Raw genomic sequence first — 288358 nt, forward strand, 5'->3', positions numbered from 1 at the left:
CCACAGTTAATTGGTTAAGGTAGACCAGACCTAACTCACTGTAAATAGCATTCCTTAGGTCAAAGTGATTGATTCAGAAATGAGTATATGACCCAATTCAGGCCATTTAGTCTTAGCAGGAACTGTACGGCAAATGAAGATCCCTCACTCTTCTGAGAGAGTCAGTAGAAACCAGTCCTTACAAAGATTGATGCCACGCTTTGAAACATCTCAGTATGTGACTGAATTGAGGTAATCAGTCCCTGGCCTAACTGCCATCCAGAAGCAGAAGTAAATCATCACTGGAGAAAGATGACAATGTCCAGAGCCTCAACTTCTCATTATAATTTTACATATACACTGCAGAGCATGCAATCTGAAATTATTGGACATCAAAAAGATAAGAATTGTCTGAAAATTAAGAAAAAAAACAGACAACAGAAACATACCTATAGGAAATCCAGATACCGAACCTATCAGACACAAAATTTAACATAACCTTGGTTGATATATTCAACTTAAACAAGCAAGATAGAAAATTCCCAACTGAAAACTATTTTAAAAATCAAATACAGGGGGCCGGCCCCATGGCCAAGTGGTTAAGTCCGTGTGTTCCATTTTGGTGGCCCAGGGTTTCACCGGTTTGGATCCTGGGAAAAGACATGGTACCGCTCATCAAGCCATGCTGAGGAAGAGTCCCATATAGCACAACCAGAAGGACCTACAACTGGAATATACAACTATCTCCTGGGGGGCTTCAGAGAGAAGAAGAAGAAGAAAAGAAAAAAGATTGGCAACAGATGTTAGCTCAGGTGCCAATCTTTAAAAAAAAAAAAATCAAATAGAAATTCTGAAATTGAAAAACACAACTATTAATATTAATCAGCTGGAGATAGAATTAATGACAAGAAGATAATTCAAAAGAAAATATCAAGTGGATAGGAAGACAATATTATCAGGATGTCAGTTCTTCCCAACTTTGTGTATAGATTCAATGCAATCCCAATCAATATCCTAGCAATTTATTTTGTGAATATCAACAAACCGATTCTAAAGTTTATATTAAGAGACAAAAGACCCAGAATAGCCAACACAATATCGAAGGAGAAGAACAAAGTTGTAAGACTGACATTATCCAATGTCAAGACTTACTATAAAGGTACAGCAATCAAGAAAGTGTGGAATTGGCAAAAGAATAGACAAATAGATCAATGGAACAGAGTAGAGAGCCCAGAAATAGAGCCACATAAATTTAATCAACTGATCTTTGACAAAGTGGCAAAGGCAATACAATGGACAAAAGATTGTCTTTACAATAAATGGTGAAGGAACAACTGAACATCCACATACAAATAAATGAATCTAGACACAGACTTTATACCCTTCACAAAAATTAACTCAAAATGATCATAGGCCTAAACATAAAATGCAAAACTACAAAACTCCTAGAAGATAACATAGGAGAAAGCCTAGACGAAGTTGAGTATGAGGATGACTTTTTAGATACAACACCAAAGTCACAATTCATGAAAGAAACAATTGCTACGCTGGACTTCATTAAAATTTAAAACCTCTGCACTGTGAAAGACAATGTCAAAAAATTAGAAGACAAGCCACAGACTAGGAGAAAAATTTGTAGATGTCACACCTGATAAAAGACTGTTATCCAAAATATACAAAAAAGTCTTAAAACTCAACAAGAAAACAAACAACTCGGTTAAAAAATGGGCCAAAGACTTTAATAGCCATCTCACCAAAGAAGATATACAGATGAAAATAAGCATATGAAAAGATACTCCACAACACATGTCATCAGGGAAATGCAAATTAAAACAAAAATGAGATACCACTCAACACCTGTTAGAATGGCCAAAATCTGAAACACTGACAACACCAAATGCTAGCAAGGAAGTGGAGCAACAGGAACTCTCATTCATTATTGGTAGGAATGCAAAATAGTTCAGCTATTTTGAAAGATAGTTTAGTCATTTCTTAACAAAACTAAACATACTCTTACCATACAGCCCAGCAATTACACTCCATAGTATTTATCCAAAGGAGTTGAAAACTTATATCTACATAAAAACCTGCACATGGATGTTTATAGCAGCTTTATTCATAATTGCAAAAACTTGGAAGCAATCAAGGTCCTCAAGGAGGTGAATAGATAAATAAATAAACTGTGGCACCTCCAGACATGGAATATTAGTGTTAAAAAAGAAATGAGCTATCAAACTATGAAGAGACATGGAAGAAACTTAAATGCATATTACTAAGTGAAAGAAGCCAATCTGAAAATGCTACCTACTGTATGATTCCAACTATATGACATTCTGGAAAAGGCAAAACTATGGAGACAGGAAAAAGCCTGGTGGTTGCCAGGGGATGAGGTAGAGGGGACAGGATGAATAGGCAGAACATGGAAGACTTTTAGGGCAGTGAAAATATTCTGTATGATCCTGTGATGGTGGACACATGTTCATTATACATTTGTCCAAAGCCATAGAAAGTACAACACCAAGAGTGAACCCTAATGTAAACTATGGGCTTTGGGTGATCATGATGAGTCAGTGTAGGTTCATCAGTTGTATCAAATGTACCACTCTGATGGGGGATGTTGATAATGGCGGAGGCTGTGCACGCATGGGGCTGGGGGTATACAGGAAATGTCTGTACCTTCCACTCAATCTTGCTGTGAACCTAAAACTACTCAAAAATAAATAAATAAAACCTTTTTAAAAAGAAAATATCCAGAAGGAATCAGGGAGAGAAAAAAAATGGAAAATACAAAAAGTTTGAGACCAAAAGGAATATGATAAAAATATGTAAGACGTGTAATTGGGCACCCAGAAGAAGAGAGAGAATGGAAATAAAGCAATATTTGGAGCTATAACACTACACATTTCCAAAAAAACAGTGACAGACATAAATCCACAGATTCAAAAGACACTAGAAACCCCAAGAAGGATAAATACAAAGAAAATCATGGCTGGGCACATCAGAGTAAGATGTACCTAGTTTATTTACCGAACTAAAACTGCTGAAAAACAAAGGTAAAGAGGAAATTCTTAAAGCAGCCAAAGTAAAAAAGTAAGATCACTTTCAAAGGAGAAACAATAAGACTTGGGATAACTTTTCAAAACAAATAACGGAAGCCAGAAGATGATGAAATAATATCTTTAAAACACTTTAATCTAAAATTTCATACAAAGTAAAATAACTTTTAAAAGTGAAAATTCAATAAACCCATTTTCAAACAAACAAAAATAAAAGCATTCATCACCAGCAGACCTACAAAAGAGGAAGACAGAGAAAGGAATTTAGAATGGTTTGGAAAAATATCAAACAAACAATAATATGATAGGTATAAACACAAAAATTTAAGTAAATACAACAAACTTAGCCTTACTAAATAGCCCAATTAAGAGACAAACATGGGCAGCTTTGAAAAACAAAAATAAAACTTAATTCTATATTCCTCATAAGAGACATGCATTAAATCTAAAGACACCAAAAGGCCTAAAGTAAAAGTTGGAAAAAGATGTACCATGCATACACTAACCTAAAGAGAGTTTATGTACCTATGCTAATGTCACGCAAAGTAGACTTTCTGGCAGGAAGCCTTATTACAAATGAGGAAGGATATTTTATAACGATAAAAGTACTATTTTAGCAGGAAATTATAACAGTTTTAAATGCATTCATATATAATAAATATAACCTAAAAATAAATAAACATTAACAGAACTAAAAGGAGAAATAAACAAATTCATAATCATACTGAGAGCGTATAACATACCTTTCTGAATAGTTGATGGAACAAGCAGACCAAAAAAATCAGTTAAAGATAGAAAAAATTTGAAAAACAATTAATTAAATTCGTCTATTTATATACAGCACTGACCATAGCAACTGCAAAAGACACATTCTTTTCAAGTATATGTGGAATACGTACCAAAATTAGCAATAAGTTAGGCCATAGAGCAAGTCTCAATAAATTTCAAAGGATCAAAACCATTCAGAATATGCTCTCTAGCATAATGAAATTAAACTAGGACTCAATAACAGAAATATAACTAGAAATTACCCACATTTTTCCAGTTAATATGTTTCAAAATTATCCTTGGGTCAAAGAAGAAATAATAAAATCAGGAAACACTTTTAGTTAAATGAAAATGAAGGTATAAACACACTGGCAATTGTGCAGTACAGCTAAATCTGTTCCTAGAGGGAAATTTATAGTCTTTAGTGACTATATTTGAAAAGAAAGAAGGCTGAAAATCAATTATCTTATCCTAATAAGGATACCAGTCATCGGACTTGGTGCCCACCGTGATGGAATATGAACTCATTTTAAGTTGGTCACGTCTGCCAAGATCCTATTCCAGACAAGGTCATATTCACAGGTATCAGGGTTAGGACTTCAACATAACTTTTGGGGGGACAAAATTCAACCCACAACACTAAGTATTAAAAATATAGACTCTCTACCACATTTTGGAATAGATATAACGCTATCTCCATCAAAATTGAGGCAGATTTGTTGTGGAAATTGACAAGCTGGTTCTATAATTAATTTGGAAATAAAAAGGCCTAGAACAGTCAAAACAAGTTCGAAGAAGAAAAAAACGAAGTCAAAAGATTTACACACACTGCAGAACATCTAAAATAAAAAGACTGAGTGTCAGCAAGAATGGAAGCAATTGGAACTCTCCTACACTGCTGTTGGAAGGAGAAGTTGGAAGAATCAGTGTGGAAGAATGTTCAGTAGTGAGATAACACAAAGAATCAGATTGTCAGATCAGGCTCAGAAGATTCAAGGCTCTCCCCCCATATCAAAGAATAATACAAGGATACTGCTCATTATGACACAGGCAAAGCAAGGAGAGAGCGGTGACTGCCACTCTCCAGATTCTTTCTTGTCATGTTAGGTCTGTAAGGAATGCGTATGGGGCATCACATATACAAACAGAAGCTGTTTCAGTTGTGAAACATCGACATTTTATATTCTGATAATTAAATAGCTTAGGTGACACTTTCTTGGAAGTTATGTCCCACAAGGACATACATTCTAATTTTATTTACAAAAAGCAACATAAACTGTTAACTACATCCTTCTAAAAGCTTTCCATAGATAAGGACTCTCACACTAGTAAATACTGTTAGTCTATTTGTTAGTGGGTCTTTCATTGGCCTGTTTACAAGTGGATTCACCTGGGTCATAATTCTTCCTTTCTCTGGCATTCTTTTTTGTGTCTGTGTATGAGGAACGTTGGTCCTGAGCTAACATCTGTGCCAATCTTCCTCCACTTTGTATGTGGGACACTGCCACAGCATGGCTGATGGAGCAGTGTGTAGGTCTGCACTTGGGATCTGAACCTGCGAACCCTGGGCCACTGAAGCAGAGTGCCCAAACTTAACCACTATACCACCAGGCCAGCTCCTCTCAGCCACTCTTAATAAAGGAAGAAAATTGATTGCAGAATTCCTACCAAATCTTTCCTTCCTGGGCAATATTTTTGAAAGCTGAAGACATGCATAGCCTAATGCACAGCAACTCCACTTTCATATTCCTGTCCATCAGAAAAGCATTATATGGGCAACAAAAGACACATAATGTGTCTTTATGTATCAGTCCTGTTTGTGGTAACCAAAACTGGAAACAATCCAAATGTCTATCAACATTAGAAAAGACAAATAAATTGTGATATTCACAGATGGAATACCAGAAAGCGAAACAAATTAGTAAATTACTTCTCCACCCAACAACATGGATGAATCTTGCAAACACAATGTTGAGTAAAAGAAACCAAGTATCAAAGAATACATACTATATAATTCCAGTCAAATAAAGTACAAAAAAAGGCAAAATTAATCTGCAGTGTTAGAAGTCACAGTGGTGGTCTCTTTAAGGAGTACCAGCTGCTTCGTGGGGGCATAGGAAGGCTTCTGGGGTGCTGGTAATACCCTATGTCTTTAAACCGGCAGTAGTTACATGGGGAGATTCACACTGTGATAACTTGCTAGTCAGTATGGTTACGATTTGTGTGCTTTTCCGTATATATGCTATAATTTAATTTTAAATTTTTGTGTGTTTTTCTTAATTCTCTGCACTCACAAACCCTGCCCAAACACTCGCCATCTCATTATGACCGGATGACTTCGCTGTCTGCTTCACAGAGAAAATAGAGGCCATTAGTAAGGATGCTTGTACTTCTCACCCGACCCGATCAGTCACTCTCCTTCACAAACTCGTCTGCCTCTAAACCTAACCCGCTCTCCTTCCACGCACAGTGAAGAGCTAGACCACTCCCGGCTTTGTTTGGGACTACCTCCTTGAGAACCTCGTTCCACGAAGTATCCTCCTCTCGTCTTCCTCACTCTGCTTTGTCCTTCCCAGTAGCATCTACTTTTCTCAAGTAGTTCCCGTGAGGAACAACCCTACTGTGGTCCTCTAATTACTGTAACCCCTCTAGTTACTGCCCTTGTGTTCTCCTTTCCCAGCACAGCAGCTTGAAAGACTTACCTGTGTTTGCTTTATCTACTCATCATCTTACATTTACTATTCACGTCATTGTAATCTGATTTTGTCCATGCCGTTCCCCTGAATGTAACCTGACCACCTGTTTGCTAGGTAATAAAAAGGGTATTTCCCAGCCCTTGTCTCAATTGACTTCTCCGGAGCAGTTGGCTTCTCCCTCCTTGACACACCGCACATTCCTCTCTCCAGGTTTCCTTTCACTTCCCTAGCTCTTTCTTCGCTGCACAGGCAGTTCACAACGGGGTTACTTGCTTCTTCAAGGCCAGCAGGAGAATGTGTGCTGCTGCTTGTCACTTTTAAAGCCTACCTAATCAGGTCAGGCCCACTCAGGATAATATCTCTTTTGCTTAACTCAAAGTCAACCAATTAGGGACCTTAATTACATCTGCAAAATCCCTGTACTCTTGCCATACATCATAGGGTGGTCACAGGAGCAATCTCTCGCCATATTCACAGGCTTGCCCACACTCAAGGGGAGTGGATTATATAAGAACGTGAGTCCCTGGGGCTCATCTTGGACTTCTGCCTACCGCAGGCCCTGGTTAGGAAAGGGCTCTGAGAGAACCAATGTTTGAAGGGCAACTTGTAGGATTAGCGTGAGAGTTTGCCAGGAAATAAGAAGGGGGGTGGACTGATCTCCACCCAGCTGGGGGCTCATTTTCTTGACCCCCCTACAAGCTACGGAGGCCCCACAGCACCTTTCCCGGGGACCAGGAAGTTCTGCCTTGGGCAATGGCAAGCTTCCAGGTGGGAGATTTCCCCTGAAGGCAATGCCCGGATGGGAGCACGGGGTGAACAAAGGGGCAGGGAATCAAAATCTGGAAAGGAATGTGAGGGTTTTTTCTTTTTTACATTTATCAAAAGGAGTCATGGATTTCAAAGAATTGAGAAATGCTGCATTAGGGGTTGATGCATAAACGCATGAATGCGTGGTCAGATGTAAGTTGGAGGAGGACAGCGTGAAAGCAAGTGCAGACAGGAGAGCTACTGCAGAGTCCACCCACTGGTCCCCTCCCCAGCCCCACCCCCCCAGGGCCAAGTACAGCGTCCGTCCGAGCATAATGGGTGAGAGCATCAGCTGCTGGTTACTGAGCTCCTGATAAGGAGCCCTCGCTATTCATGGAGCTTGATGCATCTGCTCTTCTCCCCACAACAACAGGACATCAATATGACCTTCAGCTTGCAGATGAGGAAACTTGTAAAGCAAATTATTCAAACAGCCCAGCTAGTAAGTGGCTGAGCTGGATTTAGGCCAGACTGTCTGACCCAAAAGGCTGCACTCTTAACCATGATGCTAAACCCCCGCTGAATAATCCCAAGCACCAACTGGCCTCACACAGTGCTAAAGGATTTGTAGATATCTTCTCATTTACACCTCTAGAGGGCTCCCGGAGTAGGCATCAGCTCTGCTTACAGAGCAGCAAAAAGGATCAGAAAGCACCTTGCCAAAAGGCATGAGTGTCAGAACTGGAATCAAATTCTGATCTGTCTAAGGTTCATCTAGACGACTTCCATGTTTAAGCATAGCCCTTTTGTAAGTGAGCAAAAAACAACAATATCTGGAGGCTACTGAACAGATCTGGACCTTGCTACCTCCGAGGGGATGTCTTGTCTTCTCATCCGGCTTCTTTCTCAATACCTTTCCTCATCTTCCCCCTTTTTCTTTGTTACCACCCTGCACCTGTATTTCCTTGAAGCATCTATACATAGAAGAATCCACCTTTTACTCCTGGAGATGGATTTAAGACAGGACTTTAACTTTCTAAGGATATGTACTTTTAAGTCTCATTCCAAATTGCAGAGTCAATAGTCTTGCCCCAGTTAAGGAATTTTAGCAAAATGGGGGAAAATTGGCAGGGAAGATTCCAGAAGTTTTGCCGCAGATTGTGAACTTTTCTCTGGCTCTGTGCAATTGAACATCTGATAATTTCCTAAATAAAAATTTTACTTATACATATATATATACTTATATATATATATGTAACTTTATATATATATATATATATATGAGAGGTTTTAGGGGTTTTTTGTTTTGTTTAACACAGTTTAGAATAATAAGAAAAATATTCTACTATTCTTCTGTCTCAGGGCTTCTTCAACTCCCCAGTACTTATCAACAAAATAATTCTGAATGTTAAATCCTCTTCTTTTAAGGCCACCAGTGTAAGGCCCACCTTTATGACCTCATTTAACGTCAATCACCTCCTAAAGCCTTATCTCCAAATAGGGTCACAGTGAGGGGGGAACAAATTCAGTCCACAGTGAGAACTAAGGGTTTCATCAGGTACATGGGGTCTCAGAATGAAAAGCAGCTTGTCTGGTTAAGGAAGAGAGTTTGATCACTATGTGATTGCGGCACCTGGTTGTCTAAATTAATCTTTATTGATTGTTTTCTCAAATCAAGCGTCCTGGAGGAATAGGGAATAAAAAAGCAATAAGCTTTTGTAAGACACACATCAAGCAGTGAATGCCCAAATTGATTATTCAATAAAAGGGTAATTTTTTAAAGTTTCTATCCTCTCATTTCTACACGGCAGCCAGTCTTGGCTTCTAGAGCAATCTTCCTTTTGTTAAGAATGTTAGAAATAGAAACTTCTGGCGCACTGATTTGTGTGTTTCTGTGAACTGAGCCCGCCATCCAGTGGCGAATGTAGGAACTTCAGAGACGCACGCAGCGTACAGTACTCGGGGCAGAGATGGACCGCTTTTCATCAAGCAGTTTCACATAGTCGCTGCTAATTACAACTGCCACCTCCAAGACAAGAAAACACTTCTAGAAAACAGTTCCTTTAATCCTAAAGAGTTTGCCTCGGACTTTCTCAGTTGGGAGGAGGATAGAAAACAGGGATAGTGGGGTTGTGGGTAGAATGTAGTGAGGAGAGCGTCGTTCTCAGCCTTAGCTTCCCTCCCATCCACAGCCCTCCCTCTCTCCCGACGTCCCGCCGCCAGAGTCTGAGCAGACACCCGCCGGGCAAAGCCTCCCATCTTTGCCAGCCTCCACGCCCCATCGCTGCTGCTGCTGGGTCTGCCAGGGCTTTGTCTCCCCCCACCCATTTCTCATTCCTTTTAAGCAGACATAATTAAAATCTCTCAGACTCATTATCTTTCCCCCAAAACTTGCTGCTTCACTGGTGTTTGCTTTCTCAGGGAATGGCACCGCCATCTGGTCAGCCGCCCGGTCCGGGCACCTAAGCCCTCCTCTGTCCCACACGCTCACAGCCACGGTCACTGAGTCCAGCCCAGGCTACCACTGACCGTGTTTCCAACTCTCCTGTCCTCTCTGCTGTTCCTATCACTTCAGCCCTATTGATTTTTGTCCCCATTCTTGTCCCGTCTGCGCCCCTCCAATCCATTCTCCATATTGCTGCCCAATAAACTCTACAAATTTGTACTCCCTGCGCACTTTTTTGGTGAGCCATATTAGAAAGTGCAGCTAAGCATTATTTGAGGAAGTAAATAGAAGACTCCTCACAGGAAATATGAGATAGACCAAAATAAAATGAATGTAGATAATAAATGTGAATAAGTATTGTGTGTATGGATGGATGTGTATGTACAATACATATATACACACAGAGATACACAAAGATATACCAAAGTGGAAAAGACCTTTCTAAACATAATACAAAATCCAGAAGCCATAACGAAAAGATTAATTTGACTACAGAAAAATTTTAAATTTGATAAAGAAAAGTAAAGTAATAAAAGTGGGGGCTTTCTGGCCAAAGATCAGGGGAGATGCCCTTTCCCTTGGCATATTTTAAAGAAATACAAATATAAAGCTGTAAGGAAAAAATTCAGAATTGCAAAAGATAGACATCAGTCAAAAACTACTACTCAAATGATTGATATCTACTCAAATTATTATAAAGTAATAATCAAGTATCGCAAGAGCTGCTTTCTCAGGCCTCTGCTGGGAGGGGTTCTTGCTTTTCATTCACATATCTGAATGGTGGGACTCCTTCCACCCATCCTTGGAAGGACCGACAGAGAGCTCTGTCTCCACCAAGCCCGAGGATGAGAACTGCTCCCTCTTCCCAAGAGTGAAGTTACCTGACTCTTTTTACATCGGAGCTGATGAGAGTGATGAGATGAAATTACAACTTTTCTTATTCGGGTCACTTAGAGCTGAGCTCCCTCTGTTTTCTATTAGTAATACTATAGAATAACAAGTGTGCTTAATTTCTCACACAGAGCAAAAGACCTAAGAAATTTAGGGGCCAGCCTGGTGGTTTAATGGTTGGGTTCACATGCTCTGCTTCAGTGGCCTGGGGTTCACAGGCTCGGATCCTGGGCGCGGACCTACCCACTGCTCGTCAAGCCATGCCGTGGCAGGCATCCCACATACAAAACAGAGAAAGATGGCCACAAATTAGCTTAGGAATAATCTTCCTCAACAACAAAAAAGAAAAAAGAAAGAAAGAAATTTAGAGTGTATTTCATTTTCTATTTCTCTTCTTGTAACTTTATTATAAATTAACTTTTTGGAATGAAACTGCTCAGGCCTTGCTCTAAGAACAAAAGTGACAGCCTATCAAGTCCCTCTCTCTCCAGGTGAGACAAGGAATGTCAAATGTAAAAGTCAAAGCAAGGGTCTTAAGCTGGACAAGCAGGATTTTTCCAGAAAGAGTCTCCTGACACAGGTACTAAACTATCAGCTTTAATAATCACCTCCCCCCAACCCCTGATGGCCCCAGCAGAGGTCTGACCTGACTCAACTACCCGCTGACTTAACAGGGAGAAGTGAGAAAATCGGGGGAGCCCAGAACAGGGAAACTGCTAGACCAAGCCCAGAAGCATGAAGCCTGGTAAGAAGGTCTTACAGGGAACCAAACAAGAAACCACGCCACCAGTGCTGGGCGGTGACCTCTGGCAGATTCAACCCCCTCCTGACAGAAAAGCAGGATCCAACCAACAGATTAGCCCCTCCCTGAAAACAGGAATCATGAGGGAGAAATCCTGTCACAGCGGGCAAAAATAAGAATGCAGACACCTTCCCTTCACCACACCACCAATAACACACACACACACACACACACAGACTTTACCCTTTTACCTCAGTGTTGGAACAACCAGGTTGGAACAATGAACTAGGAACGTGGGTCTCTCTCCCAGCAAGAAAACCTGCAGCATATCAAAGCAGTTTTGCTTCCACTTTCACGAGATTTCTCTGTCTATACCTATTATTGCTCATTACGTATCTTCCTTGAGCTCCTGTGGATGAGATTTCTGAGACCCTTTAGCTCTGAAGTGGCCAAAACTGAACATTTGCTGAATTAACTTCAAGGTCAAACTGCACCCTGAGCCCAAATTCACTCCCTACCTATTTCCCATCTTGAATTATGCCCCGCTGCAGGATCTAATAGAGCTCCCCAAGAAGTGTGCAAGGAGCACAAAGGGCATTTTTAAATCCCCAAATCCGTCAGCAGCAATATAAATATGCACCAAATTTAGACATAATGAATCCCTTCAAATAGTAAGTGTCTAGGGAGAAAATGGACTCCGGAAATAAAATCCTCTTGTATACAGCTGAAAAAATTAATCCCCCCATTTTTTCCACTCCCAAATCCTTATTTGCTTAGTCTGAGAGAATCTCATCTCACTGCCTGGGTAGGGTCAGACCCTGCCTCAGTCGCCACAGCCTGACTTTCACAAAGTGGATTCCTTCATCACCTCCCAAGCTGAATTAACCAAACTCAAATCTCTCTCTTAAACCACTTGTACAAAGAATTAGAGTAAATAGGGAAAGAAATCGAGCATCAGCACCCCAGGCACAAAATGTAGAAAATACAAATGGTCAGCTCCTACCATGGTTACTCCAAACAAAATAATCTCAAAATCCAGAATTTAAAACAATCCAGAATCACATTAGGAGAACTATGCCATCAAAAAGGTAATAGTGATATTATACATCCCCTCTCCTGGGAAAAATAATTCACCTATGAACACTGCACCCTCTCCCAGAAAGGCATTTGAGACCCTTCTGTCTTCCAGCATGTTGGTTCACAACCTCAGGAGGTTCCCAGATGAAATCTGAAACCGGCCCGCAAACATGGAGGGCAGGGAGAGACCAAAGAAAGGCAGACCACTCCAGACTGGTGGGCATCAGGTTTAATAAGTGAGGGAACTTACATACAAGGCTTGTCTTGGGTGGCCCCAAGATGAGTAAATCGCCGCACCTGGCTGCCAGAATCTTAACAGTTTACCTAGAGGCCTTAACTGGGTTCCGTCACATATACCGTCCAGATGATCTCAATGACGCATTGCTCTCTCAAGGCTGTGTCCTTGCGAACGGCTCCCACTGTGGGAATAGTGGGCAGAGAGTACATTCCAAAGATAGGGCTGGGGGGAGAAGGAGAGGAGCCTCTGATTGCCCCATCCTGCTCTTGGGTCAACCAGGGGTCACGTCCTCTCGAGGACCTCCTCCAACACAGCAAAACGGAGAAATTTGCAAGATGGTGCCTCCAAGTCTCCAGGTTTTACCTGAGATCCTCTTTCCCCCGGCATCCATTCTACATATTTTAAAGCCTTAATATTGTTTCCCCTCGAACCTTGTGTCCCTGACGTCTTCATACTTAACTGGTTTAGAATTTAGACAGGGAAGAGTGATAATTATAAATTAGATACAACTCAACAATTTATTAACAGTCATAAGATCCTCCATCCCAAGCCTGATCCCAAAAGGCACACAGATTTGATATATTTCGTATCCATCTGACCTGAGCTCTAAGATCTCACTCTTTCTCCTAAGGAACTTCTTTTCTTCCTCCAGCTCAATCAACAGCCTTTGCTTCATTTTCCTTTTACTTCCCAAGTGGTCCTATTCTGAGCCAAGCCTAAAACTTGATTTTACCAATTCTAATCCTTCTTGAGTTTCAGGGCAAACCTGATTCTTAGAGGTACCTATATTCCAGCTACAGGCTCTTCAATTTTCTCCCAAACTTCAGGGGTTAGAGAATTCAAATGAATTTATTCTCAACCACAGCAAAAAAAAAAAAAAAAAAGATGAGGTAACAGGCACATTTGATGACCCTTGAATTTACAACATTTGACACTAAATAGTTGTGAAATGCAGAGGTAAGAGAAATAAAGGAAAATATATGAGTTGCATGAGACCCAGTTTTTTAGGAGGTAGCTCCTTGCTCCACACATCAGAATAGATATATTCCCTAGGACTGTGATTTATCTCAAGTATATTTGTACTGTCTCTCCTCTAGGTCAGGATCGATATCTTCCCCGTCTTTTATTGCCAGCTTACAGTATCCTACATGTAGAAAGGGCCCGGTAATTTGGGGAGCACCCCATAGGCCTGTTAACAACAACTACAGAAATCCCACCCCTGTATGCTATTGCGACTCTGATTCTTACCGCACACGACATAGTCAAAAGGCCAGGGTCCAGTTTCTGCCCAGGCAATAAGCGGCTGTATGACTCTGTAGAGTGGCTTCACTTCAGGGGCCTCTCTTGCCTCGGTTACAAAGTGAGAGGGTTGGACCTGACCTGTCTCCCACATCTCTCCCAGCTCCATGTTGCCATAAGAATTACTCTCAAGTCTTCTTAAGATAATGTGCATTTTGACCACGTTAAGATATTATATTTGTGGAAAGAATGTAAATAACTAGGTAATTAACAAATTAGAAGAATTAACTGACTGATTGTCCTCTATAGAGCAGTTAGCTGAACTTCAAAACATGCATATTTTTTTATATATGAGTGTGTGTGTGTGTGTGTCATTAGACTGGTAAATTTTGAGTTTCAAGCAGGAAATTTTGGAGCATGAATCTTGTCCCAATATTGGTACACGGGAATAGAATCCTGAGCATCCAGCAGGCAGCCTAAGGCACTCAGTGCTTCAGAGGACTTTTCCAAAGAGGCAGGAAGCTCTCAGAGGAAGACGACACCAGGACTTGGCCCATCTTCGTCCTCATCACAAGTCTACCAAGGGACAACTTTGGTCCTGCAGAGAGCAGGGAGCTGAACTGATTGCCTTACCTCTGGCATGACCCAGGAAGCCACCGTTTGCAAATTCCTTTCCATTTTTCTTCAGGGAGGTCAGTTATTCTTTTGAAACTATGCTTTTCTCTCTTAGATTCCTGTACATTGCTGGGTCTGACTGTCGTTTTTGGCCCCGTCACCATCCTCAACGTTTCAGCCCAGAGTGGGTGCCTCCGTGTGTGTGTACCGTAAATAGACATGCTAATTCTAGCGTCTCTTCAGACTGTACTTGGCTTCCCCGGACTTTCAAACACCCCTACTTTAGCAAGAATACCCTCTCCTTCAATAAATGACCAAGTGTCACTGCATTTCAAAATGCCAGTCCTGAACACAAATGGCACACTGTCAGTTCGGGACATCAAAAGGCCTGTTAGGGAGAAAAGCTGTTAGGGGCTGCAGGTGGGCCTGACTCTGTAAAACAGGGGGGTTAATGACACCTTTGTCCAACAGCTAAGATCAGGAATTAAATCTTAATTCTCTATAAGAATAGCAAGTTGGAACTGGGTCACATTTAAAGGAAAGTTGTATACCACCACTGAGAAGTGAAAAATAAATCAATTCTTCAATCACATCCGCAAAGTTTCCCAGGGAGAAAATCCAATGGGATTTTTTTTTTAATCTATATCCTCAAACTCTACCCAGGCTACTTACCAAGTACAATTACACAGACAGACATGCATGCACACATGCACACACATTCATGTACGTACACAGATGCAAAATATTTAAATCCAACCAAGAGTTTCATCCATAGAGTTACACCATGCAGATCCTTATTTTAGCTTCTGATAAACACACAATCTGTTTTCAAATGTTTTTTATTCTATTTCTCCTTACAATACTGAGTACACTAAGTGCTTTTCTTAACCTCACTGAATACTGAAGTCATAGTTCTCTCTTCTTCATCAATAAATCGGACCGTATTTTTTCCATGTAACCAATGTCTCTCTGACTCAAGTGTCCTAGATTACTTCTTAGCATAACCAAAAACTTCTTGAGAGAAGACATTTCCATTAGCTTTAGACTCCTTTCAGAGTTTTTCTAGAACTCTAATGGGAACTTCAAGGCAAACATAAAAACCTCCCTCCATGTGAGAGATGAAGGCCTTTCTAAGAGACACCTATTAGAAGGGAGTCTTCGCGTGGAAGCGTGCCCTCTGAGAAAGGGAAAACATGGAACATACTCTGGCTGCCCCTCAGAGCAGAAAACCCTCTGTACATCAAGTCACGTAACCTTGTGGAAAAAGCCAAAATAGACACAAGAATAATCCTCTCCCAAGTCTTAACAAATAACAGATCCATCGACAATCTCAACGCCTTCCTTATTTCCTATTTAGTTGCAAAGAAGTGACTGTCATGAGATGGAGGAGATAACCACGATCTTTGTTCTGCCAAGAGCCTTCATGTAGCTGGGTCCTTTCCACGTGCTCCGTGAATGGACACACAGATATCCATGGGACTCTGCTAGCCACTCGCAGGCAACTCTCTCACCCACTGTAGATCAGCGCAAATACAGCCGGTGCTTCCCTTCACTGCTTTCTAGTAAGTCAAGCATACACTGGACACTGGATCATTAAGCTTGCTTAGGAAAAGTACACCATAGCTTGATCTATTATTGTCAGAGAAACCTAGGAAAAGTAATTTCCTTTACAACTTGTTAGCTAGCTAACATAAAACTTACTGTTTAGACACCAGAGCATTGGGCATAAAATAAAGAAGTTAATATTTGAACACTGATGCCCTTATAATCAATACTTAGGGCACTTTTTTTTTTTTGGCTTAGAAGTACACACTGCATCTTTTTATAAGATGAGTATCAAAATTGAAGTAACTCCTTTTCTATGTGTTAGATATATTTGAATGTGTATAAATCAAATTTCAAATAAACCATTTCAGGGAGTCGCAAAAGGAAAACTTTTTCTAAAAAACACAGACCTATAGTTTGTGATATAAGCAGTCAGGCCCCTAATGTATATCTTTGGCAAATTTTCATGTTTATTTGTTAAGATATTTTATTAAAGTCAAGCCCGCTTTGATTACCTGAAAAATATTGACCAATCATGAACCAGGACTTCTGACAACAAAGGAAAATCCACCTCCATCATCCTCCAGTGCTGGCCTCTGTCTCATAGAAAATGTTGATGGATTTTGGGTGTATGAAAATATGGGAAACTCTACTTCTTACAGCTAAAGACACAACAGGAGCTTCCTCTGAAAAGCTCCATCATAGTAACACTGCACTAGCGGAAATGCCAGCCATTCTGAGGCACAGGGAAACCGCGAAGGGAAGGCCCAGAGGAGAGAGCACCACTTTGTCCTACAAGACTGAAAAAAGAAAGATTCTGGATTCTCCCCTCCCCCTCATTTCTTTCTGTGGCCTCTTACAAAGTCTATCCAATTTAAGCCTTTTTAATTGTGTTATTTAAAGCTATTTTAGATCACCTCCTAACGAACAGCGCTGTTGTTTCTCACAGCTCTGCTGCTCTGAAACAATAAACAGGGGTAGCTGGAGGTGACCTCAAACCACATATTGTTACAGATCACGGATTCCCATTCTGTAAGGCATGGAGCACGTTAAAGCTTAGAGCAGATGGCCTGAGCCGCATCACATCTGGTGAAGGCTTTTCTAGTAAATCAACTCAGAGACTAGAGTGTACATCCAAGGAAGGATAACTCCCAAAGCCCTTGGGAAGTGAACCTTCTGGCGACCCCAGGAAGGCGCTGAAATGGATGTTTGTTTTGTAGACAGATTCTCTTCTCAATCCCTTCCTTGTGGCCATTACCCTGGGAGCGTTTGGAGGTTGGGTTGATATAAACAGGCTATCGGACAATCGGTGCGTTTGAAAGATGTGGAGCTTGGCTACTTACCAAGATCTGAGAGAACTTTAGCCTGCGCTGCCTGAGAGCCCTAGCAAACAGGCGAAATCCACACAGGACCCCCAAGAAACAAGCGCTGGACAAGCAGAGGGATGCTTCTCCCCAGGAAATGGGAACTAGTTTGAAAGGAGTGAGTAATGCTGAAATAAAGATGAATTTCACATTGAACCCAAACGGGTTCCCCTGGGGTCTGCTTAAGAAAGCTTGAGTTCCTTAAGAGCAGCCTGGGAAAGGGAGTGACTCACTCTCGTCTCTCCCAGCTTAAGCACAAGCCCCCTGGAAGCAAGGCACTGGCAGGCACCATTTAACATGACAAAAGGCAGAAAAACCTCAGCTAATTACAGCCCTGGAGGGAGGCAGGTGGCCAGCATTTTCTCGTCTCTACACCCGGCTGTCACAGAGAGTGAGTCACACTCTGAACCCGGCTCGCCTCAGAGGCAGCTCAGTGCCCCCTGAAACTGCATTTATTCAGCTGGCCCACCATCTGGGCCAGCCCAAGACAAAACCACGACCCAGTCGAGTTTGCCTTGGGGATCCTCCCAACTGCACTTTTGCAACCACTTTTGGCTTCTGAGCAGAAGTAGAACAGTATCTCCCCTTTCCCTGAGATATGTGACTTTTCTGGTTTGTGTTATTACTAGGACATTTCTAAAGAGAATTAGAGTAATCACCACCTCTATCCATGTCACAAGAACATCTCCAAGCCCAGGACCCAAATCTACATCTCCAGGTTGGAGCTCCTTCCTGGGTTCCCAAAGTCAGTCTCCTCTACATTGCTACTGACATGTCCCAGAAGTATCCCCAAATTCAGCCTAGACACAGTGAGTATCTTCTCAACCCAATCCTACAACACCTCTGGTATTCCGTGTCTTGGTCAAAACACCACTATCCAACCACTAATCCAAGCAAGACACTGGGCACCATTCCAGGTTCCGCCCCTCAATCCAGTCTCCAAAGCCTAACAATCACAGCATTTTAATATCTCTACATTGGGTCTCTTCTCTCTACCCCATCACCTCATTCCTGAGAAGCTCCCAGGTTACAAAATTCAAGTAATTCCTTTTAGGTGTGATTTTTTTTTTTTCTGACTGTTTGGAATAATAAAAGACTATTTTTATATTGGAAGTTATTTCTATATTGAAAATGGACTAAATGAGGCTTTATCTAGAACTATTCAGAAATGGGACCACTACTTTCTTATAAGATGTTCTTCAAGGGACATAGATCAACCTAAACAGAAAATTCCTTGTAAAGTTTATATATATATTCCCTAGCCAGACAATACAGAATAGTATATAGGTATCATAAATCTGGGAGAAATTTGACACTTACTTCTGGCAGGCAGGCCAATATTTTAGACTATGTTACAGTTAGCCCCTATTCTTAACATCTTCTATTTGCTCTCTGATACTTATTCTTAACCTTTCTCTACCCTAATGTGAGCCTTAGGAGGTTGACTAGAACAAACTACATCAATGGGATCCTGTGGCTTCTGACTTTTGGTAGGATTTGGCCAATGGAAGGCACTGGGAAAAGATCAGAGGAAAGGAGTGAGGTCAAGGGACTCATTCTCTCTCATCTCTCTCAATACCCTCCCTTCCAGATTGTTTGAGTTGGCAGTCTTCTCCCAAAGGGTTCCGGTAACTACTTCCTCCCCTTACATCTTCACGAGGGTGGTATCAGCTCTCCACAATTCCCATACTATAGTACTGCTTTATTCTCTGTTGGTTCCTTAAACTTTACCTACACCTGTATAAATAGTCCCCTATTAAGCTCTCCTCAAAATAACTACTTTGCGTATACCATTTGCTTTCTGACAGGACTCTGACTGATAAAGTAAATGGTGCCTGGACTGATCCTGGGAAAAAGACTTTACAATGGAATTCTGGGATTTGAGAAGTTCACAAATAACCTCCTTGTTAAGAGAAAATGGAATTCAAGTAATCCATGGTATGAGTTGGCATCACAGTTACGCAAATTATCACATGGCACGGGATGAACTGGAGGTAGAAGGCAAGTTGCTGAGAGAAAAAATGTCTGGAACATATCACTGCTATGGCAACAATAGTGCTTGTAAAATTTGTGGGGTGGCTTATAAAGATCGTGGGGCCAGCTGGCTTCTGATGGCCCAAGAAAGTATACACAGGGAGAGGAAGAAATTGGAGTTTGTGACCATCCAACTCAAAACATGAGTGGAAAATCAGAACGATTCAATGGCAGGATTTAAAGAGTCCCATATCTTATGGAGTCACAGAGAAGATATGGCTGAGGACCAAGAGCAGGCCTGATTTTAAGACATGTAAAGTTAGAAAACCTATTAAGTGCTCAGCCCTACCATGTCTCTTCACCAAGATAAGAGTATCGGCTGGTAGTGAAGGAGTGGGAACCTGAGACATGGGAAGCGGTCATTTGAGCAGTCAGAAATGAGGCTGAGAACTTCAAACTCCCAAATATTTCTGAACCTTCCTTAAGAGTGGAGCTAACCCCTCCCCACTCTCCATCTGAAGGATGCAGCCTTCTGGGAGAGAAAAAAATTTCAATGACTATACCTGGGGTTGTTGCTTCAAAAATGGATGCTTATTGGGCCTGGCCCCATGGCCGAGTGGTTAAGTTCACATGCTCCACTGCAGGCAGCCCAGTGTTTCGTTGGTTCGATTCCTGGGGACGGACAGGGCACCGCTCATCAAACCACGCTGAGGCAGCGTCCCACATGCCACAACTAGAAGGACCCACAACGAAGAATATACAACTATGTACTGGGGGGCTTTGGGGAGAAAAAGGAAAAAATAAAATCTTAAAAAAAAAAAAGATTTAAAAAAAATAAAAAGATGCTTATTCTCCTCAAGACCTCAACCATTTCTTGCCTCCAAGTTCATAATAGGAGTTTGGTACTAACAGAGCTCAGACAAAGAAGTGCATTGTCTGCTTCAGGATTCTGAAGAGCACTTATATGAATGATCTGAAGAGTGTGACACCAGGGAAACTGAAATATAAAGTTTGATTGGACTACATGTATTGATATGGGTCCACTTACCCAAGAATTAGAATTTAATGCATTGGCTTCAGCACCCAGAAGTGGTGTTAACAGTCTACTGGATTGGTTAATTGAAGCCTGGACTCAACAGTGACAAGCAGTCAATGAGGCTAAAATGTCAAAAATTTTGGTTTACTGTAGAAGGAATCCAAAAGCTCAATGAGATGGAAATGTTGGACCAGATCTCAACCTAACCTTACCCTCTAGAAGGACCTGAGGACACTTCATTCATCGACACACTAGGAAATTAAGATATTTATTGATGAGAAGGGAAGTTATTTATTGGTAGGGAAGGGAGATAATCAGTATCTTTGAAAAGCTCTATGGCAGCTGGCCTCCATAAGCCCATGACAACAGGGGGAGATGCTGCAATGGAACCATGCTCCCTGGTTTCAGTGGAAAGAATGGGATCCCTGAATAGTAGAAGACAGGTGGTAGCCATCTCCAGCATGGACAAGATGGGCACAATTACCACAATAATGAGGTGACAGGATAAGTGGTGTGTTGGACCAAATGGATCACCCAGTGGGTCCAGTGAGACCAGAGATCCATCCTATCTGTGGTTATTCCCTTAATCCCAGAATGTAGAGTGGGAATAGATGTACTTAGTAACTGGTGGAATCTTCACTTTGGTTCTCAGGCCCGTGAATTGAGGGATATTTGGGTAGGAAGGGCAGAATGGAACCCTCTAGAACTGCCTCAACTCTTTCCAAAATAATAAACCAAATACAATAGTACACCTCTTGGACAATTGCAGCAATTAGCACCACCATCAAACATTTGAGAAATGCAGACAAGAGATGGTAATTCTTTTTTTCTAATTGTTTTAAAAACACATAACAGATAATTTCACATCCTACCCATTTTTAAGTATACAATTCGGTAGTGTTAAGTATATTCACATTGTTGTGCAACAGATCTCCAGAACGTTTTCACCTTGCAAAACTGAAAATCCATACCCATTAAACAATAACTTTCCATTTTCCCCTTCCTCAACCCTGGGCAATCATCATTCTGCTTTCTGTTTCTATGAACTTGACTACTGTAGATACTAGGGATGGTAATTCTTAACACAATACCACTTAACAGGTGTGTTTGCCCAATGCAAAAGCCAGCTAGGGCACAAAGATGACTATAGATTATTACAAACAGTAGCAGATGGTGATGCCAACCACTGCTGCCATTCAGATGTGATATCTTCTCTGGAGCAAATTAACATAGCCCCTGGCAATTAGTGGAGACTTAGCAATTTTTCTCATTCTTATTAGTAAATACAATCAGGGGTAGCTGCCTTCGTGTAGTAGGAAGAACAGTATGCACTGTCTGACCTCAGAACTATGTAAACAGATACCAAAATTCAACACACAGACTGGGAATAAAAAAACAAAGAAACGTACAGGAAATCAAATTTAGTAAGAAAATTAAAGGATCAGATCAGGAGATCTAAATCAGAAAATCATGATCTCCTATAAAAAACAAAGGAAAAGAAATAGAGAAGAAAATTTTTTTAACGTCCCAGAACTGAAGACCATGAATTTCTCAATTGAAAATATCCACCAAGTGCCCAACAAGGTGAATGAGAAAAGCTATTTAGCGACAGACCCTCTAAGGAAGTAATTAAGGTTAAATGAGGTCATAAAGGTGGGGCCTGATCTGATAGGATTAGTGCCCTCATAAGAAGAGACACTGGAGAGCTCACTCGCTCTCTCTCCACACTCACCAGGGAAGGACCAGGGAGGACATAGCAAGAAGGCAGTTGTTGGCAAGCAAGGAAGAGTTCATACCAGACACTGAATCAGCTGGAACCTTGATCTTGGACTTCTAGCCTCCAAAACTGTGAGAAAATAAATGTCTGTTGAATAAGCCACCCAGCCAGTGGTATTCTGTGATGGCATCCTGAGCAGACCAATACAAAATTGAAAGCATTCAAGTATAAGAGAATAAAAACACGTTCAAACATGCAAAATCTCAAAAAGTTAACCTCACGTGCATCCTTCTCCTACAAGTTTCTGGAGGACCAAGTATGGAAGTAATCTAAGAAAGAAGACTGCGTGGAATTCAATGCAGGAAAGAGGCCAAAAGAATTTCGAGGGTGATAGTAAAAGGGAAACCAACATTCAGAAACCTTCCTGGAGAGAATCTATCTTGATTGGGTCAGGAGAACTCAGGGCTGCAGCAAGAAAGTCACCAAGGGGGAAAAGAACGGAGGGGGGGGGGGAGTTAGAGGGTGAGAGAGAAAGAGAGGGAGAGAAGGAGGGAGCGGAGAGAGAGAGAAAGGAGAGAGAAAGAAAGAAGACCTTATGTGTTTGAATGTATTGTGACAAAATTTACATTTCTGACCAATGCAGTTTGGGACTAAATTAAACAGGTCAATAAAAAAGTTAGAAAATTAAAACAAATACTATATTTAACACATAGAAAAGAAAAAGTTGTATAAAAAAGTAAACAAAATTACAGTACACTACATAGCTGAGCTGTGAACAATATGTACATAGTCGTAATAAAATAAACATAAATATTGATTTATCATATATGTGATAATATTAGTAGGACTACGTATTATATGTGTAGGGGGTGGGGGAGTATAAAAGAATGAAATATTCATCTTCTATTGTGGAAATTGGGGATGGAGGAATTACAAAATAGTGATATAAATATGTTATTTAGGAATATTATGGTAAATAGCAAAGGGAAAAGCTAAAAGTCAAAAACAGAAGTTAGGGTGGGAAGCAAGAACACCTTGCCAAATATTTTACTTTATATACTCTATTTTATTGTTCTTTAATTTAATAATAATTATAATAGCGCACCAAAGAAAGAGTACTCTCTTTTAGAATTATTAAACAACCATTTCAGCGGTGGCACCTAATCCTTGATATTTGTCTAACAGTTCTGTCTAACAGAAAGAGTATAGTCTATGGCATTTTTAAAAGAGAAACCCTTTGATCCATGAAAATTCCTTTCCTTAAATTAGCAATAAATTCAGCTTTTATGATTTTTTTTCAGATGTTAAAACATCAACACACACCTGTGTTTTTTTTAAAATGGAAAGAAAAAAGAATTCTCCTCCTCTGTGTTGTGTGGCTTTTATGCCACAGACCAGGAGGGGTAATAATATACTCCTGGCCCTGCTATCTAATTCTTATATGAAGGTTTTACCCAAGATCAGCTACTCAAAATCAAAATCGGAGGTTTTGGTAAACGTCATCAAAAACTGCTGCCAAAAACCACCACATTGCAAGCTTATTTGGTTCCTAAGAGGTGTGTAATACAACCACTTTATCTTGAAGGATTCACCAAAAACTAACATTACTTAAATTTAGATGTCTTTTTTTTATGTTGGAAAGCATAAGGATATCATGACCATGCTATATTGTATAAGAATTTGGAATTCATTGTCCAGTTTGTTTTTGTGTTGGAAAAGCTCCTGCATTTTTTAATAATAATAAAATACGATTAAAATAATAAACTCATGCTTAATTCATGAAACAAGCTTGCAGTTTTCTAAACATGACATTTGACTACCCCAACTCAACTATCTAATAAAGTATATATGTCTGCTCCAAACTGAAAATTAGAGCATCATCAAGCCCCAAATTGGAAACTTAGAGCATCATCCATCCAGAATTTGTGAAAGAGTATAATCTCACAATTCTGCCATTCAATGCTGATCAAAAGTGCAGTTTCAAAGCATGATTTTACGGGTAATTGCTTGGTAATAAAAAGAGCATTCTTTCCTGACAATCATAGAACTAGATACCAGGACCACATCATTTTTAGTCCTCAGAATGGCTTACGCTGAATTGTTCTGTGACATTGTGCCTGCAGCTGGCTTTGAAAGATAATAATAAGCAGCTCTATGAATTCCTTTATAATAACCCCATTTAACACATGCTTGATCTGCACGGATTTGTTATAAACCACCTTGTGATGGTTAATTTTATGTGTCAACTTGACTGGCCTAAGGGCTGCCCAGATAGCTGGTAAAACACTATTTCTTGGTGTATCTGTGAGGGTGTCTGTGAAAGAGATTAGCATTCGAATCAGTAAACTGAGTAAAGAGATGCCCCTCACCAGTGTGGGCAGGCATCGTCGCATCCGTTGGAGTCCCAAACGGAACAAAAAAGTGAAGGAAGGAGGAATTCCCTCTTCTCTTCTTGAGCTGGTACATCTATCTTCCTCTGCCCTCTGACAACAGAGCTCCTGGTTCTCCGGCCTCCAGACTCCAGGCCTTATACCGTCAGCCACCCTGGTTCTCAGGCCTTTGGGCTCAGACTGAGTTACAGTAGTTTCCCCTTACCCACGGGGGATAGGTTCCAAAACCCCCAGTGGATGCCTGAAACTGCAGATGGTACTGAACATAGTATATATGCTATATTTTTTCCTAAACATACATACCTATGATAAAGTTTAATTCATGAATTAGGCACAGTAAGACATTAACAACAACTGATAATAAAATAGAAACAATGATAATATACCATAATAAAAGTTATGTGAATATGGTCTCTCTCTCTCAAAATATTGTATTGTACTGTACTCACTCATCTTCTTGTGATGATGTGAGATGATATGATGCCCACATGATGAGATGAAGGGAGGTGAATGATGCAGGCATTGTGACCCATGTGTGTCCCAGGCAGGACGGGATGGCATGAGATTTCATCACACTACTCAGAATTGTGCGCAATTTAAAATTTATGAATTGTTTATTTCAGAAATTTTCCATTTAATATTTTCAGACCGTGGCTGATCTCAGGTAACTGAAACTGTGGAAAGCGAAACCACAGATAAGCGGGGACAACTGTCTACCACCAGCTTTCCTGATCCTCCACCTGCAGACAGCAGATATGGGACTTCTCAACCGCATAACTGTGTGAGCCAGTTTCTACAAGTAATAAATAAATATATATAAAGGTTCTGTTCCTATTGGTTCTGTTTCTCTAGAGAACACTGACTAATACATATCTGATTCTGAAATATTTTCCTAAAAAATAAATGACTTTAGGGCTGGTCCCCGTGGCCGAGTGGTTAAGTTCACATGCTCTGCTTCGGCGGCCCAGGGTTTCACCACTTTGGATCCTGGGCGCGGACCTACCACTGCCTATCAGGCCATGCTGAGGCAGCATCCCACATAGTAGAGCCCGAAGGATCTACAACTAGAGTATATGGCTATGTACTGGGGGGCTTTGGGGAGAAGAAGAAAAAAGCAAAATAAAATAAAAATAAGATTGGCAACAGATGTTAGCTCAGGTGCCAATCTTTGAAAAACAATCAAAGAAACAAAAAATAAGTGACTTTAGTATATAAACAACTTCTTATGGAGTTTTCATGCTTCCCCAATGCTCTGCCTGCTAAAATAACATTCTTAGGCATTCTTAATGCCTCAGAGTCACCTGTTATATTAAATAGTCGTTCTGTCTCCAACTTTGCTGTCTGCTGTCACTAGCAGAGTTTCTTTTCTCTTCAAATGTCCCTTGTGATTTGCTACCAAGCTTTTCTTTCATGAAATCAATTTCACAAGCTGCTTCTGTATGGGCAGAGGCTCCATAGGCCTCTCCGAGGGCAGGCTCGCTCCCAAATGCATGGTGGCTCTTAGAGAGATCTGGCTACATCTTGTTGGAGCCTAGAGTCCTACCATCGAACCCCTCCGCTGATTCCACAGCTTTCAAGCCAAGCTGTCATCTTCCTAAACTACTTTGAGTTACCTCTTTCCAATCCCTCTTCCATCAGAAACCTATTCCACACACCCTCTTTTGCTTCAACTATTAAGTGTTTACATCCTATTGAAGTTCTTTTTTTCAATATCAGTTAATCTCCCTCCAAGTAAGAGTTGATCTCCCTTTCCCGAGGGGCCACCTGGTTGACTACACAGACAAAAGGCCAGGTCCTAATGCCTTCATTTCAGAGTCTAACCTCAATGCTACCTGGCCTGCCACTGGGTTGCTTGTGTAAGAGATTAAAAGTTCTACTCCAAGCAGCCTGCAACTAAGTCCATTAGGTCTGCTAGCTTTTTTAACAAAATAGAGGTGCCAAATCCAACACAGCCTGGAGCTTCTAGGGGCAACATTAAACCAACCTCATTGGCAATAGACTAGGCTCATCGGAACAAGCCTCCTGTTTTCTGATGGGTAGTTTCAGGAAAATAAGCCCAAGTATAGCTCACGACCACCAGAGGTAGTCTGAAGCCCAGGCCAGGACCCTGAACTCCAGGATGGCCCTAAAGTTTACCCTACTTGATGATGCAGAGTCCCAGTTATCAGTCCCAGGGCTTCAGGATCCAGGATCCAGGGAAATTAGGACACTAGAGGCCCATCTTGGGACCTTCTAGAAACACTTTTTCCCCAGTGTCTACTTTCTCTAGGATCCACAATAACGTAAAACCAAGGCCGGTCCACCAGAGCCCCAAGTCAGCCCCCAGAGCCATCCTCCTCCATTTCCAGCAGCGTCCGTGCACAAGCCTAAGTTTCTAATTGAGCTGAGTTTTCTGCTGCCCAGACCATAGGGAACAAAATCAGGACCCCACTTCCACTAATAGCATAGCACATTGATACGAAAGCAAGTGTAAAGAAAATTCAGAGCTGCTTATTGAAACTAAACTGGAATCCATACGTATTCCTTGTAAACCTCTTTAGTCACCATCAATCTCCAGGCCAGAACTGGACCTTTATCGCTTGCTGGTATATACAACCAAAGGGAGAGGAATGAATCTAAATGCACTGTGGACACTAGAAGACTGGGGACAATCTGAAACCCAGACATGCCAGTTTCCTAAAGTAAAATTTTGAGCCCCCCAAGTCCAAGTTGACAGGGCCTCATTTACCCTGGTCCCCAGTCTGGGACACTGTAATGGATTAAGAGGGGCTTGTGAAATCAGGTGCCCAAGTGTCTGCATGCTAAAATCTCAAAGTAGAAGCAAGAGTTAGACATTTTTCTAGGCATTTTATAGGATGATTCTTATAGGCTGATAAATCAGAGATATAAATTGGTGTATATAGAATTTTCTGATAGAATGTTGCCTTCAGACGAGGTCAGAAGAGATAGTGTAATTGATATGTGTACATGGCAACATAATGGATAAGGGTAGTCTTTAGGGATCCACCAAATAGCAGAACAAGGGAAGAAAACTTTCCAGAACCAGGGGTTTGGGGCCCAGAGAGACAGACAGAAGCAAAGAGTCAGTGGGAAATCTGAGAAACTAACACCAGAACCTATAAAGATGGGGTGTGGAGAAAACCCTCCTAGAAGCCATTTGGAAAGAAGGAATGGACACATGTCTGGCTTAGTGTCTGCCACAGAATCTTCTCCAGACTATGTAGGTAGATTTCTCCACTTAACAACTTCTGATAATTAAAATAACCACTGGAAATAAAAGTGGCTTATTATAATAAACAGAAGGATACAATACCAAGTAAAATATCTATGAGGAAACTATGAAGGCTAGATGTTACCTTTAAGCCATGAACTGCTTTTTATTTGTTTTACTTAAAACAAACATTTTTATTGCATTTATTATGTGCCATGAACCATTTCTAAGAAGTTTTCAAATGTTAACACATTTACTCCTCATAACAACTGTAGAAATAAACAAAGACTGCTCAAATGCAAACAAGTAAAGGCTGTATTTTCCCGTCCCAGCTTGCTATAGCAAGGGAATCAGCCACCATCATTTGCTTTTGGCAGAGACTCAAAGTCAGGCAGAGGAGTGAGGAAGTTTTATAGTGGAAAAAAGGGAAGTCTTTGGGTATATCCTGATTTGAGGCTGTTGGCATAGGGGAAGCTGTAGGCAGACTAACCAGAAGCAGGGTATCCTCTGGGATTCATTAAAGATGAGTATTTGTCTTTCTCTGGTTGGTCTTAAGTTGGAAGCAGGAACAAAAATTGGAGATGCTGTCACTTATTAATCAAGTGCTGATCATCTTAGGCTGATTGATACAGCTTTTACTGTTTGGCTTCCTGGATTATTTACTAGAGATAGTGGTCTAACTTCCTACAAGTCTAACTTCCAGATAGTAGGCTGGCTTCCTGGGCTGGTTACTGTAGATAATGGGTTGGGCCAGTTGCTGTGGATTGTGGGTCAGAGTTCTCTTTTTTATATATGGTCTGGCCATCATTCATTTGTATATTCAGTCTCCCAGTCCTACCTTTTGGTCATTCTCTCATTTGCAAGAAGCTGATCAATTCAGGGAAAACGAGGGATCAAGATTTTTACCACTCGGACTATCCAGTCATCTTCATAGTCAACCATATTGCAAGATATTCTCAACCTTTTTGTTGTTTCACCATCATGGTGATCATCTGATGAGAGAGCAGCTACATATAAGCATTTAAGAGTCTGGATAGAATGCAATGGACCAGTATCATGACCACTATGACAAAAACAAGAACAATCAATAGTCCCTGTAAGGTGCTTCAAAACCAAGAACACCAATTACTCAACCCAGGCCAAGAAAACAAATCCCATAGGCCATGAGGATCAATCTTAGAAAGCCAAATAGCTTTTCTCTCAAGGTAATCTATACCCTGTTCCACCTTGCCTGTTTCATTGATCCAAGTACAAGCATTAACAAAGGCACAGATGCTACCATGACTAATCAACAAGAAATCTAGAGCAATGCAATTGCCCATCACAACACATGCCAATGAGATGAGACTGGTCTGTATTCTATCTAGGGCAGAGATGGTGTCTTTAATGACTTCTGCCAGATTAATGATAGATTTCTTACAGCCTTTTCTATTTGTATGATTCCCACCAACGGGAACACTGCTCTGATTGTTTGCATAAACAATCAGTCAGTAATTCCCCCAGGTAGTATGCCTGAATAACAAACAGTGGTCTCATTTTGAGGCTCATATCTAAGTCCAAACTTGATGACTTACAGAATTTGAGTCTCTGTGTTCAGACAAGCCTCAGAATACTATTCTTAACATGTCTGAGGTGTTAGTCTGAGGCAAACAAGACCAGGTATCCAGGCCACAAAGGAAGTGGTGTCCAGTAGGGGCACATAGATGTACAGGAAAAAAAGGAATTATTCATGACATGAGGTCAAAGCCAAGACCTTACCTTTGCTAGGTTACATATTAAGATCTCTATCAATCTCCTCCAGGTAGTAAGTATTTGTCCCACTGCCCTACGAAGTTTGTTGAATTCAAATTTAGAATTACCTAGGATCTGATCAATAGAATGTAATTATTGGTTATTTTTATGAGATAAAGGAATACTAGCAAAGTCCCATGTTAATTTGTTTAAGGCCAATTTTCCATGTAGGTACAAGTGAACACACTATCAGCTATAAATCCCTTTGGTCCCAGTTAATAAAACCAAAATTGCCCAGAGGTTTTTATCACAGGGTCTAGTAATGGTTAGCACGTCCAGGAGTCAGTAAGATTGAGGGCAGTGGTTACTGTCTGTATAATCTAAGAATGATGTTGGCATGAGTATGTTCTGACCTAACAATTATAGTAAGGAGGTAAGAAAAGAGGAAAAGGGCCATTATGAGTGGACAAGAACAAAGGGCCTATAGAAAATGAGAAGAATGATTATAAGCAAATAGATAAACAAAACAGGAATTAGATAGGGGTCTTGGTCCAACATCTTGGGCAGAAGTGCCCACTATCCATTGTCATCTGCTTATTCTGAAGGTCTTGGGTCAGCTGTCTACTTCTGAAGAGTAGCTGCTTCTGGAGGATCACTGAGAATTCTCAGTTTGATTTCCCCTATTGGAAGAGCCTTCCAATCGTGTGGAATTCTGAATTTCTTCTTTAGTTGTGAAACACGGACCCAAGGATTAACTCCCTGGAATTTCACTGCTGTCCTTTTTGTTAATGGTGTCTGATAGGGCCCCTTCAACAAGTTTCAAAGGCAGTCTTTCTCTGATGTCTCTTCCAATAGGTGAAATCTCCTGGTTGAAGATCATGAAGAGGCTATTTAGGAAAATGTTGTGGGGAGGTGACCTTAACCTGTTGGTGATAGGACTGGGTATAGTCCATGAGTCCCTTGCAATGTTTTGCCATGTCTACACACAGCAGGGCAGAACCTCATATTGGACGTGACAAACAAATGGCAAGCAATAGGATATATTGGAGTATATGAGGAAGCCATTTGTTGTAAACCTAATTAGGTCTGACCTTGTTTTCCAAAAAAGGCCTGACATGGCCCTTGAGCATGCATTCTACATCTGCTTTAAGCATTTTTTATGTCCCAGTAACAAGAACAAATGGCCTTAAGATAAAGATGCAACTTCCCCCACATTGGCATTTCCTTAAGGATAAGCATCTTTCCCTAGGCTAGGAACTGATTGCTGCGCCCACCCTGTGAGCACCCAGCTGGAGACAACAAACTTGCTACCCTGCTGTGTCCATCGAGACAGCAGACCTACTACCTGCTCTGTATATTAGTCGCTGTGCTGACAGAGAAATCTTATGACTACTGTAAAAGGGACATTTCAATCATATGTGAAACATGCTCTTTGAGGGTATCTAACCACTCTGTACACCTCCACTTCTTTGGTGCCCTTCCTTCCTTGGGGAAGAAAGGCCCCAGACTAAGCTAGTCCTCAGATCTAGCTCAGAATAAACTCACCCCAATTTTCATTTATAGATTGGTTATGGATTATTTTCATCAACAGAGGTGAAATCCTAAATGCATGGACCTTCCAGTTACTAATTCATAGGTGGATAATCAATGTGTCCCTGAGAGAGTAGACTGTATGGCCATAAGGGCTGGTGGGAGTACTTTTGGCCAAAGAAGCTCAAGAGTTTCTGAAAGTTTTACTAATTTTAATTTAAAGATGCCATTGGTCCTTTCAACCTTTCCAGGTTTAGACTGTGAGTGGTAAAGACAGTGTTGTTTTTGAGCAAGAGGTAATGTCTTACAGAGTTCTTTTATAATGGTTCCTGTAAAGTGTGTGCCGCGATCACTTGATATAAAAGTTGGAATGTCCTAGGTTGGAAACCCAAAATCAAGCAGTTTTTTAATAACTGTAAGGGCTTTAACTTTTCAGCAAGGAAATTCTTCAACTCATTCTGAAAATAGACATATAATAACTAAAACATATTCAAATCCCATGGAGGGTGGAGGGTGGATGAAATCCATCTGAAGGTGTTCAAAGGGACCTGGAGGTTTTGGCTCCTGATCATGTCCCACCTTTCCAGTTTTTCCAGGATTATGCTGTTGACAGGTACACATGATCCAAAAATACTCTCTGCTGTCTTTCCAAACTTTCCCCATCAATGTTGATTCAAGATACTAACCAATTTGTCTATTCCATGATGAGTAGTTTCATGGAGAAACTTAGTTAATATCCACTTGAAATCATCTGGTGTTACCAACTGGCCATCTTAAAAGCGCCAGAGAGTGCACTGAGTGAAGGGTACAACTAGATGCTTCCCAACCTCCCCTTTCAAAATCAGGGCCAAATGGTGCTATTTTAAAATGGCCTCTTTGAATCCTTCCAGGGATTTATCCTTTGAGGGTTTAGATAGGATCATAATTTTGGTTAAAGCAGCTTGTTTGGTATAATGGTCTGCTAGAGCATTTCCATATTATCTTTTTACATGAGTCTCAACCTCTATAGCCACCTCTCTAGGAAACAGGAGTGCATCTAAAAGTTCTTTAACTTGCTGTCTATTTTTAATGGGAGTTTCAGCAGAAGTGAGAAATGCTCTTTGTTTCTCAAGCGTCTCAAAGTCACGTACTACCCCGAGAGCCTATCTGCTATCACGTATATATGTTTACTCTCTGGTCTTGAGCTAGTTGACAAGCTCTAGTAAGTGCAATAAGTTCTTTCATCTGGGCTGATCTTACCTCAGGTCAAGGACTATATTCTTAGATTAGTGATTGCATATCCTGCTTGATAACTTCAAGTTTCAGTTTTGAGGTATGATCCATCAACAAATAATATTGGGTTAGTATTCTCAATAAGAATCCCTAATAAATCTGAGTGAGGGACAGAGAGTTCCCTATTGGAGGTACAACAATCACGAGGCTCCCCTTCTTCTGGTGGGGGCAGGAGACTGGCAGAATTCAGGGTATTACGGTGGTGAATAAAATTGTTAGGAGTAATAGAATCTCTTAAGAGGTTAATTGGCTGGCTGAAATTGTTTTGCGTTCTCAGTCAGTAGTAATATCTGCACTGCCTGAGGAACCATAAGGTCAAGCCATGAGCAGCAAAAGCATCGACAAGTTTTGCAGCAGCAGCGACTGCCCTAAGACAAGGGGAATAAGTGTTCGCAACTGGATCAAGGGTGAGGCTATGGTAAGTGATGGGTTTTTGATGGTTCCCATGAAGTTGAGCTAAAACCCCAAGAGCTTGTGCAGATCGCTCATGCACAAATAGACGAAATGACTTTTTGCAGTTAGGGGTGCCTGGGGAAGGAGGCTGCTAAAGAGCCTTCTTCAGGTTACAGAGTCTGTTCATGGTCGGACTCTCAGAGCAGACGGTGTCTTACTTCGAACTTAGTCAATTCATAAAGAGGTGCTGCAGTCTCAGGAAAATTGAGCACCCCTTGTCTGCGATATTTAGTTAAACGCAGAAATTCCCTCAGTTGTCATTTTGGAGGGATCTAGGATAAGTCTGGATAGCCTTTATCTTTATCTTTATCATCTTTATCTTTATTAGGAGAGAGTGTTTTTCCCTCTTTAAGTGAATCATGCTGTAAATAATGAAATAATGACAAAATTGTAATGTATCTTTTGAAACCTCATGTCCCTTTCCGCTTAGGCTGAGAACAAGCAAACGCGATCCTTTCTGTAGGCTCCCTTGTTCCCAAACAAAGCAGCAGCTCATCTACGTATTGTATCAAAAGTGAATCGCAGGGGAAATTTAGATCTTTTAAGTCTTCATCGAGGACTGGGAAAAGTAGGAGAAGGCTTCAGTGAACACCTGGGGCATGACTGTCCAGCTACACTGTTGTCCTCTCCAGGTGAAGGCAAAAAGGTGTTGACTCTCCCAGTCCAGAGGCACAGTGGAAAACGCAGAGCAAAGATCCCCTCGGTGAAGCAAGTGGTTTCAGGAGGAGTTGATGACAGGATGGTATCTGGGTTAGGTACTGCCAGGAAGTGAAGGATAACAGTTTTGTTGATGGAACCAAGATCTTGACCAAATCAACATCTTCATCCATTTGGTGTCTTTACTGGCAGGATGGGAGCATTACACAGGCTAGGGCAGGGCATAAGAAGACCTTTGGATAAAAAGCTTCCAACTATAGGTTTGCTCTCTTTACTTCTGGCTTCAAGGGATATTGCGGACATCTAGGTAATAGTTTGGTAGGATCTATGTGATCTTTTAGAGGTTCTGCTCCTATTATTTTGACAATGTCTGTGGAAATTTTGGCCCATAGAGTGTCAGGTACAGCATCAAGATCCTTGTCTGGGGCATACATTAAGTATAATGGAGGGGGCAAAGGCATATCCAGAGAAGACACAACTTGATTATGAACTGAAGAGTCCTTTGAACCTTAAAAAACAGTCCCATGGATGTGCATTTAATATTATTCCATTTGCAGGGTAAGTGTCCCCCTATTAAATTTGCAGAGGTGGCATCACAGAGCAGGAAGAGATGTTTTTCAGTTAAGAGCCCAAGGGTTACAGTGAGGGTTGGAAGAGAGGGAAAATCTCTGTGTTATTAGAAATATCAACCACTGTGTGGTATGTTCACTGTGAAGAAGATGTGGAGCAATGGTGACAGGGTGCAATGCAGAAACAGTGGTACCCACATCTACCAGGAATTGATAAGAAGTCCATCTGTATTTTTATAGTTACTTCACCTTCAGTATTTAAGGGTATGGTAGGATGTGGGGTGCTTTTTCCCTGCTTGGAGACCCGCATTGATCTGAATTGAGGGATTTTTCTTTGTTTTGGTTTTTCCTTCATAAGATGGGACAATCTTTTTTCCAGTGTCCTTTCTGTTTACAATGTCTACAAATGTTCTTGTCAGTAGGTGGTTGGTTGGGAAGTGGGCCACCTAGCTGTTTAACCTCCAGTGCCACAAGTTCACTTTTGTTTGTGTCTCGCTTTTGTTCTAAAGCCTTTTCAGAATGTTCTGCCAGGTGTCATAGTTCAGCTAAAGGAAGTATTTCCCATTCTGTATTAGTCAGAATGCTCCGGAGAAACAGAACCAATAGGAGATATCTATATCTATAAATACATCTATATATCTATATCTATATAAAAATCTATATCTATATAAAAATGGGGAGAGAGAGAAAGATTTATTATAAGGAATTGGCTCATGTGATTATAAAGGCTGACGAGTCCTAAGATCTGCAGCTGGCAGGCTGGAGACCCAGGAGAGTTGGTGATGCTCCAATCCAAGTCCAAAGGCCTGAGAACCAAGAGAGCCAATGGTGGAGGTCCAGTTCAGATGCCAGCAGGCTCAAGACCCCGAAAGAGCCAATGTTTCAGTCCAAGTTCAAAGGCAAGAAAGAAACAGAAACAGATGTCCCAGCTTGAAGGTGCTCAGGCAGGAGAAATTCCCTCCTACTAGAGAGTCTTTTTGTTCTTTTCAGGCTCTTAATTGATTGGATGAGGCCCACTCACATTAGGAGGCAATCTGCTTTACTTAGCCTACCCATTAGAAGGTTAATCTCATCCAGAAACACCCTCACAGACACACCCAGAACAATGTTTGACTAATATCTGAGCACCTCCTGACCCAGTTAAGTTGACACATAACATTAACCATCATATATTCCAATTTTTGTTTTTAAACTAAGTCTCCAATTTCAGGTTTAACTCCATCCACAGAATGAGAGGAAAGGGCTGCTGTTATATTAGCACCTTCTTTAACTTTCAAATGTTGGAAGGCATTTTCCGATCTATCCCAAAAATCTTCTATAGTTTCATCATTTTGTTTGTTTGCATGACTTAATTATGGTTCAATCAATTTTCATTAGAAATATTTCAAGTATAGCTCTTAGGAGACTTTGACCTACTTTTCTGGCCTTTTTTGAACTTCAGGTTGAAAATGAAAAGAAGGATCCTATAGATTTCTACAGGATCTCAGGTTCTGAGTTAGTCCAAGCAGCTTTAGCCATTCAGAATTTAGCATCTGAGGTTCCGACTAACGTGTACGAGTTGAAATAGGTCAGATAACCCTGGGTCATATGCACCCAAAAGAATTCTAACTACTTCCATGAATATTTGCTAGTCTTGTTTGGGTTTAAAGAAATCTTTAATTCTAGCTCTTAATTCAGCTTACATCCAAAGCTTAAATTCTATAGTGGTTTGCATGTCTGGCTCATGGGAAGAATGGATTTTTAGAAGCAACTGACATTTAGGGATCTTAGGAGAGCTGTTGGGAAAAGGTAAGGGTCTGCACACAGGGCAAGGAAGGAGGAGGTTCAGAAGGATAAGGAGGAAGGGGGAGAGCTGGATACAGGGAGGCAACTGGAGGACTGGAGGGGAGGGTTTACTTGGAGAATAAATCTGGTTTGTTCTTGCTTATGTTTGTTTAACCGCTCACCAGCATTAGCCAAAGAATCTTTTAGTGAAGCAATTTGTGCCTTAGAATTTTGTTTGGAGGCCTCTGCATACCAGTCAGAAGACACTGCCCATTTTCCCTTCCTTTTCTAAGGGACCTCTCCAAAGAACAATTTTCTTCAAATCAAATGTTCCCCCCAGTGGCCACTGAAGGTCCATATCATCCTCAGTGAACTTATGCTATTTAGAAAGATTGACACAAGAATTCGCACTGTGATGAGAGTCCCTAAAAGATGTAGGAGTTTTTCCTGGCAGAGGAGAGGTTTAGACCTAGACAACCCCATGAGATGTGGCGACCGTCAGCAGGAATGTAATGCGTGGGCACCTCGTGACTCGGGCTCCCAAACTAAGGGTTGGCTGCCTCCAAAAGCAGACCTGACAATCTGCACCCTTTGCCTCCCACCCTAGGCAGAAAATCAGAGAATGCTCTCTCTGGACCAAAGCCAAGCTCTCTGGACACAAAACTGACGTGACAGGAAAAGCTCAGCTGGTTTTATTGGTGACTCATAGTAAAGCTTGTCCAAATGGATGCCAGTCCAGTGAGAACAGCAAACTTTGTGAGGCAGCTTCAAACAACAGGCTTATAGGGACTATGCCTGTGTTCCACCCTATGATTCTCCTTCTGATGAAAAACTTCGAGATAGTACAACACAAAATAGCAGTGCAAAAGATAGCGAAAAGTGATGAAATGACCTGACTCCACCAAGGATGCCACACAAATGGGAACCAATCATGGAACTCAGTACCAAACTGAGAATAGATAGTCAAAGAACTCAAGGCAAAGAGAAGAGTTCAGACCCAGTATTGACCAGCGATGTCCTCACGAACTCCATGAGGTAGGACCGACAAGGCACAAGGGGACTCTGTGGGTACTGCACCTGGTTGAAGGCGGGGGTCTGTGGCAACAGGCAGTGAGCCCAGGTCTCTGGGGGACCTCCACAATAACTGTGAAATAAAAAAAGCCCACACCAATGAGAACAAGCAGAGGCTATTGATTCAGAGCTTGCAAGAGAGCAAGGGAGTCAGCCACTATCACTTACATTTGGCGGAGACTCAAAGGCAGGCAGAGGAAGGGGAAAGCCTTACAGTGGAAAAAAGGAAAGGCTCAGGTGTGCCCTGACTGGAGGGTGTCGGCATGAGGAAGCTGTAGGAGGACTAACTAGAAGCAGAAAATCCTATGTGATTGGTTAGGGGTGCAATTTGTCTTTCCCTGGTTAGCGCTAAGTTGAAAGCAGAGACAAAAATCAGGGAAGCTGCCAGTTATTAATCAAGTCCTGGCTGTTTGGGGCCAATTGTTACAAGGGGTTACTGTTTGGCTTCCTGAATTGTTTGCTAGAAATAGAGGGTCTGATTTCCTACAAGTCTGACTTGAGAATAGAAGGCTGGCTTCCTAGGCTGCTTCCCATGGACAATGGGTTGGTTTTCTGGGCCAGTTGCTATGGATTGTGGGTCAGAGTTGTGTTCTTATATATGGTTCGGCCACTATTAGTTCATATATTCGGTCTCTCACAACCCACAGGGTAAATAATATTATTCTCACCTACAAATGAGGGGAGTGTGGGACAGAGACACAGTTTGTAAATGGCAGAGCTAGAGTTCAAACTAAGGCACCCTGTCTACACCTGTGCCTTCAGCCCTGCAGGAAGCTGCTTCCAATGTTGCTATCCTGGTGTTGGGTCCATTCTGGACATTCATTTTCTGTGAAGAAATGTAAATCTCAGTTCTTCTTCCCAGCTATTTGGGGTCCTACCCCCCATTTTTGTGGCCCAACCAAAGAGGATGAGAGCTTGACTCTGGTATGCTAAAGCACAATGCCGTGTAATGTATTGTTACTTTAATAATTTATTAAACAATTTTTTTAATTTTGTTTTTGATTGTCTTCCCTGGTAAGACTAGGAAAGGAGAATTTTCACAGTTGCGCTCCCCGGAAGCAGACTCTGAAGCAGATTAGTACGCAGTGAGTTGATTAGAGAAGGCTCTTGGACTCAGCCCCTGTGGAAGGGAGTGGTGGGAAGCAGGACCAAGCAGAGAGGGAAGTGCACTGTGATGCAGCCTCAACGAAGGACTCAGCCACCCCTCTGAGGCACAGGGAAGCTGGGACAGCCCTTCAGAGTTGGCCTGCATTGCAGCAAGGGCATCTGGCCTTATATTCCCCCTGAAACTGGTGAGTAGTGCAGGCTGCCCCCCAGAGCAGCCATGGGCAATTTCCAGAGGGAGCCAAGGCTGAAGGCTGTCTTCTGGCAGCACCCCCAGCAACTGGGAGAATGAGGCCTTCCTCCATAGGGGGAATCAGCGTCACAACGTCAACAACGGAAAATAAGTGTGGAGTGTGTTTACTGAAAACATCAGTCTAAGAGAGCGAAGCACTAAGAAATTACTCCTCAGAAACTACTAACAATAGAAAAAACTTCTTAAAGTGCTAATTCCTGGTGGCGTTATATTTGGCTGCACTAAAAGAGAAACAGTTGAGGCAGTAAGGAACAAGCCCTGAGTGCTGCTGTGACAACCTTCTGGGTAAGTGAGCTCCTAGAAATACGTACCCAGAAATGTCAGGGTGGTGGGGGAGGCCACGCGGCTTATTGCTCCAGCTTGTTCTAAAGATGCTTTTGTCCCAGCTTGACCCTCATTCACACCACAAACTTTGTGATTTCCTTAAGACACCAGTGGAAGGACACAACACTTGGCTCCTGAACTGGAACTAGACCACAGTATGGGTCAATCAGTGAATGCCTTGGGATTTAAGAGCAGCTTCTCTACGTGCTGTAGGTTTAAATCTTGTGATCCCTGAGCCAGGGGCCTCTCCCCTGAACTCTGTCCAAGTCAGGGGCGATCTGGAAAGAGATCGACAAAGTTCCACGAGGAGGAGGAGAGGCAACAGAATGGAAGAAGGAAAGAGAGTGTGCAGGAGATAGGGAGGAGAAAGGGGGAAAGGCGAGAGGAAGCAACAGACTGAAAATGAGGAGGCTGCTTACAGTGTCCCACCTGAACACACGAGACAGATCAGAAGACACGGCAAAATTCTTTCATCCTCTTGATTCTAAGATTAAGTTGACTTTGCAAGTAATTTCCTGGTAGAGATCATATGCCCCTCTCCCCACCTACCAAGGCTGGTTTGGATTTGGAGAATAAAACGTTGTTCTACCTACCAGCACTCTCCTACAGGAGAACACAGTAAAGCTTTGTAACCTTTCCCTCCTGTCACTTTGAGCAAATAGTCTACAGAAAGACACAAATCATTCACTGAAACCAAACCCTCCCCACTTATAAAGAAAATGGGTGGCAGACAAAGCCAGGAAGAGTGACACCCCATAAAAACTGAGTAGAGAAAGCTGAAAGCAATCTTTTCAATTCACACTAACAGTAAGACTATGAAAAGGAATCATCTATTTTTCAAGTGATTTGCTCGTTATAACAGAGTTCAATGCAAAAACAAAATGCTTAACAGTTCAGAAAATAGCTTTGAAATTTCATGTACATTTTCAAAATGTATATGCAAATTCATATACATCTGAGAATTTTCTCAGAATGACCCACAAAAAACTGTATACCATTTGTGGGAGGAAATAAGCTATTTTCAAATATTGAAGAGCCCAATAAACGTATCTCTTAGATTTCCTAAATATCCTAATAGAAACTCCTTCTCTTTATTGCACTGAAAGTTCCCTTCAGAATGTTAGGTATACATTTATTCCAAAAGTGCCCTCCTCTGAGATTTGGATTTTTCTACTTTTTTCACAGGTCTCTTAGCAAAACATTCAGGTTCTCCTGGCCTCATGCTGACTCAGACAGCTGAAGACTTGTATTAGTTAAGGCAGGTTTTGGAAACTTGCTTTTTTGACTTATAATATGGCTAATTCCCATATTAATTTTTAAGAAGTCATTCTTACACAGATTTAACTAAAACTCAGGTAACCTGAACCAAACTCACCTTGGAAGGATGTTAGAAAGTATAACCCTTGTGCTATGCGACAAGATTATTCTTTCCTTATTATTATTGGTATTTGGCAGCCAATTAAATATTCGTTATTTACACCAAGTTGTCCATTGTGGGCACTTCTGGAGAGAAGATTTTGGTTTCATTTTATTTTTCTTTATTTTGGTGCTTGTTAGAAGATCCTCCTTTCTTTTTGCATGGGAACATTCATTTTTTAATTAAGTAATTTGAGGTTTTTTACAGATACAAACTGGAAATTTCATGGAAGAAATTTGTAAGGTTGAACGATTTAGCCAAGAATATGCTCTAAGTTTTTACTTGGCGGAGAGGGGATTACTTCATAATTCCCTTTCCTTTTAACCAATCTCTGTTTCTAACACCATCACCGAATCTGCCTCAACTGGAGAGGACAGCGTCATCTCTAAATATGGAACATCTTCCTTCTCTTTATTTACTATTAGGAGACAGTACCTGTATCTATTCCTATAGATATTTAAAAGTGGGTTCAGGTAGACAGTCATTCCCCACCCACCATAAAATATTGTACAAAGCAAAACCCCAGTTCCATCAATATTATGGGACCCTGGGATTTCATGGTGTCTCCAATTTAGTGACTTCTCCGCGTCAACAAGGTCCCGAAATCTTATATGACCTATTTCTGTAATTGTTCCATTTTGTGCAGCATCACGTATCCCCTGGCAGACATCATTTGGCAGGAAGGGGTTCTAGGCATAAACTGAAGCATCATGTCACAAGGAAGGCAAAGCTCCACAGAAAATGCAGGAATAAACTGACACTTGCAGTCTGTCACAGGGATGAGGGTCAAAATCATCACTTCAGCTGTGCTCTGGTTTCCTAAACACCAGGAGCCTTGCTGGGATGGTAAAGGTGACAGTTCACAATTTCATAGGACCCGGGGCTGAGAATTTAATTTTCTTTTCCATCATGTTTTGAAGTGATATTGCTCTACTTTTCCCATGAGCGCAGAGAGACTAACATAGATGCAAAAGTGAGCACTTTTTAAGCAAATTAATCCAGTTTTGCTTAGCATAGACTTTGGTGACATTCTAGGTAGGGTCTGTGTTGTGCTAAACCAATAACACAACTAAGGTGCTAAGAGAGTATGGAGGAGTCAGCAAAAGTTTCCATTTGAGTAGATCTATGAAGGCTTCACGGTGGAGGTGACATTGGACCCAGGCCTTGAAGGAAGAGTAGGGTTTCACTCAATAGAGAGCTTTCTATGAAGACAGAGCAGCAGGAAAGTGTTGGGCTCTCATGGCAAACATGTGGTTGCATGCAGGTGCACACGACTTTTCTGAACTCCTGGAAAATAACAAAATATCCTTCAGTCACCATTAGTCATAAAAATAATTCAAAAATTAAAATACCTAGTCCCATATAATAGTGGAAGTTCCAAAGCTCAGCTTAGCATTATATTTTCTCCAACGTTTAACTTTTTCTGGCTTCAGTTCAGAAGTGAGGAAGGAGCTGTGTGGTTCTTCTGCCCTCTACCCTCTCCCAGCTTACTTCCTGCCCTACAGGGAAGCTGCACTTTCAGACTGCTCCTGGGTCAAACCCGGATAGCAGCAAGTGAGGAAAGAAGGGGTTCTTGCTTGACCAGTATTCCCAGACGGGCCTCCCTGTTAACTACACATGAATTGTGGTGGTGCTTTCCTTGGGCTCTTCAGAAGTTCCCAGGACCCCAGGGAGCCTCTTAGCAACTCCTTCTTCAACGCTTGGGCATCCAGAGGCATGCTACCAGTCTTCTTATGCTAAGTTTTCCTCACTCTGCCAGTCAACCCTATAAAAAAGGCCTCCAAAAGACAGCACACCAGGTCTCTCTCCGACTTGGTCCACATGTGTCCACAGGAAACAATCAGGCATCCTTTACCCTGACAGACGCTCCACGCACAGCAAGAACCAAGCACTTTTCCTGGCTCTGCCATCAGAGTAGCCTTTAGTCCTTCTCTCACCCTCTGGAATTCCTATGCAGCTATCAGACCCTAGTCCTCTGTGTCTCTCAGCTGTGGGGAACACATTTCAAAGCTGTCTAACTGGCCCCATGGAAGCCGTGATGGGTTGGAGTTAGAAAAGAACACCGTGTCACCCGTCTTCCAAAGGGGGCATTTGTCTGTGCATATGTATCCATTGATGGATGAAGGGATAGATAGAATAAATTACATTTACTTAAATGGGATCATACCACTTTTAATAAAACAGACTGAATTTAACAGAAGGAAAATTGTGAACATAAAATCAGTGTTCTTTCTTCATAAGATACATTACTGCTTAAAACATCTTTCTAAGGATAAGAAAAAAGAGGAAAACTTAGTTTTCAGTCATTAGTTTTTTCTTACATGCTTCAATTTCAGATAATTGACTAACTCCTTGCCATAAAAGAACATGTCCTGTCATATCTCTTCTTCTAACTCCTTGATTTTTCTTAGTTGTAATATTATTTTACATTGTTTGGATTTATATCATTTACTTTGTATTCTGTAACCATGATTCTTATGGGTTTTAGCATGAGATCTATATTTGAATGGATTCAAGTCACCTCCCAGTCATTTTATTTTAGCATCTCTATTCTGGTGTTTTTTATTTTGATTCAATTCTTATTTTTCTAGATTCATTGGCAAATAAATTTTCATGAGTACTGTAATTTCTTACATGGTTTATGCACTTCGAAACACTCACCAGAAGTCTTTGGTTGAAGAACCCTCTTCGTTGACTGTAATTTTCTTGGGTCAAAATTTCTTCCCCTCAGAATTTTGTGGACATTGTTCCACTGTCTTCTGGCATTAGATATTGGGGAAGTCGGGGAGTAGCAGGGGCCAGTCGGATTCCCCCTTGCAGGTGATTTGCTTTTTCCGTTAGGACACCTGAGGGTGCAAAGTGGAGATAAAGAACAAGGGCACACCAGGGGACCTGGCAAAGATGAGGATGTTCACAAAACAGTGTCACCAAGCAGTGGCTGTCGGCTCATCACAGAACCAAGTGTGCTCTTTCTCTGTTTTCATCACTCTCCCGAAGGAGGAGGAAAAGTCTGCAGGAATGTCCTCTCCCCAGAAAGAGGTGCCGCTTCTCAGATCCTTGTGGTTGCTGGGGACAGCCCAGATAGAAGTCTGTATCTTTCCAATAGTTCTAACACAAAGACAATATTTTCAATAGAATTTAAAAAGAAAATGAAGAAAATTTCAGTCAAGGCCTATTCAGTATCTCTCAGAACATCCAGTGAGTCAGAACAATAGAGCCTGCACATTTAGGACAAGCACCACTAAAACTAAAGCAAAAGTTTCTCTGGTTCAGGTTTGATTTGAAGAAAATCATACACATATACCAATATGAGCCTGAAGTTTACCAAGGACATTTTATTTAAGGAAAAAAAAAATGAGAGCTAGTCACTAGTAATCTTTAACAAGATTTATAAATTTAAATATTGTAACAAATTTTTAATACAGCTCAAGGAAAATATCAATTAATACTAACTAAAAATTCACTCCATATCTACTGATGCGGGGTCAGTGAGTCAAGGAGTCAAAAGAAAGATTTCTTGGACTCTCAAGGTCTGGCAGTAGTGCTGTTTTATTTACAGAATAGTGTGGAATAGCATGGGGACAGGACCCATGGGCAATCAGAGCTGCTGCTGCAATGTATTGAGGGTTAGGGCTAAATTGGGTACGTGATTTATTTTTACTGGAAAAAGAAAAGATGATGTAAAAAGTCATTAAATGGTTTCAGTGCAGATGGGGTCTGGTTATTGTGTGGTTGTATAACTTTAGATATGAATCTGGTCATACAGATCGGCATGTAGGCAAAAAGAGGAGGATCAGCAGTAGTTAGCTCAGGGCTAAGCTTCCTCAAAAAAAAAAATAATAAGAACAATAATAAAGAACTATCAAGTACAAATTCTATATTTGTGAAAATATCCTTCAAAAATGGAGGGAAATACAGATATTCTCAGATGAAGAAAAACTAAGCATTTGTTGCTGATAAATCTATCTTTAAAGAATGGCTGAAGAAATTGTCTAAATAAAAAGGAAATTATAATCCAAGATGAATTTGTGGGACTTCAGGAAAGAAAAAAGAATATCAGAACAAGTAAAAATAGAGGTAAATATAATAGATTATCTTAATACTTATGAATTTCTTAAATTATATGTTATGGTTAAAGCAAGAATTATAACAACATCTGGTATGGTGATCAATGACTGTAGAGAAAATACTTGAGACAAATATATTTTAAAAGTGGGAAGTGTAAAAGAACATAAATGGAGTAAGTTTTCTACACGTCACCTGAAGTGGGAAAAAGTTGCTATCAGTAGAATATGACACGATGTATGGATATTGCAACACCTGGAGTAAGCACTAAGAAAACTATAAAAAGAGATGTACTCAAAAACACTATAAATAAATCAGATGGAACCCTAAAAATTGTTCAAATAAACCACAGAAAGTCAGGAAAAGAAAACAGAGGAATGAGAAACAAAGGAAATAAACAGGAAACAAATAACAAAATGCCAGAGTTAAGCCCTAACACATAGGAAAAGACAAGTTACAGACTGGGAGAATATATTCGTAAACCACATAACCAACAAAGTGTCAGTATCTAGAACATATAAACAACTCTCAAGGGGCTGGCCCCATTGCATAATGGTTAAGTTCACAGGCTCTGCTTCAGCGGCCCAGGGTTCGCAGGTTTGGCTCCCAGGCATGGACCTACACACCAATCATCAAGCCGTGCTATGGTGGTGTCCCACATACAAAACAGAGGAAGACTGGCACAGATGTTAACTCAGCAACAGTCTTCCTCAAGCAAAAAGAGGAAGATTGGCAGCAGGTGTTACTTAAGGATCAATCTTCCTCACAAAAAAACAAAAAACAAAAAACAAGAACTCTCAAAACTCAACAATGAAAAAAAATCCAATTAGAAAATGGGCAAAATATATGAAGAAACATTCCATCAAAGAGGATATCCAGATGGCAAATAAGTACATGAAAAGATGCTTAATATCTTTACCCATCAGGGAACTGGAAATTAAAACCACAATGACACAGCACTACACAAATATCAGAATAGCTAAGACTAAAAATAGTGAGAACATCAAATGCCGGCAAGGATGTGGAGAAATCAGATCACTCATACACTGCTCGTGAGAATATAAAATAGTACAGTCACTGTGGAAGACAGTTTGGCAGTTTCTTGTAAAACTAAATATACAACTACTATATGACCCAACCATTGCATTCTTGGGTACTTATTTCTCAGAGAAATGAAAATTATTTTCATACAAAAACCTGTGCATGAGTGTTCATTGCAGCTTTATTCATAATAGCCCAAAACTGGAAACAATCCAGGTATTCTTAAACAGGAGAATGGTTAAACAAACTATGTCACATCCATACTATGGAAACTCGTCAGCAATAAAAAAAACAAGCTATCAATACATGCAAAATCTTGGAGGAATCTCCAAGGAATCATGCTAAAAGAGCCAATCTCAAAAGATGACAAACTGTAGGATTCCAAGTACATAACATTCTTGAGATGACAACATTGTAGAAATGGAGAACAGATTAGTGGTTGCCAGGGTTCAGGGATGGGAGGTGGGGTGGGTGTGTCTATAAAAGAGAAACTCCAAGGTTTTTTGTCATGATAAAATTGTTCTTTATCTCGACTGTATCAATATCCTGGTTGATATATTTGCAAGATGTTACCATCGGGGGAAACCAGGTGGAGGGTACACAGGTAGAACTACATTTAATCTACAATTATTTCAAAATGAAAAGTTTAATCAAATTTTTTCAGAACTTCTTTCTGGGGAATGTTACCCATTCTTATTTATTGGACTGTAGAAAAATTAATGTTTAATATCTAACATAGGCACATTTATTTCCAACTCTGCTGTTAATTCTGGTCCCAATGAAGGATAGCCGACTTGTTTCAACTCCACAATTGCTAAAATTAACATATATTACAAATAAGCTCTGTCTAATGCTTCCTGATCCTGATATAGCCAGATGAAACCACCACTAACCATCAAAAGACTGGGAGGCTGCTGGCTAATTTTCATACTGTCTTACTAAGATCAGGAATAGTAACACCCTCTAAAAAAACATAAATTAGTATGCAAGAAGACAGTATCCTGCTCTTGGCCAGGTAACCAGTGATCTCTGCAATGCCAAATCTGGTGGGCACTGTTCTGTCCCCACCTTCCACAGCTCTCAGCCGACCACTCTCTTCTCTTGAAGCTCTTCAGACTTGGCATCTGTGCCATTGTTCTCTCATGGTTTTTGTCTACCTCATCGGTGCCTCTTCTCAATGTCTTTTACAGGCTGTTCCTCTTCTACCCATTGTCCAAATGGTGGCTATCTCAGAGCTCATTCCTTGGCCCTCTTCTCTTTATTTATAGTCTCCACCTGGGCGATGCCGTCTATTTCCTAGTATGTAAATACCTACCTTATGCGGACGTCTCCCAAATTTACATTTCCTACGCACATACCTCTTCCCTGAACTACATGCTCATGTACCCAAATTTTCACTCAAGTATTTCACAGGCATCTCAAAATTAACATGCCTAGAACTGAACACATGTGTGATTTACACACACACACACACACAAAGACATGTTGCCAAGTCTTCGCTGTCTTAGTAAATGGCACCATTATCCATTTGACAAGCCCAAAATCTGAGCACCGCCTTGATTTCTCCCCAAATCTAATTGTTCAGCATGTTGTTTATTTCTACCTCCCATATATCTCAAATCTCTTGACATGCCTCTTCTCTGCTGTCACCCTATTAGTCCACACTAACATCAACTTTCTCCTGGACAACTGTAAGAGCCTCCATATTGGTCTCCCTGTTCCCCCCTTGGCATATAAATTGGACCAAGTCATTTCCCTAATGAAAACCCTTCTAGTGGCTTCCCGCTATACTTCAAATAAAATCTAGATCCCTTACAATGGTCTCCAAGACTGAGCCTGGCCCTTTTCTACCTCCCCAGCCTCACCGCTGGTTCACCTTCCACACTTCTGTCAGGATGACTTTGAACTACCAATTCTTCACTTTAGAGCCTGTCAGTTTCTTCTGACTGAATCCCTCTTCCTCTTACTTTTCATATGGTAGGCTCCTTCCCACCTTTCAAGCCTAAGATTAAATATTGCCTCTTTAAAGAGATCTTCCCAAAAGTATACCCCCACACTATTATCTGTTATTACGGCCTATTCATTTACTTTATTTCACTTATAAAAATTGTGTATATATAAATGTTTGTTAGGAACTGGATTTTGCACACAACTGATTTCCCAGCACCCGATCCAGTACAATAGGACATTCAACAAATGCGTATTGCACAAATAAATATTTGAATGCGTGAACGAATATGACAGAAATAAGACTGGTTAGCTTCAGTTGTAAATAGAGGAAAAGTAGAAAAGGACAAAAGAGAGAAAGAGAGGAAAAAAACGAAAAGAGAAGGAAAATGAAATTGAGAAATAAAGAAGAAATACATACAAAATCAAACTTGGATCTTTTATTTTAAAAAGTTGGTTTGGGGGCCAGCCTGGTGGTGCAGCAGTCAAGTTTGCACATTCCACTTCGGTGGCACGGTTGCCAGTTCAGATCCTGGGTGCAGACCTATGCACTGCTTGTCAAGCCATGATGTGGCAGACATCCCACATATAAAGCAGAGGAAAATGGGCACAGATGTTAGCTCAGGGCCAGTCCTCCTCAGCAAAAAAAAAAAAAAAAAAAAAAAAACAACGAGGAGGCTTGGCAGCAGCTAAGGGCTAATTTTCCTCAAAAAAAAGTTAATTTTGGCTTAGGGTTTAAGAAATTGTTATGAAGACGCAACTCAATTCATTAGTCAGGAAATTAACCTGGCTCGTTCAAGTTTGGCATTCACGTCATTGTTTCACTTCGTCTGACGAGTTTGATGGATAGGAATTTGTATAGCCATGTAAGTGAACACACACACATCCAGTAAGCACTGGATTGCAGCAAAAATCATAAAGATGACTCAACCTCTATTCTCACCCCAGAGAATTTATCTGGCTTAATAAAATGCCCATAAAACTGGTGACTTTTGAATAGATCTAGGGCATTTTATCACCAAAAGACCAGGGTGAGAGGCATCTGAATTAGACAAGTTCTTCCCCATTAGAAGAAATGAACTTTTGGAAACAGGTCAATTTGTAGGTTCTGAAATCACATCTCTCTAAATACAAGGCAATTTTTTTTATTATGTTATATTGAATTAGCGCACTTTTGAGAAATTAGTTACCTTTGTAATATCATCAAAGCCAGGCATCACATTATTTTATCTATAAATCAATATCTCAGTTCACTTGACAGAACTCTGAAAGGTCTTATTGACTCATCAGCAGGCTAGGATCCTAGCAGATGACCTATGGAGCAGACTTGCCAAGGTACACAGCAGGATTAATTAGGAACAACACAACAATTTGATCACACCATTTTTGAGGGGCAGAGTTCATCTGATTAATTAGAAAATACACTGGAACTCAAGAACGTTCCTGGGAATTGATGGTCATGGGGGAAAACTAAGAACTTCAGACTTCGTTTACCCCATTATGCCCAGCCATTAACCCCAGCTGCTCGCTAATCCCTCTGGAACTCCATTTTGCTGATCTCGCTCTACTGTTGGCATCGCTTCCCCAGCCCTCCTCCAGCCCTTCCACCACCACACCGCAACCACCATCACCCCGCCATTTGAAATCAATCTAAAGTCCTTGAAAGAGAATGGCTAAGTGATACAATAATACCTCTCAGTATTGGGAGCAGAGGGGAAATGGAAGCAGCTCTGGGCTGTGATAAATCTATAAAGAATTAATTTCCTTAACCCCAAGTGATCAGATATAATTATTACAGATATAATTATAATTATGACTATATTCCCCTTTTTACCTGGAGAATAACTTCCACCTTAAATCAAAGTATTATATTCACTTACTACTGTCTACACACTTTTTCTCATGAATGTTTAGAAATTATTGCCAAATAAATTAAAATATACAAACTCAACATTTATTGAGCACCACGGGACATACAAAGAGGCTTCTTGCCCTTGGTAAGTTTAAAGTGTAGGTGTAGAAACAAAATTAAAACATGTATTGAGTGAATAACAATAGAAGGAAGACAACAGATCAGCCCTCGATAAACTGCCAAAGAACTGTTCAACCAGAAAAAGGTAAAGGTGTTCAAAAAAGATCTGAATGACTTTGGAAGATTTTTATAGTGTAGAAGGAATTGTATCGGCTTGTGAAGAATGCTAGAATTCAGAGAGGTAGAGAAGAAATCGAAGAACCCAACCAACCGCAGCAATGTAGAGTGAGCTGCTGGCAACTGGGTTAAATAGTCTGGGTGACAGAGAGTTTGAAGAGAAAAATGGTCGGAAATTAAGCCAAAGAGAGCTGGTTGCCTACTTCAAGATGGCATTAGAAGTCCACCTATTTAACTTCCTCTTAAAAATAAAAATGTGGCGGGATCTTTATCAGCTCTGAGCATAATATGGTATTTATTGGAAGTCAGAAATTTCTAAAAACATTCTACAAGATATAGTACAACTGGAATCAAATTGAAGGAAGGCCCCACCAGGCCAACTTTTAATGTATAAAAGCAAAGTGGGCAGGAAATAAGGAGTTGGGATTCCTAAGAAAAAAAAAATTATACATCCAGCAAACTCTGAGTCGTGGGCCTGGAGGCAGCGGGGGCTGAGCAAGAAGAGCAGGAGCCCACATCACCCTTGGAGACATGTTTGGAGGGCAGGAGGCACCCGGCCCCAGAAAATGCCCTCCCTCCAGCCGCACTAAAATGGGCGGGGCGTTAAGGTTAAGGAGAGAGAGGGGATTTTATTCATCAGAATTCCTCTGAAGTGGAGTGCTGACTTTCCCCTCACAACAATTTCTCCTGAGGTTCTCAGGAGAAATTAGGGTGAAGGAGGAGGGAAAGGACTCTTAAGTCTGGGCACAGCATGAGGACACACCCCAGTGATGTGATGGCCGAAAGGAGATCTTGCGAAAAACAGAAAATCAAGGAGATGGGTTTACTTGCAGTGGGGTGTGCAGCATAAACTCCTACCGCATGAACACACACCTCCCTGCAAAACTCTTCAGGAAAGTCTACATGTCTCTTAAATTTTTCTGTGTGACCAAATTCTTTTGATGGATAATAAGCTCTCCATTCAAACTGGTGTATAGGGGGGAAGGAGGGTGGACAGACGATACATGTCTTGACACAGAAGCAGAGTACTTCATAACAACCTGGAATTAATTTTAAAAAGTTGTGGGGTGGGCTCTCAACTTTTCCAGGATGCACTCGGCAGACAGTACAAGCTAATTATGCCAAGATCACTAAGGGAACACAAGAGAGGCAGGTGGGTGGGGGCATCTGGGATATAGTGAACGGTGGGAGGGATTAAAAAAAAATCCAAAAACTTTTCCATCTTCAGGACACTATAAATTAAAATAATTTTTTCATATTTAATAATGTTAGTTGATAAATAAAGCAGACAGCAAAATCTTGTGAGCCCACCTGAACGCTCCAGCACTCATAAAAAGGAAGAAATAGCCCAATATACTTTAGCACAAGAGTTCTTCCTAAGGGCAGAGCCAGAGTCCTGCTAGTAAGAGAAGGATTCTTTTCTTATATAGGATTAGACTGTGTTGCTTATTTAAAAAATTGCCCTAACAAAGAGAACAGTTCAGTGGTTACCAGGAAGAAGGGGGCTGCCATGGCGGGGGGACAAATGGTGAAGGGGAGCACTCATATGGTGATGGACAAATAATAATGCACACTAAAATTTCACAATGTTGTAAACTATTATGACCTCAATAAAAAAAATGCCCTGTAGACAGTTGATTAGGCGATTGCCTAGCAGTTCTATTGACAGGAAGATGACACTAGGATTGAATCGCTGTTCACCTTCCCTGGACTCCAGTCCATTCTCCTTCCTCAAAACTTGTGCAGAAGCAAACATCATTTTTTCTGGTAAACTCATCGAGAAGCAAGATAGTTTCAGACAGAAAGCAAGAAAGGTCTCCTCCTATGGAATGAGTGTAGTTTTCTTGAGGGAGAACAGGGGTTACCCAAATAAGAATCTTGAAGAAGGGAGTATGTAAGATGAGGGCATGAGTCTGAGGGCAGGAGAGTCACAGACACGAAGACCTAATCTTCGTATTGCTCTGGAAGGCAGCAAAGGCCAAACCTTGAGAAGCGAAAAGGAAGAGGATCAGCTACATCTGGACACAGCATCAAAGTTCCCTATCTGATGTCTGACTTTGGCTCTACCTTCTGCCTTACTTCCAACAGGCTTTGATCAAGCAGAAACAACATCCTCCAAGTCAGAGAGGCAGAGGCTGGAGCTGATGGTGACAACAACACAAAGCTTGACCCCATAAGCAACTTCAGAAAAGGCAATATGGGTCAATGTGCAGGAGAGAGAGCAGCAGCGCCCACCTCACTTATTGTGTGTCACGTGGGGCTGTTGCCATGGTAGGCTCCTCCTGAGGGTGGTCAGGCACCAGTTGATGCAAGGGTGATGGCCTCACTGACTTTCACTGCCACAGTAGACAAGGGAAAATAATAGCTTGAGTCAGTTGTGAAGTTCTTGGCCATTCAACTGCCTTGGGCTATGGCTTTCTTAACGCTTTTCACAGTTAATTAGAAATTAAACTAGTGAAATAAAAGCACAGAAAAGATAGGTGGTCCTCTTTCCTCTTTTTCTGGGACTGAAAGATTAAAACAGAGGCTCATAGCATCTCTGAATCTCCAATTCTAACACTGGAAATTATAGGCTAATTTACCAGTGAGATTAAGTTAAAAAGGGAAATCACCACACTCCTGGTTTAAAAGAAGTGGACTAAGCTGGGGAAAGGAAGTACCTGTCCCTCTATGAAATAACTTTGCAAGAAACATACAGCAACCTTCAAAACACCCTATTGTATTATCACTACAATTTAGAAGGATGTTGCATCTAAGAAATGGGGGAGATCAAGATCAGGGAAGTCAGTTTTAGACGTAAAGGAAACTACAGGCTATATAAAATAAAATGGAAGTATTAAACTGTGAGTTAGATTATCACAGGAATAATGTAGAAAATTGGAAGTCTAGCTTGAGAAATTTTCCCAGAACTCAGAGGAAAGATATTGCAGTGAAGAACAAAAGAAGAGATGCGGGAGGCTATGTCACAGTGGTTTAGTCTAGTCCGGGAGTCACACAGGCCTGGGTTTGAATCCTGGCTCTGCTGCTTTCTAAATAGGCAACCTAGGGAACTATGTAGCCTTTCTAAGCCTTATTTCCTCATCTATAAAGTAGGATCAATAATAATAGTATCTAAGTCATAGGGTTGTTTTAAGATTTAAAGGAGAAAATATATATATAATAAATGTAGCACGGGACCTGGCACTTAGAAAACTGGCACCCAGTAAATGTTACTGGTGATGCTGTTGCTGGTGCTGATGAAAATGATGATGCTAACGGCAATAACAGATCCAGAAACATAAATATACTTGTAGTAAGAATTGTAACATGAGAGAATGAAGTAGATGGTGCAGCATTATGTCAAAAAAGATGTTTTGGCTACAAGTAGTAGAAAACCCCACTAGAGTAGTGTAAGCAATAAGGAAATTCATTGATTCACAAAGAAACAAGTCCCAGGGGAGGGCAGCCTCTCAACCGTATCAGCAAAATCCAAATTGTTTCCATCTCTATATTCTACTGGCTCAGAGTGTCAGCTGTTCTCCTCAAGTTGGTCAGATGGCTTCAACAGGTCTAGGTCTCACATCCCCACACACCAACATCTGCACCAAAAAAAAAAAAAAAATCCTTTTTCCTTGTGATCCTCTTTTTGAAGCAAAGAAACATTACCCAGAAGCAGCTCCAACCCAATAGACTCCCCTCATTGTCCCATTGGTCAGAACTAAGCTCCATGCCCACCCCTAAACAAAGAGAATGAACCACAATGATTGACATTGCATAGTCTATGTCTTACAAAAGTTAGCACATTGTAGTTAACAGGTGAAAGTAGACTTTTGGCAAGCCCTATTCTCTGGCTACAGGGCAGCATGTCCATTAGCAATGCATTCAGCTGCAAATAGGAAACAGAACAATCAGTGCCATAGGTCTTCACCTGACATACAGAACCGAAGCCCTGAGCTGATGCATCTACTCAATGATGCCATCAGGGACCCGGCTTCTTTCTTTCTGCTCTGCCATTCTTAGCGTGCTGGAGTTCATCTTTAAGCTTGTCTTTTCCTGTACCTCCAGATATCATATCTGCATTTGAGTAAGGAAATTTATCTAGGAGGAAGGGGAAAGGGCAAAGAGGCAGAGGGGCTTCCTCCTAATGAAGTCTTTGCCTTTTTGTTCCAAAAGCAACTCTGTCCCCAGGAACCTGTGCCTACATCTCACTGTCAGAACTGTGCCGCGTGCCATAACTAGCTGCCAGGTAGACTGGAAAACTGAGTAATTTTAGCTGAATACTTTGCTGCCCTCGACAAAACCTGAGCTCAGTTTCTAGAGAAAAATGGAAGAAATGAATGCTGGGTAGCCTACTAGCGGTGTCTGCCACACTCAATAAAACTAGAAATAGAAAAGGAGGCAGATACTTTTAAAAGTCAAACTCCTTGCAAATTTAAAACCAATCTCCTTAGTAATTCTTGGATTTAAGAGAAAGTAAGAATTATAATGCCATCTGTACTAATTATAACATAATACTTCATACCAAAGCACACGAAATAACCCCAAAGGACTCAGAGTAAGATTTGGGGCTTTATTTTTATTATTACTTTTTTAAAAATGAAAATAAATTAATTGAAGAAACTAGAAAGAGCATAAAATTAACCAAATGAAAGTAGGAGATAGGAATTAGTTATGGTAAAATCAGAAATCAATTAATTATAAAGTTAAAAAGAAACACAATTGATGAACATATATCAAAGCTGTTCTTTGAAAAGACCAATAAAAGCCACAAATCATAGTAAAAAGCATTTATTAGAAATCACTAGTAAATATAATTAATGCTAAAACAAAATTATCACCAGAAACAAGATAAGCATACTTGATTTCACCGCAATTACTCAACAGTGTTCTCAACGTTTCTCCAATGCAAATTGGAAAGGAAGAATTAAGAGATATTCATCGTGAACAATAAAATAAATCGTTATCCTTTGGCACATGATAGTCTACCTGGAAAATCATAAAGAACCAATGAAAAATGTATATAACTAACAGTTCTTGTTCAAAAACTATTATTAGTCTTACTATAACAACCAGCTGAAAATGTAATGGAAAAAGTGTCTATTCGTAATAGCACTAACAGGAGCAATAAAACCTACCCAGGAATAAACTTAAGATACATGATAGATATATATGTATATATAAGACCTAGGTGAAGAAAATGGCAAAGCTTTACTGAGAGGCACAAAAGAAATTTGAGAAAACCAAGAAATAAGTTTTGTTCCTTCTAAGAAAATTTTGATAATGTTATATGAGCTATCTAAAAAATTAATCTACAAAATTAATGTAATGTCAATGAAAAGTCCAAAATAATCTTCGGAACTTAACAATTTTAAATTCACTTCGATGAACAAATCTAGGAGAACAGGCAGGACATTTTTTTAAATGAGGAGGAAGGATTTGCCGTAGGCAGATGTTAATATATATTGTATGTAACATATATACTATAGAGTGGTAATATTCAAAATAGCATAGCACTGGCACAAGAACTGATGGATCAATGGAACATAAAAGAAAGTCCAAAAGAGATTAAATTTTATAAGAATTGAGTAGGTAATAGCATATAAGCATTAGTTGCTCAATAATTAATCATAGGGCAACTGTCTGGCTAATCATTGGAAAACTAGAGTCGTACCTCACTTCTTACTCCAAAATAAATTCTAAATGGAAATAATTTTAAACGGAGCTTAATAATTTTTCTAATATATATATTTTTATATTTTATATTTTATATCTTATATTTGCTTTTGAAAAAATGCAAACAAAATTAAAGGTAAATGACAAACTGGGGGAAAAATTAGAAATATAACAGAGAAAAAGTTAAATCCTCAACCCATAAAAAAAGTATGTATAATTTTATGTTTTTTTAAAAAGAAGGTCCAATTTTTAATGGACAAAGTACAAATTACCAATAAACTCATGAAATAATGTTTGATCCTCATTAATAATAAAAGAAATTCAAATTATATACAGTATGGAGAGAATTTTTTGCCTATCATTTGGCAAAAATACAAAAGACTGATGATACCTAGTGCTGGTGCGGGGGGCGGAAATGCCCACTTTCTGGAGGTCAATTGGCTAATATGTGTCAAAGTCCTAAAATGGGAAGTTTTGACCCTGAAAGTCTATATCCAGGAATTTGTACCAATAGGATTTTCCTTTTTTAAAAGTATTTAAGTAGATGCCCATTGAAGCATTGTTTATAATACTGAAAAGAAATAGAAATATTCTAACTATCCAAAAATAGGCGATTCGTTAAATAAAGCACGGTACATCATACAACAGAATGCTGTGTAGCCATTAAGAATGACGTTGTGGGCATGACAAAATGTCGAAACATATTCCAAAGTGGACAGGAAAGCAAACCCCTAATTGAAACTATGGTTAATTCTCAGTGGGTAGAATATACGAATTTATTTTTCTAACTGTGCTTCTAATGAACATATATTTGCAACTTTGCTTTTAAGTTTAATATAAGGAAAGTTAGTGCCCAGTTCCAGAAGGCCTTGCATTCCAAGCTAAGAGGTTCTTGGAGCCCTTACAAACGCAGACGGGGCACCTGCAAACATGAAGGAGCTGACTCCCAGCCTGATGCTCCTCCGTTCCCCTCTCCATTGCTAAGGATGAGCTCAGTATGCCCCAACTGAGGTCTCAATAGGGAAGAGATAGGCCTAAGCTAGAACTCCCACACTGGAGAACCTCAGGACCCCATAGAATGAGTGTGTGAATGGAAAACACTGCTCAGAGAAAGCCCGTTTATCAGGATGAATTTGAACAAGAGACTCCAGATGTTTTAGTTGGCTAGGATTCCACAACAAAATACCGCAGACTGCATGGTTTAAACAACAGACACTCATTTTCTCACAGTTCTAGAGGCTAGAAGATCAAGATCAAGGTGCTAGAAGCTTTGCTTTCTTCTGAGCTGTCTTCTCTTTGGCTTGTATATGGTCATCTTCTCCCTGTGTCCTCACATGGCCTTTCCTCTGTGTCTGTCTGTGTCCTAATCTCCTCTTCCAATAAGGACACCAGTCACATTGGATTATGGCCCACTCTGATGCCCTCATTTTAATTTAATGACCCCTTTAAACACCCTATCTCCAAAGACAGTCACAGTCTGTGACGCTGGGGGCTAGGACTTCAACATGTGAATTTGGGCAGGGACACAATTCAGCCCATAACACAGGGTTATCCTGGGACTGCACTTATCACAGCTGGGGATGAGCCTAAGGTAGGTCCCCTCTAGGATGGTGAACATACGGCAGTTCCCTAGGCTTCAGAGATGCTCTCTACAGGACTGCAATTCTATCTTGATGACACTCAGAATCTGGGTTTGGAGACTAGACATAATCATGAGATTTGCTAAATGATGACTGAGCGTCGTTCCATTCTGTCTATGAGGCTGTGGGTTGAGTTCTCTATGTTGGGGGGTGGGGTAGGTGAGCCGAAAAGAAAGTTGAAGAATCCCCTTAAGGAACTGTGGGGAGCCACAGAATTTTCTCAACACAGGTCGAAGGAACCTTTCCAGTTGAGAGCAGGGAAGTAAATCCTACTATGTCATGCACATAGGAACTGATGAACAGACTTAGATTCAAATTACTCCTGCTCTGTAAATGAAGGAACAAAGATTCCAGCTTCTCTGTGGCTCACTGATACTGGCCCAGAGTAAACATCTCCCCCTTTCCCTCCAAATCTTGACACATGAGCCACATACCTGAAGACAAAACTGAAAGAAATGGTCTGATTTTCCTGTGCACCATACAACCTGAAATTACCAAAACTGACCAGTAGATGGTAGTCTTGAACCGGTGAGGTAAACGTTTAGTTTAGTTACTCCCCGCGTAAAAATCAGCCAAGGAAGCGAAAGAAATAAGCTGACCGGGTTTTTTGTTTTGTTTTGTTTTCTGGGGTTTTTTTTTTTTTGAGGAAGATTGGCCCAGAGCTAACATCTGTTGCCAATATTCCTCTCTCTCTCTCTCTCTTTTTTTCTCCCCAAAGCCCCAGTACACAGTTGTATATCCTAGTTGTAGGTCATTCTAATTCTTCTATGTGGATGAGGCCACAGTATGACCAGATGAGCGATGCATACCTCCAGGCCCAGGATCCGAACCAGTGAACCCTGGGCCACCCAAGCCAAGCACGCAAAAACCATTCTGCCACGGGGCCAGTTCCCTGATGGGTTCTTGGTGAATGCCTTAAACTGTATAAAATTCAATAAAAATAATAAATTGCCCCTAGTAAGACTCAAGACAGGCCAGCCCGGTAGCGCAGCAGTTAAGTTCCCACGTTCCACTTTGGCAGCCCGGGGTTCGCTGGTTCGGATCCCAGGTGCTGACATGGCACTGCTTGGCAAGCCATGCTGCGGCAGCCGTCCCACATATAAAGTAGAGGAAGATGGGCACGGATGTTAGCTCAGGGCCAGTCTTCCTCAGCAAAAAGAGGATTGGCAGCAGATGTTAGCTCAGGGCTAATCTTCCTCAAAAAATAAATAAATAAAAATTAAAAAAAAAAAAAAAGACAAGGCAAAGAGGGTCTGTGGGGTTTATCAAGTCCCATATCTTTCTCTCCAAGGCTTACAGAGTTCCAGCAGACACCTCTGTCTCCCTCCTGCTTCTCACTGTCTCACATGTTCAGCACTCCCCACCTCAAATATCCCGACCCTTAAATGAGCTACAACAGCCTTTGAGGAAATTAAAAGTAACTTATATTCAGGAACTTTGAGTGCCTTAACAGATAACCAATTCATGAACCAGAATATTTCATCAATTTCCCAATATTTTACTATTCCAATTATTTTCTTAAAAGCTTCTGGAATGCCCATCCCTTTGTATCCTTGGACAGTTACTTTGGTACATCAAGAAATATAGTCTGGTGTCCTTAAACACCAAAATTACCTAACTCCCCTTTCTTTAACCAAACCACTAAGAACCTTCTGATTTTGATGTGGCTCCCCTGTAGCTTTCCTATGGGCAAAGGATCAGAATAGCAAACGTTTATGGTACCCATAGTGTGCTAACAACTATGCTAAATGATATATTTCATTTAATTCTCCAACTACTCTAAGCCTGTTTCCTCTTCTATAAAATGTGAATAAATGAGGCATATAGAAGATTGATCTGCTCAAGGTCGCAGTTACAAGCTGTCAAACCCAGGCTAATTCCAGATCTCAGCTCTCCCCTTCTCAGGAGCCTTCCCCGACCTTGCTGGAAATACCCCCTACCTCCTTTCCTGCTTTGTTCTCCTACCACTTACCACCACCTGGGAGAGAACGTTTGACTTGTTTTCTTTGTTTTGTTCACAGCTGTATCCCCAGCACCCTGAACAGCGCCCCCTACAGAGTAGGAGCTCAGTAAATATCTGTGGAATATTTCCTTCAAGCTCTATCAACTTGGATAATGAGAGCCTGAATCTGTGCCCTTAAAAGAAGGATCCACTTTGGGGTGCTGACACCCCAGATTTTTCAGCAATCACAACAAGGAGCACACGCTTGAAGACTGTGATTTCACCAGGTAGTACCTGCCAAGTAACATCTGGGGAGACAGACTGCTTCCCGCTGGACACCCAGCCACTGACTCTGTCCCTTTTCTGTTAGAAATTTCTACAGCTACAACTGGGCAAACACCAACGATGTGTGCTGACCATTGTTAAACGATCTGCAGGCATTGTGTTTAATCCCAGCAACATCTCTTTATGTTACAAAGTGTTTAAAGAGGCTCGGAGTGTCTAAGTAACTTGTCCAATGTCACATAGCTAGTAAACAGCAGAGCTGTGGACTTTTTTGAATGTAGGCCTGGCCTACCGAGGTCCAGAGGTGGTTATAGAGGGAAACTGTGCTGTTGGTGCAGGGAGAATCAGCTCATGGATACAAGCCACTGCTTCTGGCCCTGGCTCCATTCTGCACCGCAAAGGGTCTCCTGTGCACACACATGAGTCCTCAGCCTGGACATCCAAGCCTTGCCCATAACTCCTCCAAACAGCCATTCTTTGACCTGCTTCAGGCCAAGAAATGAGCACACCAGAGGGCAAACCAAGGCAAGAGGCTCTGGGGGGCTCAGGAATATCTGGGCTGGGCATTCTTGGGTCCTACGTACTGGGAGCATGGTCTAGAAAAGGGGGCAGGTATGGGCTCCAGGTGAGCATGTCCCTTGGGCCCAAGGATTCCTCACTCCATGAAAAAGGTGGGGGACATCTTCTCATTACAGCTTAGCTGCTAAGAGGTCTAGCAAGAGGTAGGTCACCAGCAAGCCTATCCCACAGATCCCAGACAGATAGATACCGGCCCTGATATCAATTCCCCTACATTAAACCCAGCATATATGGGGTTAAAACCAAAGCACTCATCTCCTTTCCCTGCTTACTCCTTGGCTTCCTGGCACCAGAATCCACCATCCACCATGGAGGCAGACAACCAAGGAGATCCACCTGCAGATTCCCTTATCTCGCCATCCTCCTTGCAAGCAGCCCCATAAGGCCAAACGCAGGCTGGTGGAAAAGCGCCAACCAGCAAGGCCACAGGCTCCCCCTCCCTACAAGCAGCCACGTTCCTTGCAACGTTGAAAACCCCTTGCCTCTCATCTTTTGGGGAGACGAGACAAATTTGAGGGTTCACTCTCATCTCCTGGCTGACATCACCTGAAATAAAAAGGCTTTCCTTGCCATAAGCCTGGCATTCCAGTTTTTATTTGGCCCCTCTTGTGTGTTGGGTAAAGAACCTATGTTTGTAGCTGGTAACAAGATCCCCAAACAGATCCCAGCAAACCTAGACCCACCTTCCCCTTGAGGTCCAGGAATCTCCTTAGAATCCTCTACATTCCTATCTTTGTCCTGGGGCTTTCCGACTTGTCTCCAAGTTCTGTTCTCACCAAAACAGAGCTCCAGCCAGCACTCTAAGGCCCTGCTCGCCTCCAGTCCCAGCCGTCGGGAGACGGCCCAAGGGAAGTGGGTGAAACAAAGCGAGAATGGAAGGAAGCAAACGTATTGATCAGTCGTTATCCTTGAATGCTCTGCCTACTTTTTCATTTTAAAATTGATATATACTGATTTAATTTAAAACAGAGATTATAAAAATTTAAATAGCCGGCCCTTCTACCCTTCCAATTCCACTCTCCTGAAATAACAAATGTTAATCATTAGGAGAGTGTTTCAGTCCACAATTTATGCTCCTACAAACATATCATGGATGGACATGTTGGGGTATAAACATAAACTTCTACTTTTTGTAACTGCCACCAAGTGTCAATTCTCCTTTCCCCTTGGTTAGTGGCTCCTTTCATATCTCAGCCCAATTCCAGAATTTTCCATCACTTTGGGATGTTAGAAGAGTCTTAATTCAGTTTTTAAGTCTTCAATCACACGTGATTCAGAGTTCTCATCTCCACCTCTGACTCGGGTTCATGCTAGACTGCTGGTTCCAGCTGTCTCTTCCACATCTCCTCCCTCTTTCTATGCACTTACCCTTTGGAGTTAGTGCAGGGAAGAGGTGGAGGAAAAACAAAATCACATGGCCGACCAGCAGAACTGCTATTCCCTTTCTTTTGGTTGTGGTTGCCTTTCTAGCCAATTGACTGGCGGTTGCTCAGTCTGTTGGCAGATATCCAAATGCTGGCTCTCTTCAGGGTGCAATAGTTGGTCCTTCCAAAGGCCCAGGGGGTGTTACCTGTCTCCTACCTCCTGCCAAGTGTGTTCTTGCTGCTGGGATGCCCTTACCCATCAGGTGGCCCTCTTTTGAGGGTACCATTAGGATGGCCCTTAAATCCAGCTCCTTCCAAGGGGTCCACTCAATCTACAGGAAACTCAGGCATACTTGCTGTGCCGCATGTAGAGGGCAGGCTGTTCTCTTGGCACCAGTACTCTCAGTCCCACTGTATCTCCAAAGCCCCAGGAGCATTAGGTACTCTGCTGGACCAGCAGATCAGAAGTTTGCAGAAAAAGACAATCACACTCCTTAAACTAGGGTGCTGTTCTAACACCTTCAGTCTGCTAGGAATAAGGATGGGAGGACCAAGTGAAAAGCCTCCTTTCTCATAGTGAAGGGAGGATGAAATGTTTGCTGCCCACCACAAGCTGTTTTCCCTCGCAAAGTCCTCTTTCTCACCCAATACTCCTCTTTCACAGATGGGAGCTGGGGGAGACATGATAGCGTCAGTCTTGCTAAAAAGGCACTTTCATACAAACAGCTGGAAGTGCTCTGAATTTAGGATCTGGGGCATTTAGTACCATTTGTTAATCCATTCTAAGTTTAGTCAAAATTCCAAAAAAATAAGGAAAGCCCCACTCGGTCTCTAACCCCACCTGGTTACATATTCATATGCTGTGATCTCTTTTCCCACTTTTATATTCTGTTTGCACAATAGGCAAATATATGACTCTAACTCTCCAGGTCATACTGAAGGCTGACTGGACAGGGTATGACACACAGCAAATGCTTAATAAATTATTAGCTATAATTGCTATTATGATGATTCCTTCAGGTGACCTCCTGACATACCCATCCAGTTACATTATCCTTAATTTCTTCTTTCCCACTGGGTACATAGTTTTGTCTTAATTTAGGGAAGCAGACCAAAAAAAAAAAATTCCTATCAGGCTTTAAATATCAGCTTCTCACTTGGAAAAACTTCTGATCATAATTTGCTAAATCCTTTCAAATATCTTGTTAAGTTTCAGCTGGTACGAACAGTAACTATTCTGGACATAATTAAACGACTCCATTAATTTTTTAAAATTTTAGTTTCCCCTTGACTGTTTAAGGGGAGCAGTTTCCCAGAAAATCTCTCAGAGTCTCTGTAACCCTGGGAGGGGCTCTTATTTGGTCCTCCTGCGAAGGTAGATTACAGAAGTGTCTATAAAAACCAGGACTTAAATGATCTTACCTGATTAGAATGTTCCTCCTAACAGCCAAATACATCTTCTGGAGGCTCAAAAGAACCCCACAGTGGCCACTGTAATTTTAAATTATCTTGGGTTATCTTGATCCAAAAATTCTTTTCTTCTTGCAGTAAGGATCCTTTTTATAGCTATTTTTGAAGTCAATTGACCATTTTAAAGTGAGATCTCCTTTAGAATGTTTAGTTAACATTGCCTGGAGGGTGGATTTATATGCCCTCACAATATCAGGCAAGGGAAACGTTTCCCAGTGAGACACAACATTTATCCCCACAATATAATTTAAAATAGAAGCAGGCATAAGAGATGTAATCATTTTTATATAAAACCCATCATTCCCAGCTGCACCTGTTGGAAGAAGATTAGCACAAAGACAAAAGAAAAACCAAAACCCTGAATAGCTGTTCTTACCTACTTCCACTGCCACCTTGAAACCTCCTGCTGAGGCATCTTGGCTCCAATGGTGAGGTGACCCCGACTGTAACCTGGGGTGATCAGGTGTCTCTGATCCCTCACCCAGTCCATCCCTCATGGACTGCTACGGGCCCCTGGGAGAGGGGATCCCTTAAGGGACCTGTAAAACCATTCTGGGGAGAGGGACTCCCTCACTCCATTCCTGGGGAAAGGCCTCTCCTTTCCCTCAGTCCATTCCTGGGGAGAAGCCCCTCTTCTCCCTCAGTCCTGCATGCACACACACACCCTGTTATGACGCTAAACCAAAGGGAGACTTTGTGTTGGCTCGCAGGAGATCCCTATTGACTCAAACGAAGCAGCAGAAGACAAAAGTCTAAGTGCAGCCACTGGTGCCAGTTTGCTAAGAGTCAGTGGGGAAGAGTCTGGGGGCCAAGCACTGGGCAGGACAGTCTCGGTTTCCCTCCCGGTTCACAAGCCTCCCAAAACATTGGTGAGTCAACACGGGATGTGCTGCCACAGCTCATTGCTTCACCTGTTGGGAGTTGAGAGGCCAGAATCAGAGGAGCCAGAAAATATTTTAGTCCCTCCAGAGTTGCTGTATTTTGTTGCCGAGCCCTAAGGGACTGGTGACCCACAAGTGGGTCCTTTTGCCCAGAACCACTCATGCCAACAGAACAAGACCGGGTTCTGAATAGCAGAGCAGAAACTATTCATTGATCAAGGAAGATGAAGGAGAGCTTGTGCTCTAAAAACCTTCTCCCCAAAGGGAAGGTGAGTAGAGTTCTTATGGGATGTGAAGAGGGAAGGGTCTCTGCATCATCGCTCAGGGTGGGGGCATTTGGGGCATGCACAGATCTTCCCTTCTTGCACACAGCACCATTTGCACACATTTCATTTTGTGCATGGCACCTTTTTTGCATGGCACCCCATCACCATTTTGTACCTTTCTGGTTTGGACTAGTTCTGTGATTTGGCAATCTAGCAATGCTCTGCCTTGGTTCCTATAGTTTAAAAACAAAGCATTAGACACGGAAAATGTTTTAGGGACTTCTTTAGGTGACAGTTTCTCACTAAGCATTGTGTCATAGAGACCTATGATATTGTGTGAGTGTTATTAATATAAGTGTTTTAAAAATTATATGACATTCCTAAAATTCTGATCTGTCCTGGTTGTCAGCCATAATTCTAGTTATTATATTAAAGTGTTGTATGTCACAAAAATAGCGAAATTTCTTTGTCAATTGCTGTTTTTAAGTCTTTTGTCATTTACAGACAGTTTTGTTTTACTTTGCTTTTCCAAATATGTTTCATCTTCAGAAAGATTTATGGAAAGGACTCTGACATGTGCTCTAGAATATAGTTTCTGATAAACTTTCAGATCACAAGACTGAGTTGGGTAAGAAATTACAGAACTCTAATGGAGAAACTGATGACTTCATGAAACTGCTAACAAAAGATCAAGAGTTGGTTGCATGAAACTGAATGAACTGATGAGGATTATTATAATTTTTTTAAATTTTCTTTAAAATATTGTTGGCTTTTTAAAATATTGTTTTTCCAGATTTAAGGAAACATTTTCCTATTAAACTAACTATGACATGGCAATTTGGTAAACTATACCTTTGTAAGCAGAATTGAAACAGATGTCTTTTTCTCTCTACCTGAATTTGGAAACTCTTAGTGAGTAAATATTCTTATTTTCACGGCAATATAGTTATTTGCATAAGTTTAATACGAATGTGATCTCCTATTTATAGCAGGACACAATTGGAAACACTGGTTATATTATAAAGGCTTTGGCTGGAATGTCATATTTGAGAGAAACAGGCATAGACTCAGATGACCCGACAGCTTTGAGGAACAGAGACTGGACTTTATGGAATAAAGCCCCTTGGAAATATTGGCCTGGTACCTTGCTTACAGGGCTCCCAGCAACCTTACCAGGTGAGTAAAGAAGGTCACTTCCCTGGCAGGTACAAGGAACCTCAGGATATTTTGGGGAACCTCAAGAGAAGAGAGGAATTCACCCAAATCTAAGGTATTGCAGGTGGAGTCTGATGACAAGTCCTTGGCTTTGCTTTCCTGCAAGAGACCTTTAAAGCTCAGAGATTCCTTATAAAAAGTTCCCACAAAGCAGAATTAAAAGAACCTATATGATCCATTACTATTCTTGCTGCACTTACGTAAATAATCGGGCCAAGTTTATTGAAATTATACATTTTAAAAACCACTTAGTCTTAATTTGGCTATCTTGGGTAAAAATGAGGATTGGTTTAGAGACAGAAATTATGTTTCTGTAGAAACTATAATACATAATTGTGGATATTAGCTGCTAGTTCTGTTAACTGTCTTTGAGGTTTTTGTTTCCTACCTGTAAACTGAACTGGATCCTGAATTCTAGTTTCCTCAACTATCTGGTTACAGATCTCCAAACTTACTAGCCAGAGATGTAATATGGTGTGGGTATCAGTGGGCCCAAAGAACAAGTGGTTTATTAAACCTTTAAGCTATAAACTGGGTCAAAAAAACAGTTAACCCCTTCCTTTCTATATGTGCCAAAATACCCTATTCTTTTGCTGGGTAGGCACCTACTGCATAAATTACGAGCCTCCATTATTTGAAAAGAGACCAGTTGGAGACCAGCTGGAAGTAAATGTGCCCTCAGTCTTTGGTCACCAGCTGATTCTGCTCCTGAAAAAAGGGACTGAGTAAAAAGATTTAAAGGGAAACTTAATGGAATTACCAGAGGTAAATCCCCAAGTTTGGGCCCAAGAAAAAGTGGTGCATGCCATCCAAGTGAACCCCATGACTGTCAAACTAAAACCTGGCACAAGTGCCCAAATGTTAAACAAGATCTTCTCAGATAGGATGCCCTAAATGGCACGGCCCCTGTCATAGAAAACTTGATCAAGGCTCATCAGGCCATGCCCATCAGCATGCAACACTCCAATCCTCCCAGTCAAAAAACCAAGTGGGGAACACCAGAGGTACAGGAGAACAACTAGAGTATGCCCTTCAGGTAGCGGAACCGGTAAAGGCACTCACAGCGTATGGAAACCAGGTCCTGCTCAGACCCACAGACCTGGCCCTCCATCCCTTCCAGCCCGGTGACTGGATATTCGAAACTGCTCACGGCCCTTCCAAGATGCACCCACTCCTTAGGCTTACATAAATAGCACTGACATCATCAAAGACAGCACTAGGCAATTAGAAAAGGCTAATTGGTTAAATAAAAAGGCCAACCAGATCTAACAAGACAGATCTAGAGTGGGGTTAGATAGGCTCTTCCCAGTCTGATCTGGTCTCTACCTCTGCTGGCTATTCTGCTTCTTCTACCCTTTGGACCTCACATTCTAAACTGTCTGGTTTCCTCTGATACCAAAAGACTAGGATCTACTAAATTCCAAGTGGTATTAACCCAGGGATACAACATGTTCAGAGTCTAACCCAGTGACAACCAAACATACCTAAAGTTGCTAGGGATAAATTCTTCTCCTCTATGGGCCCCTATGACAATGCCCCTGGTCAGCTGAAAGTGGTTATGGAAGACGGACCTTCATCCATTGCTCCCCAAGAATGAAGACCAAGACACACTCAGAGAAGGGATTTTGTCATCCAGAGAAGTCCCTAAAACATTTTCCATGTCTAATGCTTTAAGTTGTGTTTACAGGAACCAAGGCAGAGCACTGCCAGATGGCCAAACCACAGAACCAGTCCAAACCAGAAAGGTCCAAGAAGGCGATGGGGTGCCATGCACAAAAGGAAATGTATGCAAAAGGTGCCATGCACAAAAGGCACTGTGTACAAGAAGATTTGCACATGTCCCAAATGCCTCATCCCGAGTGATGATGCAGAGGACACCCCACTTCACATCCCATTAGAATACTATTCACCTTCCCTTCAGAGAGAAGGTGTCTTAGAGCCCAAGCTCTCCTTCTCCATATTCCTTGATTAACAAATAAAGTTTTTGCTCTGCTATCCAGAACCCAGTCTTGTTCTATTGGTGCAAGGAGCTATGGCAAAAGGACCCACTTGTGGGTCACCAGTCCCTTAGAGCTCAGTAACACTTGTTTTTAAGAATGAACCTGAGACAAACTTGAGGCCTGAGACTGCTGAAGAACTATGCTACACCCAAGAAATTCAAGTTCAGTTCACTTATTCTTACAGCAGTTAATTCTGTAATGTGCTGAGATCATTTTGTACCAATAATTTGCACTTGGTGATCAGGCAGGTACATATAGCAGAGGCTACAAAACACATTCTGGTGGTAGAGAGCTGGGTGGGGGGCATGCACCAGGGAGGATACCAAACCCCCAGAGGGAACTGATGGGAAATGGAGAACTTGGAGGTTTGGGAACTTCTGCCTCTGCCTAGGAGCATGCTGCTATGTCTTCTACTTTGTGGAATTATCTCTATGAGATTCCATGTCCTCTGCCATTAAAGAAACTTTATATCTTCTGTGTCTGTTGGTGGGGGCGGGGGGGGGGGTCTGTCAATTACATGACTGTACTATTTTGACAACTGCACACAATTGGAAGTTAAAAACAAAGAAAAAAACCTTCATTCAAATAGGTTTAATGTAAATAAAAGGAATTTAATGTCGCATGCATCTGAAATATTCAAAGGTATGTTTGATTTCAGGAAAGGCATGAACTAGCAGCCCAGAAATATCACCAATAACCTGATTTGGGGGCCATGTTTCTACTCTGCCTAGCTTAGTGTCAACTCACTACAGGATGATTTCTCTGGTCCTAAAATTGCTCCAGGACTCCAAAGGTCCATGCTTCCTCATTAGTAACAATAGAGAAAAAGAGAACATATTTATTCCAGCATTTCCATAAAAAGTCCTTAGATTCACTCTGATTGGAACAGCTTAGGTCACATCCCCATGAAGTCACAGATGCCAAATCCGCATCCAAATTGCAATTATACTCCCTGGAACCAACGCCAACAGAAACCAAGAGTCATGTATGCTGGGAAAGCATAAAGTCCACTACAGATGATAACATAAACAAAAAAAGTAATGTTCCCTCTCCTTCTGGCTATGTATCTGGCATGAAACTATAGACCATATTTCATTTCAAGAATGTTCAAAGCAGTGCTTAAAACAGGAGAAAAATTGGAAGCAACTTTAATGTCCAACAATATAAAATCAGTTAAATAATTCATAGTACATCTATATAATAAAATGCTATGTTAGCAGTTCTAAACCACCTAGGTCTCAGGTCCCTTTTATAATCTTAAAAATTATTGAGGACCCAGAAGAGCTTTTGTTAATGTGGGTTACAGCTATCACTATTTACTTTTTTTTTTTTTTGGTGAGGAAGACTGTCCCTGAGCCAACATCTGTGCCAATTTTCCTCTATTTTGTATGTGGGACACCACCACAGGATGGCTTAAGAAGTAGTGTGTAGGTCTCTGCCCAGGATCTGAACCCACAAACTCCAGGCCACTGAAGTGGAGTGTGGAAACTTAACCACTACACCACCAGGCCAGCCCCACTATTTACCATTTTAGAAACTAAAATTGAGAGATTTTTAAAAATATTTATTAATTTGTTTAAAAATAGCAGTAGTAAGTCCATTACATGTTAACATGAATACATTTTTTTGAAATGCACCCCCCCACCCCCCCCCCAAGAACAGAAGAATAGCACTATTGTCTGGTTTAACAGAAGTGGCTGGATTCTCAGATCTGCTTCTGCATTCAATCTGTTTTGATATGCTGTTTCGGCTGTAGTATATGAAGAAAGTCTGACCTCAAACAAGTATGTAGTTGGAAAAGAAAGGAGTCTTTTAATAGTCTTTCCAAATAATTGTAGACATTCTTCTTTAAAACCATACCAAAACTGGACAAGTGTTAGTTCCTTAAAAACTAGTCGTAATGTGTAATCTGAAACCATATAAATGAATTTTTTCATATTCTGCGACATACATTAAAATTCATTGGTTCATTGTGCGCTTCAAATGTATCTTTTATCCATGCATGATTTTATAAGATCACATATTAGTCATCCAGAAAATATTGGTTCACTGAGTTACGTAATCTTCTTAACTGTTGACAAAAATAATTATATAATGTAAGAAAAAAACTGCTAATCCTACCCATCTCATTAGAAAAATCCTACCCTTCTCATTATGGGAAGCTGTCAAACTCCTGGAAGCAGACACAAGTTTTCCAAAATTACAAATTTTGCTAGAAATCTCAAATTTTATCATTGGTAACAAATAACCATTAGTTTTCCTTGAAGAGAGACACTGATTTTGTTCCATTTTGAGAAAATGTCCACCAAATGCCCAAGTCTGAATAACCAATTGTAACCACCCCTGATGCAGGAAGGGTTAATAATCACTGGAAAAGGCTTGCCAACAAACTGTGACCTGGAGGTGAGGAGGTTGGTTAGCCCATGACGGGTAAGATCTCCAATGGGAGGCAACCTAAGCCAGGCACAGTCACCTAGGGGCACAGATGGAGACACGATATCGGGAGCAGGAGGGGCCATTGCCTAGGAGGCCTTGCATGCTCCGAGATAAAAATATACGAGCACAGCAATAACATGATAATATCAAAACACAGTTCGAGGGAGGGCTCTTTGAGAAATCACTAAGAATTCTTGGCATTCACTAATTACATTGTCCAGAACACCTGTGTATGTTTAACAGATGTAAGCTATGTATATATTGAAACGCTGGTTATAATAAACTCAGAGTGGCCTTCAGCCCTCTCCACATCTATCCTGGTGTGTACATTGGATCGCGACACCAACACCAATCATAGTTTTCTATCAGTACTTCTTTTCAGTAAAATGGTATTCCCCTCCCCAAAAAAGTAAGTAATTCAATTCACCACTCAAACCGTCAAAGGAGGGCTTTCCTTGAGATGACCATCATAGTCTAGTACATAGAAGAGCTTATGCACACTTTCCATTTCAGCACACAGAATATTGCAGAGATGTGTTAAGATTGAGAATTAATAAAACCAACAATTTGGTGCTATTGCCTTGATTTGCACTAAAGTACCAGTGGTTATACTCATTATTGCTTTGCACCTCAGTGCAAATACCAACATAGTACAAAAGGCAAATAACACCTTGGTTTTATGAAAATAGTTTTGCTTTTGCAGATCCCCTGAAAGGGTCTCATGGACTCCTAACTGCCTGCAGACCACATTTTGAGAATCACTGTACTACATAAAACCACAAAAAAAGATTCTGCGGAAGACTATTTAATGACATGGGGAAAAATATGTTCAAAATAAATTCAAGTGAAATATAAGTAACAAAAAGTATGTTTTTGACTCTTTAATTCTACTTCTAGAAACAATCTGAAACAGAAAAAAATGACAAAATCGCCAATAGAAAAATGATTATGTAAATTATAGTATATTCACCAAATAGAACAGTATGTAGCTGTAAAAAACAGTGAGATAAGTACGTAGCTGTAAAAAACAATGAGATAGACCAATATATACTGAAATGGAAAGGTCTTCATGACATATTAAGTAAAAAAATTTTTGTTGCAGAAAATTGCATATTATATGATCTGATTTGTGTTAAAAAAAAATTAAGAATATGTGTAGATACATATGCAAAGGCACGTAAGTGCAGAAGAAATGACTAGAGAACTTCTGTCACATATTTAGTAGGAGGCACCCTCTGGAAAGGGGCTGGGAATGGGATGTGGGGAAATGGGAATATGCGGGATTTTTGTGTTTTAAGTATAGCGTGAATGTTTTACAAAGAAAATTCATTCATATATCATTCATGTAACAAACGAAGAAAGGAAATGAATATAAAAAGGTTTGGGAGGATACATGAAAAGGGTTAACTGATTATCTACTGGAGGGACTACTAGTGATTTTTCTTTTCTTTTTTTTCACTTCTCTGGATTTTCTAGTTCTTCTACAACAAAGATGTATTTCTTCTTCATTAACAAGTTATTTCTATTTACAAAAAAGTCAATTAAAGGCCATTTGGTAAACTGCTTACAGTTTTATTAACTATGGTTTACCCAGCTCAGTGTCGGAGTATGGCTTTTACATATTTAAGTTATATGTGCTACACAAAGAGAATTTAGAACCAAACTCTGACATCCTTAAAAAATAAAATACTCAAAGTAATTCAGTAAATGAAAGCTTACAAAAATATCTATCTTTATAATATTCAGTATGAAGGACTTTTTTTTATTATTTGAAAAATAATAGAAATAATATATAAAATACAAAGTGCATATTTGCCTAGTGCAATTGGTCTCCTTTGTTATAGTCTTTTTTTCCTCCTTACATGGAATCCAAAATGTTTCATTTTCACTTATCTGGTCCACTGATACCAGTTAACAATGTGTATAAAAGTTTCTTCTAAAGATAGTAAAAACAATTTGTAAAACAACTATGCTTTCTTTATTTCCAAGACAGAATTGCGGGAATATCAGAATATTTAAATCATGCACACAATCACTGTATACCTACTGTTATCTATATCAAATCACATTTTCCAAATATACTGCTGAAATAAATAAAGAGATTAGAAAACAGGGCAGTAACAGTGCAATCTTAAAGGAAACTAATTTAATATTCTATTCTATGATGTAATCACCCAGGCTCTCAGAAGACTCAACTTTATGTGAATTGCACAGGGCTGTTTTAAGATGCCAGCTGTTCAATAAAGTGAGTTTTACTTTGAGAGTAAAATGATTTTTAAACTGAAACATCACTCCCCAGTCTTTTCATAAATGAAATACAGCACCCCTCTTACAATACAGCAAGACACACATAATTCCTCTAGCAATTGCCAATTTAACTAAAAAGACCCTTCTTTTTCGTTCTGGCCATTGATTTTTTGCTGGTATCAACTAAGATCTTATCTCTCTTGCCAAACCCCGCATACATTCTCTTTAAGGCTCCAGATGAAGTCTATAGGAAAGAAACAGAAAAAGAAACATTTGTACTGTTAAAAATATGTGGCAGTTACAAAAAGTAACACAGGTCACTGAATATACACCCACCACTCTTTCCTTGACAAAATAAAATTTATTTTTGGATTAAGAAGTAAATAAAAGAGACAAAATCCCTGTATCATTTCTTTAGGCAATTACTTGTTATCCTATTATCTATTCTCAGACACTCAAGTGTAGAGACACACTCATTTGGGAAGGAAAGAACTGAATGTTATTTTAGATCTATGTCCCATTGAGTATTTGCTTTGGGTTGACCAAAATGGTGAATTTAACATTCAGAGGAAGGTATGTGCCTGAAGATGTATGCACGCGAGTGTACACACACACACACACACACACACACACACACAGGGAGTGCTATTAGGCATTTGAAAAAGTAACTTCTACATCTACAATAGTAAACAGACTAAAAAAGTGGTTCACTCATCATCAGCACCTTGCAGAGTCGCTGAAACAGCAGATACTCAAAAAAAATCCGCTGAATAAATGAAAAACAATTGTTTTTTGTCTCACTCTTTTGAGAATCTGCTAACAACTATAGAGATCCACTTCAGAGAAAAAAAGACAAACGAACACATGCACAATACTTTGCACAATTTTAGGGATCTCACGCATCAAATAAGCCCTCAGAACCCTAAGATAAATGTCCCTGATAAACCATTTTTTTAAGAACCCAAAAGCAGTGGTTGTGTACTATACGACCTGCACATGAAAAAAATAAATCACTTTTAAGCAGGTAAGTGTTCCACAAGCCTAAAATGGTATTAATGTGTGTTATCTCAGTTTGAGCACTAGATCCTCAAACATGACAGAGAAACTATTCTAATACGCATCCACCTTGGAATCTGGCAGGGTTAATTCAGTTATTGGAACTATTTGAAGGACTTTATAAGGTAGCCTCATCCAAGTTACAATGTTTCTGTTAGCTTAAGGAACAAAAACATAATTTATTCCATTTCAAGAATGACGCCTATATCCATATATTATTCACCAACTGCTTGCTATGTTTTATTACGTTTTCTACGTTTAAAAACGGTTTCAAAATATTTAAGGATGGGGAAAAAAGTAGAAGATCTTTGGCAGAAAACTGCAAAACTTTATATTAAAAAATGGTAAAAACTGTTAGCTGTTCTAGCTTAATTAAAGAAATCCAGTGTAGGAGAAAGGGCTATTCACGCATCAGTAAAAGCTAAAGAAAAAACTGGGCCGAGATAGCAACTTTTCCTCTGGGTACCTATTTCTTCACAGGGAAGAGAAGACCAGGAGAACAGATGAGATTTTTACTCGCTGTAAGATACTACAACATTTGACCTAGAAACAATAAATATTGGGGATATAAAGTGACACAGAAAAGGGTTGGGCAGAGATAAAATTGGCCCCGAAATATTTATTCTTCCCAAAAGACCTTAATATCAAAATCCCTTATAGTCACAGACAACTACAGTTGGTTGCAATTAGAGTTTGAAGCTCTGAGTGCACTGGGAGGAGAGAAACCAGTGAAGATTATAACAAAGCCAAATGTAAAACAGAGCATGCATCTGAACCATAACAGAAGAGAGGGAAAAACCCCAAGTCTTGTCGTAGCTGAACACCACAGAAGAAGCAAGGACTTTGAAACCAGACAAAACTAGGTTTCAGTCCTAATTGAGTCACTTGTTAAATGTATGACCTTATGAATATTATTCAAGTGTCAACTTTTTCACACAGAAAATGAGAATAATGATACCTAACAACCCTGGATTATTTGGAGAGTTAAGTGAGAATATATGCAAAATATCAAAACAAATTCTGACTTATGTGTGGCACCCATTAATTGGTACCTAATGTCACTTAAAGTCTTTTATCTTCTATAACATTTCTACAGAATATGATCTTCAGCGCTTGTAATTATAAGAATGATCTTATTTCATTGAGAAAGGGGAAAAATGCTTACTTACACTGAGTGTATCTTTTAAGTCTCAACAATAAGTATCTGGAGAGACTTTAATTATGACGTCTAAGTCACCTGACGGAAATGCCTTTCCGTGACTACTTCTTTCATCAGTAGAAGACTAAAATTCCCAGAAACCATAATAAAATTTTAAGAGGGTACTTACACCTTTTTGACACTCCGAATTCTATTAACAAACTATTATCATTGAGAATACAAACCATTAACTCATTTCTGGTTACATGTGTGCATATGTATGTAAGCAAATAAAGAAATATGTACGTTATATTCACAATTTAATTTTATCTGAAACTAAGATAAATCTAAACATTAGTTATCAAGTCTGATGTACATGTCATGAAAACTATTTTATTAAATCAATTTACCTGTGGATGAGAGTCTGTAAATAAATCTTCTATTTCTGGATCGCTGGATGGCTGATTCCAAGATGTCAGTCTCAGTGAATTTCTGTGACTCTTATCTTTTGGTGAAAGATCACAAGGATGTTTTCCATCAACCTTTAACATTTTTATGGAATACAAAATAGTTACAGCAAAAAATGGTTATTTTCTTAGCAAAAAAAGCCCCAAAAACTATGCCTAAAAAAGCAAAGCTTAAGAAAATTCTTATTATTCTGAAGTACTGAATTTTAACAATAATGATTATAATAAATTACCTATAAGACATTTTTTCTAAGTATCTTAAAATAGTTAATAAATAATATGTCTATTTTAATTTATAATTAAACTCAGTAGCAGGGCAGGACATATCACTCTCTCTCTTTCTCTCTCAGGCAGTCAAGGAAAGGAAAAAGGAAAAAAGTGATATAGGAGGAGAAGGTTTTGGGAAGATGGTTGCAGCAACAGCGTAATTTTTTAATTTCTCTGAATCCCAGCATTAAAACAGAGAGAACAAGATAGCAACAGCAGAAATTCATCATCTACATTTACAATGAAACTAAAGGTATCCTTGGGAAACCCAAAGTATAAACACCTGAGAGACAAACCACCAACAGCCACAAGACCTGCATGGGAGAAAGCAGAGGGAAGCAGTGAGGTGCGGGCACAGGAGAACCCCAGAGCAGCCCACAGGTGGACAGTGGAAAGCAGAACAGATTAACATGAGAACAGCAGCTGAAAGTGCAATAGCAGGTGACTGAAAGGTGTCCATAGCAGTGCCTGAGGGGCTGAAGCAGCTGGCTCCAGGAACTCTCCTGACCAGCTGATGCTGCCTTCCAGGAGAAGGGCCCAGAGAAGGGCCCACACTCAGGGGAACTGCTGGAGTCAAACCAGAATCAAGCAGGTCGGGTGTAACAGAGACAACGGGAAAGAAAGCCCAGTGGCAAAGGAGTATGTCTCATAAACCAAGTTTCCCTATTTTGAACATTACACACACAAAAAAGGAGAACAAGCTCTGTGAAGTTGGAAAAACTATCCTGAACCATGCCTTCTTTTGAAAGTGCCGGAAAACTAAATTCACATGAAAATGAGCAAGAGAGATTACCAAAGTCAAATCCTAGACACCAGAAAGACTTGCTGAGATACAGAATAAAACTGTAATCTCTCACAATGAGCTGAAAAACACTGAGAAAATGATTCAAAGCAGGATAGAACATCATACATCGAAATCAGAAAAATTCAAAACTGAGGGGGAAAGCTCAGGAAAGAATTAGAAATAAAAGAAAAAAACTACAGAAGTGAATACTGAATTACAAGAAACACAGTAATAAATACAACAGATTATGTCCAAAGAGAACTGGAAAGGTGAAAAAGAAGAAAACAATTTTAAATTAAAAAGAAACGAAGAACTAAAAGGAATTCACAAGCAGTGACAAAAACTGAAGGGAGGTAAAGAAGACCCAACATAGAGATAGTAGGAGCCCCTGAAGAAGAAATACAAAGCAATGGGAAAAAATATTAAAAAGTAAAATTTAAGAAAATTTTCCTGAAATAAACAAAATTTTTAAAACTATAAGAAAACTTTCCAGAAATCTTAAAAAACTACATATTTAAAGAACTCGCTGTGTACCTACGTATATTAAATCAGAACTACCAATAATCAAGAGATAATCTTCCTCCATTAAACATAGGCATGACTGAGCTTCTATCTCAATAGCCATCACAATAGATGTAAACCAACAGTGCATCAACGAATAAAAAGAACTGGCTCTGACATTTTTCTTATCAGAAACCTCATAATTATAAAATGAAATAGACTAAGGGATACAACCCAGGTCAGTAGAGAAGACGAATGTTAACATATGCAAGATCCTGAAACTAGGCCTCCAACAGACTCTACAGTATTCAGAAGAGCTTTCTATACTGGGAGGCAGATGTAGGAAAAATAGTTTGGCTGGCTCGTTCACCTCTTAATCTACTTCCCAGGCCAAATATCCTTGTTCCCTTAAATGGGGGAGGGAAAGGGCTAAATCCAGTAGGCTTAGTATGATTTCCACCTCCCACCCCCCAAAAATCCCACTCTGTTGTCAGTATCTCATGTTATATCAATAGGGGAAAAGCAAAAATGCTAATATGTGGTTAAAATAATATTTTACTACAAATATGCTTCGATATTCACAAAAAATAACAAGTTACTCCTTTTCATGTATTGAAGGGTAGAAGTTGGGAAAAAATAAGGTTTTAGGTACCTGATATAGATTTCAGAAATAAAAGGTTGAGAATAGAAGCCACATTTCACTAACACCACCCACATATATTTTCTTTAATGCCTTTCTTACAGCTAGTTCAATTGTCAAAATAATGTAAAGAATTCCAATTAAGTCAATTTCATAAGGTTATCTAGGACGTAACTATATATAAACCTGAGGTACAGAATTTTAAAAGACCAATTCCTTTATTTTTAAGCTACTGAGAAAAGAAGTTTAATTGTTGGAAATCCTACAAAGATGACCTCAGAACTGAAATGGAGTCCCTAATTCTCTAACATAAATATCAGCAACCACCTACTACCATGCTCAATTTATCATCTAGGAACTAAAATAATTTTTTAGTTAATTATTAGTTTTCACAGTTTTCATCATGGAGTCATGTAATTTTGGACCTGGAAGATACTGAAGGTCAAATTTTCAACTTTATACAATCATTTAATAGAGTTACATTGTCAAAAAAGTTATTTTCTGATTACTATTTATCTTTCACTGCACAAAGCAATAATTTCCAAAGCATTTGATTTCAGTAAATTGTACCATCTAAAATAATACTAAATCATGGTCTTTCTCCAATCATGCAAAAAGTTCATCGGGATATGCTCAGGTCCATAAGCAACAATTATCCTTCTACCTGCGATATCCAATATAACAGGAACAGAGCATGAGGAATGACAGAACGACAGACAAATCAGTTTGGGGGGTATTTGTAATAGAATTTGTTTTCATTTTCATTAACCACATAAAGGGCCATATGCTTAAAGCCAATATTAACTATACCCATGAAAGAAAGAGAATTTCCAGGCTATATAGCCAATATAAGGTAGAGGTAAAATTTAAGCTGACATTCCACACAATAAGCTAAATAGATGGACCACATTCCCTTTTCTGTCGTTTAAAACATCACTTTTCTCAGATCAGATTTATGAAAAGAAAACAGCACACAGATAAAAAAAATCACCTTATATCAGAATTTATAATAGTTTCAAAAATACAGCATTATTAGAAGCTGCAGATTGAACAAACTGACACTTTATGAAAATTCTACATATAATTAACACCTTGGTATTAGTGCCTACTTCGTCCTTGCTTCTCTTCGAACGTGAACAGCTGTCCTCAGAGTTGGGGAAACATCTCTTTTTATTGGAATCACATGAAGGTTGGCATAACGGTCTGTTGTCACAATCTTTTCTCAGGATCTCAATTGCCATGTAGATAAGGTATGTGTCAATGTTTTCAGGAACAAACATTCTAATTAGTTTAGTTTTATTGATATCTGTAAAGGATGAAAAAATAAGATTTAAAAATAAACTACATAGACTATTTTAGAAAACCTATGAGCTGGAAATGGTGAAATATTTTGTAGAAAAAGAGGAGAAAAGTGGCCAAAGAAAATGTCCCTCTGTCAAATGCCGATAGCCCTAGAGAACAAAAATGGAGTAAAAATGATTGATGTATTTTGTAATGCTACAATATCCATTGAAAGAGTCCTTTTTATTAGCGTCTTATTTACAAGTATTATTAGCTTCTATTTTAAGAATAAATTATCTTCAAAAAATTAACTTCTTATTGATATTAGGAATTTGAAGCATAATTCCTTTAGAAACAATTCTGTGAATGGTGGTAAAACGTGCCCCCTCATTCCTCCTGCCCCACCTGCACCCACTGCCTCCAAAACCCAAAGACAAGCCAGTGCCATCGACTGCATAAATTATGTTTCAAACTATCTTTTGTGGGCTGCCCTAAGAATCAAAACCACCATTCACAGAATTGTTTCTAAAGGAATTATGCTTCAAATTCCTAATATCAATTCCTATCAATAAGAAGTTAATTTTTTGAAGATAATTTATTCTTAAAATAGAAGCTAATAATACTTGTAAATAAGACGCTAATAAAAAGGACTCTTTCAATGGATATTGTAGCATTACAAAATACATCAATCATTTAAAATGCATATTAACTAAATGAGTTTTCTGGGAAAGATATATCTTATTTTCAGAATCAGGGAATTTTTAATTTTTCTAACTCAATGGAACTGAATCAGACTGTGTCAGTCTCTTCCCACCTTTTACAAATCATGGAGCCATCTCCCACAGACCACTATTCATGTTTCAGGTACTTCCTTCCAACATCACATTCATCTGCAGTTCTGTAGAGTACGGTAAAACCAAGCAGCTTAGAACCTATTCACTCATCTTCATGTAATTTATAAAACTAGTATCAAACATTTCTGACACACAATTCAAATTCAAAATCAAAAACTGAGTATTTTTAAATGCCACCATGAAAAGGCGGTCTTTAAATTATTGCAGTTTCCAGGTTTATATTCTCCTTTCTTCCAAAGACCTTATCTTGCTCCTCCAGGACTTCTCCAAAAAACCGCAGTTAAAAAAAAACAACAACAAAACAGCCAGGCAGAGAAGGTTACACAGCTAACAGAAACCAGGACAGGGGCTACTTAATTATTTAGCCTGTACTCTAACTTTAAAGTTTTAAAATGTAAAACTGATGCTAATCAAAATCTTGGAAAGATAAGATCACCTCTCTAAATGTAATAAAATCAGCAATGTGACTATCATATCTATCAACCAAACTAAAGCTTTATTTGTCCCTTGGTCATTACCACTGAAATTCCACCAATTTTACTACTTCATCATTTTTTAATGGCCCAAGAGTTTTCTGCTGTATATGTCTATCAGAGTTTACTTTGAGCTCCCTTTCATTTGTTTTCAAATGAAAACAGACGACGCCAAACTTAACCACTAGGCCACAGGGCCAGCCCCACTTATCTTCAATTTTTCTTTCAAAAAAATTTTCTAATGAACATATCATATGTATCTTTCCATATTGCTAGATTCCCAGAAGTGAGATTGCTAGTTCAAAGATTAGACACATTTTATATTTTGATACATATACCTCGATAACTGTGCTGTCTGATACAACAACCGCTAACCACAAGCAGCTACTGAGCACTTGAAATGTGGCTAGTGTGGCTGAGGAACTCAGTTCTTAATTTTAAGTAATTCTAATTAATTTAAAACTGATACTTGATTCGGTTATCAGAAAATTTTTAAGTATGTTTGGAACAAATTTGGTGTCTTCATCTACTTTATTCAGTTGTAAATTTTATGAAAGCTAAATACAGATCAAGTATTTCAAATTAAAATTTAGCATCAGAATTGAGATACCCTGTAAACCTAAAACGCACACTTGATTTCAAAGGCTTAGTTCAAAAAATTAATACATAAAGTTATCTTACAAATAATTTTTATATTGATTATATGTTGAAATAACATTTTTAATATATAGGGTTAATCAAATTAGATCATTAAAATTAATTATTTTTTATAAAACTTTACAAAATAAAATTATCTGTTTATTTTTACTTTTTTAATATGGCTACAAGAAAATTTAAAATTGTGTATGTGGTTCACACCATATTTCTTTTTGGATAGTGCTGCTGTAGAAAAACCGTACAAATTTCCCCGTACTCTAGCCAACCAATACTACTGTATTGAATTCATTTTCTTCTTGTAGGTATTTAAATATTGGACAAATAAACTATACATCCTTAATTTCACCATACTGTAAATGTAGAATTTATAAACCAATTTTTGGGAGAACATCCACAGAATCTTGAACTATCATAGCATCGTGGGCTAAATGAATTATTTTGAAAAGAAAAAATGAGTTATTTTATTCCACTTGATACAAGCTATTTCTAAAATGAGAATGTTTTCTTTTTATAAAATTATGATGTATAAACATTTGCCTAAGGTTTTAAGCCACAGTTAATGATTTAATAAATGTAGAAAGTTATACTGTAATTAGAATATAATATCTAGATATAATTAGAAAATTCATATATTTACTTACACATTTCTATAAGTACCCTTTATGTTTTTATCTTAAAGTCATCCTACAATAAATATATGCAAAGAAGTGGCATCTAGCTTTAAAGGGGCATCTTATTCTGTTCTAACTTTCCAGGCAAGTTAGTGCTGGAAATATCTCCTGGAGAATAAAATAATGAACACCGGCGGCACTCCTCCAGCGCTTTAAGAGATCATGTTACCTTCACTGTTGTGGCAGGTCCCTTGGAAACCACCCTTAATTTTCCACTTACATGCACATAAAGAACGGGAGAATGAAATTACTCAAAATATTATCCAGGAGCCTCATTAAATGCCTTGCTTAATGTATAATTAAGCACAGTTAGAATCTCAACTCCGTAAAAAAAAAAGCTTAAAATTTTATAAACATGGAAAAACTAAAAGAATAAAAAGGTAGAGAATTCCTTTAAATATTAAGTTACGAAGAAAAAAGCTACTTAATAAATAAGATAGCATGAAAATAATAGATATGATTTCTCAGTTCACAAATACTCTATTCTTTGGTATAAGCTTATGTCATAATAAAAGATAGAAAATTCTCAATTCAGGATTGTGCAAAATTTAAATGTCAATCAAACTTGTTCATTAAAACACCGAATTATGTGATATGGCTATAGTTAAATAAAAGATGAAAATAACATATCTGAACCATTAACGTAGCATGTATATCTTCACTTCTTATTATAATTTATAATTCAACAATGTTTTCTACAGTAAGAGAACAAATCGTATTTTATCAAGGAAAAATAAGAATTCAAAAGTAAAATTTAACATCAATAAATAATTTCTTACAGACTATAAATGTACAATCAAAAGAAATAAAAGAGCTCATAGTGCTCACACCTTAACTTCCTCAATTTTGGTTTTGGAAGTAAACTAAAATAATTTATCTTTTCATATTATATGTACAACCTACACACAGCATATTGACAGAAAGATGAAATGTGTTTAATAAGCATATTTAAAAGTGTTTTCTATTGTTCTTTGGAATTTCAATTTAATATTTATTTCTGAATGAAAATTTATTTGTTATACTCAGTGTACAGTGGTAAAGACAAATGTTTTAACTAATGCTTTAGTCACTATTGATTACAAATATTTTCTCACCTCCCTGATATTTACTGAATCAGGTTGTGCAATTATAAATAGGGAATTTTTCATTATATATTCTGCTTGATTTTAGTATCTCAACTTAAAAAGTTATCTAACATCAGAAATTGAAATTGCTAAACTCAGAACATGGAGGGTTCTAGACATCTAGAAAATATTTAAAGATACTAGGTATATAAAGATACTAAACTGAATATAATTAAGTACCTTTATTTTACTCATCAATTAGAGCCTTATAAACCCAAATCCTGTATCAGGATTAGAAATTGCATATTTCTTTGTTTTACATAGTTGGCATTACAACTTTAACATGTATAGTAAAAAGAAAAACTTGATCAGTCACATTAACCCTGACATGACATTAAAACAATCTGCCACTCTCTAGGCCTCAGATTCCTATTTCTGAAACAGGGTTGGAGTAGGAAAGGGAAATTTAATGAATTCCAATTTCCTTTCCAACTCTACAATTCTATAACTTTACAACAATATGATTTAGAAAGCAAATTAGCAGCACCTCAAATGTTCGCCATGGCCAAAGAAAGTATACGTTGTCAATACATGGCTGAATAATAGAATCTTAAATCTTCCTCTACCATTTTCTCCTGCCAATAAGAACTGAAATTGGAACATCCATTTTATGTCATTCAAGAATATTTGCCCAAGAATTCTTTAGTACTCGAAAAAGAAAGAGATAATTAAAACCTGCCTGAATTATTAAACCTACACCTGTATGTTTCTATAAAATACTGTTTTGAAATCTCCCTTCTGGTATACTTTTTATTAACTTCATATTTTCTTAATTAGCTACTAAAAGGATAGAGTACAAAAGTCACCACATGTAGAGGCATTTTAAAGAAGCCACAAGATCTTACCATCTACTTCTTCAATCATCATCGTCACATTCACCATCACCGCCACCACCACCAGTTATACAACACACACCAAGTGCCAGAGCATTCTGTGCAGTCTCTAAGTGTTTCTCACAATTCTGTGAGAGAGGCAATAGTATCCCTCTGTTTTAGAGATGAGGAAACTGAGGCTTAGGGAGACTGAGTACTTCACCTCAGTCACACAGCTCTGAAACAGTAGAAGCAAGACCTGAAACAGGTCAGCTGTCACCAGAGCCTTTGGTCTTACTGACCAGGCTAACACCATTCATCAGTCTTCATGATTGAAGACAGGCAGCCAATGATAGCAAATAGGACTGTTAATAGGAAAAAAATTTTTTAAAACTGCACAAATTCTTTCAGAGAATACTGTCTACTATCCAACAGCACATCAAAAGACATATATATCTCTAAGTCCTGAGAGATAATACATATATAGAGGAAAAAATAATTCTAGAGTATTAAAATCAAGAAGACATCTGAGTCTTTGAGTTTCCCTAAAACACTAATTCATTTTGCATTGGAGAAAGAGGTTTTATACGATCACAATTCTACTCCTATGAAGTAGTTACTGTTTCCTTCCTCTGCCTTAATTTCTAGGACAATGACTGCTGCAGTTAGAAAGACTGGAATGGGACCAGGAAAGATGGCTATCTTTCTCATAAGATGACTGACAGCTGAGATATCTTCGCTATTTCATCACAATCCAGGATTTGGTCCTCAGGTTTTCAGATTTAGAAATCTAATTTAACCTTAATAGATCCACATTGACCAATTTCAGAAAATGCCGATTCATTAATTTACAATGATGAATTCACAATTATCACAAAGATAACTACCCAGATTAGCATGACTAGTGCATACTTACCCTATAGACAGATCTAGGTGGGAAATCAAACTATAACCAGAAAGGTAAGAACTGACATAGAAGCAGAAATAGTTGTTAGGGTGTCTTCCTCAAATAAGATCTTGACAAAACTTATCAATAGGCCCTTAGTATCCTTTAAGTCTTACTGGTCAGGACTATAAATTGCATATTTCCTTCTTTTAAATAGTTGGCAGTACAACGCTAACATGGTATAGAAACAGAAAAACTTTAGTTCCCGGGAACTAACTTAGAGGACCACTGCCCAAGCTCTCCTCTGTCTCTCTCCTGGGCTTCCACAGCAGATTAATGCAAGTGATGGAGGCATTCTTTCTTCAGACTTTTCAGCCAAGTTGTGCTCAAGCCTAGAATTCACGATGACTTTTAAGATGACTTGAATATCCTGTTCAGATCAATTAAGTATAGTACCGATGATACTTTCAGAGGGTGATCTTATTTCCCTCATTTCCAAATTTTTAGGGGGAATCGTATAGTTGTTCTCAAGTGGGAAAGAATTTGAGGTAATAAAAAATCGAATTATTTGCACTGCAGCTTTGGAGATAAGGGTTTTTTTTTGTATGTCCACTGCCCTGTCCTAACAGTCTGAAAAAATTTATCAGGTTTATTGAGTTATAACACACCCAGTTTATTTGTACATCTGGGGAGAAAAATCTTCTAATGTACCTCATCTTTATCTGTAAAAAATGGATCATAATTTAAAAATAGGCTTATTTTAAAAAGTTCTGAGAGCCGGCCAAGTGGCACAGCAGTTCTGTTTGCACGTTCCACTTCAGCGGCCCAGGGTTCACCAGTTCAGATCCGGGGTGCAGACCTCCGTACACACTGCTTGGCAAGCCATGCTGCCGCAGCCGTCCCACATAGAAAGCAGAGAAAGATGGGCACGGATGTTAGCTCAGGGCCACTGTTCCTCAGCAAAAAGAGGAGGATTGGTGGTGGATGTTAGCTCAGGGCTAATCTTCCTCAAAAAAAGAAAAAAAAATTCTGCGGGGCAAGCACAGGGGCTCAATTTCCACAAGCACAGTTGAGGTTCTGCAGCAAAGAGACAAGAGGAAACCCTTCTACAAGGCACCTAGAGAACTTGGTCCATCCCTTCAATGTCACAGTGACTGATACCACTGACTCTATTGATTAAGAAAGGCTACTTACATGAAATCAATGACAAGGAATCAGAAAGATTTAGGGGAAAACTAGGAGTCCGTAAGCTATGGGGAATGAATATGGAAAAAAACACGTGTTGAATTCAAACGATGAGGTAAAAATTAGGAAAGGATGAAAGTGCACTGTTTTGAGATGGGTGTGGAAGTTGTAATCTGAAGCTGAAAAGCAAAACAAGAATTCTTAAGAGGCACACTTTTCTCTGAGCGATAATGGGAAGAAAGATTGTTTTTCTAAAACAATAAAAAGTATGACAAAAGTCAAATTTTCATAGCAGCATGAAGGGTTAATGCTGTTAAAGTGAAAACAGCAGATGGCTTGTTTACTTTGTCTGGCTTCAATGAGTCGAGTCACTAAGGCTTCTGAGAGGGTCACGGTTATCACCTGAGTTGACGGGAGGGTTTCGGATGACATCAGCAATAATCTTGTGAGTCTCTGGAGTCAGGCCTGCTCGCTCCATGTCGAGTGGGTAGCCGGCTTTCAGCGCTTGGAGTAAGTGTGCGCCAACTGCTGTGAGAGGCAGAGTCCTGTTCTCAGATATGCTTTTCTAGAGAAATAGCAGCAAAACAGCCAGTGAGTTTTTAAAAGTTCCCACTGTACCGTATGGAAAGAAAATGTCCAAAACCTTCAGGCAGTAAATGTTCACTGAGAAATAGACAATGGACTAAACCCTCACTTAAAATTTTCCTGTTAACTATTTCTTTAAAACTACCCACATTATACAATTCCACAGGTTTTACTTTTTATACTTATTATATTCAATAAAACAAAGTCACCTCACTGTAGCTAAGAAATTAATCCTGGTCCCTCTGTAATTATTCACTTTAAAACCTATTAGCGGCAGAGACTAATCACTCTATATAAGTCTAATAGCTACCATGACCTTTTGAAAATATAGTTAACTGTAATCGAATATTCTACATTCTTGAAATAACAGATGGTACTTCAGTTACATGAATTTCCAAGAAGACAAATCCCAAAATGCTTATTGATAACATATGGCTCCAGATGCATTCTATTAAAGGTTCTTGAGAAGATTTTAATAGGTGTTTTAAACTGGCTCTACTCATAAAATGATAATAACCACAATTTAACGAGGGCTATTTTCCTACTATTGAACTTGATGTGAATTGTGTTCAATTTAGACAGTGTTATATATTTATGGAGCTTTTTAAATGAATGAAGCCCCAAATCTATTTAAGATATGTACTATATAAAACATTCCTTAAAACACTCAAAAGTTTAGTCATTCAGCTCTAAAGTATATTCTCTTTTAAAACATCTTGGAAGTCTGCATTTGGTGTGAATGTTGATGCTTTCACAGAATAGAGCATTAAAGCAATATTTTCATCGTTCAAAGATAAGTTTTAAATTACTTTCATTAAATGTCTACCCTTTTCTACTAGATGGTGTGCACCATGTGCACATAATATCAGGGTTATTTGATACCAGGCATCAAATTACCTAAAACTAATTGTATTATTGCTCCTGATTAATTAGTCCTTAGGCATGTTTAATTTTGTGATTAACTAGCAAGACTCTCTCAGACTCCTGGGAGATACAGATAATTATACCACGATATTACACAATAATATACAACCAAATAATAGCAAAAGGCATAAATGAAGATATACCACTCTTCACATTTTTAACCACGAATATGTGACATAATACATAAAACCTCCTATCATGGCTGAGTATTAGAATGTACTTTATTCAGAAAATTTGGAGGCTATACTAAATTTTCTTAGTAACTATATTCAGTTATACCCCCATATATGGTCAAATTATGTGTAGATAAGCATATTTAACATGTACATGTAAGTTACTGTTTAAATAAAGAGTGAACTTAAAATTCCTATTTATCATGTAATCTGTTTCAAAAATAGTACAATGGAATTATCTGCTTTCTCATGAAACGGCTTTTGTACTTTTAATTAAGGAATTTGACTATCCAATTAGAACATCTATTAAGTGATGAAGACAAGCTATGGACTGTTTACTCTTATTTATACTGGACCTTAACCAGAATAAAAAGTGTGTAATGTAGCCTAGTGGATGGAGACAGAGAGAACAGGAAAAGCAGACAGTGGACCCTATAGCCTGTTCCAAACCAATTTAATGTCAGAGAGGATACGAATTCACATTAGTTAAACTTAGCTGGAATTACTCTGTCCCTATTCCATTAAGATATACTCTCCATTTTGTATATTAAGAAAACTTCAACAACCTTAAGGATTTATGCCAGAACAATGAAGAAACATTAAGTATGGCCATTGTTCACAATAATTAGATTTTTTCAAAGAGCATTAGGTATGGTTAAAAAAACAGAACAATACTAGAGGACAGAGAGTAAAAAGCAAGTTTGTTGTTTTTTTAAACTCATTTCTAACGTCCTTCCAGAGATAGTCCGCACATTTTTGTAGACATACTCAAGGATACGTGAATATATAAGCATGCATATATAGATGGAGATACATTCTGAGAAATGCATCCTTAGGCAATTTCATCATTGTGCGAACATCATAGAGTGAACTTACACAAACCTAGATGGTATAGCCTACTACACACCTCGCCTATATGGTACTGATCTTATGGGACCACCATCATATATGCAGTCCACCATTGACCTAACCGGCATTGTGCAGCACATCACATATACACACAAACATTCACATGTTTATTTTTCATACTGCTCGGCATCTCCCTTTTTACTTAAGAATATATCTTGGAGATTATTTCTTATCAGTCCATATACTAATAGTTTTTTAAGTATTAATCCAATTTAAAAAGAAAATTGTCTTAAAATACGGCTGCTCTAATATCCCTAAGCTATAATTGTGTTTATCAGTACCTCTCGTATAAGATAATCATGGTAAAACTATTCTTGCCGTTTTTACTTGACAGAGGCAAGCTTAGCAGAAAAAGAAAATGACACTATATTCTAAAATTAAATACAAAATAAAACAACATAAAATATTGTAGGACTAGAAGAAATCTATCCCCAGTCACAACTTTAATATTGAAAAGCTGATAAAACACATGTCTAGAGAGAATTTAAAAATTCTCTCCACTTGAAAGTAACACTCACCAAAGACATGTTCTTTTCTTGGAATAAAGAATATGTGACGGCCACAGAGTGTGAAAGTGAGCGTGCTTCATCTTTCACCACCGGACTTTTCTGCTGTTCTTGAGGCTTTGTACTTGGAAAGAGGTCTGTCTACAAAATTTTAAATGTAGCACAAATGATCAATAATGCAATCAATATAATGATAGATAGAACATCAGTATGATCATTAAGCATGAGGGGGAAAAAATAGTCTAAGGAGCAGTCAAAAATTCCATTTTTATGAGGACCTCAAAGAGAAGTTTGGTTTTATTTTTACAGATTCATTTAAAAGGTAAAAAGGGAATAAGTCTTTAATAAAATATTTGTAATAACAAACATGGCTGTGGAAGTAGAAACTCCTAGTCTCTCCTTTAGCTAATAAGAGGGAATAGAAAACGAGCTATGATGTGGACCACTCTGCCTTTAAATTAGTCCCCTAATCCCCTAGAAGCGAATATTGAATGAATGAATAAACAGAATTAGTATCCAAGTTTAGGTACTACAGCCACAAATTCTGCTAATGTATCAGAAGTATACACATATAGTTTAAAAAGATACATACACACTGTGCTTCTAAACTTGAAGCATTATGCAAATTCTTAAACATGGTTCCTTACGAGACGTTTAAAAGAAAAAAAGGAGGGGACTGAAAAACAAGATTAATTAAGAAATACTAGAATTTTTTTAAAGACTGCAAAAAAGGTAAATACTAAATGATAGTTATGATAGTACTAAATGATGCATGATTCACACAGATATATGAACAGTTTCCCTCCAAAATGCCCACTTTACCTTCCAAAACAAAAGAACCAATACTAAAATTAAAAGAATTAAATCCAACAGAACTTGGCTTATTGTAACCCGCACTGGTCCATTCCTACCCTAAACGAAAGTGAGTCTGTAGATTAGTTCACAGGTCTCTGGGACAACTGCAGGCTGGGGAACAGAGAAGCCAGAAAATACAAGACCTAAGGTCTCCAGGTGGTTTTAAGCACTCCTAGATTTTCAAGGAAGAACATTTTTTATTCAATGAAAATGAGTTATTTCCATCTGAGACCTTAACACTGTGAAAATTGGCCTTAAATTTCTAGGAATGCCTAAAATCAAACTCCAGATTCCTCAGGATTACAGTGTAGTCTATACCTGGAGGCAACAATGGGACAGCCCTACACCAAGGTCTTGGAAATGTGACCACCGTGACTTATGCTGGCAAATTCATAAGGATTTTAGGATTCATGGGACAAAATCATAATATCATCTGTAAATGTGTGACTGAAGCATTTAGAAACATCTAAAACACTCAGCAAAGTAATTAAGGTGAGAGCAATGGTCTCAAGGTGGGCATAGAATGTGATTCTAATAAGCAAAAATCTAATCAAATCATGCTTTATATAGATAAACAGAACAGAGTGGTCAATTACAGAAACATATAAATAGGAAAGGAAGAAGGACAAAAGTAGGCAAGGCCAACCCAAGCAGTGCTCAGATGAGAAGACTTCTTGGCTAACGAGATTTGAATATTATCGTTTTCTTGGCAAGTAGTGCATGAGAATGGCTCAAACTGCTTTTGTTCCTGAGAGACTGCTACTCAAGACACCGTCAGGATTTCCCTCGTACGCCAAGCTTGCTGAACAACTTTCAGATAAGACAACTTCCTTTATATCTTCTTCCTCTAGGGGAGGGAACATACTGGTTGGGTCAAGTGAAACTTTTCCAGTATTCTCACTACAATGAACTCACATTCCAATATTTACACTTACATTTATATATACACACAAATGCATATACATAAACCAAGTTCACAGAGAAAGATAATGCAAATCTACTCCCCAAAACACAACTACTCTGTGACAAGACCTACCAACTTTTTGGATTACAGGGGTGAGGACCGAACCCCTAGCCTAGACCATGGCAAACGCCACAGTGGAGCGGCCAGCTAGGCTTCCCCAGAAAATATGTATTCCATCCTGATGCATGTTTAACTAAAAACTGCAAAACACAGGGGCTGGCCCCGTGGCCGAGTGGTTAAGTTCGCGCGCTCCGCTGCAGGCGGCCCAGTATTTCGTTAGTTCGAATCCTGGGCGCGGACATGGCACTGCTCATCAGACCACGCTGAGGCAGCGTCCCACATGCCACAACTAGAAGAACCCACAACGAAGAATACACAACTATGTACCGGGGGACTTTGGGGAGAAAAAGGAAAAAATAAAATCGTTAAAAAAAAAAAAAAACTGCAAAACACAGCTATTCTGAAGCTTTAAAATAGAAATAGAAACATGTACCGCCTGGCTCTGTTTTATTTAGGGGTGGTGTATGCTCAGAACATCAAATCCCCACCTCTAGGGTTATTTGATTGGAGTTATCTTTTGCGTTGATGTGAGAGTATAGCTCTGATATGCTTCCATATGCAAACTGAAATCCCAAAAAGGTTTGGAAAACACCTGATTGCCTTGGGTCAGATAATTCAAATTCTAAAATTAGGCAGCATATATATGACATGGAAAAAGTCAAACAGAAACATTTATAGTTCTCACCAAAGCAGTAAACCAATATTCAACTAATATAATTTTTGATTAAAATCCATAAATGACAGGATATGGAAACAAAAATAAATTTCTTTCCCAAAGAAGAGTTCATAAATATTTTTTCTCATACATCTATACATACTATAATGGACCACAAAGATAAACAATCTTATCAAAATAACACCAATATTATTCATCAAGGGACGGGGCTCCTCTTTAACTTTTTTAATTAGTTTGTTACAGTTCTCATTATGACTACAGTGTGCTGTTTTAATCTACCTTTTAAGTGTGATTAGAAAAATAGTTGTCTATCTCTTTTAAGGCTTTTCTAAGTAGCTGCCAACTATGAATTAATCTTTGGAGGGGGGTGGACATTTTAAAAAATTATAATTTTCATAAAATGTATTTCTATAAAATGATTTTAAAATGCTTTTCCTAAATGGCTATCTTTTTTTTTTCTCCCCAAAGCCCCAGTACATAGTTGTATATCCTAGTTGTAAGTCTTCCAGTTCTTCTATGTGGCATGCTGCCACAGCATGGCTTGATGAGCAGTGTGTAGGTCCACGCCCAGGATCCAAAACATCGAACTGCAGGCTGCTGAAGCGGAACGTGCAAACTTAACCACTCGGCCACAGGGTTGGCCCTGAAACAGCCATATTAATGGGTTTAATATTCATGTTCTCATATTTGTAATTTTTGATTTGTACTATGACAGTATTTAACTTTTACTTCAAAATTTTAAGTAACTATATTAAAAGCTCAATGAAACTACTGAATAACAGAACTGTCTTCATTTATTAATTTTGTTTTTTAGTAAATAGTTTGAATTTGCAGAATAGTTCAGTTATAATACCTAACCACAGAAATTAGCAGTCATTTTCTCTATCCAGGAGGTTGAAAAGATTTCATATCCATTATTTGGAGCATTTATCTTTTGCCCTCCTTCAATTTCCTCTCTTGAAGTGGGGTTGGGCAGGATAATTCTTTCATTATTAAATAATACTATTAATTCATGAAAGAAGATACTACCATCAAGAGTCCAAAGAGAGGAAACTTAGTCAATTAACACTGGTTAAGTATGGTATTCTTTATCAAATTGTTAAGAAATTATAACTTTGTTTTTAAAATATCCAATATGAAACATAAGAAATTTTCACATGATGTCTGGCATAAAAGTATGAAAAGAAAATTTAAAGTTGCCAAAGATATTCTACATCAAAAGAGGGAAATGCTACATACAAAAAGCAGAAGAGTTTTCTACTGAGAGTTAGAGAATGACTTTTCTAAAGTGGGATGGGTCTGTTCACAGCTTACAGAAGGTTCTCAGAAATAAAAACAATACCGCCTTGTATATTTTTAACTCTTCCAACTTTGTATACACATCCCCTATCTTTTATCTTTCTGATTTATCTGTTGTTTCTTTGATATGGGGAAGGACATGTTCATTGTGTGAGGGAGGAAATGGAGACCCAAAGATGTTACAGAACATGTTCGGGTTCACCGTGTCAACTATGGCAGAATCAAAATCCTGATCCCTGACTCCGAGTCCAGCGGTCTCTCTACCACTTCACCCTGCCTTACCCTCTGTGCTGGAGTACACAGGACAGTGCAGTCTGCCTGTGGAGCTGAAGAAGCAAATCCAAACAATCCTTGTAGAAATGGTCATTTATGGTGGAGCAAGAAGTAATAAAAGGATATGAAGAAAACACTCTTGAGACTGAAGAGAATAACATGGAATCTACTTAACATCAAATGGTAGCATGAGTGGAAGGGCTAAGGTAATTAGGGAATACGACAAACAACGAGAAAAACAAAGTGGCTGGGCTTCCTTATCAACTAACAGCAAGGATAACTTTGCAGCTTTAACTTTTACCTACATTTGAAAGTAAAAGTTAGAATTTATCAGCCTAAAATACAGTACTCACTCAAATTTAAAAACGAAACCTCTCAACAAAACAGGAAAAAATAGTAATAGAAATAAAAATGGACAACTACTTCATTATCATCTTAAGAGCTATGTAACTAACGTGTTTTTATAACTGATTTGCTGCAGAAACAATCTGAATTCATTTTCTAAGTGTCTGGTGTGGAAATGAAAATAAAGGCAAAAAATGTTGCTTTTGGAGGGTGTTTTGAAATGGTCAAAAAATGCGTGTATTCTCTCAAAGTTCCTGCAAACCATAGTATTTTACCTGAATACTATTTGTTTGACTGAAATGTTTGATGACTTCCAACAGAGGGGCCAACATAGTAGCTTTGCCTTCAGAAACACCGTCGATCCTTTTCACATTTTCAACCGTAGTAGGTCTGTCATAGAAAAAAAGGGGCAAGAAAGCACTGAAATACTATCACTCCAGCAACACAGCTGACATTCGTCTTCATACTGATGCTCAATAAACGTATATTTTTTCCAACAACCAAAAACAATGCATAATACAGCTAATCCTGTTTTATAATGTTTTCCTTTGCTTTCCACTCTTTAAAGATTTGCTGTTTTAGTAATCTGTGAATAAAAATACCACCACCCCAAAAACACAGTACTAACTGGAAAACAGGCCGTAATCATAAAGAAACAGGCTAACACCTCATGTTTTACTCTATTATTGATCTCATTTTTATAGATATGAAAAGAAAAACTATGAGGCTCTAACTGAGGACAACTAAGAGCCTAAGAAACTCTCAGAATAAAGTCTCATTCATTATTTACAAAGTGTTTACCTGTTACAGTAAACCTGCTAACTACTTTAGGCTTTTAATGCAGTATTTCTTACTGTGTCCAATATCCAAAAGGCTGTATGATGTCTTCTTCTAAAATAGCTGCCCATGTAATGATTACTCCTTTTCTTTTAAATATCTTCTCTGAATATTTAAGTGTGGTCTTAGAATATTTATTTTTCAATGAAACAGTTATTGTAAGATATAAGCACTATGTAGTATCATTAGAAAATTCTGCAGTAAAGTAACATCTCTCAGATGAAATTTAGTGACAGAAACAATTTTTTAAAAGGAAGCATAAAAGAAGAATACAATTACCAGGCAACTATTCTTTGGAATAATTCCTTCTAAATATTTATTGACCACCTAGAATTGACAGGTTGCTGTGCTCGGTGCTTTGGAAGATACAAAGAGGTGAGAAACATACTATCTTTATTCACAGAGTTCAAAATCTAGAAGATATAACACATGTACATGAATAATAACGAAAACATAAATAAAGCATGTGTGGAAATGCCATAGACGCATTTGTAGAATTTTCATTTGAAAGTCCTTCATAAATTCCAGAGAGGAATTACTTTGCTGATAAGAACATGGAAGACTTCAGGGAGAAAACAATCATAAAGCTAGATCTTGAAGGATTTCTTAACAGGAGTTTTGAGGAACTGAGGAAACTATAAGGCAGAAACAACACTGTAAATAAGCATACGGAAAGTGCAAAAGGGTCTTTAACAAATGGTAAACAATGTAGGTAAGATAAGCCATTCAAGATCCCGGGACTTAGATGGAAAAGTAGCTTTAAGTCCACAAATGGAGGGCCTTGAAGTGGAAGCTAAAGAAGCTACACAGTGGGAAACTAGTTAAGCAGAAGTACACGATGTAGGAAGATTAATTTGGTGCTCACATATCAGATGAGACAGAGAGAGACGGAGGAAAGAGTGACTGGTTGAGAGGCTTTTGCAATACTCCAAGGGTAATGGTCTGAACTAAATGGTGTCACTAAAAAGAGGGAGGATGGCATAGGCAGACACACATGAAATATTTAAATAAAAAACCTAAAAACTATTTAAATAAGAGGAAGAAGGGGATATATGTTAGAGGAGTGAAAATGATATCAGGGGTTTTAAACATGCATGACTGAGAACAAAAATAAGAAACTCAGAAAGAAGAGTTTTAGTGTTTGCACGAAACGCATGTAGGGAGGGCTGGATAACGAGTTAGATTTTATATATCCCGGATCTGACTGCTGACAACAGCTGGTTTTCATTCATGTGGAAACGTGGGACTAAAGCTCACCGAAGAGATCACTTCCAGCAGCCTGGGAGATCTGCGAGTCCCCTCACATGCGACAGTTGACGCCATAGGCTTATTATCACAATGATATATTTTACAAACCTATTATGTTAGAAGAAAATAAGCTAGAACATATACAAATAGATGGTTTACCTCATTTTGGCCATATCCAACAGTATCTTATTTGTTGCCAGGATAGCTGGAGGAACGTCCATGTTATGGGCACGTTTCTGCCTAGCTTCTACCAATTCACCGTATAACAGAGTCTGAACAAAAAAACAAAGAAACAACTCAATATTTTTTAAACGTACTTAGAAAAATCCAGTCCTTTATTTTTAGAGCTTCAGACATTACATTTTTCCCTTAGGATGAAAATAAACTGAACTTTATCTCGGAGTCTTAGCTAAAGAACAATTTTTAAAATACTGGCAACAGAATTGAAGCATGCATAGAATTATAACCATCCTCTCAGAAACTGTCTTTTTACAAAAGCCATACCTGAGACTCTTGCTCTTGAGCTGAAATAACAGGTTCTGAGGACTTGTAAGATTTTCTTGGTGATTCCAACATGACGCTAAAATATTTAAAAGAAAATAAATAATAAAGGCTTTTCTTTCCCCTAGTTCACCTTTATTTCACCCTCAGAACAAGAATATCTTTCCAAGTCAACACTAACATTTATTCTTTGAAGTCCCAGCAAGGCAATTTGTTACTTAAATGACAGCCTAGATTTTAAACATTCTGGATCAAACAAATTCATTATAATGGTAAAGTTAAAACTGTAATTTGAGTTTATCACAAAATTGGCATACTTAAGAAGGGTATTTGCCCCATCCTCATCCTCAACCAAATGCTTTGAAAGAAAATATTCCTTATATATACTGAAGATAGCTTTCTTAACCAAAAGGAATACACTCTATGATTCTTAATGTGATATCACTAGTTTTTGGTTGGTGAGGAACATTAGCATGGGATTAACCAAATTATTCACAATTTTCTTCAAAATCAAAGAAAAATAAGCCAAAAGGAGTAATTTCACATTTTGAAAGACAAAAAACACCTAACTGGCAAACAACATGGTATGAAAGGTGCCAGGTATCAAACTACATAGAAAACCAATTTCTACAGAGGCATGTTCATGGATAAATAATTATAAATAGAAAAAGTCATGAAAATGAAATTGCATAAAATAGCCTATAAAAGATGACTAATTTAAATAAATTCCTGCTTTTTTTTAGGGAGAAAGGGGGAGAACATGCTTGATATTTAAGAAATGTTTATAAATTTCTCTGTTGCAAGAATTCAAAATCTATAGTGTAAAGTAAGATTTTGTTTTCACCATTACCAAATCCGTTCACCAAAATAAATAGATTTGAACCAGGGGAAAGATAACTCCAGTTCAAAGAATTAGTAACACCAGGTTACTCAAGACAATTATACATTTGTTTTAAGTCGTATAATTAAATTAACCTTCATGTTAGTATTTACGGAAATCTTTATACTAATGTACAATTTACAAAATGGTATTTTAAATTATTTCACAGACAAATTTTGTTATCATATATACTGGCAAAATTCTGGGTAACACATCCCTGAATCAGAAATATATGTGGAAAACATTTAATAGAAAATGTTTTGCCTATGAATGCTATTAAAAGTGCACAGAAGAAAAGCTCAAAATAACTACGATGAATATCATCAAAGAGATAAGTGGAGGTAGTATATCCATGAAACAAGAAAAGATTGCCACATGTTACTAAAGAAACAAAAGAGAATGAGAAAGAGTTCTCAGAAATTAAAAATTTGAACACTAAAATTAAAATTTCACTAAATGGGAGGGGATATAAAGTCAAGGAACTCTCCAAGAGAGAAAACAAGCAAAAAGAGATTAAAAATAGGAGAAAATAAAAATTAGTAATAGGCACACTAAAAAACCAAGAAAAGGAAAAAAAAAGACAGAAAATAGGAGAAAAGAAAAATTATTACAGGAACACTAAAAACCAAGCACAGAAAACAAAAAGACAATTATTAACACCAGGTAAAATTAAGGTAGTGGTGGCCATGATAACACAGTTTGGCTTAGCAGCATATAATATTTGATATTAATAATGTAAAAGGAAATTATTAATATGACCAAACTTGAAATATAATTATGTTGAGGTGGAGGGACTGAAAGACGGGAAAAGAGGGGAGGCCATATGGGAGATAAGCCCTAATCTACCATGATAAGGCATAAACAGAAAATTTCTAAAACTGTTATGTCAAAAAACAGTAATCCAAACATGTCCCTTAGAAATATGAAGGCAAATATCAGAGAAACCAGCTGGAAGGTTTGAGGGTGACTGCTTCTACAGAACAGAACAAAGTGTATTTGGGAAGGGTGTGGACTGGTGTGCTTTGTTATAAGCCTTTAAGTACCAATTGACTTCTTAAACCACGTACACGTATTATTTTAATGAAAACTCAAATGAATTTTAAAATAAGTTATTGATATGTAAGCATCCTTCTCATTTCTGTACGCTAAGCTCATATAGTAAAGTTAACTCCTGGAGCACTCCACAGGTATTTCAAACTCAGTATGTGTATCATTAAACTCCTAATTTTAACCTCATCCCCTGAACATCCAACCTCTCAAATTTGTCTTCCTCTTATGTTGCCTAATGAAGGGCATGACAGTATGCTCACCCGCAATCAACAACAGAAACCTAAGAGTCAGCTTCAAATCTTCCATTTCCCTTAACCCACCTATCTTTTTAACCACCAATTCCTAACAATTCTATCTCCTAAATATGTTACAAATCTATTTCTTTCCACGCCCACTGCAACTTCTCTTGTCTAAGCCACCATCATCTCTTGCAAATACTACCACAATAGCCTCCTTATTTATGTCTCTACAACTCTGATCCTCCTACAATCCATTCCCTCCATAGCAGAGTCATCAATCAAAGGTTGGCACCCTAGGGTGCATGGGCCAAATCCATCTGTTCTGGTAAGGACTGTAAGCCAAGACTGGCTTTTTACATTTTTTAACAGTTAAAAAAAAAATCAAAAGAAGAACATTTTGTGACATGTGAAAATTATATGAAATTCAAATTTCAGTGTCCATAAATAAAGCTTTATTGGAACATAGCCACACTCATTCGTTTATATACCATCTACGCTGCTTTGAGGCTATAAGGGCAAAGTTGAGTAGTTGAGACAAAGACCACATGGCCCTCAAAACCTAAAATATTTACTACCTGATCCTTTACAGAAAATGTTTGTCAACCTCTGTTCTCAATCATAAACTTGATCATGTCACTGTTCTGCTTAAAACCCTTCCTTAGCTCCTAACTGCCTTCATGATCAAGCCGAGTGTTTGAAAGGAACTTGATATTCTGGTCCCCGTTTAATTCTCTCGTCTTAAATTTTACCACTTTTTTGCCTCCTTGTACCAGGTAATCTCCAGTCACACTACTGAGTTCCTCTATCATATCAGACATTCTCTTGCCTTCAGGTTTCAGTATGTGGTCCATTCCTCTGCTTAGAAAACTCCCCTCACTTCATCTGACTAACTTCTACTTAAGCTTCAAGTGTCACTTCCAGGAAGCCTTCTAAAGCCTCTATGTGTTTCCAAAGTGTGATATCACTGGATGGTAATTTTATGTTCCCTTATTTCTATATCCCACTAGAGCATAAACTCTCGGAGGGCCAGTGACTATGTCTCTATTATTCTCCACTGAATCTCAACGCCTAGACTAGGACCTGGCACAAAGAGGACGCCCAGTAAAAACACAGAAAAGTTTAAATGAAGAAATGCTCCAGCATATTGAATGGATATATTGTTTTGTACACTCTTTAAACTCTTTGTTTACCTAAAACATAGTAATCAGACACCACATACCCGAACAAAAAGAAATTGTTTTGGGTGGGAGACATATTGTGATCAACGTTTTTGTTGGATCCAAAGTAGTATTACCTATCTAAATAATAAAACCATTAGAAAGTGAATAACAGTATTAGAGCACACTCATTTCCTTTCATCTGATATGTATGTAAACACAGTCACTTACTCTGTCTACAGGCCCTGACAAGTTTTTCAAATTCTCCGTCTTCAGACCTTCCGTAATTCTATACATTCGCCACACTTTTATTAAGTCAGCAAGTCAAATATTAAGCTTAAAAGTACAATAGGTGCATTACCTTTATCCTTACCAACTCTACTATCCACCATTTTATGATGCCATAAAATCTTTTCTTAAAAAGAATGGGGTGGGAATATATATTTCATACAAAGATAATTAGTGTTTAGATGGTAGAGGTTGACAATTATAAACCTGAAACCTAGCTCTGCCATTAACCACATGCTCTTGAAGAAGTTAGTTAACTTCTTAACCTTTGGTATCTTCAACTGTAAAATGGGGATAAATAATAGTAGCTAACTCATATGTTGTTGTAAGAATTAAATGAGATATTACATATAAAATGCTTAGTATTTAGCATAGAGCCTGGCAAACAATAATACCCAAAAAGTGTTAACTATTAAATTAATGTTAATACTATCATTTTATAGGCCTGCTGTAATAATTACAACACTGGAGGCTTATGCTTTAACTTCTTCTGCCAGTGAAATAGGCTTAAAAGAATCAAAATAAGTTACTTTCTCAAGTACTTCTAACTGTGCTATTAACCTCAGAAATCATATATCACATATTTTATTCTGTTCATGTCACATCTCCTTCCAAATTTTACGTTTTGTTATATATGGCATTTTCCTCTTTATTAGGAGGGAAATTAAAATATGACAGACCTTTATCTTTAGGAAAGAAAGGAAAAAAGTGCTGATAAAGTATACATAGAAAAGAAAAATTTTGAACTTTGTACCTTTTTTTAGGAATGTTACTCCCAGAAGAAATTTTATCAAATGCTTTATAAGAATACATCTTCTCCAAGTTAGCCTGCTTTTAAACATACAAAGATCCGTTATAAGAAAATTAGAAGTTTCAAAAAACTTTTTTATATGAAGAAAATAAAATACAAAATATCACGAAGACAATTTTTCCTCTGACTAACCAAGTCATCAAACAAATCACCTGAAAATAGGCTCTTGAATTATCAGCTTCTAGGGTTCTAAAGGCAGTTAGAAATGCAACACAACGTCCCATTGCCCCCAGATCTATAGAGAATATGTGATCAAAAGAATTCTTTGAGACACAGCAAGAGCCAAAGTTACAAAAATGATTCCATTACATTCTGCACACTTGAAGAAAGCAGAGAAAGTTCACTAGAAAATTTAATTCAGCATATTTGTCTAATACCCCAGTGTTCTAATTAGCTGAAGTCTGCCTATGGGTAAGTATTTAATCTGTAATACTTACCTAAGATCTAAAACCACAGCAAGGAAGTATGTGTGTATGTGCTTGTCCATGTATGTGTGTATAATTTTAATGAGAACATTTAGGAATCAGGAATACTTTTCCATACTCTACGTATCACAATATGTAAAAAAAAAAAAAAAAAAGCAAGCCAAATGAGCTATAAAATAGGCTTAAAAGAATCAAAATAAGTTACTTTCTCAAGTACTTCTAACTGTGCTATTAACCTCAGAAATCATATATCACATATTTTATTCTGTTCATGTCACATCTCCTTCCAAATTTTACGTTTTGTTATATATGGCATTTTCCTCTTTATTAGGAGGGAAATTAAAATATAAAATTCTAAAATAAGAATTGTATCAATAAAGAATGAAATAAATAAAAACCATCTCTCTAATAAAAACAAACCTTATTCTCTGCAGTTAATTCAGTTGGTACTTGACTAGAGGAATGCTGTCCAGTGTCTGAAGATACAGTTTTAGAACTGAAAAATATCAAAATTAAATTATCTCAAATATTCAAATGTAATTAACACACGAATCATTCTATCTCCACTCTTAGAAAGGCAGATAAGATTACATTACTCTTTTAGAACTGATGATTCTTAAAATTGGGGTGTTTTTTTTTTTCCAGAAAAAGCTCTGGAAAGTTCAAATTTAAAAGAAAAACTGGGGGCCGGCCCAGTGGCGCAGCAGCTAAGTTCATACATTCTGCTTTGGCGGCCCAGGATTTGCCGGTTTGGATCCCAGGTGTGGACCTGCTCACCACTTGTCAAGTCATGCCTTGCCAGGCGACCCACATATAAAGTAGAGGAAGATGGGCACAGATGTTAGCTCAGGGCCAGTCTCCCTCAGCAAAAAGAGGAGGATTAGCAGTAGATGTTAGCTGCCAACCTTCCTCAAAAGAAAAAAAGAAAGAAAAACTGATAATCTAATGTAATCTAATGCACAACCTAGTGATTACAGAAAACAATACTCCATTATAAACTTAAAACTTGCTAAGAGACTAGATCTTAATTATTCTCAACACAGAAAAGAAAAAACAATTATGTGATGTGATAGACGTGTTGGCTAACACTACTATAGCAACCATATTGCAATATACAAATGCATCAAAGCAACATGTACACTTCAAACTTACACAAAGTTATATGTCAATTATATCTCGATTTAAAAAAAGAAAAAAATTGATAAATGATTGATAACATGTAAAAGTACTAAAGAGTAGGCAACAAGTGTATTCTGTTCCCACCTTCGGCACACAGAAGGAAACACGGTATATGGATCCTTCAACATTGATCTCAATGCTGCTCCTTGAATCAATGAGAAAGCAGCTTTCTAAATACTATACTCAACTACTTCCTACTAACCAAGAAAGTCTTCTCTGATTTATCTTTCTCCCACTGACCCACACTCCTAAACTGACTAAAGGAGGTATACAAAAACAAAATCTTTACTCATTTTACCTGTATGGCACCTGTAAATTGGTATAATTTGAATCACTTAAACAACAAAAAACCCAGAAGTTTAAAAAAAAACTGAAAAATGAACCTCGGTAGAAGAAACCTCCTTGGACGCAGCTCTTCATTAGCTTCAAGGATTAGCCTCTGAGGGGATCCTCTTTTGGCTTTATCAAGCCAATTTCTACCCTATCGAAGGCAAGAAGAATCTCTTAACGCATAGCAAGAAAAATTAAATCCAATAGGTAGACTTCCACATCACTTACCTTTTTTGTAAGGGTGCAAATCTTTATAAACTTTTCTTTCCCAGGCACTTCGACCAAGAATCCCTCAGTTATGAGCTGACGGGAAAGAGCCCTCCACCACGCCCTTGTTTGGTCCTTGCCAGTGCCAAAGAAACTGTGACTGCGATATTTATCTGCGAGACGCTTGGAATTCTGAAATTAGGAATAAAATCATTATCTAAAAATGCTTATTTAATTAAACAGGTAAGTAAAACACAAAACCATCTACTGATTCTTTGGATTTAACACTAAATTTCAGCTTTAAAAACCTACAAAATTTTTATACCCATCCTGCTTGCTCTGATTACTTGACACAAATAAATATATAACCAAAATAGTGCTCCTTTTGTGTTTTAAATAATGACAGGAAATTCACATATAATTCACATGTATTTCCCAATGTAGAGTCTGGATATGTTTGGAATAGTTAACCTCCGCTATTTAGACCTTTTACTAACATACCCACATCATTGCTAGAAAACAGTGATCATAATCTACAGCTGGAGACTAGAAGCACTGGTGGTAAAAGGCAGTGTGACCTGAGAGCTAGAAATCAGGGAGTGCAGTGCAACGACCCGCGATTTCCACTGCATGGCTGTTTTCACTGTGCCTTGTTCATACAGCACCGCAAAGTTTACTTCACCGTTTCTGATTTAGCGGCTTCACTGAGATATAGCAGGAAAGCCAGGCGCATGCTAAACAGTTGATGCTTTTGAGGTATATTTTCCTAAGTGAAGAGAGGATTCATACCAGAGACTTCATAGCCATCGAGTTCTAGAAATGTTGGGGAAGCTAGTCTGCCACATGCGATTCTCTCATCCGCTAACAGAGACATCTCTCCCCACCTTCACTCTCTATAAAGTACTTTTCCATTCACTTGGTCCTCTTACTACTTCTTTCCTTCATCCTACGCACTTAAATACTACTTTCAAATGTATGTATGTAGTAGTATATGAACACAGGGCTTTATGGAAAATTGTTCCTGTCTAATGTATTTGTGGTGAACACTGTAGACTGTAATTTCAGGGTCATTCTAACCTTCATCCTCTGTGACTTCTTCTACCAGAGAATCTGGAAAGTTACAAACCCTATTTGTCAAACTTCCTTTCAGCTGGGTTCTGAATATGATTTAAGTCTCACTAGTCAGAAGCATTTTTTACATGACATCTATAAGAAGAAAGTGGTATTTTTGCAGATACACTTGACTGTGGAGGTGTTTTCTTTTCAGGAGAAAGTGTTAGCAAAGAATCTGGCATAAAACTCCTAGTTCCTAAGTATCAAGAGGCATCATCCACTTTGCTGAGAGAGATTAGAGAAGGCGCGGGGTGGTTCCCAGAGCAAGCAGAAGCAGAACTTCCTGATTGTTACAGCCCTTATTCAGCGCAGCTGGGGGTGGATGCTGTAGTGGCAGCTTCCCAAATGACAGACAGCTTCTTGATGATGGAAGAGGCCGCGGCTCCATGGTGGCCTACTTTGTAGTATCATCTCATCAACAATACTATAAGCTATTTAATACTCAGTAATAAATACCTTTCTGTTTCAATTAGCTAGAGTAATTATGAGCTTTCTAATATAACTGCTGTATTTTAGGCTATATTAATGTTTCAAAAACATTCATCTCTTGAATATGGCAAGCAGTTACTGTATTCTAAAAATTTCAATATAAAATGAAATCTAAAATATCAGAAACAGGCACAGCCTGTAATTTAACCTTTTTTATATTTCGTCTATACCCTAATGAAGGCTTAACAATCAATGCATATAAAAATCCAGAGATCAAAATCAAAAGAATATACAGGATGAGTTCCAGCAGACGTAACTCAGGCACTGTACGCTCTCTATCATGAACCTATTGGTTTTATTGAACTGATGAGAATGTTATGGTTACAAGTTTCTCTTTTGGGAATGTTAAAAATGTGAATACAAGTGAAATAGCCTAAATATGGCCGATCCCTCACACAAAGGAATCTAGGATGAAATTAGAATAAATTAGGATACATTGCCATCAGAGACACATCAGTGCCTAGATACTTGGCTTAAAACGAGGCTGCTGATAGGTTTAGTTAACAGAGTCTGTAACATTCTATTAAATCTTAAAAATAGAGTCCTTTTCACTAAAATAGCTAAGTAATGAGCTTTAGTATCATGATGATTATATTTACAAAAATTTTATTAGAACAAGACTTAGAGAAATAGAAACACCCAGATATAATGTGGTACCTTTTTCCTTGTTAACAAACCCAGCCTAGGCTATCAACTTTGGGTCGATTTGAGAAGAATGTTTAAAACCAAACATCATAGAATTTCAGAGCTGGAAGGAAAATTGGAGCTCCTTGATCTACTTAGCAACTTTTTATCATATTGCTAATAAATAACCAGAGACTCAAGATATTATGTGGTATGCTAAGGTCCTTGAGCTAGGACTAGAACACAGGCCTCAGACTACTAGTTCTAATTTTTTATTACTATACCATGCACACACACACACGTGCATGCAGGCACACACAGACGCCGATATACTTGCAGATATACACACATACACATATATATTGACTGCAGGCTCTCAAGTTAGATTACCTGGGTTCAAGTCACAGTTCTGGTACTTACTAGCTTTTTGACTCTGGACAAGTTATGTATCTGTGCTTCTATTTCCTCAGCTGCTATACAAGCATAATAATAGTTTCTATCTCTTGGTGATGGTGTAAAGACTGAGTAACCAGGGCAGAGCCTGGCTCAATAACATTAACTCTTTTTTGGGCTGGCCCAGTGGCACAGCAGTAAAGTTCGTGAGCTCTGCTTCAGAGGCCCGGGATTCACCAGTTTGCATCCCAGGCATTGACCTATGTATAGCTTATCAAGCCATGCTGTGGCAGGTGTCCCACATATAAAGTAGAGGAAGATGGGCACAGATGTTAGCTCAGGGCTAATCTTCCTCAGCAAAAAAAAAAAAGAGAGAGAGAGAGAGAGAGAAGGATTGGCAGCAGATATCAGCTCAGGGCTAATCTTCCTCAAAAAAAAATTAACTTTCTTTTTTTTAGTTAACAGCTGATCCTTTAACTCAACCTGAATTTCTTAAGCTAAAAGCAAAACCATGACTTAGTATCTAGTCAGTTTTCCTTGGAACACTCGTAATGGCACTCTACATCAGCTAGGGGCTTACCTTTGTAGTAGGAGAGTCTATTACTTGTAAACTACTAATACCAAAGGTATTAAATTGCCTATCTAGTACTTACTAGCAATCTGAATATGAAAAATTATTCCTCTAGCCTTGCCTTTCATAAGCAGAAAAAACCCTGAAGTGAATGAACACATTTACTAGAATGATGCAATGAGATTTTTTCTAAGCAGCAGGGAGGAATTGTTCCTTCCCCTCAGGATCAATCATCTTTGTGAATACTGTATACCATGTGAATAAATTTACATTGTCTTGTTTCCATGGCAATCACCATGCACAGAATGAAATATCTCTGTTCTTTGATATAGAGCACTTTTGTTTTAAAGGAATCACATTCCCTTTTCAACAAGAAATCCAAACTAACCAAGCAACATTTTTTAAAAAACAGAATACAATAAGGATTTTCAACAACAAATGTGTCACTCTGAGCAAGGCATCCTCCATTAACTGCTTAAGTGTTCCAGTTAACTGAATTTTCCAGGTTAACCCACTGATGGAGTACAAGTGACTAGGATGAGAAACCTAGAGAGGATACAGGAATGTGGACATTGGTTTTAAGGAGGGCACAGTTTTACACACAATCTCTTACCAATCACGAATCTGCATTCTAGCATCTCTCTATCATGCAACCTAAAAATACGAATTTATGAATTTAAAACTGCATGTGAACAGCACAATAAATAGAAAAAGCACTAGAATAGTTGTCAGGAAAGCTTCCTGCTTATGCTGATTCTGGCACAAAGTGATTGGTTAGCTGAATTAGATGAGACTTATCATCACGGAAGGTGTTAGGTGTTACGCAGGAGGAAATAAGTATAGTGTAGCATAGAAAGAGATAAGGGGCATATGAATAGATACAAAGTATTATTGAAGTTCTGAAGAGAGAGTGCTTGTTAATAGCTGGGGAATTAGAGAAGTCTTTGTGAAGTTATCACTAGAGCTTTCTAGTGTGGGAGATGTGGTCGATTTTGGCATTCAGAGATGGAATGAGAGAAGAAGGGTGGAGGGGAATGTGGCACTCCCAGTAGAAGGAATTCCCACAAAAAGCAATTATGATTTTTAAAGATAAGTTAATTCAGAGAAGTGGCAAGTTTGTTTGTTTCCTCTATCAGACAGTGCTGCAAAGATTGTGCTTTTATCAGAAAGTGACACTTTGGGTCATGTACTCTAGCCAGTCAGCTCCCTTTACTCTAATGCTCTAATACTAATACCATCAATTAGTAGGTTTCCATATTCCTTAATATGTCATTTTGGTGTCCCTTATTTTTCCAAGCTGACTTTTAAAGGAAAAGAATGAGATAATTTCCCTTGTTGAGTGTATCCCATAGAAGTAAGGACTCTTAGAGAAAAAAGACTATTTAACCCTTCCACCTTATTTTACAGCGGCTGACACTGAGTCCCAGCAAGTTAAATGACCCGCCCTATGTTCTTAAAGTACAAAATGAACTATTTTCATTTTAGTTAGTTAGTTTAATTAAATTAGTTAAAATGTAAACAGCTTGTTTTGGGTTTTTTTTCTTTTAACTCTTTCCCAGTTCCTACAGGCCAAAGAAGCTCACAGCTACCACTTTCAGGGCTTAAGAAAGTCATTGCTTGGCGCTGACCCCGAGGCCTAGTGGTTAAGTTCCACATGCTCTGCTTCAGCAGCCCAGGTATGTGGCTTTGGATCCCATGTGCAGACCTACACCACTCATCAGCCATGCTGTGACAGCAACCCACATACAAAATAGAGGAAAACTGACATGGGATGTTAGCTCAGGGCTTATCTTCCTCAAGCTAAAAAAGCAGAAGACTGGCAACAGATGTTAGCTCACGGTGAATCTTCCTCAGCAAAAAAAAAGGGTCATTGCTGGAGCTGTTATTCCATGTGCAAAATAAAACCAAAAGATAAAGTAACAATAATTATCTCTGGGAATATATTTCAATCAGTTAAAACAGCTTATCCAGAAAATTAAATGGATAACCCTTTTCTCTTAGTTTGAAAATTATAAAGGATGATTAAAACTTCCAATAGTTTTCCAATGGCTGCCTATAGTCAAAGCATCTTTTATCAAAAGTGTTATCTAATTCTGGAGCCATGATAAGGTTTAGCACTTTGATAATGTGATCAACAAAGAGGCTTCACTTAATCTCCTGGTTATGCAAATTAATGAACTGTGTTTCTGTTTTCTAATCTATAAAATTAAGATAATTGTGTACCTTATCGAGTATTCACACAAGGTGTTTAAAGATATTTATGTGGTGAGCTGTTTAGACAGCTAAAACAAAGCTTCTTAGGCAACATTTCTACTATTTAATTTCCAACTAAACTTGCGCTTTAAAAACAAAATTTTAAACTCCATTCACAAATACCTGGATGGGCTGCATAATCGTTTATACTACGTAGACAAATCTTGTGTAAGAAAGGTGAATCGTGTGCTGCTGAAATTATACTTGTCATATATATGTACAAATAAACTCCAAGAGTTCACAGTTTAAAACATTTATCATCTTTTAGATCAAAATGATCTACAAAGATATTAATTTTTCCTAAATTAGTTAAGGTGGACGATTTACTAAATTCCCAAAAGAACTGCAATTATAATTTTTAAAACAATATCCCAGTAGATACACCAAGATCACTGCAAGGAAGGGAAAAAAAAACTTGCCTTATTTTCACTGTAGTTAATGTCTACAAATTTTCGTTAAGTGGTACTTTTTAAAAAGTTTTACACCTTTACCTAGCAAGGGTAGTATAAAATTTCACAAAGAATAAACTTCTTAATTTGAGGACTCCCAGAAGAGGCTGTCAGTATAAGTGGTGTGACTTGGTTTTCAAATAATAGGTGAAATCTGATCCCTCTAGGAGCCCACATACACTTATTTGTTGATACTGGATACTGCTGGATTGCACTAAATTAAAATAAGAATAATTTTTATAAAGTATACATTCAACGAGATACACAGGTTTTGAAGACAACAGAGACAGAAGAAACTTTCATAGATCTCATTTATATTTAACCTATCCCTTGCAACTTAAATTATTTCTATAAAAAAATAGCAATCATAGCAGCTAAAACCAAGTTCCTTAGGCAACATTATTATTAAATTTCTAATCAAACTTGTGATTTAAAAACAAAATTTTAAACTCCATTCAGAATCTAAAAATACCAGTACCTGAAAAGTTAGCATGTCTCCAACATATTTCATTAAAAATATTTCACAACTTGAATATGTCTCTTTCTAAACAAAAACTCAGAAAATAAATATGTACAAGAAGCATTCGAGTATTTAACAAATCAATGCTTACCTAAATTATTTAAAAAAATTCTACACATAAAGTGAGACTTTTAATCTCTACTTTTAAGTATATTTTTAACAAATATACAAGTATGCAAAGGATTCTATCTCCCACTTTTGATTTATTCAAGTAATATCAATATGCAATGTTTAGTTTTGCTTTATAGACTTCTAAATCAGGAATAAAATCATATAAACAAAAGAACTATAGAAAAAGTTCTTTAACTGTTGACAGTCACGACTTATTCATATTGTACCTACAATTGTTAGCATAATGCTGGCACACTAATTACTCAAAAAAAATAGCTTAATTGACTATTTATTTGTTGATAAAGCAGAAAAAAAAAAAGGGGGGGCCTGGAATTTTAAATACTTCTGAGAAGAAACAGAATAGAGGGAAAGAAAAAATATAATACCAAATATTGTTATTGAACTTAGACATTTATAAATAATCACTGAAATCAAAGTTTTGCTCAAAGAACTGACTACTTTCCAGGGCACCGAAACATATAATTTTGTTCTACTTGTCCCTTGACACATGAAAGTTAACTTTTCTTAATTATTCTAAGAAAGACCAGTCTAGGGATTCATCCAACTGAATGTAATAAACTAACAGAATGCTTCCAGGCTGAAATGAAAAGCTGAACATCAGCCTGAAATATGAAAACGGCGGTAGCTGTGATACGCACAGGTTTTGTCAAAAGTAATGAATGCAGTGCTTAACTAGGAACTTAATATGACTCCCAGTTTCTAATAACTCATCTAAAGCCAAAGCCACAATCGTAATACAGCAAAACTCTCAAGAAAAGTGTAACAGGAGGAAAAGAAGAACTATGAAGGTTATTCACAGATATACTTACGGATCCTTGGAGAAATAAAATTGGAACCCCAATTCCAAACTTTTCTCCTAAGATGTTCACAGCAGATAATAGCTGGAGTGCTTGCGGACCGAAGTCCTGGGCTGCATCATCTGAGTCATCAATGAAAAAGCAATGATCCAATCTAAATAAAAATAATATGGAAGAAAGTTTAGCCAAGGCATGTACCTTTAAAAATGAAAAAGTCTAATGTGATAATTAGGCAAGTAAAAAAATATCTTAAATATACCAAGTGCTTCAGAAGCTACAAATAAAGTTCCTTACAGCCAAGAGCTGGTGAAGCATATAAAACATGAAAGATAAACTATAATATAGTATCACAGGTATGTTATATTGACGGTTCTCAACCCTGGTGCCCTTGAACCCAAATTTTATGGGAGGTACCTTGGACCATAAAAGAAGTTAAAGCAAGGAGAGTGCAGGATTACATCTCAAAGGGCTCCACTTACGTTACATAAATATCAAACTTCTGTGTTAGGTTTTGTTGGAAGAAAAAGTTTGTTGCAAAAATAAAAAGAGTTCTTAAATCTCCTATGCAATAAGTTGTTAAGCTCTAATGAGTGTAAAACATGATAGAAAGATCACAAACTTTTCCTTTAAGTCCATTTAGATGTTAAAATCCTAAGCCATCCTTCAGGTAGTTTTAAAATTACCATTAATAAAAGTGAGAATTTTTTAAAGCAAGGTAAGAACAAAAGGACTCCTGAGAGAAAATCAATCAGTACAGTTCAACTACCTAATTTGATTGCTTTCTTTATAATAAATGTCTTTGAAATAGTAATAAGATTATATTCCGTATTCCAGATATAATTACATGTTTGTGGAAAGAAGGACTATGTTTAGGTTTATTCTCCTATTCTAACTTCTTTAGTATGATACTTAGCTCATTAATTTTCTTAGCTACCAAATTCTCAGAAGATACCACCTATGCTGCATCTTACAAGTTTTAATGTATATTATTATAATTATCACTAAGTTCTAACAATGTTTTAATTTCAGGTTTTTTTCCTTTGATGAGTGATTTAAAAGTGCTGTTTTTAATTTCCAAATGAATGAGAATTTTTTGTTTATCCTCTTATTTACTTCTAATTCAATTGCATTCTGGTCAGAAAATGTGCCGTGTTTGATACCAATACACTGAAAACTTTAGAAACATGCTACAGTCTGGTACAGAGGTTCAAAAACTTTTTATAAAGGGCTAGAGAGTAGACAGTTTGGACTTTGTGGGCTTATGGTCTCTGTGTCACAACTACTCGGCTCAATTTTGTAAAAACAGCCAGAGATAATACATAAACTAAAGGGCATGGCTGCATTCCAAGAAAAGTATTGAAAAAAACAGGCAGCAAGTGGCTGGGTCCACGGGCCATGGTTTGCCAACCTCTGTTCTAATACACAGCCAATTTTTGTAAATACTCCATGTATGTTTGAGAAGTGGTCTCTAAAATTCAATTAGCTGAAGGGGGCCGGCCCGGTGGTGCAGCAGTTAAGTTCGCACGTTCTGCTTCTCGGTGGCCCGGGATTCGCCAGTTTGGATCCCGGGTGCGGACATGGCACCGCTTGGCACGCCATGCTGTGGTAGGCGTCCCACATATAAAGTAGAGGAAGATGGGCACAGATGTTAGCTAAGGGCCAGGCTTCCTCAGCAAAAGGAGGAGGACTGGCAGTAGTTAGCTCAGGGCCAATCTTCCCCCCCCCGCAAAAAAAAAGATTCAATTCGCTGCGTGTGCTATACAGGTACTGTCATAAGCTATGTAGGTCATGAAGTAAAAGTGTTTGAGACACATTGCTCTAACCACCTCATACAAGGTTCTATATACTACGTGTCTGATAAATGAAATTTGTTACCATACTGACCAAATTTTCTACAGCTTACTAATTTTTTGACAGTTTAACCTACTGACAACTAAAAATTATACCAAACTCTTCTATCTTGATGACAGATTTGTTGATTTCTTCAAGTTGTTCTGTCAACTGTGCTTTATAGATTTGTAGGACATTTTTTTTAAGATGCACAGACAATTCTGTCCTCTTGGAAAAGGAACCATTTATCACTGCATAAAGTACATCTCCATCCCTAATAACACTTCCTTTGTATAACAGGAATACAGCTACCACCCTAGGTATATGGTTAGCTCAACTAGGTATATCATTTGTTTCTATTTTTTTAATTAATATAAAGTTAAATTGATTGTATGTCTGTGTGTGTGTGTGTGTGTATAAAGTTCTACAAATTCAAACACATCCACAGATTCGTAAGAACAGATTCATCTAATGACCACCATAATCAGCTTCCACCACCACAATCAGGACACACAAGAAATCCATCCCTGCAAATACTCCCTGGTGCTATTGCTCTATAATGATACCCTCCCCCTCCCTCTAACCTCCAGCAACCACTTATCTTTTCTTCTTCCCTATGGTATTGCCTTATGTTTGAGAGAGAATATCATATAAACGGAATCATACTGTAGAACTGGTGTTATTTTTCTTTTAAATGTTTGGTAGAATTTGCCATTGAAAACACTTGGGCTAGAGAATTTTGTTTTCACAGATTTTTAACAAGGATCCAATCTCTTTTTCAGTTGTAGGACTATTCACGTTATCTATTTCATTGTGGGTGAGTTTTGTTAGTTTGAGGTTATCGAGGAATTGGTCCATTTCATCTAAATTATTGAATATACCTGCACTGAGTCATTCATAGCGTTTCCTTATTACCCTTTTAAAGTTTGATGGGCCTGTAGTGAACTCCCTCTTTTGTTCCTGATATTGGTAATCTGTGTCTCCTCTCTTTTTTTCTTGTTAGAAGTTTCTATAAATTTTATTGACCTTTTCAAAGAGTGAGCTTTTGAGTTCATTGTTTTTCTCTGTTGTTTTTCTGTGTTCTATTTCATTGATGTATGCTCTTTATTATTTCTTTCCTTCTGCTTCTTTTTAGTTTACTTTGGTTTTATTTGCTTCTTAAGGTAGAAGCTCAATTACTAATTTGAAACCTTTCTTCTATCATAAGGATTTAACGTTCTCTATCTCCCTCTCAGTATTGTTTTAGCTGCATCCCATATATTTTGTGTCTTCATTTCAACCAGTTCAAAATATTTTCTGATTTACCCTGAGACTTTCTGTTTGACTCATGGATTATTTAATAGTATGTTATTTAATTTTCCAGTGTTTGGACAATTTCCTGTTATCTTTCTATTACTGATTTCTAGTTTAATTCCATTACAGTCAGAAAACATACTGTGTACGAACACAATTCTTTTAAATTTGTTAAGGTTTATTTATGACACAGATTACGGTCTATGTTTGTTCTATCTACATCTGGAAAGAATGCGTATTCTGCTATGGTTGGGTGGAGTGTTCCATTAAAGGCAATTAGATCCAGTTTGTTGATAGTTCTGCTCGTTTCTTCTATCTTCTTAGGATTTTATGTCTACTAGTTCTAAAAATTACTGAGAGAAGATGTTGAAGTCACCAACTATAACTGTGGACTTCTCTATTTCTCTTTTCAATTTTGTCAGTTCTTTTGCTAAGTATATACACACTTAGGATTATGTGTTCTTGGATGTGATGGCTAAGTTTATGTGTCAACTTGGCTAGGCTGTGGTACCCAGCTGTTTGGTCAAACACTAATCCAGATGTTGCTACAAAGGTATTTTGTAGATGGTATTAACATTTACAATCAGTTGACTTTAAGTAAAGGAGAAAACCCTTGATAATGTAAGTGAGTCTCATCTAACCAGATGGAGGCCTTAAAGAGCAAAGACTGAGGTTTACTGGAGGACAAGCAATTGTGACTCAAGACTGTTAACATAGAGATCCTGCCTCACCTTCCAGCCTGCCAGCTTGCCCTACAGATTTCAGACGTGCCAACTCCCACAACTGCATGAGCCAATTCCTTAAAATCAATCTCTTTGTCTATCTGTGTGTTTGTGTGTAAATACATATGTGTGCGTGTTTTTCTCTAGAGAATCCTGACTGTTACATTGGTAAAGTGACCTTTTCATCATCCTGTATCATCTTTCTTTATCCCTGGTAATATTCTTTCTCCAAAGTCTCCATCGTCTGATATTAAATTAACAATTCCATCTTTCTTTTGATTAGTGTTTTCATGGCATATAGTTTTTATCCTTTTATTTCTAATCTACCTATATAATTATACCTATAGTGGATTTTTTATGAACAGCACAAAGTTGGGTCATATTTTTAAACCAATTCTAACAATGTCTGCCTTTAAATGGATTTTTTAGACCATTTACATTTAATGTAACTACTGATATTGATATTGATATGAACTATTGATATTGATATTGACATTAGATTTAGGTCTACCATTTTACTGATTTATCTATTTATAAAGCAAAATACTCTAATATTGTTTGCTTTGTCTTCTATTTAAATAAATTCATTATTTTGTTTTAAAAAACTGCAGTACATATATCTCAATGAAAATTCAATTAAAAATGATTCGAAAAGGAAGAGAAAAAAAGACTTTTAGAACGTCCATCTAGAAGCAGAAATCTTTACCTGAACCTGCAATTATCACAGCAATTTTCAGTTCCCATAATGCCCACGGAGGCCTTTCGTAGTTGTTTATCTTCAAAATGAGACAAGATGATTCTACCCAAGAGAAAATTTAAAATTAAATGAAAGAACAAAAACGTATATCTTAAATTCACTGCTGAAAATAATGAAGTGAACTTATCACTGATTCACCTGAGACTTCAATATTTGGCTTCAGTTTATTAAGGCATAAAGAAAGTTGACTTAAATGTCAGAACATATGTAAAACCAACAAAATACTGATTCTAAATACTTCTAATTATTTTGGAAAACGTTTTTCTTAAAAGAGCACCATCCATAAGTCCATGTTATTAACGGAAATAAAACAATACATACTGTCGCCTACACTTGCTGGAACGAAGATATTTTTCCATCTTTTCCATCATCTTTAATTTGTATAATCGAAACTTTTCATCAGGTATGTCACTAAGGCGGTTCCTGTCAATCAAAAATATCACTGGAATATGTAAATTGCATTAGCTGTTTTGTTACTTTTTATTTATTACTGTTTATTTTTCATAACCTATAACATCCACACCCCTATCAAGATAACATTGCTATCATCCCAGAAAGTTATTGTGTCCCTTCCAATCAATGTCCCCAACAAGAGGCAACCATTTTTCTGATTTTTATGAAAACTACTTCAAAAGAATTCTACCTATGTCCAGGCATCAATTTTTTAGCTGCCTTTGAAAAATTATTATAAACCCTAAAGTTTTTCATTTTGATTTACATACTACATGCTTTTGGCAATCTTTCTACTATATATGAATTTTTACTTTTTCCCAGTAAAAGGTTTTTCTTTATTTTATATGAGAAACAAAAGCATCTATATAAGGAATACTAAAAGAGGCTCATGATCCAAATATGAGCCTTCATCCCTATTAGTTCTTCAGCCCTCTAAAAACTATCGCTTTGTACTATAGAGTATTATGGGACACCAGTAAAGCATCAGAATTAAGTTCCTTCCCCAAACGATAATAACTAATTTTTTTCCATAATATTGAATTTCCTTAAAACTGTTAAATAACTCTAAAGACATGTTTGTTTGGTTTTTTTAAAAGTTAATGTTGCTCTAACTTATGACTCTTAATTCTAGTCTTTGGTGAACAAATTTCATGATTATCAGATATCAGATGATGACAATCTCTCAAATAGCTCTGCACATCTTTCCAAGAATTCTTTCCAAGAATAAATAGAAGTCTGAGTTGAAGAGGCTTCAGATCTCTCAAAAGAAAACAACAATTCACCTACAAGATCTACATTATAATACTGACCCTCATCAAAATGGACCTCACTCACTGATATTCTGACTATCCAACCTTCTGACTGATAAAAGTACCTCTGTACAGTTCTCAACGATGACACCAACAGGTAATCCAGTTAAGTGAGTTCTGGGAAGTCTGAACAGGCAAATGACCTCTTATTCAAAAACACTCTTATCATTTGATACCACCAACCACCCTGCCCTTCCATGCAATTTCCCTAAAAGTCTCTTCCACTGCTGACTCTAGTTTCTAGGTTAACCACCTAATCTCATTTTTCCAAGCTCATGGGCTAAATATTGCTCCTTTTTTGCTTTATTTCGTTTGTTTGTTTGTTTAGCTCACCTCCTTCTCCTCAGATAGAAGAAACAAAGAAAACAAATGCCTATACTCTAAGAACTAGACCTGCTCTTATGTTTGATTTGATGATCCACATTTAACTAATCTTATCAGTGTCAGTAACAAATTTGAGAAAAGAAAATTACAAGTCTCTAACAGCAAATCAAACGAATATCTATTCTTCTTCTGGGACTATTACAACAGTTAAAGTACAATATTCTACACAACAAAAATAAGTTGAAGAAGAAGAAAAACTCTAAAAACAATACCAAAAACAGAAATCAGTTGGAGTCATTGGAAGATTTATTAAATTGAGGTTAATTTGCAAATAATTTCCTTACAAAAAAAGATTACAGGGGCCGGCCCTGTGGACAAATGGTTAAGTTCATGCACTCTGCTTCGGTGGCTCAAGGTTTCCCTGGTTAGGATCCTCGGCACGGATATGGCACTGCTCATCAGGCCGTGCTGAGGCAGCATCCCACACAGCACAACCAGAGGTACGCACAACTAGAATATACAACTAGGTACTAGCGGACTTTGGGGAGAAGAAGAAGAAGAGAGAAAAAAAGAAGAGGAAGATTGGTAACAGATGTTAGCTCAGGTGCCAATCTTTAAAAAAAAAAAAGATTACAATAACTATCAGGTTTGACTCTCTAAAATAATAGCAAATGCAGACACTGAGTCTTTGCCAACGGTACAGCCTCCACAATATGAAATATAAAATTATATATTTACAATGATGACTGGACAAGTGTCTTCTCTCGGCCACAGGATTCTAGCATAGGATAGAATTTAAAAATTGTATGAATTACAGTGACATTTTCAGTTGAGAACCAGCAACTCCATTTATTCTAAAACTTTGTTTTTTCTAATAGAAGAGCTTTATCTCAAGGATGACACATATTCATCCTCAATCCTTGCTGAATTCTCTTTTATCCTGATTAACCCTATAGTTTTATTTCCCTTAGGATAGATGCAAAGAACAACCTGTCTATACTGAAAATTCAAGTATGGGTTTTCTGGTACCACTATTTGATTACTAATAACTGTTACTTCCTGTTAAATCTTAATGAGAACCATTTAAAATATCTTTTGAGACCCACATAATCAGGAACTATTATCTACTGATGAACCTACAAAGCCATGATATAAAATTCAGGCTAAGTCTTCAGCACTTTTAGCATAATGCCCAAAATAATCAGAACTAGTAGGAATCAACTTATGTTTGATACAATCCCAAACTTAACAGTAGCATGCAGAGCTGTGTTCTATCCCAATTACTTTAAATTAATTCATAAGAAGCTTTACATAAACACTAGCGTCACTAGGAAAACAATAATTTGTTTAAGAGGATGGTTTCATTGGCTCTATGTTAGGAAACAAAAGCTACTGGGGCTGGCCTGGTGGTGCAGCAGTTAAGTTCGCACATTCCGCTTCAGCAGCCTGGGCTTTGCCAGTTCTGATCCTGGGCACGGACATGGCACTGCTTGGCAAGCCATGCTGTGGTAGGCATCCCACATAGAAAGTAGAGGAAGATGGGCACAGATGTTAGCTTACAGCCAGTCTTCCTCAGCAAAAAGAGGAGGATTGGCAGCAGTTAGCTCAGGGCTAATCTTCCTCAAAAAAAAAAAAAAAAAAGCTACTGACTACTCCTAAAAGGAAGAGCTGAAAATTGAAAGCAGGGGGCCAGCCCCATGGCCGAGTGGTTAAAGTTCCACATGCTCCGCTTAGGCAGCCCAGGTTCACAGGTTCGGATCCTGGGTGCAGACCTACTCCACTCATGAGCCATACTATGGAGGCATCCTAACATACAAAATAGAGGGAGACTGACACAGATGTTAGTTCAGGGCTAAAAAACAAAACAAGAGGAGGATTGGCAATGAATGTTAGCTCAGGGTGAATCTTTCTCACAAAAAAAAAAAAAAAAAATTGAAAGCAAACATTTTTACCTAATTAATCCCTATTCTTCTTTCAGACTCAACTTACCCTATCACTTCCTGAAGGAAGCCTTCCTTACCTGACCTTTTTACCTTGGTAAACACAAAGCCCATTATATGCTCACTACTCAATGCATCTTTCCTTCATAATACTGAACACAGTTGTAATTTTACACACATTTGCATGATCCTTTTTAAAAAAACATTTGACTACTGAAATTTTCAAACACAAAAAGAGAACTGTAAAATGAACCCTATGTCTCCATAGTTGTGTGATTCTATGATTAAGATCTGCCATCTCCATTATACTGTAAGCTCTATGACAAGAGCTCCCAGATCTGCTTTTATTTATTATCGTAGACCTAGCACAGAGCATAATACTTAGAACAGAATGGGCACTCAAAAAAAAGCAGCTCACGAATAAAAATAAAAAGTGTATTGGATAGGCACTCTCATCATTTTAATAAAATGGGCTAATACGTCCCTTCAGAGTTCAATTTATTCAGCTATATGGAGATGCATTTTGGCAGGCCCATGAGTCACCACACATAAGATTTTTCCTGAGATTTCCCCCCTATGGATGAGGCAATCAGTTGCTAAACTCTGCCTCTAAAATTTTTGCAAGATGAAGTTTTCCTTTCCAGTATATATCTCACAGAACTTAAGTGCCAACAAAATACTTGTTTAGTATTTAAGAAGAATGGTTTTCCTGTATTTAAACACTAAAAACTGAATTTTTTCATGGCAATCAGTGCAGTGCAACATGATTATTCATACAGTCAAGGGGAGGTGACATGCTCCCAGAGAACTAAAAACTAAACAGCTGGAGAAGAGAGCCAAACAGGGATTGGTAGAAATCATTTGGAATAAGCACAATTGGAGCATGAGAAGAAAGAACCAATAACAAAATAAATGGTACCTGAAGTAACTATGGCTAAAGACATAGTAAACCATGACAGGACCTGAGGAAAAAAATCAGCTCATGGATGCACAATATCAGGAAAGTATGCCAGCGGGTCTACGTTACATTCCCAGTATAGTCCTGATTTAGTGAATTCCTCACATTAAATGAGGGCTGGCTGAAATCGGGTCATCTCCTCTGGGTGGTAACACTTACCACAAACGTTCTTCTCAGATGTCCTATGTTTCATTTGGGTTTTAAATGCACTTAGACACACTTCTTGAAATTTCAGATGCTGCCTCAAATACTTTCAAAGTTTATATGGAAAGAAAGAAATCCACAAGGGTGAAAGAAATAAATGTTTTTACCTATTTAAGTTGATGTCTGTTGGAGTCCAGAGTAGGTGACAAGAACTTTGAAGTCCATCCCGGCCAGCTCTACCAATCTCCTGGTAATATGATTCCATTTCCTTAGGAGCACCGTAATGAATGACTTTGCGAATATCAGCTTTATTAATGCCCATTCCAAAAGCTATGGTAGCTACGACACACTGAGAATAGATAACAGCACAGATTGACAAACATTTTGCAGAACTAAAACCTTACATGTTCAACTTTTGGCAAGAATAAGTAGTTGATTAACTAAAGTCCTTGGCATGAAACTGAATTTGACATAATTTCAGTCAATCACTTATAGATTAAAAGATTATCTGCCCAATTTACAGATTAAGGATTGGTGTCCATAAACTAGGATTTCTATTCCCTCTCTACAAAAAGTAGTAAACAAAGCAGTTTCTCTTAACACCTATGAGTACAAGACACAAAAGAGGTTCTTAAAACGTTTATCATATTAAATGAGACTTTTGTGTTATTATGAAGTTTCAAGAGTCCTTACCTGATTGCACAGTATCTTAATATTTTCTAGCATTATTCTAAGTGGAAGGAAGCTCCTCATTAAAGATGGAAAAATGAAACATGAATACATCTTTGCATCTTTAAAAGGATAAACTTGGCAGAATATCTAATACATTTGAGTATACTGGGATGAGATTTACATGATTGGGGGAAATTTTAAAGAAGGATTAGTGATAAAAACACAAAAAACTGAACAAAATTTTTAAAAAGTTTATGAACAATAAGAATACAATAAGATGTGCCAAAAAAGTAACAATAATATACTACATGGCTTGGAGATAAAAAAAGCATTTACAGAGGAATAATCATGTAAATACATAATAGCTGAATATAAATATAATCAAAATTATATTTTGGGAAGAAAGGGGGTTAGAAATATTTCACATGGATGAGGTGAGGAGAAGGGCGGGAAGGAATGTGAAAGAGAGCTAAACTTTCATCTTTCATAGTGGGGAGTTGAGGGGTAATGCCTAATTCTAACAAAGAAATAAACTAAAAACTACGTAATAGCAGTATGAGCAAATTATTGCCAGAGAGAGTTGTAAACACCAAAAGAATAAACTAAAAGAGTTGGGAGTGGGAAATAGAAGTGGGGAAGGAATGAGTGACTGATGCTTTTCATTGTAAGCACTACAGAACTATTTGGTTGTTTATGTGCATGTATAACTGATAAAAATTAAAGTGCCATTAAAAATAAAATGTGTTAAGATGGACCAAGAGAAGCAAAAGAAAAACAAGAAAGAAATAAAGAAAATGCTGAACAAATAAAAGGAAGCATGAGAAAGGTAACAGAAAAATAAATACAGGAATGGAAATAATATTAAGAAAAAGCATTGAGTGAATAAAGCTGGCAATTTTGCTATATATGAGTGAATAAGCAAAATAACAATTTTAATTTTCTTTTTCTAATGTCATTTCTTATGTAATTTTTTTCCCGGCTTTATTGAAATATAATTGACACATAACATTGTGTAAGTTTAAGATGTATAATGTGACAATATAAATGTATTGTAAAATGATTACCATAACGAGGTTAGTTAATACATCCATCACCTCACATAGTTATCATTTGTGTGTGTGTTGTGTGTGTGTGTGGTGAGAATTTTCAAGATCTAATTTTCATCCTATGATACTGTTTTTAGATGAGACCAACCTATTCTACAGATACGATTTTCAAAATATCCTTATAAACTCTCAGGTGTAAAGAAAGATATTTTATCAAATAATTTATTTGCAATCTCATTCCAGAAAGGAAAGAAATTCAAGCCGTCTTGAAAAGGCAAATAAAACACAAAAGGGAATAAAACTAAAAGTCAGGATTAAAAGCAAGAATGAATGGTCACAGACTAAAAATGTGAATCTACATCTGAATGTGGTTAGATTCGGTTAACTCGACCCTGAGTTAACATCTGTGCCAATCTTCCTCTATTTTCTATGTGGGACACCGTCACAGTGTGGCTTGATGAGTAGTGTGTAGGTCCACGCCTGGGATCCAAACCCATGAATGTCAGGCCACCGAAGCAGAGCACGCAAATTTAACCACTATGCTACCAGGCCAGCCCAGGAAGTAGTTGATTTAAACCTACTAAAGTGGCTTGAATTTAAATCTTCCCAAATATTCTGTATGACACCCACTAAACCAGGATTCCAATCATTACAAATTGAAATTATGACATGATTTCAATTATTACAGGAATCTCAGCTGTAGCACTTTACAATAACCTCATCGATACCCTTCCTTTCTTCAGTTTTTCTCCTTCTAATAAATCCTTCATAGTACTGCTAGTCTAATGTTTCTATAATACTCTTATCTTTCTCAAAAGCACAGAATAATCTGTCATGATGGTTTCTAAACTCCATTCTGCGGAGCTCTGTGGATTATAAGACACCCACAGGGACTGTCTTGGAGACAGGGAGGCTCTTGGACCCCTTTCTCCCTCACATCAACTTCAACAAGAATTATTCTACTTTAATTTGTTTTATCCATGAGATAAAATTTCATTTACATAAAAAACTCTAACGCTCAAGTAGTCTGGAAAAACTACAGGCACATCGCACCAAGCCCAGCCTGCCTCTTTGCAAGTTTTAAGCCCCTCTATAACTGACAAACCAACCTGTTCAACTTTTTTCCTATGAGTCTCTAACAGTTCCTCCCTGACTTTTTACCTATACTTTGTGCCATTCCTACTCCACTCCCTTTCTCTCCAACCATTCCAAACTACTCACAATTTCCTGAACCCCGTATGCACTTTCATATCACAGTGCCTTTGAACAAAGTCCTTCTTCCTGGAATTCTATAACCAATTCCACGTCCCTCATCGCCTACTGGCCTCGCATACTTGACAAACTTCTATTCACCTGTTCGGACTCTACTCAAATTGCTTCTTCCTGGATGGACCATCCCTGGATCACACAACTTACCTTAACAGCTGGCGTTCCATCCTCTGTGCTCCTGAGTGCTATGTACAGGCTGCTGTTTATACTAGTCTACAATAGTTTGCTCACATTTCTATCTCCCACATTATACACTGATTCTCTTTATCAGAGAGACTGCTTCATGCCCAACGCAAAGAAGGTATTCAATAAAGATCTGGTAAATGAATAGAGAAATATCTGTTTCCACTATAGGGAACAGAGAGTAACAATGCTCGATCTTCACACCTGAATTTCATCTCTCATGAACCGATGATGAACCTCTTTCCTTGAGTTACTACCCATGCCTGCATGGTATGTTCCACAGGCTAACTGCAGTTTCCTGAGTTCAGCTGTAACTTGTTCTGTCATTTTTCTGGAAAGACAATAGATGATAGTTGGACCTTCAAATTCCCAGGCAGAACTAGAGAAAAAGAAAAACAAAAGAACACACATATATATCCACATAGGCTTCAGACCAGTTTGGGTTTTATCTATTTAATTTTCCCTTTCTTTTTAAATTTTTAATTTAAGTTCAATTTAACTTTTTAAATTTTAAGTTAATTTTCCTTTTAGTAAAAGAGTAAAAGGAGAAAGCATATAGAAAACAATGATATATTTAACAACATAAAAATCTAAAACATTATGGAAAGTCAAAAGTGAAAATAAATTATGTTAAACCCCAAATACCTTTGACCCAGTTTTTATCCAAATTAAAGTTAAATCCAGGGATAAGTTTACTTAAGCAGAAGCCTTGATAAAAACTTATAAACTACTGGAAATGCAATTTCCATACTTTAGGAAATGTAAAGCACTAGATTAACAATTAGTCTTCATTTACATAAGAACAGTAAGTGAATATTTACACAGAAGAACGGATAAAATTTATATTTCATTATTCTTAGTCTCTCTTATGATCATATAATTGAGTTTCTATACCTATTTACTATAAAAGCAAAAACTTTCTTGTAAAATTAAAGGATAATTTTAGAGTTCAAAGACGTATTTACTAGTAATCTTGAGACTGTTATAGAAAACAACATCTGTTAGAAAGTCTGTTTTAGAAAACAGTGCTTATTTATTAACATGTAAATGATAATTTCCATAGAACGTTCATTTAATTCCTCACTATATTCATTTACAAATACATTCATTGATGTTGAGTTAATCAATACAAAAAGAATGTATTATTTTAGATTTAGGAAAAGTTATTTTACTTAATTTTTAATGCATATACCCTTTGATACAATTTCAATTTTAGGACTCTATCTTACAAATATACTTACACATCTGCCAAAAGATACATACACACAAATATTCATAGCAAAACTATAATAGTTTAAAATAATCAATTTCATCATTATGTACATTCATATTATAAAATACTACGCAAACATTAAAAAATTAAGTGTATGCAAAATCTTTAAAAAGGACTATGGCAAAAGTTATTGAAAACTTAAAGGAGGAAAAAATCAGGCAGTAATTTCACTCTCAGAGTCTTACTGAATAATCTACTGAAAGTAATTTTTGATAATGACCAAATGGACTTCCATATCAAAAATTCAGTAAATTACTTCATAGAGTGAGAAGAAATAAAAATTACCTTTTTAATGTACAAAATTTCATTTAAAAATCACTTTTCAAGGAAGAAAAAACCATTCACCAAAACGCAGATATTGTAATATCCTATACATTAAGGCCCTAATTTGGGAAAACATAATATATAGAAAGATAGCAAAGATACTTTAAATGAAAGGCGGAAATTGCAAAAAAAATAGATCTACCACAAAACTATTTCCATATAAAGTCAACAACAACAAAAACTGGGAGCGCATATCTGCACCATACAGAGTCAGAGAAAAGACTAGAGCTAAATTCCAAAATATTAATAGCGATTATAACTGAGGAATGGGATGGGAAGATTGAAGTACTTTTTAATTTATATACATCTGTATTGTTCAAATTGATACTAAGATTATGTATCACTTTTTACATTGAAAAGAACAGAAACACAAAAATTTGAACTTATAGAGCAAAAAAAATCAAACGAGTAAAAATTCCTTTTACAAAAGGATTCACTACTTTGCCAAGTGGTTTAGTAAAGACTGTTATTTCTTCACAACAATTTCCTAAAGGGGAAAAACCCTATCTTTTTCCAACCACTAAATTAGATAGGTAAGAGGCTTATCTATCTAATTTAAATGTATCATGAATATAGAAAACAAGTAAGGTCAGAATTTAAGAAACAATGAATACAAAAAATGTGAATACTGACTTTAAAAAATGACAGAATTAAATGAAGGTAAGAAAATGGAAACAAAAGGCAATATTCTTAAAGTCTTAATTACCCTCCATTTCATTGCTCATTAAGAGGAAAACTCTTTGTCTAAGATCTACAGAAAGCATTCTCACTTTCAATGGTTCCCTGCTCCCAAAACTCTTCTTGGAGGACTGAAAATGAATGCAAAATCTTTCTTGATTTGCTTCCGGAAAAGTCATGGTCACATTAAATATCAAAATCTTGGACGGTCTTGGATGCCAGGCTAAGGAGTTTGGCCTTTAGCCCACAGGAAAGAGAGAGCCACTGGAAAGGAACGCCAAGAGTTGGGGACGTGCTTTCAGATGACGGATCTGAACTATGTAGAGAATGCAATAAGGAGCAATGAGGAGGAGGGATTATAACAGTCTGGGCTAAAAAGCAATAAAGACCTCAATTAGCAGAACTAACATGAAAGACAGTGAGAAGAAAACATTTACAGAAAATCATAAGAGGACAATACTATCAGAAAGATACGATGCCACAATGTCACAAAAAACACAGTTTCAAAAAGAAGAGGGTACTGGGGACAGTGCCATAGAGACTGAGAATAACATGGACTGAAAAGGGTCAAAGATGAGGAGAGTGGATAATGGTCTGACTGTGGAGACTCTAGCCTACACAGGCTTCCTCGAGAGAACGTTTCCCTTTAGGACGGAAGGGAAGGGAAGCACAGTGAAGACTCACTGTGGGGAGATCAGTAGAGCAGCCAGAGCTCTCAGAACATATTCACTACGTTCTTGTTTTATTCTGAATATAGGACAATCAAGGCAATAGCAAGTCCTACATTTAAATTCATCCTAAAGGTCCCCGAGAGTTACCGTAGGGTTTCCTTAACTTAGGATGATCTCTTCTTTTTATCCCTTTCTGAAAAGGAAAACACTAATGATGTTCTTTAATCTCTATTTGCCAAGATTTGTTTTGTCTTTGTATTAGCGGGACAAATATTATTATAAAATTACATTTCTATGTATTCTGACTTAAAAACGCATTTCATAACATGAAAATTATAAGCCTTTCACTGAGCACACAGAGCAGGGAATAAGGCAAAGGGAAGCTTCTTAGCATACATAAAATGCCTTCAAACAAAATAAATAGGAAAGAGTACTAGTGACAGTTTCTTCAGTAAAATGAAAATATGTAGCTTACTGAGCAGTTATAAGGATTAAACTAGATCACTTATATAAAGTGCCTAAGATAGTCCTTAGCACACAATGTGGGCTCAAAAATTGTTTATTATTAAGATAACTTAAAATTCCCAAATATTCAAGAGTAAGTCATATAATTAGTGAACCAGATAGAATTCAGATAAAAGACTCATTTGTTTTTGGTGTTTACTCGTCAATTATTAAGAGTATATGTCGTGTTTAAGCAACAGCATGGAGTATAGAAATATTGGAAGACTTAGTTTCTGCCTTCAAAGTAGACTTTTTCCTCAGTCACTGCCTTGAATATATAACATCACGCTTGACTTAAACCAAAGCTAAGTAGAATCCAAAATATATTAAATATGCACTAGAAGGAAATAGTAAAAAAACAAAATAAATTTTTAAAAAAGAAGGAAATAGTTAACATAATTTACCAACTATGAAATCCTCACCATGTCTTTTGGACAAGAAATTGCTTCAGATCCTGAAGGATGTTTCCTGTTTTTTGTCCAACTTCTAAATACAAGTTCGGTCGATCAAAACCAGTACAGGTGATCCGAGGGTTCTTCAGTTCTAAGCAACGCACAATGTCGTCCCGGATTGAAGAACTGGCCGTAGCAGTGAGGGCGACCACTGGAACCTGAATGAAGTAAAAGGGATTTTTAGAAGAGAAGAGAACTCATTAATTCCCAACATTTCTACTGCCTTCTTACCAAGAGACTGGAAGACAATTACAGGAGGAACAGTGTTAAAAATGCAACTCTAAAATTATTCTTTGCTAAAGAAGAAAAAAAAAATCCTACTTATTTGTTTCTCAGCCTTCTGAATACATTTACTTTATTTAAATCAAAACTCATTTAAATAAAACATTAAATCTGTAAGATTCCTAAATGCAATCTACCTTGTCTTGTTAAATGAAGCCTACTTATTAGCTATTATCTATTATTATCTTATTATCTATCTCTCCATTTATTGTTTTTGACATTCATTTCATCTGTAAGAATGCTGATATAAATGGAAAGGTATGTATGCCCTATTTTTGATTCATCTATAATTCACAAGTTATAAACCCTTTTAATCACTGAAAATCTAACTATACAAAGCAGGGAGTCTTTTTTTGTGTCCTATATTAAATATTGTGGTTTATGGCTCCTCAGATCTAGAAGTGAAGCTCTCAATGACTGGGATAACATTTCTCCAGTTTTACTAAGTCAGTCACGGCACAGTATATATAATAAAAATGCATAAAATGAAACATCAATTATTAACTAATTTCTTGAGCAACCAAGTCATGTTCTATTCTCAGTCTAGCAAACACTTCTCAAACTGGATTAGCAGTCAAAGCAGGAGGCACAGCAGGTACCAGAAAAAACATGAATATGTAATCTTTCAGAAATTCTAAAGTAGGACAACAACATATCCCCCATGAAACTACATTTAAGATCTTTGTCCCTATCATCACAGGGAGATATAATCAACCATGCCATCATTTCATAATCAGGAAAAATGGACTAAGTCTTAAAGTTGTTCCTAAATCATCAGCTGTTCTATACCTAAGAATACAACCTTCCTAAAACACTCTTTTTGGCCAATTACAAATACAGTAAACAATATCCTCATAAAATAGTTCTTCAGATACACTCCATCTACCTCACAAGTCAGTTTAAGGAATTATCTTGTATGTAAGTGAAAATCTGTGGGTAATTTGTAAAAAAGCAATTATAGAATTTGAAAAACAAGATACAATTTATTAAAAACTATAAACTACTTTTACAATCAATATAACTTCACTGAATTAAAAATTACCTAAAAGCTCGTATTAAAAAAATCAATTAAGTTTGGGAGTACTTTTTTTAAATGGAAAAAAATTATATCAAAACCAATGTAACCAGGTAATTGGTATTTTTGCATTCTCTATCTTTAAATTTTGTGAAATTATTTAAAAATGTAACTCCTAAATTAAATTCATTGATTTTTGGCTTACAATCAGACTGTCCTCTGAATTTACAGGGTGCCTGTCTAATAACATAGATGAGTAGGCCAGTTTATAAAGAAGTTAATCAAGCCTTAATATATATATGTTATTATTAATACATATATCTGCCATATAGCTCTACATCAAATGAAAAGAAAATATCTATGTATCAGATACAACGCTGAGAAAAAGGGAAGTTTAAACATCAGAAGTTCTTAGGACGCGCCTTACAACAACAAAGCACTTCCACCTAAATTAATGAATCAATTTATAAATGTACTAATAAAATACTTGTTTAACTACATATGCAAATAAAGACAAGTTTTCAGGATGGAGACTATAAGAAAAGATGGTTTGGTTTGTTTTTCAGCAATATAATGTATGAGTGGAAGGGCAATGCATTTATGGAAATAAGCATGAAACGTGACACCTCTTGAAGAAGTTACTAGAAAAATCAGGCAAAATAGCAGCACGGTAAGGGAAACACTCTGGCATAGAATCAGTTACCTCATTCAAATCCTGCCTTTGCCACTAGTTAGGTGTGAGAGTTGAGCTGTGTATTTAACTCTCTCAGCTTTGGTTCCCTCCTCTATAAAACGGCTACAGTAACAATAACACCACCAATCTCATAACATCGGTGGGAAGATCAAATGAGATCAAACATGTACTGTAATGTGCGGAACACAATGCGCAGTTCACAGCGAACACTCACAAAATTTCAGCTACTCCTGAGACATTGCAACAACTGAAAAGAGTTCTATACGAGAACTCCAGAGACATGGGCACTACTCGCAGGTTTGCTTTGCGGCTGAGTTTGGCAAGGGCTAACTTGTCTTGGCCTTAGTTTCCTGACCAAAATATGAGATGGAGAGGGCCACATGTTAGACTCACTGCTAACCAAAAATTCCCACTTTGCCACCAGAAACCCCCTATTCCAGTGACCTACTAACAGTGAAAAATCACTACAAATTCACTCTTTTTGCCTCGGACATTCTCGCAAGTCCCAGTTAAGAATGTTGCCTCCACAACTAGAAGACAGAATAAACTAAAGAAATATATTAAACTTAAAGAAACAACAGTTACTTTCACTTCAGAAATGAGTAGAGTCTTTTCTCTTAGAAGCTTGTGGTGCTTTACGATATTTCAAATTTATAAACGAAGATGAAGCTTAAAAGTAATACACAGGCTGGTCTGAGAAAGATGACCATGCATCCCGGCTTGCTGGGCACTCCCAGTTTACGCGATCAGAATTATTAACAGCTTACAGCCTTCAATTTTCACAAGCAAACCAGTTTGGATGATAAATTATACTGTCACCTAGTTATATCAAGTTCTTCACTCATGAAACTCTTATTCTTTAAGTCAGCAAATCTTGGTTTCTTTAGGAATATGTACCAAATTTTGTTAAAACAAGCAACAAAATATAAATTAATCTTGTGACCATAAATTTAGCCACATATTTCAACAGTGTAGCACCTACATATTCAAAGAATTATAACTATTCCATTTGCTTCTAAATGCAGGTCGTGTGGCTAATTCTAACTCTGTACTCCTAAAATCATGCTTCATTCAGTAACTCACCATCTCAAATAGTTTTTAGTGACTACTATGTGCTGATTTTTGTGAAAGGGCTGGGGAGGAAGCAACGGAAAGAACCAACACATCTCATGGATCTCACATTTCCTCTTATTTGAATTTTACAGTATTTTCAGACTGACGTAGGGCTTTCTGCCTGGCTGCTCTTTCTTGAGACTCACTTTGTCTGATTCTCTCCAAACAGGAATCTTTGTGCCAAATGGTTTAGTGATTTCTTTGCTATTTTTGAACTGACTGAAATAATATGGAGTGAAGCATTGCAGGTTTACACCAGTTGTCCCAGTGTAATTACAGTTGGAAGGAGAAAAAAAGCACTGAGAACAGTGAGGAAAATGAGAGTCCCACAACCACAGGTGGCCTTTCTCACCACTTAGCTAAGAAAGAAAATAAAGGAAAACACTTGGTGAAAAGGTATTCTCAGCCATTGCTGGAGGAACACTGTGTTCTCTACTATATTGAATCATCCCAAGAAACGAAAATGATCCAATGGTCCACAGCCAGACATAATAAAAGACTAATTCAACACTGAAAAGTGTTTAAGAACTCCATAAAATATTTAAAACTCCTCTAAGACAATCCTTCTAGAATCAAAGGCCTAGGAAAGGATTACAGAAAGCAATTTTCCTAGGTGCCAAAAGCTTACGTTAAACCATTCTAAATGAATGGAAAGCAGTCCTCAAGGAACACTGAGCCTAGTGACTTCTACCACAGAAATATCTTCTTTATTACATGTAACACTATTAGACTTTCTATATTATTTGTACCATTTCATATACCGTTTATTGCTTGGTACTATTGCTTCTACTTTTATAGGTATGAATCTAAACTCCTCTACTGGACTACGAGCTACTTTAGGGCAGAAATTGTTTTATTCTTCTTTCAATCATTTTCTTTAGAAACTAGCACAGTTTCTACTGCCCAACTCTGCTACTCACCACCTGTGTGGGGAAGTGCCTTCTCTGATTCTCAGGTTTCTCATCAGAATTCATTTATTCATTCACCCAATTATTTATGGAGCACCCACTATGTGCCAGGTACTGTCCTAGATTTTATAAATCAAATCACCGAAAACCCTTCCCCACAAAGAATATTCTAGTAGGGACCCACAGACAATAGACAAAATATAGTACAGTAAGTTAAACAGTCATAAGTGTAATTAAAAAAATAGTAAAGGGGGACCAGCCTGGTGGCGTAGTGGTTAAGTTCACACACTCCACTTTGGTGGCCCAGGGTTTGTGGTTCGGATCCCAGGCACGGACCTGCACACCACTCATTAAGCCATGCTGTGGTGGCATCCCACATACAAAATAGAGGAATACTGGTACAGATGTTAGCTCACTGACAATCTCCCTTGGGCAAAAAAAGGAAGATTGGCAACAGATGTTAGCTCAGGGCCAAACTTTCTCACCAAAAAAAAAAGCAAAGTAACATGAAAAACGTTGAACCTTGGGGGGTTAATCTGAAATTTTAAATATAGTGGTCCAGGAGGTCTAAACGAAAAAGTAATATTTCAGCAAAGACCTGAGAGAAGGGATGACACTGCGTGAATGACTTGGGTGAAAAGTATTCAGGGAGGGAAGAGCGGGAACAAAGCCCTACCACAGGAGCATGCTTGGCATGTTTGAAGTATATCAAGGAGAACAGTGTGGCTGGAAGCCAGTGAATAAGAAGGCAAGTAGTAGAGGATGAGGTCAAAGAGAAAAATGGAAGACCACAACACATAAGACATTGCAGTGACTTCTGTCTTTATTTAGAGTGAAGCAGTCTGCTACTAGAGGGTTCTGAGCAGAAGACGTGGTCTATCTGACATATTTTAAAAGTATCACTCTGGATGCCGTATTGAAGTAGACTGAGGAGGAAAAGAGCAAAAGCAGGAAGACCAACCAGGAGGCTGTTGTAACAGCCCAGGTGGAAGGAGACGGTGGCCTGTCCCTGGGCTGTGACAGAGATCGAGAGAGAAGTGAGCAGAGTCTGTATACATTCTGCAGACCTCATGAGATTTCCTTACAGTTTAAATGTAGGGTGGGGTGTGAGAAAAAGAGAGGAGTTAAAGAAAATTCCAAAATTTTTGGCCTGAGCACCAGAAGGATGGAGTTGCTATTAAATGAGATGGGGGAGACAGAGGGAAAAGCAGGTCTGGGATCAAGAGAATATGAGGAAGTCAGTTAGGAACAGGTTCGGTTTGAGAGGCTTGTCTGGCATCTAAGTAGAGAGATGTTGAGGAGGCAGTTACCTTTATGTAAATGTGCATGTGTACCTATGTATATGCAGTCTATAAAATGGTGAAAATAAAAAATAGTGATAACACCAAATGCTAGCAAGGAGGCAGAGAAAATGGATCACCCATAAACTGCTGGTATCTATTCAGGGTGGGGATATAAATTTAGGATCTGCAGCATACAGATGATATTTAAAACCATATGTTGAATGAAATGACCAAGATGGTAACTGCAGAGAGGCAAGAGAATAGGTCCAAAGACTAACATTTCAGGCATGCCAATGTTAAAAGGGCAGCGAGGTGAGAAGAAACAAGCAGAGGAAACGAAGAATGAAGAGACAGGAAAGAAGGAAGAGAACCAGGGAAGTGTGCTATCCTCGCGACAAGTGAAGAGTTGTTTCAAGAAGAAGGTAATGCAGATATTAATCTTGCCGGATTGTTGTGAGGGTAAACCAAGATAAAAGCATTAACCCGGGGCCGGTCCCAGAGTTGGAGCTCAATTCACAATAGTTTGATTCTCCTTCGATATATACTTGCTAACTGGCACATTCAAGTTTTTTGTTGGTTTGTTTTATTTTATTTTAATGTCTGCTCCAACCAAATCTTTAAGAGAAAAGCTAACAAAAAGAAATTATTGTTAAGATAGCTCTCGATTTGCTAGCTATATGCACAAATTAATAAGCAATGAAACTGAACTAGATAATCTACCAAAAGAACAACAAACAATTTCTTACACTTTTTAAAAATTTTTTATTTATTTATTTTTATTTTTTTGCTGAGGAAGATTCACCCTAAGCTAATATCTGTTGCCAATCTTTCTCTCTTTGCTTGAGGAAGATTGGCCTCAAGCTAATATCTGTGCCAATCTTCCTCTATTTTGTATGTGGGATGCTGCCACTACAGCATGGCTGCTGATGAGTGGTGTAGGTCAGTGCCCAGAAACCAAACCCGGACCACCAAAGCGGGATGCGCCAAACTTAACCACTAGGTCACAGGACCAGCCCCTCTAACACTTCTTACTTTACTCATATTACCATTAAATCTTGGGCCGAGAAGACACTATAGCCTCACTACTACCAGAAAACCAACATCGTTTATTCATACAAAATTAATACAGTAGAGTAGAGAACTTAGAAATAGATTCACATAAATATATCCAAATGATTTTCAATAAAGTGGCAAAGCAATTCAACAGAGAAAGAACATCTTTTTCAACAAATGGTTTGAAGCAACTGGACATCTACAGGCAAAAAAATGAACTTCAATCTAAACCTCACACCTTATACAAAATCTGACTCAAAACGGATCATGGCCTTAAATGTAAAACATAAAAGAATAAAAATTTTAGGAAAAAAAAATCATAGGAGAAAATCGTCAAGATCTTTGGTTAAGTGAAGAGCACAATAAGAGAAAAAGGTGATAAGTTGGACTTTATCAAAATTAAAAATGTTTGCTATGTGAAAGACACTGTGAAGAGAATGAAAAACCAGCTACAAATTGGAAGAAAATATTTGCAAAGCACATATCTGACCAAGGATTCCTAGCTACAATATATTTTTTAAAACTCTTAAAACTGATTAGTAAAAAAACCAAACATTCCAATTAGATCAGGCATTTCACAAAAGAGGCAATTAGTACATGAAAAGATGTTCAACATCATTGGCCATTAGAGAATGAAAATTAAAAACACAACATGATATCACTCCACTTATCCAAATGGCTAAAATAAAAAATAGTGGGGCGGGCCCCATGGCATAGTGGTCAAGTTCGCACACTTCACTTCAGCAGCCCAGGGTTCGCAGGTTCAGATCCTGGGCGTGGACCTACACACCGCTCATCAAGCCATGCTGTGGTGGCCTCCCACATATAAAATAGAGGAAGATTGGCACAGATATTAGCTCAGTGACAATCTTCCTCAAACAAAAAGAAGAGGATTGGCAATGGATATTAGCTCAGCAACAGTCTCCCTCACTCACACAAAAAAATTAATGATAACACCAAATGCTGGCAAGGATGAAGAGAAACTGGATCGTTCATACATTGCTGGTGGGAATGTAAAATGATATAGCCCTCTGGAAAACAGTTTGTCAGTTCCTTAAAAAGTAAAAACGCACTTATTAGGAGCCAGCAATTTTACTCCTGGTCACTTATCCCAGAGAAATGAAAACTTATCCTCACAGTTTTAATCATTCACCAATTAAAGGACCTTTGGGTTGTATACAAACGTCACAGCAGCTCTGTTGATAATAGCCAAAAACTGGAAACAAAAGTCCTTCACCAGGTGATGGATAAACAAACTGTGATACTACTGTACATGGGAATACTATGCAGCAATAAAAAGGAACAAACTTTTGATACACAGGACAACTTACATGGATCTCAAAGGAACTATATGGAGTGAAAAAAGCTAATTCCAAAAGGTGGCAAACTGTATGATTCCATTTATATAACAGTCTTGAAATAACAAAATTATAGAGATGGAGACCAGAATAGTGGTCACCAGGGATTACTTAGGGGTTGGAGGAATGGAGGGTGTGGCTGTCAAAGGATGGCTCCAGGGAACCTTGGAGTAATGGAACAGTTCTATCTCTTGATTGCAATGGTAGTTATACAAATCTACGTATGGGATAAAACTGTATAGAACAACAGACACACACAAACACACACACGACTACTTATAAAACTAGAATAAGAATAAACTGAAGTAACAATAAACCGGAGACTGTACCAATGTCATATTCGTAGTTTTGATATTGTACTACAGTTATGCAAGATGTTATCACTAGGGAAATTGGGTGGATGGTACATAGACCCTCCCTATACATTTATTTACAACTGCCTGTGAATCCATAATTTTTCAAAATAAAAAAACGAAATAGTTGTCAGTGTTGTAAGTTTTCAAGCTATTCATGTAAAATATGCCATTCATGTACAACACTCATGTAAAAATTTACTGTTCTTTATAATCAGGGAAGAAAGTAGAATTCTAATACTAACAGCTTTATTAAAACCCTTTCGAATAGTTCCATTTTTAGGTCTTCAACATGACACAAGAAGTCATAGCCACGCTTTCTTTCACAGCATCCTAGAGTAAAACGACATATGGATAAGAGTGGTGTGAGAAGGCATGACGTCTAACCACGCTTCCTAAGCAGCAGTCAACAAACTATGCTCTACAGGTCACGCCTGGCCCACAGCATGTTTTGTTACGGCCCTTGCGCAAAGAACAGTTCTAACATTTTTAAAGGATTGTTAAAAAAACAAAGAAAAATATGTGACAGAGACCACACTGGCCCATAAAGCCTAAAATATTTATCCAGTTCTTTCAGAAAAGGTTTGCCAACTCCCGCTCTATAGTATTCCTCAATAAACTACATGCCAACCTTGGAAGGAAGACAAGTTAGAACTTTTTAAAAGTCTTTCCCCTGCTTACATCGTTCATTTGCTCTTTCACAGAGAAGTCTTCGGCAATGGCTCCAGGGAACTCCCCAATCCTGGACTCTCCCTTAGTAAGAGTGTCATTTCAAGACATCACACTTGGCAAAACTTACCAACGGGAATGCTGTTTTTAGGGAGCCCAAATTCCTGAATGAATTTCTAAAATCATGTCCCCACTCAGAAATACAGTGAGCCTCATCCACAGCAATAAGTGTGATACCTATAAGAAAGAAAAATATAAAGGGGGAAAATAAATTAAGTTCAAAATGAAAGAATAAACTCATCTAAATCAGTATCAATTTCTTCACTTAGGATATATAAATATTACAGGAAGGAGAATGAATAACCAAATCAAAGTACTTGGTTCATATAAAAATATAAGTGTAAATAACATCAGATATCACTCAAAGTCATTATTGAGAATGGAGGTGGGGAGATATATGGATAAAAGGCATAAGGATAAAAGAAGGAAATACTTATATCTTATTCAAACATATTTATCGGATTTCAGCTTTCATCATTATTTATTATTCAGAAAAATGAATTACTTACTATTATTTTGTCCTCAAAACTATCATCCATGAACCATCTGCAACAATAACATCCTAAGAAAAAGAGCTCTTCTATTTCTCTTTGATAATACTTTCAATTTTAGCTCATGGATTAGCGATCCAAAGAGATAGAGGAGTCAGCACATTTCTAGTGAGATTAAGTGCATCACTCTCCACGATTGATCACAGATCATATTAGAGAGAGTTCCTCTGAAATGCCAGTATTGGAAGACAGGAAGACAGCCACATTTTCTAATGTAAAATGCTAAGGGAAGAACTAAATCTCATTATGTACGAAATAGATAAGAAGGAATATCACTTGTTCTTTCTTCTCCAGCAACCTCTCCACTCTACGGCCACACCACACACCCATGTTGAAATGGAATCAATAGTGTACAGTAATGCATTTCAGAAAAGAGCTTTATTGTATAACCATCCATTACGACAACTTCAGATATTTCAAAGTAATGACAGTGGGTCTTTTGCCCTCAATTAGCAAATTAATACTCAAGACAAAAACAGTTTTTTCCTTCAACAGGGATGATCATTACTTGATACTTATCTGAGTATTAAGAATGTGCTGCTACTAGCAGGGCAGTTAAAAACATGTGTGTGCTCGGGAGTCAGGATTGCCTGGTTGTAAGAATCTGGATCCGTCCCTTAGAATGTGTATTACCTTAAGCAAGTTACTTAAGCTTTCCAAGTCTCAGTTTCCCACAAGTAAAAGGTGGACAGTTACTCTGAAGATTAAATTAGATCATACACGTAAAATGGTAAGACAGGGCCCAGCATAAAAGAAAGCTCGAGAAAAAACATGACTATTATTATTATGGTTATTAAATGCCTGCTATGATCCAAACACTTTTCTAGAAATAAAAAGATTAATAAAATGCAATCCACGACCCTGAAGCTTACGATTCTAAAAGAAGAACAGACATTTAATCAACAACTGTAATTCACTGAGATTACCAAAGAAAGGATAAAACAAAAACCTACTAAATATGAGCAAAGTGGGTTGATTAGGATCAAATTTCCCTGGTTACTACTCAGTGGCTGGGAAAAAGTCAATTTACCACTATATTCATTTTGGCTTTAGAAACTAATGACCTAGATTTTAAATTAAATAGGTTAAAATAAAGATGATGGCTCCTCCTTTATTTTAAAAGCTTCCTTTAATAAACAGGTTTGACTAACTACCCTTGAAGGGAGCTGAACTTTGTCCCTCACAGTCAGTCTAGGCAAGCATTTGCCAACTTTCACTCTAAATGTGCAAGTCCAAGTGTCTACCTAGTCCCTACACATATTTCATTTTGGCATAGCTGTCACTCAAGCCTTATTTCCAAAGTTACAAGTTAAAAGACAATTATGAGAATGTTTGGTTTGAAGGAGCCTCCATATAAAATTATGTTTGCTGCCTCTGTTACACACTCATACTACTTAAATAATGTAACATTTACCATAAAAATCATAAATCTGATTAGCTACATGTCAGACTACTGTACAAATAAAATTCTGAGTATATTCACTTTTGCAAGCATCTTACAATTTCCTGCAAACAAAAGACAAAGAAAAATATTTCAAAAAGAATTTATCTCTTTTTGTTCAACATTGAAAGTCAAGCAAAAAGAACATTTTCATCCATGATATGCAGAGTATTCTGCTTTAATGATTGCAGTATTCATAATTTAATCCATTACAAAACAAAAAAAGAGAATTAGAACTACCTGTCAAAAGGATCCAAGTAAATAAGCCCATTATTAACTCCATTACAGGAACAAAAGAAATACCAAAATGGGACAAAAGATATACAGACCACTATGGACACAGACCCTAGCTTTTGCAATAAAACTATGAAATTTATGTATCTAGGGTAGCTAGGCTTAACCTAAAGTGAAATATTCTAAAGAGCTTCATACAACCCAATAGGAGATACACCATATTTGTTTTCCATTAAAGGCAAAATATAAAATGCCAATAAGGGAGTTTAACATCTGATGGATGCACTCTTTGATAATATATTTAAACAAATGTTAATTGCTGCCCTCATTCTTCTGTTGGTATTTAGCATATTAAAAAGATACAAATTTCTTTTCATTATATTGCTAGAAAAATTGCTAAATGCTTTCCTAGAGTTAAATCACAGTAACCATCAAACAAGATGTTGCAATATTGAAAACTTTACCTATCTGGAATTATTTTAATATAGAATTATACAGCAAGATCATCTAATATTAGAAAACAAAGATTGGTTGGTTCAACTGAATGTTTGAAATATGTGCATTCACAATAGAAGCCATGACTGCAACTCTTAGACAGCTAACCCTAACCATTAAGAAGGGAAAAACGAACAGACAAAAAATTTTTAAGTACAAAAAGAAGGGCCCCAGCTTTTGATTAATTCTATATTTACATTTCCTAGGAAATAAGCTCTGACTTATTATTTTTTTAAAAATTAATCATGCTTACTGGTGGCAAATATTCAAAGGTACTGTGGTTTCTAACCCTGACTACACATCAGAATGTGATGAAAAACTACAGACGCCAGGGCCCCGCTCCAGGCATGTTAAGTCAGGATTTTCAAAGTTGGATGAGTCCAGTTTTTCTAAAGTTTGAAAGGTGATTCTCGTGAACAAGGGTGGAGAACCACTACCATGATTTAATTAAGATTCAGAATACGAAAAAGGAAATTATAATTTCATAGAATCTAAGGTTCAACATTCATTCAACAATACATTTAAATGCCTACTACGTGCCAGGCACTGCACTAGGGAAAAATAAATAGAAAGGAATGGCATTTTTTTCCTCAAAAAACATATAGTCTAGCAGAAGAAAACAGATATATAAACAGGTAATTATAATACAGGAGCCTAATTTTAGGGTACTATGGGATAAGACAGGAGAGACACCAAGTTGGAGAATCAAAGATTTCCTGGAGGAGATAATGCTTGAAATAAACTTCAACAGATGTGAAATCCAGTATCCATGCATAAGTTTAACTTTAAAGGATAACTCAACTCAATAAATACTCTAAAAGATCCTACTGTACCACTTACCAATATTAGCCTGAAGTTGGTGGAGTAGGTACAAGTTCCTCGAACAGAATTCTGGAGTTATGTATACAATCCGATATTTGCCTCTGCAAAAACAAAGAAATAGTAGAGGAAACATACCATCATAAAGAAAACAATCACTCAATGAGTTACAACTTAAAACCATAATATCTGATAAATCTTTTAAATAGTAATATATTACGCCACTTATCAAAAACTAAATGAATGTTATACATGTGTGTGTATATCCACATATATTAGTTTTTGATTTCACTTCAACGCTTGAAAATAAAAATTAGCAATGCTTGTCATGGAGTACTCAGGATTAAGGTGACATTAGAAGCCAGGTTCTGATCTCCTGCAGTCTTGTCCCAAAACTTGAATTAAGTGCAATCCACCCACATACCACCCTCCTTCTCAGAGAACTACAGCCCATTATCCTATCTCTGACTCCCTCCCCCAAGATTAATCTGACAGCACCCATGTTTCTCAATGTATTCTGCTCTCTTGCCTATTTCTTCTTGGGCCAAGGACAGACAGTGTATCAAAGTCAAGTCAATTACTCTCTGTCCTGGAATTTGGGCATCTGACCAAGAAACAACCAGTCTCTGCAAGTGATAAGACCTAGAACACATAAAAAAAGGAGCTGCAGAGCAGTCTTCTCCTATTTTGTGACTAGAAAAGCAGAGAATGCTTATCTCCTCAGAGAGAAGAATGAGGAAGACACATAGATGCTCTAAGTAAAAAGAAAGCCCTGTAATATTTTCAATACCCAATTCCAGTCTGTTCCTAAAGACTGGCTAACTTCTTTTCAGTGGGAGCCACAAGACATACCTGCCTCCTTAACATAAAATTCAGTATTTGCTTAAGCTCGCTTGATTGATTTCTATTCCGGACAGACAGAATCCTAATTAATACAATGTTTCTAATAAAGATTAGGTCTTGTGCAAAATATGTATATAGTCTCTTTTCCATTCTACCAAATGAAGACAGATCAAGTTAAATGAAATGAAATTTAGTTTTCTATATAAAAAGACTAAAATATTTAAATTTTATTGTCTATTGTGTGCTAGGCATGGTGCTTCCACTAGGAATTATGAACAAAACAATTAAGAACAAAACAGATATCCTTTTAATCTCATGAAATTAATTCAGTATTCTAACTAACACAGGAAACAGTATATAATAAGCTCTGCCCAGGTTTGAATCTCAGCTCTACTTCTTACAAGTTAAGTGATCTCAGGCAGGCACTTAACTTCAGTGTGCCTCAGTTTCTACAGCGTAAAACTGTGATAATAATTATAAAGACAGCTAATTCTTTATATACCTAGATCCAAGGGAAACCCAAACAAAATCCAAGCTGGCATTTTAGTTGAAAAGATGATTTTGAAATATTTATGGAAATATAAAGGACCTAGAACAGACAAAAACCTTTCAAAGAAAAGAATAAAATTGGAAGACTCGCACTACCTGATTTCAAGGCTTTTTATAAAGCCATAGTCATTAAGACACCAATCCAGACAGACGAACAGAAAATAGAGTGCAGCAATAAACCCACATATATGTAGTCAATTTATCTTTGACAAAAGTGCAAAGGTAATTCAGTGGAGAAAGGACAGTCTTTTCAACAAACAGAGTGGAACAAATGGATATCCTTATGCAAAAAAATAAATTATAATCAATATCTTGTACAATAAACAAAATTTACATAAAATGGGTTATAGACCTAAATGTAAAACTTAAAACTGGAACACTTTTAGGAGAAAACACAAAAGAAAACCTTTGTGATCTTGAGTTAGGCAAATATTTCTTAAATTTAACACTAAAAGCAAAATCCATAAAAGAAAAAATTGACAAACTGCACTTTATCAAAATGAAAAACTGCTGCTCTTCAAAAGAACTGTTAAGAGAATGAAAAAAGTCATAAACTAGGAGAAAATGTTTGCAAAGCATACATCAAATAAAGGATTTGTACTCAGAATATATAAATGACTTATCAAAACTCAATAAAGAAAAAATAACAATAAAGAATGGACGGGGCCAGCCCAGTGCTGTAGTGGTTAAGTTCACGCACTCTGCTTCAGCAGCCTGGGGTTTGCAGGTTCGGATCGCAAGCGCAGACTGACCCAATGCTCATCAAGCCATGCTGTGGCAGCATCCCACATACAAAATAGAGGAAGATGGACAAAGATGTTAGCTCAGCGACAATCTTCCTCAAACAAAAAGAGGAGGATTGGCAACAGACGTTGGCTCAGGGAGAATCTTTCTCACCAAAAGAAAAAAAAAAAACAATGGACAAAAGATGTGAATAGACACTTCCTCAAAGAAGATATACAGATGGTCAATAAGTGTATGAAAAGATGCTCAACATCATTAGTCATTAGGAAAATGTAAAATAAAAACACTGAGCCCCTATTAGAAGGGCTAAAATTAAAGACTGGCCATACCAAGTGATGGCAGAGAGGAGCAGAAACTGGAACTTTCAGACACTGCTGGTGATGGTACACTCGCAAAAAGTCTGGCAGTTTCTTAAAAAGTTAACATAGAATTACCATATGATCCAGCAATTTCACTCCTAGACACATACACAAAAGCACTGAAAACATATGTTCATATAAAAACTTGTACACAAATGTTCATCGTACCATTATTCATAAAAGCCAAAAAGTGGAAACAACCTAAATGTCTGTCACTGATGAATGGATAAATAAAATATGGCATGTGAATGGAATATTATTCATCCATAAAACGAAATGAAGTCCCGACAACATTATGCTAAGTGAAAGAAGTCAGACACAAAAGGTCACATACTAGATGAGTCCATTTATATGAAATGTCCAGAATATGCAAATCACAGAGACAGAAAGCAGATTACGGTTGGAAGGGGGTAGTGGAGGAACAATGGAGAGTGACTACTTAATGAATATGGAGGACTTCTGGGGGTGATGAAAATGTTCTGGAATTAGATAGTGAGGATGGCTGCACAGCATTGTGAATGTACTAAAAGCCACTGAACTGCAGACTTTTTAAATGGTTAAAATAATGAATATTATATTATATAAATATACCTCAGTTAGAAAAAAAAAGTTAAACATATATCCATCACAGGATTCAGCCATTCCACTCCTTGGTTTAAATCAAGGAAATGAAAACACATGTCCGTAAAAGACTTTATAGAAATGAGTGAAGTTTGGGGATGATGGCTATGTTCATTTTCTGGATTGTGGGGATGGTTTCGTGGATGTTTTTATGCCAAAACTTACCAAATTATACATTTTAAGTATGTAAAGTTTATTGTATGTCAATTACACCTCAATAAAGGTGATTTAAAATGTTTAGGAAAAGAGAAAACATATGTTCAAAAAAAGATTTTATAGAAATGATCACAGCAGCTTTATTAGTAATTGCCCAAAACTAGAAATAGCTGCAGCGTCTATCAATAAGGAAATGAAAAAACAAACTGTGGTATTTTCATACAAAGAAATACCACTCTGATATTTAAAAAAAAAAAGAGACTATTCACACATGCAACAACATGGAAGATTCTCAAAACATCATGCAGAATGAAAGAAATCTTACACAAAAGAGTTCATACTGCATGACTCCATTTATACGAAGTTCTATAACAGACAAAAGGACAGTAGAAAAAATTAGAACAGTGGTTTGCTTTAGGATGGAAGACAGAAGGACAGACTGGAAAGGGACATGAAGGAACTTTCTGGAGTGACAGTAATATTCTATATCATGATATGGGTTTGTGTTCCATATTTGTACGCATTCATCAAAACTCAGTAAACGCATGTGTGTATGTGCATGTATTAATATATACACACGTATTTTTGTTTGTGTCTGAGCTCTTTGGTAAGAATTATGTCATGATAGTACTGCTGGGGCAAGAGATCTAGAATCCAGGCCCTGCTCAGCCATTTATTCCCTGAGTGACTTTGGGCAAATTACTTTCTCCGGGCCTAAGTTTCCTGATCTGTAAAGTGAGACAAAGCTAGATACTCTCCAAGTTCTCTTCCAAAACCAAACTTTTACAATTCCATGATCACAGTGCTAACCTTACAGGCCAAGAACTGAAAATAAGAGGTTTCTTTAAGTTTGAAAGATTTTAAAATTAATAGTTCTGCAAATGTACTATAAAAAGAAAGTACATTTTTAAATCATGGACATTTTGTGCATGCATTAAATAAAATTTCTGTGTGTACAAAATTCTCTCACATACCATAGACACCTGACCATATGATCAGAAATCACATAAATTACTTACAATTTAACATCCTCTAGAACATTTTTTGACTGTGCTGATCCCAGAAAACAAGCTGGAATGTTGGACATTCTATAAGGAAAAAAGAATATTCTGGAGACATGTATGTACTACAAATATCAACTTCATTCTTAAGTGAGAAGGAATAAAGAATACAATGATGTACATATTCCTCTTCTTTGCAATCCTCACTCTTTTTGTAACTCACTAATTTTATAAACCAATTCCTTCAAGGAAGCAGGCTATTAAGGTGGGTTTTTCCAAAAAGAATGCAAGCTCAGGTTAAAGAAGTTAAAAATTTTTTTGTAACTAAAAAACGTACTTCCATGCATACACTTCATACAAAGCTAAAGAGCAAGGGTAGCCAAAAGAAAAGAATTTTGAGATATGCAATGTAAATTGGCATAAAGTTTGCTTTTAAAAAAATTTTTATCATGCCACTTGGTAGCCTTGAATTACAGTGAGCTCAAGAAAGAAGAAAAGTTCCTCCACTAAAGTGTCATTTATTACTGATAAAGATAAAGCAACACTTATAGAAATGTGTTACTAGGAAATAGATTTTAACATAACATGATAGATCAGATGTTTCCTTCACTGAATTAAAAAAGGGGTGATAATGTGGCAATGAAAACATTACTTACTCAAGCTGGAGCACTTGGTCTTCCATCAAAGAAATAAGAGGAGAGATGACAATGGCAATCCCACCTACATAAACTGGTGGATACTGGAAGCATAAACTCTTTCCATATCCTTGAAATAAAAATAATGCACTCATAGAAATAAAAATAAAGCCTTGGTACTTCAATTTCTTCTTACAATGTACTTATATTAGATGAAGGATCACTATTAATATGCTATCTTCCTAAGAGGTAATGATGCATAAATTTGAGCATCTTCTCTCAGTTCACTCTCTTCTATATTTTACATCATTTGAATTTCTATTTGTATTTGTATTCGTATTTTGAGAGTTTAACGAAAGATTAAGCATTTCGAAACATTTTTGTTTTTTAAAGGATTAGGTTATTTGCGTAAGTATAACTTACCAGTTGCCATGACAACAACGTTATCTCTTCTTTCTTCCAATACAGAATGAATCACTTTCCACTGAACCCTGGAGAATGATAAGCAAAAAGCTGTTTTGTACTAACAGGAAACCCAAGGGACAAGGTGAAATCCTTTTAATTTTTTCACTTTCTCTAACTGAATTTCCTTTACATTTTTAAGCTTCAGTATAAAAATGTATCAGCCCCAGAACTTTAAAACAAAGAGCCCCATTTGGTCAACCTCCCATTTAAGAAGACTGAACAATTAGGAGTTTCTATGGTATATGTATTAAATTTTATTACATACATCTCAAGTATAAAATAAAGTACAAGCTGCATACTAGATATCCAACAGAATCACTGGTTTAAAATAAATAACAGCAATGCTCCAGCGACAAAGGTTGACTGAGAAGGGAAATGAGGGAACTTTCTGGAGGGATTATAATCTTCCATATTTTATTTTATTTTATTTATTTATTTTTTTTTTGTGGAAGATTAGCCCTGAGCTAACTACTGCCAGTCCTCCTCTTTTTGCTGAGGAAGCCTGGCCCTGAGCTAACATCTGGCCCATCTTCCTCTACTTTATATGTGGGACGCCTACCACAGCATGGCGTGTCAAGCAGTGCCGTGTCTGTACCTGGGAACCGGCGAACCCCGGGCCACTGAGAAGCAGAACGTGCGAACTTAACTGCTGCACCACCGGGCCGGCCCCTATTCTTCCATATTTTAATAAGGGCTTAGGTTATATGGGTGCATGCATGTACACTTAAGACTTGCAAATGTACACTTAAAGTTTGACCATTTCCGTGTATGTAAATTTTACATCAAAAGAAAAAAACATAAATAAATATTTAACTATGGTTACTGATTCATATGCTGAAGTACTTAGGGAGAAGTGTAATGATGCCCACAGTTTACTGTAAGATGCATTTTAAAAACTGGATGGATTAAGGAATGGATAGACAGATGATCAAAGGATATGTGATAAAGCAAGTAGACTAAAATGTTTAAAATACAGGTATTCATAGTACAAACAAATTCAACTTTATCTTTGAAAACTTTTTTAGTAAAACATTGAGAGAAAAATCAATTGGACATGTGATCTCCTGGTGTGCTGATAATGACCTATTCTCTTTTATCTGAGTGCTGTTTACAGAGGAGGCCTAGTTTGTGAAAATTCATTGATCTGTACATTTGTGTGCACTATTCTGTATGTAGGACATAGTTTAATAAAAAAAAAATTTTAAGATCAAAATAAAAAAGGAAATAAATGCTTCCATGGATTAAATTTTAAATTCCCAGAATCAGAAAAATCCAGTCTAGATTTTTGCACTCTTCTCAGTTTTATTCAAATTTACTTGTTTCTCATCTCATTTTAATACTCAGATGTAAATACATTTGAATATATTAAAACTGATAAAATTATCACTGTTCTTCAAACTGTTGTCTTACGAATTTCTATTATATCAGCATGCTTTGGACAATAAGATGCACACAATAGGCACATAGATACTTATTTAATGAAAAGTCAGCATTAAGATTCATTTATTAATGTACTTAAACTGGTTTCTACCCAGAATTCTCTAAAGTAAGGAAAACCATTTTCTTGACTTATAAGAACAACTTGCAGATATGAATTTTATATAAATATTACTTCAAAATAACTCTGTAGTCACTCACAGGAAATACAGTGCAGCATGTATAAACTAGAGCGAAGTTGGGCTGTTACTGTTAAATGGATGGATTATTTGCCTTGTTTCCTTTGCAATAAGATAGGAAATACGCAATTTAATTAACTGAGATTATACTCACGGCTTAAAACTGGAATGGCCAAAGTAGGTCTTGAGGCAAATCACTTGCTCTGCATTAGGTCCTGGTAACAAACGGTCTGAAGATAAAAGAAAATGGGCATTATGTTAAAATAGAAGCACACAAGGTAAGAGGGAAGGAAAGTTTTATTTCACTGGCTTCTTTTAAAGAATACAGTGATAGATACCAAAGGTTACTGTTCTCTGCCTTTTAAATCCAACTAATTTGGCCATCTGGGTACCAATCATGACTCCAGTTAATACTCTGATTATCAGCTAATACTAAGGATTAGAACTTTGTTGTGGTTCACACTTTTGCTGGCACTGTCAAAAACCAATGTTTTGGAATTTGCTATCCTTCTAAAAACTAACGTTTAGACCCAACCTGGAAAGCAATATACCAATCCAAATCTTATAAAAATGGTAATCAGAAATTACATTAGTGTCACAAATAAAATCCACAGATAAAATGAAATCTTAATTTTAGTTACCACTCCACCAAATCTTTGACCAAAATTCTAACTGCCTAGAATAAAGAAGTTACGTCAAAATTACCCAACTGATTTTCATTTTCTTCTCAGGTTTAAGGGTTCATAAGTGGCCAAGAAAGAGCAAAGCAAAGAATTAAGACAATTCATCTTTAAACAAATGAAAATTCATTATTATACTTCTCAGCTTTAACAACTCTAAATAGAAAATGAAACTGATTTGGAGATATCATGTCTGTATTTGAGACAAGAAAAAGGGAAAAACAATTTTTTTAACATCTTCATATATCTTCCGCATACAAAATACATTTAAAATTTTCCACTTTGTAACACTGATGAAATCCAGCTCTAGAGAGAGTTCTCTTTATGAGAAGATCCCACAGTTTGCTACAATTAATGCTATTACTTACACTTAAATAACAGAAGGTTCATTTAGTGGATTCTTTACTATGGTTAGCATACACAGCATGAAAATTAGTCCATTTTGCTATTTGTTCCTGTACAACCTGTTTTAAGTAATAAGCTCCTGAAGAAGAGACACTACGTATCTACGCCATTTACAATAACGTTTAATATAATTAATGATTTTTTTATGATTTTAACAAACCAAATATAAAATTCAGGACGAAAAATTTCACATCACCATGTTCACCAAATGACACAACACTTCTATTACTCTCCTTTATAAGTAGTAAGATTGTGCTTTATGGAGACCAAAATACTGAGGAATTTAGTAACAAGTTTTTAGGACCTAATTAACAATATCACAAAATCCTTAACCTCCCAAAGGTTTAAAAACTAGACTCTAAATCAAATTCAGTGCTAAGTATCAGAGGTGAGTCATTCCAAACGTATTACAGTGCTTACCTTCATCATCTTCTTCTTCCTCTTCAACAGCTTCACTCTCATCTTCCTCATCTTCAAAGGGAACATCCAGATTTCCTTCCATTTCTGTGCCTTTTGAATGAATTGGATCTACCGTGACAGTATTTAGGTTTTCTAAAGTCTGGAAGTTTAAAAGAAATTTTAAAAGCAAAACCATCAACAGTGTCATATCTTTTTCACCAAACACAAAAGGAGTATTATTTACAGAGCCTACAATTTTGTTCAAAGCTGGCAGATGTGCAAGCAATACCACAAAAGAACATGTGTGCTCCGGTTTAAATATGAGCTCAAGAATGGTTTCTAAGGCACAAGGCCAAAGATGGAATACTTTCAGCATGAACAGTGTTCATTAATAGCATATAATGAACTGTCTCTGGGGAAAGTTATCATAAATTTTGACTTTAGATAACTTGAAACATTTTTTCTTTATCACACTTCAATGTTTTCAATTCTGAAAGGGCCAATGTGGGTTTTAATGTTACCTTTGTAATGAGTTTCTCTATATCACGTGTCAGTGTCAGTCACATCCTTTTTGAGTAAGCATAAGGTTTAAATCATAAACAAACAATAAATGTGGTTTTGGAAGCGTCAAAACAACAACAACAAAAAGATTCAAATAACTTTAGGAAAGGAATATTACAAATGTGAAATAAAGTTATTTGTTTTTATTTTGACAATATCTGATTTCCTCCTCTAAGTGAAGACGATCAATTTAAAGAGTGTTAGGATATTTCAAAACTATTTCACCTCCAAAATTTTTTACTGAGAAGTGACAGGAAGAATTACTAAACCACAGTTGTCATTTTCTCTTTTTATTAAACCTTCCATTTAATAAATTTGACTTTAAAGGTTTAAAAAAAGTGTATTCATTTCAAGCCTGGAAAGGGGAAAAATGTGATTCTGTTCCTGATTTTTTATTCAAGTCAACAAACATACTTAGAAAAGCATTTTGAAAATAAAGTTCTTTCATATGGGCATCCAGATTGCCTTCTAAGAGGTTCAATATATAAGTTTGTAGAAGTACACAAGTATCCTATAAATGCACTACTTGAACAGTACTCCTCAGAGAAATGGTTAATCAATGAAGGAATATAATTTGGTATTTACGTTCTGTTATTAGTGTTAGCTCATATTTACTGGACACTTAAAAATTCCAGACTCTATACTAAGCTCTTCACAAGTAACACCTTAAATAATAATTACAACTGTTAACTGAGTATCACAAAGGCTAAGAAACTTGCCCAAAATCACACAGCTAATAAATGGAGAAGCTGGTATTCAAACCCACATCTAAATTCAGAATCCACATTCCTAATCACTACTCACTACGCTGTCTCAAAACTAAAGAATCAGGAACCTAACCTCATTTCAAAAAAACAAAAATCACATTGACCTAAAGATGAAGAATAAAAAGTATGCATAATAGTGAACTACTGTATTTTTCTTCATTTTTCATTTAATTTGGCTAAATTTTTGCTTTTCTTTCTTATTGTCCATCCTTAGTTCACAAAACCTAAAAAAGAAACTGGAGGTTGAGTGAAGGGGTAGAAAATACATAAATTATAAAATAATATTTTCAACTTATATAATAAAATTGGGGAAAACGGAATCATCTAAAACATTAGAAAATTATATATAATAAATATAAAATATCCATAGTAAATAAAACCAAAGAAAGTAGAGATGAATATTGAATGTATCAAAATAGAACTTCCAAATAAAAGGGGACATACATAGATGGGAAGAAAGAGAAACTTATTTCAATACTGGAGAGCTGAATCACTACCCACATTCCAGAAAAAGATGAAAAGAAAGTGACCTAAGAGGGAACAGAGAAAACATAGTAGCATGCTTTCTAGTATGTAAAAATTAGTATACTATCACTAAAATATTATTCATAGACATACAAAGCTGTAAAGAAATATGAACTGGAAAAAATATAATGTTACATAATTGATAGCAACCTCATTGTGGTGGGACCAGTTTAGAATTAGGTAATACTTTACTTAATTACATATCCTTTGGAAATAACTGGAAGTAATTTTCTATACTTTTAAACATACCTTAAGCATCTCCATTTCTAAATCTTCATCACTTTCAATTATATAAGATACATCCTCTTCATTATCCTTGGAGGATACATGCTTTAAAAAAAAGTATTTCAAACATTAATTTCCAATATAATTGACTTCATACCCTCTTTTCTACAAAATAAAGTTCCTATACACTAGATATCTTTAGACAACTTCCTCTTCTTCTCTAGCAGATAAATTTATATGACATATTTATGTTTATATGATACGTAGGTAAAAAGGGAGAGAGGGTAGTAGGGAGGCAGAAAGAGAAGGAAAAATAAACATAAAAACAAAGAAAGAAACAAAGAACCAAAAAAAAACAGAAAGAAATATAATTGGAAAGATAGACAAGATAAACAGACTTGAAATAAAGCCCACCCTCTAAATGAGAATACAAAATGACAAGTTCAACCATGGTTAAAAAATGTCAAACTGTGTTTCCCAAAGTTTTTGACTACAGCAACTTCTTTGCAATGTTGGAAAATTCTGTACAAAGCCAGCAACAACAGGTGTTCTTTTATATCCACTGATTTAAAAAAAGATCACCAAAAGCTACTATGATTGTAATAATACCTTTAAATAAATTGCTATTTTACAAATAGCATCTACACGTATTTGAAAAACAGTGTCACAAAAGTTTATTTATTCAGACATAGCCTATGTTTGGATATAAGGAGCTTTAACAATAATTTGGCAATCCCCAGGAAGCAAGTGTCCAAAAGCATGGAACCTGCACAAAAGAAACCCACAAAACATATATAGAAAAAGCATTCCCCAATATGTCTAATGTTTACGTTGAAAGTAGGAAAAGGAAGTATAGCCTTAATTAGCCTGCAAAAACTAAGCCTTAAGAAAAGACTGTAAGTTTTATACAAGAGAAAAATTCTTTTACTTTTTAAATGGGGTCTTTAATGACTAAAGGAAAAAAATGCTAATAATTATTGCAGAATAAAAATTGGCAAGAATTGGGATAAAAGATATCAGTCAGATCATGAAATCCTGATCACAATTCTGTATCATTATATGAAACATATCATTCTAAAGTGTATACCTAATGAGAAATTTCTAGAAAATTAAAGACTAATGCAGACGTTAGCAAAAGATATTTCCCCAAAGGGGAATCTGTCTTAGAAGTGGTTGGTATGAGAATAGTTTGAAAACAACTTTAAAACAAAATGCATTTATACACTGATAGAAGTGATTGCTAACACAGTTACCAAACATAGACAATTTTTTAAACACTGAGACTTTGAGCGCCATTAGAAAACTGAGGAGGAAATAACCCTAATAAATGACTTGCAAATCTAATTTTAAAAAGTTACTGCAAAAGAAAATGCATAAAATTCTACCAAATATGGGCACTCTAGGTAATTTTCTTAACTGATGCAACAATTATGTGATAAAAGTATACAGCTATATGATATCTCTTTTTATGATGTGTCTTTATAATAAAAGAAACACAATAATTCCTCTAACACAACTTCACTGTTTCAAAAACTACGCATAACTTAGCCAGGAGAAAAACATAATTTCACAACTTAATTGAATCAGAACATAATAATTAGAAATCTAAACATGAAGTTGAGAATATGGAATATTTAACAATAATCTATTAAGAAAAAAACATGGATTGGTGACTCTCCAGATGACAGAAAAGGTTAGAGTCAAGCAAAAAACATCAGTTTATTAGAAACCCTCTCACAATAACAAGTAGAGAAAACCCATATGAGGAAATAAAAATACTCCCCAAAATCAGGTTTGGGAGAGTAAGCACTAGAAGGTATGTCGGGAATCCACAAAAAGCAGAGATACCTGTTATGTAAAAAGCAAGAAAAAAGCTAAAATAGCAAATTACAACAAATACGTATTGACACTATAAAATCTTTCCACTATAAGACTATACGATGCTGCTTATTATACTAAGTAAGGAGCAGTAAACTATGGGTCACAAGCCAAATCCAGCCCGCTTTTTGTCTTTGTAAACAAAGTTTTAACGAAATGTAGACAGGTTTATTTGTTTACATTTGTCTATAGTTGTTTTCACACTAAATTGGCAGAACTGAGTAGTTACAACAGAGACTGTGTGGTCTGCAAAGCCTAAAATATTTACTATCTGCCCCTTTACAGAAAAAAAATCTGCCAACCCCTAATAGTGAATGAAATTGTTTTCTCTTGATTTAGTACCTCAGGAGATTTGTAAGTAACATCACTAAGATTTTTTTCCTGAGCCTGCTGTTCCAAAATTTGGAGTTCATATTCTGTGATATCTAATGACATAATTCTTTCTGTTTCCTCTTTCAACTTATTGGCTTCTAGTTCATCTTCAAATTCATCGTCTTTTCTTTTCACTTCATTTCCAAGTACATTTTCTCCATCATGTTTAATGAAATTATCCAGTGTTGTGTCCCATGTCTCATCTTTAACTTCAGTAAAAATTTTATGTTCTCTAATTTGTTTCTGTAGTACTCCACCAGCAGTCGGGTCTCCCAATGGTAGTAAGTTAGAATTGCCGCTAGGCTTCAATTCGGTCTCGGTAGAACCAAATATCATCTTCCTCAATGAATCGAGATTTTCTGAAATATCCTTCAACAGTACAGAAACCCTATAAAAATTTTAAGAGAGGCTAATTCAATTTTAATTGCATTACAATTTTAATTAACTATAAGGACAAGTTTTAATGCATTTTAAACAAGTAGAAGCTTTCTAAACTTTCACTTAAAGGACACATTGGATTAAAGCTGCTCTTCATTCCCTAATTCCCCCATATGTGAATAGCTTGTGAGCTCCTGTCTAGTACAGTAAGGCACTTCTGCATTCAACAGTTGACATGTATGCTTACTAAGCATTAGCAGTGTTTGGTCCCAAAGTAACTGCTTATACCAGTTATACTCTTTATGGTAATCAAATTAAATGTAAATCAAGTCAACGATAAATGACCACCAAAAAAAAAAAAAACTATTTCATTGGATTCTAAGTTGAACACGTGGACTTTCCAAATTTCCTTTTTAAATAAAAAGTTCTATCTGATTAACTATAGTCAAAAGAACTATAAAAGTTTGGAGGAAAAATCTGAAAAACTCCTAGGACTCTGCATTCAGATTGCTTCAAGTGTCTTAAGTTTTCACTCCTGTACATTTAAACAAAATGAAACTGGAAATTGTAGATGATATATTCCGGGTGTGCTTTAAACAAGAAACACTCAGAACTCCAAGCAGCAGGCCTATAATGCATGAAAAAGCCATTATGTTATCAAAAGATTAGGAACCAAATATACATTAATATGTTAAGTCAAAAGAACATTTTTAGGATCCCATGTTTTACCTAACTTTTTCAATTTACTGATCAATTACCAGTCCCAATACATAAGAGTATTTATGTTTTAATTCAAAAATGATGCTATTTTGCATCTTCAAAAACCTCAAAACTAAACATATTCTTTGGAATAGAAAAACAATGTTCCCATCAGTGGACAAATATAACAAGCAAGAAAACATGGAAAAGACGTATATGAATCTATATGAATAAATATGAACTCAACTCCTTAATTACATTTACTAATATAACATTTGCAAGTCTTAAGTGTACATGCATGCACCCACGTAACCAAAGTCCTTATTAAAATATGGAACATTACAATCCCTCCAGAAAGTTCCCTCCTTTCCTTTCTCAGTCAACCTTTGTCCCTGGAGCACTTCTGTTATTTATTTTAAATCAGTGATTCTATTAGATATCTAGTATACAGCTTGTACTTTATATGACTTAGTGATTTTAAATGGCTATACTATAACCAAACCTGGTTAACTGCAAAGGAAAACCACCACTGGAGTGTAAAATGAGGCACACTATCTTATTTGTTGGTTAGAGGCCTTATTAAAGTAATTTTTAGTTACTTCATAAAAGTGGAAATTAGAGGGAGAAAAGGGAATATGAAGAGCAAAGAGACATTTTACTATTTAACTAATGCTTTTGTTTAGCTCTTCTAATTTTTGTATTAAAATCAATAGTTAATAGAATCTGACATGACTTTTTAAGTTTTATATTGATGATTCAAATAAAAATTTGATCATTCATGGAAATAAACTATCAAAAATGCTGAGTTGTTTCATGAGTTATTTCCATAGTAAAAATAGCACCATTAACAGCACTCCAAAGTTGGATTCAAGCTTAAGATGACAAAGTCTACATCAACACAAACAAAATCAAAAGGAAAATTAAGTTCAAAACCTAAAAACTCACTAATTCTAACACTCTAAAATTTTTTACATCTTATAAAGAATGTTTAGCATTACACACAGGTATTCAAATATAAGAACAACAGGCAAAACTCATTTTATTGCACTTCACTTTACTGTACTTCACAGATACTATGTTTTTCATAAGTCCCTTCACCAGCAAAAAGATTACCATGCATTGAAGGTGCAGATGATGGTTAGCATTTTTTTAGCAATAAAGTATTTTTTAATTAAGGTATGCACTTTGTTTTACAGACATAAAGCTATTGCATACTTAACAGACTACAGAATAGTGTAAACATAACTTTTATGTGCACTGGGAAACCAAAAAATTCATGGGACTCGCTTTATTGCAATAATACCTTACTGCCACAGTCTAGAACCGATCCCACAATATCCCCAAGGTATGCCAAAATACTTTAGTAGAAACAGATACGTGACACAGTTTACTTGTTAAATGCATGAGGAATGCTGCCACATATAAACACAGCAACAGTGACATACAGATTGACTGACAAGACTACAAGGGCTCATTTATCCTGTGCTAACATCAGAAAATGACACGTTTCATGTAAGATAACAATTTACCCTAACAAATATCAAAGGCCGTCCTGCCTTCTTCCATAAGGCATAGTGTACTTTTCCTTCTTTCTTAGGATTGTTATTATGCATATTAGTAGCCTGCAGACAGTCTCCGCACCCAGCAGAATGTCAAGTACATGACGGCAATGCAACAGATATGCACTGAATTTAAATCAATGACTAAGTCATACTGTATAATTCAATACCCTCCAGATCCACTGAAGCAGAAAGCTGTTCCCTGCAGTAACAAACCACAAACCACTCTATTTTAAGAGTTCTTAGTTCTAATTCTTACAGTTTGTCCACTCCACAGACTGCCAGCTGTAACTTCCAGCTGTTGTCATGTGCATACCATTCCTCATCCATACCTGGTTTTCATTTTAACTGGATATCCAAGCTTGTAAAACTGTATCTATAAATGAAAAGCAAACATGTTCTGAATGTGGCCTCATGCACTCCACTGGAATTCACTGAGCTTGAATTCATGCTGACGGCACATATTTTGGCTGTTCAGAGGCCTTTTTGGTCCCCTCTGGTTCTGAAGTGTAATCTAGATAAGTCAGGTATTACTGTAGACTTGTTACAAAGAATCTAAAATAAGAGATTTAACTAGTTGTTGTTTTGACACTAAAACTTTACAAGATTTATCTTTACTAAAAATATATCTAGTATTTCCTATTCTCAAATTTTAAGAAAACCTATTTAGCTTTGGTGTTACAAAGCAAAGCATTAAGCATATGCAATTTACATTCAGTAGATACTTTAATTGCTAGAACAAAGATCTGAAATGCATGTACACATCACGTAAATGGTGATTTTTCTTCTTTCATGAAGGGAAAAATGTAAAAATGAATAGGAAATGGCTTTACTGGTAACCCTTCCCCATTATCTTCCAGAAATTCTCAGTTACATAAAAACTACTAAAAGAAATGGCTAGGAGGAAAAATGACTCTGAAAAAGAGCTAAATTTCTTTATCATATTTTGAAATCTCTCAATCAAAATATATCACAAATTGCATCCAAAAAAGAATACAGTAACATCGCATTTTGTCAGAATCAGAATTCTATTTCAACTAACTGCTTCACATTTCTACAAAGTATTTTTGCCTCAAAATTATATTACCACATCGTAATCATTCTCTGTTCAAGAGCATTCCTGCTTTTAGAAGAAGTAATTACACAGCACCAGTAGTCCAACGTCTATTAATCCAAATATCTCAAGTTATCTAGTGCTTTAGCTATAAAAAGATCTTTAAAAGCTGAATGCCTCTTGTTCTAATTGTCTACTGATGTCTAAAAGTTGCTTTTATTTGTAGATTTCAAGTGACCAAACTATAAATATAATTAAAGGATAGATGCCCATAAACAGACAGAAAAACACAACTTTGAATCTTAAATATTTTACTTCATGTGGACTTATGAATTTTATTTTACTGGGTTTCATAAAACATCCTATAGAGCAGACAGAAAAGTCTTAAAATGTTTGATGCACAATTTAACAACTGGAAGATATTTCTCAAATTTATATGTCAGTCTGTGTGCACGTATTCAAGCAAATTTATTTGAGTCTACCCTAACAAACAGTAATTTTTCATATATAGGAAAATGCACTAAGAAGCAACAGAATCGATAAAAACAGATAAGATTTAACCTCTGTGGATTTTCCAACTTTCTGAAAGTGTCAGGAAGACGCTTAGCCAGATCCATCATCTCCTCGGAGATTGAAGTCAACTGTTTCCTCACGTCACCAAAAAGAAGTTCCTCCTCTGGAAAAATAGAATCAATATTAATTTTCAAACCACAAAGCAGAAATATTTATTTAGCCATTTATTTAAACAGCATTAGGGCTCACATGTTCATTTTCTTTCTTTAAATGAATTCCAGCAAAAAGACTTCCTTATCCTATACCCAAATCACCTCAGTCACTTTACTTCCCTTTCAAATTTCGCTATTTAAATTTTAGAGTAAATTCCAAGTGATGTGCATTCATACATATTACAACCCAGTGGTTATCAACCTAGGCAGAAAAGAAAGTAGAAATGAGACTCTGAACTCATCTGCCACCATTTCAAAATCAGAAATCAATGCAACACCATGTGGGCTGCTACTTATTAAATACAGTTACTTAAACATAACTCTACCCAACAGCCATTCTTCATTGCCCTCATTGCCAGTCATCACCCAAATAAAATGCAAGTCTTTCTAATCAGTGAGCACCTTCCAAACTCTCAACTTCATTCTGTCTGGTACACCATTCTCCACCAACACCACAAAACCTGCCTTCCTTTCCCAAACCCCTCCCCTGCTCAGAATTTCTTACTCTTCATCAACACTCCTCTCGTCCTTTAGAAAGTCCAGCTCCTCTGAAGCATATAACATAGGATTACACCACCTGTTATTCCTGATTGCTGCAGTAATCTCGTGATCTCAAAATCACATCCTTTCGGTGTACCCACAACATGACTAACAAAAATGTACAACTGAAATCTCACAAGGTTGTAATCTATCATAACATTAATAAAAATAAAAAAAAATCACATCCTTTCATTCATTGAAGGCTTTAGCACCCAGTTCACTGTCTTTCCCGTCACTACTACTCTTGTGATAACTCCTAGTGATTTCAACATTCACAGAGATGCTCCAGCTAAAAGTGTGGCCTTTTCAGTGCCTTGATCTCTCCATTTCCAACAATATTCTCCTCAGCTGACCTGAGCCACCCATTCCCATAGTCATACCCTTGACTTTATAATCGCCAAAAGTCACCACTCTTCCAAACTCCAATTGTAGGCATTACGCCCTCTGAACATCAGCATGCTTGCCCCAATATAATTCTTGCACACTCTCAGAACTAAATCCAGACTCACCACCTTTTCCTTACCCATTATCCTTCCCACTCCCTCTCCCCACCATGTCTTACTTTCCTTTCTTACCCATATTGTAGTAATCATTCCCTTCTGTGGACTCTCAACTCTTTTGCTCCTTCCTCTCTCCATGGGACTTACCTGACAAAACCCCCATTCTAATTAAACCAAGCTTTTTTACCAACTTGATGCCTACACTCGAGCAGTTGAATATAGCTGAAAATAAAACACAACTTCAATGACTCACTTCACTTTGCTTTAAATTCATGACACAGATCTCAAATGAACCCTCAGTAATCACTGTTAATTATTCTACATTTCCCACTTTCCCACTCTCAAGATGACTATTTCACAGCTATTTCTTTCTCTCCAGGCCTCCAACATCTGCTTGTCCCTCCTTTCACTCAGAGAACAACTTCACCTTTTATTTCACTAAGAAAACAGAAACAAGAAGAAGAGAACTATCTCATTTTCCGACCCCCAATCTGCTAATTAGTCTGTATTCATATCCCTCTTCTCTTTACAGCAAAATTCCTTGAAAGAGGTATCCATTCTCACTGTCTTAATTTTCTACTCCCATTTTTCTCCTAAACTGATGCCAAGTAAGCTTCCATCCCACCAAAACAGCAGACCTGCTTTGGAAAGGTTACCAATGGCCTCCATACTGTCAAATCTAATTGTTAATTCTAGCCCTCATCTCACTCCAACCCTCAGAGGTATTTAAAATAGTTGGTAACTTCCTCCTGCTTAAAATATTTTCTTCACTTATCTTCAGAACACCACTTCTCCTGTATTTTCTCCATCATGACTGCCCCTTCTCAGTCCTCTCGGCTGCACTCTCCTCATCTTCCTGACTGCTGGTGTGCTCTTGATGTCAGTAATTGGGCCTCTTCTCTTCTGTACTCCATTCACTCCTTATTTTATCTCATCCAGTTTCACTGTTTTAACTACCGTCTGTATGCTGACGATTCCCAGTTATATTTTCAACCTCTACCTTTCCCCTAAACTACAGAATCACATTCCCAACTAATCGATCTTCTTAAATATCGACAACCATCTAAAATTTAGTATGTCTAAAACTGAAATCTAGATTTTTCTCACCAAAACCTGCTCTTCCCATAATTCTTCCAATGTAACTGGCCCTTCCATTCATATCTTGGTTGTTACCCCCTATGGAGAATTCACTCGCAAATCTTTCACAATATATACCTTGAAAATATATACACAGTCTGCCACTTCTCACCTCCTCTATTGCTACCAGCCTAGTCTGAACAGTTACCATCTCTTGCCTGGAGACTGCAAGAGTCTCCTAACTGACTTGCCCGCCTCAACACCCGCCCTCCGATAGCAGCCAGAAAAATCCTCGTAAAATAAAAATTTAATCCTGTCATTCTCCTGTTCCAAATCCTGTAAATGCTTATTTTAGTTAATAAAATATTAAGTCAGAATCACAGCCTATAAGGCCCTAAACGATCTGGTCCAAGCTACCTTTTTAGTTTCATTTTCCTACTACTTTCACCCTTACTCATTTCACTTCAGTTCTACTCGTGTCCCTCAGACAAGGCAGGCAGCCACCCTCAGAGGCTCTGCTCTTTCCTTCCCCTGTGCCGGCTGGGTTCTCCCCTCGGATGTCCGCAGGGCTCATTCCCTCACTTCAGTCAACTGAAGAGGCTTGGTCTGTTTTGTTTAGTGCATTTTCCCCAGCAACTGGAACACTGCCTGATCATAACAAACACTCAACAATTTATGTTGTATGAATAAATGAATATTCCCTTTCCAAACCAAGCTTCTAAAAAAAGTTGTTTACACATGCTTTCTCACATTCCTTAGCTCTAACTTAGTCCTCTATTCATGTTAATATGATTTCCACCCACATCATTCCACTACTCCACTCTTGCTATGGTTATAGCACCTTCATGTTACTGAAGCCAATGGACCCTTTTCTGTTTTATAGCACACACTCCAAATGACCACTCTCTCCTCGAAACACCCTTTTGTCACCCAGTACACTTTTGCTGTAGTGGAGAGTTATAGATGATTGCCTCACTGTCAAATCCAATGATTAATTGTAAGTCCTCAGTTTCTCAAACTCTCAGCAGAATTTAAAACAGTTGATAACGTCCTCCTACTTAAAGCATCTTCTTCACTTCGCCTTCTGCAAACCACACCTCCTAATTTCCTTCTATGCCTATGGCAACTCCTCTGGTGTCCCCTCCTCTATGCAAACATTAAATACTACGAGTTCCTCAAGATTCTAAGCCCCAATTCTTTATCTCTAACTCCCAATTCTTTAATTCACACTGTCAACTGAGTTACAGGCTGTAAATCTCAGTGCCCACTGGCCACCTCCACTTTGCGATCTCACAGGCTGCCTTCCTTTAACATATCTAAAGTCAACTGCATGACTCCTTATCTCCAAATCTTGCTGCTCCTCTTCAATGTTTTTCATCCCTGCTGCTCATGCCAACAACACAGGAATGATCTTTCACGCATGGCTCTCATCATCACATCAAATTCTACTGCTCTGTTAAATGTATTTTGAATCTATCCACTTCTCTCCATCCTCAATACAACCAACCAAGCAAGGTCACCACCATCTCTCACTTGAATTACTGGCACAACCTCCTAACAGGTCTTCCTACTGTGATCCTTGCCTCCTACCATCCATCTTCTGCTCTACAGCCCAAGTTATTATTATTATTTTTAATGTAATTCATGTCACCCTTGTGTTTAAAACACTCAACAGCTCTGAGGAGGTAAGGTAAACCCTTAACACGGCCCTATCTGCTTTCCTTTTTCTGCTTCTCCTTCATGCCTCACCCTGTCATCTTCAACAGTTCACCAAACTGAACTACTTTCAATAGTCTATTGATACCATGATTTCGCTTACCTCTGAAACTCTGCACGTCTATTTCTTGCGCCTACGACACTTTCCCTGTATTCTTCAGCTAGCTAACTCCTGCTCATATGTCAGGTCTTGCCTTAAACATCAGTTTCTCCAGAAAATATTCTCTAATAGCTAGAAGTGTGTGTTAGATGTCTCTCCTATGTGCCAACAGAAGCATCTTGTTCTCTCACATCGTAACACTCATCTCCCTACCTTGCAGCTGCCTTTTTTGTTCATCTATATCCCATAAAACTGTAGGTTTCTCTCCAAGGACACAGATTATGTCTGTCTTGTTTAGTACTGTATTCCCAAACTGTAAAGCACTCAACAACATTTAATAAGTGAATAAATACATATTTAACTACTATATCATTTAGTGCTTATTAGCTACCTAATATTTTAACAGTGAGAAACAATGTGCAAATATTCTTTTATTTTCTGATGTTCTAATCTACTTTTATCCTTTAATAAGAAGAAAAAAAACACATTCTTACAATACAAATCAAAAGTGGTCATTTGAAAATATCACCTGGGTATCCACCAGAGAAATTCAAGAAAGGGGAGGCTGAATCCTCTGGCTTAATAACGGGAAGGAAGGGAGGGAGGGAGAGAAAAAAAGGAATGGTAATCTTAGTTAAAATTCCCTGGGATCCTAGTCAAGTTACTTCTCTTCGGATAGCACAATATACTTACACAGACAATGTAGCAGAGGATAAAAGTGAGGATCAAAGAATGTAGTATTGCAGTGACAGGTACACAGACACCATGACTTCAGTACTGACTTATAAATATATGTTACTTCAGTGAGAAATACCTTAAATATTCATCGGAAGCATTTTAATCAGACAAAATTGCAGGAGTAACCTACAAGCAATTCTGCAAACTACAAAATCAGAAAATCATGAATCTCCTCTTTTGAATTTAATTCTAATGTGAGTTAAACAAGTTCTTATAATGTTCTGTAGGTCAGCTTCAAAAACATATCATTTCCTTCAGTTACTCAGGATAATTTCTAGTCACGGCACCTTTGGCTACAGGCAGTGAGCAGGCACTCATTAGAAGTGGCTTTCCAGGGAGAGAAAGAAGTATAAGAAATCTTCTACCTTAAAATATAAAGGAGGGTACACCAGACAGCATATAGATCCCTTCTCAATGACAATTATAAAGGATATTATATAATTTTATATGAGGAAGTCATCCATATTTTTAAGTTTATTTAGCAAAATCACCTAATTTAATTAACATCTTAACAAACACAATTATTTAAAATCTCCAAAAGGAAGCTATAAGAATAGTAATAACAACTCTATACAGACCAATATAGGTGCTTTGAATATTGTGTCCTTTTTCGTGCTCATGACTATTCTATTAAATAGATATTATGCTATCACCCACATTGCAAACATGGGCAAACAGGTAAATTCCAGGTCACAGAGCTGGGATTCCACCACTGGTCTATGTGACACAAAAGCCTCTGTTCTTCCACTCTACTATGTAGGTCTGCTACCACTAATCTATCAAGATATCTTAGAAAGGCACTGAAGATGAATGAAGTGGTCATCGTTTTTGGAGAAAAACAGCAGAGTTATCCTACCCTGGAGAAAATTTAGAAATTTAAACCAGGGTACTATAAAGAATCTTACATACTTTAAATTTTTGTAGCAAGGATGTATAATCTCCAGACTGGGGGACAGTTGGCTGTATCATTGATGTTATCAAAGCCACAAAGACCCAACTCTAGAAGCCTAATGAACAGCGAAGCTACAAAATAAAAGTAGTAAGTCTTGCTTCGCCAAAAGTTACATGCCTGAAACCCTAAGCTTTGGCCAAATCAATCTTACACTAATGTCAAAACTGCCCAGACACTCAAGAAGTTGTAACAGTACTAAAGACTTCGCACATGTGTGAATACTGTCTTTTGGGAGATGAACCTCACAAAAGAGCAAATTCAAATTTTACTTTTAGATCATAACATACCTCTATTTATAGTAAACATTTGCACAGCATCACCCAAAATTTCTAATTTTCGGTAAATAATGAAACCAGCCTATAGAAAAACAGAAAAATGAAAAGAGTATATTAAAGATAACAAAAATAAAACTCTACGTCCCATCTTTACAAAAACTCAATGAATCCCAAAGCACCCAAAAAGCTGAATTCAACCTATTATGTTATACAAAGATCTAAATGTCTTCATTTACTCACCACGCCAATTACAAGAATAGAGAAAGTAAATGATCTATGCCTTAAAATAAAAGTTTAAGTTTTCAACTTTTAACATCAAATATTATAAGCAGGTATCCAAACCAAACAACTTACAAATGGAATCTAAGAAAATATAATCAAGTAAGAGAAATCTGTTTTGACTACAGATATCGACTCCCTATATCTCACGAAATCAGCTGACAATGTCAGTGTATAAAGAGTCTTCCTTCTAGGTTTACTATTAACAGAAACAATCAAGTCACACTAATTTTTAATAGATAAAACTACTACAGAACTCATGTTAGTTCTCAACAAGTTTTAAGATTTTTTTAAACAGAACATAAAGGAAAATTATCATACTATTTCCCGACAAAACTGCATTTTTTTATGTTTATAAATAAAAGGAGTTTCTATTCCTAAAAATAGACACAAAAAAGGAAACAAGAAATTCATCTACAAATGCAAGTATGAATATGAATTAGGGAAAAATAAATCCACTGGGACACAAAACATATTTCTTGGGGGAAAAAACCCAATAATGCTATATATAAAGATAAACCCATATTTCACTATAAACATGAAAATACATCTGACTAACAGCAGTGGAAAGCTAAATTTGGAGGCAATTTTCCTAAATTTTTACCACATTTAAATATAAATATAAGAAATAAGGCCAGCTTCAATATAGAAACTGCCTTGTAATTATTTTTATTCTGAAGTTGCTTATAAATCATAAATATCATCAATACCATTTGTGCTTGCTCAGTCTGGGCTTATTAGCCTTTCATGTTTTCAGAGAACTCACATTTTTTACATACAAATTGGACATTATTTTGGATTCATGACAATAAAAATAACTACCATTGAACAAACAATCTACTGATTGGTACTTCCTAATTAATATTGAGAATTAACAATTTCAATAAATGTCTCCCTAAGCATTCTTAACGTCAAACTGATTTAAAATATTTTAGTTGAGTTTGTGCCACTACCACAATAAAATTTTTCTAAAGTAATTTATTATAAGGTTTAAAAAATACATCATAGTCTAAAGATCTCTGGTACATACATAAGCATCCGTGGCTGCATACAGTTTCTGATCCTCAGTGAGAGGAAAATTATTCCAATCACTACAGCGGACAGACTTGTCTTTCAGAAGCTGTTTACCGAAGAGGTGTTTAACCAAACCATTGAGGCTCCAGATCTCTGCACATTTCAGCTGGAAGTAATGAAAAATCAACATAGCAAAAATCATTTCCTTCTATTTTCAGATATTCCTAAATATCACCAAATGACCATGCAAAGTAAAGCTGGAAATGTTATACCAAAATACAAGGCAGAGACAGTCCTTAATAAACTTCCAGTCACTAAAAACCTCATTTGCAGTACACATTATAAGAAGTTAATTCTGAGATCAAGATGTTGTGGTGTACATATACATGGAATACTACTCAGCCACAAAAAAAAGATGGAATCTTGCCATTTGCCACAACATGGATGGACCTTGAGGGTATTATGCTAAGTGTAATGAGTTGGATGGAGAAAGACAAATACTGTACAATTTCACTCATGTGCAAGATAAAAAAAAAATGACAAAACAAAAACAAACACATAGATACAGAGGACAGATTAGAAGTTATCAGAGGGGAAGGAGGTGGGGAGAGGGCAAAATGGGTAAAGGGGGCCAACTGTATGGTGATGAATGGAAACCAGATTTTGGTGGTGAGCACGCTGTAGTATATAGAGAAGTTGAATTATGATGTCGTACACATGAAACCTAAATAATTTCATAAACCAATGTTAGCTCAATAAAAAAATTAAAATTAAAAGAAAATTTTTAATTCTGGAATTTCCCCAATGTAGGTACTAAAATTCTTGGAAAGTATTATTCATGGGAAAAAGTTGAATAGTTTGGTAGGCTTTCTACTTCCCAGCCAAAGAATACTTGGCTAAACATGAGAATTTAACTTAATGACTACATTAATAAAATATGTGAAACATAGGCAATGGAATTGATAGTCAAATTTCCACTAAGAGCATCTTACTACAGGGGCGGCACTAGGCTCTCCCTTAAAAAGAAAAGTATTGAGATAAATGGATGAAAGAGATAAACTTAAAATACAATATTTAAATTTGCAAATATATGAAATAAAGTGAAATAGTACTAAATATGGGGGGGTTGCTTGCTTAAAGAAATTATTTGCTAAGGCAATGGATTAGAACTGAAGGTTTTCATCATGGAACACTCATTTGGGAATTCTCTATTGTCACAAAAACATTATACAGGTTAAATTCTTTTTTCAAAAAATCTAACATTCACATAGAAGCAACATTCTGTGAAGCACAAATTTACCTTGTTTATGAAAACAATATATGTACCACATTTACCTTTTCATTTGCAACATCTGTCAGCTCCACAAAACTCTTCAATTTGATGTCAAAGTCACGTAGAAGTTTCCACTGATCCCCTTCAATTCCTACACCTACTTTTTTAATTGCTTTGTTTTCAAGCAACATTTTTAATCCCTGAGGAAAAACTATAACATTTTATTATTATTTCCATAGGTCCTATCAAGTATGATGGATTTATTTCTACTTCCTATATATTCTATGTTTATATTTAAATTTATGTTTATATTAAGTTTAAAGTCAGAAACACACTCACCTTGAGTATTTCTTTTCTTCCCTAAAGCAAAAGACCCGACTGATAAATGACAAGAAAAACAAGTAGTTTGAATGTCACCTCTCCTAACACTAACGGTACATTCCTGGTCTTTTTGCCTCTCTAAACTTCAGTTCTCTACTCTCTAACACAGGATGAATATCAATGCCTGACAGAGATGTTGTGAAAATTAAATAAAACAGGGATATGAGTGAATCAGGCGTAACATAAATACTTAAATAAACGGAAGGTGATGAGATTAATTTTATAGGGATAAAGTTGACATAATACAATTCTCTACCATATAAAAATGGAACAAAGACAAGAGATACAAACCTGACATTGAAGAAATATGAAACAAGTAACATTTGCTCTCTGACACACACAACTGAATTAGTGCAACTCTGTCCAGTTTCCGTTTATTATATATTGGTGGCCATTCCATGTCAAATCCCACCACATCTCCATCAGACAGACTCAAGCTAAAGAGGGGGGAAATAGTACAAATTAATTACATTAAAATTTTAACTTCTGCATACCTAACGAAATCATTCAAAAAGTTAAGAGAAGCCATAGGTGGTAGAAGATATCTATGATACATATAACTCATAATGAATAGACAGAAAATATTAAAAATTCCTTGAAAAATCATAAGAAAGACAATCGAGTGAAAAAATGGAGAAAAATAACATAACATATAAACAGGCAATTCCCAAAAGGAAATCTAAATGGTCAATAAATCCAAATAAATATGCAAAGACATGAAATCTCACTAGAAATCAGAAAAGTGGAAATTAAATTTATACAACTTCATACCTATCTGACCAGCAAAAATTCAAGCCTCACAACATCAAGTGTGGAGAAGAATATCTACCACTGGGACCACTCACATAGTGGTGAATGTTTAAGGTGGTAAAACCCTCTTGGAGATAGCTCTGACAATATCTGGCTGAAGGGGTACAAACACTACAACCTGGCGCGCTTTTCTCACAAATACGTCAAACTCTCATATGTGCACAACCAGGCAGAAATGCTTAAGAATGGTCACCGCAATACCATTCCTACTGGCAAAAATGGAAACAAACTGTATTTCCATCAACAAAAGAATGGATAAATTGTGGTATATTGAAACAATGGAATATTATATAAAGGTTAAACGAGAACTACATATACCAAAAAGAAAAATTCTCAAAAACATAAAATGTTGAGTGAAAAAGACAAGTGGCAGAATACACACATAGTTTGATAGCATTTTTTAAAGTTTTTAAATCAGCAAAATAATGGTATGTATTTTGGGATATAAAATTATGAATATTATAGAAAACAGGTGGAGGGAATGCTAAACACTGCACTCATGATAGAAGTCATCTGACAGAGCTGCAGAGGGAGAATCAGAAAGGGCAGACGGAGCTTCAGCTGTATTTTACTGTTTCATTTCTTAATAAAGCTTTGAAGAAAATGAATATTAAGATTTAATAAAGCTAGGTGGGAGGAATACGGGTGCTTGTTACAATACATTATCTATTATTGTTTTTATTTGCCTATTTCACAAGTTTTAAAAATTAAAAATGTGTTTTAAAAATTTTTTAAAACTCAACTTCTACTTTGGGCCAAGACGGATTAATAGTGATCAGAGATACATCTCCTCCATGAACAAATAGAAAAGTGGACAAAATATATAAAGTTCCAGACACTGGACAACAGGCAGTACAGACCTATGCTCTCTGAGGGAAGGGAAACAAAGAAGAGCCTCACTGCTGCCCCAGCTTTCTGCCTGGAACACTTCCCAGACAGCAGAACAGGGAGCAGAACCCAAAGTAGAGCGCTGAGCTGGGGAGACAGGGTTCAAGCCAGAGAGGCTGAGGCAAAAGTTGTGGGTAGAGTTCTGGAGAGGAAGGAGGCAGGCAAGAAAGGACATGCAAGCACTGAGTGAACCTATGAGGCCGGACAAAGAACAACGAGGGAACCGTAAGCTGAACAAGTCCTAGGGCCTACACAAAGTAAGGGGCAGTAAAGTTCTGAAAAGTCAGAGTAGAGATTTTTGCGGATCACCTGGGGCAGTCAGCAAAATAAGCGTCAAACTGTAAAGCTGATCTTAGGTAATTTAACCACCCGACAGAGCAATGCTCCTTTCTCGGTAGGAAGACAACAAAATCTAACATTCAACAAGGTAAAAGCACAATGTCCAATCAGAAACAGCCAGCTAAGAAAAAACAGGAACATGTGACCCATAACCAGGACAAAACTCAATTAATAGAAAAAATAACTAGAATAATGGAAGTAAGACAAAGACATTAAAACAGCTATTATAAATATGCTGAATATGTTCAAAGACTTAAAAGAAAATATGACTATGATAAGAGCCAAAAGGAAGATATTTTTAAAAAGAAACAAATGGAACTTCTAGAGGTAAAAAATACAATAAAATTAAAAATTCATAGGATGGGGTAACAGCAGATCAGACACTACAGAAGAAAAAAAAGTGAACTTACAGACACAGCAAAACAAACTATTCAAACTGAAGAAGAGAGAAAAAAGAATGAAAGAAAAACAAGAAGACCCAAACGAAAGTGAGCCTCATGATCAATGACACAGTCATTAAGCAATCTAACTTACGTGTGTACTGAGTGTGCCAGGAGAAAAGAGTAACAGAATGAGAGAAAAAAATTTGAAGATATTTTTTAAATTTGATGAGACTATAAACCCACAGATCCAAAAAGCCCCAAGCAGGATAAACACAAACCACACTACACAAAGGCATATCATAATCAAATCGTTGAAAACTGGCGATAGCCAAAATCTTTAAAGTGGTCAGAGAAGATAGAAAAAAAACCAGCCTGCCTTTCGTAAACCACATGGAATTCATCAAAACTACATTCTTCAAACCACTTATGCTTATTGCCTTCAGATACGACATACTATGGCACGGTCAAAGGTAAGATGGTGGAGTTAATAATCATAAATAACAGAACCTACCTCCTCTGCAGGAAAAATTTAAATGTATATAATGAGACCCAACAGTGGCCAGACAACTACAACGGCAGTGAGGACCCCTGAATGCTTTCTAGAATACATCTCACCAGGAGATCATTAATAGGTAGCTTAACTTATCTCTGCTTCTATTAACCCAATGCGTAACAGTTTAAAAAAAAAAAAGAACAAGTATAACAACTTCAAAGAAGATCTGAGTGAATTCCCTACTACTTCTCCTTGTAAAATGCTTCAAGAGTCTTAGATTGCATTATTGCAGAGTCCTAAGTTAACAAGGCAATTTTTAAAAATATTAGCAGTCATCTTTGATGTTCTTTTTAAGGATCATTTGCTATAGTTATTGCTGACTAAATGCAACAGAGCCAATCGCAACCATTACTCAATATTACTATGTCGGTATTTTTAACGAAATATAAAGGGGAACCTGAAGTTGCATAATTCTTGCAGGTTTTTTCCTAGATTGGTGAAATATAATGTGTTCAGTAATTCTATATATAACATCTAAAAAAGTTAGCTGAAGCAATAGAAAGGCTTATGAATGAACAAACAGGTACATTACAAACATAATTCAGTGATTTCAAGTTTTTATTTAAAAAGTAGAATTAGAATTTACTGATATTCTACATGTAGAAATAATTCTTTACTGAATACATCTCGACTGTAAAACTCAATACACTTATAGATATTACCGTAATGGTTATCTTCAAAGGGTGCAAACTCAAATGAAACCAGGAAATTCAAATCTCTTACCTAATATCTTCTGATAGGAAAGAACAATCACTAGCTTCATAACTGTACACAATGGATCCAGTGAATTCTAAGAAGGGAAGGTCATCTTCAAAAACACTCTTCTGACTAGATGCCTTAAGTTAAAGAAAATTCCAAAAAGCCACAAAGAAAGTGCACATTAAATAAAACATGTTCATTGAAATAATAAAGTTCACTGAAGCATTAGAAGTATAAATCGAAGTTTTATCAACTAATGCTTTATAGACTAACGGAGTCATAAGGACAATTTACAAAGATAAAGCTACCCATTTTTAAATTATTTCCTAAGAAGTTTATTTGCAAGCTTCTAATCTTATTTTCATAAAAGCATTTATTTTATTAATTTTTTCCTGTAATTATATTAGTGTTCTAGGTGTAATAATGTTGCCTTAAAATGCTAAAGACTGGTTGGTAGATCTTAAATCTATGAGGACTTAAAAATAATTATAAAAACTCACCAAAGTAAATACTGTTCTAAATTATTATCGGAATTGCAACAAACTAGTAAGGTCAACCACGCAAACCAGATAAAAAAGGGAAAGCATAGAGTAAGAATTCTCATTTTGTAAACCCAATTAAAATTTAATCCCATTCACCCACTCAATGACTAGATTCTGGCTCATTCACACAACAGCAGCTCTAACTTACCTAGCGACCTGAAGTGAGGATTGACTCATTTTACAGTCAAATTTACATTAGATTTCCCATCTGAAAGGATAATTGGCGAACTGCATACCTTTCTTTCTTCTACAGCACATCTCTTACTAGGCATAGACATCCATTCAGGAAGTCTCCGCTTCGGTGGAGATGTTTTCAACTGTTTTTCATTCATCTTTAAAAGGCTCTAGTTGCAAAATCCAAAAAACAATTACTTTGTGAATAAACACAGTACAATCTTTGAAATAAAACTCAGAGATGAGCCTGTCAATACGTCTGAAGAACTAAACATATATTCTTAAAGTAAGTTATGGCATCTAGGCACAAGAATAGGTTATCAGAGCAGCAATCGCAAAAGAAAGAGAAACAGACACAGCATTCTAGATCTAATAACTATACATTTAGCATTCCTTCTTTTTAAAATAAGTAAGCCAGTGTAATTGAGTTCTAAGGTTCTAGCAGTTTTTGATCCTTTCAAAGAATAATCTCTATCTCATTAACAATGAGAATCCTTGGGTATATAAATTGCTATAAATATTTAACATCTTTAATTTTCTTATTATCTGTCCCTAAGATCTAAGTACACTCAGCAAACAGTGGGATTTGTTCACAAATCTACTTGAAGAAGAATTTTGAGACAGATAACAGCTTTTCTCTATTAAGGTTTTGTTATTACACTCTTGGCCCAGCAAGTGAACAAGCTTCCCTAAGAATAAGAGTTTTTTAAGACTCTGTTACTAGCTTTAAGTGCTCTTCTCAGTGCAAACCAAACTTCAAGAATGGTTACAGAAAACACAATGAATAGGAGAACCATGACATACTCTTTTTGTTAGTGGTAGAATGGATCCATACCTTCAGGTGAGTTAACATACGAAATTGAATAGCCTCAAATTCTTAATAAAATTTTTCAAGCCCCAAGCTTAGTTCCTATTATCTCAAATTTACAGTAAAAGGGCAGCAGTGTTGAATATCCACCTGAAGACTCTTATGATGAAACATGGTTAATGTGAAATAACCAGAGCAACTACTTATCATTCAGGGATAGCCTGTTATCCCTATTGATATTCAGCAATATAACTCTGAAGAAATTAAACAATAAATTTGGCAAGTATCTATTTTAATGGCTCATTTTTCCAAACATAAACCCCCGAAACTGCAAATATTGATAATTAATGGAAGAAAATTTTAAAAGATTACTTTAGCAAACAAATTTTCCATATAGAACAAACTCCACCACTCTTATGCATTGGGAAGGAAAGGGTTAACAGTGGGCTAGTAACTCATTCTCCCTACTGAGGATCCTAATAAACATGCTAATGACCTCAAAGCAGATGGTAGCCTGGTACACCTATCAATGTGTATTTACTAGCAGAAAAATACCAAAGAGTACCTATCCAGAAAATGTTAGCAAGATATAGCTCAACTATCTAGATTGCTAACTAAGTAAATAAGTAAATAAGTCTGGCATTATGGTGTATTAATTTATGGTTGGAAAATGGGGGGTAGTGAAGTAAGCTGTGTAATTAAGAGAATTCAAAACAGGGGCCAGCCCAGCGGCACAGTGGTTAACTTCACATGCTCCACTTTGTGGCCCAGGGTTTGCAGGTTCAGATCTCAGACATGGACCTATGTACTGCTTGTCATGCCATGCTGTGGTGGTGTCCCACATACAAAACAGAGAAAGAGTAGCACAGATGTTAGCTCAGCAACAGTCTTCCTCAAGCAAAAAGAGGAAGACTGGCAGTAGATGTTAGCTCAAGGCCAATCTTCCTTACCAAAAACAAAAAAGAGAGAGAATATAAAACAGAGGAATTTTAAAACCAAAACAACTTTCTTCCTTTGTGCAATTTCTCTTTTTTTTACACACATTGCTTAAAACTATTCTGTTAGTCCAAAACCATAACATGGCCTAATGCAGAAGAAAAGCACAATTTTGGAACCTGTGTCTGACAGTTTGGGGTTCCTCCAAATAAAAAAATATTCCATCTGCACTTGATGCTTGCCTGTATTCTCTGAATCATTAGCAAAGTCTGGCACTATGTAAGATCTCTGATTCACTGAATCAAAATTGACAACTCAAGTCCCTGGTGTCACCACCTGCATTATATGTAAGAAGATAAAATATGTAAAATATACATGCTTTATTTACTATAAAGCATTTTACAAATGTTCATGGTTATTAATGAGTTCATAGTTGCCACAAATTCAAAACCCTTGACAGGAGAATCAAAAGCTAATCCCAAAGTGTGTATATATAGAGAGAGAGAGTCTATTCTTAATGTTAAAATATATTTTTATAGAACTGGAAAACAAGTTTTTGCAATACACAGAGTAGATCATTTATCTGCAAAACTGCCAGAAAATTGAAGTTTCTACAAATAATACACAACTCTATAAAAATAACTATCAAATTTTGGAATTTTGTAATTCATTTATACTGTCAAAACAGAAATAAATTTCAATAATTTATCTACAGCCACCTATAATACTAAAATCATTTTAATTTGAAACGTCTAATTTTTAGATGTAAATGTTCTCTTTTGCTTACAAAATTCTTTCTAAATGTTTCCAGGCAAAGAATTTGAAAGTAAAGTTGTTTACAAACCCAATATCCTTGTCAAATTTACTCACACCTTGGTACAGATAAAAAGCACACCAAAAATCAAAGTTGTGGAATAATTTTCAATAGGAAATTCTTCAACATACTTCAGGATTTTAATCATTAATCAGTTAAAGGTTATTCTTGGAAGTGATCCAAGCCATTGAATAATAGAATATTTTATGTATACATTTAGCTGTTATGTTGTTGAATATGAACAACTTTGACACATCTTTTTCTAAAATCAAGTCTTTCATCATTTCATAATGGTTCATGTTGTACCATTAAAGGATCTTAAATTCCTCTTTGAAATAAATAATGTATTTTGATTTCCTTTGATTTGGACTTCCCTGGAATCATCTTGCCTATCCATCCACCACTATCTGCCACTTTTCAACCTTGATCACTTTTTTAAAGGCTGTCTTGAAACAACACACACCTGGGACTTTTGTTGTTGTTTGTTTTTCTGGTTTTTGTTTTGAATAGCCCAATTTGAACATGTCTTTCTTTCAATAGGGAAATTCATCTCATTCACAGTCAGTGTAAGAACTTGAGTTTTCCCTTTCATCTTACTTTGATTAGTATTTATCTTACTTTCTTCAGTTTCCTCTTATTCTTTTCTATTTTTTTCAGACTGGGTGAAATTATCATTCATACTCTTTTTTCCCTTTGTCAATGTTAAAATTTCACTTTTTTCCCATCCTACTATTACAGTGCTATCTAAGCAAAATAATAAAATTATACCTCCTCCCCACCCAGACCCTACATTTGCACTACCCTCTACCCAGCAAGGCAAAACTCTTAGAACGTTTTTACTTCTCCACCCTTCTAACGATGGTTTTTTGCTGATATGGTTTCAGTTACAGCCTGTCAATTTTCTTAGTATTGTTCTTCTATTTCAAGAATTCTTACTGTTTTCTAAACATTATGTTACAAATTTCATCATCCATTTAAATATAAATGTGTATATAAACTTAAACACGTATGTAAACGTATATATGGCTTACTATAGTTTCCTCTGCCCTTCATCTTACCCTATATTGCATCTCTGTTCTGACTCCACTGTTTGTTTAGAGGACTTTTTTCAACTGTTTTCTTCAGGTAGAACATGTAGATAATAAACTCTGATTCCCTGCATATGTGAAAATGTATTTTTCAAATAGATAGGAGAACAATGTGTTGGCTGAGTGAAACAATCTCTTAGCAGTTCGTAGATGTTCTCTTACAGTCTTTACCTTTTTTTTAATTGGCCCTGAGCTAATATCTGTTGCCAATCTTTTTTCTTTCTTCTTCTCTCCAAAGCACCCCCGGTACATAGCTGTACAACAAATACCTATTTGGTTATCAGCCATATTTTTCTACGACAACAATTCTATTGAGCATTTTATTTGGGGAATTATGTTTTATTCCTTTCTTACCCTCCAATTTTCCTTTTCCACAGTTTTCAGTTCTTTTGTTAATACATTTCCTGTTGAATCCACTGATAACACTTATCAGGACTTTAAGTTCTTTTTTGTTTAGAAATTATTTTTTATCAAGGGTGACACTATTCAGCTTATTGAGTTTGTAACTGCTGATTTTCCTCACATCCGTGATGATTCTTGATTGTCCACTTCATTTATCAATGAAGGTCTACCCCAGGAGCTGACAACATTTTCTAGTTCACGGCACTGTCAGAAAATGAAAATATTTTTATGGCATACTGGGAAGGGGATCGGCAAGTGTGAATATAAAATTTTGTAAAACTTTTATAACTTCTTTATAAAATTAAAATTTTCAAACCTTTTAAATAAAGTTGAAGTTGTTTAGACGCACATGACTGTTTTGTGTCAGGTTTATGTCTAAAATGGCTACACACGACTCCCGAGACCTTTTAACAACATTTTCTTAACGCAGTAACCATCACAAGGAAGCTTTGTTAGCACAAGTGACAGCAAACGGCAAAAGAGGAGGCTTCGCTCCAAGGCACTGAAAACTCCTTTTTCACCATTAGCCAGCATTCCAATAATTCAATCTTTTTAAAATTGTGCCTCAAAGGTGCTAAAATTCTTTAAATCTAATAGCTCCTCCTTTTCTTCAAAGGTGCTAAAATTCTTTAAATCTAATAGCTCCTCCTTTTCTTCTACTGAGAGATGTGCTAATTTCTTTTGATGATGTAAATAAGCATTCAAAACGAATTTTTTATATCAAGCATTTCAATATCATGCTAGAGCTCTGTCTCAGCACACGGTGACTCTGTCCTACTAGTATTAACTCTTCTTTAGGATTCAAATAACACCAATTACACATCACTTCTAAAACTATTTTAACTTCACTCTCCAAAACCAAAATTTTACTCTGAATCCATAAATTTTGTCAGTACACGGTTAATATATTTTCCGTATGATCATCGCACTTTTGATTAAGCTCATTCAAGTGCTCAAAATGTCAATTAAGAATACCATTTTTTGAAGCCAATAACTACACCTCAACAAACCTGTAAGAATTATTCACATAGAATAATTTGAAATTTTCCTTTTAGCTCATAAATCTTCCACTGGACCATCAACACTCTTCAGTAATGAAACGGCTCATCACATTTCTTCACCTAAAGCTAAAAAGAAGGCACTGTAGAGGCTTGGATTTCACTAGGTTCACCATTTTTATGACATCATTTAATGTGGAATTCAGAACTACAGGCAAATTTTAATAAACAAGAGCTTCTCTGTGAATAAGACAACACAGTACTTGGCATATCAGGCTTTTTTATATATATTGAACTTAACGTAAAGCCTTTACACCCTCCTGTTATTACCAGTCCCAAACTTCCACTGTTTCCATAATATCTTATATGTTTCAAATTATTCATTGTTTACTTTGCATACTTCATCCCCAGTTGGTTTTGGAACTTCTTTGCCAAGCAGTAAGTCCCTTCTCGGTGTTTTTCTTCAAGGATTCTACACAGCCTCCTAAGTGAGGACGAGTACCAGTATTTACGGATTCATATCTGCCATGAACACCTTTTTCATTGAGTCTTCTGTATTAGTGTTCTGTCTTTAACAAATTCGCAACATATCTTCTAACAGAATAGTCGAAAACGGCAACTTTTCCATCCACTTCCTTTGCCTCGCTGGTCCCAAACATACTGTTCCACACAGGCAGGAAAAAAGAGCTGATTTGGTAAAATAGTGAGATATCTGGGCTTCATTAGTTGTGTGATCCTGTAACCAGTTTCTTGAACTCAATCTGATGATCACTTGTATCAATCTCTTAAAAGAACTTTGTTCTTATTTTGTGCTCAAAGATACTTTCAAAAGTTCAAATCTTTTTTTAGTAAAATAGATGCTTTTGAAAAGGTACCAGAGTATTTTGTTTGACACCCCTATTTCATTTGATTTAGGCTGAAAAATGAAGAACTATGGGAATATCACATTCTATTCTGAGATAATCTTTATTGACTAATTATTGATTAAATATTTACTATTATGTTAACTCAAGAATCAGACTACTTTCCAGCTTTAATCACTAAATTAGACATTATAGTGGGAAAGTAAATATCTGTAGAAATTAAATCTATTTGAATATAAAGTACTTAAAATACTGTAGGTCTTTAATTCCGTGGGAAAAGTTTTTTGTGAATTTTGAGCTTGTCCGAATTCTTATATGAATATTTTTTAACAAATCTTATCCAAAAAAATTTTTTAATTAAGAAGACTAAATAAAAACTGAGTGTAGTGAAATATTTATTTTCATTGAGTTTAATAATAAAAAAATTTAAAGTTAACAAATACACTTCCAGGTAATCAAAAATATCTTTTAAATGAGTTTCTGAAGTTATGAAGGCCTATATTTCCCTTATTGAATCAACTGAATTGCATATGTTCAATTATTAATTATTTTTAGATAAAAGCACTAGTTAAATGCTAAAAACAAATGTACTATGAAATTCTATTAAAATCAAGGTTTGACAAATTGTCACATCAAAAGCCCATAATAAATAATAATTAAAAATTAAATAACAAGAAAATTAACAAAATTAATTGTATTCTATTAGAAAAAACTAAATATCATGAAATAATCATTAGCTAACAATCATGATCTTTTCTACGTTAGCAGTAAAATTACGAAAACTAAGACAAACAAAATTGAAAGCATTTTATGTACACGAACACACCTATCTTTCCCAATGATTAAATAACATACATAGACACAATTAAAGTAATAATTAGATAGGAAATTATTTAACAGGAAAGTCAGGAGCAAGTACTACCTGATTCAGCCATAAAATAACTCTTTCTGACCATGTTTATTATGCACAGCCACGCATGTTCTGAACTCAAGTAGTTTACAAAAGGATCCTCTTCATGAAGGAAGTTCAAATATAATTTCACCTATTATAAATCTTTGAATGTTTTATTAAATGCTTTATACATTTGAAAACTATAAAAAACATGCAGCCATCAAAACCTTGCATTACCTATAACCCATAGCACTACGCTGCAGCCCAAACTGGAAACCACTAACTCTGCCGCAGCTAACTCTTACCAATAGTCACCAGGCGCCCAGTGTCGCCAGACTTCCCAATTTTTCAAAAGAAGACAAAGAATTGGATGTTACAATGCAATCTTCCACTTGATATCAATTTCCAAGACCACTCTGCAGGCCAAAATTTGGCCTGAAGCCCTCTCAGTTTACAACCTCTGCTGCAAACAGATCGATACTAGCAGCTGGTGTGGGCGTCCCCAGGAATTTTAAAAGTCAATACCCTTTCACCAATCATTCTTTGAGTGAAATACTTGGGTTCATTTTTGTAGCTACTCTACAGAATGACTGGTGGCAAAAGAGCAGGAATATGCTAACAAATGGAGCTCCCTGAAGAGGCACACACAGGACACAGGGTGGTGGGCGGGAGCACCTGCTTAATTAGCGGAGTAAGAAGTGAATTATCCTAAGGATGGAGCAATTCTCCTTTTCACCCCCATGTCTGAGTCTACTGTACCAACTCACACTGGCCTGCAGCATTACTCCGCTTTTCTCTGTGGCATCAAAAATCACGCTGGGAGCGCCCACAGAAAGTCATTCACTTGCCTGTGCTGCAGAATCATGAGAAAACCTATGAACCCAGAGTGGGTGGGGCACTGGCCCAGTTCTTCCAACCCATCAACTACGAGTATCAAACATATGCTTTCACAGTCAGATTATTAAAAGGACTTGTTTGATGGTCTAGTGTGAAAATTAATGTGTCTAACCAGAGCCTAGGAAGAGAAGCCATCTTCTCTTCATGAAGGCAGTCTAAGGATTTTCACGCAATATCAAAATTTCCCTCAAAATACTTCTTCAGGTTTCAAACCACTTTACACATAGTTTCATTTTTAAGAATTAATCTTACAAAAATAATCAGCATTCATGGGGCCAGCTCAGTGGCATAGTGGTTAAGTTTGCATGCTCTGCTTCAGTGGCCTGGGTTTTGCAGGTTTGGATCCCAGGCACGGACCTACACGTCACTCATCAAGCCATGCTGGGGCAGCATCCTACATACAAAACAGAGGAAGAGTGGCAACAGAAGTTACCTCAGAGCCAATCTTCCTCAACAAAAAAACAAAAACAAAACACAGCATTCCTCAGAAAGATTTATATACAAGGATAGTCATCCTTCTTATGTATAATAGTATTTAAAATATTATATAATGCAACATATAATATTTATAATAATAAATAGTTGAAAACAGCTTACATATCCAACAATGGAAAAATGATTAAATAATAAATTATGGTACAGACATAAAATAGAACACTATGCAGTCATTAAAAACACGTTCTTATAATTTATCAAGTGAAAAAAGCAGGTGAGACTCTAATTTTATAAAATAAATGTGTGTGTATTTGTGTATGTGTGTATACATATATACATATTAGATATTTTTAAAGGTCGGGCATAATGTATACCAAAATATTAGTGGTTATCCCATGACTGCAGATAGTTTTTTAAATTTTTTTCTTTATACTTTTCTAGATGTTCCAAATGTTCTATAAGAACATGTGTTACTTTTAGCCATCAAGAGGGAAAATATGCCAATAAAAGAGGGAGAGTTTTATTTAAATGAACAATCAAGGCTATATTTTTTTATACTATAGAACAGGAAGAGTCAGCAAACTTTTTCTCTAAAGGGTCAGACAGCAAATATTCTGGGCTTCACGGGCAGATTGTCTCTGTCACAACTACTGAGGTCTGCCGTTGTGACACAAATGCCATAAACAATAAAGAAGCACGGCTATGCTCCAATAAAACTTTATAGATGATAAAATCTGAATTTATACAAATCTCAGGAAATATTCTTATTTTTTTCAGCCACTTAAGAACGTAAAAACCATTTCACTCACAGTACAAAAACAAGCAGTAAGTCAAATGCATCCCGCCAGCCAGTTTGCCAACTCCTGCCATAGAACACAGACAAAATGCTCTAAGACTAGAAAATGTCCAATGCTGCTATTAACAACTGTAGCTATTTATTAATCACCATGATACAGTGATAAAATACCTAAGAATGACACTTCTTGGTAAAGTCTTTTTGATAAATTAATTGCAAAATGGACCTCCTGACAGGTAAATGAGTAGGCTTATTATAGGGTTAGGGTTAGTAACATTAGCTAATTAAATGTTAAGAGATTATCTGCCAAAATTATGAATTATGTTTTGAGAGAAATTCATCTTAAGTGATTTTATTTGATAGCAATTAGATAGTAGGACAAGCTGTCTACTGAAGCCACTTCTAGTTCATGTCAATAAAAATCACACCAATAAATCTAGGAAAATTAAGAGTAACTGCATTCCACGTTAGCTAAGAAGGAATAACTTTTTAACTATAACAACCAACAAATCTAGGAAAATTAAGAGTAACTGCATTCCACGTTAGCTAAGAAGGAATAACTTTTTAACTACCCAGCTTCTAAACCACACTCTACTCTACTCTGGCAGAGTAGAAATTCATCTCAAGAGTACATTTTTCCACTTAGAATGGTGTCATCTTCTAGAATGGACAGACATAACACCAGTCTCATAGAAAGGAGGGTTTCAGTGGATTAGCTCAGAGATTTCTTTGTTCCAAAAACCTCTCAGTAAGGTAAGGAAATTAATACCTACTGTTACCATGGTAACTGACTTGCCTAATTGCTTGAGGGCTAAACTGAATAAAGTATCCCAACCTTTTTGACAAGCATAAAAAAAAAAAAAAAAAAAACCACTTTTAAGTTAAATGGCACATACAGATAAACATTTCAAGTCCAGGAACAAATTGTTAATAAGTAGTTCAATGTTCAACTCTAAGAGGCAATTATGTTGTTTAATGTGGACAAATCTGTACTTACCTAAAATGGTTCAATCCTATTTTTGTTCAAAATATGCAAAGGCTAATCTGATGAAATACAGCTTTATAAATTCTGATTATTTAATCAAAAATACAACAATTTTTACAAAGACTCTGAAATTTGCTAACAAAATGTCATAAAAGAGTAGTCATGGTACATAAACTATAATTTCAATTAGTCTCTCTGAGCATTTATGGAAATGTTAGAAATACCCATTGAATTTCAGAATATTTTCACATATTCACAATGTTTCTCCGGGGAAGACAGCTTAATAATCATCAATGAGCACAAGGGAAAACTAATAACAAAGGCTAGCTGATTCTGCAAAAGTTAGCAGACTGCTCTAGTATTAAAAACTATACTATGAAGAAGCAGGGAAGTACAGGAGAAAGAAGTCTGGACTTGGCGTCAAAAAACCTAGGCTCCACGGGGCTGGCCCCGTGGCCGAGTGGTTAAGTTCGCGCGCTCCGCTGCAGGCGGCCCAGTGTTTCGTTGGTTCGAATCCTGGGTGCGGACATGGCACTGCTCATTAAACCATGCTGAGGCAGCGTCCCACATGCCACAACTAGAAGGACCCACAACAAAGAATATACAACTATGTACTGGGGGGCTTTGGGGAGAAAAAGGAAAAAATAAAATCTTTAAAAAAAAAAAAAAAAACCTAGGCTCCAATGTTGCTTTGTGTCAAGAAAAATTATCCAAAACTTAGAAGTAAGACAAAGAGAGGGCAGTATGTCCTTTCAATGTCATATAGGAGCATAAGCCCTCCCAAAGATTATGTCATTAGGGAACATACCTTCATTTGACTCATTGTTCACTATTGTTTAAAAACTCAGACTCTATGAAGCTACACGTTAACTTGCAAACTTTTGCCTAGTAAAGATGCAACTGAATTCTGTCCAGTAGAAAAGATCATCTCAAAGCCTATGGTTTTTATTGCCTTGTAGGACAGCTTTGCATCTAACCTAGCAATCTCATCCCAAAGTTCTTTCTCCAACGTCTATATGTGATGGTCAGTTTTATGTGTCAACTTGACTAGGCTAAAGAATACTACTAGCCCAGAGCTGGCAAACTTTTATTTCTGGGTGTGTTTGGGAGGATGTTTCCAGAGGAGCATTTGAATAGGTAGACTGAGTAAAGAAGATTGCCCTCACCAAAGCGGGTGGGCACCATCCAATCTGTCGCGGGCCTGAAGGAACAAAAAGGCAGAGGAAGGGCAGATGTGCTCTCTGCTTGAGCTGGGACATTCATCTGCTCCTGACCTCACACATCAGCAGTCCTGGTTCTCGGGCCTTCAGACTCAGACTGGGACTTACCACACTGGTCCCTGATTCTTGGGCCATCAGATAGACTGGGTCTTACACCATTGGTTCCTCTGGTTCTCAGGCCTTCACGTTTGGAGCAGAACTACGACATCACTGGCTTTCCTGGGCCTCTAGCTTGCTGACGGCAGATCTCAGAACTCCTCAGCCTCCACCATCATATGAGCCAATCCTTCACAATAAATCTCTTTCCATATATCTATATATATCTCATTGGCTCTGTTTTTCTGGGGAATCTTGACTAATACAATGTGTAATCTTTATTCCTCTTTGAACCAACTTTATCTCCTGTTGGCTCCCTCATTAAAGAAATGAATAAATGTGACATGTTCATTCTGTATTTGTATGAGAACCGGTCTTCAATTTTTTGGAAAATTATGCTTTGATACTTGGCCACTTAGCATCCATGTGACCTTGCATAAGTCATTTTACTTTTCTAAGTTTTCATTTCCTTGTTTGTAAAGTGAGATTATTATATATTATCATTATGTATTCTATTACTCGCCTTAATATATTGACTATTATTCTATATTATATTAATTGCCTTACTGACCACAGGGTTGATGTGAAGATGAACAGTGATAAACACAATGCCACATCTTCTAAACTGCAGCTGTACTTGAGTTGGTACATTGATAGGAGTGGTGAAAGATCCTTTACTGCTCTTATACCTCATTCCCCCTACTGTATACTGAGAGGGATCCAGAATCTACAGGTGCAAATAGAGATACCAAACCCAAACAGACTACACAGAGTATACCAACTTACCAAAAGTTAATTAAGCACTGCAGCACTTCATAGGTAGAATGTTCTTTCAAATGATACAGTCAAACAGAAAAGAGAAAATGGATTCATTTACACAAGAAGACTTCATTCTTACCCATCGGACCTGACTCAAGGAGTAAACTGAATTTTAATATTTTAATATGCATCTATTTTCTTTCTCTTTACACTAAGCAAACTATATTTAGGAGGTTTCCAACTATAATCTAAATTACAATAGTAATACTTGTATACTCATCTAACTTCTCATGTGTGTCGAAAGGAATAAAGAAAATTTCAAGGACTGATAAATTATAAGACTGAATTAATAAGTGTTTTCAAATAACCTAACACAGAGAGCTTATAAAACCAAAGCAGCTTAAATGCTTCAGCAATTCAATTTGGTTATCAATGCCCTAATTTTGCTTAGACTCTTAGGGTTTCACCTATACAATTACGTTATTTTCACTAAGAGAGGCAGCTTCCAGTTAAAAAAGCCTTTCAAATTTAATCCACAGTGCAATGAACTTTAAAAACTTAGGGTTTGATATCTTTTCATTTATTTTTTTCCAGTTTTATGGAGATATTACTGACATACATCACTATATGAGTTTCAGGTGTATAGCATAAAGGTGTGACTTACATATATTATGAAAGGATTACCACAAATAAATTCAGTTAACATCCATCATCTCATATAGATACAATAAAAAGAAATGGGAAAAAAATTTTTTTCTCCTTATAATGAGAACACTTAGGATTTACTCTCTTAACAAATTTTATATACACTATATAGCAGTGGAACTATACGCATCATGTTGTACATTACATCCCTAGTACTTATCATAACTGGAAGGTTGTACCTTTTGACCACCGTCCTCCAATTCTCCTTCCCCCAATCCCCACTCTCCAGCCCTTCCTCTAGTAACCACAAATCTGATCTCTTTTTCTATGAGTTTGGGTTGTTTTTTTTTTTTTTAGATTCTGCTAAAGATCACACAGTACCTGTCTTTCTCCGCCTGACTTATTTGACTTAGCATAACGCCCTCAAGGTCCACCCACGTTGTCCATCCGAATAGCAGGATTTCCCCAGGTTTTTTATGGATGAATAACATTCCATTGTATATATAAACCACAACTTCTTTATCCATTTACCCATTGATGGACACAGCTTGTTTCCATGTCTTAGCTGTTGTAAATAAACCTGCTATGAACATGAGGGTGCAGATATCTTTTAACTTATTATATTACATATTTTCTGAAAATGTAACCTCACCCTTTGAGTGTTTCTATACTTACCAATATACTAGCAACTAGTTTATATATATACATACATATATACACACACACATATATACATACACAATCTATAATTTATTGTAAAAGATATAATTTACAAGGCAATCTCTTGTATTGTTTTTGAGAATTCCTTTCTACTTTTCTATGCAATAATAGAAATAGGAGGGGATGGGATGGAAGAAAACAAAGAGAAACCAAAGAATCCATGACAAAGCCTTCATTAAATTCCCTAATTAAAGAGGCTTTCAGGACTTCCATTATGCTATTGCTAGATTTCTGCTAATCTAAATTCCCCTTCAAATAACTCAAGCAAGCAAACTAGACAAGCTAAATAAGACCACCTATTAGCATTGGTTTGGCTACAGTTAAGTCGCTGCAATTTTAAAAAGTAATAGGATGAATTTTTCCTCGTGAAAACTATTTCTTTATAGGTATCTACCAGATTTTCATAACTGTCAAATATTATATAGTAATTTTTATATAATAAAAATTACATAAAAAGCATTCTGTATTAATAAAGTCAATTGAAGTAAAGTGTAAATGGAACCAATCAAATAAATACAATAAAATGCCATTAAAATGCTAGCAACAAGGGAAAAGGATAAAAGCCTTTCTAAGCTGCGTCATGGTGAGAGGCCACACTGTCCATAAACCAGGAACAAAACTTGACCTGAACTGAATCCACGGCACAGTGAAGTGCTTTATAACTGAATTTCATTATCCAACTGAATAATTCATTATTTTTAATGAATTTCCTCTGTTCTGTAAGTAGCTATAGCCAGTCAGCTGAAATCAAACATTATAAAACGGGAAACTGCAGAGAAAGTTTTCAAGTAAGTCAATTTAAAACTTGCTTAGGTTGCCTATTTTTCCTTTTATATTTATTACTATTACTTCATGTGGTCTGAGATGAAACTTTATGGGACCCATTATCAAGTGGACATTGAGGGTTGCCTACCCAGCATCCATTCCACCCTGCACCCTTTCTACGGTACCATAAATTTAATTAAGATAATGACCAGTTACCCACAAAGCCAATGTGCTTCAGGGAAGCTGCCGCCACTCCCAGCTCCCATGGTAAACCCAACTGATCTAAAGGTAACCCTATTCCCCTCGCCACAATGAGGATTCAGAAATTCAGGCCCGGATTTGGTTTAAGAATAAAATCTATGACAATTCAGGCCAATAAGGCACAAGAGGAGGTGTTTAGGAAGGTTTCTGAGAATAACACTGTCTTGTTCTAGTAACAAGGCTACCAGAAGAGATGCCCTCTATTTGAGAACGTAAACCTGGGCCTTCTACAGCCACTTTGCCACCATGAAGGACGTCAGCTAGAGGACAAAGCCGATTTAGGGACAAAGCCAACACACAGAAGGCAAAAACGAGAAATGGAGCCACAGTCAATGGATTAAAGCAGTGTTCAAGTCAGCCTAGCCACCTTCAAGTTACATTTTAATAATAAATTTCCTTATTTTTTAGGCCTATTTAAATCAAGATTTCTGTACATATGTTCTAACTAACAGACAAAAACCATTGAAAACAAAATTATGTGGTCAATCTTTGTCTTTCTTTAATCTCTTATCTTAAATAAAAGTAAATTATAAGGAGAAACAAAATAGCCAAAGAAAGTATACAATACCAAAAGTTTCGAACGTCATATATTTAGTTACAAAACTTTTTAAAAATCAGAATAAGAATCAAAACAACATTAAATAGCAATTTAACAAAAAATTATAACTTAACTAAATGGGAGTGATGTTTAACTTTAGGATGCAAAGCTCTGTGTTGGGTTGAAATTCAGCAATGCCAGGTAGAAAGAAAAATGCATAAATTTTACAATAAGACAAATTTAAGTGTGGGAAGAAGAGTTAAAGATAAAAATGGAAACTAGGTGAAAAAGAAACTAGAAAATTAATATACAATTCTAAAAGCAATCAGGGGCCGGCACGGTGGCATGGTGGTTAAGTTCACATGCTCCACTTTGGCGGTCTGGGGGTCGCAGGTTCAGATCCTGGGCGCGGACCTAGACTACTTGTCAAGCCACACTGTGGCGGCACCCCACATAAAAGGGAGGAAGATTGGCACAGATTTTAGCTCAGCAACAATCTTCCTCAAGTAAAAAGAGTAAGACTGGCAACAGATGTTAGCTCAGGGCCAATCTTCCTCACAAAAATAAATAAATTAAATAAATAAATGTAACCATAATCTGAACAGACATTTTTCTAAAGATATAGAGATGGCCACAAGGCACATGAAAAGATGTTCAACATCACTAATTATCAGGGAAATGCAAATCAAAACCACAATGAAATATCACCTCATGCCCATCAGAATGGCGATTACTGAAAAACAAGAAATAAGTGTTGTAGAGGACGTGGAGGAAAAGGAACGCTCGTACACTGCTAGTGGGAATGTAAATTGGTGCAGCCACTATGGAAAATATGGAGATTCCCAAAAAAATTAAAAATAGAACTACCATATGATCCAGCTACTTCACTTCTGGGTATTTATCCAAAAAACACTAATTTGAAAAAATATATGCACCCCATGTTCACTGCTGCATTATTCACAATAGCCAGGACTTGGAAACAATCTAAGTGCCCACTAACGAATGGATAAAGAAGATGTGACATACACACACACACACACACACACACACACACACAATAGAATACTACTTAGCCATAAAAAAGATGAAATCTTGCCATTTACAACAACGTGGATGGACCTTGAGGGTATTATACTAACTAAGCAAAATAAGACAGACAGAAAAAGACAAATACTGTATGATTTCACTCATATGCGGAACATAGATACAGAGAACAGATTAGTGGTTACCAGGAGGGAATGCAGGTGGAGAGACAGTGAAAGAGGTAAAAGGGCACATGTGTACAGTGAGAGACGGCAACACAACTTTTGATGGGGAACACGATGTAGTCTATATAGAAGGCGAAATATAACGATGTACAACTGAAATTTATACAGTGTTATAAATCAATGTTACCTAAATAAATAATTAAATAAATAAAAGCAACCATAAATTTGCCCAATGCAAAATCTTTGCCAAATCTTTCATAAGAACTTCAAATACAGGCTAAAACGAATAAAAGGAAAAATCAGCAATGTGAGGGTTGTACACCTCCTAGAAGACAAAAGTTATCTTCCAGGCCAATTCTCTTTCCACCATACTTCGGTGCTTTCATTTTATTTATGAACAGAAAAAGGAGATCAGGTGCCGACAGGTGACATCTCATGCCACACATCAAAATTTCCAGAAACAACAAAGCTTTGCTATTTTTTCCAATGGCTTCTATTATTCCTACTACAGACTAGGAAGATCCCACACCTATCTTCTTGGCCTCAAGGAGACCTAAAGAGAGGGTGAATCTCTGCCCTCCCTTGAGGAGCTGGCCTATCAGAACAAAGGCGGAAGAGATCATAAAAATGCAGAGACAAGAACAATGGGGTCAGAAAGAAACAAAGGTTTGAAGTAGGCTCAGGAGAAAAGGTCACTGATTCCACTTATTTTGGGGAGAATGTGAAATTATTACAATTTCATATTTTCCTATGAATAAATTATTCAAAAACCATGCTCTTTCTTAATCCTCCCATATACTAAGTATTTTATCAAAAAAAGAAACAAAATCATCTTTAAAGGAGGCTGATTGCTATTACTAACCAGCTTTTACAAGAGGTAAGCTTAATTTTTATCAAAAAGCTAAAGTCTCCTAAAACAATTTTTCCCCAGTATTTCTCTGAAGTCTGGTAATCTATCTATTTGATTAAAAAGAACAAACACTCCTGAGATGACCAGATTCAAGATAAGTATACCCAAATTAAGTTTTTCTATATATGAGCAAGAATCAATTCGAAAATAATAAATTATATTTAAACTCACTAACAGCAAAAATGACAACCTACCAACAAATAAAGCTAACATAAAATATGTAAGACACATTTTAAAGACAACTAGAAAAGTTTACGAAGACATCAAAAGAGGGCTAGATAAGGCACACTGAGTTCCTGGATAGTTAGTCTCAAAACTATTAATATATTAATTAAATTAATATAATCAAGCAGCAATATCAAGAAAAAATGTCAGCAGGATTTTTCACCAAACCACACAGGTTTATATTAAAGTTCACCAGAAAGAGAAAATGCTCAAGAGCAGTAAATACTTTTTTGAAAAATAAGATCAATAAGGGAAAACTCACTCTACTAAATATGAAACAGTACAAAACAACAGTAATTAAAATAGTGCAGAATTGTATAAAAACAGAGACGTAAGTCAACAGAATAAAACATATCATGTCCAGAAATAGATCCATGTAAATACAGAAATCTGACATATAATAAAGGAGGCATTTCTAATCTTTAAGAAAGAACAAAGTATTCAATAAATGAGGACAGGGGCCGGTTCAGTGGCACAGCGATTAAGTGTGCACATTCCGCCTCGATGGCCCGGGTTCACCGGTTCGGATCCCGGGTGCGGACATGGCACCGTTTGACAAGCCATGCTGTGGCAGGCATCCCACATATAAAGTAGAGGAAGATGGGCATAGAGGTTAGCTCAGGGCCAGTCTTCCTCAGCAAAAAGAAGAGGATTGGCAGCAGTTAGCTCAGGGCTAATCTTCCTCAAAAAAATAAACAAATAAATAAGGACAAAACCGTCTATAATTCTGATATACCATTATTAGCAAATATTAAAAAGATTAATCATATAAAATATTTGCAAGAGAACAGAAACTGGTCTCACCATTTTCCAAGACATTTTGTAGAAGTTACTAACATTTTAAATTTGCATACCCTTCAAGCCAGCAACTATATCTATCCTATAGAAATACACACACATGGGGCTGGCCCCGTGGCCAAGTGGTTAAGTTCACACGCTCCGCTGCAGGCGGCCCAGTGTTTCGTTGGTTCAAATCCTGGGCGCGGACATGGCACTGCTTATCAAACCACGCTGAGGCAGCATCCCACATACCACAACTAGAAGGACCCACAACGAAGAATATACAACTATGTACCAGGGGGCTTTGGAGAGAAAAAGGAAAAAATGAAAATCTTTAAAAAAAAAAAAAAATACACAGACATATGCACAAATATATGCAAAGAATGTTCATTACATCAATCTGTAATAGCAAAAACACTAGAAGCAATTAGTAGGGTAAATAATAGCTAGAAAAACAATGACATATCCATAATACGGCATAATAACTGGTCACTAAAAGAATAAAACAGAACTATATATATTAAGATGACAAGTTCTATAACATATGTGCTAAATGAAACAGAAAAAACTAAGAGTCAGCAGTAGTTACCATTTAAATTTTAAAATATAAAATGAAATTCTGTGTATATGTAAATGCAAAGAACAATCCAGGAGGATACATATCAGTTAACAGGGGCCCGTAGAGGGAACAGAATGGAACTGAGGTCAGGTATGTAAAGGGAGAGTTTTAATATTCTACAGTTTCTTTCTCAGCAGCATATTTCTCTCTCTCCCTCTCTCTCTCTTTCCCTCCCTCCCTTCCTATGCCCTCCCTCCTGTCTACCTCTTTCTTGCAATCTGAGAGTAATATGAAGGGCCTCTGTAAATATGGAAGTCAATAGTGATTTATATTTTTCCAATTTGGGATCCTGAGTATAAACACAGCCTCACAGTTTTAGTAAAATCAAGAATGAGAGGAGCATCAAGAGGCTGATTATCTTAATACTGGGAAAGAAGAGGGTAAGAAATTCACTTAGCCCTCAGCAAAGCTTTTTGAATGGGACTGACCTCATCACCAGTACCAGAAACAAAACTCAGCTGCCTTAAGGCCAGCAGGGAAATCCCATTTCCCTTGCCACACAACTGACTCAGGGATAGGAACTATAACCCAGGTCTCAGTTCTCTGGTCTCTGTCCCTCGTCCATAATTACTAGATCAAGGTGGTCCAATCGTAACAAAGCTGAGGATTCTGGTATGGGAAGTGATACTTTTGCTCCTGTCAGATGTGAAGTAAGAAATATACAGCCACGGCAGAGGCACACAACCATCTTACAACCATACAAGAAATCACGCTGAAGGTAAAGCACCTTCACGCCTTCTTCATGGAAGAGGGCCAAGCACAGGTCAGAAAAATAGTCTGAACTTGTCTGAAGCCCACTCTATCTCAGAACCTATCAATTAAATAGGCTAATAAATACCTTTTATTGCTGAAGCCAGTTTGATCTGGTTTTTCCATTAGTTGCAACTGAAAGCATCCCTGTTGACAGGATGGGAAAAGTAAAACCTAATACCACTTTTTTTTTTTTTTTTTTTTTTTTGAGTAAGATTAGCCCTGAGCTAACATCTGCCGCCAATCCTCCTCTTTTTGCTGAGGAAGATTGGCCCTGAGCTAACATCCATGCCCATCTTCCTCTACTTTATATGTGGGACACCTGCCACAGCATGGCTTAACAAGGAGTGTGCAGGTCTGCACCCAGGATCCGAACCGGCAAACCCCCGGCCGCCAAAGCAGAATGCACAAACTTAACCGCTGCACCACTGGGCTGGCCCCCTAATACCACTTCTTGATATGATTTTTTAAAGACGCTATAAAATTCCATTTTATTTATCATAATTTATTCTCTATTGATGACAATTAGGTTGCTTGCAAATTTCATCACAAATAATGTTTAATGAACACCCTTGTGGGTATGTGTATATCTTTAGGCATTCATATTATCATTTCTATAAGATATAAAATAACTAGATATGAAATTACTAGGTCATAGAGTACTCCCACTTCTCTGCCTGCCTTCTCACCATCAAATTATTCACAGTCCTGAGAGATAAAACAAGCCAAAGAAGAAGCCTACACAGAAAACCAAGAAAAACTTCTACAAAAGCTGCATTATAATAAGCCTTTGGTGACGGATTTCAAACTGACAACTAGAAAAGATGCCTTACATCACCTGCCACTCTTACAAGAATACTTAGCTCAAAGAACAGAAGTCCACGAAGGGCTTATGTGTTGACCATCAGTCGCAACATAACCATATGTAACTCAATACCTAACTTTGCAGTGTTCGACATAGATCAAGTCGAGGGTATTTGAGTTGGGTGTTAATGGACCGTTATCATCATCATCACCATCAGTATTGTAGCCATTTATATCTATATCCTACCTTTTCTCCCCCTCTATTGGTCCAGTGGGTCACGACTTTTGATGCACAATTTCTGAGGAAGATACTATCTCCCAGTTTTCTGACTAGTCCTCCTCCAATAATCTTGCCTACACCCTGCTCCACTCATTTGTCCACATGAGGATACCATGTTATTACCGACTGAATCCTTCCAGAATCTAAATTCCAAGCATCTCACTCTCCGATCAACATCTCCTATTTTTCAAGCTCATTCCCTCTAGAAACTCAACTCAAACAATCTTTTGATCCAACTAGGACCTATAATCCAAATCCTTTTACCTTTTCAGTCTCCTCACCCCCAAATAGTCCCTACTTCCTCCTTGTTTAAATTGCAAAGTTATACCCATTTCCTTGCTTATTCCCTTAACTTTATTGCCTGTCTCTGGCTTCATTATTCTCTCCTGACAAAACTCTAACCTTGAACAAAACAAATTCTCTGCCTACTCTGTGCCTGTACCTACGCAGCTGAAGGAATGGAGCAGGTAAAAAACACAACCATGGTGACTGGTCTCACCTTAAATTTGTGACCACCAACCTCCAGTGGACCCACAAGCTTCCTAACAATTCTACAACTTTTCACTAATCTATTACCCTCCCCTTCTAAGATAATTATTTCATACTTTCTCCTCTTAAACCTATCATAACTCTTCCCCCAACCTTACTCTCAGCTAATGACCTTGTTTCAGATTTCACTTAAAATAGAAGCAACCAAAAAAGAACTTTCACAAGTTCCTACCCTGAAATTTATTCACATAATTGTATCTATGCCCATATACTCACTGTGATGGTTAATTTTATTGTGCGAACTTGACTGGGCCATGAGGTGCCCAGATATTTAGTCAAACACTTTTCTGGGTATGTCTGAGAGGGTGTTCCTGGATGCGATTAACATTTGCATCAGTAGACTGAGTAAAGGAGATTGCGCTCCCCAATGTGGGCGAGCCTTATCCAATCTGTTGAAGGCCTGACTAGAACAAAAAGGCTGAGTCAGGGAGAATTCACTCCCTCTCCCTGACTGTCTTCAAGCTAGGACATTAGTCTTCTGCCTTCAGACTCCAACTTGGACTGAAACATATGCCATTGGCTCTCCTGGTTCTCAGGCCTTCAGACACGGACTGGGAACTATACTATCGGCTCTCCTACGTCTCCAGCTTGCCAACTACAGAAGATATATATAAATAAGGAATTAGGAATTGGCCCATGTTATTATGGAGGACAAGAAATACATATGTATCTAGTAGATATAGATAGGTATATATCCCCATGAGCTATCTGTGCTCCTAAATCCAGCCCCTCCATGTATGCACTAGATTCCACACTCTCTCATCTCCTCTAGGGCATTTTTCACCTCTCCCCTGGATCATCAATTTTTCCCTCTCTATTAGTCTACCAGAAAAGTCGAAAAGTCCCATCAGTATATAAATATACTGCAATTTCTCCCATCTTAAAAAAACAAACAAACTTGACTCTTGGCTAACTGCTCCATTCTTCTTCTCCTCTTTACAGAAAAACTACTCAAAAGAGTCATCTAGATTACCATCTCCATTTCCACTCCTTCCATTGTCTCTCCAACCCACTGGAACTGCTCCACTCCACCAAAGAGCTCACAGCAAGGGTACCAATGACTTTCATGTTGTCACATCCTATAGTCAATTCTCAGTCCTCATCTGGCTCAATACAACAGCGGCACATGACATAATTAGTCACTCTCACCTTCTTGAAACACTTTATGAGGTTTCTGTGACAGTCCTTGAGCCTCCACCTACATCAGTAAGAATTCCTTCTCAGTATCCTTTTCGGGTCCTTCCTTACCTCCCCAAACTCTAAACATCACAGCATTCCAGATTCAGGTTACAGACCTATTCATTCTCTTCTCCATCAACATTCACTCCCTTGTGGATCACATCCAGTCTGATGGCTTTAAAATTATCTACAGCACAAAGATGACTTCCAAATTTATATCAACAGCCTAGACCACTCCTCTGAACTTCAAACTTGTAATTCAATTATCTACTAGATACTTGAGCGTCTAATAGGCATATTATACTCAACGTGTATAAAATTTCTCCAAACCGTCCCACACTGTTGAAATTACAATTCTCAGTAAGTGTACCTCCATCCTTCTGATTGCTTAGGCCAAAAACCTTAGAATCATCCTTGACTCCTCTCCTTCTTTCACACTTCACATCCAATCTATTAGTAAATACTGCTAGCCCTACCTTCAAAATAAAGCCAAAATCCGACCTCCTCTCAACCACCTCCACAGCTAAAAACCTGGTCCACATCACATTGCCTCTTATCTCTATAATCTATTCTCAAGGGCAATCAAAGTGATTTTGTTAAAAAATAATTCAATTTAAAGGATTATACACCATAACCAAGTGAGATTTATCCCAGGAATGCAAGTGTGGTTCAACATAAGAAAATCGATGTACTATATCACCTTAATAAAATGAAGGAAAAAACACATGAACATCTCAATGGACACAGAAAAAGCATTTGACAAAATCCAACACTCTTTCATGATAAAATGACTCAGAAAACTAGGGATACAAAGGAGTTTTCTCAACATGATAAAGGGCATTTATGAAAAACCTACAGCTAACATCATAATCAATGGTGAAAGACAGAAAGCTTTCCCCCTAAGATCAGGGGCAAGACAAGGCTACTCACTTTCACCATTGCTATTCAATACTGTATTGGAAATTTTAGCCAGAGAAATTGGACAAGAAAAAGAAATAAAAAGCATTTAAATTGGAAAGGAAGAAGTAAAACTATATTCATAATCCTATATATAAAAATCCCAAAGAACCCACAAGAAATCTACTAGGTCCAATAAGCAAATTCAGCAAAGTTTCAGGGCGCAAGATCAACACACAAAAATCAGCTGTGTTTCTATACTCCAGCAATGAACAATTTGAAAGGAAATTAAGAAAGCAATTTCATTTACAATAGCATCTAAGGATAAAATACCTAGGAGTAAATTTAACCAAGGAGGTGAAAAACTTGTACACTGACAGCTACAAAACATTGCTGAAAGAAATTAAAGAGGACACTAATAAATGGAGAGACACCAGTGTTCACAGAAGAAAGACTTAATATTGCTAAGATGTCAATGCTACCCAAAGTTATCAAGAGACTCAACACAATCTCTATCAAAATTCCAACAGCCTTTTTTTTACAGAAATGGAAAAGCTGATCCTCAAATTCATAGGTAACTGCAAGAGCCCTGACTAACCAAAACAGTCTTCAAAAAGAACCAAGTTGGGGACTCACACTTGCCAATTTCAAAACATACTACAAAGCTACCACATCAAAACAGTGTGGTACTGGCATAAGGATAAACATATAGATCAATGCAACAGAATTGCGCTTCCAGAAATTAATCCTTACATTTATAGCCACTTGACTTTTGACAAGAGTGCCATTCTGTAAGGAAAGAAGGAGTTCCTCAACAGACGGTGTTGGGACAATTGGATTTCCACAGGCAAAAGAGTGAAGTTGGACCTCTACCTTACATTATATACAAAAATTAACTCAAAATACATTGATTCAGGGGCTGGCTCAGTGGTGTAGTGGTTGGGTTCGCACGCTCTGTTTTAGCACCTGGGTTCACCAATTCGGATCCCGGGTGAGGTCTTATACACCACGTATCAAGCCATGCTGTGGCAGGCATCCCATATATAAAGTAGAGGAAGATGGGCACGGATGTTAGCTCAGGGCCAATCTTCCTCAGCAAAAAAAGAAGAGGATTGGCAGCAAATGTTAGCTTAAGGCCAATCTTCCTCAGCAAAAAAGAGGAGGATTGGTGGCAAATGTTAGCTCCGGGCTAATCCTCCTCAAAATAAAAATAAATTAAATAAATACAGTGATTCACATTCAAGAGCTAAAACTATAAAACTCTTAAAAGAAAACATAGGGGTGAATCATCACGATTTTGGATCGGGGAACAAATTCCTAGACATGATACCAAAAGCACAAACAACAAAAGAAAAAAATAGATAAACTGGACTTTATCAAAATTTAAAACTTTTATGAATCAAAGAACATTATCTAAAAGTGAAAAGACAACATACAGAATGGGAGAAAATATTTGCAAACTGTATATCCGATAAGTGTTTCATAAAGAGAATATATAAAGACCTCCTACACCTCAACAATAAAAAGACAATCAACTCAATTTAAAAATGGGCAAAGAACTTGGATAGTTCTCCAAAGAAGATATACCAATGTCCAATGAGCACATGAAAAGGTGCTAAACATCATGAGTCACCGAGGAAATGCAAATCAGAACCATAATAAGACCCCAGCTCATGTCACCACCTAAAATGGCTATAATCAAACAAAAGAAAGAAAAGTTTGGGAGTGGATGTGGAGAAATCGGATCCCTTGTAACATTGCTGGTTGAATGTAAAATGGTGCTGCTGCTGTGGAAAACAGTTGGGCAGCTCCTCAAAGAACGAAACATAGAATTATCACGTGATCCAGCACGTCCGTTCCTGGGTATACACCCCAAAAAATTGGAAACAGGGACTCAAGCAGATACTTGTAAGCCAATGTTCACTGCGGCATTATTCACAATAGCCAAAAGTGGAAAAAAACCCAAGTGGCCATCAACAGGTAAATGGATAAACAAAATGTAGTATATATACACACCATGAAATATTATTCAGCCATAAAAAGAAATTAAGTTCTGATACATGCTACAACATGGAGGAAACTTGAAAGCACTTTGCTGAGTGAAATAAGCCAGATACAAAAGTACAAATATTATATGACTCCACTTATATGTAATATCTAGAACAAGCAAATTCATAGAAAGAGTATACTAGAGGTGACCAGGGGCTGGCCAGAGGGGACAATGGGGAGTTATTTCTTAATTGACCAATTACAGTTTGTTTGGGATGATAAAAAAGTTTAAGAAACAGTGGTGATAGTTGTGTTACATAGTGAGTGTAATTAATGTCACTTAATTGTACACTTAAAAATGGTTAAATTGGTAGGGGCCACCCAGTGGCTAGCGGTTAAGTTCTACGCTCCACTTGGGTGGCCTGGGGTTCCCCTTGGGCTGGGACCTGCACACCGCTCATCAAGCCATGCTGTGGAGGCATCCAACACAGAGGAACTAGGATTTACAACTAGAATATACAACTCTATGCGCTGGGGCTTTGGGGAGAAAGGAAAAAGAAAAAAAGAATAAGATTGGCAACAGATGTTAGCTCAGAGCCAATCTTCCTCACCAAAAAGAAGAAATCCAACATAATTTGCTAAATTACACACAATTCGACCCCGTTGTGTAAATACAGTGTGCCTCAATTTCTGCAGAAGGATAGGCCACATCCGACGGATAGAATCCTAAGGGTACACGATAGGCAACCAGTCACACAAGCTGGGGGCGGAAGGGGCGGGGAAGCACACTTTTGGACTGACGAAGCTCTGAGAAGGCCTGCGGCGGTCGGGGGTCCTTTTTCTGGGAGGTGGAAAGGGGAAGGAGGATGCCGCTTCTAAGGAATCTCCTACACACAGCCCAGAGGCCTGCTGCAAGAGACTGAGCACCTCCCGGGGAGCAGAAGGCTAGAATGATACCCCAGGGTCTGGAGCTGGCGGATGCCGGAGCAGGGAGGTCACCTTACCTGAAAAGAGCCAGTTCTACGGGTCTTCTTCAGCTGGATGACTCGTGGAGCCCCACGGCAGCAGGACCCGGAACCCAGGCATCCAGGCTAAACACCAATCCAACAAACTTTATTCCCGCGTCGCAGAGTGCACGCCCGAGCGTCACGGCGCACATAATACGCCTGGGTCCTGGGAGTCCGACCTTCCCCACTCCTCCCTCCAAGTGGCCGCCCCGCCCCGCCCCGCCCCGCCCCGCCCCCTTCGTCTGTTCGCGGTGCGCGGCGCTGCAGCCTTTCCACCGGCTGGCTACGCGGTGCGCATGCGCGGGGACTCTCGCTGCCGCTGAGCACTCTGGGAAGTGTAGTCTCTATGCGGGTGACGGTGGGCAGCCTGAGTCCTACATCCCAGCGGAACCTGGAGAAGTCACAACACTCTTGCCACCCCGGTCCTCATTCCCATCGTCACACCTGTCCAGTCACCTCGCACTTGCGCTGCATCCCCACTCGCTGGGCTTCGGTCAGGGCGCGCCCCGAGGGAGAGCGCGAGATTCCCTCTTCCCTTCAGCAGGCTGTGCTGGAGGAGGCGGGGTCCACTGCCCGCCCCCCGCCGCCACCCGCCCGGTCTTCCCCCCTCCCCTCCCCGGCGGGTGTCGGGCCGGTGCCCGAAGAGAGGCGGCGGCCCCCGCAGCGGCCGCAGGAGGGGCGGCGGCGGTGGGCGCCGCAGGCGATGCCCCTGCCCGGCTGCTCCGGCGGGGGGCGGTGCGAGCGGCGGCGGCGGGGGAGCAGGCAGGGGGCGGCGGCTGCGGCGGCTGCAGCAGAGGGGCCGAGAGCTGGCGGCGGCGGCGGTCGTGAAGGGCATCGGCGGCGGCGGTGATGGCAGCGCTGATGTGAGTGTCTGCTGGCTGGGGACCCCGGGGCTGCCGAGCCCGAGGCGGCCGGCCGGCGGCGAGCGGGAGCGGGAGGCCGGGGCGGCGGAGGGATGCTGTGTGCGCGGTGCAGAGTCGGGAGACGCCGCCCGCCGCTGCCGCCCGTCCGGCAGAAGCGGGAGCCGAGCGCTGCGGCTGCCGGCACCGTGCGAGCGCGGCCCGGTGTGGGGGTCCCGGGCGGAGGCGGGGGCAGCGCAGGCCGAGGGGCGTCTGCGATTATTCTCAACACCCCTCCCCCACCCCACCCCGTGTGTCTGTTTGTCACTTGCAGCTGAAGATGGAAAGAGCCAGGCGAAGGGGAGGCGGCGGCGGTGGCCGTGGCCGCGGCGGCAAGAATGTAGGGGGCTCTGGCCTAAGCAAGAGTAGACTCTATCCCCAGGCCCAGCACTCCCACTACCCCTACTACGCGGCTTCGGCCACCCCTAATCAGGCTGGGGGCGCAGCCGAAATCCAGGAGCTGGCCTCCAAACGAGTGGACATCCAGAAAAAGAGGTTTTACCTAGACGTGAAGCAAAGCTCCCGGGGCCGGTTCCTAAAGATAGCCGAAGTCTGGATAGGGAGAGGCCGGCAGGACAATATCAGAAAGAGTAAACTGACCCTCTCCCTGTCTGTGGCAGCGGAGCTGAAGGACTGTCTAGGGGACTTCATCGAGCACTACGCCCACCTGGGCCTGAAAGGCCACCGGCCGGAGCATGGCCACGGGAAGGAGCCAGGCTCCAGGAGGAGACAGAAGCACTCGGCACCTTCCCCACCCGTGTCCGTGGGGTCCGAAGAGCACCCTCACAGTGTCCTCAAAACAGACTACATAGAGAGGGACAATAGGAAGTATTATCTAGACCTCAAAGAAAATCAGCGGGGTCGTTTCCTAAGGATTAGACAAACCATGCTGCGGGGGACTGGCATGATAGGTTATTTTGGCCACAGTTTGGGCCAAGAACAGACTATTGTCCTCCCAGCGCAGGGAATGATTGAGTTTCGTGATGCCTTGGTTCAGCTGATTGAAGACTATGGTGAAGGGGAGATGGAAGAACGAAGAGGTGGAGACGATGACCAACTGGAACTCCCCGAGGGGACTTCTTTCAGAGTGGACAATAAAAGGTTCTACTTTGATGTGGGCTCTAATAAATATGGAATTTTCCTGAAGGTAAGTGAGGTGAGGCCACCTTACCGTAATACTATTACTGTTCCATTCAAAGCTTGGACAAGGTTTGGGGAGAATTTTATCAAGTATGAAGAAGAGATGAGGAAAATTTGCAACAGCCATAAAGAAAAGAGAATGGATGGCAGAAGGGCCAGTGGTGAAGAACAAGAATGCCTCGACTAGAGTGAAATTGAACTCCATCAGGCAAAATTTAAAATCATAAATTGGCTAAAAGTACTGATCCATAATCACTTGAAGAAGTTTTTCCTCTTTTTTGGCCCTTTGTTATTAGTAATACCTCTAGTAGTTTATACTTCAAGGAGTCTGATTCTCATGTTATGTTATACATAGAACACTATAATTCTTATGGGAATTCCAGCCTTCCCAGAGCTAAGTAGTTTAGCTGCTTCAACTGCTCCAGACTATTGAAGTATTCAAATCAGCACAAAATGTGACATTCTGACCTTCTAAGTACCATAACTAAGATTTACCTTGCACTATGACATAATCCTGAAAAAAAGATACATATACTTAATATGGAAGTGTGAATTTCTATTTAACAAATTCCCCCAAAAAGTATTCCATCCCTACTTCATTAAAAGCTGCCAAGCTAATTCCTAGGAAAGTTACCACAGAAACAGAAATTGACCTCAAGTACAGTATTAATATATATATTTATAAACGTACAAGTAGAAATATGTTGTCCATTGGATGACTAATTATTAAACAGTACCGTTAAAGAATCCAATCTTAGAGTTACTGTAGTATTCTATCATTTCAAATTTTGTGGTAACCCTGCAGTTTATAGTTGCCATATCAAAGCCATGGGAGAGTTTTAATTGGTTATTCTAAGCTAGTTACAATCCCATCTTCACCTCTGCTAATTGTACCATCTACTCATATTGACTTTTTAAAGTTTCAAGAATTACTTTTATGTCACTGTTGAGTGGGAAGCTTCATCCTATGGCTTTGCTATGGAAATCTTGGTGTTTTAGCTTTTCATGCTAATTTGAAGGTTGTGAGAAGTTTTTCCCCAAAATATATCATGGACTCAAGGTGTTATATTTTATGCTTCTTCTTTAACACTATTTCAGAGGGGTTGGTGCACCAGTTAACTGATATAAAAATACATCTGTAATAATATATTTTAGTAGCACTTTTGCAATTGCTACCCTTAAAACCATGTCAACACTTCCAGTATAAACCTGGCTTTTCCAGGTGTTTTAATTCCAGAAAAAAAAAAAAAACAACTTTTTCTTAAAAGCATTTAGAATTATAAATTTTCAGCCTGGGAAAAATATTATTTGAAGATTGGTTATAAACATATTTGAAAGGAAAATTCAGGCATTTTCCAAGGTGCTCTTTATGATACTTAAAAAGGTTTACTTTACACAAGACTCACCCATTTACCTGTATTAAAAATTACTTTTCAGGAAGTGCAATTTTTCAACACTTAAGCAATTTTTTAAACCAGTGGATATAGTGTATCTGTGTACCAACCCACCCTGTGTTAACTGACTGAAATTTTATCTGTTGAGCTGCGTTCTTTTATGAATGAAATTATTGTCTTTTATCGTGGCTTTATTCACCTCCTACACAGTAAGTCCATAAATCGTGTTTAAGAGCCAGACTCTGATTTCAACCCCCAAATATAGCTCTCATTGATGAGAGCTGGCTGCATGGATTGAGATCAGAATGTAGCTCTTCTTTTGTAGGCTATAAGTAATTCAAAATTATTTTAACAAGTTTTTTCCTCCAGAGGTTTGTCCCCAAAGACATTTAAGGAAGGTCACTAAGAAAACTTGATGATACGAAGTAAGAAAGTTAATTTCACTGGTTTGTTACTTAAAAACAAGCCATCAGTAATCCGGACATATATGCTGGTATTGGTTTGAAGATTGTATTTCACGTTTTCTCAAGTAATACGAAGGAATCTCATTAGTTCATTATAATTATGGACCATCTGGAACCACTGAAGGTTAGAAAATCATGTTAGTACCAGAGTTAATAGCACATGGTGGGTGTTGAGACTCTAAAAGTGGCAAGGATCTTTAAACAGTCCTAACTGTAAAATAACTATCGTAGGGTTGACAAAAGGTAGTTTTTGGTCTATGAAGGAGTGATGTGCACTTGAATTACTGTACTACTGATTGTTACTGCTGCCCATCATAGTGCCTATTAATAATAATCAACCTGTCAGATTTGGGCAAACTGGAGCTGTGAATATTCCAGTATTTGAGTGTTCCTATCACTATTGCTGTGACTGTATACTCTCTCTTATAACCTTCCTTTCTAAAATATTTATATCCGTTAAGTCTAAATGATTTTTTTCTTTAGTCTGATAAGATTTGAGTATGTGTCTATATATATATACATAAGTGCGTGTGTGTATATATATGCATACACACACAATACTATGTCAGACTTAAATATCTTTAATTCATTGTATATAAATATTATTAGTTTAACTTGACATTAATTATTTAAGTAAAGAATTAGTTAAGCAGCCAGATTTTCTACGTTGTATGTATACTTCAAAGTTTTTATCATCTCAAAGCTACAGATTGGATAGATGCATATATACTGGAAACTGAATATAATTTAGACTCATTAAGCCTTCTGCCACTCCTCTTGTTTCATTTTTTTATAGTTAATGTATTCATTGAAAAATGAAATGATGCTATGATTTTTTATACTTAAAATTGGCAATCATTCATTAGCCATAATCAAATAAGATCCAGTTCAAAACTCTGGTATTAGGACATGTATTGCCATGTATCTTATAAAATAAGCTACTATTCTTATCTGTGCAATATACGTTTTATTTGTTGTCATATGTAACATAAATGGAGCTGCAATATACATGGTATTCTACAAAATAGTAGGATCCCTGCCTTGAAGACATTAAACTCTTAAGGCAACTACGTTAGAAGTCAAAAATGAGCATTAAAGTTAGTAACCAAAATTACTAGTTCACTGTATAATTCTAAAACACTGATGATGTTTGCACATAATAATCCAAGCATAATGTGGTACAGACTCAAAACTGTAATAATATAAGCTAATAGTATGAAATTTGGAAACGGGTTCCTCATAATAGTTGGCAGTGTGCTCCTAGCAATTGAAAGCAGCACTGATCTGTTGCTTATATGCAAAAGATGCAATGTATTATAAAAGTATTAAAGTTCTGCCACATTTTATAATTTTCCTTGTTAAAGCCCCAAACTGCCATGTCCCTTAAACTTGAGTCAAACACAAGCTTATTTGCACTAAAGAGCATGGCCAAAAAATAAATGACAGGGTGGAAAAGCTAGTTGGAACCTCTTGAAATAATTGGTTCTAATGGGAGAATTTCACATTTGTCTATTTGAAAGCTATATGGTCCAGGCAGACAATCTGTCAGTTCACTAATTTAATAATGCACTTTACCTTTTGTATATAGAAAATGTACATTTATGCCACTTGACAGGTGGGATGTGTTTCAATAACTATGTAGTTAGAATCTGTAGGGTGATCTCTTGCATGCGTATGTTTGTGTTGAAACTGCTGTAGTAACAAGTTCCCATTCAATCAGTGTAATGGAGAAGGGTAGAAGATGCTTTTGAAAGAAATCCCAATACATTTAACAAAGAATTTTAAAGTAGAACTCATATTTGTATTCTTAAGGACTAGAATCAATAAAAAACTGTTTCTAGCCCAGATTAGTATTACAGTTGAGACTATATCTAGTTGAGACTCCCCATAATACCCTGAAAGTTAATTTTGGGAATTTGTGCAGACAACAGATTTTTTTAATGATTCTGTTTCATTGTTGCTGTATGTTTAACTGACTAATGAAAAGACAGTACATGATACTGTATTAGAATTAAAAGTGTGGTTGGCTGATACGGCGTCATTAAGAAAATACACAGACTAAAGAAAGAAAGTTTCAAATTAAGAAAATGCAAAGAGGCTAAGAACAATTGCTAAAATAAATATATTATTTCAAAATTTGCAAAAGAGCTCACTTTCACCAACCAAAAAAGGGTATTGGGGGATTTAGTGTATCCTTCCATCCTAAAGACTTCCTAAGATGTACATTTGAAAACTAGATAATTGTTGCTTAATAATAGGTTGTATGTACTTTACTAAGAAACACTGTGTACTGACGATTCATCAAGAGTATGCTATATTTATTGCATTCATTTTATAACTCTGGATAAGAATACATTATATATAGTCATCTTAATATAATCATGTATTTATATTGTAATTTTGCAAATATTTTCAGTAAAATAAACATTTATCTGAGCTGTACAATTTGAAGAGGATGAAATTGGAATACACCCTCAGACACTCATTTTTAGTAAGCAGCTACATCGAAAGCTGATGTATGTACTATCATTCCTTTAGATTTTGTTTTATGGTTATTTTAATATTTAAGAGACTAGGACTTAATTTGAATTTTTAAGTGGTGTTCTGAAAATAATTTTTTCATAAGTGTGACTTTTTTTCCTGCTTATTTCCAAATGTCTTTCATTGAAACTGCTTATCAAATCCTGTTCCAAGCTTTATGTGAGGGCTTAGCTTTAGTCACAACATAGTTTGAAGTCTGTCTTTATCAAAACACCAAACGTCTTTGGCAGGATAAAATCTCAAGTAGACTACAAAGAGAAGTTAAAATTGATTCTATGCCAATAGAATAATACAGGTGTAATGTTTATCACTGCCAAATAGGATTCATAAAATCTTTCTGAAGTTTCCTAAAGATTTCTTGAACTTCATAGAGAAATGGTGGCTAATGACTTGCCCATCAGAGGAAGAGAAAAAGGATGTTAGCATGTTGTTGTGACAATCTATAATCCACAAAGCTGTAGCAATGAAGTACAGGGAAAATTTGTTTTTCCCAGTTTAATGTCATATGAAAATTGAGTGTTTGGATCCGAGTTACTCTGTCATAAAGTAAATATACCGAAATTTGTGTAGGTGGAGCTTAGAAAAACAATCTATGTGTTAGTATATTTTCTTGTATAATGTAAAAAAATTTAGTCTTTTTCTTAATTTGACTTAATTTTTAAAATTAAATTTATTTTAGTAGTGGCTTTTTAATCAATATTTTTGAATAAGGAAAACATACATATAGTATATAATTTAAATGCTACAGATGGGTAGACAGTGAAAAGTAGCAACCAATGTTACTAGTTTCTTCTTTATCCTCCTAGAGTTACTCTGCATATACAAGCATATGTGTGTATACATATATTCTTTTTAAACATACAGATGAAAACATATATACATTATACTGTACCTAGTAGTATCAATTTTAGATCTATCATTTTAAGTGAATTTTTTCCCTTTTACCTAGATACCACACTTGATCTAATTAAGACATCATTTAATTTATATTAGCACACCAAGGGAACCTCAAGGAAAATTTTAATGAATCCCATCGGTATTTACTTAAAATGCAAATACATGTATATATTAATTTTAAAATTATAAATATTCAGTTTCCCTTCCCTATCTCTAACCACCTTGTCTTCCTATCTCCCCCCCTCCTTTCCCCAAAAAAGCGTTGGTCTTTTTCCTGAAGTAATACAGTTCGGGACTGCCAGGATATTAAACTGTTTAACCAAGTGTTTTTTTAGATTAAACGTGTTCTCTAATGAAAAACACCCAAATTTTAAAATCTTTAACAAGTTATCACTTTCAGTCAATTTTTACTAATTCTGTTATTATCTTATTTTTATCCAAAGACCTTTTCATTGTAAGAGCAAATGAGAACTAGAACTATAGTGAAAGGTTATGTTATGAGTCTGTTGAGATCTTTTGACTTATTAACAGGAGCATTTATCTTTATGATGAAAAGGTGTAAGGTTATTAATGAATAATTCATTTAGCAACTTAATCAAATCCAAGACTAAACAAAGGGGTAACACTAGTCCTGAGAGTTTAGAGCATTGATTCCGCATTGAAGGACCCAGAGTCTGTCAGATGTCCTTGGGACCCGAGGGGTACCCTGCTGATTTGGGGAGAGAGTAAAAACTTTGGGGCTATGAGGTTCCAAGTGCAACTAAACCATCTCCACTATCTGCTGGAAGAATATGAAACAGTAGATATAATTGTTTAAAAAGGAAGTTAGCATAATTATTATTCCTAAAAATGTAGGGAAAGCTGCTTTAATAGTTCCCAAACCCCACCATCACCCAAAGAAAAAAAATCATAATTCTCTTTTCATTCACATCAAGGTTGTACTTCAGGTTACTTAGTTCTAATGACCACCAAGAAAAAATTATCTGAAATAGTAAAGGTCCCAGACTTGAACCCTGAAGGTACCTATCAGAGTAGATATCCAATACTATTAGGAATATCTTAAAGAATATATGAGTTGACGTAGAATTTTTTAATGGGTTGGTATCTGTAGATTTTATGAAAATGTTAAAAGTTTTAAAAAATTAAAGCATTGATTTAATCTTTAGAGTAATATCTCCATGACTGGCAACATGATTTTCTGTTTGGAAAATTTGAGAGGGGTATTGTTAAAAGACGGGATTGTTTTAAACATATATTTTTAAAGCATAAAAGAGTCTGCTTATTTTATTTTTATGATAAGTAACTCATTCTTTGCAGAATCTGTAACATTGGTAAGAATCTGGTATTTACTTGTTTACTCTTAAAATGGTCTATATGTATTGTTCCTTATTTAAAGAAGAGGGTCAAAAGAAAGGTAAATTCACCTTCAGGAATGAGTTTTGCCTAAATTTAGGCTCAAAAAATATTAATAATTTCCCATCCTCAATCAGGGAAGTTCCCATGGTGGTGCTTTCTGGTAAATTGTTTTTCCAAACTTCAGCTTCTTTCTAATCTCTTGTGAGAAATCACTTATTCTTATTGAGGCCAGCGGCTTCTAGCAGTAAATAAAGTTACTCATAATGAATTAGTGCTGCTGCGGTGAAGTTAGTTTGTGATGTGAATATGAAGAAAATACTCGTTTAAATGGAATATACAGTCTCTTCTTTAATGTTGTTGACATATTTTTCAGATTGAATAGTTGTTGTCTGTCCTCTCATGTTTCTTATATTTGGTTTCTGAAGTGTTACTCTATTCAATGTTTTCATTGTTCCGGGAAATAATAGGGGTAAAGAAAACGAAAAGTAATCCCTAAGATAAGTGTTCATAGTATTTAAAAGTTAGAGTTGCTCAAAGTGCAAGATTGGGGAAAAATATGCTTTTGTTGGTTTTGTCTTTATCAAAATAGTGGTCTAAGTCTGATTATTTTATTTGAGCTGATTAAGTCAGAATTTGTTTTATCTGAGAGTCCTATATTCAGAAATATTTAGTGTTGTATTTTTCTTAGGAAAAAATGGCTCTGTACGATAATACTCATTTTCAGGATTTTATTTAGTATTTGTTGTGGATTCGATGAGGTTGTTGCCTAGAGGTAGCAGATATAAAAGAAGAAAGAGAGAAGAGAAAAGTAGTGGCTTATTATTTTGCTTGCCTGTAACAAAAAGAAATCAGTCTACCAGAAATGAAAGAAAGAAGTCATTCTCAAAACTAAATCTCTATTTAGCCTTTAAAAGAGCATTGAGAAAGAACAGTAAGACCTAATTCTGCCAGTATGTGTGGCCTGACCCTGAGCAAATCATTTAACTTCTGTTGGATGGCTTCCTTATATGAAAAATGAACAAGATTGTGCTAGAAGCGAAGGTTCCCTCCTACTCTAAACTTTTGCGATTCTGTATCAATAGAGTGTGAAAGAAAAGATAGATGGAGAATACCAGAATTGGAGAGTGTGAGTAAGAGAGTCTCTCTTTAGATTAAAAACTATTACAGTGCAGCAACCTGTGATGTTACCCAAAAGAACATACAGTTTTATAACACGTATGTATCTCTCTAGCCACACAAAATAAAACTTTCTTCCTAGTGCTTTTTAAGACCAAATTGTTAGATACTAACTACGTAACTATCCTATGCTTTAATTTTTTTAAAAGAAATATTTTTATTATCTTATATGAGGTCTCATTCTTGGAAGCATCACTTGTCTCTACAACTTCTGTAATCATTTCTTATATTCCACATGACAAAAGAATTTGAAAAATTCACATCACTTGCTGAAATGTCATTGTTCCTTAAATAACCATAAATTGCATTGATAAATAATACACTGCAATTCTCATTGCAGTGGTTCCTGAGAATCAAGTACTGCCTTTGACCCCTATTTCCTTGGTCCTATTGAACTTCCTGTTACAAGTAATGATGTCTAACAAAGAAAATCAGGAAGGACACTGAACTGTGAATCATGTTGTTCTGCTTTAGAGGACCTGTAACTACTAGGGTGTGCAAAGGTAAAACATCATAATGAGTTTGTTTGTTTGTTTGTTTTTAGCCTTGAGAAACCGCAGAGGTTGATGATCGGAGGGGAAGAGAAGCAGGACACAAAATTTTTTGTCTTAGAGGCATTTATTTGGGTACCGCACTCCTCCAGTATGCAGTGCCACCACCACTGTCAATAGAGAGGATTAAGAAAGAGTGGCACCTTTCTCCCTAGGCCTGTCTTTTTTGTTTATCAAAGACAGTATTTAACAGTAAACAAAGTGTATTTTGAGGTGCATATACACATGTGTATTTTGTTGGTTTCAAAAATATCTGTGCACGTAAAATTCCATCGCAGAAACATTCAATGTAATAAAACAATCTTAAGCCTGGCGGTAGTTCACAATAGCAATCTGGTTGGTCTCCTCTCAACAAATTCTAGAGAGCGAACTGGCTATTGTAGCAATTTTTTTCTCTCTTCTCCCTCTCGTCAAACTAGTAGATACGTTTCAGGTTTGTGATTGCTGCTGCTTCGCTGTTGTTTGAAATCTAAGTGGGATATGAGAGAATGGTTTAGTCTGGCAGTCCTTTGCCCTTACCATTCTGTAGACGTTTTTCTTAGCTTTCTATTTCAAACATTCCAAGCAACTTTACCAAAAGAACACACCTAAGTGCCAAAACTACCCAGCAAATAAAACAACAGAACCATAAGATAATGATTTAGGTATAAGGATAAGGATGTATACAAGACCTAGATACAAAACATTCCTTGTCCTTTGCTAATTTACTTCAGAAACTGCTGTATATTATTTCTAGGTTCTTCAGAGTAACGATGTGGTTTATACCAATGATTGTCAGTCTAGCATTTCAATAGGACAAAATATTTCGAAGGTTCAGTTGAGTTTGTTATGGAATTTTATCAATTGCTATTTAGTAAATTCTCCAAAAAGGGTAAACCCTAGTATAATCAGGTGTAAAAATAGAATTCTAAAATTCCATCACTCATAACCTTCTTTTCTTCCCTTCTTCCCTCCCATACACTATACTCTTTTGGAAATGGGTAAGAATACGAATTTCTCCCACTACCGCCGTGGCCCCATTACATCCTGTTTATTTGCTCAAATGACAGTTGGAATACAATACAAAGAAAACTGAAGCTGCACTTTGCAAATTTAGAAATTGCCCTATAAATAGATCTATAGACTCTAAGAAAGAAGAACGACTACTTCGCTCAGCTTCTCTCCTATGTATTCCTGTATAGCAGTTTAGGATGAAGAGAAAACGGTTCACTCGGGATGATAGGGACTGAGAGGTCAGTTACTCCGACTTTTCAATACGCAGTGGATCTTCAGAAAATGTTTTGTCTAGCGTGATTGACAGGTAATTTCAGAAATGAATTTAGCCTCTAGAAAAAATTGCACCATGACCATTTTTAAAGAAAAGGTGGTAACAAAAGGAAGAATCAGTCAAGATTCATTATTACTAATACCTATTACTTATTGAATGCCTACCACATACTTGGCATTGCTGGGCCCCTTATATCTATTATTTCCAATCCTCATAAACAACACTTTTATCATCCCCATCTTAATATAATTTTCCAGAGATTCAGAAACTTGTTCAGTATTTCAGAACTAATATATTTGAACCTAAATTGACACCAAGCCAAAGATTGTGCTCATTCTCTTAGGCCTGACTGCCTTTAAGACTTAACTGTGAAATTTAACCCCCAGACGAATAAAGCACAATCTACCCTCAACCACCACTGTAAATCTGCCTCAGATTACTGGGAATTATCTTATCCAAAACTATTCCCTATATATTGGGCTGGTGCCGCCAAGAGACACTGGCTTATTTGAGGGTTCATCTGATTGGTTGAAGTATGGTGCTAACAAATACAATTTATTTGATCTTTAATATAGTTTACAGATTGAACCTTTAATCCGAACCATCTATTTCAAACAATTGTCAATTTTTAAAAGGGATCAGATGATTAGGATATAGATGGGTCATCCCAATTCTACCCTTAAGGGTAGAGAGGAGACAAAATACTATTCACTGTGAGTCTACCATTTCATTTTCATGAACCGAAATCAACTGATTATGTTAAATTGGTTTGGAAATAAGTCTTATCAATATTAGGGAGAGTTCTATTGTTTTTTGCAACTTTTTCCGCCATCTCACACTTTCTACATTCATTTCATTTATTTTCCTATTTAATTACCAAGTTTCCTCTTTTTTCCTTAAATCCGGCAGGATAAACTGAGATGAATGCTCTATTTACAGATGCATACACATTTTTCTGCATTGCTCTAGGCCAGTGGTTTTCAAACTTTAGTATAATTAAGAATCACCTAGATGGTTTGTTAAACCACAGATTGCTGGCCCCTACCTCCAGAGTTTCTGTTACATAGGTCTGGGGGAGTGGGGAAGGAGAGGACCAAAACTGTGTGTTTCAGACACATTGCCAGGTGAGCCAATTCTGCCCATCTGGGGACCACAGTTTAAGAACCGCTGCCCAGGTTGATGTGATTTTACCTTAGCTATAAAAGATAATAAAGGAGAAACTTGGTCAAAACAGCTGTAGCATCTTGGTAGAAAGAGTACTCAGTGCTGCTCATTCTGCCTTGAGAAGTTGACAAATCTTAAAACGAGCAACATTTTTTATAAATTGACTAGAGTTTAGGTGAAAATTTTTCTCTTTCCTTTTTATTTTCATTATATTTAATAACTTTTCTTGGTTCCCTCTGATTTTTTAACAGCTATCTTGAGATAATGCTGATAGGAATTAACAATTATGAATCCTTATATGAAAGCTTAGCTTCCAAATTTACGGAGACTGAAGCATAATTTTAATGTATTAAATAACTCTGGTGTATAAATCTTAGTAAAGGAAAGTGAACAATTTCTGTACTAAAGATTTATTAATACAAGTTTTACTGAATGTTAAACATTAAGATTGAAGGGACCTTACAACTAGTTTAGTCTCTTCATTTTCATTTTGTGACATATGTCATATAACTCAAATGGTTCATAATTACTAAAATAGGCTAAGTAAATAGAAAATAAAGGCTAAAGCTTAAAATGCTGATTATCTCTTAAGATATGTAAGTGGTAAGAAATATACTAATTTCTGTTAAAAGCATATAATATTTTACCATCTTCTTGTGTCCTATCTACATGTGTAGGATAGAGAAACTATATATATACTGTGTGTATTTATGGTACTTTTTTCAAATTAACAGTTGGACGCATTGATTTAAATTTAGACATACTTCACCTGGACACTGAATGAGCATGTTATTTGAAAAACGTACTTACATATTTAAAAATAATTTATATTATGTTTGCCATCCTGTGGACAGTCTATAATTAATGTGTTGATCAAAATTAATAAAACCATATATTATATATAAATCTATGTAATTGATATAGTCTATAACTATACATAACCTCTTAGTAACTGTCATTCTAGTGGATCAGATCCTGTCAGAAGTACTAAATAAATTAATAGATAGACATTTGGCAGTTCTGCAACTTCATTAATTTCTCTTTCCAACCACTACCCCTTCAAAGATTAGTGCTCCAAAACAATGAATGAATTCCTAATTGTGAAAGAGATTAACAGCCGACATAACAGAAAGAGTTACCAAATGAAAAGGATCGTTACAAGGCAGTGTAACTTTTGTTAAAATTCTCTATCCTGTTTGTATTATAGCTACAATTTAAATTCTAGATTTAAAAATATTAAATTTTAGAATTATAATCTGAGCAGGCTTCAGGCAGAATAGAGATTTATAGGAGATTTATGGGAGATTTCGCCTCAACATGAGGGCAAACTTGAAGAAGTAGGGTTACCTCCCTGTTAGTGGAATTATTTAGGACAGAGACTAGACGTGCACTTAATGTAGGATGCATAAAGGGAAGTAATAAATCTGAAAAAAAGCTGGACGGTTGTTGCCATGCAGCTTCTTTTCAACTCTGAGAGTCAGAATTTCTTGGGAATAGTACTTGGAACTTATTGTATTCAGGTCTTCTGTTAATTTACCAGATTGGATAAAGAAGTGTGATTTAAATTTTTCTAGTATTATTCTAAAAATATATTAAGAAAAAACTTATTTCCTCCCACCCGTTGTTATTGCTAAACAACATAAGACAGAGTTTTCAAATTTTCATGAGCTTTACTAATTAAATGAATTAGTTAAGATAGGTTTTATGAAATTTGCCCTGCAAAATTATCAAGCTTTTATAATGTTCATAAGAAAATTTTCACGTTTAATCATTTTTTTCAGAAACAATTATATGAAGGAATAAATTCAGTACTTATATTGCTCTTTCAAAAATACCTGCTACAGGTTTATTTGGAAAGACATAAGTGATAATACAGAAAATAGGAAGACTAGATTATTGGATATTATCAAATAAAGCTTTTCTTTATAAAAATCCAGATTAAATTCTATTTAAAGGTTGAAGCAATAAAATAAATGTTTTCATTCTCCATTTTTTCTTGCACTACTAATTTAACTTAAGATGAAAAGAAACAATGTAGTTTGCTAATTTCATCTTAAATTTTCTATTTTAGAGAACAGGTTTCCAAGTAAGTTGGTTATTGCTGCAAGTAATATTTGAGATTCTCTCCTGATGAGTTTCAAGGCTTTGTAAAGGGGAAAAGGGTAGCTGTGGCAATAATATCTAAATTCAGGGATCTAGTATGAAACTCAGTTCTGACTTGCATGGTCCACGTTTTCTTGTCACTTCTTCCAGTCATCTGTACTTTCTCGAGATACTGTAACATTTCCAAATTTCAGTGGACACATAATAATACCTTGTAGAGAGAAATCTGAGTAAGTTGAAATGTATTACACCAAAGTCTATATACTATATCTGTGTTACAATTTCTAAATATTTAGCCAAGTAAATTTTACTGTGCACGAATATTACACGTGTGTGTGTGTGTGTGTGTGTGTGTGTGTAAAATTTTAAAGAGAACCCAATCTTTCCCTCTCCCACTTCCATGCCCTGGAGAAGTAATGACAAATTGGCTTCTTCTTGTTTGTTACTACAATTGATTGGCTGCCCTAAAGTGCTATGTTGAGAACTTGAAATCTGCATCTAGAGGGAAGGAGAAGAACAGCATTCATGCCAAATATTTTCTCTTTGTCATTCCTGCTTGAGAGCAACAAATGTTCTCATTGTAGTTCTAGAAATTTTAAGCTTAGCCAGACAGCTGGCTCTTGCAGCACAAACTACCATTTGACTCACCCAGGAATGTATTTCTTCTAATACTTCAAAGAGATTGTTTTAATCCAATCTCCGGTATGCCTTTGAGGAACTCAAAGAATCATGGCCGTGATGATGTCATCAAGAATACCCTTAGGCATTAAACTGTTTATTTGTCTTTAATGAGTTCTAACCTCCATTGAAATGACAGCAGTTTCTCCCTTTAAAATTTAGTCCAGTCTTCCTCAAACATTAGTGTACATAGAATATTAAAAATGTAAGTTCAGGTCCCCATCCCCCCAGAGAGTCTGATTTGGTTGGTCCAGGGTGAGGTTCAGAAATTGGCGTTTTTGCCTTGCTTTTTCTGATACAAGTGGTCTGGAGGCCATTCTTTGTCATGGACTTACACTTGCATCCTTTCTTCCGTATATTTCCAGTTGGAATTGTTTAGGTTTTAATACCGTCAGCCATAACACCGTGGTGTATGGATAACACCATAGATAATGATTTGTTGGTTATGCTGTTAAGTAATATCTAGGCCTCACTTTAAACACAGAGAAGCTAAATACATAAATCCAAGTGTTTACTGTAAGATTTTGTACTGTCATATTGACTAGCTTTGTGGGCAATGATCACTAGGAATGCTAGTTTCTCCCCTGCCTCCAAAGCTCAAATTCAAGCTACTTAACATTTAACCACTGGTTGCATACTCCAAAGATTTCACAACCAGAACATTTTCTGAGTCTTTCCAGCCTGAGTCAAGTCTTCTGACAAGTTGACCCTCTAAGTCTCAAATGACTTTTCTCAATATTTTTTTTTTGGATATAAATCTATAATGTATTAGAAGTATAAAAAAATATCCTTAGTCAATCTGAATATCTCACTCTCCTGGTCTTGTCCAGATATTTTTAAATTGTGGTAAGAAAAGCACATGACATAAAATTTACCATCTTAACTATTTCTAAGTATATAGTTCATTAATGTTAAGTATATTCACCTTGTTGTACAACCAATCTCCAAATCTTTTCATCTTGCAAAACTGAAACTCTATGCCCATTAAACAATTCCCCCTCCCCTGACAACCACCATTCTACTTTCTTCTCAACCTTTTTTTAAAGAAGCAACATATTTCCTTAACTCTTCTCCCATCAAGAATGGGTGTATAGTTATTGCCACTTAACTGTCCAAGTATGGTCCTTATATCCTGTATTATTATAATTCTCACATGTAAAAAGATTTACCATTATAAAGCAATTGTGCTTATATTGAGAGATCCTTATACTCTTTGGGTGACTGCAAATGAAGGAGGTTATATCCTGGAAGCTTTGTACTGATTTACGGGGAAAGACGACTCTAGGTCTCATGGGGACTCCAAAGGGATATTTGTACTTATTTGTTTGTTTCTTTGTTGAAGGTTTAAGGTTAGAGTTACCAGGGCAATTAGGCTTCAATCCTGGAATTTCTGTAGATTTTTCCTATGGATATTCTAGGATTGTTTTCTCATTTCTTACATAATAGATTGGAAGTTTTTCTGGAATTTGACAGTGTTAATGTTCACTAAATGATTTCGTAATCTTTGCTTAGTAGAATATGAAACTGTTTACCTTTAAGCAGCTTTATTAGAAACGTAATTTGGGAGGAAATAGGCATAAATAAAAGTGCATTTTCTGCAAATTGAGTGTTTCAAATGTTACTTTCAAAATCATTGGCAGTAAGAAAAACTTCAACCTAAGAAACACTCTTAAAGCTCTTATTTTTCAGAAGTTTTTCTTCAAAGAATTTCTCTTGGGGCCAGCCCAGTGGCATGGTGGTGAAGTTTGCACAGTCTGCTGTAGCAAACCAGGGTTTGTGGGTTCAGATCCCGAGCATGGACCTACACACAGCTTATCAGGCCATGCTGTGGCAGCGTCCCACATACAAAATAGAGGAAGATTGGCACAGATGTTAGCTCAGCGACAATATTCCTCAAGCAAAAAGAGGAAGATTGGCAACAGATGTTAGTTTAGGGCCAATCTTGCTCACCAAAAAAAAAATTCTCTTTCTCTGTTATTAAAATTTTTTCAAGAAGTCAGTGAAATTTGAAATTCTGCAAGCAGTGTCTATCTAAATAACTGGAAATGCTATGAATATTATGCTCATGATTTTGACATAGGAAAAAAAATCTACCTTTTCTTGGCCTAAATTATCTTGGAACTAACACAAAAACTGGTTGATCATGATTCTTGGATAATGATAACTGAATCTTTCTTCATTTTATGAATTCAACAATTCATAATATCAATGTAGTCTTATGAATTTTTCAGACAAAGCAATTAATTTAGAATTTTAAATCCATAATTTTTGTAGCACCTAGATTTTTCTTTAATGATCTTCTGCAACATATCGATAATATTTACTTCAAAGAAAATTCTTTAAAATTGAATCTCATTATTCCTTTCATTTCCATAATAAAGTTAGAAATGCTTTTTCAGTAGGGGGAAAATTTTTTTGAGTTGAAAAGACTTAGTGAAAGTTGTGGAGCGTCTGGTTCAGTAACATACTGAACAATTACCTTTTTTTCTTTACAGTGCTCCTGTCACTATTTAAGATCTTTCTTCGTTTCTCACCATTATCACCCCTAAATCACAGAAATTCATTTAGCTCCGTGCAAACCTCAGCACACACACTGCCAGCAACCTAGAACTTAACTGCTCCCCTGTTTATAGTCTCTAACATAAGCCAGGCACTAATATTTTGCCAGTAGGAATCTTTATCTAATATGGTAAACTTCAGCCTGAAAATTCACCAAGTTCTGAGCCTTTTTCTGAGAATTATTTACCTACTTTATCAAGTATAATATTACATTTACTTAGAATAAAGGATGCCTGTTTGATTTGTAATAACTAAAGCTAGCGTGCTTTATACTTCAAGCGTTATTAAACTGTACTCCTATTTAAGGGATCCTTTGGGTCATTAGGTAACTATGTGCAATTTGGTTTGTTAATCACCATTTATTGTTTGACTCATTTTTTTGAAAAGACCCAAATATTATATTTAATGACATACCAAGGTGGGATTCCAGAAGTACCTTAAGGTGGTCTGCATCTGACTTGAGACATATTATGTAAAATCTATTTTTTATTTGATGGCGATTTTTTGTATTTCATGTGGAAGAACTGAATCAATCTTAGGTAAGCACAACTTGACTCTGAAAGTAGATTTTTAATTGATTCAATTCTAAGTGACAAGTTAGTTGTAGTAATTTTGTTACAAGATAACTATAAAATGAATGTGAATGCCAAATTACTCACTATATTTGTGCTACAATAAAATTGTACAATACAATACAAAACAAAATTTTTTGTGCCAAAAAAATTTGGTTGTGTATTATTTGGACGATGATTTACAGCACTCATGGAATTTAAAGACTCCTAAGGTCTCACCTTTGCCCTCCTGGTGTGCAGCAGTGTGGTACAGAGGCAAGGGTGCTGTGTTATCCCTGAGAAGCCCTGGCTCTGTGCCTTGTACCCGAGTCTGGGGCAAGTCATCTACCCTCTGTAGGCCCCATCTTGATTATCCGTCAATTGTGGATGGTCCCCAAGAACCTTTTAATTTCTACATCCCCGGAGTCCGTGAAACTTCTCTTAAAGTTACTTTCAACTTCCTTGTGTAGCCTTCTCTCATTTTTCTACGGATCCTCTTTGATTTATCTGACGTTTATTGACCATCCTTTCCTTCTTGACATCCTTCATATTTAGTTATGGTTGCTTTAGTAAAGTTTTTCAGTGTGCTGTTTCTCTGTCTAATGTGCCCAGTCCTCTTTTTTACCCTGCCACTTGATTTATATATATATATAATATATAATATAGAGAGGTAATATATAGAGAGAATATAGATAATATGTATATATATCTTCTGGCCCTGTACACCAAAAGCTTTAAATAGGCAGTTCTTCCACTTCCAAAAGATTTTTTTTTAGACACAGCCTAAAACTTGATTAAATATGTTGAAAACTTAAAACTTAGTTTCCTGTGTAAAAACCCTATCTCCTTAACTTAAATTTAAGTTTAGAACCAGAGACGGTTTCTCCCTCTTTTCTAGTCCCCTCCACGCGAACACTATGCTGATTACTTAAATCATCTCTCTTCACTTAATCATCACTGTTTCTGTTCCTGTTTTGCCTTAGAAATCTTTTTGCCTCAGGATCGAAGTACTTAACAGACAAATCAAAATGGCGACAAGTGGGAATGAAAGTGATAATTTAAAAACCTGATAAGAAATACTATGTCATTTTATTTCAAAGACTGACTCACAAATTAAGGTGTGGTAGAATATGGGATCTTTTGTTTCCTGCACATCCTAAATTTTACTTCAGAAATATTCTTTCCCTTGCTTAATAGATAAATGATCCTGTTCTGTTCACTCAGTGGATGTTGAGTGGCTGCTGTGTGCCAGGCCCTACACTAGGGACTAGAGGTACATCAATTTACAAAAGAAAAATATTCCTCTGCCATTAACTTTGTGTGCCATCTTCAAAGTTATTTAATTCAAAGCAGGTTTTGGAGCCTGATCAGACTGTCATTTTTTCATTCAGTAGATATTCATCTGATTATTTGCCATGTGCCAGGCAGTGCGTTGGTTATATATGAGAAGTGTATTTGAAGCTATCTATCATAAAATGCCGTATGTTATTTTCCCTTTAACAATTTTTCCTTTAAATATGATTATCTACATTCTGTTGTAGTGCTCAAAATACATTTCATTGGTGTAAATTTAGAGAACTACAGCGATACTATTTTAAATAATAATTCTGTCTTCCCCATTCCAAATCTCTGTTGATGTTCTAGGATGAAAAAATTCTGTTTCATCTCATGTGCCTACTGTTCAATTGGTAATGGCTTCCTGAGCTCTAGGTTGGAGATGACTGTGAAGCCCCACGCAGGCTCATCAGAAAAGACTGCTGTGATTTCTGTGTGTGCCGGGGGATTGAGACAGGGAGAGGATGGGGAAGGCAAGGAGTCGTGACATTCGTATCATATATTTGCCCTCCCTGCCCTCAGCTTTTGTATTCATCCTCACCTGAATTTTATTTCTCTCATTACGTATACTATATCTTCACAAACTCCTTTTCTCTCCACAAGTCTGTAGTTACAAAAATCCATCCATGTTCTCAACTATGACTGTCTCACATATGTCTTAGCCAAATGGAATAAGCCTGATTCTGCCGTGACTGTGTCTGTAAGTCAGAAGTTGTAATAATTTTCACTGTAGATGCATTGCAATGAGAAGCCATTAATGGGTAAATTCAATTAGTTAGTGGTACAAAAGATTGATTTGTCCTGAAAGTTTTTCCATAACTGGCCACTAATTCTGAAATATTTTCTAATTAAATTAAATATAAAAAGAATATGGAATTCTAAATTATAATAATTTACATATAATTTGACGTATTTTTCAAAGTTCTTTCACATGCTATATCTCATTTCATCCTGATGAAAATACTGACTTACATTAGTTCAAATCACTAACCTCACTTAACAGTGAAGAAAATAGGCCCAGCAGGATAAGTGATTTGCTGTAGCTCACTTAGTGATCTAATAGAATACCAAGGTTTATAAGGAGCCCACTGCTCATTGAGGCTTTCATAATAACACTAGAAATTTTAAACGGTAAACTTGAAATCAAAATTTTGTAAAATTAAACAGGTTTTTATAGCTAATTTAAATCACTTTTTGAAATGCATTCTATATAGTTTCCTATTTTTGTCACATCTTTAGGCTCAATTAATTCTGCCCTCAATCTGCTATCAGTTTTGGCCCTGGCCAAAATCATTTTATTGGTGCTCAGTATACACAAACCGCTTGCCTACATTCAGCCTCTTTGCCTCTAGTTATTGAGTCTTTGACCCTCTCTATTCTTGTCTTACTGCCCGAGCTTCCCACCTTAGGGAACCTTCCAGAACTTGATCCTAATGGCCAGAATATAGATCCCTTCCAGTCCTATCGACACAAATCTTTTCATGGCACCTGCATTGCAGTGTAGCCTTCCAAAAATGCTATTTAGAGAATTTAGGAGATAAAACTACCTCATTTTCACAGTAAGTTCAGTTAATAATTAAAAATCAACTAGAGAATTTTTTTCTACATCCTTATGAAGAAGAGATAAATGACCACTTAATAAGTTGGAAGCAGGCTTTCTCAAAAACTTGTTTGAAAGGGATGTTCTGAGTTTTTATCAAATTAACTCAAGAACCCACATCTTCTTCATTTACATCATTGCACAATGATTGTAGTTAACAGTGAAGATTCTAGAGCATCGAAGTATTCTCATTCACATGCAAACTTTAATCATGCTCAGTATATTGTATTTATTCAATATTCAATAGGATTCGGTTTCAATAGGATGAAAAGCATTGTGGTTAAAGCTCTGTGGTTGACTAGGAAATTCCATTAAATAAATGATTGCTCCTGGCATTCCCAGTTAACCACAGTTTTGTAGCATCACTGAGGAATTAGCAGGCTAAATTCCAGATTCTTACATGCAGATTGAATTTTTCTGTCTCTAGATTTCTATGGCCATAAAAGTTTCATATTGGCTCAATCTGCACAAATTATCACGTAGTTATAAATTAAAAAAAGATCAGGGGCCGCCCCGTGGCCAAGTGGTTAACTTCGCGTGGTCCGCTTCCATGGTTCAGGATTTCGCCAGTTTGGATCCTGGGTGCAGACCTAGCACCACTCATCAAGCCACGCTGAGGCAGCATCCCACATGCCACAATTGGAAGGACCCACAACTAAAATATACAACTATGTACTGGGGGGGCTTTGGAGAGAAGGAAAAGTGAAAAATAAAATCTTTAAGAAAAAATCAATATGCCTAGGATTATCAAGAAGGAGCTTAATTAGAAGTTCCTATGTTTTGCTATGAGAGGAATAAAACAATAATTTTAATCCATTTCCTCCACCCCCTTAAGCAATAGCAATAATTTCAGCTGTATTTTTAGGTGCTGGGTCCCCCCCCAGAGTTATCAGGCAGTCTCAGTGGCCTTAGTACAGAATAGTAAAGAGCACAGACTTTGGTGTCAGCCAGTCCTGGGTTAAGTCCAAATTCTGTCACTTATTGTGTAATTTTGGGCAAATTATATAACTTTATAGAGTTATTGTGAGAATTTGTTCAATCAACATTCAATTTGTACTTAGTAATGACTCACTATGTGCTGGGCAATCATGTAGGTCCAGGGGATGGATCAGTAACAAAACAGATAGGGTTCCTTGCCCGCACAGAACCTGTGGTCAACCATAATTTTCGTAAAATTAAATGTCTTAGGGTACATGAAGCTGTTAGCACAGTTTCTGTCACATAATAAGCATTTAATAAATATTCATAAGATTATTAATTCTTCCCAATCCATTGTTCCCCGTAAAGTGTAACAAAATTATGCAAAATTGGAAGGGAGCCTCCTTGTACCACAGGAACTGTCAGGTATAGCAGAGGCAAGGGAGTTGGGCTAGTTAAAATCTCTTGAAGCTGTTTTCAGTCAAATACAATAGCAAACAACTGTGCAGGCAGAAATTTCTTGGACAGGAAACAAAAAGCACTAACTTTCATAAAAGAAAAAAATTATAACTTAGACTTCATCAAAATTGAAATTTCCCACTCATCAAAAGACACCATTAAGAAAATGAATAAACTGTCCACAGACTGGGAAATAGCAAAGCATAGTTCTGTTGCTGGAGGAAATCGGAACTGCTTTGTCTCCTTTTTCAAAGAGATGGATGATCGTTAGACCATTTGCATGATTTGGGGACCAGTTGCCCCACTACCAAAAGAATTACGTTCACCTGTTTCCTAGTATTGGCGTAAGTATCCAAAGGGGCTTGACACCCTAGCATTTTCTTGTCTAAATCTGCCATCAGCTTTGGGTTTGTGGCCTGAAGGAGTCTTTGGAGTAATGTAACATTTTATAACATATAGGAAAAATATTAAGGTTGTCATGTGACTTCTTCAAAACCATTTAACTAGTCATTTCAGAACTTAAACTAGACCATATTAAGTGGTCCCTCCGCTTCCCACTGTCTCCTTTTCTATTACTTTGCTTCCAGATCAGTGAGAGATAGTATGTGGGCTTTATTCAGAATATTTGTTTTCGTCTTTCAGCTAGAAGAGTTTTCTCACATGTTTATTTTGAAGTTGAAAACATTATTACAGATTATGTCTGTAGGTCACTTTGACTCTCAAAAAAATAGCTCTTTGATAGTTGATAGGCCCTTTAACCCTTGGTTTCTGGATAGTAAAGGAATCATAATAATTTAGGGCTCAGTTACTATCATAAAGAGGCTCCTATAGCCGGTCCTCTTAGTACTGAGCTTTTCCTCATTTCCTGTCATCTTGAACTATAATTTTTTCTCTCTTCTAGCACGTGATATTCTGTTTTTATTTTGTATTTATGAATCTTTAAATCTCTCTATCTCAGATATGTTTACATAAGATTATACAACTATCCATTCTATTAATTACGTAAGTTTTTATTATTCACTCTAGAAAAGCAATGTTCTTCAGTGTCATTAATTGAGTTTTTAAAAGGAAAATTTTAGTTAAAAATCTTGGTTATCTTGTATAAATTTATTGTGTTGTTTTACAGTTGTGTTGATTTATATTTATGTGATTTTTATGTCAACAATAGCAGCAATAATGACATGTGGCTTAGGTGTTTCAGAACATTGCTTTTTCCTTTTTACTAATTAAGTATGTGCCTATGTTTTCCCTTTCAATCATACTGAAGTTTTAATGTGCAGTAAGAAGCCGCTATATGAGATAAGAAGTGGCAATCTGAGGGAAACTAAAGCATTCTTTCTTTTATTCAACAAATACTTGAGTTCCTTCCATAGGCCAGGCATTGTGCTAAAGAAATTGCTTTTTTCATTTTTTTTCCCCTCTAATCTCAGGTAGAGATGAGTTGACAAATTATATTTTATATGTCTTTGTATGACTTGTGGATTTAAGACAACGTAAAGCTTTGGTGGGTTTGAATTGGAATTACAAAAAGAAATAAATTGAAGAAATAATTATCTTACTTTTGATTACAGTTTTAATTCTGCCCGTAATACTTGGCATCGCTTATAGATAAATTCTCTTCAGGATATTACTCTTTTCTTCTCAGAACCAAGAGAATTTTTTCCCTTATTTATTTTTAGAGTTGTCAGTAATGAGGTTATTTCTTAGGAAATTGGGAATTCACTGGATATTTTAACTCAGTGTAACCTCTTTCAAGTTGATGAACACATGACCCCTTAGATTTGAAGTGGTGAGGTAATCATTAATAAATTAGGCCCCAACCACTAGCATTCAAAATGGTTTTAAGATGTGATATACCATATATCCATTCGATTGTGCACCAAGTAGCATAAGATAAAATCTTGTTTTCTTCCTGCCCAAATGTTTGAAGTTCATCAGTCTCCTTTAGATGCTAATGGAGTACTACTGCTCTGCCAGTACTCACTCATCCTTGGGGAACCAAGAAAAGAGTGAAGGCTGTACTGCGATAATCACCTTTAAGTAGAATTCAAGCCAAGTTTTTATTGATTTTTTTTATGCCTGTATAGATTAGAATTTTCACAATGATAAATCTGTCTCGGAAAATCTTTTCTGTTCTAGTGTACTTTTTAAACATAAGATATTTTATGCCCTTTTCTTAGAGCTGATACATTTAGTATGGTCCATAAAAGAGTTTGTCGTTTTTCTCCAGTGCTGAAGAACCTGTTTTGGTTCTGTGCCCTGATATAAAATCCATGTTATCGCTAGAGTATTTATTAGTCATGGATCCCATTCTGGGATATGTTGCTCTCTAGGGGAAAAATTGTGTGAAAGGAAAAATTTTGAAATGAAAAAAAGAAAAATGCCACCCAATTCCTGATGCTTCAACAAGAATATTGTGTTTAGTAGTACTGCTTTTTAACATTTTGTATTAGGGTATAATTTACAAACAGTGAAATGTTCAGATATTAACATACCATTCAGTCAGTTTTGAGGAATATCAAAACATAGAACATTTTTCTCACCCCAGAAAGTTGCCATGTACCCCTTCCCAATCAACACCCACCCCATCCCCCGATCCTGACTTCCAAAAGCAATCACTGATCTGATTTCTGTCACCATGGGTTAGTTTGTCTATTCTGGAATTTCCTGTAAATTAATAGATATTTTTTGTATTTGGCTTCTCTCACTCAGCCTAACGGTTTTGAGATCATCCCTGTTTTCAGAAGGCAATTCCTTTTTATCGCTGATGATAAACAGGCAAGAAATAAGCAGATCTTCCCTGAGTATCTTGACTGACACACAACTACTGTTAAAATCATGGCAGCAAACCTGTAGTAAGAATCGAAGAGACAAAATACGCTCAAACATTAATATTAAATGACAGCACTCCTAACATTCAAACAACTCTCCCACCTTAGTTAATATTATGTTCATCAAGAGGTACTCTTTTGGGACACTCTAAATTATGAGATACTGGGCAAGGGCACTTCAGCAATGGCAATGGCCACGGAACTTGTCCTTGTTTCCTTTGCTTTATATTTCTGCTTTGACCTCAGAAAGTAAATGGGAAAAATGATTCCAGGTGAGGAGATTCTTCTTATGATATCGCTACTATCAAAACATGCTTCCAGGAGTGCTGTCATTGTTTGTCAATGTGGTGATGCCTGGGGAGCTTTTATGCACTCTTAAAATTGTATAACATAGACCTTATGAACTCAGTTTATTATTAGGAACTCACTTTGATCCATAATTTATATAAATGAGAGGGGAGTAGATACAATGAAAGCAACATCCAGATTGCATTTTTCTTTTTCTGAAAGCTCCAATTGAATTTACCTAAATTTTGCCATTTTAAGCAAAGATTCATTGAGATCCTGGGGAGCAGCAATAAATTTAAGCAAAAATTATACTGTGATTCCAGCGAGCCGTAGTAAATTGTGTACCAGTAGATCTAAGCGTGGATTTTTACTGTCTGCTGTTGTCTTTTTCAAGAGAACTCTGTTCTTACCAAGAAGGAGTCTGAATTTTGATATAGCTAAATACAAGAGAGGATTGAGCTGGCCTTTGGCTAGTCCGTCTCAATCCTTACCGTCTCCACCTTTAAGGTTCTAAAATAAGGAGCTGAAGAACCACTGAGTCACATACCAGCAGCATCACAACAGACATTTTCAGTGTTTATGCAACTATTCGGCAAGGGAAAGCATAACCACATATAGTGCTACAGTGCTTTTCTCAGTCCTACAGAAGAAGGAAGACACTCAAGTGAAATGTTCTGCCAGTTTACTGAGAGAATATTAATAAAGCTTTAGGTCATTGACATCCATTTATTTTCTTATTTCTGCCTTTCTGCCTACCACTAAACACATAGACTTTCTTCTCCCATCTCATAGTTATTTTTCTCCTTGTTGTGGTTGTCAGTGCCCGTTGAGTCAATTCCGACTCCTAGTGACCCTGGAGTGCGCCTGTGGACAGCAGAGCGGAACCCTGCCCCGTCTTTTTGCCCTAACCTCTCATCTTCCGGCGCTGTGTCAGGCAGTGCTCCGCTGCTGTTCACAAGGTTTTCATGGCCAAGTTTTTGGAAGTGCAGGTGGCCTGGTCGTTCTTCCTAGTCTGTCTGGTCTCAAAGCTCCACTGAAACCTGTCCACCATGTGTGTCCCTGCTGGTAATTGAAATCTCAGTGGCATAGCTTTCAGCATCACAGGAACATGCCACAGAATGACAGCCGACAGATGGTGGTGTGGTTCCCTGACTGGGAAACGAACCCGGGCTGCCGTGGTGAGAGCGCCGAACCTTAACCACTAGCCCATCAGGGCTGGCTTATTTTTCTCCTTATGGTTCCTAAATTATTTTACCACGTTCATATTTCATTCTGATAATTCCAAAAATACTGAAATGAAACTTCTCTTTAACATGACCTACTTTAGTGTAGAATTTGGCCTAAGTCTTATTTCTCGTAAAAAGGCAGTTTACGTTTCAATTACCAAGAAAATCTCATTAGTGTAATTTAACCCGTAAGGAGGACGTGCAGTGCTATCATACTAAGCCTCCAGGATATATGTTCTAAACTAGAAAGTTGGCTGACTGCTTTTAAGCAGTATGCATGGGTTCTCTAAGCAGTTCGTCATCATTTTAGTTGTTGTAATTAATTTTAATTAACTGTTAATAATGTTTGTTGCCATCTGGAAAAATGAGAATATGGCCCTTGTTCCCATTTGAGTATGAGTAATGATACCAGTTTAATGTTAGAAGGGTAAAGAGGTCTTAGGTTGTGAAATAAAGAATTATAACCCTGATTTCCCAGTAAGTACACACTGTTTGAAGGATTTTGAAAAGTCCTAGCTTAGCAGAAATTAAAGCTGATAGGAAATCATCTTTTCTCTGCCCATGTATTTATGGTTCTGGCTAATAAAAATTACGTTTTTGCTTCCCAGTTTTGGAATTAATAATGTTTTTCTTACTTCTCAGTCAAAATATTCTAATTAATAGTGCTTTTATTAATATATGTACAGCAACTTAGAGATTCAAACTTAATACCGTTTGTTTTTCTGCTGATGTGATTTAAAACCATGCCTCTAATTTTTACAAGAAATAATTTCAGCTTTCTCTCTTTGGAATTGGAAATGAAGTCATGAATTGTACTTCATTGTTAAGACCTCTTCTTCAGGGGGCATGGCCACATAAAGTAGTGGGAGTAGGAGCAAACCCCTAGCTACTAATTTTGCTGACAATATAAAGTATTATAATATCCACACTATATTGACATAATTTAAGTAGATTTATTCAGGACTTAAAAGGCTTTACATGGTATTGTTGCAAAAGAAGGGATAATGGTGTTTTAAAGAAAACTTTCAATACTCGCAGTTGTTTGAGTTCCAGAATGTCAAAATTCACAAGTTTATTCTTTTTTCTTAAAAATAAAATATTTTAAATACTGTGCAGATTCCCATCGTGTCAGAGGAGGAACCAGTTAGAACAACATGGAATTTTAGAGCTGGAAGAGACTTTTGACATCATCTGGTTTAACCTCAGCATTCACCTAGTTCACTGAAACCCCTATCTTTTCAAGGATCTTAGCTTTCCTGCATGAATTTCCAAAAAACTGGAGAATCACTGGTTCCCAGTTCCTTTTGCTGTGTATGTGTCACTGTCTTTCCATCCCTTCTGATACTCTCCATACTCATGCTAATGATTGCACCTGTGAGGATTATTTCCATGATTCTTTATGCCTGAATTAACTTGAGAAAAGAATAGTCCATCATATGCAGAAGCACAACTTTTATTTTAATACTTTGCAGAAAGAAAAGTGATTAATTGAAAGTTTTAGGAGTAGTGGTATAACAGTCAATTGTGTCATTGATACTCTGGAGGACGCATACCATAGGCGTTTGCCGCAGTGATTTGAGAGTGAGTAATACTACTCTTATTTAAGACGAGTAATACTACCTACTCTTTTGTAGTTGAGAAGCAAGAATGGGCAAGCATAGCTTTTCAATTGTGGGGGGAGGAATAGGGGCAGCATGTTGACGTTCTTTGTTCTGTTTTTTCAGTCCCATTTCTCATTCATTAAGTCACCAGATATTTATTTTGTATACAGCATGAGCTAAACACTGTGCTAGGTCTGGATGTACAGCAGACCAGATCCAGCCTTTGGCCCCAAGGAGCATATGTTATAGATACATAGCAGAGGGCAGTGCTCGATAACTGCCTGCAGAGCAGAGCAGATGCGTCAGATCTCTAAAAACCGTGTGTAGCAACGCTGCTGCACAAGCAATTTATTAACTTGGCCTTCCTCATGGGGATACAATGAGAAATAACTATTATAACTAATTGTGGGGCATTTTGGAAATGAAAAGTACTATAAAAGAGCTGAATAATAGAAAACAAGCTTAAATTATGGGGTAGGAACGGCTCTTCTAGGTATGTTCGGTTATTTTTGTCGTCACTATAGAAGTGCTACCAGGGAAAAGATACGTTAGGTAAATACAATGCCTCACATTTGCAAAGTCAAGAAAATACCTGTGTGTATTAGCAAGAGAGATGGTGGAATTTTGTATTATTTGGGGTATTACATGAGCTAAATATAGTTTGAATATCACATATAGTGTGAAGTCTCCACACATCTACAGCTTCTAAGAATATTCTGCAATTCAATGTTTATTTGAAGTATTTCTCTTAACAATTTTTAAATGCTGCCACTATCCAAGATTATTATTTACCAACAAGGGATTATATTCTCATGCTCAGAAACTACAAGAAAGTTGTTTAAATTATGTAGGATGAATATCTATCCTTTCTGTGATTAACCTATCAGTATGTTGGGTTTGGGAGAGTTTTTATTAGTGATTTATCGTGCCTGATCCTTTCTGATTTTACTTATGTTTTTTAAGTTTGTTATTTCTCTCAGAGGACTAGGATGCCAATTTATATCTCATTCTACAGCTTCGGAAGATGAAGAGTTTATAGAATTGGGCATTTCTTTCGTACGTTTTTATGTGGTCATTCTTACACCAAGATTAAGATTCTCAAACTGCAGGAAAAGGAACAGGTTCTTTTTTGTCATTTAACATTCCATGACTATGAACTAATCCTAGTTTTAACATTTGCACTGTTATGATTTTAGCAGCATTTTTCACCCTGATTAAGTGAGACACTACGCCACAGCGTTCAGCCCGTGGCATAATAGAAGACAGATGACCTGTCATTGAGAATCATGACCTTACATCTCTCCCTCCTATGAACAATATAAGTTTTTTGGTCTCAGTGTATAATGAGACAGCTCTCTAGTTTAACTTCATCACACCCAAACAACAAAAATATTAAAAATTTGACTTTATGTGCATGCCATTTGTTTAAAAATATATATTAATAAAATTATTACAAGGTAGAGGGATCTTCATGTTTTATTGTCTTCGCCTGATTTACCAAATTTAATAATATGGAGAACTTCCACACAGTTGGTTATTATTTTATTTGTTCCCAAATGTTGGTGCTTTGGTCTCTAATGTCCTTTTGTCCTTATTATCTCTGTACATTTCCATTTAGCATTTCTCTTTAGAATAAAGAGATAGGAGCATGAAAATTAATAACCCATACATCAAACATTTTTGCTGTGCTTAATAGGAATGAACAATCAAGGCTAGAAATCTTAGTGTTTAATATTGTTTTCAAAACTCGGTTATTACATATATTGTCACCTCAGTGATTGAAGAGACTAAGTATAATAGGTAGTCAGATAAAAACAAGGTAACTAAACCAATGTTTAAAAAAAGGGCATATCATGTCTGTGCATTGCGTGGCAGAGTATTACCAAAATTCACCTAAATAAACTCTTTATGATCTTTTCAGATTTTATGGGAATGCTTTGGCTATACTTGGATTTGAATCTTCATAATGACAAAGGTTCTTAGCAGTTATTTTTTTAAAACACACTATACTGTTTCTAGAAAGTTATAATTCATCTTCCTACTTATACTTGTGCTAAGTTTGTGAAACTGTACTATACTATGATGAAAAAGGTAAAACTTTCTTTATACTTAGATTTTGAAAAGTAGCATTGTGTGCATTTTTAAAATATTGGTAACTTGTGCCACTTTGATAAAGGAATGTGCAATTATAAAGGTTTATGCCACTTTAATTTGTTTTTTAATTCCCAGGAATTACTCTTACTAGGCTTTAGATGCAAAACCAAACCCAATTTGAAGGCTAGCACTTTTTTCCTACTGGTAGTTCTTGTTTTTCTAATTATGTAGAACATTTAACTTAAACTTTTGCTTCTTTGCCATGAAGTTTAGATTTCTCCTCCATCTAATCTCAAAAACCTTTAATTTAAGCAACATTTTACATTAATTCAGTGGTAATTAGAAAAGCATTTTAGGTACCATGGCCATTTAATCTGGTGCCTGACTTTAGCAATTTTTTGATAAAAATAACTAAATTTCTGCAAAAGAATATTCGAACATTTTAGTTTTTATTGGTTATAATCAATTGAGTAGTTGATGTCCTTATAGTCATAATTTCTCTTAAAATCTGGAGCTGCCGAGACAACTAAGTACACAGCTGTGCTTATAATACCCCCATATCCTCCAAAGAGAAATGACGAGAAGAAATAGAATTCTGTATGATTATGGCTATTATATATACTTCTATTAGGTTACCAGTATTTTACTGTGATACATCCATGGGTAGTAGAAGCAAAATGAAGACAAGTATAAATACTTTAACATTAGATGTTGTCATCAATATGGATTATGCATAAGATATTGCAATAAAAAATATTCATTGTGCCTGTAATTGAAGAATTCATCTTAGATTTTTCTATGCCTTTTTCATTTAAGGCTGCACAATCATTTTAAATGTAAAGACAACAGAATATAGGAATGAATGAAATGATGGCCCTGTTTGCCATGGGATTAAATATCCTGTTGAATTTTTTGAGGGACATTGGCTACTGTATATTATGACATAAACTGGATTGTTCACAAGCCACATGTGAGTCTTATGTACAAATCACAGCGTTTAGAAATTATACGTCTTTCCCTTTCCTCATAAAATAAATTCAAAATTTATAATTCAGATTTGATTATTTTAAGCTGTTAATTATTTAAAATTACCTAATATGGATTAAAAGATTAAATGAAATACAGACTATGAAAGAATGCTAATAGTATAACCCCACAAGCTATCAAACTTCTCATAATGTTGTTTCTTATAAAGCCTTAAAGTATTTTAGTGAAAAATTAATTACCTGGAAATGAAGGCACTTTATTACCTTGAACTAGCTATTTGTCCGTATAGAATTTGCCTAAAATCCCAAAAAATATTCTTTATCCTTTTATACATTTATCCTACTTATGTGTTTTTCTGAAGCTTCTTATAATATAATGTAATAATTCAAACTATTTTAACTTAATAGAAAATTGCATTACACAATTTAACCAATGAACAATACACAAATAAAACTCAAGTGTAACAAAAGTGTATGTGATAATGGCAAAACTGTTAGTCCCTAAGTTAATGCACAATCATTTGAGGTTAAAATGTTGTAAAATGTGAAGGCTTTTTCATTGAGCAATTTTTAGGCAGCTTTTATTTTTTAAATCTTGTTTTTAATTGGTACTACCTTGTGTTGAAATGTTGGTCAAATATAAGGGCAATCAAAACTACTAAGCCAGCCTGCCATAACTCAGTTTTGTTTTGGTTGAGTTTTTTTAATGTAACCCTAAAACATTAAGAAATCAGTTTTGTTTCTTCTGTGCTCAAGTCAGCCTTGCCTGGTAAATCAGTAACATGGTTGTGCTGCTGTGTATGGCTGTTTCCTCTTCAGAAAATTAGTAGTTAATTGATACGGTGGATTTGGTTCAGCAGAAAAAGCATAGGATAATTTTTTTCAAAAGTTAAATTTTTTTCCTCAAGTGAAACCTTACATCTTTCTGACATTTATAAGGTTAGGCTAACTTTTTTCCAAGAATGTTTTTCAACAGAAGACTATTGCAAAGCGAACAAACTGCTTTCTTTTTTGTTTGGGGACAGTTCACTTAAAAACATATTTCTATAATTCTATTTATTTTTAATTCTTTCTCTCCAGTGACCATTTTTCTATCACTAGTTTTAAATGTTTTATGAATTGTAAATGTTGCTTCATAGATGCAGTCTTCATTACGTGGTACAGAAAGGAGTCAAGTTTTTTCGAGGTTTGCTCTTACCCACGAGAGACTAAAGATAAATTCCTTGTCAATTCTTTCCTTTGTTTCTTTGTTTTCTTTTTTAAATAAGATATAATAACCCAAAGGTGTGTTAATGTCATGGCATGAACAATCTTAAATGTAGATCTATTGAGTATTTTGTGATGCTGAGTAACAGACTTTTCTCAGATCTCTGTGATGCTAAATATTTTCCTTAGAAGGTTTTGTTTAATGTTACATTGTTATTCTGAAAGATGTTGGTCCTAGTGGGATTTTTAAAAACAGAAAACAAATAAACGCATGTGTTACAAGTATAGAAATGGTGAATTGTAAACTTACCATATAGTACTGATTCTATTTTCAAAAATGTTTTGCTGTTAAATATATACAACATAAAATTGCTGCCATCCTGTAATTGAGTACTTTTTCCTGAATGACCCTGTTATCACTATTCCAGAATTAGAAGTTGGGCAGATACATGATTGATTCATGTGTCTGCATAGATGCTTCAAGGTATATTCTTCTCTTGGTGAGTAAAAATATTTTTTCCTCGGCATCAATGCATTGAGATCCGAATATACCTGTATCTATCTATTATTGCACATTTCTTATACAGTATCTTCTACTATGCCAAAATTGGCCTAGACACAACTTAAAATTGAGGGTTTGTTACATGTTTTCTAACAGAAAGGTTTTCAATGATGTTCATTATGGGTATGTACTGTGAAAATAGTGAAACTCCCTTTAAAATTTCATAAATGCTAAATTTAAATTAATATTTTTTCTTTAGCTCACAAATTACCCTAAATCCAGAGAGAATATCCACCTTTTTCACTGTTGTCAAATCCAGCATAAGGAACAGCCCTATGACACTCCAAAAACAGTTGAGGACTAAGGAATAAATCCCTTATGTTACACTTCAGAGTAAAGGCATTCGGTGAAGGAAATGAACCACAGTTCATCGTGAATACGAGGCTTCTGTACTTGACATTCCTCCACGGAAGGGAAGACAAGTGTCAACACCATTGGCATCCTTTTCAAACTGATCTTATGTGGAATATCTTCCACCACACTGGAGTACTTCTTGACTCTATCAGGAGTTTTGTTTTGTTTTGTTTTGTTTTTTAACTGATCGAGCCTTTCAGTTTTCAAAAGACCATTTGTCAGCATTGAGGTAGAGAGACATAGATTTGAAAATACTTTCTTAAGAGATCATGTAACTATATAACTCTGAATTTAAAAATTGAGGAGGAGGGACCATTTCAACCCACTGCCTCTCACAAGAAACACGTTTTTAAATCTGTAACTGCTTTAGTGTTAACAGGGTACAAAGTGTTTTTTGTCCTGTATTGTACTTCAAAGGTTCTCATTGATTGGTGATTGTATTGTACCGTATGAAAACCAGTCATACGTTGCCTTGTATTGTTTATAATAGACCATACCACGTCCTACTTCAGTTTTCATGTTCCAAGTTCTTCAGTGATGCATGTTAACAGTTAGGTCCTCAAATTCTGTGGTGCTAATTCTTCCATTTCCAATGGTGCTTTTGTGGATGCTAACTGCACACATGCTGAACAAAGCTTGAAGTTTAAAACTTTCCTCCCTTCCTCTGTTTATATGAAGTAAAATAAAATAACTTGAATTTGTCTCAAAGTATCGCTGACAATCTAATAAACTGGTTTGTATGTGTAAATACATATTAGTTTGGATTCTCAGTTACTTTTCAGAAAGCAGATGAGTTCTACTGGGCCCTCATGTCAACTAAAAGTAGATCTTACCGTGTGTTAATTTTTTCATTTGTGCTCCAGATTTGTGGTATCTTTAGGAATTTAAATCTAGTTGGCTTGACTTCTAAAATCAAGTTTAGATTACATCTATAAAAACTAGACCTGTCAGCCATGGAAATAAGTAAGTTGAGAAGACCAAAAATGTGCTGAGTGCCTTTGTCTATTTTAATGTTTATTAATAAAGTTTTATCATCTGGTTGAGCCGCGAGATAACATTTGCATGGAAGCAAGTATGCCTTCCAAACCTTTATTGCAATGCAAAGGACACCAAAAAGGCCATTCCTGTATGCTGATATTTAAAGTGAACGTTCCACTCCACATGTATGAAAATAAGGAGAAAAAAATCAAATTGAAACTTCCCAGGACAAACTGATGTCACATACCAGAAGGGCATAATAGATGGCCCCATGCCGTGGTTTTATTGGATTTTTAATTTTCGCGTCTGCACTGGGGATCACAGCAATGGGCAAGTGCAGCCGCTGTCCTCAGGAGGCCAGAGGCTGTTTCTTCTAAGCCAGAGGGAAACTCAATATTAAGGCAGTGTGCAAATTTGCTTTCTGACTTTGCTATTTTGCCTCACCCTTGGGTAACCTTAAATTTAAGAAGAAAACATCAAAATAAATCTATTAAGGTTCCTCACGCAACAATCATTGATCTCAAATAGGAGATGGTCAAACCCATCAATCTAATCTGGTGGGTCCGACGACTGACGTGACATTTCCATACTACTATGGTTCTTTATTATATAAAGAGTGTAAGCTACAATAATTTTGCCTCACTTAGTTATTAAATCATGTGTGACATCAGAAAATGAAGTTTAGAGAACAGAGCCATGTGAACACTGCACTTGCTTCTCTGTGAGTATCTTGAACAAACGCAGTATTTACTAAATCACAACCTCTCCCCCAAGATATTTCTACTGTATATTTTTATAGCTACAGGATTCCATTTTATGAAAACCGGCAAATGGTAAATGTCCTACAAAATAATTTCAGGTTTTCTTTAATCAAAAAGAGAGAGAATGTAGTTAAGTCTATGAATGTTTTAGAATATCTTTATTTCTGGGGTAATACTTTGCCTGTTACTTGAAAGAAAAATTCTAATTTTATGAAAAAATGAGAGAATAAATAAATTGCTTTTGGGAGAATAGATCTACTTTTTAATCTATATGGAAAGATCTCTAATTTTTATCCCCACAGTCAACCAGATTTATGTATGACCGTTCACCGTAATGTTTGCCCCACCTAAAAAATTATTCTCACAAAATTTTTTGTCGGCTTTTTTGGTATGAAATTATTTTAAAAACTCATCAGCCTTTTATAACTAAGAAGTAATACAATGAGCAATACAATGAGTACACTTTGTAAGTTGGCTCATTTATGAAAATAGTATAGTCCTTCCCTTGTTAAGTGAAACCATCACTGAAGTTTTTAAAAGTTACAAAATTATATTTGTCTTTTACAAAATTTCATATAAGTTTATCAACGTTATTTTGGTTAAGTTGCATTTTCTGTTCCTTAAACAATAATTTCCCTTGGAGAAATTAAGCTCAAGATGTCTTCTGTAAATCCTTTCATGAAAGCACTTCCAATAAAGATCCAGGTGTTCTCCATTGAGGAACGCCTCTTCAAATAAATTTCATGTACTTTAAAAGCCTAACCTTACTCATTTTAGGGAACTTTCTCGTTTGAAGTTGCTTTGAGTTTGAAAATGGCCAATAATAGTCATATTGACCTTTAAAACAAAACCAAAAAGAGCCAATTTATAGCCTATGTCATTTCAAATTTATCTTCATGTGTTCTAAAACTGTTGAAGTAGGTGCGTATGAGTTCACTAAGACTAAAGTCATTTTTCTTATCTCCCACTTTATCCTTGGGGAAGTGAAAAGACTCCTACAAAACAACCAAAACGTAGTATAATTCAACACAAAAACAAATGAGTGGTAGATGAACCATAAATGAACCATATAATGCAGTGCGCATGGCTCTACACACATTCTCCCAAAATGGTCTCTTACGTTCTGTGAGTGGTAGCTAAAGCTTACGCATTTTGCAAAGCATAATATTTGCCATCATGAAAGACTTAGCAAAAGACTGGCTCATGAAGATCAAAAGGACTCTGAATGAGGGGCCAGCCCGGTGGTGCAGCGGTTAAATGTGCACGTTCCGCTTCGGCAGCCCAGGGTTCACCAGTTCGGATCCTGGGTGCGGACATGGCACTGCTTGGCACGCCATGCTGTGGTAGGCGTCCCACATATAAAGTAGAGGAAGATGGGCACAGATGTTAGCTCAAGGCCAGCCTTCCTCAGCAAAAAGGAGGAGGACTGGCAGTAGTTAGCTCAGGGCTAATCTTCCTCAAAAAAAAAAACTTAAAAACAAAAGGACTCTGAATGAAAGGGTTTGCCCTCAGTTTTGTGTATTTAGAAATCAGTTTTGTTACTTCATTCTGGGTAAATATACAAGAGATTCCTTTTAAACAAGGCCATAAAGACAACACCTTGAACAGCAGGTATCCAAGGTAGTAAATAATTTACAACAATAACATAAAGTATTAGAAATACAGAGTAGGGTTGAAAGGAAACTGCATAAGAAATGGACTTCAAATTTTGCTTTTATACCTTTAAAATTATTTAATGATAAGCATGTATTATTTTCGTCATTTTAAAAATGATTTTTTAAAGGAAGGAAATAAATGCTAGATAGATTAGAATACCTCATCAACTGGTTAGCACATTCTCTTTCTAGTAAGAAAATTTACATATAAAACCTAATGATTAATGTCAGAATGTTGCTTGACAAGTATAAAATCAGATTTTTAAAATGAGTAATGTTAATGAACAGCATCATGTTATGATGGGTTCCATGATACCGACCTTCCCCGGAAACAGAAATAATCACATCAGCTTGTCAGAGCAGTCACCCCAAGTCAGAGATGGAGATCACTAACAAATCCTTGTTCTTCAAATCTTTTTTTCTAGATTCCATGTGACACTATCTTTCAGTATGATAATATTATTACTTATATAAACCACATATTATATTAGTATCACTTTAGACTCCTTAATGATATAATACCATTTTGTAATTATTCATCATTATTCATATAAAATGATGTAGTCATTATATATTATTACATCATTATATCATATAATCATTATTAATGATAATCATTATTAATCATTAACCATCATTCTCATTTAATCATTCACTATCACTATGAATATCGTTCATCATTAACAAAAGGTTCACATGCAATACCCTCTCTGACCATGACCCTCCTTGAGAGAGATTTCCCAATTTGGAAGTAGCTACTAATGAAAGATCAAGACCTTCCTCCCTTGCCCTCATGGCAGACCTTGCTAATAGATCATGGCCCTCTTTACAAGGGACCAGATACAGCCTGAGAATCTTAATTCAGCACTCCTGGCAGCCACCACCGGTTGACTAGACTTAGCATACAAGATTGGCCATTCTGCCTTAGATGCCCACAGGCACATATACAAGCCATCTGTCTGGGTCCTCCAAGAAGCAGAGGCCACAATGGGATTAGATGTGCAAGAGATTTGTTAGAGGAAATCCAAGTGAGGGAAGATGGAGAAGGAACTGGTGGAGGAGCCATCAGACCATGATGTAGTTCTGCCCCATGTGAAGGAGAAGAAAGAAGAAACTAGGGAGGGAGCGAAGAAGGGAATAAGAGAGTCAGGAGTTACTTCTTAGACTTCAGCACAGTTCTAAGAAAGTTTCAGCCGGGCCTCTGGGCAGTCCTGAGACAAAGTGGCCCTTCAGAGGAGGCCAGCATGTTACAGGTACGGGCCTGCTAAGTATCCCTGCTACACTCAGTCATTTGCTGGGAGCAACCTAGGAAAAGCACCACCTCAGTGCAAATGTGGTGATAGATTTCAGAGCACAGCAGCTGATCTGTGGGTCAACTATACTCCCTGCAGTAGGAAATCCGAGAGATGCACTTTCATGGCCACCACATGCTCCTGTTGGCGCTGCACAAATCTACATCTCCACCGAAGTTGGAGGAGCACCTTCTCCACGGTTCCCACAGGACTTTCTTCCTGAGGCAAAAACTCAAAAAAGGGAAGTTAGTAGGATAAAGCACAGCCCTTGGTGCTGCATTTGATCTCAGGACCACACCTGGACCTCATCCTCTTCCTCCTCCACCGTCCATTCTAAATTACCCCTCACCCTCAGCCCTCGCCTTGGCAGGACTCAATGGCTTACCTGGTGTTGTGGCTCAAGCTTCCATTGCTGAGGCATCTGATCTCTTGGTAATCATACCTTTCTCAGGCCGTGGTCGCTGCGCAGGTCCATTAGCAGTTACAAGGGGCAAGGAAGTTCCAAGAAGATGCCTGAGTGGATAATGTGAGTCCCACACACATTCCTCCCTCCCTGCCCCCATTGTTTGAAAGCAGCACTATCTCCTACTCTAATTATCCCTGCCCATATAGTGACTCCTCTGCTACCTGCTGGCTCCTAGGAATGAGGAGGCCAAAGTGCCCTGGCAGCAGCTGTAACGTGTAGTTCAATGGATACTGGCTGTGTCCGTTGGCAAGAATGTGCCCCATTTGGAGACCAGAACCTCCAACTCTGCAGAGCCCAGAGCTGCAGAGACAGGGGGCACAAACTCCCCCAGGGGGTTATTGGTAGTGATGGTGAAGGAGAGCAGAATATGCCACCTTAAAATATGCCACTTTGGCATATTGATTATTTTGAATTAAAGTTACTTAAGAAACAGCCGGCGCAAAAAGGACACTCTGACACTCCCTTGTCCTCCCAAAAAGCAGGAAAAACACCTCCCATATTAAGTTATCCTTCCTATACCAGGTAGGTAGAAGGCATCCTTATCACCAGAGATAGAGAATTTAAGGCCAAGAAGGCTGTAGAAACAAACCTTGTTATTTCTTCAGTAATGTGCTACTCCAAGCCCAAACCCCCTTGTTTTGTCACTTCTTCACAAATTTGTTGATTCCTTGTCTAAAAGGTATGAAACCTGCCTGCTTTGGTCATTCTTGGAGTCTCATATTTTTATGGGCTCCTGTATGTACAAAAGTAAATTTGATTTTCTCCTGTTAATCTGTCTAATGTCAGTTTAATTATTAGATCAGCCAAAGAACCTAGAAGGGAAAAAGGGAAACTTTTCCTCCCCTACCATGGTAAGTGAGGCTACTCCTGCTTCCACCTTTTGATTTCCAGATTCATATATTCTTCCTATTCAGTGCACAGCACTATATAGAGATCTCTGATTTCATGCATATACGGCATCTTGGAGGATGGCACCCTACGCTTTCGGAGCATTGCCTCAAGTTGATGCTTCAGCTGTGCCTTTAAAGACTGTTGCTGCCTTCTGTGAAGCTGGCTTCTTTTGAATGGTGTGATATTCGTGTTACAGGCCTTCTCCATCCACCTCCTTCAATGTGAAGTGGGTCCCCTGATTAGATGTCTCTGTTTCTGCTACCATGGCCACTCATTCTGAGGTGGCGGATGGCAGTCTGACTAACGTCAGTTGGCCAAGTCATTTTGTCTACTTGATTGTTCAGTGCTTCATCCGTGGTGAATACCTTCTGGTTGACATTAACATGTGAAACAAAACTCCTCACAGTTCATGCCCACTCCCATATGCCAATCTACCTGCCTTTGCTCCACACCTCTTTGTCCCAGTGTTCCAATCCTTTTTCTGTCAGGCTCCTGACCAGATAGCCAGGACAGTGACGACTGCCTTGGAACTATAAATATTTTCCCTCTGGGCCATGTCTTCCATACAAAGTGGATGACCAACTGCACTGCTTGCAACTCTGCCTGTTGGGAAGATTTTCCATCTCTACTGTCCTTCAAGGCCACCCCACCCATTTTCAGCTTACATTCCCATACCAAGCCACCTTATTCATAAACCAAGCTCAGGATTTTTCTTCCTCCTTCATCTGGTTGTCGAGTACCCCATATGTCCGTATGTGTGAGATGAGAGAGGGACACTGGTGCATCTCTTAAGGTGATAAGCATAAGGAGCTTTGGGCTGTCTGTTCATGCAGTATTGATGGTCTCTGATCCTGTTCAGGCTTGCTCTTGGATGTATCATTTCAATGTCATGATGAACTACTACTGGGCCCATGCAACTTTATAACTTGGAGGATTCAACGGAAGCCAAATAATAATGGGCAATTCTGTGCCCGTGGTCTACAACCCATCATCTCCACCAGGACCCAGTAGTACTTCAAGAGCTATTTCTCAAATGATGTCTAATTCTCTGTTGCTTGGCATGATCTTATTCCAGAAGCTGAGGGGCCTGCCTTGTGATTCTCCTGCTGAGGCTTGCCAAAAGCTGTGTCTTTTCCCATTGCATCTTTTCCCACACACTGACACTTCCAAAGCCATCGAGTCTGCCCGATCATGTGAACCAAGCAGTAGGGCTGCTGCATCTGCTGCAGAGCCTTTCCTGCTCTGAGCCCTAAGCAAATCTGGCAGTTATCTATGTCACACAATATATGGGCCAGAGCAATATTCTTATCTGTAGAACGTGTTGTTTCCCAAGCCCAAAAACGCTAACCAGGGTGCTGAGCTTCCCTTATGTCGTAGGGATGCAAGACGCATCATTACGTCGCTTACTTTGGAGAAGGTATCGTGGCATGCTTCAGACCCCTCGACCCCTTAAAAATGTCACTGAAGTGGCAGAAGCCTGAATGTTCACAGCGTACATTCTGGAGTTCCCACCTCCCTCAGCCTCTTGATCTCTTCCTCTGATCATATAAACCAATGAGCAGAGTTGCTTGCACTACAGCCTGAACCTGTTGCAGAATCTTTTCTTACTGAGGGCAACTCAGAAATTCCCCCTTCAGTGAGTGTTGTCATTGCTCTTCCCAGACTTCTAAGAACTACCCTAGCAGTGAATTTTCCCCCATTCCCTGAGGTCCTTGCCAACGTGTTGAATCTCAGGTCCTGACAAAGTTAAATCCCAGACCCCTTATCAAGCAAAATATCTCAAAATACAGTCCAGGGTGTACTCCTCTGGCTAATTCTTGCAGCTTTTCTGATGAATAGTCTCTTTCCTTCTTTGTCATTCCCAGCATATACCCACCCAGGTTATGCCAGGACTGAACCTTGGTTGTCAGACAGGGAGGAGGCAAGGGCAGCTTCTGAGGGGAGCACATGTTCCTTGGGAGGAAGGTCTCTAGCATGATAGAAGTGCTAGCTCTTACTAGGGAAGGACGGGACACCTCCGCAAGCCTAAAGGTTTTGATGGCAGTAGGGTGGGGCGGAATCCTGCAGAGACAATATACTTATCTATCTACATGTCCTCATCCTAGTTTTCAGGGCCCCAGGTTTTTCCTGACGAGCACCCTGACCTTGGTATAACAGCTCTGTCTTGGCTGAATATTCAAACATCTAGGGATCTCTGCAATTCTGTTTGATCTTTAGCCTGTTCAACTGTGTCTGCTCCCCACACTGCAGGAGGTAAGGACCTCTTTGTAAGCTACCAAAGAGACCCTCTGGCTCTCACACTTAGCCATTAACTGCTTGTTAGTGGCTTTGAGCCTCTCATTATCTCTCCGCTGGCATCAATACAACTTAGCAGTAATCAGCCAACTCTGCTGTCTCTGAGGACATTGTTCTCTCCACAGCTCTCAAATGCCTGAATCATTGCATCTGCAACAGCATTCCCCTCCTCCAGGACATCTCCCTAGGTCACTATCAATGAAACCTTTAGCATTTGAGTCACCACCTTGTGCTAGGGACAATCCATGCCTCACCTGTTAACCAGGTTAATGTCCTCCTTTGCCCACTAAATGGTTAGTGGGTCAGTCCCAAATCGCATCTTGTATTGGATCTTTCTTGGTAGTGCTTGTGTTAGTCCAGGTCATCTGAGAAGCAAATGCTAAGACGGGATTATATATGTAAGAGATTTATTGGGGCAAATGCTGATGAGGGAATCTGGGGAGCTGGAGGAAGCTGGGAGAGTCATCAGACTGGTGCTGATCAGCCTCTATGAAGGACAAAGGGAAAATCTTAGGTGGCAGCATTGTTCTAAGGACATTTTGGCAAGGCCAACAGGGAGTCCTCAAGCCAAAGATGCCTTTCGGGGGAGTCCTGTGTCTTTCAGAAATGGGCCTGCTTTCATATCCCTGCCATGAGCAGTCAGTCATTGGGAACAGTCCAGGGGAATGGGGCTTTGGCATGAACACAGTGATGGAAGTCAGAGCACAGCAGCTGGTGCCTTTGGTTAATTACCTTCCCTCAGTAGAACTGGGAGGCACATTCTCATGGCTGCCACACCATCACACAGAGGCATTTGTGACCACAAAGAGCTCATCTCAGCCATTGATGAAATGTTCATGCTTATTTGGCTCACTTTGAGAGAGGGGTAATTTTGATCCTTACTCAAAATTGGGGGAGAGGGATTAGCCTAATTGGAGTCTGAACTGACAATGAGTAATAGACTTAAAAGTAATATTAAAATATTCATGAGTACTCATAAGCTCAATAGTCAAATTTCTACTGCAAAAACAACTACTTTAAGACTTTTAAAAATATTCTAATATACAAATATTTCATATATATCTTACATGTTAAAATAAAAATATTTCTTTCAATACACAAAGACTAAATTTGTACAAAAAGTAAATATAGAGCAATTTTCATGTAATCAAAGGATTATTTTTAAAAGATTTCCTATATGATGTATTTAATAGCAAAATCTGCTAGCATATTTTCTTTCATCATTTTAGTTTTTTATTTTGCTTGATCACAGAGTAACATATATATTTTTAATCAATTAGTATCTAAATGTATAGCTTAGAAAGTTAGCGTCCTCCATAATTTTACTCCTCATAGGTTTTTTTAAAATAACACTTTTAAAACTTGAGATATACTTCACACAACATAAAATTCACTATTTCAAAGTACACGTCACTGTTTTAGTTAATTCGCTATGTCGCACAATCATCACCTTTATCTAATTCCAGAATATTTTCATCCCCTCAAAAAAGAAACCCTGTGCTTATTAGCAGTTAGGTACTGCTCCCCCACTTCCCACAGGACCTGTTAACCACTAATCTACTTTCTGTATCTATAGATTTGCCTATTCCAGACATTTCACATAAATGGAATCACACAATATTCAGCCTGTTGTTATGTCTGGCATCTTTCACTTAGCATAATGTTTTCCAGGTTAATCCATGTTATAGCATGTACCAGTACCTCATTCCTCTTTTATGCCTGAATAATATTCCATTATATGCATATATCATATTTTGTTTATTAATCAGTTGATGAACACTTGGGTGATTTCCACTTTTTGGCTATTATGAATAATGCTGCTGTGAACGTTCATGTACAAGTTTTTATGGGACCTTATGTTGTTAGTGCTCTTGTGTTTACACCTAGGAGTGGAATTTCTGGGTCATATGGTAATTTTGTGTTTAATTTTTTTGAGGAACTGTTGTCCACAGTGACAGCACCATTTACATTCCCACCAGCGAGCAAATTACTTTTTATACTTAAAATATCTTATGCATCTTTCTGTGTATAAAGATTAATAAAATTACTTTAAAACTGTTTAGTATTCCATTGTATGAAGGCATCAAAATTTTTTTAACTAATCCTCTAATAATGCATTGTTCTCAGTTTCTTACAATTTCAACTAATGCTGTATTAAACATATTTTACACATACCTTAACAAGTGAAGTTACTTGGTCAAAAGAGATGCCAATTTTTAATTATTTTATTAAGGCATAAGTGACATACAATGCACTGTGTATATTTCAAGTGTACACTTTGATAAGTTTTTATTTTGTATACAACCATGAAACCATCACTATACATATATAAAGCAAAATAATATATATATAAATCAAAATAATAAACAGATCCATCACCTGCAGAAGTTTCCTTCCCTCTCTCACACTTGTCCTCACCTTTTCCTCCATCCCCAGGCAACCACTGACCTACTTTCCATTAATATAAATACACTTGTATTTTCTAGAATTTTATATAAACTGAATCAATGCAATATATACTTTTTTTTGTCTGGCTTCATTTACTCAGCATAATTATTTTGAGATTCATCCAAATTGTGTATATCAAATAGTGCATTCCTTTTATTTATTTGTATTATAGGAATACTATCACAAATAGTATTCCATTGTATGGATATACTAAATTTTTTTATTTATTGATCTATTGATGCATATTTGAGTTGTTTCCAGCCTTTGGCTATAAAAAATAAAGCTGCTCTGAAAAGCTGTGTTCAAGTATTGTTTTGTACATTTGCTTTCATTTCTCTTTGGTAAATACCTAGGAATGGAATGAGTGGGTCACATAGTAAGTATATGCTTAACTTTCTAAGAAACTGCCAAATCGTTCTCCAAAGCGGTTGTTGCATTCTATGTTCCCACCAGCAATTCCTCCACATCGTTACCAATACTTGGTATGATTAGACTTTCTAATTTTCGCTATTTGAGTAGGTATGTTCCCTAATGACTGCTGATGTTGTGCATCTTTCCATATGCTTATTTACTATCTATAGACCTTCCTTGGTGAAGTGTCAAATCTTTGCCCATTTTTGATTTGCCAATTTTTTGATTGCCTTGTTTGAATTTTAAGAGTTCTTTATACAAGTCCTTTATCAGATATATGATTTGCAAACTTTTCTCCCATTCTGTAGCTAGTCTTTTCATTTTCTTAGCAATGTCTTTCAAAGAACAGAGGTTTTAATCTTGATGAAGTCCAATATGTCAATTTTTTCTGGGTTTTTTTTGAGGAAGATTAGCCCTGAGCTAACTGCTGCCAATCCTCCTCTTTTTGCTGAGGAAGGCTGGCCTTGAGCTAACATCCGTGCCCATCTTCCTCTACTTTGTACGTGGGATGCCTGCCACAGCATGGCTTGCCAAGCGGTGCCATGTCCACACCCAGGATCCGAACCAGTGAACCCTGGGCCGCCAAAGCAGAACATGCTCACTTAACCACTGCACCACCAGGCCGGCCCCAATCAATTTTTTCTTGTGAATTGTACTTTTGTTGCTGTGTCAAAGAATTCTGTGCCTAACCAAATGTCACAAAGATTTTCTCCAATGTTTTCTTTTGTAAGTTTTATAATTTTAGGTATTCCTCTTTGAGTAAATTTTTGTACATGATGTAAGATATGGATCAAATTTCATTTTGCTGCAGTAGAATTTCCAGTTGTTTTAGCACCATATGCTGCAAAGACTATTCTTTTCCACTGACTTCCCCTTGCCTCTTTATTGAAAAATCAGTTGTCCATATATGTGAGGGTCTATTTCTGGCTCTGTTCTGTTCCATTGATAGATTTCTCTATCTAAGTACCAATGCCATGCTGTCTTGATTAACATCTTGAAATCAGAAAGTGTAGCTCTCCCATTCTTATTCTTTATAAAGTGGTTTTGGCTATTCCAGGTCCTTTGCATTTCCAAATGAATTTGAGAATCAGTTTCTCCATTTCTGCAATAAAGCCTACTGGGATTTTGATGAGATTGCATTCAATCTATACATCAATTTGGGGTAAAATGTGATCTTAATAATATTGAGTCTTCTGACCCATGAACATTTAGTATCTCTCCATTTAGTTAGTTCTTTAATTTCTCTCATGAATCATAGTTGTTGTTTTTAAAGATTGACACCTGAGCTAACAACCAAAAGGAGCCAATCTCGTTTTTTGGGGGTTTTTTTTCTCCCCAAGTCCCCCCAGAATATAGTTGTATATTTTAGTTGTGGGTCTTTCTATTTGTGGCATGTGGGACACCGCCTCAGTGTGGCCTGACGAGTGGTGCCGTGTCCACGCCCAGGATCTGAACCAGCAAAAGCCTGAGCCACCAAAGCAGAGCGCGTGATCTTAACCACTCTGCCACGGGGCCACCCAGTGAATCATAGTTTTAAGCATACAGGTCTTGCTCATCTCTTTTCAAATTTATTATTTCATAATTTTGATGTTATCATAAATCATGTTGTTTTTGCAATTTGTTTCTTATTTTCCATTCCTAATCTAGAAAAATACAACTTCCCCATGGATTGAGGGAGTCCAGTGCCTCACAAACAGTGGCCCACTCTTCCTGAGGGATTTTGGGCAAGAGCGGGTTCCATAGAGCATTAGAAGAGGCAACAGGGAAACAGGTCACGATGAGCTAGGAGGCCGGGGATTTCCTTATAAGGCCGGCAGTAAACTGGCTACCACTGAGTTGGAGGATTGTGATTGGTGTATGCTAGGTTTCCTTGACAGGTGTTTTCCACAAGCACAGGCCGACTGGTTTAGATTTGTGATGTGGGCCAGCCCACTGGAGAGGCCTCCATTTTGTGGGTCCTGATATACAAATTAACTTTATTGCTGCAAAGGGGAACCCTATGAATAGGTCGCAGGCAAGGAGACAGACAAGGCTTAGTTCATGGATGGTTCAGCTCAGTGTGTGGGTACAAGCTAAAAATGGACTGCTGCTCCGGTGCAAACCCACTTAGGGGTGGCTCTGAAGACCAACAGTGAAGGGAAATCTTCCCAATGGGCAGAGCTTCCATTGGTGCACTTTATTCACTTTGTGCAAAGGAAAAGTGGCCCAAGGGAAGACCACGCAGACTCATGGACAGTGGTCTGTTTGGTTAAGAGCTTGAAAGGAGAATTGCAGCACTGAGGACTGAGGACAAGGAGGTCTGGGGAAGAGGCTTGGGAGTAGGCAAGAAGTGTGGAGATCTGTATATTGCTTGTTCATATCTACCAGGGAATATTAACCAAGGAAGGGGCACTAAAAAACCAGGCAGCTAGAATGACTCACACGCAAATCTCAGAGTCTCAGAGCCTTTTTCCCCAAGTCACTTATCTATGGCAAATACACAGCCTTTGGTTCTTTATCTGATTATACTTAGTAACAAACAGTGCATTTTCCCCAAAATCGTAATTCTGATATCAGAAGAGCTTCCATATTTTCCCTCTGTATATAGTGTGGTACCACTTGCATTAAAAAAAGGAAACTAGGGGGCCGGCCCAGTGGCGCAGCAGTTAAGTTCACACTTTCTGCTTCTCGGCGGCCTGGGGTTTGCCAGCTTGGATCCTGGGTGCAGACATGGCACCGCTTGGCACGCTGTGCTGTGGTAGGTGTCCCACATATAAAGTAGAGGAAGATGGGCACAGATGTTAGCTCAGGGCCAGTCTTCCTCAGCAAAAAGAGGAGGATTGGCAGTAGTTAGCTCAGGGCTAATCTTCCTCTAAAAAAAAAAAAAAACGGAAACTATTATCTGGTTGTGTTTGCTTTGATATACAGAAAATATTCCTGGAAAGACATACCAGAAAGAATTAACAATTGGTGTCTTAGGGAAGCAGAACTGTGTGATAGATTAGGAAGGAGACATTTTTACTGTATACACTCTTACGTTTTTTGAAGCCATGTCTTAGGGAAGCAGAACTGTGTGATAGATTAGGAAGGAGACATTTTTACTGTATACACTCTTACGTTTTTTGAAGCCATGTCTTAGGGAAGCAGAACTGTGTGATAGATTAGGAAGGAGACATTTTTACCGTATACACTCTTACGTTTTTTGAAGCCATGTAGTATCAATTCAAATATAAATTTAAAAACATAAATTTGACCAAAAAGAAAATTCCAAAAGAGCGAGCACTTATTCACAAAATTTCTTTGTCCTTTTTCTCTCGTACTTTCTTTTTCTAATTCCATACTCACAGAAATTGCCACAAAAGCCCTTATCCATCCATCTTCAGGATCTTCAAAGTTAGTTTCAGGCAAACACTACATATGCAATGCTCCTCTTTCCTGCAATACTTCCCTTTTTCATATCTATTCTTTGTCGTCTTCCAGTAAAGCTTTCTTTTTTCTGATGCAGTCCCACTAATCTCTCCATGTTCTCCAGTTTATTTGTTTTTCCACTTTGACCATTATCCACATGAACTTGGGCCAATAATAACCCAGGCTTCTTCCTCTCAGGACGTAAGGGGTGAGAAGATTAGAAATAACTAAAATCTAATATATTTTCTCCTTTTTACATCTCCTTCTTAGCATCACTATCAATTTTAACGTCTTGATTCTATAGAGTATCTTCAGTACCTAAGATAGTCCTGGCATTAACACTATTCATGTTAATGTAATGTTAATTAAACTTAACATTCATTATTTATTGAGCTGGATGAAAAAATAAAATTGATGAATGAATGATACACCTTGCCCAGAGGTCAGCTCATTTTTCTATGCAACCTTGAAACAAATGCTGCCACTCTCAGATTTTAGGAGGGCTACAGCCCCTGTGTCTGTAGTCAGAATTCCCCTAAAGGTGATTTGAAGATACCCGACTCCTGGCTGGAGAAACATGTTGTTAGATGTTTGCCCACTATGGTATGGGAGAGCGATGCACCCAGAGAAGGCATGGAAGCTCTGCCCCTTGTGTCCCTGTATCTTGCCCTGTGCCTCTCTTCCATCTAGCTGTTCCTGAGTTATATCCTTTGATAACAAATTGGTGATCTACTGAAAGAAAACAAAACAAACGAAAATATCCCCATAGTGGGCAAGATGTCTACCAACCTGGAAACTCTCTGAACCCTATCCTTTTGGGTTTTTATGGAAACTTCATTACATAGGCATGAATGATTAAATCATTAGCCATTGGTGACTGAACTCAATCTCCAGCCCCTCTCTGTATGGTTGGTTCCCCTGGCAACCAGACCCCATCCACAGGGGTTTTCCAAAACTTAAGTTATTAACATAAACTCAGGTGTGGTTAAAAGAGAATTGTTAAGAATAACAAAAAAAACACCTTTATTGCTCACATTACCCTTTTATCACTTAGGAAATTCCAACAGTTTGGTGTTCTGTGCCAGCAATGGGATGAAGACCAACACTATGGGATATTTAATGAAATTGCAGAGATGGCTCGCTGTGCTTCATGTTTTCTCTGAATTCTCTAATCTCTCTGTCTCCCATTGCAGGTCAAAACAATTTGGCATGGTGTCTGTGCACTCAATACCTCTCTCAAACCAGCTTGAAGGCTAGGGCTGCTAAATTGGAAAATGTCCTTGTCTCCCAGGACACTACTTCTGTAACTTCTTGATTTGTAGGTCTCAAAGCAGAAGAGTGAAAATTTAAAAATTTCCTGACAGTTCTCAAAGGAGACCCGAGACTGAAAGGTTAAAAACACCAACACTTATCAAACAGAATGAATGTTCCTTCTTCCATGCTAACAAAGTGTGGATACTAACAAAAAAGGTAAATCATCTCCTTTTTACATTCTGTCCTCTCGCTCCCACCCTGGTAAGCAAAGGTCTAAATTCTGAAAATCATTAATTATATTCTGAATCTCTCATATAGTGAAACAGCAATTATATATTATTAACAAGCTTCAGGCTGAAGTCTGCTCTCTATTTAGCAGAAAAGACCCTGTCCTACTTATTAAGAAACTACTATATCATTTATTTATCACATACCCACCATATGCTAGACACTATGTTATTTTCTTTCACATAAATGATCTCCTTTAATATATTCTTTTTTCTGTGCATTTGTTCATTCATTGCACAACTGGTAGCAGGAGAAAAAAAATTCTAACAGGGATTTATCCCTCTTGACTTGACTGGGTCCTTAACCATGAGGACACAGAAAATGAAGGGTTAGTGTAATAAGCTTTGATTTTTCTACAGATGGAGCATTGTTATTTAAATATAATTTCTTCTTCTATATTGTATTTCCTGGTTTTAAAACATGATTTCATGGGTGAGCTAAAACTAGATACATAACATCAGTCATTTAAACTCTCACTGTTAATTCTACCGGAAAACATTTCACACTGTGTATGAGTTTGAAATCACTGGCCACATTCCAGCTTTGGGAAAGAGGCAGTATAAACAGTAATGTGTCTCACTGAATAGCTCTACATGCAACGAAGTGTTTTTGCTATGTCAATACTTAAAGTGATAGATACTCCTGTGTGCAAATTTGTCGGAATTTAAAGGGAAATAAAAGAGGATGGCTCACAAACATCATTACGATCTAATTTTAGAACATTTTCATCCCTTATAAAAGAAACCCATACCCATTAGCTGTCAATCGCCATTCCCACTCCCAACTCCCCACTTCCCAGCTTTAGGCAACCGTCAATCTACTTTCTGTCTCTAGATTTGTCTATTCTGGACATTTCATATAAATGGAATCAAGGCTCATCCATGTTGTAGGATGAATCAGCCTTTCATTTATGAAGAAGTTTTTTTAATATCTAAAAATCAACAAATTCTTTGTGAGGTGATGAATAAGGTATATTGAAGATAAACATATAATTTAGTTATGTACCAAAATATCTTATTTTGTTTGTGTCAAAGTAGGCACTTATTTACAGATTTTGATAGAGAGCTGTATAATTTAAGTTTAGAAAATAATAATTAAAAAGAAAGACTTAAGTAAGTAGGACATGTTTTATACCTTAAATTTGATCATACATTTCACCATATCTAAAAATTCATAGATATTGTGGAAAGTTAATAGTTTTAATGCACTCACAAAGAAACGAATCTGAAGGGCTGAAGAAAATGGGTGCTGGAAAATTGATGAACAGATTGCTTTTCTGTAATCAACACCAAACAGAGGTCTGAAAACTCATTTTAGAGTAAGAATATTCAGTTGCCTCATAAATAAAGCAGTCATGGGGGTTTCATTGTGTAAAAGGAACATGAAAAATGTCATGCAGATTGTCAGCTGCCCTTAGGGCACCAGGCAGAGATCATATCTTTCAGCAATTCACCCCTAACTCTTCTCAGTTTTTCACAGGTCCCTTCCCAGTGCTGTGCTCTAGGCTTCCTTTGACGTTCAGTTGCCTTCTCTCCCTATCCTTGATCTGCTCTCCCATCATCGGATACATCTCGCGTGGAGAAAGATAACACAAGAAACGAGGCACAAAATGCCCAAGTGACTTTTTCTTCTCCAGAAGCCTACAGTGAAACCTCATCATTGTGGGCTTTGGCAAACTAAGCCTTGATTAAGGCTTCAGTAAATCAGAGATGCCAAACAATAAGAACAGGTAAAATAATCATATGTTTAATATTTTCGAAAATCATCTAATAGCTTTCCTAGTAAAAATTTTAAAATAATTGGACTTCCTGACATTTTCTAAGGTAGTATTGCTTTTATTCTGTCCCACACAATGGTGAGGTGTTGCAAACTGATCGAAGCCACTTTGTATGCACAACACTTGGGTTCTTTTGGAAAGATGACAGTAGCTGCCTAAGAAGACTGCCTTGAATGAAGATTAGCATCCCTCACAATCTTGGTGCCTGGGTATGAAAAAAGCAGCCCTTAGACCACATTCTGCCCACACACATACATTTACTGTCTAACCATTCACTAAGCAGGCAAGCACAAAAGCCATTCACGCAACCTATTCTGAGCTCAAAGGAAATTTCTACTTGCTTACTTTTCTTTTCCTTGTTTCCTTCATTCCCCCTCTTTCTTTTTTCCAGATTCCCTAACCTCTCTAGGCAGACACGCCAGAACTTTACACAACAAAAATCCTCTTAGCCTAAGATTACATTTCTAAGAATACATGCTACAGGATTCGGATACCCTGATCCGGATACCCTGATCCTTATACCCTGTACATGCAAGTGTGGGGAGTGTCTCTAAAACATTTCACCAATCAGTAGCTTGAAATTACCCATTTCTAACTTTCTTCATGCTCTTTAACAAGTCACTAATTTTACCAGTAGGACAACCATTTTTGACACTCGCTCTGCTAAGTAGTAGGGTCACTACAAGTGGATCAAGATACAGGTAATCCCAGAAATACCCTCTGTGCAGGATAGCCATCTCTGGCAATCTGTGATCAGAATGCCAGCAGCACTTCGGCTGTAGCTTAATCTAAGTACCAAGCACATGATAACACTCAGTCCGTGCTGACTTATTTTAGAGCAAATTGCAGACATTCTAACATGAGAATTGCACCAAAAACTTTCCACCCCTGGAGTCTCGAGTCCCCATCTGAGTCTTATTTGTGAGCTTCCTTAGACCTTCCTTGTTTCTTACAACAACAAGAACAAGGAAAACCAATCCTCCTTCCTCTTGCCCACACTCGATCAGTTGTTGACCTCTGGCCATACTCCTCCATAATTAAGCTCTCGTCTGCCGCCTCCACGTACTCTCTTGGCCAGTCACCTAGGTTAGGCCCGTTGCCTCTCATGGTTGCTCTGCCAAAACTCAATAACTTCATTTAACCAGTACACTGTGTACTTCTGTGTACTGTGTACTTCTGTACACCGTAAGAGCTCAACTAATACCCTAGGGAGTAAATCAACTGAATTAAAAACCAATCAAAATTAGAAAATATATAACAAACAAAGCTGAAGTAACTGATTAGCACTAAGTCGTTCAATATATTTAAGAAACAGCGCTACAGATTTCAATTGAGAAATCAGACTTGTTGCATAATAATCCACATACAAATGTAAACGTACCGACAAAATTCACCATTTGGAAAGCTGTCTAATGGCATTAGTAATAGAGACAGTTAGGTTGCTATTTGCTTCCATAAGACTAATTTTAATGGGGACATGTATGAAATGTGTCCAATTGTTCAATAAATATTTATTGAGTGCCTACTATGTATTAGGTGCTGTTCAAAGCACTAGGCACATGGCAATGAATAAGACAGGAAAATGTCTCTGCTTTCATGGGGTGTATATAGATTTACATCAAGCTGCAAATGCATCTCTCTCCTGTTCTTTTATCACTCTGGTTATCACCAATTCAAAATGGAAACTGTTGGAAACTTAGGACCACTTGTCCTAAATTATATTAAAGTTGGGAAGTGATGAGCGAACATAATTCATGTTATGGAAATCTGCTTTCAAGCCAATTTTTTAAGGAGTACGTCCTTTCCTATCATCTCAATCCTGAACTTCCATGAGGACTGACTCACTCATTCATTTGTTTGTTTAACAATTATTTACTGAGTGCTTATTATGTTCTAGGGAGACAGCAGTGAACTGAACAAAGTTCTTGTCTCAGGAGCTTACATTCCACGGCAGAGAGACAGACAAAAGAATTTGTCAGGTGATATGCAGTGCTAGGAATGGAGGAAGAATAAAGTAGAATGTGAAGAATAGGGAGGGTAGAGGGTAGGACTAAGTGCCAGCCCTTAAAGAAGGTCTCTCTGCTATGTTGAATTTACACAAAAACCTGAAGGAAGTGAGGAAATGAGCCATATGGATAGCATCAATATGAGAGGGAAGAGCATTACTGGCAGAGGGAACAGCAAGTTCAGAGACCTTGAGGCAGGATTGTTCCTGGCACGTTCCAAGAAGGGAAGTCAGTGTAGCTGGAACAGAGTTAATAAGAGAGAGAATAAATAGATGAGATCAGAGAGTTGATGGGGGAAAGGGAACAGATCATGTAGTGGTGTGTAGGCCATCTTAAGGACTTTTAGGAGTGAGATGAGAAGCTCCTGGAGAGTTTTAAGCGTGTGTCACAATTTGAACTATATTTTAATAGGTTCCAATAAACCACAAGAAGGCAAGGCGGAAGCAGAGAAAACAGTTAGGAGGGATTTGCAGTAACCCAGGTGAAAGATGATAGTGGAGGGCAGTAGTGGAGATGGTGAGAAGTGGAAGGACTATAGATATGTCCTTAAGATAGAGCCAACAAGGTTTAGAAAATATGAGATGTGAGAGAAAAAGAGGATGCAATTGTCTGAAAAGTGAATCCCTTCCCAAAAAAAGAGAGAATATATTTCTAAAAATATAATACAGTTTTATATGTCAAATATGTGAAATATAGCAACATGGTAACTTTGTATTTGGCATTCTAAATGCTTCTTGTACATTATCCCATTTCTCTTCACGTGTCTTTGTCGGGTAACCCAAGAATCTATGTTACTATATTGCTCCAAGTATACACATGGAACACCTAAGCAATGGGTTGGCTTGCCCAAATTTACTTAAGACACATTATTTCTTAGTCTCACTCCAGACTTATTTTCTTTTTACACCCATGCCCAACCGCACCAACATTATCATCCAAAAGTATTTTACACATGCTGTGAAAGATTACATAAATGGATGGATACACTTTCAATTTTTAGGAACTTTCTGACATAAAATTTGACATCTGCAATCTCTTCAAAGTGAGATGACTAAGTGGTATAAAATAGTGATGGTAAAAGTGTTTTCTAAAGATGATTACAGGTTTCCCCACTACACAAAAGGAGAGTGTTCCTCTGAAACATTTTGTAAGCCAAAATGGCATAAAGCGAAGAAGCAATTACCATTAATTTACATGGAAAAAGTTTTCAGCACTCCCAAACCCAAAAAATAACATACCAAATCATACCAAATAACACATAAAACCTAAAATAACACTAACATATAGTAAAAGCAGGAATGATGTGATAAATACACACCCTATGTAAAGTAGAGATAATGTCTGGACAGTGCAGCTTCACTCACCAGAATCAGAAAGCCAGTGAACACACTAGAAGGCTGAGAGGTAGTGGTGGTGATGATGGCGATGGTGGGAGGCACAGGGGGCTGGGGTGTAGGAGAGAGAGGAAGAGGGGCACCTGTTAACATTCATCACCGTGTGAGTCCATCAGGGCAGGCAGGTCACTAACGTCTCTACCTTCTTCTATGTCTGCCTGCCTCAAGGTCAAAGGGTGAGCCTCTGCACCTGCTGTGGCTGATATGGTTGATGTGGAAGGCTTGAAATACAACAGTATGCTTGACTACTTAGCCTGTATAACCGCTCACTACCAAACAAATGCTGAACACTATTTTCTCTTTCCGACTTTTTTCATGAAAGCAAAAATCCTCTTCGGATATCTTTTGATTAGCGAAAACAGGTGCTAATGTAGGTCTTTGATAAAAGTGAAGTGGCATAAAGCGAACTTCAAATAGTGGGGGAAATGTGTATTCAGGGAAAAAAGGGTTATTTAAATCCAAGCATTTTTGGCCTATCATTATTAAGTTTTTAATATCAAGTCACATATTCTCATAGGCATTGGCAAATTAAGTTTCCACAAGGATGAGCTGTTCTCTGGCATGTTTTACGCATGTCTTCAAAGCTTACCAACTGGAGTTCACAGCCCGGCTGTCCTGCGTGTTAGCTGTGTGATCTTGGACATTTCCTCATTGCACAATGAAGATAACAATAGTACCTACTTTACCAGGCTATTGGGGATTTAATGGTACACAGAATAATGCCTGGCACATCATAAATACTCAATAAATAATACCTTCTAGCACCACCACCATCACCGTCATCGTTGTTGGGCTAGCAGTCTGTTAGTTGGTAAATCTTAAAACCTGAAACTATTTCCACCCAATGCAAAAACAATCATTCATTGCAGTCAATTCATTAAAAAATCATTTGACCTAGTACGGATGAAGCACCAGTTAGATTCCCCCCACCCCCCACTGCCTTTCAGCAGCTTATTTTTGGCATTGGAGAGACATAAGCAATGGAAAGCAACTTTTCTTTCCTTCCAGCCACTGTTTTCTCTCTCTGTGAAAATTGCTGCCAACGAGAATAGTCGCTTAAAGAGCAAGGGATGGCTCTTGTCTTTCAGGGCCATGCCTGCTTCTTCTAGACATCATTAGCCCAGAGGAGACAGGTCAGGGCAAGGGCTTAGCATTTGTATTTGAGGCTTTCTCTCTCACTCTCATCACTAAATGGTAGAAAGTTGTTGGAGTAAAACAAATCCATTCATTGTAAAAAAAAAATACCCACACATTTCTTCAAGCTTGAATTCCGGCCTATTTTTACCTTGAAAGGATAATTTCAGATAAAGTTCACTTTTTTGATGGAGATAAAGCAACCTTATTTTGCTCCTTGATCTGTGTGTCCTATGGATTTCGTACACAAAATCCAAGCTATATCTTCCGTCTCTCTTTAAAGTTTAAAGAATGCCACTCTTTGCGTTGTATCTTATAAACAATGTTTCATGTTGTGGAGAGGAACCAGGGGCCATTCTGAATGATGATTTTAATCCCAAATATCAGCTTCTGGGCTAGAAAACTTCCCGACTTTCCAAGCCTGTGCAGGTAAGGGTGAATGTATTCTGAAGTCTCACCTTAGCTCTTTCTTCTTCACTTCTCTGCATCTTTTCTCCCAAAGCAAAATCTCAACTTGACAAATTTCTCACCTGGAAACTGTTCATTCACAGGATTTTCAAATTGTTTTCAGGGTAAACTAGTTGATTTTTCACTACTGTGTCCCTGATACCTAGCACATAAGTATTCATTATATGAAAATAATAATGCTGAATGATTTCTTAGTTTTTAAAGAAAGATATGTGCAATGTAGGCATTTAGTCAAAGAAAATTCTAGGAAAGAAATCACTCCACTTGAGTACTTGTAAGTAGACAATAGAATCGTGCAAATTACTATTCTTCTACTTGCTCAGGAGAAGCAATGATTAAAGACAAATGTAAAAGGATCAATTAGTACCTATGCTAAGAACTTGCTGAAATCAGAGCTGGCTCCATTTTTTTGGAAGAGGCCTAACTTTGGTTCTTTTAAATAAATTATAAAAAAAGGTTTAAAAAGATTCAGAGGCCAGTGAAAAAGAATTTTTAACTCCTATTTATTCTCTTACCAAAAGAAAAGTGAACAACATTTAGCTATCACCACACTAGCTTTAGCCTGCTGCTTATGGAGTCCTTGCTTTTTTCATATCAGATGTAACCTTTCCCACACTCCGACTACAAGGCAAATGCAGTGTTTCTTACCTGCAGTGGTTGGTTTTCCTCTGCTTCAAAGGGGGAAAGTCTTCTGGCCCTTTTTAAAACTTCTGATGCAGAAAAGAATGGCAATGATGACGTCAAATCATAGTTCTATTACCTCAGTTAAGAAATGTTCAATGGGTGGGTCCCTCTCTATTTTTTAGTGCTAATATTAGTATTTATATTAGTTTAAATATCAGTACAATATTCATATAAGACAATTTATATTAATACTAGTACAAGTAGTGGTTTTTCATAGGAACTTTGCAAACTTTACATGTTCCATTCGTGGAGATAATGTGAATTATTTTTTCCCAAGAAAATTGCACATGGATCTTGGTAAGACTTGCTTGAGAAAACTAGTTAACAGCCACAGTTTTCTATTTCTATTTTTTTTCCAAGAGAGGAGGGAAAACCATTCAATATATAATGAGTATGAGTAAGCTTCAGGATCAGGAAAAGGAATTGTACTGAGGTTCTTCTGGAATGGAACTCTAATGTATAAATAAAATCTTTATATTAAAAAATGTAAATTGACTTTCTGTAAATAGACCTATATTTTAAGGGCTACTGGGGTCATTCTTAGTTAAAGGATCTTTGGGGAAAATCTTTTGGAAATTGAAAAATCCCTTTGAGATATGAATAATATGTTAACTGAACAACTTGGCAAATCTATTGGGTGTATACTGAGTTTTCTCACAAGAGAACTCATCAATAGATAAGTAAATTGCGGTTTTCTATGGAATGGTGTAGTATGCTGAATGGAATATTATTCAGCAATGAAAAGGGCCTAACTACTGGTTGAGAAACTGCCTGCCATGGCAGCAGGCCCACAAAGGACCATTAAGAGAGTTTGACCACAAAAAAATACCCCATGGACCCCTACTTGTTCCAGGAAATGTCTGGACACAGAAAACCCTCCACCTCTAACACTGAATGCTCCTTTCTCTTTTGGAATGTCCCCAAACTGCTCACTTGCCCCCTTGCAGCTAACCAGGGACTGCCAAATACCTGAAAACCAATTAGAAGTCTCTCTGCTTCCCCAAAACCCACATTAATAGAACACCTGCCAATCAGAGATTGTCTCAGTATTTCTTCTTTTTGCTTTAAAAACCTTATTTTCTATTCTAACACATTTGAACCCTTGCTGAAACAAAAGTGATGGCAGATGGACTCCCTTGCCACAAGTATACGAATAAGTAGTTTTTGTTAATTTTGTCTCAGACTTAGTTTTATCTTTGACATGATACTCACAACAACATGGGTGAATCTCAAAAACATGAAGTTGAGTGAAAGAAGCCAGATGCTGTATGATTCCATTTATATAAAATTCTGGAGCAGGTAAAACTAAGCTATGATGATAGAAATCAGGACAGTGGTTTCCACTGGAGTGGAATTGACCGGAAAGGCCATGAGGGATCTTTCTAGGATGATGGAAATGTTCTATATCTTTATTAGAGTAGTGTTTACACTACTGCGTATATTTTTCAAAGCTCATTGATCTATACACTTAAGATTTGTGCGTTTTATTGTATGTGAATTGTACTTTAACTTTGAAAAGCAAGAATGCCTCTGATTTGAAAGAGCTGGAAATTATAGCATTCAGTGCTTACCCATGATTGATTTTAGATAGAGCAAAGCTCTTTCTGTGCCTTACAAGGAAATCTACCATCTCTCTAATAAACTTAAAACTTGGTGCTCCAAAGCTGGCAATGGAAGAGGAATTCTTAGAATAAAAATCGTAATCACTACTGTTGAACACTTACCATGCTCTTTACATACGTTATCTCATTTAATGCCAACAATAGCCCTCTGAGGTAGTGTTACTCTTATCCTCATATAACAAAAGAGAGTACAGAGGCCCAGAGATATTAAGACACCTAGTTTACTAGTAAGTTGGAACTAACAAGTGGAGAAGTCAATATATAAACCAAGGCAGTTTAGTCCCAAAGCCTATGATTTAAATCATCATGCTGTATTGAAGAAGGGGCCAGGCAGACATCACAATCTTGACTTTGAACTCATTTTCTCTTTGGGATCTCTCATCAGTCTGCTGTTACAAAACACTGAAAAATAATATGGCATTTTAAAGAAATTTATTTCTATCTCTCACAACAGTCCAGAATGATGGTCCAGATTGGTAAGCAAATCTGTCCACATGATCCTTCAGGGATGCAGGCTGATGGCTGCTCTGTAGTCTTAATGTGTGGTTTCCAAGGTCACACTGGTCTTTAGCATTCTAGGCCACTGGCAAGAGGAAAGAATGGTCACCCAAAGCTGGGGAATTTGTTAGAAGCAAGTGAGAAGAAGCTGCATAGATCACTTCTGCTCATTCCACTGGGACACTTTAGGCACATGGCATACCCAGCTGCAAGGGAAGCTGAGAAATGTAGTCACTAACTATGCAGCTATGGAATGGCACAGCTCTTTTATATGGAAGAATCAGAGAATGGATTTTGTTGGACAGCTAGTAGTTTCTGCCATATTACCCAAGACATATATGCATCATTCTTATTGTCCCTAAATTTGCCTCAGACAAAGATAAAAAATATTAGATAAAACTCTACTTTGGGGAATAGTAAAAGAGAAAGAAAATCTGTGCAATATACCACAAAATAAGATGTCCTACAAGAGACAATTTGCTTGCTGAAGCCCACAGGCCCCATCTCCTCCCACCTCCTAGTCCATTTCATGAAGTGAGTGCTGTCTCAATCCAGGCTCTTTATAGTTGTCAGAGGAGAAAAGAACCACAGTCAAATTTAGCTCAAGTGAAAGGACTTCTTTTGGAAAGGACACAACAGGCAATCTAAAGACATCTACAGACAGGAAACAAAGCAGAGTTGACTGAACTATATAGGAAAGAACTGGAAAAAGAAAGTTCTGAATCATTCATCCAGTCAACAAATATTCATTGAGCATCTATTATGAGCTGCTGGGCACTGGTCTAAGTGATACAGATACAGAAGTAAAAAATGACCTGGAACATACCTTCTTAATCATAGAGTTTATATTATAGTAATGGAGACAGACAATAAATCAAATAAATAAATGAAATATGTAATATATCTCACGGTCTTAAAATGTTTTGGAGAAAAAAAGAATGAAAAGGGACATAGAAAATGTTAGAGTGTTTGTTTGTGATAAAGCTTGGTTAGCTGCTCCTCAAACCCCCCTTTCTCTTCCTCCTGGGCATGTAGCTAGATTACATTCCCTAAGATCCCTTGTAGTTAGTGGTGGCCAAGTGACCGAGCTCCACTCAATGGAATGTGAGTAGATATGATAGTCACCTTATGAAGGCCTAACCCATAAAAACCACCCATACACAATGCTCCTCTCCTTCCCCATTTGATCACTGACCGAAGAGCACTCTGAGACCTTAGATGGGGGTGGAACCACAAGATAGAAGAATTCTGGGTCCCGGAATGACCACATGGTTGGCTGTTCTCCAACTGGAAATCCAAAATTGGGCTTTATGAGAGCAAGAAGTAAATTGCTATTTAGTTGAGCCACTGAGGTTTGAGGATTGCTGTAACAGAGCATTAATTACTCTAACTAATATAGTAATTGCTACCAAAATATAAATTATGAGCCTCTCGAGGAGACCAGAGCCTCAAGAAGGAAGAACCATAGGTCCCTGAATGATTAAGGGAAGGCTGTTTATCAACCCAGAGCACTCAGTTGGGCCTCACGTGGTTAGAAATAAACTTCTATTGTGTTAAACCACTGAAAGGTATCTATTAAATCACTGGACTTGATCAATTAGAGCAGCTCACATTCCTTCCTCTGCTAATCAGGGATGCTGTGTGATCTCTACTCCCTTTTTGGCTACATCACTCTGCCATTCTCCTGCTTCTCTGTGAAGACCAGCTCTCTGGTTTCTCTGCAATTTAGGCCAGAACATAGAGCTTCCCTGAAGTCAGCTCCAGCCCTGACTGTGCACAACCTTTCAGTTCAAGTCAGTTGTACTTGTACAAGTTCAGTTGTAGTCATCTAACTAACTAAGACTCTCATTGTCACATTCCAACTTCTCAAAAGCAAAAATCTAATTGACTCATCTAATAGGTATCCACAACTTGTCTTACAAGTTGTGCTGGGGGAGGGTGGGTCACAGTGGTGTTTTCCAGGGGCTATGGGCAGAGCAATATCTTGAAAAAATCACTGTGGATAGGAAAGCAATGGTTGCCAAATTTACTACAGATACCATCTTTGCATCTCTTCTACCCAGGAGCCCACACCCAGAAACTCACCTCCCTGAAATGGGACACATGTTCTCTGTTATATGTTCTAAATTCATTTATTCAGTTAAGATGTGTTGAATAAATGACACCAGGAATAATTGACCCCTTCAGAGAAAACGCTCACTTTATTCACAGGGGTGTGGTATTTCCCAACATCTGTAACACATTTACCAAATCTGGATTCAACACAGTAATCCCCACATCAAAACAGAATTATATGTAGAGTAACAAGCAGAGGAGATGTTTTAATCATCATGAATTACTCTTAATTGCTTTTGGTCACTAGTTCTTTCTACTATCCTTAGTTAAGACTTGAAAAAAATTATACTTGCATTATACTCACTTTTAATAAAAATTCTTGGCTGGGACCATTATAATTTCTCCCAAATCTTCCATTGAAGCATGCCTGAGGGCTTGAAATCACAATAATCCAATGTCAACAAGGAAATTTCATGCACATGTAAACAGAGAATACGACTTCTGAACTCCCTTGCAGCTAGCTATGAGGACAGAGCAAATCTTGAGTTCTTTTGGAAAATCAAAGAGATTCTTCACCTAAATGGACTCATTCTGGATTTCTAAGGGGCTTTGGGCACATGCCTAAGTGTTATCTGTTGCTGCCTCTGGTACTGAGTACAAGACTGAGGCAAAAAAGGAAGGAAGAGAAAAGGGCATATGTGGGAGAGAAAATTGGTCGGGAGAGAGGAGGAGAGGAACAATAGAGGGAAAAAAAGGAAATAGGCATATTTGAAGGATGGGAAGTGAAATATTGCCTCTGACAACACTTAAGGATTCTAAATGAAGGCCACCACTGATCTACCTAGATGAACTTGAGGTGGTGTCTTTCTCAGCTTTCTTTAAATTCTGCCCCTCAACCTCACTGCCAGACACACAGGCACATACACCAAGAGGCCATCTTACTACGTTCTAATAGTGTATTTCCCATCAACTATTCATGTCCATACTTTGTACTCTCTTTGTTCCAAGTTTTTATTCCCCTATGTTTTAAAATGCCTTCAAAATTATTTTTTGAAGACTCAGAAGAGTGAAAACACTGCAAATCATAGTATCAAGGACTTGGAGTGGCTTGACTTGCCGGTGGAAATTCAGTAGTGTTTATACATCCATTAGTATCTCTGATTTTGAGTCTTAGTCTATTTCATTACTTAATAAGGCCTTCTTTGTACTGGACCTTTCTACAATATAGTCATGTGTTGCTTAACGATGGTGATACTTCCTGATAAATGCGTTGTTAAGCGATTTTGTCCTTGTGCAAACATCATAGAGTGTACTGAAGGGGAAAAAATTTGCCACCCCAAAATGTATCTCTTTAATGTGAGGATTTTTTAATCTGATTATTTTTAAGAAACAAAACACTCAGAAAGTTTTTTTGTTACCTCCCCATTAACTGCCTAAAAGAATTCAGAAAAAAATATCCGTCTCCGGAAGCAAGCTATCACCTTGACATAACATAACATGAACTAGGTGGTAGACAGGGAAGAAACTAGAAAAGCCTGCTTGTTGGGCTCCCCTCTGTGTTTTTCTGTTTCTGTGTGGCCAAACACTTGTTTTCCAAACATTTCCTCCTTTTCACCTACCTGTGAATTGCCTTCCTTCCCTTGAAGTCCCTGATTCTTCTTACCCCCAGCATCCTATTTTGTCTTTAGCTGAGGATGGTATTTAAGTTGAGGGCTGCAGCCATTTTGGTGAGTTACTTGGTTTTCCTGGGTTTCTCCCATGTATACATGTTACTAAACTTTCTTTGGTTTTTCTCCTGTTAATCTGTCTCAAGTCAATTTAATTCTTAGACCAGCCAGAAGAACCTAGAAGGGTAGAGGAGAATTTCTTCCTCTAGTAATTACACAAACCTAGGTGGTATAGTCTACTACACACCTAGGCTATGTGGTACTAATCTTATGGGACTACCATTGTATATGTGGACTGTCATTGACTGAAACATTGTTACATGGCACATGACTATACTAACCTTAATGCTGTATACTGAATGTGTCCCCCCAAAATTCAAATGTTGGAAGCCCTAATCTCCACTGTGTTGGTATATGGAGGTGAGGCCTTTGGGAGGTAATTAGGTCATGAGGGTTGAGCCCTCATGAATGAGATTAGAGCCCTTATAAGAAAAGATAGAAGAGAGATGATCTCTCCCTCCACCATGTGAGGATTCAGCAAGAAGGTGGCCATCTGCAAACCAGGAAGGGGGATCTCACCAGGAGCTGAATCAGCCGGCATCTTGATCTTGGACCTCCCAGCCCCTAGAACTGTGAGAAATAAGTATTTGTTGTTTAAGCCACTTAGTCTATGATATTCTGTTATAGCAGCCCAAGTAGACAAAGACAACTAGACTAAGAAGTATTCAGGGTGCAAAAAGCTTGAGTCCCCTCGATATGAAGCCAGGAGAAATAGTTCCTTTGTGACTTATGGATGGGTTATTTCTTTGCCCCCACAGTATTGCTTTTATAAGTTAATTTTATATAACAGTTTTAATCCAGCATTACTGTAATTGACTTTATTTCTTAGGAAGCAAATTATAAAGAAGAAAATTTAGCTGAAGTATTGTTTTTTAAAAAATGCTTAGCTAAATGTATAGGGTGATGATTGCATAATATTATGATTGTACTTGATGCCATTGGATTGTACACTTTGGTTAAAATGGAAAATTTTATATTACGTATATTTTACCACAATAAAAAAAGGCTAAGCTTTTATTAAAAATACACAGACAAGTCAAATAGAGCAAAGGAAAGAAAAAGCCATTGATCAATAAAAGGTTATATTAGTCAGAGCTCTTTGGTTCTCAAGCATAAGAAAGGCAAGTCAAATTTCCTTATGTGAAAAAGAGCATGTATTGGCTCATGTAACTGAAAAGTCAAGGAATAATTTTTTTTGTTTCAGGCATGGCTAGATTCAAATAATCAATGTCATCATGACTTTTGTCTCCATCTATTGGCTGTACTATCTTCTATGTTAGTTTCATTCTCATACAAGTTCTCCCCAGATGATGGTAAAAGTGGCTACTCACAGTTCCAGGCTTATATCATATCACCTTAGCAACCACCGTTGCTATAACGCTCTAATTACCCAAGCCTGGAATGTGTTCTCACCTTTAGAGCAGAGGTATAGAGTTAGCCGCACCTAAACCACCCGAACTGAGAGTGGGGAGGAATGGCTCCCTAAGGAAATCGAGTCCTGTTACCAAATGGAGGGAGAAGGGACATTGCGCAAGCAGAAACCATAGGTCTCCAGTAAGGGTAGAGGATAGAGACTGGGACATGTTTGCCAAAAAGTGAGAACCAATGGGAACATTTAGAGACTAAAGACAGAAACAAAATTCCCTAACTTTATTTGATAATATCCCATTAGGATGGGGCGTTTGCTTGCTCGCTCGCTAGGTTTTTGGCCCTGCATCTCTCTACAGCTACCACTCTCTACCCTTTCCTTTTTGGCCAAGATTCTTGAAAGATTAATGTACTCTTGTGATTTCCATTTAGAACTGTTTTCTGAAATGATAAAAAGGCTACATCTCCACTTCCTTTCTTGTTCCCCCACCCCCAAAAGTTAACACAATGGGCTACCTAAATGAGAACATTCAGCATGTGAGTGATAGATTGGATCTGTGTCCTTGGCCTCATGTTTCATCACCTTCTCAGCCTGTTTCTGTAGGTGAAAGAGGAAGTTGACTTTTACTGGCTAGAATTACATAATGATACCTTCTGTGTCTTTTCTTGATGCTCATTGTTCACCTTAGAGGGGGGGTACCAAATCAAGCAGACATAGTATTAACTCTCATCCTTTGGCGTTCCTAAATGTGGCACTGATAATATACAATGACTAACACACTCTAGGCTCATTTGACTTTGTCCTTGGATTATCACCGAGTGCACACACACACACACACACACACACACACACACACACACCCCTTAATGTTTGACCCTGACCGGAAAGCACACAGATGGCCAAGAAGAGAGTTGCATGATGGTAAGCATGGACAATAACCATGTAGTTAACAGAAATATAACTTGAATCCTCCTCACCACCCCAAATTACTTTATTTCACTTCTTCACAAAACCACCTGGAAATACAATCACGTGATTTAAGTACTGAGCAGAAATAGCCCTATGTCTAGATAGCATATCATCTTTGGCTCCAGGTTAAACTGAAGATCTTGTCATCATTATTCCATTAGGCCAAACAATAACAATCTACTAACCGAAGGAAAAATTCACCTAGCTTCCCCTGAGAAGTCAGAAAAGAATAGGGAATTTCAATACTACCTAAAATATCAATAAATTTAAATGGAGTCCAGAAATTGTTAGGAACGGGCAGTCATTACGATGGCACTAGAATAGAGAAGGAAAACCCCAAATGAGCTCACAAACATTGGAAACATTTTTTAAAGGGAGAATCAGACTGAAAAGAGAAAAAAGTACACCAAGAAGTTAACAGGAGACAAGCAGGTGTATTTGTGATTCAATCTAGGGGAGATGAGGAAAACTCAAGCCAAACAGATACTGTGCCCATGAAGGAAGAAGTAATTGAAACATAGTGAATGTGGGTTCCTAAAGCAAGGGATTCTGCCATACTCTAGCATGAGACCAAAGCCTCTAACTTGAATATTGGGAAAAGATGGGAAAGCAGGCCGGGGAATCCCTCCCTCAGTCAACCCAAATTGAATAGAATGTATTAGGGCTGTTCAATGTTTTTCCATCTCAAGCATACAAATTTCTCTGCATCTCTTATAATATTGTAGCAGTTGGAAGCAGATTTGAACTATCAGAAGTTGGTTCTAGAGAATGTCATGATCAGAATTTGTGTTACAGAGAAATCACCATGTCTTAGTTATCTTGTAGTCCTACACCTAGACAGGTGGCAGGCACGTACGTAGTAGGTATTCAGTACATCTTGAATAGTTGAATGTTGTAGCAGGTGCAGTCGGAGACTTGATCTTATCCTCTTGACCCACCCTGAGGTCATGAGCAGTGTCAGGTATGATATCCCTTACTTGCTGAAGGCTTCTGTTGTGTGGGTCTCACCCTATTGACAGTGATGCTATCGGTTAGGAATACCTGAGTCCCTCACCTGGGCCCCTACTACTTATGGCAAGCCCCCACAGACATTTCCTGTAGCTTATGTTGTGGCTGGACCAGCCCTTGTGGTTATTATTATTGCAGGAAGAGACAGAGGGAGGGAGCCTGGACCTGGATGGAAGGTGTTGTGCCTAGGGTTTCCAGGGTTCACTCTTTATTGGTGAATTTAAAACGTAAGAGTGGAAATTAGGGTGCAGGCAGGGAAAAGCGAGGTCACTCAAGCTGTCAGTGATCTAGGTTTAGGGCTTTCTAAAAGGGAACTTCATGGGTGGGGCCAGCCTGATTTCTCATCCAGTTGTTTTGCTAGTAGCTGTGTCATACAGCTGGCAATATGTTTATTCAGGGTGGATGTCTTTGAAATGAATGCCGCGGCAATCAAAAGCTTAACTTCAGGCACTTGTACTACAGCTTCCTAGCATTTCTCTGCCTGAGGGCGTTCTCTGGCCACGGGAGCTGTTCAGCCTGGGCACAGGGCAGACCAGAAGTGCCCCGGGAACAACCCTCAACTGAAGAAGGGCAGGAGTTGGTGGATAAAATAATCAACTTCCTTGCTCCTGGGTGAGACAAATCTGAGGTGTGGTCTCACACTTCCCAGAGGGTCCCTAGCGAATAAAGCCGTTTCCGCAGCTGTAACCTGCTCATTAAGGAACCCTTTATTGACTTTCTTCTCTGCCCTGTCTTATTTCTCCACTCCTTCAACATGCTTCCTGGGATACCCTCTGAATAAACTACTTGCACCTAAATCCTTGTCTTAAAGCCAATTTTGGGGAGGTTCAAAAACTAAAAGAAATAGCTAATAACCTATTAAGACAAGTGACTTTCTCGTCTTATTTCCCTGACCTTGTAATGCCCCTTACAGAGTTTTTGACCCCCTGGGCTCTAAAGTTATCAGTCAGGGAGAAATGTGGCTCTGAATCCCACGAGACAAATTTTGTTATTCATCAGAGTGAATAAAGATGGAATAATCATCACATTCTGTTGGTTATAAAGCCAACGTAAGATATTCATTTATTAAAAATTGTTGAGAAATCTGAACACCAAACTGTGTTGAACCAATCATTATACCTCATTTCCAAGAGACTTGTATTAATACTAGTATTAATTGCCAATATAGAACCAACCTATTCTCGCCCAAATCACCTACCCTCTCAGTAGCTCCATTTTTCTTATTTGTGAAATGGAGATAATCCTGCTCTCCAGCTCCTTCACAGGGGCATTGTGAGGATTAACGAGTTAATGCTGGGAAGCACGTTTCTGCCTTAGATGAATGTTGCTATATAAATGCAAATTATTGCATTACAGCTAGGCTTACATGTACAAATGCAGTGACTTTTAGATCCTAGATTCTTTCATAACACTGAGAAGTAATTTTAATCTGAATGCAGCTTCCTCAATTTTTTTGTCCAAGAGAAAAAGCAATCAGTGTGAAGCGTAGCCAGGAATTTAGAGTTGCTCCTGACACTTTTTTCCAGACCTTCTCCCTGTCTCCTAACTGCTCACTGGTTACGTGTGTGCTCGCTCCTCAACTACTGATCAAGTCGTCTCTCCATCACTTTCTGGGCTACCAGGTGTTCCCAACCCTCCTGGAGCCCTATGAGGCTTATTTAAATGAGCTATCTGCTTCTATTAAAAGAGAATCCTTCTGTATTTTACTTTTTCAATTCTTATAGAATTCTTCCTTCTCCTAATTCACCCCTTTGAAGCCTGATGAGGTGCATTTGAGGCAGTGATCAAAAAGAGGAGAGAAGGAAAGTCCCTAATATTCCTTTGATCAAATTACCCTCTGCATAAAACTTGGCAAACTCTCCATGATCTGCAGGATGATGTCCACCCTTCTTAGCTTGGCTCTCTGCCTAGCCTGTTCCTAATCAGACCATGAGGCTCTTTCTATCCCTTTCTGTCACTATCATCCTATGCAAAGAGTAATCTCTTCTCTTATCTATCTTACAGTTCAGAAGACCTGGATTTAGCCCCTTTTTGTCCTTTACTATCTGTGTGAGCTTGTATAAATTCTTTCCTAGCTTAAATTTTTTCATCTACATACATGCATGTGGTATAAAATTCAAAAGACACAGAAAGTGTAAAAGCTAGTCTCCCCTATATCCCCTGCTTCTCACTCCCAGAGGCAATCCTGGTTAGCAATTTCTAATGAATCTTTCTGGATATAGTCTAGGCATATACAAAACATATATGTAATCCACATAGGATTTTGATTGGGATTGCATCAAATCCATAGATCAAGTTGGCAAGAACTGATATCTTGACAATATTGAGACAATCTTTTTATCCGTGTTATTTTGATAAAGATTGCCCCAGGGAGAGAAGCCCAAGGCGTCCTGTCCCACATACAGATCTATATCATCTTGTGGGAAGCATAGGACATCCTGAGCAGATCTGACCTGACTTCTATCCAAAGTTATAGGACCACCAATAACCAGACCCCACCTGCACTGATACCATTTTAACGATTTTTTTCATGATCTTTCCTTTGTCTTTTAATGAATAACTCACATACCTATGCCTTACAAATTTAGCTCTAACCTTCAACGCATTGCAGCTCTTTACTGCCCAAGGGTCCTGTCCTCATGCTACTCTATGCTATTCTCTAAATAAAAGAGCACTACTGCCAGACCTTGAGAGTCTAAGAAATCTTTCTTTTGACTCCTCGACTCACTGAGCCCACATCAGACAATATTGAGACAATCTTTTTATCTGTGTACATGGAACATTTCTCCATTTATTTAAATTTTCTTTGATTTCTTTCACCAGAGTTTTGTAGTGTTCTTCATATAGATCTTACACATATTTTGTTAGATTTACACCTGTTTAATTTTTGAGGGGCTAACGTAAATGGTTTTGTGTTTTAAATTTCAAATCTCAATTGTTCATTACTGGTATATAAGAAAGCAACTGGCTTTTGTATATTCATCTTGTATTCTGCAACCTTGTTATCATCGCTTATCAGTTCCCAGAGTTTTTTAATTGATTCTTTGGGATTTTCCAAATAGACAATCATGCCATATACAAAGACAGTTTTACATCTTCCTTCCCAATCTATATACATTTTATTTCCTTTTCTTTACTTATTGCGTTTGCTAGGAGTTCCATTGTGATGTTGAACAGGAGCAGTGATAGAGGATATCCATGCCTTGTTGCTGATCTTATTAGGAAAGTATCTGATTTCTCATTCTATTAATTTGCTAGGGCTGCCTTAACAAGACTGTGTAGCTTAAGCAATAGGAATGTATTGTTTTCTCCCAGTGTCTTCACATGGTCTTCCCTCTGTATCTTTCTGTCCTAATTTCCATTTCTTGTAAGAACACCAATCATATTGGATTAGGGCCCACCCTAATGACCTCATTTTAATTTAATTACCTCTTCAAAGACCCTATGCCACATTCTGAGGTACTAGGGGTTAGGACTTAAACATATGAGTTTGTGAAGGGATACAATTCAGCCCATAACACTCACCATTAACTATGATGTCAGCTGTTGATTTTTTGTAGATGTTCTTTATCAAATTAAGGAAGTTCCCCTCTATTGCTAGTTTGTTGAGAGCATGCATGCAGATATTGTTTAAAATAACAGAAATGGCATAATTAAGTGATCTTTTAATGACAAAAATCTGATCTCATCACTCCCCTGTGTAACACTGTTTAGTATTTTCCATTTGTGTTACATCCCACATGGTGCTGCCTGATCTGGTCTCTCCTTAGCTCTCCAGCTTCATCTTGTGCCACTTTCCCCTTACCTCTTTTCTCTGAGCACCCTGGCCTGATTTTGTTTCCTCTGAAAGAAGGCCTTCTCTGTCACTCAGCCTAGATCACAGCCTCCCTGCTATATACTCTGTAGATATACTGTTTATCATAGCCATAGTTCTATATTTTTGTGATTTTCTATTTAATGTCTTCCTTCCCCTCTATACTAAAACCCCCAGGAGTCAGGAATTGCGTCTGTTTTGGTCATCATTATATGCTGGTAAGTATATGACAAATGAATCTTCAAAGTTAAGCTAATTGTCATTGACTTACTTTTTTTTCTTTACCAAGTTCTCTACCTATTGTATTCTGTTATGTGACTATATTTTATGATGTATTAGTTAAGGTTTTCCAGAGAAACAGAATCAATAGGACAAAAGAGTGATACTGAAGAGGAGATTTATCATAGGCATTGACTCACCTGGTTATGGAGGCCACAAAGTCCCACAGTCTGCCATCTGCAAGCAGGAGAACCAGGAAAGCTGGTGGTATCGTTCAGTCCAATGCTGAAGGCCTGAGAACTGGGAGGGCCACTGGTATTAGTCTGGAGTCCAAAGGCACGAGAACCAGGAGCTCTGATGTCTGAGGGCAGGAGAAGACGGACGTCCCATCTCAAGAAGAGAGACTGGAAATTTGCCCTTCCACCGCCTTTTTGTTCTATTTTGGCCCTCAACAGATTGGATGAAGCCCACTCACATTGGTGAGGGAGCATCTTCTTTACTCAGTCTACCAACTCAAATGCTAATCTCTTCTGGGAACACCCCCACAGACACACCAAAAAATAATGTTTTGCCAGCTATCTGGGCATTCCTTAGCCCTCTCAAGTTAACACATAAAATTAACTATCACAATGAATTGGACAAATGGAAGGTGCTAATGTTGTCACCTAGCTATAGCTTGTGCAGGTGTGTATTTTGTTTCAACACTGTCACACGTGTTCGTCCCTAACTCCCCCTAACTTTCCAGCTTTATCTCAGGCGTCTCTCATCCTTATTCATTATGCGCCAGCCACTTTGGCATTTTAATATTTCATTTTTATTTTTCTCTAATAAAAATAAAGCCTTATAGTTTTTTAAAAGTACAGGGGATGGGTAAAATGAGTCAATGTGGTCAAAAGATACAAACTTCCAGTTATGCGATAAATAAGTCCTGGGGATGTAATGTACAGCATGGGGACTCTAGTTAATAACACTGGATTGCATACTTGAGAATTGCTGAGAGAGTAAATCTTAAAAGTTCTCATCACAAGGAAAAAAAAATTTGTAACTATGTGTGGTGATGGAAGTTAACTAAACTTATTGAGGTAATTATTTTGCAATACACACATATAGCCAATCATGATATTGTATACCTAAAACTAATACAATGTTATATATCAATTACATCTCAATAAAAAAAATTTTTAATAAAGTCATGTAGTACTACAAGTTTTCAAAACATAAAAAAACAGTTCCCAATTCACTTTACAGTCCTACCCGACTTAGGCAACCACTTTCAGCTCCTTTAGATGCTTCTTGTGACATTTGCAGATATTATTATTATAATGCTCTATTCTTGATTTATTAATTTTAGATATTACCTATTAACTTCTTATAATGGAAAATAAGGATTTAGCATTCATATACTATCTATCACTCCTGACACGTCTCCTCTGATAATACCACTTTTTAGATATATCACAACTTAAAAAATAAATTAGTATTCTGATTTCTTCACTGTGACTAGATAATTATTCTTTACTGCTAAACAAAAAGTATAATTTGATTGCATTTTCTTTCCAGGTTTTATCTGGAGTTAATAGTTATTTCTTCTGTTCCTGTGCTTTGTATAACTGATGTACCTGTAATCTTTTCTTCCCAACTTTTCATAGAATTATAAATCAAACTTAATATTATTTTTCACATCATCAAATACACCACTTCTGGCTCGTGTGTGTGAGTGTTTTTCTTAGAGTTCACCAATCTCCCCCAGTCTGGACCAGTTGTTCTCAAGGCTTTTGACAAAACAGTTATCCCAGAACTTTCTTTTGTCATCACTTTTGGAATTCTCTTTATCCCTCGTCTACGTTGTATTCCCTAGTTCCTTGATCCCGTGTCTACCTCTTTCTTGGTTTACCTCTTAATTTTGATGGAATATACCATGCAGAAATTTCCTGAGAAAAAGTGCTTGGGAGGTAAATTTTTATATCCGAAAATATCTTTACTGTCCTGTCACAATTTTTGGTAGTTTATCTGGATAGAGAATTCTAGGTTAAAAATATTTTTCCCTTAAGATTTTGAAGACGTTTCTTCTCTACTTTCTTGCTTCTAATGTTACTGATGGTAAGTATGACACATTTCTAATTCTTGATCCTCTCTGAAAATTATAGAGTTTTTTCTTTATTCCAGTGAGGAAGATTTGGGGAAAGCAGCATCAGCAGAAGCACAGCTTTTGAGTCTTTCCAAATCCCCATATAAAAACAGAGTAATTGGGCCAGCCCTGGGGGCCTAGTGGTTAAGTTCGGTGTGCTCTGCTTCGATGGCCCAGGTTTGGTTCCCAGGCACAGACCTACACCACTCACCTATCAGTGGCCATGCTGATATCAGTGGCAGCTCACATACAAAAAAAGAGGAAGATTGGCAGCAGATGTTAGCTCAGGGCTAATCTTCCTCAGCAAAAAAAAAAAAAAAATAGAGTAGTTATATAGCAAAACAAAACAATAAAAAACTAGGTAATGAGATGTCCCACAAACCCCAAAGTACAAGCAGGTGAGGACAAACTCCCAGCAGCCACAAGCCCTGCAATGGTATCTGCATTTAAGCAGGAGAAAAGCAGAGGGAAGCATTAGGAGGGAGTCTGACAGACCTGAAAATAGGAGAACCCCACAATAGCTGACAGGTATTCACTGGAAAGCACAGCAGGTCAAACTTATAACAGCATCTGAAACTGGGAAGGGTTTCGTCCACTCCAGCAGCAGGTGAGAACAAGTGTTCTGGCCCCCGTAAAATGAGCAGAGCAAAACAAACACTAGAATCTATAATTCAAGAAACCCTGTCAACAATTTAAAAAAAAACAATTTAAATCTACATGATGAAAGGGTACGCCATGTACCTAACTAACCCACTAATCAATCTGACAATCACCAACCCAAGACGTATTCTAATAAAAAGACTGGACTTAAAAGAAAAAATCATTTGGGCATCTAGGCAAAAATAGCAAATGATATACAGAAAGATTATCACCCAACTTTTGTCAGCAATGGTTTATGCCAAAAGGAAAATGGAGCAATGTATTTAAGATACTCAAAGAAAATGTGAGTCAAGGATTTTATATCCAGCAAAACTGACTGTCAAATGTAAAGGGGTACAGGCAAACTATTATCAACACACAAAAACGAAGAGTTCCTTGAGCGTTGTTTCCATGGGTCCTTCCTGTAGAATCTACTAGAGAAGAGTTTGAAGCAACCAACGAGGCTAAATAGACTTAGACAGGACAACTGTCTGAGGGCACTCACATGTCCCACTGCGATTTATACTTCAGGTATTTATACTTCATTTGTCATCCTGGGAATTTAAAGGATGGTTTCAATCTTGAAATTTAGTTCAGAGAAATGTCCTTGTATTATTTCTTTGAAAATCTACATTTTCTTTGTTTTCTCTTCCTGAAACTCTACATCAGGTTTATTCTCCTATATTCTATCTCTTTGCCTTTATGTTGTACGTTTTGAGAGTTTTCTGACTTTCTCCTGCAGCCTCTATGCTGAAAGTATTTAATCTCTCATATTTTTGATGTCCAAATGCTCTTTCTTCTCTCTGATTTTATTTATTTATTTTTTGTGAGGAAGAATGTTGCTGAGCCAACACCTGTGCCAATCTTCCTCTATTTTATGTGGGATGATGCCACAGCATGGCTTGATGAGCAGTGCTAGGTGTGCGCCCAGGATCCAAACTCATGAACACCAGGCCGCCAAAGCAGAGTGTGCAAACCCATCCTCAGTGCCAGCAGGCCAGCCCCTCTCTGATTTTATTTTTACAGGAATCGGATATTGTTTCACAGAGTGTTTTCTCTGATTTCTCTGAGGATGTTATACTTACAAAGTCTTCTTCTGCTCTTTATAATATCTGCTCCCTCTGAGTTGCTTTTCTAGTCTCTGTATTTCACGATACTGGCTTTCTTCCAGCATATGGTGACCCTTGATTGTCCGCTCATATTTAATTGGATTACTGAAGAGCTGGCTAAAGCTCTGGCTGCACAGAGTGGTTTGACCACTGTAGGGAATTTGGGCAAGGACCCTGTTGATTTAAGAAACCTAAAAATATCCATTTGCGTAATTTTTTTTTCTTCTCTGGGACCATTCTGTTCCCCTAGAGAAATTTGTTGTTAGTGCCTTTGAGTTGATCCCAACTCCTAGCAACCCTGTGTATAGCAGAGCAGAACCCTGCCTGGTCTTTTTGCACCATCCTCTCACCTTCCAGCGCTACATCGGACAATGCTCCATTGCTATTCACAGGGTTTTCAAGGCCAGTTTTTTCAGAAGTGGGTGGCCAGGTCCTTCTTCCTAGTCTGTCTTAGTGTGGAAGCTCCACTGAAACCTGTCCACCAGGGGTGACCCTGCTGGTATTTGAAATCCCAGTGGCATAGTTTTCAGCATCACAGCAACATGCCACCGTCACAGTATGACAACTGACAGATGGGTGGTGTGGTTCCCTGACCAGTGGCAATGAGAGCGCCAAATCTTAACCACTACGCCATCAGGGCTGGCTCCCAGAGAAGTGTCTCATGTATTTTTTCTGGAAGGCATAACTGTAGTTGCTACCATTCCAGGAGATAAACAAGAAAAGGCAGCTGGCGGAGGGGGCGGGAGCGGCTCTGCCTTTTAACGTGCAGATCTGCACTTACTCTGCCTTGTATCAGTCCTGCACCTGACTCCTATCCTCCGTTCTGCCTGGCGTCCTCAAGTGTGGAACTTCTCTAATTGAATTTCTCCAGATTATAAACTTCTAAGGTCCTGCAGAGGCTAGAGAGAAGGTTGTTGCCTAGCTATGAAACATGGGGAAAAGGAATTGGAATCTGTTTCATATACAGATTTTCAACTAATCATTCCTTCCAGCCCCATCATTTACCCTTACCTTCCACTGCTCCTGGTGCCTCCAGTGACTGACCCTTTCTGTGGTTTTGTGGGAAATAGGCTTGCTCTTTTTTCTCATCCTCTTATGTAGGCATGTAGGGTTTTAGCTTCCCTGTTGTATTAACGTTATTTATCACTCCTCCTCTGCTTACTATCTTCCAAAAATTTGTTAACATCAGTGGTTCATTGTTGTCTCTGTTTTTCTTTATCTTTATGAATTTTTATATTTCAAATTAATTTTCTGTCATTTTATTAGGGCCTTGAGAGGAAGCAGCTATAAACAAATCTGTTGAATATAGGCTTACAAGGAAGCCTTCCTTTCTATTGCTTGAATAAAAGTATTGTGTTACTTTCTATAGCAGGGTCTTCAGATGTGCTGTTTCCTCTCTATAAAAGGCTCTTCCTCTTTTCTTTCCTCCAGGATATCCATTTACTCAATATAGTGGGTTGAACTGTGTCCCTGCAAAAGATATCCCCAAGCCAGTACCTGTGAATGTGACCTTATTTGGAAGTAAGATCTTTGCAGATGTCATTAAGTTAAGGATCGTGAGACGAGATCATCCTGGATTTGGGGGGGCGGGGGGGCTTTAAGTCCAATGACTGGTGTTCTCATAAGAGAAGAGAGAGGGAGATTTGATACACACAGACACAGAGAAGACCCAGAGGGGAAGAAATCCATGAGAAAACAGAGACATAGATTTGAGTGACGCATCCATAAGCCCAGGACCTCCAGGTGCCACCAAAAGTTGGAAGGGGCAAAGAAGTACCTTGAGCCTTCATGGGGAGCACAACCTGGCCAACTTCTTGATTTTGGACTTCTGACCTCCAGAACTGTAAGAGAATAAATTTCTATTGTTTTAAACCACCAAGTTTGTGGTTACTTGTTGAGGCAGCTCTAGGAAACTAATACATCTAGATAATTTCAACTCACTCTGCATGTCTCTGCCTGAATGTCACACTAATAAAGGTCCCCCAAATTAGGTCCCCCAAATATACAACCTCATTATACTACTTTGTAGTATTACAATAATTTTCAGTGTATAGTTACTTACGTACTTCTTTGTTTCACATCTGCTTCTCATGAGGAGAAGGAATATATCAGTCTTGTCCACTCTTGTACCTTCAGGACCTGACGCAGTGCCTTGCCTGTAGGAGATGCTCAATTCGTTCATTCATTCATTTGTTATTCTGGAATTTCTTCTTTCATTTTTTTCAATTCCACCCATTCGTGATGGTATAGCTTCAAAACATTTCCTTATTATTCCAACTATATTACTGATGACCTAGACCTGTAATATTATAATTACTTTTTCATGTGTACATAATTTATCTCCATAACACCCCTGTGAAGTCTTGGCATTTCATTCATTCACTCCTCATTTATCTACAGACATTTAGTAAAAGCCACTTTGTAAGCTATATCACTATTAGATTCTATTAGACAGCCAGGGATAAGCAGCTTCTACATCTAAAAATCAGACACTTGAGTTAGAGAGAGAGAACAAACTGTGATAGACAATGTTACAAATGTCAAAGAAGGGGTAAAATGTGGAGAAAAAAATCAGCTGGAGAGATCAGAAGAGTCTCTGTAAGGCGGCCTTTAAGCTCCCTATGCTGCTTCCCCACACACACATACATAGCATCACTCGTGGTGGGAGCAAATAAACATTGGCTGGTGGTGATGGCAATAGCTCCTTGAAGAATTAATAATCATTTACCAGGCACTATGGCTAAGTTGTCTTCTCCTCTGTGTCATAATCAAGGCTTGGGAAGCAGTCAGAAGCAGATGCAACATAATATTCCCACCGCATCTCTGGTAGGGAAAAAACAGTGATTATGTGGGCTTCTGTGTCTATAAGTTTTAATCACAGTTTTACCAGGTTTTCTTGAGGCTAAAGCAAGGCATCTTCCAGCAGCTTTATTCTGTACCTCTTTCTAACCTGTATGAACCTCTATTTTTGCATCCAGCACAACTATATATTGTGTATTATGTGTTCATATTATGTAACTATATATTGATCTGCTTCTTCCACTAATTTATAAGCTCAAGAAGGGCTATGTCTCATTCATCGCTGTATGCCTCTCCCCTAACAAGATGCCTGGCATATAATAGATGTACAGTATGTGTTTGCTGAATAAATGAGTGTCATTTAGTTAACCTTGCTGTGTTCCTGAAAGTTCTAATTTTGGATAATTTCTATGAGTTGAACATTTCTTTAAAGCTATGGTTATATGTGCTACCATCTAAGGTGCCTGTAAATCATGCTTTAAACTGGATGGGTGCTCATTAATTCTCAGATCTGTATCCACTGTTCTATTTTCCTTGTATTTCTATAAATAGACGTGGTGTGGAAATTCATCTCTATGAAGCAAAAGACAGGAATAGCTACACCCTTCCTTTTACCACTAATATTAGAATGTGGACACATTAACTCTGATCACAATTAAATAATGGGGAATATAAGCGTGTACCTAGAAGAAGCAGCCTGCCAATACTGAGGATTCACAAAGCACACACACACACAAGAAAATTCTCATCACCCCACTCCAGTAGACACAATGCAGAAGACCTTCTGGCTTGACTCTGCTGTTGTCCACATGCCTGTGGTTTGCTGTCCTCCCTCACCCAGAGGTCCAATTGCCCAGGTAATCAGGAAAGTCTCTTGGGAGAACTGACAGATGACCACTACACCTCTTTGATCAGTGTAGTGGATGTTTTGGGGGCTCCACTCAGATTCCTTCAGATTCCTTTTACCATTTCTAAGGGTCCTCGCCACAGTTTCTGTGTTTTTTCTTTTAACCACCCACACCAGTGACTCTCTCCAGAGCACTGCCTAAGGATACCAGAGCCAGTTTGCCCACACTTGCAAAGAGGCACATGGACCTGGGAGTTGACCTTTCCTTGGAGGGGCCCTTAGCCACTGGCTGAGAGAGAGTATTCACTGAAGGAGCTTCAAGGCCTGACTAATACGTCTGGAGTGGATTTTGAGGGTGCTGGACCCAAGTGGGGGACAGTATGCTAATCTGGATAAGGGAAAGTTTGTTAATATGAAGCCATTGTCCTATCACTCAGGATTTAATGCCCTGGCAATGGAACCATTCCTAATGTGCTATTGAAGTGGCTCTGAGAAGTTTGTGGGGGGAAATGGCCCTCATTAAAAGGAGCGGAGAAGCCAGAAATGCCTTGGCAGAGTGGTAAAGGTGGTATTTAAAGGCTCAGAGATAAGAACATGTCAGATTGAATTAATTATTCAAGACTTAAGGACCCACTATGTTCCCTGTGAAGGCCCAGAGGACACTCCTTTCACTTAGGCCATAAGGAATGTGCTAATGAGTGGGACACAGCACTCTTATGACACTCAGTTGTGGGGTCCTCCATCGCCCAGGGCCACTAGTTCCAGATGTTGTTGTGGAATTGTTCTCCTTACTGAAAATGGGAATGATAGGCTTCTGGGATAGTAGAGGCCAGTTAGCAGATCTTAACTACCAGAGACAAGGTGAACTTAATTATTGTAACGTTTAGCAAGGTTGAAATGGTTCATGGATGGGTCAGCTCATTGGAGCAAGCCACAAATGGAATGGGCTGTGCTACAGCCACATGCAGGAGTGTTTTTGAAAGACAGTCATGAGGGGAAATCCTCCTAGAGAGCTGAGGTTCAGGCAATGAACCTGGTTATCTACTTGTGCGAAGAGAGAAATGATCTGGAGTAAGGATATCATGGACCATTGGGCAGATACTGCTGGGAAATGCCAAGTTGAGGGGAGGGGCAGCAGGAGAAGTCCACCTCAGCAGGGAGGAATAGTTAGTTTAATACCAACTTTGTTCAAAATTGCCACTGCCAAGTGATAATAAAAAGTGAACTGACTTTTCGTCGATTTTATCATGGTTTGTAAATTCTCGACAGACAACAGACACCCTTCTTGCCTGCCCTGGAGTGGACCACTTCTGCCATTGTTGCCCTAGTTCACCATGGCTCATAGGCTGTGGTGATTAATTTAGTTGGTTGGTCAGAGGTCTGGAAGGAAAAAGACTGGAGACGTGACAGCCTGGGAGCCTACAGGAGAAGATCAAAGTGTGAAAATCTTTGTATCCTCCATGAATGCCTACCAGAGTGGATCCACTGCAGAAGAGGCATTAAACAACTAAGCATTTGCCCAAAATGTCAGATTTCCATCACCAGCCACCTGATGCCTGAACAAGATGGCCAAGATGGAGGCTATTTAGGGCCCAACAGCATAGACTCCTTCTCACCAGGGCTGATTCAGCTACTGTTGCTGCTAAATGTCTGGTCTATCACAAGCAGGGACTGACACTGAGCCCCAAAGATGGTACTTTCCATCAAGGAGGCTAATTAGCCCAGTGGTGTCAAGTTGATTCATCAGATCCCTTCCACCGTGGAAAGGGCAGTGATTAATCTTGACTGGGACTGATGCATTTTCTGAGTCTAACTTCTTTGCCCACAATATCTTAGGATCCCGTATAACAGAACCTTACTTCACAAAACAAAGGGAGACAACGAAGAGCGAAGAAGTCACAGACATGAGATCCATTGGTCATACCACAGATTGCATCACCCAGGCACAGCTTGCCCGATAGTTGGAATGCTCTTAAAAACACTGTTAAAGATGCAGCTATGGCACCAGCTTAGAGGTGACTCCCTGCAAGTTCAGGCCACTGTCCTTCAGGGTGCTATTCCTTCAACCAGTGGCCTTTATAGGCTGCTGTGCTCCCCATAAGTATAACACAGGGACCCAGAAACCAAGGGGTGGAAATAGAAGTGGCATTGCTTACTGTCACTCCTAGCGACCCACTTGGAGAATTTATCCTTCTCGTCTCCATAAGTATGGGTTCTGTGAGACTACATATCCTGGCTGCCAGAGGGGAAATGCTTCTGCCATGGGATACCATAAGAGTCCTAATAAACCTAAAGCTACAGGTGCCACTTGGTCATTTAGGGTTCTTCTTGCCAGTAGAATAAGAGGCAAAGAAAAGAGTTACCGCACTGGCAGGAGCAATGACTCCGTTCATCATGAGGCGATAGAGTTGATGCTACAAGATGGGGCAAGAGGAATGTCTTTGAGACTTGGAAACACCAGGGCAAGTTCCAGTGCTCTCAGGCCCAGTTTTAACTCTAAATGGACAACTGTAGCAAAAATGGCCTGATCAGGGCCTGGTAACCAGGGGCTCAGACTCCTCAAGGATGAGGTCTGGGTCACCTCAAGAGGTAAGCCGTCTAGACCAGAAGAAGTGCTTGCTAAGGATGAGAGAAACTAGAATGGGTACAGGAAGCAGCTGATGAATACCAGTTACAACCTCAGGGCTGACTGCAGCAATGGGGGCTTTCGCTGACCTCACCAATGTTCCTTTGGTAAGTTTCCCCCCAGAAAAGTGACCAACCGCCATCTTGAAGGAGCCGTGACAGGATGGAGTGAACCTAAAGTGAGACTCAATTAGATCTGAGTGTTAGAATGAGTGGACGGTAGTGACCGTTGCTGACACTTTACCAGGATCCCCTACAATTCCTTAATTCTTTCTGTGTGTCCCACCCTCATTTTCTGTGCTCGTTTATTTTTAATGGCTTGCACATGCAACTTTCTTCATACAACTGCCTGAGAGCTGCTGGAGCCCCTGCCCATACTCGCCAAGAGCCCAAAATACCTGGAATTTACATCCCCTGGAAAGGCCCTTAACCAGTGACTGACCAGTGAGAGAATATGAAAGTCAAGCTTCCTTGCCTCAAGTTTCCACAAACCCTGAGATGTAATATATACTCCAGAGCTCCCCACAGGATCATGCTGAGGTTAGTAATATACCTGTGGTAGGCAGAATTCTAAGATGGCTGCCAATGACCCACACTTGTGTATAAGTCCCTCCCTTTGAGTGTGTGCAGGACCTACGAATACGGTGGAACATCGCTTCTGTGATTGCGTTGCATTATACAGCAAGGTGAAGGGATTTTGCAGTTGTAATTAAGGTCCCTAATCAGTTGACTTTGAATTACTAAAAAGGGACATTAACTGAGGTGGGCCTGACATAATCAGGTGAACCTTCCAAAGAGAACTTAGGCTTTTCCTGAGACAAGGAGCCCAGTGAGGCGGTAACTACAGTAGTCCAGGCAGGAGGTGATGGTGGCTGGACTGGAGAAGTGTGGGAGGAGGTGGTCAGATTGCAGATAGACTTTGGAGGCAGAGCTGACCAGCTTGCTGATGGCCTAGGGAATTCCCTCAACAGCATCCTTCATAGATCTTCAGACAACTCTAATTCAACCACCACTTAGGTGATAGAGAATTCATTTTGGGGCAGCTCTGTTTGACAGAATCCTCTTTTCCACGGTGAGCTAAGTCTGCCTCAAACATGACTCAGCCATTTGGTCCTAGTTCCAGTGTAGTGTAAGTACCTGAGGGTTGGCCTTCTGGATTGTAATGCAAGTGCCTGACGTTACCCAGGCATCCACTTCAAAGACGGCTATCTCCAAGAAGCAGTTGCCAGCTACACGACTAGACGAAGATCCAGGCCACCCTACCACTGAAGGGATGTTTTAGAGATCTTTGTTTTAGAGATCTCTGGTTGACTTAGATAACTGGCCATTTGCTTGTTTTTCCCTTCCCATGCTTTAATTCCCACTCTTATGTTTTAAATTCACCAATTGGGGGTGGGGGGGAGGCTGTGAAACCCTAGGCACCCCTCCCTCGACCCCAGTAAAAGCAGAACATCAGGCCCATACTCTCTCTCTACCTGCAACCTCACTGTGTGACCCCAGGCTTGCCATATACCCTCCAGGGTTTGTGAGTAATAAAGCTTGGTTTTTTTCCAAAGTTCCCTGACTGTTGTTGCTAAGGTGAATCCTGCAATCATAATAAGAACCACAATGGCCAGTCCAGCCACAACACTGGCTCCGAAAGGGGAAATGTCTGTGGGGGCTCGCCATGGGCCCAGGGGAGTGCCCCCAGGCATTTCTAGCCGGTAGCATCTCTATAGATAGGCTGGGACTGGCACAAAAGCTCCAGGCTCTGAAATGGCCCCAGAGAAATCTGCTCCCTGTTCCACTTGCCAAATGTCAGTCACGGCTTGCTCATGTCCTACCCTTTGCAGGCTCAGCTCTATCATTTTTCAAACCCATGAAAACCTAGTCTAGCAAGAAATGAGAGACTCTCCCCAATAGTGAGTAGGGGTATGAAAATAATTGATATACAGAAGGTGAAGAGAGTTCTGGATGTCCGTGTGAGCGCTGAGCAGCAGCCTGCCTATAATCTTCACCCCTAATAAACAAACAGATACACTCGTACACTCATGGCTTCCAGGTAGAGCCAGTCTCTGGTTTGTCTGCGAGGGTTCTCTGACCCCATGCAGCTTCCCCAGTGGAAATAAAGCTTGGCCTTGAATCCCAGCTGGGGAGACTGTAACTCAGATTCCCTCCACCGAGTTCATTCCACCCACTTTCCTCCGGGACTCTTGGTATTCCTTGTAATGACTCCTTGCAATCAGGAAACCCACCTGCTACTGAGGATCACTGCTGTCTGGAAACCCTGCGCACAGTGCTGCGCCCGTTGCTCCAGAATCAGGTTGCTCTCTTGGAGAACCCTGGTTGACCCAGACTCACCTGGTGATTGTCATATCTCCATGGATTTGTTGATACGATTGTACACATTTTCCCCAGGGGAAGTTAATGCCCCTGCTGGTTTCTCCACAGCATTGCCACTCTCAGGCTCCGGTTCCCTGATGCTGCTTGTTAGAATGTCCCAGCATGCCATGCAGCTTGGCTAGCAAATTATGACATATGACTGAAAGAATGTTAGAACTTGAAGGAATCTTAAAGATCATCTTGTACAGTGCTTCTCAAACTTTCTCTGAAGCACATATCTGAGGAAAAAACACCAACAAAGGCAGTGGATGCCCTCTCTTTACAAACAAGAAAGCAAACCTGGAGGCTAAGTGCCTTGCCAAAGGTCTTAGAGCAAGTTGCAGTTAAGAACTAATTACCTGACATACAGTTTAGCATTTTGTGTATCATTAAGAGTCACTTTCGGGGGCCAGCCCGGTGGCCAAGTGGTTAAGTTCGCATGTTCCGCTTTGGCCACACTGGATTCGTCAGTTCGGATCCTGGATGTGGACCTACACAACGCTCATGAAGCCATGCTGTGGCTGCATCCCACACAGAAGAAGCAGAATGACTTACAACCAGAATACACGACTATGGACTGGGGCTTTGAAGAGAAAAAAAAAAAAGGTAGATTGGCAAAAGATGTTAGCTCAGGGCCAATCTTCAAAAAAAAGTCGCTTTCACCTGAATCTTTTCTGTTAACTTGGATTTATTGCCAACCTGTGAGAATTTTGAGGATTAGTTTGTGCACAAGTAAAATTAACTTTAAAAACATCTTTTGATCTATCTCTATCAGGGATCATGCAAGATATTGAAACGCCATGATAGTTTAAGACAGAATTCTTTTTTAAAAATTATTTTTCCAGCTTTATTAAGATATATTTGATATAACATTGTGTAAGTTTAAGGTGTACAATGTGATGATTTGATACACATATATATCACAAGATGTTTACCACAATCAGATCAACACATCTTTTACCTCACATAAGTACCATTTTGTTGTTGCTGTCATTATAGTGAAATAAGACAGACCTCTTTGAGGTTTATAAAAAATAATAGGTTATTTAACAATTCCGCTTGAATAGAAATGGTAACCTTGATAGGCTGATAGGGTCACCATTTTTCAAATGGATTCAGATGAATAAAGTTAGTATAGAGAGTATAAAGAAGATAATACAAATGTGCATGGAAACTAAGGTATTTTGGCAATTTGATTCTAAATCAGAGTTATGAGCTGTATTTTTCTCTACTGGCCATTTCAAAGAACAAACACATTGTACTACATTTTCTTCGTTTTCTTATCTAAAGAACGCAAGACTATATTTTAATAAAAGCTTAGCAATACAAAAATGATAAGAAATGATTGAGAAAGAACAAGATTGAGAACAAAAGACAGATAAGAGACCAGAGGATTGAATAGCATTCCTTGAAAAAAGACAACACAAGATCTCAGTTCAACAAAAAGGGAGTCTTAAAGAAACATGCTAGGGCTTTGTGTCAGTCTGCCAGGCTGCCATAGATTGGGTAGCTTAAAGAACACAAACTTATTTTTTCACAGTTCTAGAGACTAGATGTCCAAGATCAAGGTGCCAGAAAGGTTGGTTTCTGGTGAGGCCTCTCTTCCTGGCTTATAGACAGCCACCTGACCACTGTGTCCTCACATGGACGTTTCTTCTGCGTGTGCACAGAGAGAGACATCTCTGGTGTCTCTTACTCTTCTTATAAGGACATCAGTTCTATTGATTAGGGACCCACCCTAGGACCTCATTTAACCTTTATTACCTCCTTAAAAGTTCTATTTAACCTATATTACCTCCTTAAAAGTTCTATCTCCAAAGACAGGCACATCGGCGGGTAGAGCTTCATATGAATTTGCGGGGGAAACAATTCAGTCCATAACAGGCACTTCCTCAGCGTTTTTCAATACTGTGCACTAAACTCACTTCTTTCCTTGAAAGGTAGTTGTCCCATGTGTTCACAGAAGAGAGACAGGAAAGAATTAGTGTTTGTCAGGGTTGTAGCTGTGTCCTCATGGTACAATGTGTGCTGTGTGAGTGACGGGCTGTTCAGCCTCCAGGGAGGATGCAATACCTGAATTCACCTCCTGTTCTGTATAACACGCAATACGGAGGAGTTGCCCACTCTTCATCTTGTGACAACTCATTCTGCGCTGAAGAAATCAATTACTACTCATAATTTTGTTCAGTCCTTTGCTGTCACTGGATAGCTTAGCTTTATTTTCTTTTCTGGCAGTGCTGTGAGTTTTTAGTAACATATGATTACATTGACAGCATGCATATTAAAACCACTACAATGCATTGTTGATATCTGACACGATAGACAACTGAAATTATTACAAAGGCCATATGTAAATGCTGGACTAAATTTCTCCCTTGGACACTGAAGTTAATAGCAATAATAATGGTGGTTAATTTTGTTGAGCTCTTTGTGTAAAATGCTTTCCTTCTTTTTCATTAAAAATTTAATTGCATGGGGCAGGCCCCATGGCAGAGTGATTAAGTTCACATGCTCTGCTGCGGCGGCCCAGGGTTTGGCTGGTTTGGATCCTGAGTGCAGACATGATACCACTCGTCAGGCCACACTGAGGCAGCGTCCCACATGCCACAACTAGAATGACCCACAGTAAAATATACAACTATGTACTGGGGGCATTTGGGGAGAAAAAGAAAAAAAAAGAAGAAGTAGAAGAAGAAGATTGGCAACAGTTGTTAGCTCAGGTGCCAATCTTTAAAAAAAATTTAACTGAGGGGGCTGGCCCCGTGGCCGAGTGGTTAAGTTTGTGCGCTCCGCTGCAGGCGGCTCAGTGTTTCGTTGGTTGGAATCCTGGGCGCAGACATGGCACTGCTCATTAAGCCATGCTGAGGCGGCATCCCACGTGCCACAACTAGAAGGACCCACAACAAAGAATATGCAACTATGTACCAGGGGGCTTTGGGGAGAAAAAGGAAAAAAATAAAATAAAATAAAAATTTAATTGCAAAAGTAGTACATAATACTGTAAAAACAAACAAACCAACCACCCAGGAGTATAAAGTAAAAATTAAAATCTTACCTACCTACCTCACTCCCATGCACTAGGGCTGATCATTTAACTCAGGTTTTATTCCAGATGTCTTACTACATACACACACATACACAGACACTTTCGGTGTGTTACTTTTTAAACAAAATATTAGATGATCCTATGTGCATTTGTGCATGTTTTACTCCTCAAATACATCATGAACAAAAGAGGGAGAAAGATGAAATGAGAATTTCAGAATGTTGATAATTGTTGAAGCTGGAAAATGCATACGTGGAGTCCATTATTCTCTTTTTTTCTGGGTTAAAAAAATTACAAACACCCTTCAATGTGAATGAGTACAAAAAGATCTATCTGATTATTTTTCCACGATCCTACAGTATTACATAATATGAGTGTATTATACTTTTCTATTTCCCTACTAAAGGGTGTTTAATTTTTCTCCCCTCTTGCAAATTAAACTGTGATTCATTTACTCATTCATTAACTCAAAAATATTTATTGAGTTTACAGTGTATTAGGCTCTGAGATTTTCATTTATATTTTTCTCCACGTCCGTAGAAATATTCTAGTCTTTACTCAATAAAGTGGGAACTATATTAATATTTAGTTTATATTTTGGTACAATAGTAAGGTAGAGTTATCATTAGAATTACGATATGATCCAGCAATCCCACTTTGGAGTATATATCCAAAAGAATCGAAATCAGGATCTCATAGAGATATCTGCACACCCATGCTCATTGCAGCATTTTTCACAGTAGCCAACGTATGGAAACAACCCAAATGTCCATCAACAGATGAATGGATAAAGAAAATGTGACATAGATATACAATGGAATATTATTCAGCCTTAAAAAAAAAGGACATCCTGCCATTTGTGGCAACATGGGTGGACCTGGAAGACATTAAGCTAAGTGAAATAAGTCGGTCACAGAAGGACAAATGCTTATATGATTCTACTTACATAAGGTACCTAAGATAGTCAAGCTTACAGAAACAGAAAATTGAATGGTCGTTGCCAGGGGATGGGTGGAAGGGGAAATGGGGAGTCGTTGTTCAATGGGTATAAAGTTAGAATTATACAAGATGAACAAGCTGTACAACATAATGCCCCTAGTTAACAGTATGATATCGTGCATTTAAAAATCTGTGAAGAAGATAGATCTTATGTTAACTGTTCTTACCACAAAAAAACAAAGAGACACAAGGAAACTTTTTGAGTGATGGATATGTTTATTACCGTCATTGTGGCAATGTTATCACAGGTGTATGCCTAGGTTCAAACTCATCAAATTGTATACATTAAATGTGTGCAGTTTTTAATATATCAATTGAACCTCAATAAAGCTGAAAAAAGATAGTTATCAGTTCTAGCATCAATTTATTTCAAAGTGTGAATTGAACATTTAATTATTTTTTTTAAAAAATGATGCTCCAAATATTATTCAGCCATAAAAATTAAGGAAATCCTATCATTTGCAATAACATGGATGGACCTTGAGGGCGTTATGCTAAGTGACATAAGTCAAACTGACAATGACAAATACCATATGATTTCGCTTATATGTGGAACCATTAAAAAAACACCACCAAATTCACAGAAAAAGAGATCAGATTTGTGGTTACCAGAGGCAAGGAATAGGTGAGGGGCAATTGGAGGAAAGTGATCAAAAGATACAAACTTCTGGGGGCCCGCCCCATGGCCTACTGGTTAAGTTCAACACATTTCACTTTGGTGGCCCAGGTTCAGTTCCCAGGCATGGAACTATACCACTTGTTGGCAGCCATGCTGTGGTGGTGACCAACATACAAAATAGAGGAAGATTGGCACTGGTGCTAGCTCAGGGTGAATCTTCCTCAGCAAAAAATAAAAAAAAAAAAAGGAACAAACTTCCAGATATAAATAAGTACTGGGGATGTAACGTACAACATGATGACTACAGTTAACACTGCTGTATGGTACATTTGAAAGTTGATAAGAGAGTAGATCTTAAGAGTTCTCATCATAAGGAAAAAACTTTCTTTCCCTTTTTTTTGTATCTGTAGGAGATGATGGATGTTAACTAAACTTATTGTGGTATCATTTCACAATACATGTAAGTCGAGTCATTATGCTGTACACCTCACACTTATGCAGTGCTGTATGTCAATTACATCTCAATAAAACTGGGGGTGGAGAAATAATGTTCCATTGTATAGCACCATCTACAGAGGGAGACTTATAATGGGATAATTGAGTTTTCCATGTGTTATATCAAATCATGTCTAATATCTCTCCTTCCTGCCACCAACAGCCTACCCTAAACCAGGGAAGGCTTCATCACTGGGGTCAATTCAAATCTTGGGAAGAAGTCATTGAAGGAGTTCTAATCCAAAAACAGTGGACTTGATACCATCACATCTACCATCTCGCATCTCTGATACTCATCCTGAGTGACAGTGATTAGCATTCTTCTACCTTGTTCCATGTTTCTAATTCTAATCTTGGTCGCCTTTCCAGGTCAGCAATCTTGTTAAGGGCTGGAGATCCGAATTCTTCTCAGTTGTTGATTCCAGTGGTTGATCTCTCTAGCTGCCTATTTGAATCGCTGATTTCCATTGCCTCCAGAATTCACCTTTATTCCACAAGCCTCTTAAAGCACTCACCAGCCAGGTTTTGGACTACCCTGAGATCAGTCTTGCTGGATTTTCCAGATTTCTCAAAAACTTTGTTCTGCCGGTTGGTCTGTACTTCTTTCCAACCTCCCAGCAGTTGCAGCTGCACCTGGTACCGCAGAGCCTCTGCTACCTTGCAGGTCTAGTTCAAGGTTGGTATAACCTCCATTTTGCTGTGGTCTGGCCTCATAATAAGACTCTTCAAATACTTGAAGACTATTCTTTACAGACCTCAGATCACACATGTTTCTAGAAATGGAAAGAAAGTGTGAAGGAAGAGTTGTTCTGAAAAGAGAGAAGCCAGTAACAACCAAATTACAGTAGTTCAGGTGAGAGTGGGAAAGACCTGCTCTATGAAAGAGATAATAACAGTGTGAGTAATCTCATGAGGATGCTTAAGGATGAGTTTTACAGAATAAATGAAATTGCACAGAGATTAAGGATCATGTTGTCAATAAATAAATTCTACACAGTAGAAATCTCTGATCAAAGTAAAATAAAAAATAGCAGCTATTAATAAAAAAAGAATTTTTTTAAAAAGCAATTGCCTGGAAATATTAAATGACACCTCTAAATACCTCTTAGGTGAAGGAGAAATTAAAACTGAAATTACAAAATAAAACTGAAAAAAAATCCTGGAATTAAAGATTATTTATAATATCTTTTTTTTTTTTTGCTTTGCTACAATGTCAAACCACTTATCAAAACTTTTGGGATAAAGGTAAAACCATATCAGAGAAAAATTCAATGCTATAAATATTTATATTAATAACCAAGAAATATTGATCAATTATGCATTTATCTCAAGCAATAAAAAAAATCACAAGAAAGTAGGATAAAGAAATATTCTAAGTATTACACTAAAATCAGAAACCATAAAGGGAAATGTTGACAAATTTGACTACAAAACTTATTTTTATACCTCTAGAGCAAAATACACCATAAATAAAAATAAAATACAAATAATAAACTTGGACAATATGTGCAATATGGCAGAAATATAATTAATACACTTAGTATACACAAATATCTTTTAAATCGATAAAAATCAACAGACACTTCAATAGAAAAATGAATGAGGATTATTCACAGAAACTACGAAGCTATTACACAGACGAAAAGATACTAAATTTGCTGACAATCAAACTGACACAAATCAAAAGAAAAAGAAAATATTTTTAATCTACGAAGCTAAGAAAAATTTAAAGGAGCTTTTGCCCAGAGCTGGCATGGGAACGGGGAAATTGGCACTCTCATCTTCTGTTGATGGAAGTGTAAACTGGTGCAAATTTTATTTTGGGAGGTTGCTTTTGGCAATATGTTTTGAAATTTAAAATTTGCATATTAACTTGTCTAACACGGTGGCCTGAGCAAATGTGTTTCTCTCTCATACCTGCCAAAACCTCACTGAAGTCATAAAAAATATGTAAAAGGAAGTTCTTCGCCCGATGGAGAAACCATAAATAAAAAACCTGCTGTCCAAAATAGAGGCCTGAAGCCCAGCTGAGCATCACCCTCCGAAGTGGTTTCTGGGAGAAACTCCTAGTTCACAGTGAGCTGGAGTAGGAGTGAGTCATGAGATAAGATAATGAACTGTACTGTTTGTATGCAGAATACCTGACTGAGGCATCTGTACCCAAGTTAGAGAGGATGAGAACAAATTTCTAAATAAATAGGAAGACTGTTGGGGAGGATGCTGGAGTCCAAGAGAGAAGTAGAGTAAAACCCAATGCAACTTCGCAACTCCACGGCAGACACAAGGGAAAAAAGAAAGTGAAGCAACACACGGGGGTGACATACACTATAGCATTCTGTTACCACATTAAACCTGTCTTACTACAGCAAATAAGGGGCCTGAGCTTAGCTGGGGTTTTCCCACCTGTGCAATCTGCCCTCACTCTGAAGGGAACCCTGCCAGCACATTCCAGCCCACTCTCCAAGAGAGCCCTGTCTCCCCTCCTATTCATGGGAAAACCTGTCACGAAACCAACCTTTAGAACTACGGACGTACCCTGGGTTACCTGGGCCAACTTATATGCTGCACGATCTAACGTGTCATTGAAGAAGACACATGAACAGTCTAGAGTGCCGAGATATTCAAAGCAAAACTAAACAAGAGCCTTAAAATAAGCAAGCAGAACAATCCACTCTAGAAGAAACAAACATTTCAGGGAGAAAAGAGACCATCTAAAAAGTTTTAATTACTGTCCTCAGAGAGATTTGAAAACACAAAGAACCTGCCAAATGATATAAGCTGCCATGAAAAAAATAGCACAGTTGAGAAAGGAAAGAGTTCTTAGCAGTTAAAAATGTTTATCACATAAGGTTCATCTGAGAATTATGAGAATGACTTGACATCAGAAAATGTCTTCATAGTATACACTATTAAAATATTAAAGGAAAGAAACATGTTTATCTCAATAAACAGAAAATGTTTAGATAAAATTCAAAACTCACTTCTCATAAAAAATTTATTCAATTGAGAATACAAAGAGATAAGGTAAAACTCTAAGTTTTAATACGAGAAAATGTCCATGATACGTTATTAAACATGGTTACAAACCTGAACACAAAGTATGATTAGGAGAGGCCCAGCCCCAGTGACCGAGTGGTTGAAAGGTCCACGTGCTCCACTTTGGCAGCCAGGTTCACGGGTTAAGATCCCAGGTATGGACCTACTCCACTCACTAGCCATGCTGTGGTGGCATCCCACATATAAAATAGAGGAAGACTGATACAGATGTTAGCTCAGGGCTAATTTTCCTCAGCAAAAAAAAAAAAAAGGTATGATCATGGAGATCAGGGTTTCTCAGCCTCGGGGCCAGCCCAGTGGCTCAGTGGTTAAGTGCGCACATTCCGCTTTGGGCAGCTCAGGGTCCGCCAGTTCAGATCCTGGGTGCAGCTTGGCAAGCCATGTTGTAGTAGGCGTCCCACATATAAAGTAGAGGAAGATGGGCACAGATGTTAGCTCAGGGCCAGTCTTCCTCAGCAAAAAAGAGGATTGGTGGCAGATGTTAGCTCAGGGCTGATCTTCCTCAAAAAAAAAAGGGGGGTTTCTCAGCCTCAGCAATGTTGACAGTTGGGGTTGGGTAATTCTTTGTTGTAGGGGGCTATCCTGTGTATTGTAGGATGTTTAGTGCCATCTTGGGCCCCAACACATCAGATGCCATTAGTACTCCCAACAGCACTCCTTTCCCTGCCCTGTTGTGATAACCAAAAATGTCTGTAGAGGGCAAGATTGCCCTGGATTGAGACCCACTGATGTGGATGTAGGGATTTGTATGGGCCTATCTACAACATAGTCTTAACAATGATATCTGTGGGGTGGGATTATAGATTTTGCTCTCCTATATAATATTTGAATTTAATATTGGTATTTATTGAAAATTTGAATATATGGAAAATACATATATATTTTTGAATACATATATTCAAATACACAAATATTTCATAGCAGTCACTATTACTGTCACCAAAAGAAATTCTGAGGAGATAAAAGGATGAAGCACACCAATTTGTACCCATTTAATGAGAACTGGGTGTAAATAAAATCTGAATATGTTATTCTGAGTTTAAGGATAAGAATCCAACCTGGCCATCCCCTACCTCCTCATCAGGGGACCCAAAATCCCTTCTGAAAACTCTGCCAGGCTGCCTTGGGACAGGAGCTGCCATTTCCAAAGAGATTCTGATACATATTGAAGTTCGGCAGAGGGAAGCAAGACAGGAGAGACACTGTCACCAGTGAGGGAGGCAGGCCCTGTCCAGGGATCTTAGAAACCCTGGGGTCCATCATGAAGTTCCAGTAGAAGAAGGACCATCCCTTTAAATATTGGAAAAGAAAGGAGAAAAGATCTGGAAGAAATATCCAGACAGAGTCCCTGTGATCGTGGAGAAATCTACTAAAGTCAGAGTGCCTGATCTGGACGAGAGGAAGTACCTAGCGCCCTCTGACCTCACTGTTGGCCAGTTCTACTTCTTAATCTGGAAGAGGATCCACCTGAGACCTGAGGACGCCTTATTCCTCTTTGTCAACAACACTATCCGTCCCACCAGCGCTGTAATGGGCCAGCTGTATGAGGACAACCATGAGGGAGACTATTTTCTGTATGTGGCCTGCAGTGATGAGAGTGTCTATGGGAAGTGAGTGGTGGAAGCCCAGCAGATGGGAGCACTGGACTAGGGGGTAGCGGGATGGGTATGTGCGGGACTTGGGGAAAGAGAGGGAGGGCTCCCACTGTGGAGGAGACAGAGGTGAAGACATCTGGAAACACTACACCGCACACGGCGGCACTGTATTTTCACACACTCAATTAATACTTTTTGCTGCTTCCTCAGCCCAGGGAGAAAGCACGTCCAGACAGAGCTGTTGGATTGGCTTTGTTAGAGGAATGGGGATGACATAATTTCACAGCATTGCTGCGAATTCATTTTTGTGCGATTTCATAGAAGCCTGAGGAGGTAGGCAAGTTGGGCCCAGAGATGATTATGGACCAGCAGCAACTTCCTGCTCTTCTCTTTGGGCAGACACTCTGTTTTTGACATGTGCACAAGATGGGTAGGGAAAGCGGATGGGAATCTTTTAGACTATTGGCAGTGGACCATTCCCCGGGACCAAAAGGGATCTATTGTAATTAAGACGTTGTGATGCGTGATCTCTTCTATCTCCACACCTACCCCCATCCCAATCCTAATCTCACACACAAATATCAGAGTATGACCTCAGTGGTAGTGATAGACATCAGACACAGAAATTTAGATGGCGCTCTCTTACTATTGGAAAATAGGAATAAGGAGAGAAGGACATTGTGATTGTGAAGATAGTTTCGATGGCATTAAAGCGGAATTGCTAATTATTGAGCATCTCTGTCTAACCTGCTGGTGCCCCTTATTCCACACCTGCCTTAGACTTTAATGAGCCTTAGCCATTTTCAATTACAGGCTAAAACCACTCCTCCAGCATTCCGCAAACTTCACTCCGTGTGTGGGGACAGAGATGTCTTATGTACGGAAGAGGCAGGTATGAGGTAAGGCAGATTGTCTACATCTCCCACTCATCCAGAATTCTTGCCCTCTTGCTGCTGTCCCTTCAGCCTAACACGCACAGAAATGCTAACAGATGGCCAGCTGCATCCCTCCTTTGGTTTTTCATCTACTGCTACTGCTAGTTAGGAAAGTTTGAGGGGATGACTTTTAGTAATTCATGGGGATTCTGTTGATTCGGATTATTTTCACTTTAGGGGTTATTATATGGGTGGGGGTGGGGAGCAGGAATTGCACTCAGACTTGACATTTCAGTTCATCTCTGCTCATGAAAAGTGTTCTTCCTATGGGGGAAATCTGTGTGTCAGTTCTATCAGCTGCAGGTTCTTGTATAATGAATTTTATACTGTCAGGCCAAGGAAATAAAATAATTGCATACCTTAACCACCCCCCCACCTAAAAAAAATCCAAACTCTGAGTGAGAGAAACCGGAGCTGGGCAAACTGAATTGCTTTTCAGGAGAGGAATAGAAATAACTCCTGAGAAAACACGCCTGTGATATTTTGTGACTCGTTTGCTGAAGAATTTCAGTATGAGATCTACCTCCAAGTTTCCCCTTGAACTCGAAGAATTTGTACCACAGCAGAGCTAGACCATGCTTGCTGGGGAGCCAACCAGAAAAGGTACATCACTGAGCGTGTGTGTCACCTTCTCCTCACACTTACATTTATTCCTCCAGTCTCTTCCTTCTTAGATATAAGGTCCAATGCATTTTTCAGTAATTTATCGGTTAGACAAGAAATGGAGAACCCATCAATAAAACAAAACATTTATCGACTGCCAAGTACATGCTCAGAACTCTAGATAACAAAAATTGTTCAGCTTGTAGCACCAGTACAAGTAGGTCTCTTTCCAAAAAATGAAAAACAACCCTATGGTAAAAGAAATCTTGGCTAGAATTTTAATAGATCTTTCGTATTAGTTTATGATGGTTTTGTATGTAAAAA

At 37.7% G+C, this 288358-nt stretch overlaps 2 protein-coding genes, 1 long non-coding RNA gene and 1 pseudogene across 43 annotated transcripts; 3 read left to right on the forward strand and 1 right to left on the reverse strand.

Annotated features, from left to right (window-relative positions):
* Positions 1–68467: 68467 nt before the first annotated feature.
* On the reverse strand, positions 68468–193338 carry WRN (WRN RecQ like helicase). Of its 40 annotated transcripts, none has more exons than XM_070598574.1 (37): positions 193105–193328; positions 170993–171244; positions 167055–167162; positions 166301–166413; positions 162896–163041; positions 162286–162434; positions 160967–161116; positions 159670–159739; positions 153596–153710; positions 152313–152356; positions 149315–149732; positions 147119–147199; positions 145038–145176; positions 143687–143762; positions 141875–141942; positions 141473–141581; positions 140835–140903; positions 136565–136647; positions 133074–133180; positions 124186–124373; positions 120518–120692; positions 117311–117492; positions 112837–112938; positions 112465–112557; positions 107926–108067; positions 100594–100764; positions 100419–100516; positions 99277–99352; positions 98375–98448; positions 94010–94085; positions 93665–93777; positions 91696–91810; positions 86961–87089; positions 84254–84416; positions 77018–77214; positions 73660–73791; positions 68468–71299 (listed from the first exon to the last, which is right to left on the reverse strand). In XM_070598574.1, the coding sequence occupies exons 10-37, from the start codon at positions 152321–152323 to the stop codon at positions 71183–71185; spliced, it is 3504 nt and encodes a 1167-aa protein (XP_070454675.1). In that variant the 5' UTR covers positions 152324–152356; positions 153596–153710; positions 159670–159739; positions 160967–161116; positions 162286–162434; positions 162896–163041; positions 166301–166413; positions 167055–167162; positions 170993–171244; positions 193105–193328; the 3' UTR covers positions 68468–71182. The 40 variants fall into 40 exon arrangements, with proteins under 40 accessions (XP_070454675.1, XP_070454669.1, XP_070454653.1 ...); XM_070598568.1 differs by having other exon boundaries at positions 77000–77214; positions 98375–98451; XM_070598552.1 differs by lacking the exon at positions 152313–152356 and having other exon boundaries at positions 166967–167162; positions 193105–193338.
* Positions 170019–175605, forward strand: LOC139080110 (uncharacterized). Its single transcript, XR_011534286.1, has 2 exons — positions 170019–171611; positions 171657–175605. It is a non-coding gene; the product is annotated as an uncharacterized lncRNA (long non-coding RNA).
* A 179-nt stretch (positions 193339–193517) lies between the features above and the next one.
* PURG (purine rich element binding protein G) lies at positions 193518–228059 on the forward strand. Of its 2 annotated transcripts, XM_070598575.1 has the most exons (3): positions 193848–193970; positions 194281–195153; positions 227153–228059. In XM_070598575.1, exons 2-3 carry the CDS (start codon positions 194287–194289, stop codon positions 227255–227257), a joined length of 972 nt encoding a protein of 323 aa, XP_070454676.1. In that variant the 5' UTR covers positions 193848–193970; positions 194281–194286; the 3' UTR covers positions 227258–228059. The 2 variants fall into 2 exon arrangements, with proteins under 2 accessions (XP_070454677.1, XP_070454676.1); XM_070598576.1 differs by lacking the exon at positions 227153–228059 and having other exon boundaries at positions 193518–193970; positions 194281–199446.
* Positions 228060–286147: 58088 nt separating this feature from the next.
* LOC103565560 (gamma-aminobutyric acid receptor-associated protein-like 1 pseudogene) lies at positions 286148–286565 on the forward strand (annotated as a pseudogene).
* The last annotated feature ends 1793 nt before the right edge of the window (positions 286566–288358 follow it).

Source organism: Equus przewalskii, chromosome 28 (assembly GCF_037783145.1).
Source record: "Equus przewalskii isolate Varuska chromosome 28, EquPr2, whole genome shotgun sequence".
NCBI lineage: Eukaryota > Metazoa > Chordata > Mammalia > Perissodactyla > Equidae > Equus > Equus przewalskii.

Bases quoted from the DNA above. Each gene is read 5' to 3' on its own strand.
- WRN (XM_008541594.2), bottom strand. From the start codon at position 167,150: ATGAATGAAAAACAGTTGAAAACATCTCCACCGAAGCGGAGACTTCCT. The intron at 140,904-141,472 runs GTAAGTAATGTT...TTTTCCTTATAG, and splicing joins GACCAAGTGCTCCAGCTTGA to AATGTCCAACATTCCAGCTT. The intron at 94,086-98,374 runs GTACAAAGTTCA...TAAATATTTTAG, and splicing joins AGTAACATTCCTAAAAAAAG to CGTCATGTTGGAATCACCAA.
- PURG (XM_070598576.1), top strand. From the start codon at position 194,287: ATGGAAAGAGCCAGGCGAAGGGGAGGCGGCGGCGGTGGCCGTGGCCGC.